The following is a 218,832-nucleotide window of genomic DNA, read 5'->3' as shown; positions in this document are numbered from 1 at the left end:
TAGGAGGATTAGGCTTTAATCATAGCCTATTCAAGCCTAAAATTATCAATGATGCGTTTAACAATTAAAGGAATGAACCAGGATAGTGAATTTAGGAGTACTTGTGGGGTGGTGGTATCTGTACAGAAAGAAACCATTTGAGGAGGAGGATGGAGATATAAGTATGTCCCCATAAGCTACCTCAATAGGCATGTAGCAGGTGATAGGTCACCAGCAGTTTACCATAAAATAAAGAAAATTAGGCACGCTATTTGAGACATTTGACTATTGGTTTAATTTTTTGGCATTTATTTAAGTTTTAGTTGTTTGAGAGAGTAACTGATTCCTATAACTAACTGTTGAGCCAAATTTTATTTCAAATTTCCTGTTAGACCTGGAAACAAATTGAGAATCTAAAATAATGTTCTCCAGTTGCTTTGAAGGATATCCCATCTCAAATTTGCAAGCCAAAGCACCAAATCTGTCTAAAGTGGCTTGCAATCTATTTATGGGGTGGTAGGCTATTATGGTTTGTTAAGATTAAAGTCTTAAACTTATTTTTCGGTAACAATCATTGGAGAGGCAAAATAGTATCTTACTCTGTCCCGGGACGTGATGAAAGTGAGGTATGGTGAGTAAAATGGAAATTCATGGGAGACCCATTGGCCTTGGTAGCACCAGTGTAATGTTCCTATCTGAGGTTATAAGGTTGAGTCTCGTCTAGGGTACTTTTTTTCCGTAATTTCTTTCTACTTTTTCTTTTACAGATAAGTGTGCTTTTCACGATTATTTTCATGGTTTTGACTGAAATTTTCACTTTTTTTCTGGGCGAGCAGTTCGTTTTTGTGCTCATGCAGCATGAGATGTTTCCCCAATTTTCCTCACGGAAGCTTCCTTTGAATTACCTATTTCATTTCCTTGTCACAACAAGACGCGTTTTTAGGATACAGATGTACTTGGATTCCTTTGATATTGAAATGTGGTATTGTGAATTCTTACAATTCAATCCTGGTTTTAAAATCATTGGAATAAACTGTCGAAAACCAGAGAGAGCAACCCAGGGAGGGAATGAGTTCTTCCTCTGGAGTTGGGGATGGTCGACCATCTTTTCAGCAAGCGGTCACTCATCTAACAAGAGGCTCCAGAGAAGTCTCTTAATGGTATATTTTGCTTTCCCCATGAAGACAATTACCAATTTTAATCATCAAAGAATATAGTTTTTCTATTTTTATTGTTTCTTACTTCACAGGGTGTTAAAAGTTCAACTAATAACAAACTCTGATTCAAAAACTAGGTCTGAATGGTAAGAATGAGTCCACAATATCATATTGCAGCATGAAAGGAAATCAAATACATGTAAATCTTAAAAATGCATCATGTTATGACACGAAAATTAAATAATTCAAAGGAGGCTTCCGTGTGAAAAAATGGAAAAACTTCAGATGTCGCAAGTGTACAAAAACATTTCCTTGCGCAGAATTAAAATTTTCAGCAAAAAATCATGAACATGATTGTGAATAGCAGATTTCTCCCAAAAAAAAAGTAGAAGGAAATTTTGAAAATAAATTACCACGGATGGTAATCAACCATAAATCTTCAGAATGGTATTCCAGCACCATAACCACTGGAACACAGTAATAAGTACTTGATTATCGTTTTAAAGTTTTCACTTGTAAATGTTTAACTGCTTTTTTAACCCTTTCACTGCTGTGGACGTACCTAGTACGTACGCACGGCAGACTGCTGTGGACGTACTTTTTCTTCCTCCCTGCCATGCAGTCAGCACTTTCACCGAAGCACTTCGAAGGGTCGCTAATCCAGGACCCTATCCTCGACCAGCTAACCCACGCAGGACCGTCTCCTCGACCCTACGAGCAGGCAGCCTACCTCCCGAAAAGTGACCGCTCTGACTGCAATTTGAAAATCAATCGCTCAATACGATCATCAAAAACTTATTGTTTTCATCGCACTCCTGCCAATCATGCAATCGAGTACGTCATTGAACCGCGTTTCTGCGATGAAAAATAACGGTTTTGTAAAATTTGCTAAAATGGCCATTTTTCCAGATGTCCGCAGCCACGTTTCTAGAAAAGTTAACAGAATCGTTATTTTTCATCGTAGAAACACGGTTAAAAGACATGCTTGATTGCTTGATTGGCAGGATTGCGATGAAAACAATCATTTTTTTATGATTGGATTGAGTGATTGATTTTCAAATTGCAGTCAGAGTGGTCCCTTTTCGGGAGGTAGGCCCCCCCCGCTGGTAGGGTCGAAGAGACGGTCCTGCGTGGGTGAGCTCGTCAAGGATAGGGCCGCGGATTAGCGACCCTTCGGAGGGTGTACCACACCCATCCTGGAGGTACCTGCTCCATGGGCCCAGGAAACGCATTTTAACATTTTCGCCGCATGCGAGGAGTAGGTTTTCGGAGATTGAACAACAGCGAAAGGGTTAACTATTATTTTTCTAATTGAGCTTAAGTTGTAGCAATAAACGATAAAATTCTCCGCGTAGTATATCTCTTACAGGAAAATACGTATGTTGACATGTACCCTCGCAACTGTAGCGCCACTATTTATTACGACTGGTATGAATCAATGGAAACATGGGAGTGGAGAATCCTGGGTAGAGTATTTATAATTTTAATGGAGGAATAACCTGCATTAGGAAACCATGGTAATTACCACCAGTTTTTCTATTTCATCCTTGGTTATTGAGGGAAAACTGCCCCTCCCCCTTCATCCTCGGACTGTTAGTCGGAGTGCTTTCAAAGTTGATGGCTGAAAGAATGTTTGATAGGGATTAAATGATGAACTTGATGACAGCTAATGGGGAATGGCTACAGGGAGCTTATAGAAAAAATGGGCAGGCAAGCAAATCATAGCGTGAGAGGAGGAGGTAAGGGTGATAACATCTTCAATTTGTTGTAGTAATCCTGAAATATGTATGCCTGAAGTACAAATTTTCTGGAATATTCACCAAGGGCAGTGGCGGATCTATGGGAGAGGGGGGCTAAGGTGGCTACAGCCCCACTCTTGGGTCGAAATGCACTCTAGAAAAAATTGAAATTTTTGGGGGTTGCCACTTTATACAAAAGTATTTAGGTATATTGTCCGATATATTAACCTATGTACTGAAACGAATCGATACACAAATTATCTCTAAACTTAGGGCCTATTGGTATGGTATTTGGAGGAGGCGACCTAGAGCTGAGGTCATTTGCGCCATGAGGGTAGGGTATGGAAGGAAGGGTGGAGAGAAACCTGGCGTCGGCATTAGCCTGCTCTTAACGAAAGGCGCCAAGAGGATCACGGCTACACGTCCCATCCGACGGACGGAGTGTTGCGCTTGAAATGTCTTCCACACAACACTGAAGCAGGGATTGGGCAGTCTCTGAAAATTCTCTGCCACTGCCGGGATTTGAACCAGAGCCTGCCGGGTGGGAAGCCAACACACTAGCCAATACACCAACCCAATCCCCTTTTGGGCCTATTTTAGATGCTTTGAGAATGTTACAATCCAGTGGCAAATCCAGAGAGGAGATAGAGGGGGCTAGAGTGTCACTATCAAATACACTTTCGAGATCCACAAAACTAGCATAAATATCCTGGTTAAATTCTAGTTTCCTCCCTACTTGGGTGCTCATGACTGATATTGCATCAAAGGTTGATTTTTCTGAAACCTAAATGAATTTATCAAAAGTGATTGCTTGCCCCCCTCCATTTTGACACCTCCGCTGCACAAATGCTCAACAATAGCCCTCCCAATCGAATCCACTCATCTAGTAGCCCCAGTAGTACTAGATGAGCGGATTTGATTCGGTGGGCGACTGTGGAGCGTTTGTGCAGTGGAGGTATCGATTTGTTTATTTGTAATCTGTAGTACAACTTTCACTGCATGCATTAACAGGCTGAAAGTACTTCGATCTCCATAATCTAAATCCCTTTCAGAATAGTGACATTTGAACTGTCTTCACGAAATCCTCTGGCTAAGACTTGTGCACATAAATCCTACGTAAGATTTAAAAAATTATCTCCTCTCAGCCTTCAAAAATAGCATGAAAATGTCACTCAGGATATTGTTCACATCCACTGCTCCTCTTGATAAATTTGATGGATCATTATCTTCAACATGAAAGCTTCTCCTCTTTCTTAAACCCCTCAGTGGTAAGGCTTGTAAATATGGTTTTATGGCAATAGTGATCAAGAAAATCCTAATAATTTACTTGGATTGCTTTAATTGGTTGCTAGCAGAAAAAAAAATTTGCATACATATATCTAGCTTTACACCTATATCTAGAATAAATGTAAGTGTATATGTATCAAAAGGGTAACTAATTATCCTTATCAACAAGTAATAAAAAATAATCAATTTCATGTATGTATAATTTATTTTAAATAGTTAATTGAGTAAAATTGTTCTATAAAAAACCCCCAATATATTAATAAAGCAAACCACCCATTACCTCTCAATATTTTCTGCAAAAAATAATTAATCACTGACTTTGGCAGAGTTAATTGCAGTAGATGAAAGACAAAATAAATCATCACTGGGCCCAAATAAATAATATCACAAGCACAGACTTATTTGGCAGTTCATTTTGGAGCAAAAAAATCCACTATCTTCCTCACTTTGGCAGTCCTCTCAACTTTGTTGCTTGCACCCCTGCCTCTTCCCCTTTTGTTCCTTATTTTCACTTGGGCTTGCACTTCAGTGGAACGACTTTCCTCAGCCGGTGGGGCACTCTCTCGGGGAGGACCTGGTTCACTGCGATTCGAATTTAACTCTGCATGCAAGTCCATGGCTAGATGATGATCTAGATGCTCAGGTAACAGTGCCACTGGGACGAAGGAAGAACAACGGGGACATTCCTGAGGCGAACCAAGAAGCAGGCTATCATCATCATCATTGCTCTCGCTATTTTTTGACGAGTTAAGTTTTCCATTGATGTAACTGTCGATGGTGTTGATGCCACTTCCTTTTGAGGTACCTTCGATTGCTTTGGAAGAAGTAGATGGGGCCACTGAAACATTTTCATCCACTGTGCCATTCTTCTCAGTTTGGCGTGAGACAGAATTGAACTTCGAGGTGCCCTCACCATTGGCTTTGGCATCGGAAAAAAATTTCTGGATACTGGATGTTTGCCCTAAGTCTTCATCCACAAATTTTCCAGCAGAGAGTCCAAGAAACTTTAGAGGAGGGGTCCTGAAAACACAGAACCTAATGAGATGAAGTACTATACATGCCTAAGTATTATGTAGTTACGTTATTCATAGAGGGAGGGAGAAAAGTTAAGATAATACATTAATTATATCTCACTTGATTGTCGATTTAAATGAAATATAAAATATGGTACCACAAAGAACTATTAAGACTATTCAAATAAATAAAAGATCGTAGCACTTTTATTTATTTAAATATGTCTAACTTCCACCGATTGAAGTCTGAATCTGTTGAACTTGTTTAGAATATTCAAAATGAGCATAAAATACTTGATTTTAGCAAGAGTAATAACTTGAAATAACAGCAAGAATATATTTTCATTCCCAAAATTCTCCATTACATGATTGATAGCAAAAGGCAAAATCAATGGCAAAGTGAATCCGCCAAAGAACTCACGAAAAACACTTTTCACCTTGAGGAGTTTGCAGATGCATCTCAGACCATCAACAGGAAAAAAGCACAAAACATTAACAAAGGCAAGCCAGAGGGACTGACGGTAAAGCACATTCACAGTAAAAGCATATAATGTCAGAGGGATTATTTATAATAATAAAGCATACGGAGAGGCCTGAAAATTCAAATTCTGTAATGATCAGACCACCATAAAACTATTCCAGCCAGAGATCAGATAATACGGATAAAAAAATAAATGAGCGAGTAACTGGTTGCATATAAGATGCATGTACATTACTTTATCAAACCAATGATCAATTGCAGGAAGATCATACATATAAATACAATTATATTTTATTTAGAGTTGTTTAACACAGTTTAATATATCCCTTTACAGTACACACCTTGTAAAATATCCCCAGAGTGTAGAGTAGCCATAGTAGCCATGTAGGTTAGGGAAAAGTGTTCAAACCCAAATATATTAAGCTTTTGTGGTCTTTTCTCTTACATCCGATTTTCCTTTCTATGCATTTCATAGGGCATCAATTTCAAGTCAAGACAAAATCATCCATACCTACAACCGGAATAACTTCATGGCCAAGTAATGAAAGAGTAAAGTATATTGCTAATAGCCTCAGAATTCCAAATTCACATTACTGTAGTTATACTTGCTCACCGCAAGTATAACTAGAGTGCAATTGCGGCAAGTGGGAGACATTTTTTTGCAGTACATAGATAGTGGCACTCCTTATGTTTTCACATTACTGTAGTTATACTGACTGCGAGCAAGTATAACCACAGTAATGTGAAAACGTAAGGAGTGCCACTATCTATGTACAGCAAAAAAATGTCTCCCACTTGCCGCAATTGCATAGGCTGTGGTTAGGTATGACTGAAAATTACAATGCGCAGGAAACTTGCAGCATAGGGAATGAATAAGTTTTAATATCATTAGTAATGTAAAGTCAATGGAACTACAGGAAGTATAGATGAAAATACTTAGGTAATACAAAACGACATTTTACTGTCAGCATGTTTGTCTTAGTAAACCCATAGTCACATATCACAATATGTAAAGGAGAAAAAACAAGGTTCAAGATTAATTGATGAGGGGGAAAATGTAGGACATACCACAAATCACTAGATGGTGAGGAAGTATTGGTTTTGATGATGAGCCTAATGGCATCTGCTGATATCTTTGCTGGCTCATAGGATGACAGCGGGCCTGAGCGTGACAATGATGACGAAACAGAAGAGCTGTCACTAGGAGTATCCAGTTGCACATGGACAGTTAGAAGGCGTGCCCTCCTCTTATTCTGAAAGAAAATAATTGGGAAAGGACATTTAAAAAATTCTGAATCAACAAAAAACTAAACAAATGATTATTTCATGTTGATCCATAAACTTAGTACATTTTTTAGCTGAGTTGATTAAAATACCAAATATTATTTTCATTTTACAATATAATTTTTTTTGTTTTAAAAATCTTCGCAACACAAACTTACATCCACTGAATCAACTCGTACTTTTAATCACCTTGTAAAGTTGAATTCAGCATTTTAAAATCAAATGAATTACTTTATAAAACCGATGATCAATTACAGCAAGATCATACATGCACTAAAGGGAGACATTGAGAATGTAAATACAGCCTAATCAGTAACACAATGAAAGATTGAGTTAGGAGACCGTAGTAAATTTTTCAATCACCTCTGCCATATCTCTACTTAGTCTTTCTCCCATCTCTGAAGCAAGCTCCAGCATCCAACGTTCTACCTGAAAGGCAACAAAAAATCAATGAAAATATTCAAAAACAGCTCTTTCCAATGATTACAAACAAACACCATGCCTTTAAATGTTCATACCATTCATCTGCTAGAAAATCAGTAGTATGAGGCAATATGCTATGTAGCCTAATGATATTAAATAATACCAAATATGTAGTTGCTGTCAATGTACATGTAGCACGAGAAAGAAGAGTCTTTTGGGGCTCAGTACAGCAGTCATGCTAAGACGAAAACTCCGCCGTCTCGAAAAGGTTAATTTTGATATAATTTTATTACTATTATGACTACTATAGTACATAAGCTTACCTATTAGAAACCTAAATAGGAAACAGGAGGTGAGGACAGGTTTGACACCCTTACAGACATAAATATTGTTCCACAACCCAAGGCTTGAATACATGAAATTTAGATTGCATGCAAAGAGATTTTATGAAATTTTTATTTTCACCCTTGAAATGAAAGTGAACTTTATAAGGATGAAATATCCTTTACAAAGCGTGAGCAATAAACAATTAGTATGATTTTGGTATTCATTAGCACAAGCAGACTTTCGCTCATTAAATCCACTGTTATATGAGGTGGTGGTATTCAATACAAAGAATACATTCAAAAATATAAATTTGAAATGATACTATAAGATACTTACATCTTCTTTCTTTGCTAAAGCCTTAGGACCCGGGAACTTCTTGCAGCATCCTATAGATTTGCTAATTAACCGAGGGACAACAGGATCATTATCAATTCCCCTAGCAAGGTTGTACAACCATGATCTGAAATTAAAAAAATTAGGGCAAGTGTTAAATGATGAAAAAGTAAATGTAACAGTAGCCATTGAACAGGGTTTAAAAATATTAAGGGAAATGTCTCATTTTCTTTGAAACAACCAATTCAGGGTAAACAGAGTTATTGAATGAATAAAAAAAAATTAACCTTCCATGATTCATGCGAGTTTCACTTAACTGCAGGTAAAGAAAGGTTAAAAAATCACTTAATGCATTTTTTTTATATGGACATAGATTCAAGCACTAAGTCAAAGTAAATCTTAGCATATACTTTGTACTGCATTCTTACATTTTTTTTAATCTTAAAATTAATCACATTTCAAAGTTAATGCTTAATGTCTCACAATTTGGCTAGCATCATCAGCCAAGGCATACTACACCGAGTAAGGTGAATTTTCTGAAAAATAATGAGGTAGAAGAAGAAAAAAGGAAAGAAATCAATTCATTATGTTTCAAAGCAAAATGACTTAAATTTTTACATGCCAACATAGAAAATAAGGAAGCAGATCTGGTACAGGATAAGAGCTCAGAAATATTAACACTTAGCTCACAGTCACTCAGTGATTTAATCCTAAGGTTGATTAGGATGATTGAGGGTGGAGCTCACCCAAGACTAGGCATTTGGTGCGTGAAATCCAAATATTCAGGGTCTTGTAACCTGTTTTCTAGGTCACTCCCTATCATTGGGATTTTGTTTTAAGGTATCCATGGACTTCAGCCAGGATTTGAACCTGGGACCTTTGAAACAGCAGCCAAATGCACCAACCACAGAGCCACAATCCTTTCCTCTGAGACTGGAGTAGAAGAAATTACCCTGCCAAATTCATATTGGTGACCCTAAGACCAGTGGCATACGTAGATTTTCACTTCTAGTAATGTAGGAAGGGCTCTCTTACATTTGCTCCTAAGTGGACTACCATTGCCAAATATACACAATTGATTTGTCAAAAATCAGAGCATCATCTCAGAAAGGTAATTGCCCAAATCACGGCACTTCAGGATTATAAGTGAAAATCAGTTTGCCTCTCTCGCACATACTTTGCTAAGCAATTACTTGTAACAATTAATTTTGAGTTAATGTGAGTTGAGTGTTGATGTGACAATTGGTGGGAAAGGAACAATGAGGCAAGTGATAGTGGACGGAGATTTTTGTGGATGGCGAAGGGGAGGATGGTTGTAAAAGTTGTAGAGTACGGCTGGTACGACTGTGTCTTCGCTGCCGAGAGTTTTGCCGTGGAAGCATTTAAAAGTGTAACGCTAAGAGAATGTTACAAACTTATGATGATGAATCGACAACAGTAAAGGCTAAGATTATTGTAAGGACAGGTTAATTCATTTAAAATGAAGAACCCATGATATTTTATATTTAAACTGTCATAAATATTAATTACGATGTACAAAAAAATAATATGTAGAATGGAATATCACTGCATGCTACAGCCTTCATGCATCATTTAATTAAAGGGATTAATAAATCCCTTAGTAGTGGGATATTTCCTCGGGCATTAAAAATATGTAAAGTTGTCCCTATTTACAAGAAAAAAGGTGATATCAATGACTTGGACAATTATAGACCAATCTCACTCTTACCTCAATTTTCTAAACTGTTTGAATTGGTTTATTCACATAGGTTAATCACTTATCTAGAGAAGCACAAAATTTTGACTAACTCTCAATGGGGATACAGGAAAGGTAGATCCACCGAAGCTGCACTCCTTGATAGCTTCCATTTCATATCAAATGCATTGGACACGAACCACAAAGTTCTTGCACTATTTTTAGATTTTTCTAAAGCTTTTGAAATGGTTGATCATTCTATCCTTTTTCAAAAATGTTATAAGGTTGGAATCAGAGGAATTGCATTACACTGGTTGACATCCTATTTAACAGGGAGGACACAGAGAGAGGAAATCACCCTGAGGAACAACAATTATATATCTGACCCCTGTAAAATCACAACAGGAGTACCTCAAGGGTCAATTTTAGGTCCTATCCTATTCCTGTTATTTGTCAACGATTTACCATCCATCAGTGAAAATGCCAATGTGAAATGTATTTTATATGCTGACGACACTAATTTCATTCTCTCTAACAAGAATTCGGACTCCCTCTTGAATGATTCACAGCATTTAATTGATAATATATGGAAATGGTGTAATGAAAACAAACTGAATCTAAATTGCAGCAAAACACAGGCTCTCTTCTTCAACCAACTAAACACTCACAACTTACAAAATTTGTCTCTAAATTCCTCTGATATATCCTACACCTCACATACTAAATTTTTAGGACTACACATTCAGCATTCAGGCAGCTGGTCCCTCCATGTCAGCAACTTAATTACCAAACTGAATTCTGCCATTTACCAAGCAAAATTTCTCCAAGATTCTGTCTCCATAGGAGTTCTAAAATCCATTTATTACTCCAATTTTCACTCCAAAGTGTCATATGGTATAATATTTTGGGGATCATCTGTGAGCCTACTAAATAAAGTTTTTTTAGTACAGAAAAAGATGATAAGAAGCATGATGGGAGTCCACTTCACTGCTCCTTGCAGACCTCTATTTCTAAAATTAAACATCTTAACTGTACCATGTTTGTATATTTTCAGCACAGTTGTAGTTGTAAATAATAACCTTCATCTCCTCATGTTCAATAATAGCATCCATTCATATGGTACTAGAAATAAAAACGCTATCCATGTAAAACACCACAACTCAAGGATATCCAGCAATAGTGTATTTGCAATGGGGACAAAAATGTATAACTCGCTCCCTGAGAGCATCAAATCTATCAAATGTAGCAATAGCTTTAAAAATAAGGTGAAAAAATATTTATTAATGAAATCTTTTTATTCACTGAGAGAATTTCTGACAGACAAAGTTGCCTAAGAGAATTTTATTTTACTGTATCTTGACGTACCCTATACAATTACTAATTGTGAGCTATTGTATAACTTACTTTGTATATTGTCTACCAGGGAAAATAAATTATTATTATTATTATTTATGAAACTAATCCAGACTATGGTACCTAATGTTTCTTTTATTTCCCTCATTGCTAGGAGGGGGGAGTGCCATGATCACCTCCAGAAGAGTCCACTTCTCACTACTCCAACCTTATCATATGTCAACTCCTATGGAATGGACAATAGAAAATGACCAACATGCTTGGGACAGATTATGGACCATTACCCAGTTTTTTCATCAAATCGAAGCTTAAGTTCACTTTCTGTGAAGCGAGTGAGATCTCCCATGAATTTGCAGCCCAGTTCTTCCACCAATGAAGTTCCAAATTTGCCCCCAAGGCTTCTGACTTTGTGAACAGGTAATCGGCTAAACAACTCAGGAACAGATGAATGAGGGAGAACTGTTTGCCGATTCGGCTTATGAAGTCCACATGATAATTTACTCAAGACCTGTAAATAATCATGCAAAAGAAGTGAATTGAAAGCACACATTTCTTTAATCTTTATAAGAAGACATATCAGCTAAATCAAGGATCTCCATATTTAAAAAATGCACTACAGTAAAGACAGCTACCACACCTTATCTCCACCCAAGGGAATTGAATATTGCTAAGCAAATGTGCATTATAATCATTGGTCATATTTCAAAATCACCTTATTAGCTGATATTCCAGCTGAGCACTTAAACCCGGTGGTTTCAAAGATAGCAGCTCGCATTTCTTCAACAATTTTTGCTCCAACCGCTAATCTCACGCTCAATGAGTCTGATTCAGGGTCCCACAAACTTTTCAACCACTTCTTTGTTCCTTCAGCACGGGCTTCTGAAAGATCAATCACAGAAAATAATACATACGAGATAATAATTACGGGAATTTAATAGATATAACCTATGGCAATGCCTAACTTCCACCACAGCGGAGAAAACCGAATACACTCCCGAACACATATGAATTGATGACTAGGACAAAGAGGGAAATTCTCGGCAGAATGAAAATTCATCAGCGAAGAAGCGATTCGGAGATTTAAAACATACATTATATCTGCTTTCCGCTAACAATATCGAAGTTAATGCTGAGCGTACAATACTCATTAACAATATCCGGACAAGACACAAAGGCGCAGAGCAGAATATGGGCATGTGGAGGTAAGTATACCTATCGTTCTCGAAGATGTAATTTAACCTTGAGTAAATGATTGAACTGTACAACAGTATTGAAGTGAGGACGTGAAAGTCTTTTATAATTATTCATTTTTTTCAATGCAGAGCATATAATTTTGCCTAATAGATATTCCATAAGAAGGTAGTTAAAAATTGACCCACCTTCGTCATTGCGACCATCCACAGAATATCCTACAACGTAAGTATTAGGCAATGATATTGAGGTCAATAATTCCCCAGGATATTTCTCTTCAGCCAGTCTTTTGTCGACTTCTTCAGAAAGATCTAGGTAAGCTTCGTCGACACTTGCACGTTGAACGCAGTTGCTGAATTTGCACATAACCTCTAACACTTCGTTACCAGCATCCCTATATCTGAAATATAAACATACAGCTAAAAATAACAAGTCAATTTTCGAAATTTAAACGCCAAACTGCAACTTACTTCGTCAATTCTGCCTTTCCCCGAACTTCGTTGACACGAACTAGGATGATGTCAGGGCATTTCTCTTTCGCTTCATCTCCCCTCATAAATCTCGTAACACCCCTGTCGCGAGCTTCATAATTAACTGCAATTATACTTAAAGCATGGGGAAAATTGATAAAACGTAAGGTGAGGCATAGAATCAAACACAAACAAGTTGAATCATGCAGTCTTAAGTTACCCTCCTCCTTTCCATGTATTGTATTGTACCACAGCCGCAGGCTTCCCTTTATATTCTGGGTTTAACCTTTCTTCAACCTGGACATAAAAGCAGTCCATATCCACCAAAGCAACCACCCGCGACCTCATCTCTATGTTGATTTCTGGTTTCTGTCTCTGTTTACAAATTACGCTTGACGCGGGAAAAACAGTTGAGTGACTAAATTTTAGTACCGTTGTATCAGTTGTATGGGCGCCCATATCGAAAATAGTTTTCTTTTTTTGCGAAAACATGCAAAATAAAAATTCTGTTAATAGAAAAATAATCATTTATTAAGCACTCTTTGTTTTATTGTGCACACTTTCAAGCATTTTATAGATTTTCATCGCTGAATAACACATCGCATCGAAACAGTAAAATGCATTTTATTTCGTCGTCTATTAACCTAATCCTGAGGAGTATATAGGATACCGGAGGTTAAGAGTGAATATGGTTTCATAATTTGGAAACTCATAAATGCATTGCGCTGTTGTTTCCGCATTTCAATGCCTTCATGCTTTCTTTTTCATTTTTCGAACTGACCGGGCTCCTAAGTTCATTGTCCCAAAACTTGGCAGCATTGGCTGGAGGCGGGCTTTGCTGGTGCTGCCATCAGAGTGAACCGACAGAACTAATCGACGCAGAGTTTGAGATCCAGTTCAGTTGTCCGAATTCATCTCAGCAGGTTGTCTGTGAGATGTCAAGTTCTTAGGTAAATCGGTTTTCCTACGGTGATGGCTCGTATTAGGACCACCGACTATTTCATCCCGGTCGTCATTGGTAAGAAAAGATATTATTCGCCTATTTTCAGTATTTTTGACTTCACTTTTCATTCATCTTCTGTGTATTTTGCTTTATGACCAGCTGCAGCGGTCTTGCCATTTCGGCTCAATTGTGTTTACAATGGAGATCGTTTCATTTTTCATCAATTCTTGCCACTGGTATTTCTAATGAATTTTTAGCGTATCTATGGTGCATTATAATGTGAAATAACTGTTCGGAAAGTGAAATATCAAGGCATCTTCAGCTTTTATCGATTCTCTGTACGTGGGCTGCAGTAAAGCGGGCATGTGTTAATGGTAGATTTGTGTGACTCAGGCGTTGAGATTGCCTTACGGTATTGTTATATTTCGTGTAAATTATGCTTTGCTGCCATTAATCAAAATTTTATTCCAATTATATAACTATAGGATGTATTTCTCATTTTGTTTACACTTGAAGTTGTTTCTATCACCTGAGTCAGACGTTGTCAATGTGTTTACGTTCAGGCGCTAGGGTAGGGTGAGAGAAGGGTGTCGAATCTTGGTGATGATGCCGGGCGACCTGAATCTAGTATATTGTGTCTTATTCTTTTATCTAATCGGGTGTCATGTTTTCCCTATCGTATTTTTAGTATCTTGATAGCTTCAATATTTGAGCGATTCGACATTTAGCATTCATTTTTTCCACGTATTTTTTGTCTTGCATTCGTGAACCGTTTAGCCGAATTTACATGTGTGTATGCTATGGTCGCATTAAATTTTATTGATTCGTATGTTTGCTCGATGCTGGTTAGATTTACTATTTATTTATTTAATCCAGTCCTTAAACATCACGAGACAGAGGACTACGATTAGTTCGATTCCCAATTAATTATCGACTTTTTTTTTGGCCTGGCTCTAGTATTCCCAACAAACCTCAGAATGTAGCCTTGACGTGAGTAAATTTCTGATTTCAATTTCAGTCTTGATGATTGTCCCTCAGAAAGTAATCGTCGGCCTGGATGTGAAATATATGCATTAATTGGTCTCCATTAATACCAATTACGAAAAGTGGATTACTCATTCGACCTTTAGTGTGATTGATTCCTTTTTCCACTCTTCTTTTTTCAGTGGTGTTTTGTTTAATCAGCATAAGTGTAACTAAAGGCAAATCAGAGGAAACAGGCGATGCATTTTACTTCGCCGAACGGCCAGAGGCGAAGGGTCCTGTGCGAGCCGGGGAGTCCACTGAATTGAGATGCCGGGCTTCCCAAAACGATGGAATCGCTTACACATGGGAGTTGGATGGCGAACTTGTACCCAACACTACTCGTCGTTTTCAACGTGGATCTCATCTCATCATTCGAAGGGTTGATCCGGTTCGGGATGCTGGGGAATTCAAATGCATCGCAACCAATACCAGCTCGGGGTACTCATCAGTTAGTGAACCAGCTTCTCTACGCATACTATGTAAGTGAAATAATTTTTCTTTTTGTAATCCTAGTTTTTATCCTTCGAATGTTATTTCCCTATTCATCATCGTTTCAGTGAGGAACCTACCAGGGTTTCTCATCTTGGGATTTTTAATAGGTCCTGGTCCTCATATTTCACTTTTTTTATTACTAAGCATTCTCTTAAAATAATATTTCGTTTTCTGTGGTTGAACTCGGAAGGGAAACACGAACTAAGCTCTTGGAGACACCAACGCATAAATGTTTTTCTTATCCCCACGAATCTTACTGTCAGAGTACGGAAATACTGTATTTCAAGGCTCTCCCACTAATACATTTTCACCGGTTATGACTACTCCCGCGTTAACTAAAAATCTTTTAATTTGTGCTAAATCCATCTGTTTTCCGGTATTAGGGAGCATCTTTACCCTTGAGGATCAGAGTTATGGCAGCGGTTGACCCATTGTAACTATTTACGGAGTATAATACATTCGCCCTTTTTACTGAAGACGTTTCCTGCAAATAAGTATAAACTTCTCGATTCCCGAGTATCCAGAATGGTATGGAAGAGCTAGGAAATGCGTTTATGGGTTATTGATACATCAAAGGAGATAAATGCGTAGTCGCTGACTTGTCTTGCCCGCGATTTCAGTGATGAGATTCTCATTTTTTTGCGTTGGAGCGCACTTCCATTCGGTCATTATTAGATAATGCTCTATGCGTGTTATTAAAGTTACGTGATGCGCAAACCCGTCTAAGCTCGTAAGTGGTTATGTGCTCGACCATGTAATCAAATTTTGATCGCTTTGGCGTGTCTAATGCGTAGGCGTAAAATAACATTTTCTGAACCCTTGATCACTCGATAATAATTTCCTCATGGGTCACTGGGATTTTACGTTTATTATAAAAATTGTATCGAAAAAATTGCCCAAATTTATGAAATCTATTCAGAAAATATTTCCTTATCTCATTGCGAGCGTTATTCCACGAAAATATTAGCGGATACATGCATTCTTTAACAATGCGTTAACTTTTTCTCCTTGTATAAGCCTACTTACTGGAATTAATTTATCATTAGGAGGGGGGGGTTTCCGTGCCAGTGGCAAAAGACATAAACCACAATTGTATCTCTTGTTATCCCCGTCGTTAAAGTGAATTTACATTTTGCGTCGACAAAATTCAACAGCCGACAAGTGGGTGTAATACCTGTGTAGGAAATGATTATTATTTATTTGACCTACGTTCTTTGACAAGCCGGTCGACCATAATTTCGGTAATTTTATCCATAATCGTGTTTTTTAAAGTGGGTTTATACGATATATTCACCCGTGCGCAAGGTGGTTGGCCTTAAAAATACAAATTAAATGTTCCCGAAACGAATATTTTCAATAAGCGTGATGCTAACATCAAATTTTGTATCACGTAGTGTGCCCTCCTTTCACGAGTATGTTTTAATTTATTACCACGTTCCCTTTTTGAATGATTCATTTATTCTTCGGAGTGACAATTTTTTTCTCCGCTGTCATTATCAACAATTTTATTCGAACTAATTTACATTGTGAGCTCTGTGACATAACAGTTTAGGTTGACTTATCTTTTATTTTATCCATTATTTACTTGCCGGTCGCTGGTATAGCTGAGTACCTGTGATTCTTTGTTCCTATTTTAATATAAAAATATTTTCCTTTTATTGTACCTATTTCAATAAAAAAAACTTCTTCGGGCCTACCAAGTTTGAAATGTACGGCCAATATCCTCGTAAATATAGAATACTTGTAGTATCGTCTATGAGAGCAAGTGAATACCATCAGTGTTACAACGTTCGCAATTTTTATTCCCCATTTAGTCATCTACTTCCGCATACACAATTTGTAGCATACGTTTAGTATAATTGGTGCTCCCAATTTTCAATGCCTAATTTTAGGAATTTTCCTTGGTGCAAAGTTTTTCTTCTTCTATTTTGGTGGCGAACCATCTCTTCTGGAGGATCGTTTGGTTGAATTTTCATTTGGTTTTTTATTTGCTGCCGATTTCGTTTTCTCAGCCTTAATTGGAATATGTGATTTAATAACCATGTGGCGCGATGAATGTAAGTGATTCCGGAAAATAAATTTTCCCATTTTTTAAATTTTTTTACAGGGCTAGTCTCTGCTTACAGTGCTTCGATTTTTGTCTCTGACTCGTAAATGTCAGAATATGATCCACATTTCTTATGAAGTTGCGTTAAGATAAATTTTTCGATCATATTCAGAGAATTCTGGCGTAATTGTGTGGAAACTCATCCCCACCATCGCAAAGACATAAAAATCGCAATGTCACAAAATAATAACAGAAACCTAAATCAAAACATGGATTTCGCTCATTTTTGTGGCAGTACTGTAATTATTTAAGTTTCGTTATAAATATAAATGCTTTAGCAATAAAATGTAACGTACCTTTTCGCCAGGTTTTGAAAAAAAAACATATTTCCAAATTAATCGAAAATTCAACGTGAAGGAAGAAAATAAAGAAGTTGATCGTGTTAAGGGCGTTCGTATCTGTTTCGACCTCGCCTGCCCTATCCACGGTGTGGTCTCTGCCGTAATGGACTGCCGAAGTGGGCGGTGATGGTTTCGCCTCTTCTTTGATGACTGCTCGCCGGTCCGCCGTATAATTCACTTCCAGGCGAGCTGCCGTCATTCACTGCGGCCGAGTCTTCGTGATAGGGTCGCTGCCGCGAAAGAAATTTTTTTTCTGTGTTGATGTGCGTAGAGGACTTAAGGTTTTTATACCGTGACCCCGGAGGTATGCCGAGAGCAGGCCGATTATTTTATGGGAACACGATAATTCTGGTATATTGATACTTAACGATTGCTCGTATCCGGATAATAATTATCGTCTTTTCGAGCCCAATGATGCGATTATCATCACCTGGTACGTTAGGATATCACAATAGACTTACGTGATGTTTTTCTGTATGCGATATGTTGATATGTATTTGCTACCGGGCGATACATCACGATTTTCCCTTGTATTGATTTTGAACCTTGTATTGGCAACGGTCAAAACTCAATATTGAATTCCTAATACATATTTGGTGATATCGCTATATTTTTCGTTGTTATAATGTATTGTCCAGGCCCAGTGGCGTAGCCAGGGGGGGTCCGGACCTCCCCCGAAATATAAATACACAATTATTTTCCTTCATAAAAGAAAACAAAATATTGAAAAATCATGAATTTACAAAATATTTCTTTAACAAATGAAGTTTTTCGATTATGGAAAATGTTAAAATAAGTTTAAAACCCATTATTTAGTACCCCGTTTTTTTTTTAATTTCCCCCCCTGATAATGGACCCTCCCCGAACGAAATTCCTGGCTACGCCACTGTCCAGGCCCAGCAGTAAGCATTGACAGTTACGGCCCGCGGTGACCCTGCCGTCATGACGAGGAAATTCTACCCAGGATGCGATTTGGAAGTTATTTCGCGAGTCGAGGATAATGAACAGTCCGTTCGAAGCGCAACAGGCGTGGACCATTCAGGCTTCCTCGAATATATTCCCTTGGTTGTATTTTTTTATTAACGCTCGGACGGGCCTCCAAGTGCCTGCGCAAGCGGTTAAAAAAAGTTAGGGAGACGTACCTGAATGTTTCCGCGTGGATGAACGGAAAGTAATTGAAATGGTTTCAGATACGCTCGCCAGTTCTCTGCGTCGGGAATGGATTCAGGTGTGTCCTCCGTTTTGAAACATTCGGTTAAAAAATCGAGTGCATTGCGATCCTTACTTTCGGTAGATGGACCACTTCCCTGGCCTGCTGGTACTCGTTAACTTAAGTAAGAGTTTGCTATTTCCTTCTCTCTGCTTCTAAAAGAAGTTGATTATGTTGTATTCAATGATGTACACGTGCTTTGCTAAGCGTAAATTACAGTAGATATGGGGTAGAGTGCGGGTTTTCTCATGGTTATTTCTTTACATAATAATTAGATTTTTGTCGAAAACCTTTTTATTAATGGGTACTCTGATTTCCGATAAAAATATTTTCCTCGTATTTTTTCTTGAGATTCCACAGAAATGCGGCGGTGTATGATTGGCGATTTTATAGTTTTTTCTAGCTTCATTGAGAAAAAATTATGTTTCCTTGCATAATATTTCGATGTGGCTGGCTTGCTACCATTAGAAAGCATGGTGTATGTTGCGGCGATGTACTATAAGAATTTCAGTGGGTGCATGAAGTTATGCGACTATGAATTTGAAATAGTCTTATTAAGAACGGCTCGGAGTATTTTTTTTTAAATTGAAGGTTGCCGAAATTGGTTTAGTTAAGTTTGCGTCGTGAAAACGAATAAAGGAACATGATATTATGTATCTCACCCTTGAAGTTTAAAGTAAACAGTGAATATCTTGCAGAATATGTGGTGGAAGCTATGAATATTATTAAAACAAGTCATTTCAATGTTTCCGCTGAACTTATTTTAAGATGACTCTTTTCGTTGTTACCACAACATTCTCAAGTGCTGTTTTGTATGTTGTTGTAACCAGTTGTTACCTGTTGTAACAGCGATGTGCGTCGTGCTAAAATAAATTCGGTGGAAACATATAGCAATATCTTATTTAACTATTAGTAAACAGTGAAGCTGGAATGGTATACTGGTTAACGTACACTGCTGAAAATTTTAGTAATTTGCGTTACATTGCTTAGAAATTAAGCATTGCTCGTTGCGGGCCGAAATATAGATTATTTTTGGTAAAAATCTATCTTTAGTTTTTACTGTATATTTGTGTCGTATATCCACCAAAGTTTGGAGTTTTAACTAATTTACCATTCTAAACAATCCTAGGGGTGGATGAAAGCGGTGCGATAAAAATTAAAATGTGAGTAATGCGGTACTTTCTTGATTTCGAAAGAGTAACCTACTGGTATGTGTTTATGCCAATTGCGTGTAAATTTAATTAAGCAAATGACTTTCTGCTATTCGAGGTCGTGTGATTTCTGTGCCGACAGTAATAACCCTTATGAGTGTGAAGGTTGCTGACTGCTAATGGCGAGGTTGCGTACAATAAGATCTAATTTTGAACGTGCACAAGTTGGTTGTTGTCTGAAAATTGAGCGCATCCTCTGCGTCATTGTTCTGGTACGGTTTTCGTGAGAATTGGCGGTGATTTTGTCGTTCCCCCATTGTCAGTGATCATTTGAAATCCCGGAGTTTACTCATAACAGTTTTTATGTCCGAGGAGGAGGAAACTGATTAAGTTGTTAAAGGATGAATCTGTGGACGAGGGGATATGCTGTAATCCCCTCTAGAGGGAATCGTATTAGGCAATCCGAATAGGGAAGAAAGATAATCGGATTTTACATGGGACAAAGAGCGTAAGACGGATTATGGGATGGAGAGAGAAGTTCTGTTATAACACCCATCTGCGGCGGTGGGAAATAATTCTCATTACATCCTATATCATTCCTTAATCATTTTTCGTATAATAATCGTAGCTATATCAGTTTACAAAGAAGGTGTACCCCCTACACGATTTTATGCGGTATTACCCCTAAGCGAGAGAAGGCCATCGTGAGGAGAATGATGGGGTGCCTTAATTCCTCTGTACTTAACAATAGTAATCGAATTTGGTACATGTCGTAAGTTTACTGGACAAGAGGAAGCCGTGGTTCCTCAGGTCAGGTTGATGTGAATGTTGTTTCGTCCAATCTCATAAGTGGTGGTTATTTTGACTGTTGACATCCCGATATAAATTTGGTGCCAAATGACAAGCAAAAATCGATAATGTAGTGTTACTTTGATGCAGTAGCGGATACAGAAAAAAACTCAAGGGGGGGGCGCAAAGGATATCTTGAGCTACCTTTAATTTTGCCGTTGACAAATAATTATGTCACATTCAAAGTTTAAGAAAGTTTTATTTTAACTGGTAATAATGAACAAGACATCGCCATCTTATGATATTAAAAAGTTACAATTGTGGTTCTGCAATGTTAGGCAATGCTGGCGGCCCCGCAAGAGGGGGGCGCGCGCCCCTTGCGCCCCCCCATATGTGTCCGCCACTGCTTTGATGAGACGGGAGATTAATTCGTGAATCTAAATAAATGTTATTGATATAATTTGATTTTGATTTCCTCCTCAATTGAATGAACTATACGTGTTTCGGCAGTCGTGTTGGATCTTGTGATGATGATGTCCAATGCAGTTTACTGGCTGTCGGAAATAAGACGCCTAAGCTGTTGTCGTTTCTAGGTTGATTTTGGAAATTTCTTCGTTGATTCTACCAAGAACCATAAAATTCTCAAGAATCAAATCAAATTTTCTTCTGATATCAGATTTTCTCTTTTTGCACGATCTAGGTTTTGCTTGCTAGCGTTATCTTAAGATTCGCGTGGAATACTTGTTCTTGAAGTGGATTTAAATTGATTGGCAAATTTTACTTCAAACTACGCGCGCTCTTCAGTTCACAAATGGGAGTGGAATTAAGCTCATTTGAAGAATTTATGTCTTTCTTTGTTGTTTCCATCCCTCGCAACAATGGCTTGGTGTGCAGAAATATATATCGCTTAGAAACTAACCATTATTTGCTTGTCATACAAAATAGTTGTATTCCCAAATGAAGTGGTCTGAATTTAATTGAATATATTAGTGTATCCAAAATAAAAAAATCCAAAAGTTATCTACGCATAAAGTGGGGTAGAAATTGATAAGAACATTTAGGTATATTGCATTCAGTCATTTTCGTAATTCAGTAAATTTGAAGGTATTGTCAGCATCATGAATTGAGAACAGTGATGCTTTCGGCTTTCTTTCAGTAAGAAATTACTCCAGAAACCACGTTATCCGCACTGACTCCGGTCGCATCCATGTGTAGGCATGTGCCAAAACGGACTCTTCCATTCAGCCGTTTCCTCCATAAGTGCGCACTTATTCCTGGTACGGGAAGTATACCCTGTGTCAGTAGCTTTAGCTCTTTTCAGCGGCCTCTTCTCTCAAAGGTTAACTTTCATATTTTTTTTAAACATAAGCCAATCCTAAAGCGACCAGCCTCCTTCCTCTACTTCCTCGAAATACTTCGTAGTATCGTTTTGGCCGTCGATCTATATATACTATTCTTGAAACTCCGGTTTATATAGGGTATCTAGAAAGCGTCTTAGGGACTCGAATAAAAAGAAAACTCATGCGCCTCTCCACTTCGTGTGTTAAGTATTGCTTCATCCATTTGGCTTGGAAGTGGAATTTATTCATTGCACTTTAAAAATCTTACCTGATAATCATACATGTTTTACCTAAAATGGCATCTATTGATCAGTAGTTCATTTTGATCGTTCCTAACAATCTTATACACTTTACCTTTATTCGGCAATGACTTCCGCAAGCCGCAACGTTTAAACTACTCGATCGGTGGCTACTTACGGCAGGTGTCATTGCATTGTTGATAAGGATTTACCTAAACCATGTTTCATTAAACATTCGGATTTACGCTATCCGTGCCGGAGTATCGACCGCTAATGGCTTCACGTTGTCTGACACTCCCTCACCCAAATAGCCAGCCAATCACTTGGGCAAACACTCCTCAATGGCACTCACAGTGCCCGTGGTGTCGCCGTAAACCCGGCGCGGTTTGCTGACTATTTGGGGACGCTGTGGGTCGCTCCTGCTATCTGCCGGTGGGGCGACGTCCCTGTCGTCGGCCGCTTGCAGGGGTCTCGGCCCGAGGGGCAAGGAGACGTCTGTTCCCTCGCAACCCCCCCCCCCCCTTCCCTTAAACGCCCGCACCTCTGTGGCTGCCTTCACGCCGGGGGAAGGGGAGTCGGCGGCCCTGCGAAGAAAGGGAAAGGCTGGCCTGCGTGCCGACTTGTATATTTTAAGAGGAAGAGGCACAGTGCACATGCATACAATCTCCCGTGTGGAAGGATTCCGCCGCTCAAAGGGACGCCAGATCCCTCATGCATGCCTATCTCCCTTCCACGCCTCCTCCCAATGCTCCACCCAACGGAGAGAGAAAAAATAGGCTCCATCCTCTCATCTCTGCCGGTTTGGTGGGTCCGTGTAGATCAGTGTATTCCTTAGCTGAGGGTGTGCGACTCGCGCCTTCCAAAACCTTTGCCATCGTGAGCATGACGATTACTTAACGATATTAAATCCAATTCAATAAGGTTTATTTCCTTACTGAAGTTTACATGTACATATTTACATAGATAGAATCATAGCTATTTACAGCAGGGGTCTTGAACCTTTTTTTAATGAAAGGGCCGAAAATTGATTTCACATCTTACGGAGGGCCACAATGGTCCACGTCACTTTACCGCCACATCAAAAACATTAACAAAACATACAATCACATGTCGATATTTGGTTCGCGATACATTTTTTCTTTAGCCTCTAGGGACCGCAAGAATTTAGCCAGCTTCAATTCAAGTCAATAAAGGTTTATTTCCATGGTGTAGTTTACATGTACATATTTACATAATTAGATAGTATCATAGGTATTTACAGCAGGGGTCTTCAACCGTTTTTTAATGCAAGGGCCGCAAATCGATTTCACATCGTCCGGGGGGCCACAAATTCCACGTCACTTTACCGCCACATCAAAAAAATTAACAAAACATACAATCACAAAATTCCATAATCTTTATTGGTTAAAAAGTTAAATCAATCAATGCGATTTTTTTAAATTGTGAAATTTTCACTCGTTTGTCGATATTTGGTTCGCGATACATTTTTTTCTTTAGCCTCTAGGGACCGCAAGAAATTAGCCAGCGGTTCGTATGCGGTCCAAGGAACGGGGATTGAAGACCCTTGATTATACGGTAAGGTCCCCGTTATAGGAAAACATTTCCTCTTCCGGTCATGTCACAAATTGTTATTGTTTATATATTGTTTGCGAGCTTGTATCAGACATGGTAAAAGTAAAAAAAAATACCGGCACTCTTTTCCTCCGGAATGGCTATTGGTCCGACATTTGTCTGAGACGTCAGGGAAACCGGCAAAACACTACGCAGACCGATAGCTCTTGAGTCAATTTTCAGGATCCAAATATCTTCATCAAAATGCGGAGAAAATATTACGAGTTTGATATTTTTAACCAAACATGCCGGCACTTCCGTAAAATTGATCGTCACTTCGATGAAAGGTACCAAACTCAGAAGCGTATCGAATTTATGCAGTTATTTTTACCGAACTCTTTCGTGCAATTGGTCAAATTATAAAATGTCGACATGTTCGATAAGATTCAGCAAGAACGCAGTCGATAGTTCTTTCTTATTTTTTCCGTGCTCAAGTTATCGCCTAAGACTTTATACTCAATTAAGAATTAGCGCCAAAAATTGTGGGGAGATATTTTTTTCGACTCCTGCAATCCCCAGAGAGTAGAGAATTTTGCTTATAAGCGGTCCTTAAATGTTTTTTTTTGTGCGGCGAACATCTAAGCACTCAGTCAGAATACCAGCATTCATGAGGTGATCTCATGTGATGGGGTCTGAGGCGAAGACCGTCGGATGTGTGACCGGAATAAACACTCGGCTGGGGGTTACATGTTATGACGGGCGCTTGACGGTGCGGGCGCGCCGCCCTGGAGAAACGACATTATCTTTCCTTCGATTTTCACGCTTGTGCGGTTTGTTTGCTCCTTCCAGACCTGCGATATCTACGTTGGGAGCGTCCCTTTGAATGTTTGCCGATTTCTTTGAAGAGTCTACTTTGCGCCTGATTATGGTAGCTAATGGGTTAAATTTGTTTTTTTTAATCGGTAATTTTTATTTAAAAAGGTTAAATCTTTCGTGTTGAATATTAAGCTTTTTAAATAAACATGTGTTTGTTTAAGCTGTACGCCGGGGCTAAGCTTTCATCGTGCCATCGCTAACTACTGTGTACTATTCCTCTAGATTTTCATCGCTGGGAAAGAGTTTCTCCTTTCTTCTGTTTTTATCCTACAAAATATCTGATTTGGGAAGTAAATACCCATTATTTATAACAAAATGGCACGGCAAAACGTTGATGAAAATACCATGTTATTCCTATTTATTTAACTATCCGTTATTTTTTACATGGAAAATATGATGTATGATATCTACCTATTAGTTTTTTACACTTGAAGTCATATCTACTCATGCAGTGAATTAACAATGAAAACACTTTGTTACTTCCACAAAATACACAGTTTCTATTTATTACCGGTTTCGGCTATTACACCATTTTCAAATATGGTGAAAGGTATTTGAAAATGGTGTAATAGCCGAAACCTGTAATAAATAGAAACTGTGTATTTTGTGGAAGTAACAAAGTGTTTTCATTGTTAATATGGAACCCTTCCACCATTAAATGCTTCAAGTTTTGATTAAATTTCATGCAGTGAATGCTTATCCTGAGCACCCTGCATTGGAAGCAAGTTTAGCGGAAGTATTGAATTCCGTAACTATTTCTTTAGTTATAAGTGTACATTAGGATGTAATTGTAAGCCTGTATTTTTCGGGAGTATAATTCTACCCTGTTTCTCTTAGGTTGTCTCTTTGTCTTTGCTCATGGTTTATGTTAGTGTTGTAGTATTTTTGTTACATAGGATAGAAGCGTGCATGCAGTGATAAAGAAGAAAATGTATCCAAGCTTAAAAAGTGAAGGTAATCTCTTCCCTTTTACGTGATGTTTGTGATGTGCCAATGACTGTCTATTTGTACTCCACCAGCAGTCAATTAAATGCTGTGGGTATATAAAAATTTGATTAACTCAAAACGATGCGTACTTGAGTTTGTGGCGATATTAAAGAAATGCAATAGTATGAGTTTTTCATTCCTATTTTCAAACATTTTTCGAATTAATTCCTAATTGAGAGCTTATGGAGAGTAGAAATCCATGGCATTTAGCTTTTACGTGTCCTTGCTGTGATCATTGTTGGAATGTGAGGCCATAGTGATTAATTTTAATTTATGTTAAAGAAAAGTGTCAAAATTATTTGTGGTTTAGTTACTCACAAAGGTTTTAAGTTTGTATACAGATCGTAGTAAATTAATAGCCTAATTTTATGTACCTTAATTTCCCCAAATAAGCTTTTCTCCCTACTTTAGGTTGGACCGCTAATTCCAGAGGCATGCGTCTCCATCGTGTCAGTTGCGGTCGTTTTATACGAATCATTTTTATTTATTATTTCTTTTCTCAAGTCTCTATTTAATTTCATTAAGTAAGATCATCGTTTTATATTATGTATGTGGTACGTGCAATAACCATAGGGTTTGCCGTCTAGAAATCGATACCTCCATTGCACAAACGCTCAACTATCGCCCACTGAATCAAATCCGCTCATCTAGAGGCTCGACAATACGAATTCGCTCAGCCAGCAGTAGCCGGAGCATAAACGCTCACCTCCGAAGCATGGAGAAGAATTGGAGGTTAGCGTTTTTGCTCCGGGTGTTACCACGGTATTACTAGGTGAGCGCATGCGTATTGTTGGGCTCCTAGATGAGCGGATTTGATACGGTGGGCGAATGTTGTGCGTTTGTGCGGCGGAGGTATCGAAATTGACGAAAGTATTGTCAATTTGTCACTCTCGTTCGGTGGCTTCGTTTTTTTCGATTTCAGTGCTTCTTGCCAGTATGATATCCGATCGTCGTGGAATTATGTAGTATGTAGATTGCTAAGGGTATAAAATTTACCGGGGCCTTCCGACGGACCAGGTTGTTCTTGTAGCCGACGTTTCGACCCATGACGTGAGCGTTTTAATCGGTGTATTTCAACCCAGATGATGATACACCGTGGGAGGATTTCTCTCATGGACGCATGTACAAGTTGGAAGACCTTAGTAGACTATGGCGCTGACTCAGTGTGAAAACACCCTACGTACCATAGTCCACTGTGTACCTCTGAGCACAGTTCCTATGGAACATGTCTGATTTTAGTATGAGACATGAGTTGAATACTTGGAGAGTTGGCTGAAGGTAAAAGGTATCTCGTAGTAGGATTTCGAAAAAAATCAATTTCTAACTTCTTTGTTTGGAAGAGGTTTGGATCTCACTAGCGATTTCACCTGGTAATTTGGCCATCGTATTCATAAATCATTGTTTATTATTCTTGCGTTTCTTTGCTCGGGTGATTTGAAATTCATAGATATTTCTTCTAAACAGTTAAAGTCTCACTAAGTCAGGTACTTCTAAATCATTTGTTAACAGCCCGTTTTTTATCCTTGGACGAATTTGTCTTTAATTCTGCTGAAGTTGATTTCGCGGCTTTTCTCCGAATTTATTCCGTGTATCATTCATTTAGCGACGTAACTTCTTTCGAGTGAATGGCGTGATAAATAATCGTAGTCGCCGGTGCGAGTGAGGAATCCGGTGAAAGAAATAAAAGATGCCGCTGCGATATCATTTAAGGATGGAAGCGACGAAGCCTCCTACCTGAAGTCTCAGCGGGCTCCTTTTCATTCGAGGACTCCGGTTTGGAGGGGAGAAAATTTTTATGAGTGTGGTACACACGTACAAAATCCGGATCCCGGCGTGTCCATTGTCGCACTTTCCATCCGCCAGATTTCGCGCCGATCTGTCCTCCCTCTCCTGCGTCCTTAAAAAACCATTTTTCGCAATTTTTCCCCTTTTCGCGTTTTGTCCCCCTCCGCAAGTCTCCCGTGTTTGCAGTTTTGCTCTCTTGTTTGCTTACGCGGAGCTGGATGACTCTTTCGCCCTCTCGTGATAGCGGCGGAAGGGTTGGGAAGCGGGGGGTATTTTTCAGGGCCTTGGGCAAGTCATCGGGCATCGTGTATGCACTCTCCAGTGTTATGCGTCGGTAGGGCGCTAGTCAGGGGCGTGAATGGTCTCTCCTCCGACCGGGCGAAGGTCTTCGACCGGGAGATGGGGTGAAGGGGTTGTGGCCATCTGCTCCGTGGAGGCGTGGATGCTGCAAATCTAGAAATGGCTCGATATGGTCGTAATTCCTATGCTGCTTACTGCCTCCACGTAACTTCCTCCTTTTAAAGGCCGTTTCGTATGGGGCATGTCGTTGCGCAGTTAGCACTGAAAACATTTTTGAAAATGCGCTTGAAACATTTTGAGAGCTCGGAATTAGAGCAGGGGCTATTTTTCAATCTCGTTCCCATGCATTTTAGCAATTAGCCGCTGCATAAGACTCAATTATGACCTCTCCTTGGTTTATACGTCAGATTGCGCAGTGACGTGCTCTCTGTAAAACGGCCTCTAGAGGAGATGAGACGGTGCTTTATTAGCTCTATAAAAATTTTTTTCTGAGCATGAATAAATACAAAACAGCTCAGAGAGATGTGGTGAGACCAGGAAAAACAGTGCTCACAATATAATCAGATTAGTCCCAAAATACCCTACGGTTTACTACAAACAGACACTCGGGAGCGATTACATCGGGGCATTTAATTACAATCATTAATTTTTCATTCGAAAGTTTTTAAACAATTTAACTCATTGTGAGATAAAAAGACAAAAAATATTATTTTAAATATTTGTATTGTTATAACATTCATTAAGACTTGAGGAATCAGAATTCTATTCGTGATATGATTTTATACAAAAGTAATAAATAAACGATAAATGATGGCCCTGTGACTCGGTACTATTAATTTATTTTTATTTATTGCAGTACACGAGGGAAAGTATTCTTTGTGCTCAGGTCACTTCGTGCCTTATGAAATTACTCATGCCCTCATTCCATTTCAATTATAATTATATTTAGGAGTACATAGGTATATGATGCGATACAATATCCCAATTCTTAGATGTTCCACTTTTTCTGATTCATCCAGGGAAACAATCAAAATTAACTAATTGAGAATACTAAAATGTTTAAACTGATATAATTGAGAAATCGTGAAGTTGGCTGTTTCAATGGCTTCAGGTTTAGATTAATGCCCGCCTCGCTACCACTATGAGCGGTCTGTACTCATGTATTTACTCCGAGCTCGGGATAATCGACCTTGTTGCGGCTGGGTAAAAACTAAATGGAAGCAGCGGAAGGAAAAGCGATATATAGCGGCAGGAAAAGAAAGGAATTCGATCCCTCAAACATGTGGGGGGAGGCACGTAGATGATCTGGGTAGGAAGAAAAAAAGAACATAAACGAATGCAGAGACCAGTGAACACTGAACAGGCGGCGAGGGAGACCTTACGAGTCCGTCCTCCATTAATACCAAGGGCGCTTCCGAGTGGCGATCCAAAGTTGCGAGATTTCCAGTGTCCCGCCCCATTAGCACAGCTGTCTATTTTGACCCGCCGATAAAGGAAACTTTCTCGCTACCCTCTATCCTTTTCCCCATGGTCCCATAATCCCCATTTCAGGATGTTCCCATTCATTGGCTGAGTGTTGGCCCCTTCCTCGGGTGAGGAGGTCGTGGTGTTGGATCGCGTTGATGAAGTTGTTTTTTCTTGTTAAAGCGAAAAGCCTTAGGAAGGAGGAAGCCTTAGGGAGAGGCGGGAGAACTAGCCTTGCCTTCCCCAAAACCCCTCGTTGGTCTTGTAGTAGTGGGAAGCACCGCGGAGCAAGTCTAATCCGGCCGCCGCCGTGACAAGCCATTCATCAAGGCGAGACGCTCAACCCTTTGTACGTGCCCTCTGAACCCGCTTCGTGGCTACGGGATGTAGTCGCCTGCACTGAAGGGTTTAAATGGTTTAATCGCCTCCCCGTCGTGAGTTTATCCACTAAATTCACCGCTCCTGACCCTTGGAAATTATTACAAATAGAGCGCGGGAAAACAGTCCTCAATTTCGAGGAAAAGGTCGTAAATATTTTAGAACTAGTCTCTTTATATTTCGTGGTATTTTCTTGAATGTTCATATAATTCAAGCTGTGCTTGTGAACAAGCCGTCAGAAAATGGAGTTCACACCTTTGCGATTTTACGTGTGGGCTAATGGAAGGAAGAATCCATTAATGTCACAAAAATGTTTTATTTATAGATTGAAAAGTTTTCCTATTGATGACCAGCCCGTAAGTGGAAACTATATGTATACCAGTAAGGACTTTTAACTTAGTACACCTTAATTGCTTTTTTCATTATTAGCGTATTAATTATGTTGAAGTTTGGTGGTAGGAATTTTTAGTGTCAAAGATGACTCGCAAAAGTTCAAATCATATGCGAACAGAACGCGTTGTACTCGAGAATCCGAAAAGCCTGAGGATGTAGTTGCGTAAAATTCCTTTACATTTTCCTCAAGTAACGCGATTTGTAAGCCTGGCTTAATATTTATGAACGGAAGGCTTGTCATCATTACGTCCGGATAATTCGTGTTATCTCATTTGTTGTACGATCAACGTAGTCTTTATTTTTTATCACAATGCATGGGATCAATGAATTGTGGATTAACGGAACATATAATATTTTTTCCTGTAAATACCTGTATATTTTTTCGGTTTACTACCTTCTGGTGTATGCGTGCATAACTTTTCTCGGAAACACCTCTGGTCTTGGGAGACCTGTTGAAAAGGACTCAATTAACATCCGGTTGATCATTTGTAATGTCATCGACGACGTGTTGACTTATGTCGTATGATATTGGAAAAATCACTTCAGTATTCAATGTTTAAGAAAAAGTTTAGGCACCTCAAAAAAGTCCCGACAACTTTTTAATAAAGTCATTAAAATACGATCTATTTTACGAAATTTGTGAAGATTTCCAGTTTAAGCGCCAAAAAAGCCCCTTTTTTTAAAAGATTCAGAAGGATTTTTTCGCTCTCTAATTATACGAGTAAGTTCATAGGAGGAAGTAACTTTTCCTTAGGTCAGAGGGACGGGCTGGTTACGTGTGTTGGGAATTGGAGCGCTGTCAAATTGGTCTCGATTTCATATCCTGGGGAAGCTTATTACTCTCAAGAAATGGTAGTGGTAAAACTTTACTACGAAGAAAGATCTAATGTACCCGTGGTATTAACTATTAGTTAAGTTTTCTGGTTACCAACCGGGTGAAATGTTCTGTAATGGCCATTGTTTAGAAGTCGGACACATTCATCGTTATTACGACCATAATTATAGTTCCATTAAATTATTATTACAGGAATTATGAAACCAGTATCACATCGTTGATGGCTAGTTTTTCTTACCTCTAAGTGCCTGCTATTATTGAACATATTGGGAAACGTTCCATTAACTAAGCCAATATAAAATATTTTCAAACGACAAATCATTTGTATACCTGGTCCAAAAGGATTCTAATTTTTTGCCCGAGAAAATAAAAAAATGTAAAAAATTGTATTTTTAAATTAAGCTAAGTCATGGATACTTGCTAATGATTATATCGTAATATTATTTTGATGTCATCAAATTTTGTTTTTTCCCTTTGTAAAAAAATTGTTCGTTGTTTTTTATCTTGACTAACAACAGTAATGATTCAGATCTAACTGATATTTATTGTTTATTGTAACTCTTTTATGAAACTTTCATTTTCTACTATCAATTTTGTATTAAAAAAATAGAAACTTTAGCGATGAATATAAAATTATGAAGATTGATTCAGCGCAGGTCCTCTTTAGAGGCATCCACAGCGTGCTAATTCTCTTATTATAATAAATTCATTATTTTGTCTGGTTTTTTTGGAAGCAATGAATCAACTTCACATTTATAACGGTTGTAACCGAAAGAATCCTTAATCGAACTTTCTTTTGGTTTTCATTTTTTTATTATGGAAAATAATAAGTGGCCCAGAAATCGCTTTTGTGAAATCATGCGCCCTATTGCATTGTTTTTGGGAGAGCTCCAGACTCAATTATCAAACCAAACTTTAGATTGTTATGTGGTAACTCTGGAGTGAATTTCCGTGCTATTAGCAGGCGAATTGTTTTCTTAACGAATTCATCGACTCCATCAACTCAAACAAAAGGTGAAACTGCGGGGCAAGCATCGGTTTTCATTAGACCGTGGATACTTGAAATCATTCCGCTCTTACGGTTTGGCAAACTTCGGTAGGCTTTCATTGAAAGTTTTATGAGTTGTTGATTTATTCTCGTGATTCTTCTCTTTCTTCTTGATAGAATTGAAATGTAGCTCTTATGATTTCGATGATGTCGTTGGAAAAGTTGTTCTCGAGGTATTCGAATTTAGCAAAAAAAAAGTCGTATGCAGCCTCATTTGCGTAAATTCAGCCTGTTAAATATAATATATACGCGCGTTTTTTTACCGTTTTACCGTTCAAGAACCCTTTTAGTCGTACGAGAGTAAAATTTCAGGGGTTTTGGCTTGAAAAAAATCTCTCCTGGACAATGGGTGTACTTACTTTCTTAGAACTAAACATCCCTTTCATGCGTCTTGTAGTCCAAAACGTAATCTATGATGTTTCCTCTCGTTTTTATTATTATCATTTTTTCTCATTTCGAGGAAAATTCCAGTACCTTTTATTCTGTATGGAGAAACAGTTTCAATTTTCCTTTGCTAATTTAATTCTTCTATCGGTGTCAGCGTATCGCGTTGATTCATGTACCTTATTTCATATGTATCATGGAATTAGGCAAGTCCATTGATGAAACTCCAGCTTTTAATATCCAAATTCATCTGCCAAGCGATCGTCATGCTCCATTTGGGAGTTCAGTGTTGTCGTCTCTATTAATAAAATATCGTGTGCAAGACTGAATTAATCCTTCATTTACCATGGAAGTGGCACGAAGTTGGGAAATATGAATCGGTTTATTTGAAATACAGCGTGGAGTATAACAAGTTTGGTATAATATAAAATATGCTAAAAAGTTCCTGCGAGTTACTCCACAGGCTTCCATCGTGCTGCGTTTTTACCCTAGCCATTCATCCACCTTGAGGAAGTCATTGTCTCAGACGGAAGAATCAAGACTAGCATAAAAATTTGTATCTTGCTAAGACGGTATCAATGGAAAATCAAACGGTCGAAAAAAGAAAAAAATCTCCGTTGGATGGATTAATTTTGAAACAAGGAGATGAGCATTCAGAATGGTAAAATCAATCATCATGTGGACCACCCCATGCCGGTGAAAATGATAAACGCAATGAGGCAATTTTCGATTTACATTGAAAGTGCGGATGAGGGGGAAAAAGTCACGGTAGTTTGTCCACACGTGAGACATGGAAATTACTGGGGAAATAAAGCGGAGGAAAAAATGGAAGGTCTACTCCCCAATGGAGACTTATGAGGGACAGGGAAATTAGGGGAAAATATAGGAAAGAATATAAGGAATTGGATTGGAATGGAAAAATGGATGGTAGCGTTAAACTAATTCTGGGATTGTTACGTTAATGACATTCAGCCACGAGTTATTCATCAAGCGCTCTCTGCCATCCTCTACAGCGCTATATATAGGCTAATGTGGAGGAATGTAACCTTATGGTCAATTTCGCTGACATTATACCCTTTCGATTCTCCATCTGTGTCCGCTGTCACCGTCTCTCAGGTCCAATTCTTATTTGTGGCTCTTCCGCGCCGTCCTTGAAGGAGCAGCAGGTTGAGATTTCCGTCTGCTCCGAGTGGTCATCGCTTTCGTCTCGCGTCCCTCCATTTTCCTCTGGGATTCCACTTTCCCCTTCGCTCTTCGAGATCTCATTTTTTTCCATTCTTGGCGGCCGGATCCTCTGTTCTTCGACCGCGGCGTCCTTTCTTCCCGCTAACCGTGACTAATCAAACACTCTCAAGGTTCCCATGCGCTGTTCTTTCTCGCTTTGATTGCCTGCGGGGCGAGTGCTCATTAGTTCTGACGGTGGGAATGTATTTTGTTGTGTTCAGCGGTCACTGTACCGAAGAAAGGTCGGTACTCGGCCAGAAATGGGTTGACCGTGATCCCAAGCAAGAATGAGTTTGACTCCTGATGATACTGCAGTGCAGTGATACATGTTGACTCCTTATAAAATAAATATTTATCTGGGAAATGGCAAAGTGTCTTTTACTTCATATCCTAAGAATGAGCTCGTTCACCAATAATTTTATTTTATCAGAGCTTCGACACGCGCTACGCGCTTTGAACCCCTAAAGGCTCCGCTGCGCGGTGATCATTGTCCAATATTTCTGCAACATAATTATTGTTGGGAATCGTATATAAATGGGTCTCTTATTCTGTGTCCACAAAATATAGCTCCCGTCGATATTGCTCAACTTTTGATAAATTTGGTCATCATCAGTGGTCAAGAATCCTAAGATTGGTTTGACGCAGCTCTCCACTCCATTCTCCTATCATCCAATCTTTTCACACCTACCTATTTATTCTCTTTGACATCCTTCTTTACCTGTTCCATATATTTTCATTCATCCGAAAATACTATTTTACAGTGATGTGAATCAATTGTTAATTAACGCCTATGGAAGCAAAATACTGCGTGCTGTTTGAAATCCGAATGTTCTTAATTTAATACCTAAATAGAAATCGATGCCGGTTGTTTGAGAGGATAATTATCCTCTTTATTATAATCCAAGCCGGTAGATATTCCCCTAGATCCACGAATATGAATTCACATGCTGAGCAACATTCAAACGTAATTTTTTGGGTAGCGGTAAAATCCATTTCGTATCGAAGCTGCAGTACCAATATTGCCGGTGACCTCCGGAACATGTGAAATGTAAATATATGATTTTACTGCGTACATTGAACTTAACAGGACATCACTTCGGAAACCCACAGAAGGATTTGGGAGAGTAGGGAATAGACAGTCGAACGGTTTGGGCGATACGTGCGATATTTTACTGGAATTATTTTTGTGGTTTAAAATGGATGGTGAATTTCGTACGATATTCGTCAGATTTCGGTGCAGGAACGTAAATTAGAAGTGGAATTCCTCCGCTTGGCTGTTTTTTTATGTTATGTTTTTTTACGTGTCGTATTGCTCGTTTGCTTTACCAAATTTCAGGTCCATCAGTTTTATTAGGAGTGGCCAGCGAGTATAAGTGCCCTGATGGCTAAATTTTAATCATTTCAGAAGGTGTAAAATGAAATTTAAACAAATTTTAATATTTCAAAATTTAAAATATTGACATTTCTCGAAAATGACTTGATTCGGCGCTAGAGCTGGGTTTGAGGATTTAATGATTTTTGAGTATGACATTGAAAAGAATTTTACCATCGCAAACGATGCCATCGAGGTTAAAAAGCAAAATTAATGTACACGGAATGATTATGATTGAGGGCCTGCTATATTAACATTAGTTTTCCGGCTCTGTAATTCAGATCTCTCCGGCGCCTCGTATCGTCGGCTGAGCTTTGTGAGTCGTGCGAAACGTAGGTCGGCCGTACGGAGAACTGTCATACATACACAGGACTGAGGGGTGAAGTATCTGCCGGGAGAATTTTTCATCCACTGCACATGTCTTCTCTTTTATTTTTTTCCGTACGGGCCCGTCTTGTACGCCCAATTTGATTCCCCAACCGGCTACGAGCTGATTGGGATTTTTTTTATTTCATCTTTTTTACCCTTTGCGTGTCTTGAAAAAAATCGAGTTTTCACAGTCCTGCTCTTTGTGCACTTTGGCCTATCGCTGGGTCGTTTTCAGTGGTACAGGCCATTTCCCCTGTCTTCCTCCTCTTTTCAGCAAGGAACACAGCTGAGCTTCTTGTCTTCCCCCCACTTATCTTCTTCTTTTGAGGCTTTGAAGTGTTTTTTGTTTCGTTACCATGCTTCTCCCCCCCTGGAACATCCGCTACAGAACTTTTTAGAACATCAGACATTACTTTCTTCATCAATGCCTTCTTTATTTAAAGTTCATTTAGGATCTTCTGGTCCTTTATAACATTGAACTCGTGTATTGAGGAGCACACGCATCCATATACCTGATGATGGAAGAGTCCGCCCAGGTGGGATTCGAACCTAAGACCTTGGTTTGGCAGGCGAGGACGTTACCCCGCTACCGCCTAGGTTTAATTATTTTTCTCTCGATATAGCAAGCCTTTGGTACATTATATGGTTTTCCTTAGTGAATGACTTTCCGGTTTGAAAAGGCGACAGTAATCATTTGCGTATGGATAAATGGTTCTCAGTATTGGCGGCGTTAATGATTCGCCCCCCCCCCCCCCCACCCCGCGAAAATTTTTGTGGTGCCTCTGTACAAACGCTATGTAATTAGCTATAATATCTAAAACGTACTTAATAATTTTAATTTTGCTACACAATGGTTCTTGATTTTCTTGATCTGTATTTCATTTTTATAATCATTGAGATCCTCTGAAATAATACGTACTTATTGAAATAGTACGTTATCAAATCTGGTTATTATTTTTTTCCTGTTTGTCGCGGGAGACGTCAGGGGCGCGCCGCGAGGTCTGCGGGGCCTCTATCACCGCCAATTGTTCTCAGGTAGTAGTGATATTTCAACGAATGGGCAAATAAATGGAGATATAAACCCTCATGCCTGTATTTTGACGAGAAAGAGTGATGTATTATCGGAAATTCTAACTTGACATTCCCTTTTTTTTCTAACTTCTGGCGCCCAAAAGTGAGACGTTAATACGACATAAACAAGCTACGATTTTAATCTCATTTTGCATCATCTTCCTCTCAGAAATCCTCCTCACGTTTCTCAATTGTGTCACTAATCACCGTAGTCCGTTGAAATACCTATGCTAAGGATTTAATGTCCAATTGATTGGATCACCCTTACTTGTGCAATTTTGCTTCTGTCAAGTTGCTGTTTATTTTCAATGTACCGTTAGCAATTTCAAATAAACGGTGCGTGCAATGAGCTATGTGATAATTTTTGTCATGTAATCTACCGCCTTCAATAATAGGCTGCTTTACATTGTATTTTAGGGTTCAAAATGTCTTTCACATTCATTGAATCTACTCGTTCCCATGACCACCACTCTTATGTTCCAAATTCCTCTATCGCGATAATGAGGCATTATCTCTGTAGCCACGTCTCAATTGCAGTGTTCCTTCTGGTAAGAGTGCGCACCCCCAGTATGTTGCATTTTCTAGGATCATCCTACTAATTTATTTCCAGGATCATCCTACCCTGTCATTAGCATTCGTTATTTTGTCACCCATAGTCTTCTTAGCTATCCAGCTAAGCTCCTCCCTCTGCAACAAACACCCACTCGTTTCAAGCCATCAGTTGTGTTTTCGTGCGTTTTCTTTTTAACGGAGAGACGCTCCTTAACATTCGCTGTATCGACCGGTTATCTTATTCGACATTTCCCGGGATAATGGAAAGATTCCACTCGCTTCATGCTCCTTGTAATACTGTTACCGTCTAGTGATGTAGATCCAAATATCTAGTCAAAGTGATTTTCTGGTTGTTTTGGATTGTTTTTGAAAGTATTAAATTCATATCAGGTAAGAAATCTTATCGTCCCATGCAATTCATTTCGTAACCGTCAGGCATCCTTATTCTCAACTTGCTCACTCCCCTTTTTATAATTTATACCACCATCTATTCATTTTTTACCGTTCCGGTTAATTAAATGTCGATATTTTTTTACGTTAGTTTAATTTATTGAGAGTAAGGATGGGCACGAAGGAATAATTCACCCCAGCCTCGGTGATTTCCAATCTTCCTATCCGTTATTAATTTTCTTCCTATTTATGCTTGAGGCAAATTTAATGTATATGAGTTACTCTGGTTTTTATTTTCCCCCTATTACAAAGCTAATGGAAAATAACTATTAGGAAATACTATATGTATTTCGACAACGAAAAAATATATTTACACCCGAGTTTGGGCAATTTGGTTGCTTTTATTAATATATTTAGGAAAGGTAAATAACATATTTTTGTGTGCTGTTTGAAGAAAATACATTTCCAAAAGGTATCGTCCGGCATTTTAAATATTTTCATTTTTCCCAAGTATTTTCCAAGAATGCTTATAATACTGTTATTGTCATAAAATTATTTTTGTTCTTTTGAATTTTCTGTTCTTGAGCATCATATTATGGCAATTCTTTGGTTTTCCATTCGCCTTCCGAATAGGATCGGTGAAATGGTGACGGACGGTATTTGTCTTTCAAACCAATTCAATCAATACACAATAGTTCGCGAAAGCCCAAATCAAGAGGCCATGCATGTGCCACCCCCTCGGCGCCAATTGGTCCAGTCCATAAAATTTCTAGTCGACGCCGTCTCCAGGCCTCTGGGTGCCAATTAATTCGTAAACGAATTTGTGCGGCCCTGCGTTGCCGTTCCGACAGCTTCCGAGAAATACGCGTCCATTAGCGAGATAGGCGCAAGGGGCTAGCGACGGCTAAAGGCGGAGCGCTAATACTCAGAACTCTTCCCAATGGACCAATGGAAAATGTGGCATGGGCATTTCCACTAGAAATTCCGGTTAGCCAGGCGCGACGTCTCTATAATAATGACCGCACTACGCGATCTTGCGAATGACAATTGCAGGAGTATGGTCATACCTCTAAAATTAGGACACTGCCCGAATAAGTGCAACCGATTCAGACGAGATGTATTGTAAGTTCTAAATATTGAAATGGAAACAAACAATTGTGGAAATGTGCAACTACCTAAATATACTTAAACACAGCGTCCTAATATTGAAATGAAAGGTTTTCCACAAATTTGGAAAATTGCAACCACCTTTCATTTCAATATTGTTTTTATGTGTTGGGTTGTTGTATTTATGGATAGTCTCATCTCGTTCGCGTACCGTTCATATTGATAGTGTTTGGTAATGGTAATTGTAGCCAGTGATAAAATCTATTTGGATTAAAAAGCGCGACCCGCAATTATTCGTTGATCCGGTCTGCTATGTATTTACAACCCCTCCCCCCTAATCAATTGGTGGTGCAGAAAACCGAAAAGGAACAGCCGAGAGGAATGGTTGGACCTCACCTCAAGTCTGATGCTAACACTCGTAAAATAGTTGTTTCTCACATTTTTGAGTAATTCCGAAGACGAAGGTAAATATCCGAATAAATACTCATCCTTAGATATCCCGGTATATATAAGATCTATAAGTTACACTATCGACAGATTATATATGTAAGATATTATTTCGCTCAGTGCCGCTTCCTCCAAATACCATACCATGCCAAGGGTTAAATGCGGAAAAATACCGGATAATAATATTTAAAATATCCTACCTGCTACATACTTGCCCACCCATACCACTATTAAAGTGTAATACTAGGATTTTTAATGGTCAGAGAAGTTATGGTGTTCTCGGAAAAGTCAGAGCATTTCAAAATAGTGAGGGAAATCAGGGAAAATTTAGATAATGTTATCACCGTCCTCGAGAAAAAACATATCGTGACACGTTAATCAAGAGAACCGCCAGAACCGAGAAGTTTTCGGCAGACGTATTTTTTTACGGAAATATGTATGGTGTAAATGCTTTTGTAAATAAGTTAATTTCGTGCACAACCATTTTAATCGTTGTTTTCCGAAGGCTCCAATAATATCGCATTGTATATAATTGTTTAAACTTTATCGCCAATAATTTTTTTTAATTGCCTCCCAAAAATTCGAGAAATTCCTCTGTCTGGTGCTTAGCTTTGCCATGTTTTTCTCGTGATAATTTTGACCGTTCTTGGAGCTACTCCGAATAATAATGAAGTTTAAAAGTTTCTTTTTCTCTTCGTGTTCATTTGTAAGGAATACTTTTTAAGAATTTCAAACGTATTTTTAAAAGAATTTACTGTTTTATGAACTCTTAACTCGTCTAAAATACTAATTGTAAGTACGAGCATGCGCCCGCTCCCAGCGGGCTTCCCCCGCTCTTTTCAATGCAGGTCAACAGAGGGATAGGCGCGTTTCTAATTTTAAAATGTAGAAAAAAAGGCAGGGTCTTATGTACAAATTTAATTGGAATGTTCATGTACAAATGGAGGTCAGAGGACCTCTTTAAACACAATATTGGAAGTAATTACACTATCCTCTGTTAAACGCAATGATGACTCATACTTACGTATCAACAGGAGACTTGAATGTGGAATCAGCCGCATTTTGATAAAAGTTATTTAAAGAATACGAGATATTGTTGCAAATGAACTAATTTATCAGTTTGTGCGCCGTTAACGTCATGAATGTTTACCGGATATTGTTTTTTTTTAATTATTTAAAAACCAATTTTAGGAAACAATAGCAATATTTAAGAAGTAAGATATGCCGTCGCATGTTCTCTGATAAATTCGGTGCATTTTGGTACCTAATTTGTAGAGTTTGGTTGCGAATAAGTTGAGAAAAAGGTATCTATACAGTAGAAATAATATAGAGGCTTGGTGGAAAGGATAGCTTGATGAAAATAGAGAAAATGAAGAAATTCAAGGACTTGGATTCCGGAATTCTAGTAGCAACCCTGAATATAACCTGAAGGGAGGAGCGGCAGGAAAGGATGGCTGCCTCGCATCCATTGTGATGCGTCATCGTGGGATCAGAGGGCGTGGGGACTCCCTGTGAGCGGGACGAGGCGCCGTGGCGGGGAGGCTAGGAAAAGGAGCCGAGGTAGCGCCCTAGTTAATTTGGGAATCGGGAATCACTGACTCACTCGAATCGGGTCGATAGCGATCATTCCGCGCAATTGGAGGGCTGACGGAAAAGCTCTCACCGGGGCAAGTAAATTATAGGATAGTAAGAGGCCAAGATACCTTCCGTGCCATTAGGGAAACTAGGACGTGTAATGGGATTCGGCGGAAGGGAAATGCACGTGGCCCACTAGTTCATTAGTGTTCAAGGAAGTGATGGCGTGAGGCACATGCAGTTTCGAATCCAATAGTTCACGGAGATGGTTAATAAAAGCGAGCTGTTTGAATTCTTTATAAGGGCGTTGGAGAAAAGGGGTTCATGTATATAACACTCTGTTAATGTAAAATGAGTCAATATTATATCCGAGTTTTTCCTAAGCGCAGTACACTCAACCCCTCCATGCTAAAATCCGCCCTGGGTTTCATGATGGAATTATGGAAATCTACTGGGTTCTACGGAACTATTTTGACAAAGGTTGTTCCTTTATTTTATTGCGTAGTATATAGTTTGTTATATTTATTTTTACAAATTTTTTAAAGTTTTTAATTTAAATCCTTAAAATTCAATCTTTTATTCAACATTCAATTCAGTCTTAAAATATTTTGGAATTTTTTTCTGGTATCGGTAAAAAGTTCTGTAGAGATTTTTCAGACTTATTTTTCTGAGTAACTGTGGCTCATTGGAATGGAATTTAGAATCATATCTATCGTATATGAGTTTCTTGAGTAAGGGAAAGATGGGTTTTAGTAAAGTTCTTATGCCAAATGTAAATTTACGAAAACCTCTTTTACTAAGTGTAATAGCGTTATAACATATATTTTTAGTGCAATTTTGAACGGTTTTAAGTTTTATGAAACTAGGATACTTAAAATTTTCTTATTTTTTCTTGGATTGTTGAATGCTTGTTGAATTTTTGACGCGGTAGTCGAGGGGGAAACTATTGAGAGAAAAGGAGAAGGATTGAGGTGGAATTTGCATCATTTGTAAATTTTAAGTTTATTTTACTGTGTAATTGAAATGATTTGAAAGAAAAATAAGAGTATGACGTTACAGCGTGAATGATGTTTAAGATTGGTGAGGGTCGAAAATAACGGATAGTTTAAATTAGTTGGCAACTCAGAATTCGGGCTATCTCCCTAGATCTTGTATGCTATTGCTCAGGGTAGAAAATTCAAGACAGTGGTACGTACTCTTTATTTCTTTTACTCGGTCGATTACGCACATTTCTCTTCCAATACATGATTCAAGGAATTTTTACGAAAAGACTTGATGCTGAAATGCCCTTCCATATTCTTTCAGTGGAGTAGATCACCAAGACTCCACCGCTTAGATATCATCACATTCTCATGGAATTATATAAATCCCCGGAATCATTTGGCCAAGAGCGTCATTTGCCCTCACAATCCCATATACGTGACTGTTATTTTCTTCTACGGTAGTATTTTTTCTAGCTGCATAAGAGGTGACTTCAGCTCTATATGGGCTAAGGTTCTATCTTCTATTCCTACGTCTTTATTCTTCGATTCAGATTATTGAAACCACCCTTTCGAGTTAAAGTTTTTCAAACTGAATTCATGGAAAAAAAATCACGGCTATGAATGGGTCCCATGGTCCTTGCGGGTGTCTCTCGTCTCCTCCGAGGATATTCTTGAAACTCACTCACGTCAGGTCGATTCTTTGGAAGTCGGTTTGTGGGAGTTAGCGCGTTGGAATGTCGCCTCAGTCTCCAAGCCCGAGGGGCGGAAGTAATTTAAAGACTGCCGTCTGCTGTCACCATCGAGATACAGCCACCGGTGCCGGAAGAGGAGTGCTGAGATCTGTGGAGGTCCTTTGGACGTGCCTCCGATCTCGAAGTTTCTGGAGATCCAATGTCGTTCCTTTCGCCGCGGATACTTGATTCCGAGTGTTAGTTAGCCAGTTTAAAATTGGAATACACACAGTCATAGTACAGCCATTTCTCTTGTATTGGGTGGAGGTATGGACCATAACAAAACATGCCCAGAAGATGTTGATAACATTTGAAAATAAAATACTGAGAAGGATACGTGGGCCAAAATTTGAAGAAGGGTTATGGAGAATACTGAAATAGAGAGATATCTCAGGAACCTGTACAGAAGATATTGTAGCCATGCAAAAAAGCAGGATAATTAGATTGCTTGGTCATATAAGGAGAAGAGAAGAGGATGTAATGATAAGAAGTGTGGAGATGCCAAGCAGAAGGAAGGCGCCCACGGGTAAGACCAAGCCTAAGATGGAATGATCAAGTGTTTGAAGACACGAGAAGACTTCGGGGAGAGGTTGGCGTGACGGAGGACAGAGGGGTCAGAGACAACTTGTTGGCGAGGCCAAAAATCGGCTTGGATTTGAGTGGTCACAGGAGTGAGTAGTAAGTTAGCCAATTTGTCATTCTTGACATGCTAAATATATCAGTTATTTGGGGTGCGATTGAGAAAGGCCCGAGCGAGCCTTAATAATTATAATACCCATTATAACCGTAAGCTTTTGTCCAAACCGTATCCACCTTTCTTGGGACACACTCACTATACCGGCTTTTTTCGTAATGGTTTTCTCGATTAAAACGTATTTTGTCATCCCGAATTTTTCGTGATGTTAAAATGTAACCCTTTTCTACATTTTCGTGTGTCTAATTTTTCAAAATGTTACTCTTGAGAAAATACCTTGGAAAAATTTAGAAATTTGAGATGCAGGAAATGTGGAAAATTGTCTACTTTATGTACCGTGAAAATTTCAACACGTTTGCTTATGTTTGAAACGAGTATTAGGAAACTAAAAGGAACATACCAGTCCATCGGAAGAGATACATCCTCTTAAGTGAACATTGTTGATTTGAGTGTGGTAAATATTTTATTTACCAACCGCCCAATTGTATATGCTCATACTGGTGTTGGTGAGTAAATATGTGACTGACTGACTGCAGCGCTATTTCTGGTTTTATTTTTGGGAGATGAGTGTATTTCGGCAGTTATCAAGCCTTTGACCTCTTCACTGAATAGTCTTGGAGGTTACCCAGCCGCCGGCTTCCGTGTCCAATCAATTAGGCGAAATTTGAAGGAAAAGTTTTAGCGCAGATTGGTGGATTTCGGGTTGTGTACACACGAAGAAAATTAGTTGGGCAAAGAGTAAGACAAACGAAGAAAAGGTTTGTGATGCTGCTGGGTAAGAGAGTGGGTTGTTTAAGAGGAAGGGTTGGTGGGCAGTCCATTGAGGGAGTGTCGGTGGCTGAAGGTCGTGAATATAGGAAGAATACCAAGTGAGGATGGAGGAATAATGGAGTTGGCATTTCAAGCAGCGGAGAATGAGATTGAGCTGAGTGCCTGGAAATAAAATATTGTTGTGGTAAGGCGCCTTTAAAGTCCTGTAGCCGGCTCAAACATCGTGAAATAGGACGCTTAAGTAAAAACATAGGAATCATCATTATTAACATTATTTTACCGAAAGATGTGGTTTGATAATTTCTTTTTTTGCTACGAGAATGGAGTATTGGATGTACGAAACGAAAGTTACGTGATGGATGGAAGGAATGATTAGAAACAAATACGCATGGGTAATATTTTTGTATTCGTTAAGTTAATTCAGTCACAATTTCTTCGTCGCCTATTGATGGCGTGGCAAGCGAGATTTATCTCTAACTTAGAAAATTTTGGAATTTAAAAATCTTCCTCCTAGTCAATTATGATCCAAGTTTTATTCTTTTGCGTTATATTTATGACCCCATCAGTGAACGTAGTACATTATTTGGGATTACTTTCATTACTAGCGATATATTTTGCCTCTTAGGATTCCCAAAATTTCATTTCTTCTTCGACTGTTTTTTTTTGGAGACCCATTGGTACAAAATAAATCAAGTCAGCTAAAACAATATGCAAGGATTCCTCAGTATGCTGGATAATTAGTGAAGAGAATCTTGTGGTTGGAGGTATGTACATTTGCATATTTACCGTGCCCAGGCGATGAAAGGGAAACTTCTTTAATTTTCTTCACTTTTACGTGTTTAATATGTGTGGTAGAGGCTGCCGTGAGTTTTAATCGTGTGGCAGGTCACGTCGTGAATCGAGGCGTGTTATATCTATTGTTTCGGATCCCGTATCCATTGTATTACAAAAGCGTACGTGACCTGTGAGTGTTTGTGGGGAAACCCTTCACTCATGCGCTCATACTTACGTTATTCTTACAGCCAGTTGCTCTCTGTTTCTCCTCTTAACCCGCTCCCCTGAGTGATAATCGCGGAGCGGTTGAAAACACTCATGAGCTGAACGTATCTCTTCTTTTTTTTTAATCCCCTCGCTTCGTGGTTGATATTTGTGGAAGGATATAATAATTCCCCTCGTATTTTACTCTCGAAAGATAATAATGTGCAAATTGTCATAAGCATATTTCTTTTCCTCTGCCTCCTGGGTAAGGAAGGATATATCTCGGGGGCGCATTCCGGTGAATGGTCGTATTTCCTCGCATAAAAAAGGGGGTGACGGTGGGGTGGTGAGGTTAAAAGATTCATATGGACCTTGCCAAGAATGGTTTAACTTCCTTTTTAATTCACTCCGCTCGAAGAATTACGCCGGTGAATAAAATGGGAGCGTAGTGTAGCGAGCGCAATGACGTCTGTGTTAATTATGATGGGAAAAGTGCCTTTGTTCGCGCATTATGGAGTGGAGTATGCTCCAAGTAAATAATTGCTCCCTCTTCCGTGAAGAGACTGCAATGTTTCGCCGCTTGAGCTCTGGAGAATTCCATCCCACCCTCGCCGCCTATCCCTCCGCCCCTTTCCAAAACTTTTTCGGGAGGAAGATGACGGTAATAGCAAAATACGCGCCGATTACTTGTGCAACACATTATTTGTTTTGTGAGACAAACAGGTAAGAGGAGGGGGAGGAAGTACTCGGGCGAGTGCGAGTTTGGATTCTCTCAAACCCCCCTAGGCTCCTCTCCACTTCGTTCCCTCATCCCCCTCTCCCCACCCCCTTCTCCCAGAATCCGCTGGCAACGCAACGAAAATGTTGACGAAGTGAATTCGAGCTCATTGTTAGTTTCTCGCAACTCCTCGTCGCGAGAGTTTCCGCTGCAAAAACCAAAAATGAAGAATGTTTTTGCATTTTTTTCATCACCATCTCTCTCTCTCTTTTTCTCTTTTCGTATCTCTCCTCTCTCTCTCTCTCCCTCTCATTCTCTCTCTTCTCGCGAAACAACACACCATGGTTGTGCGCGCCATACAATTTACGCGGCTCAACTCCGTCGCTTTAGTTTCCATGCTTTTTCCCCTCCCTCTTCATTCCTTGTGTGGGTTTGGAAGGGGGGGGGGGTCTTTCATTCCTGTTCGCTCGTCCTCCTTTTAAGTGTCTGTCTCTATCATAGACCTCTGGGTAAATATATGCAAGGTGGCTGCGCAGTAACCAAAATTCGAAGCCAACATCGAAACCCAAGGCTTAATTATTATTAATGAGGGGTCCAGCGGGTTCAGGCGTGATATAGTAGAAGTTTGACGTATTGAAGTGAAAGGTAGTTGCACTTTTCCACTATAATTTAATGTCTTGCACCAGATGATGGGTCTGCGAACCGAAATGTGTCGTGGGAATTAAATTATTTTGGAAAAGCGGAACTACATTTCATTTCAATATTAATAAGGAGAATGGAAAAATCAAATGAATTCCATTAAATAGATAGTACTGAAATCCTGAAGCTTCTCCTTCTGCGTAGGTATCAAATTAACTCACGCTCTCATTCAATAATTTAACTAATAGGATTGTTACAATAGGTGGGGTTAGAAATCACCCCATACTAAGCCAAAGAGGTGTGAATTTCGCACATTCAGGGTAGGGGGCCGGTGCCATTCCCTGGGACACCCAGCATTTACAGGAATTTTGTTTGCATGTGTGTAAAGGCTTCGAACAATGGACATAATTAAGATAGTACCTGTGTTGGAAATACTATATCTAAATTTTGAAGTGCATCATATGTTTCGTTCATTACTTATAACTTTTTAGTGTTCAAGGATAATTTATCTCCTATGTTCAGCTTATTAAAACAACTTGTCTGTTTCCACACTTTTATTTTCACCAACTATTTTTTTTTTACCTTGACATTGGCGCAAGTTGCCGAAACCATGGTCGGTGAAAATAAAATAGTGTGGAAACAGACAAGTTGTTTTAATAAGCTGAATATCAAAGATTTCCACCGCATCACGCCGGGCACTGTATATTTTATCTCCTATGTAATAAAGAGGAAAAAAACTGTATCAGAATAGTATCTTTGATGGACGCAGTCGACTTATGGCCAAAATGAGTTCAGTAAGTTTTCTCAAGAGCAATACTTCTGTGTTCCTTTTCGATTTTCCGTCGACTCGTACTAAAACAGCCATCCGTCACCTTTTCTCGGTTTTGTTTTCCTTTCAAGAATACCTCCACCCTGGAAATTATCAGTACATGATATTGATACGTCTAAATTTGTAGTCCACAGGAAATTATTTTTTTTATTAAAACGAAGTTACTACTTCATTTGTGTTCTGCAAAGCAACTCATCCGCAATGCGGTTTCAGCCCAAAGTCGTTTTTTTTTCATTAGGAATTTTTTCGTTTCCGTATGCTTCTCTGTGAAATTCGAACGCGGAAACGATATCACGACAAATATTTATCCCCCCCCCCCCTCAGCACAGAGGTGAGCGTAGGAGAAAATATTGAGTCGATGTTTCACGCTTTATTTTTCTTTTACAACTGCAGTCTTCCAGGCGAGTGTCTCGCACACGATTATGCAGCTGCACGATGTTGATAACGGAGATTTTTCTCACGAAAAATTTCGGTGAATCTTTTTTTTTTCTTTAAAACGCTGTAGGATTTTTTCTTGTGCTCTCTCGCCGGTTAGATTGTATATTTTTTTTGTTGGCATTAGGGACACATTCGCATGTTGCTTTCCCAAGCAGAATTCTCATGCCCTACCTGCTTGATTAAATTTGTGCCACCGATGCCGTGAGGTATTGCTTTCCCAAACCTTTGTGGTTTTGTACAGCTCACGCGATTTAACGCCGAGAAGTCGGCCGAAGTAATATTGCATCGCGCGACCGAACATTTTTCCGCGACAGTTGGATTCTTGTTTCATTTGTGCACGTTGAAAATTTGTAAGAGATTTTCCGCCAGGGATGGAGCATATATATTGCCCGTGGTAACTGCCGTACCCGCGGATGAACTCGAATAACGCTCATGGAATCGTGATGGTGACTAACGCAGTTTTCAAATTAAGTCTTGGACCCATATGAGTCGGAGATTATTTCTTCAAAAATGCTCTCGCTGCTGTGGGTAACTTAGTTTCCGTATGGTTTTACGTATTTTTTTTACTATTTCGTCATAGGTGGTCTTGTGGCTTTAACTAATTCTGTTTAAATTTATTTACTGTACATACCATTTTTTAATATAAAGTTTAATGTATCAAAAAGGTAAACGAATAAGATTACAGACTACAATTATATCTTTTCGCAACAAGCCTATGAAGAAGTAGCATTTGGTATTTGTCAAAATTAAGAAAAAAATCACAATGAAATATTAATAATATAAAATTAATCTCTCAAATAACATCTAATAGATTTTTCACTGCAGTCTAAATATTCCTAATGAGTGGTTACAATATTACCAGCGTAATGAATACGGGCGATGGCACAGCTCTCAGCATGTCCATTGCCATAGTTCTTTCGTCCAAATAGCTTAGATGTCGTTGGTGATGGTACGAGGATTTAGATTGTATGTAGTGCACAACAGTTGTGCACTACATACATACATTATTTGTTGTGTGTATTTCCCTGATGATGACGCTACATCGAAACCTTGGTCGGCTCAATAAATTTATGTTGAATTATGAAGTCCTGGCTTTTCATTTTTAATATGAATGACAAATTCCAAAAAGTCATGGTTGAGACCATCTCGTTCACAGAGAAAAGATTTCGTACTTCGTTTCGAGTAGCTCTGTATAGCTATACGAGTGTGTGGGAAATGGCAGTAAAAAATTGCGTGACCTTCCTTAAATTTGAATTCAATCCTCTAGTAGCAAGCTGTTATATTTCGTAGGCAGGCGTGCCTTGTCTTGCATATTTGATTTTATGGTGATTTCTTATTGTATTCATGCCGAATTCGTGATGTCGCACACTGCTAGTTGCTTTGTACCCTTCTTAGGCACTAGCGAAATCCTTTCTTCACTGCATCTAATCCTAAACTTGGAGTCAATCGTATTGGGAACAGATGGTGAGAGATAAAATCTTATATTTCTCCTCAATTAGGTGCCTGATTACTGTGTGCAAATAGAAGTAAATACCTTTTAAGATTTTTTTTTCATTCTTTCGGCTTGAAAATCTGCGACATTATTATTGGTCTAACTTGAATACCATATTGTTCCATATCCATGACGTTATTTGCATTATTCCCTAAGAACTTGAAATGTGCCTGATAGGTATGTGCTATTACCTTTTTTATATGTACAGCGCTTGATATTATTTATTTTCAGGCAATTCAATCTTAGTCAAATGTTGAGGTATTTAAAAAATAGTAGCTGAATGAATAATTATCTTGGATTTATATTAGGTGTCTGGGCAATTCACCAGATCTTACGAAATTTATTCTCACATATAATTAGCTCTGCTTATTAATTGTTTAAGTAGGTTTGAATAAATTTACAGAACAGTTAAATAGGTATATGCAAGCAATGAAAACCACGGAAAGACGAGGAATGAATTTTTTTACCCGAAAGTACTACCACACACGCCGCCGCTTTGACATAAATTGAGTTTTGTTTGTTTACAGAGTACACATTTCACTTGTTCATTATTTGCTTATGGCTCCTTTGATGAGAAAGCTGCCGCGAAAGATGCCTTCGCTGAAGCTCTTTTTAGGAAGGAATATAAATATTTATCCATCTTGAGTGTTAACATCCTAATGTCATATGAATTTGCGCTAGACTTTGGTTGGTGTGCATAATTCCTCTATAAATATAGTAGAGATCATTGGAGATGCTGGCTTATTTGTAGAAGACTCGAGTACCTTGATTTGAAATTTACGGTTTGCCTGGCATAAAAGCTCAAAAAAAGCTGTGCCTAAAAAAGGCACAAGAAAAGCAACATACTTCACGTGTGTGGAGGATTCGAAATAAGTGAGGTAAGTTTAAAAATGGAGGAAAATGCTCGAATGGGATATGGTAGATACAGGCGGAACTTGTCGGAGAGATGATGAGAAGACATTTTATGGTTTTTCATGAGATATGGATAAGACCAGGAGGGGTGTTTTGAATGCTTTGAAGGGTAGGGAAGAGAACTGGACGAACCAGATGAAGAAATATGTGACGTACGCCCAACTTGTATTCAGATTGTGTGTAATTATTAGAACTATTAGATGTAAAATACAGAATTTTCCTATCATTGCCTTATACCCACCGCAGTTGTAGGTTTACCTTTATGGTTTCAACCATTTAGTCCTCTTGATGGTAGCAAGTGCTCCAGGGTTATCCATAAAAATCTGTAACCTCCTACATATAATCCTTTCACGGGTGGCTTTTTTGATTTTTTCTTCTTTTGTGACGAATGATTTACGTCACATTGGGTAAATTAATTCGGAATCTCATTATTAATGGCGATAGAAGGCAAGAAATCTAAAGTAATACTGCTGTTAGGAATTTTCACCGGTAAGCCTTGTCGAGCATTGCTTATATATTAGTTTATTTCTCTGGATATCCAAGTAGTTAATATAGGCTCTACGTTGTAAATTGTTATTATTGTGCTCAGCTTCTATATTTGTTCATCATCATTAGTCAACAATCCTAAGATTGGTTTGACGCAGCTCTCCATTCCGCTCTCCTATCCGCTAATCTTATCATAGCGACGTATTTCTTCTCTTTTACATCCTATATAACCTGTCCTATGTAACTCATTCGGGGCCTTCCCTTGCCCTTCTTCCCTTCCACTCGTCCTTCAACGATTGTCTTCATCATGCCATCGGTAGACCCATACCACCTCAGCTTGCCACCACATTTTTTCCAGGACTGCTTATTCGACAAGTAAACTCGCTTATATTGCAGCTAACCTCTCTATCTAGAAGTTGATCCACCATCCGAAACCCGGTGGACGCACTCGGTGGCTTAAACCTCAGCCGCGAGTTATATTTGTTGCATTTTGAAAATCAATGCGGTATATCTTGTGGATAGAAAATCTCAGGAAATATTTTAGGAAGGATTCAGTTTTTACGAGAGATAGCCAATGTTTCCGGCTGACTATTTTGAGGTTATAGTTCGATTCTGTGTGAAATGAAATGAGTTTTTGGTATGATCAGTGTCCTTGTCGTGTATGAAATACACCTGTATGTACCTTATTCCTTGAATTCTACTCTTAGCCCCGATTAAAGTCTCAACACCGTTATTTTAACGTTACATGCAGTATTTAAGCAGTAGAGCAGGTGTTAGGACATCATTCGCCACTCCATCGTTTTTTTTGCTATATAATGTTTGCACTCCAGACTGTTACTACGAGTTGTGGTCTATGCCAGGGGTCGGAAACCTTATGATAAGGAAGAGGCCAAAGATATGCAACCAGATGCGCAGCTAAATTTCCAGAGTGCTTTAATTAGACTACCAGCATTCATGCATTTATTAAACTTAGGGACGCTTTATCCTCTCTCCTTCGTATATTGATGGTTTTTATCCAGTTTGCAATATTTTTTGAGTTTTGAAATTAAAATAATGTTATTATTTTTTCCCCATGGAACTGGAAGGCCGCAATGTGGCATCGAAAGGGCCGCAAATTTCCGACCCCTGGTCTATACAATCGACCAGCGTCGGTGTTGTTTCTTAGTTTTCCGTAGCGTTCTTGATTCCTGGATCTCTTCACCTTCTGGGGTTTCGCCGCATTAAAAAAGCGTATCGGCGAAAATGTCTATATCGGCACTTCGACCTGAAGGCGCGTGGTGGAATCCCGGCGAAACTGTCGTTAACCTCTCACAAACTACGCGGAGAAAACCCGGAAGATGAAGATATAAAAAAAACCGTCGTCAGTGTTCCATCCGAACTCGCACACACCCTTGCCGGTAGTTTCGATGTAAATTTCAAGGAATGAACTCTACGGGGCGTACTTTCCGGCCATAGTCGATGGCGCCGAGTCTAGAGGCGCTCTTCAGGTGGGCTCGCATTTCGATGCACATTTCGGTGTTCAAGAGCGTACCACGCGCTGTCGGCAACCCAGCGAGTACCTGCCACAGCCCCCTGCGCGCTCATGCTTGGGTGCAGTGGGAAGAGGCCATGATGCTATTTGCTCGCCGCGCCAGAAAAGTCGTTCCTTGCTTTTCTCATGCCCGCTCGTTCGCGGCGGAGCGGAAAGAATTTCGCACTCACGGCTTGGCGCGAACGAAAATTAAGAGGAACCCCCCCCCCCCCCCCACCCACCCACCAGCCGTGGCATTCATATAATACTCGGTCTCATGTTGGAAGCTCCAAACCACCTCTCTTTTCCCTTATACTACGCTTTTCCTCCTTCCCCAACTTCTCCCTCCTTCGCATTAACACCTTGGCAGTTCCCTACGGCTTATGCGAACTCATCCCACCGAACCCCTTCACATTCAGCGCACGCTGGGAATTTTTCTCAAGATTCTCCTACACCTTCAGCATGACGGAGAGTCCTCCCGGGTGCGGACGTCATCGCAGCGTGTTGATTCAGACGGAGGCATTATTAGAATTATCACGGCACAATCATTCATTTCCCATTTTTTTTATCATTCCTTAATAAGGGATACCGTCACCTCTCGAGTCGCGGCGCCCCAGTCAATTTTTTTAATATTATCATCTCGTTTTGCCATCGCGTTTTGGGTCTCTCAGGTGTCGCGGGGTTAACTCTAGCGTGAAGCGTCTCCGGAGATGGTGCAGGCATTAACTTATTTGTGCAGCGAGGATCGCGTTGGATGGTTGGCTATAGTCGTTCTGGCGTTAAGCGTGTGGTGATGTCTCTTCCGCTAGAGTTATCCGGGTACAATGGTTGGGCAAGCGTGTGTGAGAGCTTTCGTTAAGGAGACTTGACTCCCGTCCATAATCATGTAAGTGATTATCGTGGAAAGGCGATAAGTTTCGCGTAAAGAAAAAATGGAAGCAAATTTTGAGCCCACGAGCTGTGATGGTTGGCGGGTGGGGGTGGGGTGACGAGGTATGAGTCTTCTTTTCTTTTGTGAGCAAATTATTTTGTTAGTGTGCTGCCACTGGTGTGAAAATGCAGTGAAGCATCCATTTAATTCACCCGCTACGCATAACATCACTTGACCTGACTTATCTGCTTTGCAGACGATAGTGTTACCTGTTGAGTGAAATGTACGAGTTATCTCAGATTGTCTCTGAGTGCTGTTGCTTCTTACTAACTACTCAAAAGGTAAAAAAATGTTCCCGTTGCATTTATTTGATCCAATCTTTACATCTTAATGCTTGCGATTTAATACGAAATTATAGTTATTGCGCATCCGGATGATTGAAGTATAATAGCAGAGTTATGTTCTGCGCTGTAGCATTTAATTGTTGTGTTTTTGATCATACGGAATGGTGTGCTGTGGTTTCTTTTAGTCCCTGATTTTACCAATCAATTGCTACCTTAGATTGGTTGGAGGGTCAGCGGCAAGTCAGAAGAATCTCATCTTAGGGTGATTATTCTTCCTGCCGTATCTCAACATCCACCGAATACGATTCTTGTTTATATTTCCTCTTATCGGACGGGAATGAGAGGTTGTCAAACCTTTGTTTTAGGTACGAAATAGTGTAACCATTAATTCAGCTCTTTTCATGGCCATGTAAATACTCTTGTCTCATTCGCAACTTCCTTTCGCTTGCAAAATGTTAAAGCAGGAAGATACTTTGCTGTTGTGGCCTTTCATGGTGTGCTTCAATTCTCTATTAATATCGCGTGACTTGAAAATAAATTATTCGGAATAAATTACCTGTACCGAATTTCAACTAAAATTGTACGAAAGTTGACGCAGTCAATTGGCAACATAAGTAATCTCAAAATTTTATTAATTTCTCATCTACACGTGTTTCAAAGCTGTCACTTCATAATCCGGTCAATAGCAATATGGGGTTACATCATGACATGTCGTTCATCAGTGTCTCCAAATGTCGTTCATAAAAAGAATTCGAAATGAAAAATACCTAATTAATAATGTCAAGCTTAGAGAAATCATTTCAATGATTTGCATATATTCTTATTCTTTTTACTATCCTTTTTCGAAATAGGATGTCATCATTTCAATTCCTGGAATTCCCTGATCGCCCGGACAGGCACCGAAGTCCCGAAACTATCCCTTCTAGCAAAAAACTTTTTTGTCATTGGGGAAATGCGCCCTCTCCCTAGAGGTATAGTCAAGAGTCCCACTTCAGCGAGTGTCACATATGAGCGGCCCTTGAGCTGTGTTGGGGCGGGAATCGAGGAGGGGGTGGAGCGCTAAGGAAAATAATGAGCCGTTTATATGGTGCTCGGTTCGCGCGGCTGCTGCGGTGTTTATATATTTTTTCCAGGTTTTCGAGCAATCAAAAGAGTTTGTTCGGCGCATAAAATTATGACTCAGCTGGATTGTTCGGTCGAGTTTGTGTAAGGTGGGAGGTTGGGGAGAAAAAAATGTGTACACATCTATTTTTCGAAGGAAAAAAAATGTGCTCCCCACCTTGTTTAGGACAAGAAAAAAAAGTCCGGAGTACGTTTGGTGGTTGTGTCACGCGTGAAACAGTGAAAAGGGGCAAGAGGTTTGCTTTGGAGGGGTCTCGCAAATTTTATATTTATATTTTTTTAAGGGTTTTGCGTGAAGAGGGTCCTGGGGAGTAGGGTTATGCGGAAGGGGAGTGAAGAAGAAAGTGATAAATATTCACCCCTGTCATCCCCCTCCACACACCGGAGCCCTCTTTTATAAAACCTTTATCCCAACTTTTCCCATATTCCGGAGTGTTCCTTGTGCCACCCTTCCTTTACGGCCCGTTAGCACCCTTGCACTAACCCCACCCCTCTTCAGCGTGCCACCCAAGGCTCACCCCTTCCCTTCAGCGAGTTTGCCGCCAAGTCCTGTCACAACCCTCTTCTCTTAATTGGAAATCACGTGAGAAAATCTCTACAAAGCAGCCCGCTGCGGAATAATCCGCGCGGCTTGTCAAGTTTATTTAAATATTTTATTTTTATATTTTTTTATTTTAAAAAACTCCTGCGATTGTCGGTTGTCTCTCCGCGGCCGTGGTTTGTTGTTTTTCGTGTGCTACACGTGTGGTTTTGTGCAAGTGTCTGTGGTTTTGGTGAAAATCCCGATTTAGGGGTAGGTTGGAACTTCATTTCGCTGACGAAGTGGACTATGCCTTTGAGGTCACTGCACGCCTAATGAAAACATGTTGAACGAACTGAGGTTCGTCGGCGGTGGGTTTGGAAATATAACGAAATTATTTTTTTTAGATTTTTCGTTCTCTCTTACTCAAAAGAGAGTTTTCCTCAGGTAACCTTGAAAATGACTGTGACCCGTCAGGAACTGGCTTTGCATGCAGAAAATGTGGGCATAAATTGTAAACATTTTATTTCCTTCGTTTCCGAAAATGAAAGCACAAAACAAATATTATTCTTATCGAAGAAAAGTCGAGTTAAATCGCAATTTGAGATGTTGGTTGTATTTCATAATTAGCTAATTTTCTTAGTTTTTCATTTTTTATATGCCAAAACACTTTCAATCCTGATTTTTACTTTTTGATTGTTCATTTTCATTTATTGGGATACCACAGAACATAGTTAATTCATATATTTGGTATGATTCGTCTTTTTTCTAAGTGACGTCACCTGTATGAAAATATTTTCCTTCAATTTGATCTAAGGATTAATGGGGGCTCCTTTTTGCGTCATTATACAATGTCATCCCGCGTCTTGTGCCATATTTTCGAGAAACGTCATGCAATTGAGTACATTTGTTCAGTAAAATGGTTTTTCTAATATATTTTTCGGTTATTCTTTTATTTATTTTTTATTTTAAAGACCATGGTTTCATTTTGAAAATCTGAAAATTTTATTCTCAAATATAATTATCGTGGCAGCTAAATATTTCTTCGTTATAATTTACACCACAAAATAATACGCAGTTCAAATATTTCCGAAATAGAGCAGAAAATTTATACGTTTTTGATGTCAGAAGCAACATTGGGATGTAATGGATTAAGACACTGCGCTTTAATCAACTTGAATTTTTATAAGTCCTATTTTTTGTCTTAAGCATTCTCATTTTATTCTACATCTTTTATATTCTACAGTTTTTTTTGCGTACAATCTGTTTCTCCGCCCTCCACATTTCGCATTGATGCCGTTACGTGGTGAAGCCAGTCGTGCAAAAATGTTTATGATATGGAAAAGTACAAATATCTATTTGAGTATAAAATAATATCCTCCAGGTGACGCCTAATATGATTGCATACATATTTGTGTTGATCTACCCTTGCCAGAAACTTACAATTTGAGCCCCCGCTACAAGGCTAATGCGATTTCTTTTTTCTTTAATACACGGTGTGAGGGTGTCCAGTCCATTTACCGTTCGTATGGCTCTCACGTCGTGGTGTTTATTTAAGTTGTCTTCTAATACTCTGCCGTTGGGTTTCGCCCTGAATCTTGTGGGGTTTCCGACTTCTTTCTTCCCCTTCACTTTTGTAGTCATGATCGGCTTTGCAGTCGATGCATATGCATTATGTGTTTTTTTCTCCTCCGCGTCGGCAGGTATTTAAACTAAAAAGGGGAGAGTGAAGGGAAGGCGAGTGATTTTGTTTATTAATATTTTTTCACCGGATTATCGCAAAATTTAATTGGATCCGGCTCTCGCGGCTGATCGAATCTTGTCGTGGTTGAGTCGGATAATGAGATATATTTACACCGTGCTCACTCGATCATACCTCGTGCTAAAACCTTTTAATTGATGTTGTTGCGTCATGTCGTGGCAGTGGTTGAAGGGTTTAGGGGAGACATAACGAGATCACACGCACACCGTTCCCGTTGGGGTGCGCGCGAAATATTTTCTCCGCGTTTGCTTGCATCCGCAGTAATTAGAGTTTTACGGTTCTGTTCGCGTGAGCCATTCACTTCGGTTTGACTTTAGCGCGCGTCGGGTTTCTCCCGATGCGGGATTTAAATAAGTTAATTAGGCGCATTGTTGTAGCAGAGGTGTTCGATGGATTGCAAAAAGCCGCGAAAATTTTGTGTGATAGCGTTTTATTCTGTGCCACTTCCCGGCTGGTTTTAACCCTCTGAGGAAATATACTGGAGCGCTCAGGATGACTGCTGAGTAACCAGAAGCCGAGGTCAGAATTGAAACCACACCTTGCGTATTTGTATGGAAAATGAAAAACATTTAGCTCAGTAAATTCTTAATTTGTCCATCTCTCTGACTATTCAATCTAATGTTACAAAATTTCCAATCGAAATAACTAACATGGAAACATACGCTACCGTCGTAGTTAAACATTCAGGCCCATCATATCCATCTCGTGGTTTTTGCCGCTTCAATCTTGGCGTCATGCTTAGAAGCCGATGAGCACCCGTGAATATATTTTTTTAGAGGTTTTAACTCCGTCCATCTTTTCTACCCTTGTTTGTGGGCATTGTTTTGTTATGTCTGAGTTACATAAGTTCTGTTCGATGGAATTTGCCCTGCAGTGCATACTGAGGTTGTTGTTGGAAACTGTGGTAACTTTTCCATCCTTAGCCTTGATTGAATGAGTAGCATTCAATGGCTGTTCCGATTGTCTAGTATGATAATGTCCTGAAATAAATTGGTCGACGTATGATTTGAAGTGACCCTATCTCATTCAGAGCTTTTATATTGTCAGGATCAACGTCTTAATTCTTAATTTGTCCATCTCTCTGACTTACGGACCTAATTAAATCGGCGGTTAATCGCATGGTAGGTTAGCTCGTAAAATTATTAACAACGCGGTTTATGGGGACCCACTCTATAATTTACTCTGATATCCGAAGTAAATGGCATTCATCGAAGGTAGTGAAATTTTCGAGTGAACATAGAATTGCTATAAACTTATTTGTTAAATAAAGTTTTATTATTTAGCATTGTAAAAATTATAGCTTTGAATAGTTTTGATAAGGTTCCGTACGGAGTTGTTGCCATAGATACCTATGGAGATATTTTGAAATCATTATAATTCTCTCCTTTTAACACGCAAGATACCATTTCGTCACGTCTTTCCTGACCCCCATTACCTTTGTCTTCTCTCTCCCCCACTCCAACTGTGAAAATAATATATTTATGGAAATATCGTAACGGAATGATAAAAATGTAAGACATTTGGTGATTTCTATCGATATTTTCCGTGCGTCATGGCTGAATGTGATGCTTTTTGGAAACAAATATCCAACTGTCATTCTTTTTATGATTATTCTGTCATCAACGTCTCGGTGTCTGTAGTGAAAAGCGGAAATTAGACACGCGATCGGATCCCGCAGACGGCAGTACAACTGTCAGTGAAAGCCAGATAGGTACTAGAGAAATAACGTAAGGCTTCTCTGTACTTTTTTATGTGGCAACCAAAAAGAGTATATAAAAACTTAAAATATCGTGTATCTTTTGACGACGATTGATTGCTATGTCTTCCTTATTCTCACCGTGGAATCAAGTAACTTAAGAGCAATATCTTTTGCCGCCAGTGCGACGTATACCATTGACCTTCCATACCTTCTACATCAGTTTAGTACGAATGTTATGTTTTGCCTAATTAATTTCTGCTAAAAGTAAATGTGACGCTTGATTGCGTGTAGACCTAATTAAATCCCTTTTTGTTGGTTGTCTCAGGAGATTACGGAAATTGGATATTCCTCAAGTCATGAAATTCAAAAATACCTATGGATATAAGTATATGTTGTACATTTGGTTGAGGTGCACGTAATATTAAATTTTTCGCATTAAACCCCTTTACCACAGGCAGCTCGTTAAAACCTTTAAGATTACAACATTTGATGGGATGTAAGATTTCACTTTTTCCCGGCGTATGATGGCGGTGAATTCTTCTCGGGTTTCCATCCGGGTGAGCTCCATCTCCATCGCTGCCTGTTGGCAGCGATGGAGATGGAGCTCACCCGGATGGAAACCCGAGAAAAATTCACCACTTGATGGGATGGTACACACATTATAGTGTCGATGCCACTTATATTTTAATGATTCCTGTGATTTTCCATGAATTCATTGCTACTCTTAAATTCCTTGGCATTTTTATGTTCTCATAACGAAATCAATGAAAAAATTTGTATTAGGCAAAAATGAAAACTGTGGAGAATAAGAAAACTAGGTATATTTTAATAATTCCTTGACTATTGATTGATCGCCGGCCGCGTGGGCGGAAGGGTTAAATCGTCGCCCGATAGACCGCAGGAGTTCGAGTCCCGTCTAGGTAGGTCCCTCCTAACCAGGGAGTGGGTGCTTGAATGGCTCTTATATATTGTAAAATCACCGTTGTAAAGGACCTATGAAAATATATGTAGAAATTGTGAAAATATTCCTACTTGGAGTCTCGCCTTTTTATTCTCCACATTGCCCACTATATTTTGCCACGCCCACTAAAAAATCAACATTTCGGTGTACCAAGACTGCTCATTGTCTTCCGGGCAATCTGACGATGAGCAACGTGCTTTTTGAAACATTGGCGAATATGGAATATTTAACCCGGGCGGAGGCCCGAGAGAAATTTCTTGCTCAAATACGCCGGGGAAGTCTCTACATCTAGCCTAAAAATACTTTTTTTCGTGGTAGTTATAATAGATGAATAAATTGTATGGCTGCCTCTGAACTCCCTGACTTGCCTTATCAATTAAACTCGGGGAGTTCAGAGAGTAGGGTAGGCGAGACCCAAGCTGGAGATAAGAGGGATAACACCGGATGGGATAATCCGAGAGATTAGATGTTGAACTCCGCGATGCTAATTTTTTTGTTGTGGAGAATTATAGCGGATAATGTGGAGAATAAAAAAACGGGATTCCACGTGGGTATATTTCCATAATTCCCGTGCTTTTTTTATTATTTCATGCCTACTTCTGGCTTAGTAAACTATTTCTTTGCCGTAACTTACTGTAATTCGATCAGTTACTGATTTAAATCTATTGGTTATAATCCACAAATTTGGGGAATTTTAGCCATTGCTTTTCAATGAGGTGCTTCTGAATTCCCTGAAATTTCCCTGACTCCTGATTCACCAAATCAATGGAAAACGTGGTAATGGATAAATAACCACCTAAAATAATTCAGCGTTTGTCCTAGAGTGGCTGCTCAGGGGGTGTTGAAGAGGTTTTTAGGGGATGTGGTTAGGGCCATGATGAAGACGATGGGAGATTGAAGTCGGAGATGGGAAGGGGATAACACGGAATAAGATAATCCGAGGGATTTGAAGTGTCACACCGCGATGTTGATGTTTTAGTTAGTTTTGTGAAATATAACAGATAATGTGGTAAATTAAAATAAGGATTCCACGGAGGTATATTTTTATAATACCTGTATTTTTTCAATTATTTTATGGCTACTTCTGAATTCGTACGGAATTTCTTGGCCGTAAATTTTGTGTAACCAATTAGTTACTTTTTTTAAACTCTAGGTTATAATCCACGAATTGGTGAAATTTTTAGCCAGTGGTTTTCAATCAGATTCTTCTTAATTTCTTGATATTTCCCTGACTCCTGATTCAACAAATCAATGGAAGGCAAGTAGTCATGGGCAAAATGGAAAAAAATAACCGCGTAAATTATTCAGCGTTTTTCCAGGATTGGGTGCTCGGGGAGTGTTGAAGGTTTTTTTTGGGAATGTGGTCTGGGCCCTGTTGAAGACGATAGGGGATCGAGTAGGGTGGGAGGGATCTAAGCCGGAGATGGTAATGAAGATAACACCATATGGGATAATCCGAGAGATTAGAAGTGTTATACCTAAATGATGATTATTTAGTTGGTGTGGCGAAATATATTGCGGTTACTGTGGAGAATAAAAGGCGAGATTTCACGTAGGTAGTATTATCATTGATTTAATGTCTACGTCTGAATTCGTAAGCAATGTCTTGGCCGTAATTTTGTGTTATCGGTTAGTTACTTATTTAAAACTCTTGGTTATTATCCAAAAATTTAGGGAATTTTCAGCGAGTGCTTTTCAATCAGGCACTTCAGAATTCCCTGACATTTCCCTAATCTCCCGATTCACCAAATCAATGGAAAACGTGGTAATGGGCAAAACTGAAAATAACCGCCTAAATAATTCAGGAGTGGGTGCTCACGGAGTGTTGAAGAGGTTTTTAGGGGATGTGGTTTGGGCCATGATGAAGACGATGGGATCGAAAGGGGGGTGGGAGGGATCTAAGCCGGAGATGGGATGGGGATAACACGGGATGGGATAATCCGAGGGATGAGAGGGACGGATTGAGAGGGTAAGGGGGTAACAGACAGGAAGAGGAATGCCTGCCACCCGCCATTGTCGTGGGGAGACGGTACCCTCCGCGGTGGTGGTGGTGGATCGGGCGGGAGACCCCTCTACAATAAAGGAATGTTGGGAGCGACTGTTTCGGAAGGGATACCGTCTGCAAACATCCCCAACGTGTCATCGGAAGGTGGCGACAAGTATTCGGGAGTCAGGGGCGGGGAGGGGACGGTCCCGGTTTTGGCACAAGGGGCGGTGGGCGAGGCGGAAAGCCAGGGTTTGTTACGCCCAGACCGCCCGGACCCTCCCAAAACCGACCCACCCAACCGTTCGCCGAAAAATCCTCCCGTCTCCAAAGCCCTTCACGCTGTGCCATTCAAACACCCCTCCCCCCCCCCGCCCTTTTTGACTTCATAATTCCATATCGCTCTCCAAAGCGCTCTCCCTCCAACTCTTTCTTTCCATCTCGATCGAGGGGAGGGGAAAGAGGAGTAACCAGCGGGCGAGACGAAATTCGTGGAGATTTTTTAATCATCCGAGGGTGCTAGTCGACTGGGATTCATTTTCGGGGTCGAGAATAGGTGACAAATTATGCAGGACCTGTCAATAGGAGTGTTCGATGGTTTACTTCACCTTTGTATTTAAAGCTGGTTTTACCTATGTGTAAGCACCACTGGGTACTTTCGTAGAAAAAACCGCATTTATTGAATATTTATGCCTTTTCGAAAAGTTATTAGATTTCGTTCTTAGATGAGTTAATTTTATTAAAGCGATTGTTTTGCTTTTTCAATGATGTAGTATAAATTATAATGAGTGTATCTGAGGATGTTCCATAACGCAAAAGTTTTGATAATGACTAATGAGAAGGCAAATTTTTTTATAATTATGTGTTAGTAATTACGTATTAAGTATTGGTCGTTAATTAATATTTATGTGATTTTATGGTAAAACTAATTAATAATACAATTAAGTAGAGATTTGAAGCTCTCAAAATAAAGTAAATGCGACAGATAACCGGTTGGGACTGGGGTGATAACTTTATTTAACCGCTACCATCTAATTGTTATTTTTCGCGTTGACTAATCGCTGGTAGTGTGTTTTATAGAGGTAATATGATGGGGATGCGGTTGCTCAAGGTGAAATATTTCATCGAAAACGAATCATTTTTTGAATTGTCTGCGATTTAGATACCCGGTATTTACCTAAGGGTTAATGGATATCATGTAAACCTATCGATTGAAGGTCGTCAGCACAGTCTCTGTCTTTTGTCTGTCCATGTGGATTGAAAATCTAATATGTACCAGTGAATTGGATTGCTAACCTTGGTTATAAGCAGCTGAAAGCCATTATTGATTATTTAACTAGTAACTGTTCATTTTAAAAGTGGAGCGATTCAAACTTGAAAAATTATATCATATTATGCAAATATTATCTCGATGGCATGAATTTGTTCACCAAGGAAATTTGTTCCTGGAGACATTGCTAGAAGTCTTTTCTCACTTTACCGCCTCCTGTTCCGCTCATACCTGTTAGCGAACCTTCAATAAGCGACGAGGCTCAGAAATTGTGGTGGAAAAAAAACAATGGGTGGTCGCAGGAATAGGATTTCGTAATAGGTTGTAGGGATCAAGCGAGAAAAAGACGATAGTCGTACATATTTAATGGCCGAAAGCTGTTTCCTTTAATCATTACTTAATCTTCTACAATTGCCTATAATACATTTCTTTCCATGATTATTCTCAATTGAGTTGCACGGTGGACTACGAAAGTATCCCACCATCTTAGTGTGCTTTTGTGGTAATAAGGATTTTATTATGTTTTTCTCTACCGAAAACAAAACATCAACCGCCAAAATTGACGTCTTTCTATTTGGGAGGTAATAAGCCTGCCTGTTTTAAGTGGATAACTCAGTACAATTATTTTTAATCGGATATGATAGTATTCATCCAAAGTGAAGGTTGTCTTTTAAATCCAACTGCTTCTTCAATTATTTTCATTTCTAATTCCGTACTAACAACAGAAATAGCCCCTAAGAATGTAGTCAATATTATTCTGTCGGGTCATGTTGTATGTTATCATTATTTTGAATCTAATCACTAGTGTGAATGTATTTTTAGGGTGCCCAATGCTTGGCTAAATCATAATTTTGAATCTAATTGCAAGTGTGATTGTATTTCTTAGGATGCCTAATACTTGGCTAAACCTAAATTGACTCATTACCGCAAATTATGTTCATCGTATGAATAATGAAGTACTTGGAAGCGCGAGTTCTTCCTCGACAAAGAAGCGAGCTTTAGGGAGACGGGAGATGGACGCAGGCGGCGCCAGGGGTGGGAAAGGTTCAGCAAAAAAGCCTTCCCTGGAAGTCCCTCGAGTCTCATTGTCGGACAGTCCCCACCCACCCCCATCCGGTCACCATAGTGACGTGGGGGATTGATCGGCCGAAATCATTCGGATCCATTTGATTCCTCGCCAAACATCACAGAGCGGCGGGGAAGGAACTGTTGAAGGTTTTGGCTGAAGGGGAGGGGGAAATCGGCTCGTGTTTGCGCGTGAATGGTCGCCAGTATGTGTTCGTTGCCGTTGTTTCAGTTGTTGGGGCGCACATCGTATTTTGCGGCGGGATTGTGGCGAAAATTAATCCCACTCCATCGCCGCCTTCCTCCTTCCTCGGCGGTCCTTGTGCTCGTCTTGATGCATCATTCGTGAAGTCGTCTTTCGGGTGCCTGCCGGCCGGCCTTCGGCGGTCATTGTTCCGGTTCGTCTACTTCCACTCCTCCCTTCCACTCGTCTCCTCTGCCGTCTCAGCAAGATGCTATCGGGAGACAAAAGTGTCTCTCTGTGAGACGCATGGGAGTATCAATCTGTCAGCTTAGCTTTCCGCTCCTTTATCTTTCTTTTTTTTCATGCGAGGACTCGGCGGTCAATAAGAGATGACTGACTACGTTCATGTTTTTCCTTATTCTCGCAAATTGATAGTCTGAGCTAATGAGATGTACGTAACCCATACGAATATATGTAATTTTGTTATTCATTGGATATTTTATATTTTAAAATTCTGGTGGTTTTAGTTTTTGTCTTCGCGTCTATTCGGTTCTAAATTTAGATAATGATTACCGATAAATTGAAATAAAAATTGAAAGAAGGAAAGGAACTCATTGCTGAACTCTGTTTTTTACGTAATGAGAATCCATGAGTCTTTGTTTTATCTAAGCCGTCCTAACCTACCCTAAGAGTTAGATTGCCTATATTACTTTTTGATAATAATTTATTTACGCTTATTGTATATATACCGCACTGTTGTGTATGCACTACTTAAGATGTAGGAATTTCTATCTCAGGTTTAGATTCATAGCGCTGGAAAATATTAACACCCAGATATATGGCTTGTGAATTAAAAAAGACCAGTCCGTGTACGTATGCAAGGCATTTATAATCTTTGCACTCAAACGCTAATGACGTTCGACACCATTTCTCATCGAGGAAAATGCCAAAGAGATTGGTTGCGTATGATATATTAAGTATGGAATACATATTGTTATTATTTTCGAATTTATATTATTTTTCTATGCTTATGTTGGGATGATGTGGGGCGTATGATTATTTATATCTGGAATAATAAAGTATTCTGTAATGAGGATTTGTTTCTACGTAGTTACGGCAATTAGAATATTTTTGCCCCTAAGTACTCGAGAAGTTCCAAGAAATGAATTCTCGAGAATTCTAAAGAGAAAGGTGACGGAGAATTCATTAAGTATGGGATCATCTTCTTGTTACTATCGAGCATTGCTTATTTTTCAACGTATTGTGCAGACTTACGTGAACATTTTCTACACACTTCGAAGATAGATGTCTGCTCAAATCTGCAGTTTTCATCTCGCCAAAGTATAGAGCCGAAGTTCGCAGAAAAAATATTCGCATCCTGGGTTCCATGACAATGGACCCCGGTATCTCCGCCGTCTGATTCTGTGCAAATTTGGAGAATGCGGGCCAGGCTTGACAAATAGACGCCGGATTGGTTGTTTGTTCTGGGTGAAGGCGGAACAATTGTCGTCGGATCTGGCGGGGCTAATCGTTTGAGGAAGGCGAGCATGGGGTGCGGCTTGCGGTGGGAAAATCCTCATGTTAAGCTGTGAAGTCAGTTATTCTTGCCTCCGTGAGCCATCCTATTCTCTTTTCATCATGCCGCAGACCAAATACCTGCTCCCTCATCTGTGCGACAGTCGTCTTAGCAATGGTGAAAAATAATGAACGAACGCAGTTCCCTGCTAAATAATGGAGTTTGCGACGGCAGATTGTGTTCATCGTTCGTCAGTTTCTGTCTCTTATCGCTTATGTTTATCGATTATAATGATTTTGTCTTTATCGTTACCAGAAACGACGCTGGGAGATGTCATTAATACGACGCATTACACCTATACGTTCGGTCTATGATTGTGACTTGTCAATCGTTTATAACTTGTTATCATGTTGCAATTTTCGATGTATTTAAAGTATGGCGTTTTCAACATTTGCGTGTATTTGAATTTGAAAATTTTGTATCGTAATAAAGGAAAAGATACTAACGACCAAGAGGTGATATTTATTCTTAAACTTTGATATTTAAAAACATTTTTCATTTAGTATCAAGAATTTAAATGGATCTTATTTATAGAAATTTTTAATTTATTTATGATACTATCATGCGGTACGATTTAGAGCCCTGCAGTTTCTCAAAGGCACTTATAGAAGAGCAGGATTATTATGGAAGGGATGAGTATCCTAACCTCTTCTCCGTTCCAAGAATATGTAATCCTAAGGGGAGAGTGGAAATCGATTATCTGTGTGCAAATCGTGCTTCATTTATGAAAAATCCTAAAAGAATAAGGTAGCCTTCGTACCTGTGCCACAAAGTGACATTTTTTTGTTGGTGAATACATTCTTTTATTTTCACTCCCTCCATTATCACAGGTTTTTTTATAACTGAGGTACTGCGAACGGAAGTGTGTATCCAAACTACTGCTGCGTATACCTCTGATTTAATTGTTTCTGTTTGTTAAAGTTCAAAAATTAAAAAAAAGTAATCCCGTACTTATATCTTCGATAAATCTGTAGCTAAGTCATGTCCCCCACGACGTAAGTATAAATATAGGGTTATTCCTGGGATATCCAACGTATATTGTGGATTGATTTTTGTATTCTGGTATCGAGACGATAATGCAAGCAGTGGTGTTGATACGCGTCGTCGGAAAATTTGGAGTGAATTTCGGCGTCCGATGCGTGAAATCTTTTTATTTAGTTTCCAAAGGTCAAGGGACATGTTTTCTCCATAATCATTTTCGCAGATTATTCGTACCATCAACGTCGATGGATGTATGTTCAAGGGAAGTCCATTTCTTCGAAATCTCATAGAAATTTCTTATCTCAATGTTTTGGAATTACTGGAATTGTAATGAACGAGCGTGCTGCACCCGCTCCCAGCGGGATTCCCCCGCTGTTTGCAATGCAGGTCCACAGAGGGATAGGCGCGTTTCTGATTTTAAAATGTAGAAAAAGGGCAGGGTCTTATGTACCAATTTAATTGGAATGTTCATGTACAAATTGAGGTCAGAGGACCTCTTTAAACACAACTTTGAAAGTAATTACACTATCCTCTGTTTAACGCACATGACGACTCATACTTACGTATCAACGGGAGACTTGAATGTGGAATCAGCCGCATTTTTATGAAAGTTATTTAAAGAATGCGAGATATTGTTGTAAATGAACAAATGTATCAGTTTGTGCGCCGTTAACGACAGGAATATTTACCGGTTTTTGTTTTTTTTTTGTTTTTTTTTATTATTTAAAAACCAATTTTAGGAAACAATAGCAATATTTTGGAAGTAATATATGCCGTCGCACGTTCTCTAATAAATTCAGTTTGGTTGCGTATAAGTTGAGAAAAAGGTATCTATACAGTAGAAATAATATAGAAGATTGGACTACTCCATTGAAGCTGGAAAATCGCACACATTGCCATACACCCAGAACCTTCGATTTTGATCCTACATTCCATCTTTTCTACGTATACTTAAGAGGTATAGGTTCCTTTTTTCAGATTGTTTGGGCCATTAATTTGGATTGATGTGTATCCAGCCGAAGTTCACTTCTAAATGATTTGATTAGCTCGTACCTCTATATATTGGATTGAATGTGCACTAGGCCGGCCCTTATTTTCCATAATTTAGAAAATTAATGTTTTCCCTGTCTCAAAATGACCCAAATGAGGTTTATATTCACTCGTTAAAATATGGTTACTTTAAAATAACGGGAACCCATGCCCCAAGGGCACTAAGTACTGAAGACTCCCTTGAGGAAGACTAATAATAATTAAAAGTATTATAGATATTACACGTATAATAACTAATAAAATAAAAAGTACGCTAAAAACATCCCCTTCTCTATAGCCATTTCTATAAAAAGCTTGTAAGTGAGTTGAATGAAGCTTCCCCTGGCGTATATTTCAGCAGATCTTCTATTAATTGATTTTGCATTTACCTTTCGCTAATTATGTTTCCCTCTCATCAAACTCGTAATGATAAAGTGAAGAGTGTTGCATCCTTAGGCGAGGAAGGGAATTCGTCCCCATAATGCGGGAGAAAGTTTGGTCTTCAGGGTGATTTATTTAGCTATAAGCGATATCTATTATCAATACGTGTCGAAAGTATAACTAAATAATTATTATCATTTCTTTTAATTTATTCCCTCATTTCTTTAAAAACGATATGCAATATTTCCTTTTAATTTACTCAGATTTCCCATAGCATAGTTGTCATTACCTATGAATCAGGGGTCCCTTTTAAATCATCCTTATGGCACGCTTCCTATTTAAACTATACCTTCAGCGTGTGGAATCGGAGTCTGGGGGGCATCATTTGATTCGGAAAGTTAAGGAAAAAACGGAAACCCCTTCCTCGCTTTAGTCTTATTCTCATCGAAATGTGTCAACTGCGAGACTCATTCTTGGGGTCCGGGTGCACAAAGACCTCTTCACTCCGCTCATTGTCTTCAGATTAACTACTTCACTGCGCGAAAGCTGAAGCATGCAGCATTTCTCGGATTGTTTTGTGTCGGTCGACTACCATCAGCAGAGGCTCCTTGCGGGCTAAAATCCTTTGCGAGCGCCGAGACTTAACGTCAGTCCACTTTGTTCGCGTCAAAACGTGGAGCTTCTGTGTCTGCCCTGCTTATTTCTGTTTTGTTCTCATTTTTCTTCCTTTCCCCAAGTGCCAATTAAGGCGATTGTGACGTAAAGGGCACGTCATTATGCGCCGATCTCTGCGCTCAGGAATCTCTTTGCGCGACGTAAACACGAATGTGGTGTCGGTAAAAAGATTTCTCTCACTTACTTACCCATCCTCTCGTCTTTTATCCTCCGGTCTTTGTCTCAAACGCCTTGCATATCTTTTCTTTTATCACCCTTTGATCCAATCCGCCTCGTATAGTTTGTCAAGATTAAAAAAAATATATTTTTCATCTCCCTTACTTTCTTTTTATGGCGTCGAGCTTCTCCGGAGCCGCGTCGTAACCTTTGAAAAAGGGTTTGTTTGTGGCGTCAAGGGACGGCTTCAAGGGAATAAAACGGAGGGAGACGCTGAGGGTGCGGTGCCTGGCGCGTTTGGAATGTTCGCAAAGGGATGAGGGCCGTGGGGGGGGGGGGGGGTTAAGGGGGTTGTCTTTTTTCCGCGTTTGTGCGTGCCAACCCGTTTTGAGTCACTTACTATTCATTCTACGCCCCGAATTAACACGCCTTCAAGCTCCAGTCATAATCTCTCATCACCTCAGAAGTTGTGTCTTGAAATAACGGGAGAGACTCAGCGGTCATCAAACGGAGCATTCCCTGAAGACTTTTTCATGTTACAGGTATATGTCCGAACGAATTAATCCAGAAGTTTGTGTTTGTTTTAATATTTGAACCTGGTCCTGTTTCCCAAACAGTATTTCAAATATTTGTATTGTGTTCGCGTGATTTGCAGTATTACACGGTATACTTTTTTCATGCTGACGTTTTCGCTAGGGATTTCGGTAATACATTTTTTCGCGTTAAGCGTGTCAAGGTAAAGCCTGTATGGTTCAACAGCAGCTCCGTTTTCCATGATACTGAATGAGAAATAAAGCTATAGAATGTGTAAACATTCTTGACTGCTGGTGTACTTAATGATCCAGAGGCAAAGACCATTGATTAGCTAGAGCGTAGAGAAAGTTTCTTATAAATTTTATTTATGAAGGTGAGATGATGTTGAGTATATTTTACGCAGCAGTGATATTTACGAGAAAATGGTCTAGATTTGCAAATAACTCACAATCAAATCGTATCGATTTGACTGAGGCATAATGCGATTCGATGCAGCGAATGGGACTCCTTTTGTACGTTAAGATTCAATTTATTCGAAATTGCATTCTTCTTTTGGATCTCAACACAAGGTAGTTGTTTTTTCAAATACTAGTTGTGGTGCGGATTGATAAAAGTAGATATGACATTTGAGAAACGTTTTCGCCTCGGTTGGTGTTTTTCCTGAAATTTCGTTTAAATATCTTTTGATCTTTCCCTGCCTGAACATTATATTTATTTGAAATCTGAATTTAATTAGATAAATCTTTCTTTCATCAACCTTTTTTTCTGTTCGAATGCTATACGGGACTTCTCTCGTTTCAATCGATTAAAATTTAGGTAGATAAATTAATTAATTCAAGATTTTACAGGCAGTTATATTATATCATAAGAAAACAGCCTTTTTTATTTTCCTTACCTCGGTTAGCCAATATTTTGTTTCTTTTCGGCTGGCAGTTTATGATTAGGTTGGAAGAAATGGACTGATGAAGAGGAGATGATTAAAATTTGCACCTTTCCCTTTGAATTGGAATTTCCATGAAGTTAATGTTTTCCATTTAATTTGATTGTGGATTTATTTCTATTTTGTACACTGATGTATCTCAAAACAAAGTGTTTCATTTATTAAAGCTCCTCTCTGGAGGATATTTGTAATGTGTGATGTTACATTCGAGTGTTATATTTCGTGGGATTCGTGCTTCGGCAAATTTGTACGGTTTTAAGCTAGAGATTTCCTTGCTTGCTTATGATCGTAAATTTAACTCCATCCTCGTTTAAATAGGGAGTCCTTTATTTTGAACTGGTTGTTTATTCGTTGAAGGAGTGAGTTTACAGAGACTCATGAGATTTTTATTTTTCTCTGTCCCCGAGCGTATTTCATTCGCATCCCTCCAAGATTTTTCCCGGTAGTTTTTACTTTGCTACCCGTAGCAGCTGTATTGAATTTATGCAGCTTATTTGTAAGTAAGAGCATTTAATAAAATGCCTAAGCATGTTGAAGGATGTGGTAGCCTTGGATTTTTGCGAAAACGTTCTACATATTTCTAATTTAGTTTTATATTTTTCCATGAAATTGTGTTTTACCTCATCTCTCCAGATAGGAGTATCACGTCAATGCGTGAAAGGCTATTTCGTAACCGGCATGTCTTAAACGGACAGTTCGTAACTACGAAATCTTGTAACCGCGACAATTGGTAACAGGACCTCTCTTAACTGTCTATTTCGTAAACGCGACAGTTGATATAATACTTTCCTTACTCCTTCCCCCGATTTTTTACTTTTCAGACAATTTTCTTAACACTCATGGGTCACTTCTCGTTGACTTCATGAGGGATGTAATTCATGGTCGTATGATTAAATTTTTATTGTATCCAAATAATGGCGAAAGTGGCGATTGAATCGTTTCGACCGGGAAAATCTTTTATCCTTCGCGAAGAAAGAAAATGGAAATTCTGTGATTGAAGTGGTCCTTACGATGATGTTTTAATGACTACTTGTTTTTTTTTTCTGTGAAAGTTTTCATTGTAGCTTTGTTATAATGAGTGCAGATTTTTAACTTTGAGCTGTAATTTTATCGTATTTTTATCTTATTCATTCATTACAATGAATGGAGACAATGAAAATGATCGAAATGCAATTTTTTTATTTCTATTTTGAAGTTCCTACGTGGATTCAATAAAATATTTTTGCTTGAAAAAAAAACGGCTCACTTAATTTGAGATGCTTTTTATAAATTAAAGATGCCTCAACGGAAAACAATTTATTTATTAGGGTAGTTATAGAATTCTTAGTGGCAGTAGTGGGTAGTTTTTTCTTCAGTCAATTTGTTTTTATTTACCGTAAACCTAGACAAACATCAAACTGCTGGTTATATTGTTCGCGCGTTCATAACCCACTTATCGCTACTTACAACTGTTAGACTTACTTACACTTGTTAGATATGTATTCGCTTAGCTCTATTTTATACATGTGGTTGTGCTCATGGTTGGAGTTATCTGAATCAGTCAGTGATGATGTCGGAATCTTAATAATTTTGTATCCGGATAATGTAACCTAATTATTTTTACAGTTAAGAAGTCAGTGAATAAATCTCGTTATCATAATTTCTAGTGCTATTGCTGGAATATTTTAATTAGCTAGCAGATAAGAATAATGTGAATGATTTGGTTACATATTGAGAATTGAATATATAACTGAGGAAGGTTATACAGAATATTATAAAGGTTATTTGTTTGATTCTACAGAAGAATGATTAAGATCAAATGGATCGACCGAGTTAGTAACGAGGAAGTCCAAAGAAGAGTAGGAGAGAAGAGAAGCCTCATGAAAACCTTAATAAGAAGACGGAACAACCTTGTAGGACACTTCCTGAGACATGATAGCCTGATGAAGACAATCGTCGAAGGACAAGTTGAAGGCAAGAATGGAAAAGGAAGACCCCGAACAAAATATATGGAACAAGTAAAGAGAGATGTGAAAGAGAAGAAATACGTTGGTGTGAAGAGATTAGCTGATAGGAGAATAGAGTGGAGAGCTGCGTCAAACCAATCTTGTTTTGTCGAGGATTGTTGACCAGTGATGATGATGAACTGAGGAAGGGATGACAAGTCTTCATTGAATTGATAATATTTCAGCGTTTACTGGGGAATATAAACAAGGCTGGATAAAGTATTTTGCAGAGTTACCGATTGAAAAATATAATTAATAAAAAATAATGAATCCCAGAACTAAGCAAGGACTTTTGCTTAAATATAATGTTAAATAAATAAATATTGATGCTTTTCAATATATTTGTCTCTTTTTCAAATTAGTGAGTATTAAAAAGAGAAACTTATGCTGTTATAATGGCTTTGTGATTTACTATGTAGCGTTAAAACTTGTGTTTAGGGCGGTTGTCAGATAGCTCATTCATATTCTAAATATTATCTTTCTATCTCTTAATGATAATCGATGTTATTCAAGATCATCAAGTAGTACATGTACAATAATAAATAAAATTGAAGGATTTGGACAAAAAAGTTTGTTGAAAAATTCCTGTGTTTAAATTAAGCGAAAAAAGCTCGAGTTGCGAATGATACCGCTATTATTGCATTTTTTGCCTTTGGCTCACGGTAAAATGTCTAGTAAAAGAAAATGCATGAAGCAAATTTATATTATAAAAACGAGCTTGATTACGATGAAAATGTTGGATAAAACACTGATGATACTGAATACTTTTACAACTGTTTTTTTCATAGCCAATATATATCGTAAGGAATATTTGTTTTTTTATGCTTTGGAGAATATCATAAAAATTGGTGCTATTAGCGTGTTTTTGATTCCCCATTTTTCTTTTTTTTTCAGGTAAGTTGAATTCAGCCTTTCTGGGGTTTTTGTTCGGTTTCTCTACATGGTGAGTCACATTTTGTAAACTTTAGTAAGTCATTATGGAAATTAGTTTCGGTTCGGTGCCGGGAGTTATCGTCAATGTTCTCATCGCAAAGAGAGTGTTTAAATATATGCATAGATTCTTTTCTGGGGGTTATTCAATCTCTTTTATTAAACTTATTATTTCCTCTGATTTTTATTTTAACATTATTGCTCTTTAGCCATAATTTGTTGGAAAGTATTGAAAACTCGTCCAAATCTTTTTTCCAAAAACCCATTTATTTATCATAATCAGTAACTCCAAGAATATTTAGCAGTTCGAAGATATTGGTAACCGTTTGATTTCATCAATAGTGATCTCGATCTAAATTCTGTCGCAGAAATTGCATCCTTGAAAACATTTCGAAATTTAGGTTTTAATGGTGTTATTCCTGTTCTCTATTGATATTCGGTAAAGATTCCTTAGTTATGCCTCTCAATTAATGGCGAAACAATTAAATCTTTCATTCGACGTTTCATTGAAAAGCCTTTCCTTCAAATACGAGGGGAGAAAGATAAATTAGGCATGATGTCTGTCTTTTTTTATTTAATTAACGACATATTTATGAGTTTAATTCTAAGATACCAGTGGAATTGTCTTATTTCAAGCTTCTATAGAGTATTTCTATGTGGTGTAACGTTATGGTTGTAGTTTTGATTTATGCCTATTACCGTAGCCATTTACCATTGGAGACGCTTTTATATGAGATCATAGGAAATATACCTCAAAGGCGAATGAGTGTACCCATTGTAATGATTGCGATTGATTTTTTTATAGGTAGGTTTGATTATTCCATTGTTATTTTCAAATAGGTTTTTCAGATTTAATATTTGCGATGGAATTGACACTTTCGCATCATCAGCCCCAGTTGCTCATTTAATGTATGCTTCTGTTTGTACAAATGCATTATTTCGATCGGTTTCTTGGAGCTTACAACATGAAGAGTAGATCGTTAGAGAGACACTATCTTTGACGGAACTGTGGCCTGTGTATGAATATATTTGACGTAAATTGATTCTTAGTCTTATTTGATTACCCCTACAAAAAAAGTACAGGTCTATGCAATATAGCCACTCCTCTGCTTAACCTGCAAGGTCAGGAATTCCACTGTATGGATTTCTTGGAATTGCTTGCCAGAGAAAGCGAAAAAAATTGGGAAAATTATAATTTCGGTAGAAGATAAAAAGTTATTATTGCAAATCGTCGTACAAATAGGAATATTATCTTTATTTGTCTCTTTTCCGGCATGTCTTTCAGGCGGTGTTTCGTAATACTTTCCTTGACTCATTTCTCCCAACGACTACTTTTCTTCTAGTTTCAATTAATAACTTCTTCAATGTCTCAGTCCTTTTTATAATATTTTACTAAATACTCAAAGCATATGTATTACGGAAGAAAAATTTCATTCTAGTAAGAATCAAGTAATTCGCATGCGCAGACCTTTTGTTGATTATAGCACAATGACATTGCGACCTAACCAAGAATAATAGTTCACTCGAATAAACCATGTCCGCGAACCGTCAGTAATATTTCAAAGTACCCTTAGTTATTGATTCTCATTAACCTACGCGTTTCCTTGTTTTCTTCCTGGAACTTACCCCTTTGTATTCTCTCCAGGTATTGCTTAAAAATCCGTTTAAATTGCTTATGCAACAATTTCCTGTCTACATTAATAAAACTCTTTTATTCTTATTTCGATATCTTGTTTCGCATCTCCGACTTTACTGTCTTGAAAATTGTTAAAAGAGGCTGGAGAATTAGGGAAACTTTCAGTTTGATTTGAGTGTCCACCTTGTTATGTAAACTAAGCATAGCTGACTCTTGTTTACAAATCAAAAAGATGCCAATATCTTAATCAATGCATACTCTGTGCTGCTTTATTATGCAATCTAAACAATTCCCAGTAAAAAGAAACATACAGATGAAGACTATGCGAGTGTATTTAAGGGGGGGGGGGGGGTGATTTGTTTTTGAATTCAGTCGTTTACGTCCAGTTTGTAGAGTGAGTGAAAAAAGTAAACCAATGACAGTGGGAGTTGTACTAGAATTGGCATGAGCTAGCGGATATGTCTTCAAGGTGGCACATTTCAGTTCCGGGATTCGGGATGGGTGGTACGACATTCGGGACGTGACTGGTTTGCGCGCGTTCTCCAAAGGGACCAAGTCTGCAAGCAGTGAGGTTATTCCTCGGTGCGCTCTCATCGAGTCAGACCTATCTGGTCCTTTGTCTTCCGCCCCGCGTCCCTTCCTCGCGGGGGTAGCCGCGAACTACCCCCTACCGCATCTTCCCCCTAACCCCTGTTCATATCCTACGAAGCTCCCTTCCGTTTCCTCAAACTCCATTCCACGTCTCACTCCCACTTCTAATTCCCCCCTCCTCCCCCGTGTTTACCACCCCCTCCACCTTTTTTTCGCCTCCCTTCCCCCACCAACTCTTCACTCCAGACGTATAAAATATATTTTTTTCCCTTTTTTTTCATTCACCCTCCCCGCTCTGCACTTCGCGAACTCTCCTCCTTCCCCCCCCCTTCCCCCGAACCCCCTCGTCTTCTTCACCCCCTTCAGCCACCCTGGCGAAAACCCTTGCGAACACCCCTCCCTACCCTCGCGTCACGTCTACACTACTTTCTCTGCCAGCCACCCCAGTTGCAGGGCATAATCAATGGCTTCGCGACACGCTCCTACGACGCCAGACGTGTTCACGAAAAAGCCTCACCCGGCAAGCAATCACTCTCGCCTCTTTCCCTCCCCCTCTCCCCCCTCTTCTTCCTCGCTCCCCCTCCCCTCTTTTATTCCCCCCTCCAACCCCTTAGCTCACCCGCTTGTGTGTGTGTGTCTATATACGCCAACTGTGGAAGGGAGAACGATGTGCTGGGTAGCGCAGCGTGGGGAAGCCTACTTCCCCTACTCCCCCTCCGACTCCTGCCGCTTCACCCTCTGCCGTGGCAACCCCCCGTGCTGCCGGGGATACCCCCCACCCCCTCACTCTCTCGCTCCCACCATACGCTCGGCTCGGTGGCTGAGAAGAGTTTTTGTTTTAATTTTTTCCGTGTTTTCAGGAGTACCTACTCGCAGGGAGCATGAGGCAGAGACATATTTATTCGTTTATAGACATATATATTCTAATTTATCGGATTTATAAAATAAACTTTGTATTTTTATGTTCACTTAGACTCATTGGGGATTGTATATCTTTAAATCCTTAAATAAGTAGCATGTTTTCTCGGCGACTATTTTTCTTCCATTTACATTGAATGAGTTACTCTAGGTCACAGACCTTTTTAAAATATGTGCATGATTCTCATATCATGGGTATGGCATATATAAGATGTTTAGCCGAATATTTATTAATTAATTCATATGAATAATTCTTACTTTGTATATTCTGCCCCATCACCTCACGGCCTACCTTAGAATATAGTTCACTTGTATAGGTCATTGATCGTGGGCCGTCAGCTATATTAAAATCCTCTGTGTTCTTTATCCCTTTTATTTCCCTATGGTTTAAACGAGTGAAAATATTCAATATTTGAATTATCGATCCGCATAATTCTATGATTATACACCTGCAGTCATTGACCCTTTCTTATGCTACTTCATCCGTGTATGTATTTCCTGGTTTTCATCTTTTGACTTTCCATCCGATTCTTCCAAGTTTTTGCTAAAAATTCGTTTATACTGCCAATCCAACATGCTTCGTCTACCGTATTGTATAGTATACACTGTATACTCTTCTTTTAATGTTTTTTAAATCGCCTCTGTTCGCATCACAACTGTCCGTTGCGACTCAAAAATACACCGCTTAGAACTTACTCTTCCAATACTTAATTGCCTTGAAAATTTCAATTACTTTTTGCTGTTAGTTTGTGACTTGTATTAATTCATACCACTTGAAAAGAGGAATTATTCTTTACCCTTTTATGTTTAATCCCCTTGTAAATTTTATGGCAATGATACCTTACAAACGAATTACTAATTCTTTGCGTTCAAATCTTATTAGATGCTGTTTCACAGTTGCTTAACCGTGCGGAGAAAATTTATTAATGTGAATTTAGCAACGAATTTATTTTATCCGCCGCTATATTTTTATCGAATCGGATATTGGACTATCTCGTGCATCTTCAAAAATCGTCGCTTTTTATTACACTAAATGAAGACTCACTTAAATTAATTGGAAGCATAGTTTATATTGAGCTTAACATGTTCGGAAGCTGTCGATGACGCACTTGCATTTCGTCGCGGGGAAGATCTTCATTGAAAAATCATGGTGCAGTGAGAAGAATGCCCTCATGTGGCATTCACGTGGCGTCAGGTGGGTGGAAACATATGTGTACAAACATGCGCAAACGCAGAAATATCCGTGCGTGTGTAAATAGACGAAAGGAAGGGCGCGGAAGTCGTATCAGGGGCGGAAGGGCACGGAAGGGTTTTTATTTTTTTTTCGCAGAGGGGTGCAAGGGGGAGGAGACGGCGCGCTGGCTGAGAGGTTGTGCGATTCCCGCTTTTTTTCGAGTATCGCGAGTGCGTCGATGTATCGATCCGGCGATGTTCTTCGACGGCATCCCCCAGACTGCTCCTCGCGGCGCGCGTCGGCTGCGAGGAGCGAAACGCTAATGTCGGTCGCGGTGAGCGCCATCTGAAGGTGCTTCTTAGATTTTTTTCATTCCGTCGCAAAAATGCACCCTTTGCCGGTCATTTCCTCTTGACGCTATCTATTATGTTGGCGAGTTTAGTAATGCCCTTTAAAGTGTTAGTTTGTGTGACTGTGAAGGATCTATCGAAAATAATAAATAAATTGCATTTCGCTAAGAGGGAGAGAGGGCTGGGGACACTTTTAAATAAACCGTCATTAATTAAATCGCATTATCACAACGATTGTATAATTATTGGTTCTAAGGTGAGATTTGAGCACTTTCTCAGCGATTTGACTGAATAGCTAATGATTACCACGAAAGGCGGTGCTGTATCAGTGAGGAAAGGAAACTCAGGTCGTATGAGGTGGAATAGTATATTATATGCTTCTAATGATTAACTTATTTACTATAGGTTGTAATAGTTTCTTCACCTCATATAACAATAGAGAACCAGTTCGAGTACTTAACCAAACATTTTATAATGATTACTAAGATGTTATGATTCTTCCGGATACATGTGATAATATCCAAAGACTCAATTTTTTTTTACATGGTACAAAATGGCTAAAATGAATTATTTACGTTCAATCTTAGAGGATCTTCTTCAAACTAACTATTTTGGTTGCTGTTATAAATGATCAGTTTTCATTCTGATATGAATCTTTTCCACGTATTCAGGCTTGTAATAATGGGTCAAATAGTCCTTATTTACAAAATTTTCTTAAAAAATCACCATAGTTGCCCATTTTCATCTATTATTTTAGTACCCTAGGTATTTTTAAATCTCAATTCTTTATATATGAAGAGTACATGGGTGGAAATTTAGTGTTAGCATTATTTTCAGCTGTTGGTTTTGAAAATAAACAAATGGTATTTGAGGTAGATTGAAAGAAGAATAAAAGAGCCTACTATCGTAGATAGCAAAACTTTGCACAAATAAGCAACTTAAACGTGTGTGAAATATTTCTAAACCTGCCGCGTGAACGGCGGTGAAATATACAAGAATTGCCATGAGAAAAAATTCCCCTGGACCGGGAATCGAACCACGGACCTTTGGCTTTCCGGGCCACTGCGCAGACCACTACGCTATCCAGGTTCCTTAATTCTCATGGCAATTATACCGAGGCTCATGGTACTAGGTGTTAGGCCCTCGCGGTCCATCAAGGATGGCAACGCGAGGGAGAATACCGCTTTGCGCGGCTTTAGCGCAGGTTTGAGGCTCTCAACCGGTTGTGGCTTCTTGGAAGTCCTTTCTCCCTCGCGTTGCCATCCTTGATGGACCGCGAGGGCCTAACACCTAGTACCATGAGCCTCGGTATAATTGCCATGAGAATTAAGGAACCTGGATAGCGTAGTGGTCTGCGCAGTGGCCCGGAAAGCCAAAGGTCCGTGGTTCGATTCCCGGTCCAGGGGAATTTTTTCTCATGGCAATTCTTGTATACAACTTAAACGTATTTTTAAGCAAAAACTTGAGATAATACGAAGGGGGAAATTTCACGACGAAAACAAGGGAATATGTTGGTTGATGAAGTAGTGTGGTAAAGAATCAATATCTTGCGGTAATTTAAAACATTTCTGACGGCTCACGGGCACGGCTCGGGCACGGGCTAATTAGCTAATCGGGTATGGGGTTATTCTCTGCCATTGGCGAATCACTGAAATCCAGAACTATTTTATTGGGTAGGGCGCAATGTGATTGTGCTTTAATATACCAGAGAATTCTGTGAATATGAATTACTTGATTCTTATTTAACTGAAAATTCTCTTATTTTATGCTCGATGTTTTAACTCTAATTGTTAATGACTCCGTAGTTTTGAATGAAATAATAAAATCGGGTATGAGGTTATTCTCTGTCATTGGCGAATCGCTGAAATCCAGACATTGAAGGAAGATAGCGCGCAGGTATGTAACAAGACTTCTCTACCTCACCCGCCGATCGCTCTCAGTCTGTCTGCTTTCATTTCGCTTTGTAGTAGCGCTTCGGATCCCTTCCGTGGATCGTCCAGACGGAAAAAAAACCTTTACGTTACTTTCAAATTGGAAATGAATATCTTTTGGAGAAATATTTGGAATATTTTCTTTCCCACAATCCTCCCTTTTCCCCTGAACTTTGGCGTGAACGTTGCGCTTTGAGCCAGTGGTAGTTAATGACTCAAGTCCCGACCTTAAGTTTCTCTCTATAAAATGTTTGAAACTCCATTTTCTTATTATTACAGTGTGAAATAAATATTTTAATACGTGTAGTTTATTTCTCTTAGTCATGTTGTAAAATGGTTACCAGTTTTCTATTTATGCATCGCACAATGCGGCTTATGAATTGCTTCTGGTGACGACGAAGGTTACCGAGCTGTTGAAACTCTTACGGCCTGAGTCTCCTTTCCTTACGGAGACAGCATTGCCAAACTAGTTTGCCATTTGCTATTCTGTGTACTCGTTAAAACGTGTTCAAATCTCAATACAGATCCAATAATCGTTGAAATAATGCGATTTTATTGTTTAAAGTTTATTAAAAAGTCCATCTCTCCCTATTGACGACATGTTTCCTGTGTTTGCATCCCAAAGTAATAATGTTTGCGTGTAAGTCCTAAGGTAACGCTATGCACCCAGGTAATGCTTTAAATACGCTGTAGTCTTCAATCCAGGGATAGGTATCCGTGAGCAATGCCTCTTACCAGTTGAAAATTTACTATCTAATTTTCGACCATCACGAGCCATAGGGTCAAATTGAAAATCGTTATTTGGATCCCAGCTAATTAGGAAAACTTCAAAATTCTGCTTTTTAAAGGAAGAACGAGTAGAAACATATGGCTTTGAGCTGTTCTTCACTTATCGCACTTGAGATCAGAAAATGATAATACAATGGACTGAGCGGTGTAACTGATAACGTAAGTAGCAAAGTTTTTGAAGGTATAATTTCAACTTTTCAGTCAAAGATTTGCGAGCAGTTTAACTCCATTCCATGCGAAAAGTCGACCGCAAGGAATTTTTACTGCTTTGGATATGTGTATCCAATTTAGTGGATGCGCATCAAAGTTTTTTTTTGGTAAAACAGATGGAGAACCCGTTTCTACGTAAATATATTAAATGAATTTTCGGATAGGCTGCAGTTATGGAGTTCCTATCGTTTCATTTCAGCGTGTGAGTTTGGTGAAAATAAAGCGATCTTATTTTTTTGAGTAAGGCCGCCTAACTTTCTCTTGAAATATCAAATTGCCAGATTCTTGCGAGCATGGTGATGAAGGAATATTAGCTACTTGAAAACAAAAAATGTTTCATTTTATAATGAATTCTAGCGAAATATATACTAAACAGCAATATTTTTACTCTACTTAAAACATTTTGCATTTTAAAAATACTGCTCGTATTTCGAAAATGGTGAAAAATAGAGATTTCCTATTCAGCGAAATGCATTTTTATCTCAGTGATGCATATTTGCGTCTGAGAGACAAAATATTTTCTGCCTCTCTTCCTTCCAACCAAATTAATATCATTCTCTCTCTTCCTAAAACAAATTTAAACAAATTTTATTTTCACATATCTCTGCGACTTTTGTTATTCCCCCAAGAGTGCTGTGATTTTCTTATTTACCTTATTGTTCACTTTTTTAAACCTACTACGGTCACATATGAATACATACTTCCTTTTTATTGGATACTCAATCTAACACTTTCAGGTTCTAATGAACTTTTAAACGGTTTAAGCCTCAAATTTTTAACCTTGAACTCATCTGCAGATATACGCATTAGTAGAATGTAAACACTCTTGTGTGAGCGAATGAAGCTGACGCTGTGACAAGAAATTAATTAGTAGATAAAAAGTTATATTAAAGGACAAATTGTTTCATGGAATCTTCAATACTCCCTGCATAATATCTGGAATTATCTCTTCTCAATATTACACTTCTCCCATTAAATAATTTCCTCAATAAAATTACGAAGTCTTTCCGAAAAACCTTGTTCCTTTTTTCGCAGAAAATATATATACGTCTTACAATGCTTCGCTTTCCTTTGGAATACACACTCTTCTTTCTAGAAGAAGATGACATAAGAATAAGGTCAGCGTTACCTTTCATCCCTATAGAGAAGGTTTTCTCAACCTTTTTAATTCTCATTATCTCTCAGTCCAAGCCTATACAAATAGTTCATTGTACCTTCACATGCTGAGCTCTTCTCGTTTACTGTCTTTCAATAGCCTTTTAGGAAGTGAGTAAACATCGCGTCAGCATTTAATTCTTCAAGAACTTAAATGTGTACTATTTCAGCATATTTTAAATTGTATTTTTCCATCATATAAGAAACGCCATAAGTTTGTGAATACTCTTTGCCAATTAAACCTGCAAGTATAAAATGCCAACCAGAAATGCATTTTTCCATTCATTGATGCATTGGCTCCCCAATAATTTCGGAATTTCAGCCTTTTCTAGGTAATCATCGCATCACACCGGATTTCAGACTGAGTAAGGTACCATTTAATGAAGTATTATAGCTGTTATGTTCGGCTTACATGGAGCATGTAGAAAATTATCTTTACCGGTCTCCCCTTCCGATTTGTGATTCCCTCCTCAATTTGCAATCCCCTAAGTACTCCCTTTTATTCTGTCTAGAAAGACTACTCTCTTCCTTCCCCTCCTTCGCTTACTTACGATTGTTCCCTTTATCATGGATTTTAACATGCCCTCCTCACTCAGTACTCGAAACATCCAAACTCTCTCCATCTCATCCTTAAGTCTTTTCTCCTCGCCCACCAAGTTTTGCTCGTCGTCATTTCTTTCTCTACCATTTATCTTCCCCTCCATACTCATATCTCAAACGACTCGTCTTTACATGTCCGCATTCCCAAGTATCCACGTTTCCGCATCTTAAGGCGCTATTTTTGAACGCCCTCTTTAATAACGGAACTGTCTTTTTGATATCCTCACTGCTGTACCCGTATTCCTCAAATATGCTGACAAAACAGTTGAACTGTTCCACATGCTGAAGTTTACGACCACCGACTTTTATCTTCAACCTCATCTTCCTTCTTATCTTGAATATTTTCTGCTCTAGTTCTAAAAAAAAAGTGCTTAGTTCCGCGTATGCAAAATGATTTTAAACAAACTGCCTCCTTCGTATAAGGATAAATAATAAGCATGCTCGTAAAGAGGAAGTGTCCGAAATTTGCACGCATTCATTTAGCTTCCCCACAATTTCTCCACTGATATCCTAAACCCTCTTCCGTAGTACGTTTGATAGACCTATCCGTCACCAAACCGCTACAGAGATCTAGAACAAGTAAATCATCCGATTTGCGGGCATAGGCGCCATGTCCCTCGACTCTAATTGCGACAATTCGTCTTAATTGAGTCGAAATTTGAAAGACTTATCCCTTCGCCTACGGCAGAATCCGCCATGTCGACATCCCCCCCCCAGATATCTCATTTCCGCCGACGAAATTAATACGATTCTCGGAGACCGGGAGATGAGCTGGAGGGAAAAACATAGAGAGAGAGCCCTAGGGGATGGGTTGACGGGGAAGGGGTTGGTAGAAATTTGAGCCTCGCCCGCTCTGCGCGGGAGGGAGTTTTCCCGTCCCACGTGTGCCCGGGCATTATAGAAATGGAATCCTATATTCGTGAATAATGAAAGGTCGTGATTTCGGACGGGCCTCCCTAAAACCGCCATGAATATGCATTGTGCATTGAAAATATGCCTGGTTGGTCGCCCGAGAGCGATCTCTCTATGCGAGCGGGACATGACAAAAGGGCCGTGGATGGTTGGCTGTGTTGTCCGGTGAATGGCAGACGGAGGCACGCTTGGTCAAGAGACGTGATTCAGGGTTAACGGTGGATTATGACGAGAGGCATGACGGGTCGGAGAGAGGGGAGGGGCAGGTGAGGTAGATGAGGGGGGGGGGAGTTACATGTACCCCTCCCAGGCTCTCCAGCCGTGCCCCACGGTTTCCCTGAACTCCGAAGCGTCAGATCCACGATCGGATTTTCCCAACCTTTTTTTCCTCCCGTACCCCTCTCTATGTAAATAACTAATATTGTACCCCCAGAAATGCAATGTCCACATTTTATTCCATAATTTCACTTCGGGTAGATGACACTTTTATAAGCAATTGTATAAATAGAAACTTTGTTTTAAACATCCCTGAGTTGCAGGGTTCCTGGCGTCCACCATTACCGATTATTGTCAGCATACCACTTACTGGTTTGTCGCTTACCCCCAATGGATACGCGTACCAACGGTTGGGAATCGCTGATGTGCATCTACAGAATACCCTGATGGCCACCTCTACGGTTTTTGGCTGAGAGTGGCTATTCACCAGCCTACGATAAGTACCCTAAATACGCTCTACATTGTTTTAATGTAATAAAAAAACAAAATTGACTACTGCACATTCATACAGGTGGTGTGAGCTCGTCGCAACTGAGGGAAAGTGTGAGAGAAATCTCTCATTCTTGCAAAGTCTTGTGCTCCATGCAGCACAAGTTGCTTTAGATAGAAAAATAAAATTTTATAACTGTCAGTTATTAAAATAAGTCTAATAAGGATGGAGTTAAACCCACGATTTATCGTGAAGAAATGTATAGAACACCCAGCGAGCCAAATCAGTATTGTTTGGCAGGGAGAGGGTATTCACCAGCGTGCGATAGCGATACCCCCACTGCAAAAACGGTCAAAAATCGCCCACCGAATCAAATCCGCTCATCTAGTGGCCCAACAATACGAATACGCTCTGCTGGCAGTTTCCGAAGCATAAACGCTCATCTCCTATTCTCCAAGCTTGGAGGTGAGCGTTTATGCTCCGGACACTGCCAGCTTAGCGGATTCGTATTGTTGGGCTACTAGATGAGCGGATTTGATTCGGTGGGCGATTTTTGACCGTTTTCGCGGTGGAGGTATGGATAAGGTACCCCTCATGAGCACTACATTGTTGTAATGTGTCATCATCATTAGTCAACAATCCTATGATTGGAAAAAAGGCTATTCGGGCTTCCAGCCGGGTGGTCTCCCTCCATTCTCCATTCCTAAGATTGGTTTGACGTAGCTCTCGATTGCTCTCTCCTATCCGCTAGCCTTTTCATAGCGACGTATTTCTTCTCCTCTACATCCTATATAACCTGTCCTATGTAACTCATTCGGGGCCCTTCCACCTGTCCTTCTACGATTGTTTTCATCAGGCCATCATGTCTCATAATGTGGCCAACTAAGTTGTCCCGTCTTCTGCTTAAGGTTTTTAAAATACCTCTCTTTTCTCCCACTCTTCTTAGCACTTCCTCGTTGCTTACACGGTCAATCCATTTTATCTTCGTCGTTCTTCGGTAGCACCACATTTCGAATGCTTCCACTGTTGACTTCTTTGCTGCTTTTAACGTCCAAGGCTCGCTTCCATAGAGAAACATGCTCCATATGTAGCACCTGATGAATTGTTTCCTTACTTCTATGCTTGTATTATCAGCTGTAATGGAAAAAGTGTGAGAGAAATTACACTAAGTATTTTAAGTCTTGTGCTCCATGTAGCACAAGTCGAATTACATAGAAAACTAACTAAGATAAAAATTAAGTCTAATAAAGCAAGGATAAGATGAAACAGACGATTTAACGTGAATATATTATGTCGAACTATGCTCAATAATTATATGACGAGTAAAAAATGCGGTGTAGTCTGAGGAAGAACAAAAATATAGAAATAGGAAAAGCATAACAAATGAAGTCAGTCGTCCTAGCGAGCGGCGCAATTATTTTCATTAATTGAGGAACTGCTACCATCCCTGAAATTACGAGGAAAGAATGAGATCTTAAATCTCCCTGTTCTGCAGTCTGCCTCAATGGTTTCCAGTCTGCCCAGGTTCTCGATATTCACGCCGTATCTCCTTCGTCGCCGGGGCCTCGAGGGAAATTTCCTGCGAGCGGCAGATCCTGGGAACAAGAAAGTGCTGACTGTGCAGATCTTCCATCGCTTTTGCCCCGAAGGCGACGGGAGAATCCTTAAACTAGCGCGGGAGACGGCGCAAATTGGAGCGGATAAAACAATACAGTTGCTGTGACGGGACAAACGGCGGAAAGAGAAATGTTTTCCGCCTACAGTGCACTTAACAGTCTTGCTCTCACACCTTTTCTAAGTGCTACATCGCTCCCGCGCAACCGATATTTTTTTAAATGACCAATTGCTCCTTTAAAACTTATTCTATAAACTTAAAATATTCATTGTACACATGTAAAGTAGACCTTTTTCAAAAATTGCGTTTATTTCAAATTTGAATAATTTATCTCAGTATCTTCACAGGCGTTGAAATTTTTATATTTATTTATTCCCACACCTCCGAAAATATCACGTATTGGTCTTTCTCGTCGGGGTTTTTAACAAATTTAACAATCACTCGTGAGTGAAAAACTATTCTCTGGAAAGGGGGACCTAACCAGACGAAGCTCGATACTCCTTTTTTGGGAGATGAGGACTTAACCCCGCCGCCACCGAGCCATTCGATAATAAGTGTTGAAAGAGATGTAAGTATTCCATATACCGTGAATATCTCCAAAATATTACGATAATCTTGAGCGAGTATTGTGCCACGAAAATGAGTTTTTTTGGTTGTAGGTACTTAAACAAAAGGGTGATTTTCCACTGCAGAAAATTGCTTGCATCAGATTCACTGCGGCATTATCGTGGGAGCAATTTAGCTTCGGTACAACTTTCCCATTACTACTGGAAATCACACGGAAAGATTTACTGGAGAACTGTGATATGATTTACCGATATCGTTCCTATTGTCCTTCCTATTAAAATTCCTATCGTTCCTATTAAAGGATTCGGATGTTTACTCCAAAATAACCATATAGCAATAGTGTTGGATCCTAGTTCAAAGGTTTAGAAAAGAAAGCAACCGTCCGTAACGGAGAAAATCGGAGCAGGGCAGGAATTTAATGAAGGGCGTTTAAGGCACACTCGTTGAGAGGAAATTAGGAGGGAGAAATCGAAGTGGAAAAGCAAAAGGGAAAATACGCAAAAGGTCTCACAGAATACAAAATAAATACCCAGATAAATAATGCATCAATTCTTAGAGTGTTTGTTGTGTAAATAGTGATGAAATTTGACGCAAAAGACATCAGTTTTTAAAAAATGAATTCGATGATTGTAAAGTAATCGCCCGAATTCGGATGATCCTGTAACGTTATATATTATTTTGCTAACATGATAATAAATATCATTATCATCATAATATTTTCATGATAAGATGGCGTTTCCTCAATGGCTTATTGATCCCAAATTCTCCTCATCTCCATGAGTTACACTTGAAAATTCGCCGCAAATATTAATGATGAGATTAAACGAAAGGATACTTATCTCTCTCTCTCTCTAAAATGTAGGGGAAACCACCGCAACAACTACGTGGGCCGCTACATCTTGATTTTCCTCATCATTTCCCCCAAAGATCTGCTTTACAATATCCCCGCTTACCTGAATACGACCACTTATACAGCAGTCAATGCAATTATCGATCGGCCAAGCCGAGCACAACCAGCACTGATCCCGCGCAGACATTAACGAGTACCATTTTTCGGGGCGGGATACGGAGGGGAGGTCGGGGTGAGGTGGAGGGAGGGGGTGGACGGAGAGAGGAAGGTTTGACTGACGATAATTAAGCTTTCGGGGCCATCAGGGGTGGAGGAAAAAAAATACACGTACAATAAGTCTTACCTACGGGGTGGGAAGTCCCCTCGTCAACAAGAGATGATTCTGGAATTGCGACGCGATACGTAATTTATGGAATAAAACAGCGACGAGTCGAAAATCGGGACGAGACTTTTTTAAGAGCTCGCGGGTAGGTGGAGGATGGAAAAAAATTAACAAGCGTGGATGAAAAAAAGTTTGAGCTACGTGTATCGGCGTGGGGTCGGGGAGGGTATGGGGATAGTAGCGAGGAAAACGTGTTCAACTGCTGATGAAGGGAGGTTTCGCGGGCCAGCGAAAGAGTTGGCGTCAGGGGAAGGGAGAGATTGGTGGGTTGGAGATGGGAGATTGGCGGGCGGGGAAGGGCGGAGGGTATGACGGGACCGGCAGGGTTAAGGCTGGATGAGGTGGGGGTCGGCGTGATGAGGGCAGAGATTCAGCGAACGAAATTGTTAGCCAACGAAATGTTCACCAATTAAATTTTTCAATAATAATAATGATAATCATCATCATAATAGACAGAAAATACAATGGCACTCTACCCTCATAAACGTTACAATCCCATCACACCATTATGTTCAGAAAGCTCACTCCTCCAAAAATGTGGTAATATGCATAACTTGCCGCAAACAGAAGGCCATGTGGAAAATGTAGTCAGAGGACGTATGCCCCAATACTATAACGACAACAGGAATTGTGACGTGAAACATGTGAAGTGCTACATCAATTTAAAGAACTAAACCTGGAAAGCTGACTGTCAAAAATACAAAAATCAGTCGTACTGGACCCCCATCAAGTTGTCCGCAAGTTCCTTTCCGTAGAATAACAGGAATAAACGTAGTAGAACTTGACCTGGCCCGTTCACTGTGAAAACACCTTGCAAGATAGCAATAGGGGAAAAGAAGTAATAATAATTAATTACTTTTTCCCTTTATTTTATTTTAAACTAATTATGAACTCTGTTACGATTTTTCGATCCAAACAAATATTTATTTATTTTTATTTTTTTGTGTTCCATGACGTCCACCGAGGCTAGAAAGAAACATAAGAGCACAAGGAATGTTGATGAATCAAACCTTATATTTCTTAAGTAAACACTATTTTCAGCTAGTTGAGCCGACCCTAGTGATTCACAACGAACGTGATTTGACTTCAGTTGCAGCATTCTGGTCTCACGATTTTTTCATAATTTACTTTTAATTCCAGTCGAATGCTCTCAATCTTCCAACTGATGTTAATCCCTCGATATTTTTCGGGATCTCTATAATTTTTGTCTCCGAGTACCCAAATGGAGGATAATGTGCTTCTCTTACTTTCAGAACCTGTATTAAATGAAATCAAGCGTAGTTTCATTTTTTTATTACTGACATTTAGCGGCACATTCTCTAATTGATCTCTCCAGCGAGCCAAAAGGGTATCAAATCTCAATAAAGGCGACAATAAACGATACCAAGATTGAAAATATTTTAAAATAACTGTCGGAAAACACAAGCCTTCCGAATTTTCCCATACTTTGCGAATTAATTGACTGGTGAGTTTCCCATGCTAACCATTCTCGTAGGCATTTTTGATTCAAATCCCCATTCGAATGACTTTTTATAAATTGAGAATGCTTAGGATACCTCTAGCCATTATTCAGACACCATTGCTCTTCTTTCATTGAGGCATCAGGCGACGCTAGCTAACAAAGAGCCCTATTTTTTGCTATTCTATGACAGTGTTTCGAATTCTCCCAACGGAACACTTCAGATTTTTCTTCAGACCAAGGGATCTCCGACAGACGGCTCGTCTACATTAATCCCACCAAAACACGCGGGAATGGAAATCATTGATGGAAATGGCGGAAGAGAAACGTGAATTCAAATAAAATTAAACGATCGTTGAAATGTCGCCGCCATTCTACCGGGGGTAAGCTACCGCTCTAATCAATCAGTCAATCAAAGCATTTATAAAACCCCGCCGATATTTTTTTTCGTGGAATCCATTTTGCCCACATCCGAGTCAGAGATCCCTGGAGGGCGGGAAGGCAGACAAAATTCTCCATAACCGCATATTCCCAAAGCCAATGAAAGAAACTTCATGTTGCGGATAAAATTCGGGGAAGAATTACCAAAATGTAATATTCGCTTCGGAAGTATTTTGGTGAAAATATCGTTTGCGCGACACAATGATAAAACTTACCGTCCTTCTTTGAAAAGGTACTCGATTGGTTTTTATATATCATTGGTTTCGCTTGAAATAAGGTAAAAAAATATCTCAAAGAAATCCCTATAATTTGAATAGCAAGGGAAATACGACATATTTTCCTCTTTGATGTTCACCTTTCTGATTTTGTTTCCGTTTTGAAATGATCAGCCATCCAATGCCTTAAGCCCATGTATAACAAGTTACGGATGATATTTTTCGTTCCATCAGCTCCCAAATCAATTTTATTCCTGAAAATTGTTATTTTTAATTTCTATAAGCCCCTCAAATACATCCCGAAGGACATGAGAGATACTGTACACAGCTTTCAAAGCGTTCAAAAGTGATTCGTAATTTCAAACTTTCAATAGATTATTTAGTTTCTTTAGTCTTATTTTCGATTTCAAGAGGTTCCTTGTAGTAAAGCCTGGAATAATATCTGTGGAATATTAATATTTTTAGAAATTTTCTCTCGCTTTAAGCCCATGATTAGATAATATCTGGATTCGAATAATCCATGTATTAACGTTGAAGATCCGCTGATATTCAGTTTACGGTTTTTTTTTTCGAGTTTTTATAGGCTAAATTCTGTTCAGAGTTGGGTATCCTATTTCATTCCAAATAAACGATCAAGTCTTACCAGTGGCTACATTTCGGTGAATGCCTGTTTTTAGTAAAAATATGCTAGAATTTTCCTGCCACTATTCAATATGATTGATTCTCAATAAGTGATAGCAAAGTTGATAACTCGCCCGGTAGAGGTATTGTTATTGACGTTTCTCTTGATAAGAATTGAAAATAGTTATTCGAGTGGACATAATCGCGTGTACACGCTCCGCAATTAACGCCGCTTCATTTTCTTCGCGATGGAATGGAATTTTATCTGCCAATTAGTATGTTCAGAAGCGTGTTGTTTTGTTTTGAGCGTTTCCCATACCTATTTTAATCGATTGTTGAAAGTTAGAACCGTTATTTAGTGCTGGCCGATGACCCTTGGGAGAGATTTCCTCATTGATGGAAACTGCTGGAAACGTATTTTTGCCAACCGAGAGATACGGCGCGAAAAATCGTGAGGAAAGAAATGTGTGCGTGAAATACATAACGAAGTGGTTGTGGTGGCTTATGGTCTGACTTGAATCTGTTGCAAACTATTGTTATTCGAGTTGAAATACCTGTACGAAGAAAATATGGATGACATTTTTTTTATTTCCTCTCCATTTCGGTATCGCCAGCGAAGCCCGGTACAATCCTGCCTTCGGATATTTCTCTACCTAAAATGCTGATCGGAAGAATAGTAGTTATACATCAACATTTCGAACGCTTAACACAATTTTTATGGAAACATGTACTTTTTCACGTAAAAATATCTATTTGTGAGTTTTATTTATTAGGTTAAGATAGTTTGTACTACCCTAAGTAGAGAAATTACATATTATATCTACTACCCTTAAAGTACTCGACTTGCCATATTGCTAGTATGACATCCCATTTGAAAACTTCGCGCACTGTCCTTGCTTTTCTTCCTGAGTCGATCCAATCCATTCGTAGCTTTCAATTATTCAATGTCGATTACATTTGTCCTAAAAATGATAAGTTTTATTTGCTTTCATTTTCATCAAATCGAGTATAAGTTGCCATTAGCTTTATGCCTCCCAATTTTTTAATTATCCATTCCGACTACTTCATATCATTATCATCACAGTTTTTATGAAGGTTCTACTCTTCATTCTAGAGAAAACTGTGAGATTTTCAGTTAAAAACTTGACTTTCCGAAAAATCGCGGCAAAATGTAAAATATTATGAGATAATTAGAAACTAAACGTATTCACCCATCCGATAAAATACCTCAAGCATCTTTTTTTTAGCGAAAGTACTTATAAAATGCAAAAAAACACCATGGTTAACGTATGACCTATTGGGGCTTAGTGGGCTCTGAGGCTTTGTTGCAACAAATTGGACAGAATTAAATCCCCTTGGAATAAAAATGTATGAATTTTCCATCTCTCCTGGTAATCAGTGGAAGGGTATCGAAGTCTATTGATCTCTGTTAAAACAAATATCCATTTTTATATTCATAGATGCGCGTTGGTAGATAGCCTACAAGCATAATGCTAGCCGCACCATCCGTTGCCAATTATTTCCAGAAGAGCAAAAATCCGCTTTTTATTCTCTCATAGAAATGGGGCTCCGAATATCTCATAAACATCTAGAAAGATGGTGGAAATGCATGCATTTCAGATGTGAAGGCATTGAGGGAAAGGTCATTTGCCTCAGCACTCGAGCCTTGGGGTCATACCAAGTGCTTTCCTGCCTCCAGCTAACGAGATGCTAGGAGTGAGCAAGCAAGTTTTCCCAGCCAGGGCCATTCCCACCAAAATAAATGATCTTCTCACCGTAATTACCTTCTCGAGTGCTAAAACCTGGACCTTAGCGCAGATGCGATGCTGAAGGCTTTAACTATTTTTACATCCACGACTCCTCGTGCGAGACGAACGAAGCTGAATTTTTTATGGTCCTCTGAAATTTCTGAGATGGCATTTTGAAGCCCTAAAGTGTTTTCATTCTCCTTTTGTGTTCATTCGCATATTCTTCTCTTCAATTTCACCCTTTGTCCTCCATCAACACTCTTATCAGCAGCGATGTGGACTCGTTAAGCTCAAAAGTGATTTTTTGGAGACAAATGTTTGCGCTAATGTTTTGTCTGTCGTGCCATTTCGCGGTTTATGGTTTTGTTGCGGTCGAATATTTCATCGCATTTGCACTAATTCGTATTTGTTTTGCTTAAATCAATCGAGAGCCAATGTTCTTCCCCCCGCGACACCACATTTGTGCGTACAATTGCAAATACCTATTCTTGACCTCATCAAGCGTATTGTGTGTTTAATGTCCATTAGTTTTTGGTTTCCGCAACGCCAAACTACCGTATCCCTTCGCAACATCACAATCTTAAGTATAACTAATTACTTCAGGCTTTACTTTGTGAAACATCTCCATATTGGAAATAAAGAAATAAAGACTAGTGAACCTTACTAAGTTTTTATTTCTTTATTTCCAACAATCTTAAGTGGTCATTTATTCGTAAGAATCGAGATTAGAGGAATCAGAAGCGCTGGAGTGTAACGACGTAATGCGCATTTTTAAACCTCCAGTTTTTGGCATTATTACGGGATTATTGTGATGAGTATAATGAGAATATTGCTGGATAAAACTTGGAAAAAGTTTTGAGTAGGATACGAAATTATTGTATCACATGTCTGATATTGGAAGAACTGTTGTGCTGCTAACTTAAATCTTACTTTATAATGGATAACTGATGGCATTTTCGGTGGCATCGTTTTGATAATTGAGTACCCGGTGCTTGTACTTATCCCCTATTATGTACCTGCGGTCCGCGTGCCCAAGTTCCTCAATTCTAACTTCTGCGATTGCTCACCCGAATTTTTCTCATTGTATCCAATTTGGAGAAAAGTGGTGAAGTTATGCCGATTCTATACCTAGTTCTATCATGGTGTGATCTCATTCCTCCTCCCCATTTTCGTGAAAATGGAATTGAAGGTATACCTCGCTACTATCTCAGCTTTATCCTTTAAGAGTCAATAAACTCCCTCTCTTTGTGGGTTTTACGAAGTCGGTGTTGTGTATTCGCTCAGTGGATTTTCTGGGGATCAAGATTTGTTTTCACATACGCGTGAGTAATATTTCATCCTCCCTGTTATTTTTTTTACCGTTGCTGATTTTATGCCTCATTGGACGTCGCATATGTTTTGGTTATGATAAAATTTTCCTCAGAATGAAATTCTCATCTCATTTTCTTCTATTATTTCTCTTCCAATCTCAGAGAATACGTACTTAGTTAAAGCTTTCTTTCAATGCTAGTGGTTTCTATGTACCGTAAATAAATCCGTTTTCCTTGTTACCAATGATATTCTCTTCAACTTTGTAAACTTCATTTGCGACGAAAATGTCCCGTTCTCAAGTCACGAATAATTTAGCTAACCAGACCTCTGCTGTAATTTCTTAAGCACATGGGAAGCTGCATCGATATTAATTCACTTTCAGCTGGTTATTCTCGGCCAGGTGTCAACTTATGGAATTTTTTATTTTTATTTGCGAGTGAGTGGTTGGCGTAGAATAATTTTTCAGCCAGAAATCTATTTTATCATCCATTTACTAGATTCTTAAATGTCACTGACGTCTCTTACCTAAGTAAACGACTCGATCCTGTGTAATTTGCATCACGAAAGCCACATGCCACGAACGCGCTACTATTCTAAGGATTAAAGGTATTTTACTGGGAAGATGGAACGTGATCAGTCGCTGGAGGTGGAGGTTGAAAAAGTTGGTGAGCGAAGCGCGGGTGGAGAGGCGTCTTAATCGGATTAATTAAGAACAGACATTCTTGAGAAGAGATTCTTGGGCGGGAGGGAGCAAATTGTGCAAGTGGAGGAAGCGGTACTGGATAGGCTGAAGGGAGAGGCAAGGATTTTGGGACCCGGGGGTAATTCGAAGTCTCGGAAGTCGTTCTCCGGATGAGATAGCCTCTCGGAGCGGGGGCGGGGCAAGGATGAATTTTGGGGGAGGGAGTTGCGAGGGGGGTGGTGGAGGAAAAAAAAAGAGAATTGGGGCCGTGCAATCGTTGGACGAGAAAAGAAGGGGGAGGGCGTGTATGGGATCGTGGTGATGTAATCTGGGCTGGTAGCATTGTGTCGCTCTTTGCTGGAGCATCGAATAATACCCTCGCAACAAAAGGAGAATGAAAATAAAATGGCAAGCCGCTCCTTTAGTAATCTCGGAAGGTCGAGAGCGGTGGGGGTGAAAAAAAAGAAGACGAGGACATAATGTTTGCGGAGAAAATGATATTCAGGTGTCTTCTCTCCTCTCTCCCTATCTTTGCTCCGCTCGTTATTTTCGAATCCACGTGAGGCTCTACGATACAAGCCCGCGGTGGGAATATAAGAGGAGCGTGGGGATCGTAGTGAAGTAAAAGGAGAGATTGGAAGGAGTGTAGGTGGTCTCTCGCATGTATGCCTACCGGTGGGGCATTTCGTAAGATTGCGAATGCATTTGATTGCATGCCTCAAGGGCTTAAAACGGTGGCACTGTGTGGCGCTGTTTTGGGTGGAAGAGGTTTGAGGATACGGGTGGGAGTATGCGTGGAAGATTGAATGGGTCGGAGGAAGGAGGAGTCGGATGAATACGGAGTGAAGAGGAGGAGAGAAGAGAAACTGTGAATGCACACACGGGAATGGAAGACAGAGGAGTAAGGGAGGTGCAGCCGGTGGAGTGGGGTTCATTTGGTGCGGAGGGACAGACCCCTGTCTGGGAGTAGCGGAGGAGTGCCTCAGGGCTCCGCACACGGTCCCCTCAATTTCTGCATTCTCCCACCCGTCCTCAACTCTCGTCCTCATCTCCCACCCGACTCCCCTCTGCAGAAGCTCGACGGGAAGGGGTTGTGGGGAGCTCCTTTTTCTTTTAAAGGAAGAACTTCCCCGGGAGAAAATTCTCCAAATTTTGTCCGCTTCTGCTCGCTTTCATTTGTGGCAGCCGGTCCGGGAAAGGTTGTGTTCTCTTTTTCGTCGAGTCCTCCTTCTTACTAATACCGGTCTCTCCCTCTTGGCCCACAACTTTTGGTCCGGCCTCTGTAGTGTGTGGGGAGATGATATTTTTGTTTTACCCTTTTCTATATATATTGAAAATTCTTTTGGGTTCTTGCGGAAAGTTATGGAGGAAAATATCGCGCCGGATATTTAGTTTTTTATTCTCCCCACCGTTTCGGGAGGATTGGGGGTTGGGATGCAAACGGGATCAGTGCTCTGTTTTTGACCAACCGGATGAGGTTAACACCATGGTGTTCGTTTTCACGTCATGTCTCTCCCCAAGTATCTTTTCACTTTCTCTTTTTGTTTCTCTTATCACTTCGTTCGCCCTTCACTCTTGTTTCTTTTATAATCCAAATTTTTAGATATGTATGTTTAGAATCTTGTATGATATGTGACAGAATGTGGTGGGAGGTATGAATATTAATTAAATAAGACATTGAAATATTTCCTCTGATTTTATTTTCGTACGACGCGTTTCGCTTTTACAACTTAGGTTGTCGAGAATGTTGTTATAACAACGAAACGCGGCATTCGAAAACAAATTCATTATTAATATTGCTATGTCTTATTTAATTAATGTACATTTATATTTATTTATCTTCCCCGAGAATGTTTGTTGGAGTTTCGTCCCGTCTTGAACCAAAGTATTCAATAATATTTTCCTTATCCTGTCCGTCATCGACAAATTTCGACTTTCTTTTCAACATATTCACGGAACATGACCGCTAATGGTAATCCATTGTCTTCGTGGGTTGGTCCTCAAGGGTTGCAGTTGAAGCATTTTGTGTCTGTCGGTTGATTTTTTAGTGAAGGTAGACGGGAATGTACTGCTTGAGTTGGTTCTTATTTGCTTTTATCAAACAGTCATCTCAGGTATGTTTATCAATAATTACCGAATGTTATACTTAAAGCTTAAAATTCTTTAGAAAACATTTTGAAGGACAATGAAAAGTAAAAAACTTTGAATTTCTGCATGAATTTAATAAAGTTCGACCTAGGTTTCGACTTCGTCATCTGGTGATCACTACCACGTGGAAGCCTAGGTCGTACTTTAATAGATTCATGTGGAATAACAAAGTTTTCTACTTTTCACTATGTTAAGTTAATTCCATGAAGTCACGCCCGAGACAACTAATTATTTTTTAAGGATATTTTTTCATCGCAGCTCTGTTAAAGGATCGTGATCGCTTTCTCTTCAATTTTCAAGTTATTTTGCTGCTAAAATGCTCCCATTACTATTTAATTTGAAATTAGAGGTTAATTACGAACGTGGTGAGCTTTCTTGGTTATATCAGCTTTGACAATAAAAACTTGGATGTCTTCATCGGGAATTTCCATTACTTACAGGTTCCTTTCAAGGAATTCTTTTGAGCTCGGGGTGTGTTCCATTGTTTAAGTGAGTCTCAGCGTATTGATTGACGTGCTTTTACAATTTACCGTCCAAACAACTGTATAGTTCCCTCGCTGAATTAAAAATGGAAGCCCAATGTGGGTAAGGAGACAGGCGGGGGTGATTCGCATATTGCTTCGTGTAAGCCTTCCTCGACCAATAGATTTATTTAATAATAATAATAATACCGTTTCATGAAAGTGTTAAGTCCTGCCTTCTGTGTGAAAGCTCGGTTAGTTCTCGTAGTCAAAGAAACACCCTTACCCGTTCCTTGTCCATTATATTTCTAAATACTACACTACATGGCCCATGAATAATTATGAAAACTGACTGGAAACTAGTGGAGCTGGCTATTTTGACCATTAGTCGTTTCTTGACTTTGTTGTCTTTATTTTTCTGACAGGGGATCTAGTATAAATTTGTTAGTAATTTTACTCGGTAAAATAGACCCTTAAATGAATTACAGATGATAAATGAATTAATTATAGTTGGTACTCGAAAGGTGATGTTTGGAAACTGCAAAATTTAAATATATTCAAGTGTTCATTTAAGGAAGCATTTCCTCTTTGGAAAGTTACGCTCACTTCCGCTCCGAATACATCTATATTTTCTCTCATTCTCTATCTCGAACTTATTCAAGTATTTTAAAAGATATACGTATGAGTGAAATTGATGGTATTATTTTTTTGTATTAATTCTTATCGCTTCCGAAAATACATCCATGCTTCTTAATTGTTGGCTTCTGATGAAAAATAATCGTCTGCTGATATACCTGACGTTTAAAGTCATCTCTCGTGTTCAAAGATCCTTAACTGTGTAGTCATTTTCCCGATTTTTTTTTAAATGTATTTGTATATGCCGCACATCTGTTATTTATCCCAATCTCGACTTGTTTCATTCATCCTTCTGAATTTCGGAATTTCGTCGTCATCGAAAAGTCTCACAGTCATATTTGTTTTCTTTCACCACCAATGATGAAGTGGGTTACAATCGAAATTTGTTCATCGTAGGAATTCTTTTAAAGAGTTAGGTTTCGTATGAAGCTGAAGAGAAAGAAGTGTTTCTGTGACAAAGACTCCGACATAGTAATTCAGTACTAAATGAGAAATCCTATTCGAGATACACGACGTAGAGTCCTAAGATGTTTAAATTGTATTTTTTTCTAAGTCCTAATTTTCTCTTTGATAGGGGTTTTTCTGCTTACTAATTTTCCTAATATTTCACCGATGTCACTGCGAATTGAATTTCTGTCATTTCTGCCTCCAATATCCAATTTGTATTACTGCTACCGTAATATTGACGTCCTGTCTAAGGCTTCTTTCAATATGTCTCTCTTCTCCCGATTTTTCGAATTCCATTCGTTGGCCAGACTATTACAGCTGTCATTATTTCTGCGCTTAATTCAAAACCAATTAGTAAATCTATAGGGGAGTGGCTCTCAGTCGCAGTGCTCATTTCATTAAATATTTAATTATGTGAAAAATTAAACCAACCGCAAAAACGCGCGTAAAGCGGATCTGAAAATGTTACGCCGAATATTTGGACTCCTAGAATTCTTTCCCATTGCGGGCGTTTTTAGTAATAATCGCTTTAAGCCTCGGAGTTTCTCCTGATTCGTATTGTGAAAGCTTTATTTTGGGCGGACGAGAGCTCATTAAAAACATAAGCTCCATACTTGTTTACTGACTCTGTGTTGAAGTGTTCCACACGAGCGGGGAATCTATTTTTCAATGCTCAATGGACCGTAATCAGCCTTATTGAAGAGCAAGTTGTACGTATAAAGATATATATAATAGAGCTACTATCACAGTACCTTGCTCCCTTGCGTTAAAGAGTTAAAAGAGCTGGAATAACAACTAACCCTGCTATTCGTCGAAAATATTATTAATAGCATGCTGCATACGCGCTGAAAGTATTGGAATTTTTGAAATTTTCATTTCGGACTGGAGATTATTATCATTATTATTATTATTATTTTTAACGAAGCACGGAAGAGTATCCCGTTTATGAAAAAAAATATCACGTCATTTCGTCGATGAATGGAATAAATTGAAATTTTGCCTCTAGGGATCGGGGAACTGTGGTGGTGGTGGGGATGGAATGTATTTTGGATCATAATTTCAACTTTTATTTCAATTTTTTTTCTATTTTTTAAATAAAAAATATAAACCGAAAGGGGTAGGAAGATGAGGAAAGGGGAGGAATCTGGTGGGTGGATAGGGTTTTTGTAAAGGGAGAAAGAGATGGGTGAAGTTGTGACTTCATTATTATTTTTTTTCTGCACGAGCCGGGGTTGAGAGAGAATTTTATTTTGTTTTAATTTTTTTTACTCCCAGGCATATCCTCTTCATCCTCTCTGGGTTCCCTCGGCTTTCCCACCCCTTCTACCACCCCTTCTCCCACCCCTTCTCCCACCCCTCCCCTGTACCCCTATAGCGATACCCCCCACCCATCCTTGTGTGGCCTCTCCCGCCCCCTAACCCTTATCTACCTCACCCCACCTCATCCCCCCACCCTGGTACCTCTCTAAAAAACCCTCTCATCCCCCTCTCCACCGGGCCCATCTTGTGCCCTAGCCTCCCACGCTCCGTCACTTACCCGTTAATAACCCTCTCCCCTTTACTTCCCCTTGTGCCCACTTCTAGCATTGAGCCATGGCAGGATATGCTCTCATGACCAACCTGCGCTCCAACTAGCTTCGTTCAGTCATCCTAACTCGCCCTATTCCTGGGGTGGTTTTATTCATAATCCTTCGCGTTCCTTGTCGGATGATAGTTGATGTTGATCCAAACGTTCTTGTAAGAAGATTATTATGTGTTAGCCCAAAATTTATTGATACTGAATAGTTTTAACTTTTAAGGAGAACTTGTAATTATTTAATTCGTCCTTTTCCTGGGGTTTGTTCTCGTCACAATCCCATGCGTTCTTAATCGGAATATAGCTGATGTTGATGCAAACGTGTTTACCGGAAGATTATTCTGTAATAGCCCAAAATTTATGGATACTAGATACTTCGGAGATTTAGAGTAGAACTTGAATTGATGCTGAGTGCTCATCTATAATTTCATCTCCTATGAAAGTGCGCCACGAGGCTTTCGGTTGCATTTCTTGTTTCAAATTTTCTATCACTGTGCCATATTAGTAGATTATACTTACTCACGTTACCTGCATTCACGCTGCCAAAATAGTTCTATGGCTTGAGACTTACGCGGTTCATGCAACCATGGTAAGATATCCAACCAAAGTTGACTGTACGGAGAGTTTCTACGTCTTGAATTGAGCTGGCGGAGAGTTATACCTTGTTTCCATTGTTCCCTAGTTGGCTCAAACCATACTATACTAGTTGGCACATGGTTACATTTGTCTATGAAAATATTTATCGGTGCCAAATGCGGGTTGAGTTTAATTCATGATTGAATGATCATTATTTGTGAATTTATTATCGTTAGCATTATTTATTAGCGCTGTTTGTTTGCGACCACTCACACGATGCTTACTCCCAAAAACTTTCAATTACCATTTCTAGCATCAAGGATTTGATTGAAAAGTTTGTTTTTTGTTTTTTTTAAATTCTTTGATGCTTTGTTTTGATTGAAAACTGTTAAATTTATAAATGGTTGAATAATAAGTCTTCGCTAACATTTAGACTATTCCCAACGAGTTTTGCCACCTTCTCCTTATCCGCATCATCAAAACCTTGATAGAATTTTTTAATCTTGTTAAAGTTAACTTTGTGTCGGAATAATGTATTTATTCAAACACGGAAATCAATTTTTCTCTTCATTCCATTCGTGTAACTCCAAACTAGATTTCTATCCGCGGGTACTTTTTCTATCACGCGAAACGCTTTTTGGACTGTGCGTGCTCGTAATGAATGAATCGCGAACATTGTATTTCCGCAATTTTTTCGTTACTTGACAACGGAAACTTTTTAACGCACCCTCTTCGTTTTCGAGACGTATAGTATGGGCTATCGCCAAGTGTATTTATAGTCTAGGGACTAGGATGTAGAGGAATATAGTAGGTTATTAAAGTGGGCGAATACGTATTTTAGAAGACGGTGTATTCGATGCATAATAACTCGTACTTGTATCCGTCATCATCTCACTTCCTTTAAGTTCGAAATATTCCGTAAACAACTGTACATACATAAAATAACAATAACACTTCCTATGGAGCCCGGTTTAGCTTGAACCTCTTCGGTTTTTTTTCAAACCTATGTATACCCTAACCCATTCTTTTGAAAGCGCGCTAAGGCTGGTCAGGTTAAAGTATAAAGTGTGTGTACAAAATAAGTAATGGATTACAAGTGTGTGTTTAACTCATTATGATCCGGATAACTCAACCACCGTTGTATGAGATGTACAAAGAGCCCGCTAAATAAATGTTCATTGGTTCAAAATGAATGGAATGGACATAGATATAGGGACTTATCTTTTACAAAGATTTACGTGAACGCGAGCAAAAAAAATATGAATATATGATGAACCCTATCGTGAAAGAATGCATCGGGAGCAATAAAAATAATAGTAGAAAACTACAAAAGTTTTTCAAACATGGATTAATGTACACTTAAACTTAACTCTTGAATATTTTCATTTCATTCTAGGTGCTAAAATTAGGAATTAAAAATCCTGGTAGTGTGTTTAGGCGGACATGTTAGTGGTCGCAAAAATATAATCAATATGGCAAAAAACCCACTTATCATGATCAACCGATGATGATGACAACTGAACCCGAGTTGGACGCTAGCCAGTGTAAATAACAGGAAAGAGTGTAAAATGCAAAGTAGTGTTTCAGTCATAAAACGAAGTCAAGAAACGCACAAATGAAGTTCTATAAAATGGAGTCGTTCATTCAGACCCGAAATTGCGATTCATTCAAATAATTCAGTTAAACCGAGGGAAACACAAACCACCAGAAAACGAATATGTTAACCATTCAGCCAGTCTAAGTTTAAAATGAGAAAACGCGAAAGTTATTTCCCACATTTTCCTGAGTTGCTGACGTCAGTAGCGTTCCGGTTCATTGATTCGTCTTGGGAAAATCTTTCATTTGGGGAAAGCAATCGCTCGCCAGAGTCCAAGCGACAACGGGCCACGCGAACTCGCACAACGCTGAGGAGTAGCTGAGAAGCGGATAAACGCTTGGCATGAGCTCGTGACGTCAGTAACTTATCTGCGAAAGGGTCAAGACATCGAAAGATTTATCGTAGCGAATTTTTCGAGAAGAATGAGATGGTTCGAAAATAGGAAAACTATAGATTTCAGTTTGTTGTTTCCAGAAAACGTACGATAGTGATGATTATTTTTGATAGTTTTTTGGGAAAACTCCATGGCCACGACGCGACGGACTCATCGAAATACACTCACGCGAGGGACTCAAAACAGTTGCGAAGCGCAACTTTTAATACGCCAGAAGAGCGAAATTCCTGACATTGTTACAAACTGTCATTACTGTAACATTATTTAGGAATATATGTCACCACAATACCAACACCCTTTTCAAATTAATTAATAACATCGTATAAGTGGAAGGAATAAAAAGTTTTCAAGGTGAAATGTTTCGCTGTAACGAAACCGCGGTCGGACAAAATAAATCACCGTGTGGAAAAAGCAAAGTTTCCATTCCCTCTACTCCTATGATAAAGGATTTCCATCAAATCACGCTCGCTACTATTACTTATAATTGATAACAATCGGCAATAAAAAAATAGAGAACGAATCCATTAACGATTGCCACTGGTTGAATGTGTTACCCAGTATCCTGTGACCAGCGCAGGACGTCTAAGGAAACAAGACATTTCTCAAATAGGAATGCTAGTATTGGGTGAGAGGCATTTTACTCGTCTCTCACCCACGCACATATATGTATGCACGTACGCACTGCCCTCGCATCCACTAACCCTTCCCCTCCATGACGGCGTCTCCCCTCCTCCTCCCCCCCCCAATCCGCTACCTTCCCCTCTCCCCTCCATCCTCGGCCGTGCCGTGGAAATCCTGGGTTTTGTTTATTGCTTGCCATTGAGATACTCAAATATTTGCCGTGAGTGGGCTCCAGCAGCAGACATGGCGGTTTTAGAGCCTGCACCGTCCCCCCCTCTCCCACCACCAACCTATTCTGCTCCCCACACCCCCTGCCACAGCCCCTAACAGACCCCTTCCCCCGCAACCCAAAAACGCTGCCCTCCGTGCACCCCCTTACATATACCCTTCTGCTCTTTCACTCCTACTTCGCTTCGAAGCCTTCGTTTTCTTTTATTATTTTTTTCTCCCTCCCCTTCGTGCCCTGACTTTTACCCTCTCTCTCTCACCACTCTCTCAAGAAAAAAAGAACCCCCTCATCTGTCCCCCGCCCCCCAGAATTTTTTTCTCTCCGTCTTCCGAAGCGAGCTACCCTATCTCACAGACTACGCATTCTGCTCAATTTTCCCTCTCGTCTCTATATATTTTTCCTCGGCGCCCTTCAATAACCTCCTCCCGTCTTCCTTTCTCTCTTCCCACCATCAGGGTCCGGTTGCGGGTGCCCATAAGCCTGTATAGCCCCGTGGCTGATACTTCCATAGTGGGCACGGCATGGGGGGTCAAACTAGTGAGAAGTAGCGCGTGTGGCGATAATATACCTGTGAAAATTAGCTAAATTTTGAGTTCAGATCGCGTTGAAAGTTAAAATTTGTAACCATCTACGTTTTGGTTTGGCGCCAGAACTACATTTTTTATAGTTTTAGAATCTTAATTTATAGTTTCGCAAGAACCAGATATTATTTAAATTACTGTTATTGTATATAGTAGGATTTGTCCAAATTCCGAAATTTTTGTTCGGTGATATTTACTTCAGTCATACTGCTTAATGGATTACGTTGCTTTTCCATTACCTGAAGGTTATGTTTTCGAAGCTCCGTTCAGAATAAACTTAGCTATTGCATTTGTCTTGAATCTAAGTTTACACGTGTTTTCCAAATTGAAATAAAAATACTAAAGAGTATTGAATTTTTTACTCTGAAGTTACTGGTTGAGGTTCTTAAAAAAGAGAAATAGCTTCGGAAATGAAAAATACAAAACCTAATTATTGTTTGTGGGTTATTTTTTATTCATTAAACCGGCATATTGTTTGATGAGTCTCAACATTCAAGATTTCCATGTTTTTATTTTGTTAGGCTTTGAAATGTAATTCACTCAAAAGTATGAACGTAAATACTACTTTGGAAGAAATAAATTGAAATTTATATTACGATTTCCTATGAAAATAAAATCAAACTTGGTATTTGTATATTTTAATGAATTATTTTTAATGCTTTAATTATATCACCCCCACAATCAGAATCTCCCATCTAATAACCTTTTGTGAACTTATTTTTTATTAGTAGAATTTGTTTTATAGAGTTTTGGCTTGGTGAATGCCAATAACAATGATGCATTCATATAGTTCCCATATCAACTTCTATTAAGGTAATCAAAACGATTAATTCTATTAAAATACTCCGGAACTAACACTGAGTTCGTTCATACATTTCAAATAGGACTCTACGAGCATCCAGAATGCTGATCGAGGCTTTTGAACTATCCTGTAGGCTAGGCTACACATTATCCATCCTCTTTCGTAATGCAACCGTTCTCTACCTGCCCTTAAATATGCTCCAGTCCGGAGTGCATTGGTGTTTGCCTATTTTCAACGAAAATACTTGACTCCTATCACCGGGCAATGCCCGTTTGGTTTTCGTGTTAGTAGCTGGAGCAAATGGTCATGATTGTATTTGAGGAATTCGAGATACGAAGTGCCGAGGTTGTCTGCTGCCTGAGGATCGTTATTTAGCTTTTGTCCGTGCCTCACACAACGCCGGGCCGTTGTTTGCCTGAGGATTTAGAACCCTGTTAACATTTGGACTCTTCTTGGATGAGTCTTCTTCTGCGACTGGCGTACTTTCATAAGTTTGCCTGCATTCGTTCATTAGCCTATCATTTCCATTACTGACAGGGTCTAATTAGGAATGGATAATCCCCTTTAATTCCTAATGACTTGTCTCGCTCTCTCGGCATTTTCCATTACTAGTCAGTAATTTTCGTTAAAAAAACAAGCAAACTTATGCTAGTCTGCCAGGTAGTGTTTTTATTTTTTCGTATTAGTAATTTCTAGTTACCTGCTTTTAAATATAATTAATAATTAGAAGAACACGTTGTTAATTTTGTAAACCTATGCTGAAATGAATTGGAAAATTATCCTGGTCAAAATTCTCAAAGATTCTATCTTTCGTCTACTCATAATTTAATTGTCCTGCGTGTGATAAATTTTCTAATTGTTTAAGTTATTTAATCAGAGCGACGAAAAGGATGTATGGAAGCCGCCAAGTTCATCATTTTCCCTACGTAATAGCTGCCATGAATCCGATTATATTTCCTTATTAAGCATCAATGTCTTGTTACCGATTGGCTTAAATTCGTGTGTTTTCATTTTTTCACTCAAGTTATTTTTAACGTGCATTGTTTTAATTATAAGTCCACCTTGGAAAATGTGTGATAACATCATCCTTAGCTATCTTAATTTGTTGTGAATTCGTAGGGGTGAATTCTTTTCTATGCTCCGAACTCGGCCTTTGAAGTGAGGATCCGGAAGATGTTAAATTTAATCGGATGTTCTTTTCATCCATTGTCTCTTAAAACTAAAGGGACTAACTCCTATTTGACGTTCTCACGTAAAAAACTTCTCACGCACCCATGAACGTGTGAAGAGAATTCTTTTTCTTGTTTTACCTAGCATTTCTTTCTTGAATACCCGTCGAAATATTTACACTTTTTTTCTATAGCTTGACACCTTATCTGAGATTGTATAGGAAGAAATATTCGTATATTCATTGCAATAACATTCTAGTATATGACTTTCTAGTATTTTTGCTGAAGTTATATGTACTTCATCATACTACTCGTTAAATTCATAGCTTCGGTCAAAACTGAATATACTTAAGTTTTCATAGAGACAACGACTACGGCTAGTGGAAGTGAATTTCATTTAAAATGTAAAAAAAATTCAATGTAAAAGACGGTATCACAGGTTTGTTTCAATTTAGTATTTTTCTTTGTTAAACACGACATGGAAATGTATTGCTTCAATAGCAAATAGTTAGTTATTAATAATATTAATTAGTAAAAATCAGGTAAAACTTAATTTTGGGGCTTATCAGGATTTTTATCAGTTGATATTTCTTAGTTGTCGGTATAATGAGCTAATTAATAACCAAAAATAGCCATTTGCTGATACCTTGTTAGTTGGCTGCAATTATTTTTTGCTCATAATTTAAATGTGAAGGGTGAGTTATAGTATGGGTTAAATTTCGCTTGTGATTGATTATTCAATTTTCATTCCAGACAATTACTGTCATAGTGATGGATTATGATATTTTTCAGTTGTTCGGTTGTTTCCTTTGTCGCTATGCGTGAAAATTATTCATTCTATCTCGTAATTACCGCTATAATCAATAAATGAATTTTAATGGGCAACGAATTGACTTCGATGAATGAGTTAATGACTAGTTGGCACAAAATTAGCTGTGAAATCGTAAGAAAACTTATTATGAGTACCTTAGTTTAACCTACTATCACATTTAATTGACAATATAGAAATATAAACTATTAAGTCCCGCTATTTACTCTCATCTCGTTGATCATCCGTGTAATTCTGCGTGAACGCTGCCAATAACTTTAGTTCAATGACGAGTCAAATAATGCCAATACTGTTGATTAATTTTCTCTCCCTTCTCCCTACACAATTCTATTTTATAGCTATTATTTCCGAGTTACTCGACTAACTGTATCTCATCATGGGAGTTTGCAAATTCAACTATTTGACCCGTACATTTTCCATTTATCTTTTTTTTCTGCCTTTCAGACTACTCCTCCGCTTATTTTTCGATATGGTATTGATTTTTGGAGTGCCCCAGACTTTAAAAGTCCTCATTATCAACACAAAATGGACTGCTATGTGCCATCATTTTATACAATAAAGATGTTGGTTTTTATTTTTGGCGGGTAGGGTATTTTATAGTTGGTACTGGAAAACTTTATAGCCCATTGGCTTTTTACATTTACCCTCTTTTTGTTGAATTTTTTTTGAAAGGTGATTGCTTTAATAAAAGAATCTATTAAATCTGATTACTTTAAGGGCGATAAAATAATACTTGCGCCGATTATTTTTATATATGGAACAGAATTCAACGCTGCATATTGGTAGTTGAAAGTTTGAGCCTGGAAAATCCATCTCCATATATAAAAGGCCTTAACGTTAAATGCAAATGCTTCTTCGTCTTGCTTTTTGCAATGGCTATTCCCTATTTATTCCAAAAGCGAATATTTTCCATCATCCTGGTGACCTGTCTTGTGTTCCCTTTCTCTGAAGTATCATTTAATCCTTATACATCCTTTTTATTGATATTTCGATTGTTTTATTGCCATTGCTCATTATTCCATTTTTAGTATTCTATGCTTCCACTCATCATTGAGTGGAAGCATAGAAGATATCTTGAGGTTTTATCCGTTATTTTCGCTACATACTCATTCCGTTATCTTTCAACGGTCTTTCTGTAGGGTTCCTAAGTTAAACAAAGTATCTGTTTTGTGGAACTATTAATTGCTAGTTAGCGGCGGTAAATACCATTATTATAGTTGATGTTCCTACCGATCCCTTACCGAGGAAAAGCTTGCAGTTTGTATTCCAATTACTTATATTTCTTTCGAGTTATTTAAAGATATCCAATATCAATATTATCGTCGTCCGTGGAATGAGAAAATGACGTCGCTCGATTAAAAACATCTGTTGTCGGCATGTTTTCTCGTATTTTTGAATTTTGAAATTTTTAAATTTTAATGTGTTGCCGTAAATTAAGACCCTTGGGCCCCTAAATATGACTTGAGATGTGCGTAAAAATGGATTATACCGCGAGTGAATGATGTTAATAAAGTATTTAACTCCTTGTTTCATATTTTCTTAGTAGGTAAGAGTTATATTTTTAAGCTGTTGCCCCTTGCGTGCGATGCTATGTATTTTTCGTGTTAGGTTTAAGCGACCGTTTTAATCAAAGTAGCCAATACTTACCGGTACTTCCTTTATCGCATTCCTTTCATTGGTTTTTCTGTGCATATATCTCGCTTTCCTTTTATATATGCGGCAAACAGCTGATACCGTATAAAAGCGTTGAATATCAACGATATTTCATTTGGTACGGATTAAAATGTGTGAAATAAATTCCTATCCTCGTACCTGAGCTGGCTGACATTGTTCGTTTTTTCGTACCCTTGAGTAGTTCTACGAGAATAAGTTAGATTAATGTTTATAATCTACCATTTTAACGCTTTGTGTTCAATTTCGCGAAGCTGTTTTGGGAATGAAGAAATCACATAATGAGTAATATAGGCTTGTTTTCCTTGTTATTTCGCGGAATAACTTCGATTTGACCGAAACTTCAGTAAATTAAAGGCTCCACGCAGCAAAAAAGGGTAAATCTGTGTACATATGAGCATCTTTGTTTCGAGAAACTTAAATAAAGTAGTTCCCTGCTCGAAATGAGGAATTTGTTAAGAAACAAGCTGATATGGCTGAGATAGTTCTGTGAATGGAAGGAAAGGAAGAAAGGTTTGTAGTAGAGGCTGGGAGAAGGAAATAGGTGTATTGAGAATGTGCTAAAAGGTTGAAATGGTAAAGGAAGCTGTTAAATGGATAGTGGTAGGCGTGAAAGAGGCTGGATATTCTTGATGGCTGTTGAGTCAGTGTGCGGAACCGAAGAGGGATGTGATAATTAATCTGCACGAAAGAAGCAAAATTACTCATAAATGGTGTTGTCAGGGTAAAGGCTTCCAAAAAATATTGCTATTCAACTAGTGTAATTTTTATTTATGTTGCCATATTTTGAGTATATGAACTATTCTCCTTATAGGGTGTTAATTTTTGTTTTGGATTGTATTTGAGGTAGCGGATTGAAGAAGGAACTAAAGTATTGGTTTCCTGCGCAGTGTCCACTTTCGCAAAATTTCCGGTTCCGTTTCAATTTATTTCAAAAATTGCGATATCAATATTTCAGTACGTTGTCGTTCAACATTGCGAAAAATAAAGGTTCCCACGTTCTTTATATTTAGGTATCTCTCATAATTATAAAATTTAGCTATTATCAAAAGTACTTACAATCATGCCTATTCTTTTGATTTCAAGTGGTCAACTCCACCTTCTAGCTATAGCTTTCTTCATGTGCCTTATCTAAGGAAAAGTATCGCATAATTAATATACCAATTTGTTTTCTTTCTTTGGTTTCCGGACTCATCAAATGCCCTTTTACTTAGGTGTATTTTATCATTTCCTAAGGTCCATTTAAATTCATACTCCGTAATACATACTTACGTTCACTTGTTGGAACTGGGTTTATAACCAGATCCTTTTCTTCATGTAAACTAACATTAACTAGTTGAATGCTTTTATGTCACTAATTATTAATATTTATATACTTTATGTTAATATCAATTATTAATGAAATTATTAATAATTCCTTAACCAAAGTACGTCGTGGCTGTACACGCTGTCGATTCTACTTCACATTTATTATTTTCAAGATTTTAAGTTGAAAAACCTTATTTATTTATATTTATCTGTATTCCTTAAATAGTCCTGCCAAAATATCTTGATATTATACAAGTCCCATTAAAATTTAGTTTGACTTTTTCTTACATTTTATGACTTTGTCCCCTTATTTCTGCGTTACTTATTCCGCACATTCTTCTCTTAATATTTTTCCGAAGTGTATTCACTCTGTCCCTTGCAGTCGAGTTATTTTCTGCCTAAGTATTTGCTTTTTTTTATTCCATCTCAACTGTGCCCCAATTTCCTTTCTGTTTACTTGGGAAACTTAATTCCCTTAATTTAAATTCTCTTTTGGAGTTGTCCCTGCGTTTTCTTCATCGTTCTGTTTCAATTAAAAGTGGTGGCAGTTGTGTTAGCATATTTAATTTGTGAAACTCCTCTAATTATTTAAAACAAGATCGGCTCTTGCCTACTCCTTCAGAAAGTTTAATCCAGGCACCCCGTAATCCTGTTTATTTTGTTATTCTTTTTGTCTCGCGGACTTGGAAGGCATATGGTCATCTGGCATTCTACCTATATTGTAAGATAGTCGCAGTAATCCTCTATCTTTAGCATATAGCCAATCAAGGCACTAAGCTCAAATCCAACATATCTCATGATGCCCGATTAAGTAATTTCGAACGTAATTTCACGGCTGCCATATTCGAAGCACCCAAGTAAACGGTGGACATGATTGGAAGCAGCAGGATTTCTCGTGGTAACATTCTTTACCCACGGCTATTTGAAACGACGATTTCAGTCAGAAATCTAGCCACCTAGTTATCGCCGTGGGGCTGGCAAATGATGGTTTTCCTGGTGGAGCACGTAGAATACTTATGTTTCTAAATGAACGGACACTTTTGGGCTGCGTGTGTGAAAAATGTCTATGCTGTGTGTCTCTTTGCGGTTCGCTCAAGGTCATGGGAAAGAAACCGTCTTAACGAGAGAATGGAAATCTCCCCCAAGTCAAGCACTTGCTGACTTCCACTTCCGTTGATGGTGGCGGCCTTGTAGTCTGAACTCTGGGTTTATCGTACATTCATCGTTTACCCGAGAGAATTCGTAAAACTCGGTTGGAAGGCGATATTCGGTACGTTTCCTCGCAGTAGTGTTTGAAATCCATCGCAGTGAATCAAATGCACCACGCTAACATCGAGTATGAATACGAAATTCCTTCTACTTAATGTGAGTGCATGACTCGGCAAAAATTCATTCCACTTATATTTATTCTAGTGAATTATATTACTTGGAAGGTGCAAAAAATTCTGGCCGTTCTAATTAAAATGTAACGGTCTCTGATCTGTGAATTTCAAATATATTCTGGAAATGTTAGTGATGCGAGGAAGTACGAAAAAAAGGGAATAATTAAAAAATAGAGGTATCAGCCAGATTACCGGGAAACTTTAAGCTGAAAATTTGGCGACAAGGAATTCAGTAAAAGAAGTGTGTCGTGATTTTCCATCAACAAGATGTTCTCTGAACTTTTGTCGAGTCAGTGCATTCGAGTAATTTGCAAAAGGGTGGCATACGATTAGTCGTGGTTAGCGGTGAAGTGCTGTACTTCATACTCATTCATTAGTACCCATGTGTTGCCTCTGTTTGAATTCAGTGGTATTAGCTGAAACACATCAGAATCGCTATGTATAAGTATCCCACATACTTGATATTTCACAGATGGTTCCCGATTGTAAAAATGCCGTTTGCATTTTGCTCAAGAAAATAATGGTATGGCCTTGATCTCAAGAAATGAGTGGAACTATAGCTTTGGATACATTTTTATCCTGTTGAAAATGGATCTATAATTTTTGGATGCAATGCCAATTATTTTTTGTTTTTCTAACTCTTTTGTTTTTGAATTTTAAGTCCGATTTGCTTTGCTTTGATTTGCAATATATGCATATTAGTCCCATTGATTTGGGAATAAATTTATTATGAAGGATATTTTTCAATAGTTTTCAGGCTGAGAGAGAATCCAATATGATTCTCCTCTCAATTAAGTCTAAAATTCTATATTTTGATCTAGCGAAGGGTCATTGGGTCTCTACCCGTAGTTGAAGAGTGCTCCTTTTTTCGTGGTCGTTGACCTGGCGCTACACGCCAATGCTTTTCATCTCCTACGTAGACAGTCGTCATAATTATGTCCCCGAATATTGTTCGTCCTTTTGGACAAGGGTTTTATCTTGGATTTCTCTTCAATTCCCAATACTTCAAGTGGTCCATGCTCTTTTCGTGCTCGCTGCAATGAACCCAGTAGTACGGAAGCCTCTTGTCGATCAAGTGGCCCGAAAATTCTGTTCCCCCGATTTTTCCCGATTCGATGTAGTTATTTCTGATTCATACGCGAGTACGCTATATTTTCTTTCCTATTGAGTAGCTTAGTGAACTGAGGAAGGTGAAACGGTGATTAGGCCGCAGAAAAAGAAATAATGGAGAATTTGGTAGAATGAGGAAGGGGGTAGTGTATTTTATTTCCGTATTCTCTTATTTTATTATTACGCTGGATAACGGAAAAAGGTTTGCTTGTTTTTTGTGTACTGTCGTCCCTAAACTTCTTCGTGGATGTATATCAACCAAATTTCTACAGACGGATTATTCGATCGTGGACAAGAAAAAAAGTTCATTTCATGTAAGGAAATGGATTTAGACGAGGGAGTATTAAAACGAATGCTTAAAAGAAGGGTGTCGGGTAAGCAAGGTGGGGTAGGAAAGAACAGGTTTCACGGGATGTAACTTGAGCATGGGTTTATTGTAGTTTATCATCATCACTGGTTAACTATCTTATTCAATTCAATCGGTTGGGCAGTTCTCCACTCAGATCTCACGTGAGCTATTCATTCTTCTTGTTCACATTCTTCATTACCTGTTTCATATATTTTATCCGAGACGTTCTTTTTCGTTTTTTCCTCCTACTTGGCCTCCCCGATTGTCTTCAGTAGGACATCAAATTGCCTCACGAAATAGCCGATTAGGTTCTCCCGTCTTTCTCCTAAGGTTAGCATAAGACGTTTCTTCTCTCCTACCCGTCCTAGGGCACCTTTTTTTTGTAGACCTATTTAATTTTCATAATTATTAATTAGCACTGCATTTAGAGTGCTTCCACCCTTGATTTCTCTGCTGCTGCTATCGAGATTCACTCTCCACGTTTAAGTGTTGATGAAGATTTTCCTGATATAAATGTTATTTGAAGGAATTACTATGGTTAGATTGCCTGCTTTGTATTGATCCTTCCTTTTATTTTTTAATGATAAATTCGTTTGTGAAGACATATCGTGTGAAATGAAGAGTGTGAAGAAAATGCTGTTGCCCTTAAAGTCTTCTTCTAGGGGTAGAGCGCTGTTTAAATATCCATGAGAGTATCATTTTTATTTGGTGTGCTGCATTAAGATACAAATAAATAAATCTAAAATAGGTTTGTAAATATCACTAATTTTCCATCCTATTTGTAATTCCCTTTTTCACCTTTGACAAGGGAATGTAAATAAAGTAGTTGAGGAAGGGTGTTGGGTGAGCGTTTATGGTAAGGAAAAGAACTTATAGGATTTTGGAACTTGGGCTCATTGCAGTTAAGAATAATTAATTGGCTTACAAAGATGCTTGTTTTTGTATATGGGAGAAAAATTGTGCTACGTTGTTAACTTTTTCAATGGGTATATCGCCGCGTTAAAGTCCTTGGTGGCATCACTTGTGTGTACTTTGTCCCATGATTCTTGTCCCCTGTAGAATCAGTTGAGGAGCATGGTAACCATGTGGGTGGCGCCTTTGGCTGCTGATCGAAATGTCCCGGGTTCGAATCCCAGACGAATGCTTCGTTCACCCCCAAACAAAATCCTCGGAATATTAGGTGGTTCAAGGAAAGGAACTCTTCTCATTTCCTTGAAAAATTACTATTTACATACCTGTGGCTGAATCTGGGGTGAGCTCTACACTCACCTATCCAAGCCGATCTTAGGGTTGAATCACTGAGTGTGTGATTCATGCATCATCTTGAATAACTCGTGGTTAAGAGGACGCAACACACACGCTCGAGGTGTCTTTTCGGGTGACCTTTGTAAGTTTAAAACTGATGGAATTTTGAAATTTTCAGGGTATATTTCGTACCCATGTCAACTGTTACCTCTATATCTGCTCTCTATCCGTACCGCTTATCGTCAATTCTACCCCCTACCATCACCAATTCAAACCAACCTTCTCGGTCTGAAACATTGAGGGAGTAATGAATTCAGCATTGATAGATATTAATAGGGTGGTTTCCTATTATTTTTTATTGCCTAAATCGTAAGATTATCACTCCGGGTGTACATATTTCACGCCTTAAGATTTTTAAATTACGAGTTCTGTATTTCACGATTAAATGAAAAGTGAAAATTTTCAAGCGCGCGAAAACGCGACGGCTAAGTATGAATGCAAGGAAAAGCCCTTGTGTCGTTTGCTTGCTGCCGTATGAGGCCAACTGGGTGCGAGGCTATGAACGCCGCTACGATGCAGGCTGCTTGCTGCCGAGCATGGTAGAGTACCCTTCTTGCAGGTAGCGCATGGCTTAAATAATGATTATTAATACCCTTTCAAACGAAGGAAACTTTCCGACCATTGGCAATTTTAATAGGTGATTATTAAGAAATGTTTCCCTGAGCTCTGTGCCTCATGCATGCATTGGTAATCTCAGACAATGTAAAACTCCTATCTACTCGTATAGAATATAGGTCCCTGTGACGCCAATCTGGCCTTTTTAAATGAGGTTAAAATTGACTATTAACATTCGTTTAAACTGGGATATCTAAAACCAAATAATTTGTTTATTATGAATACACTAATGGTGGGTAACGAATCGCAATCAATGCCTTTCGTTTTCTTTAATGAAGGAATCTACCTTATTGAGAATACACAATGGGATTTATGTATGATTTAGATCCAGAATCAATAGGACTTGACCCACTGATATTTATGGAACGTAGGCCATCCCCTTCGGAGAAGGTACGGTCCCACCTATGAATGTTAATAATTATGTCTAATTTTGCGTTCTTTGTGGAATGCCCCTTTGCTTCGAAAGAGAGGAAATGTGTGAGTACTTGTGCGTGGAAAGGGAACGACAGATTGAAAACGCGCCATGCTGTAAACTCTTACATCCAGTAGCTTTCAATTCATCTCCCTCCTCCATCGCCTTTCCAGCCTGCCCGACATCCCTTCCTTCGAGCCTCGTACCCTGTTCCCCCGTTAAGACCACGGCCCCTTATGTACGTATTTCCGTGTGAGCGTGTTTATACATACATACATATATTTTTTTCCTTTTGATCCCCTTCGTCTCCCGCATTTGTAATAGCACCGCGCAAACGATAAACCACCGAAGCGCCAACTCTTCAAAAACGCTCGCCGATCTCAAAGGTTTCTGGGTAGAGGGAGAGAGAGAGAAAAAAGGAAATTAAGAGGAAGGGGTGAGAAAAAATATAATTTCTCGTGTTTTTGCGTCTGTGTTTGTATGTGAGAAAGGGAGAAGTCCTTTTCCTCCCCATCCCCCGGCTGACTTAGAGGGGCGGGGGGTACGAAGGGAAACCCCTTTCCCTTCTCCTCGGGAAAAAAACCCTTCCGCACCCTCCCACCCCTCTGTAACCCCCATTTATTTCGCCCTTCCTTCGTGTGACGTCGGACCCTGTGCCAGGCCTTCTTCCCTTCGAAGAGGCGCGGCGGATGCCGGCACATGGTCCGCGCGAGGGCGTGGAGTGAGGGAGTTGTGAGGTTGCCGCATCATTGGCACCAACACACGAGCAAGCCGTGGCGTGTTTTTTTTCTCTCTCTCTCTCTCCATCCCTCTCCGACTGTATTCGCCTTTGAGCGAATCACAAGCGCGTCTCCCGTTTCCTCCCTTCTTGTTCGTAATTTCTTTCATCTTAATTATTCTTTTTTTTCGGTTTAGTTTTTTTTATTTTTCCATCCCACTTCCTACTCTGTTTCTGTGTCTCTCTCACTTTTTCCTTCCTCCTCATGCACTACGTATCAAAGTCCATCTCTTAGAAATGAGCTAAGTGACAGAGGCGACAAGGCAACAAGTGTCACACTTTTAATTTTTTTATGATTTACGTCTTTTTTCTCCATAAGGGATACTCCACATGAAATGGAGGCTTAAGGGTCCTGGTCTCGCGGTTTGCCCTTTGTGTCGACGTTCGTAGCGGCGTCTTTTTCTCTCGCTATTGCCGTTTAGGGGGGTTTCCGGTGATGCATGAAACACCTCAAAGTTCTCCTTAATTTTGCGTTAGTTGGCAGTCTGTGTTTCGATGTTTTCTTTAAGGAAATGCTTTACTAGCGCGACCTCCTTAAAAATAATAATCTCTCTCTATAATTTGTTGAATCGATAATTAAAGATGGCACCACGGGAAAGGGAGAAGGGAAGGAAGAGTCTCTGATCATTCTAAATCTTACAACTTTGCTATTTTTTTGACAAAATGCTAAAATAAATAAATATTTGGTCCAATTTTCAGAAAACTTTCCGTCAGCGTTGATTGTTTTACCGTTCGATATTTTTTTTCTAGAGCACAATTTGTGTAATTTCTTTACAAAATCCAAGTTTGTAGTCGCTGTTATTTTTATTTCCCGATTTCGCCCTATTTTATATCGAACATATTGTGTATACATGCATCACTCAAGATTTTTCAAATATATTCTAAGCCAGTTTCATTAGCTTGATAAATTATATGTGAGGAATTTCTCTTCGATGAAGTTTAATTTTAAAGTGATGGGGAGGAATTTTGAAACAAAGTAACTGTATTCTTAAATGAACGATAGGACGACACGGAAAATGATCATCAGTAGGAAAAAATCGTAAGATAGACAAAGAAACGCATTACATAGTTTGAATATGAAACCTCAAATTTTATCAAACTTATTTCTTATGCAATATTTTATTCTAAAGAATTCTACCGGATCGCTGAAACGTGAAAATGTTGTATGATTGTATCCAGGTTTCTTCTCCTTCTCGAAAACAGTTTCGAGTGATCACAGCCCTCCGTCTTTATTTTGATCATTGCCTTTTATCTAGCAATGTGACTGTGTTCAGCGTCACGGCCTCAGGAACGAATTACCACCGCTAGTTGCCACCCCAGCCCCTTTCGTCTCCCCTGCGTAATCGAGGAAAACTTTTATCTGGCCCACTCGGCCTCCGTAACATCGATAAATTGCATTTTATTATTTTTTTAATTTAATGCTCCCATGATATGAATTTTTTTCTACGAGTATGTACATTAATCGGGCATTTTTAGAAAAATATTTATAGATAGATAACATTCATCTAGCGTAAAAATCAAATTATGGTAGAAGAGAATATGTAAGGATCATCCCTTATATTATTAAGACAATGTTTGTTCCAGCTACATGAGCAGACCGTAGCGCCATTTACATGCCAGTCACGTGATATAACTACAATTTCAGCATACATTGCTAATAACTCAAAAAGAGTACGCCGTCGTGCCCATTTATTACTTTAATAAATATCATTATCGTATAGGCTACATTATATCTTTTTGTTTTTTAAGTACTTATACCTGCTAGCAGTCACCAACATTAGTATCAGTGGTACCGCTGGGGATGTATGAAAATGCTATTTCCCAAAAATATGTCAGGGAAAGCCTATTCATTGAGGTCGTTAGTCGCTGGAGCAAAGTTGTAAAATTTTATCTCGAAATTTTAATAAAAATGATTCATTCTGCTTCGTTTTTCGCACCTACCTCCGTAAAACCATATAAGGACTCCATGTATCCTTTCCACGATTTGGCAACAACGCGACCCCTATCGTTTTCTCTCTCGAAGTCGGAACAGTGTTTATTTCTTGCCACATCCTCTCTTTCGCACCCCGAATTGTTTTCTGACATTTTTTTTATTTTTATCACTCTCGTCTTTTTTTATATCTCGTTCCTTTTTATTCCCTCTTCGCGCGCTTTCGTCGTCGTCTCCCGTCTTTTTACACGGTCGCGTGAGATCGCCGGCGAAGCGTATGGAGCTCCGTGGCGTTAAGTAGAGCGGCTTCGTCGTAATTACGCCGGGTTTGTGTATGTGTGTGTCGCGGGTGGGCGATGTGTAGATGCGTATGAAGTCCGCTCTCGCAAAAATGGTGTAGGGGTCGTTGAGTCGGCCGTTGTGGAAGAACAAGGGCCGGTTGGACTCTTTGTGTGTGGGTTGGGGCGAGGAGTGTTGGCGGGTTATGGTTGAGCGATTCGAAGCTTTGAAATGGGGTTTGGGGAAGTTGGCCGAGTCGGTGGCAGAAGTGGTGGACCGTGATGGACTCCCGAGTTGGACTTGACACGCCGATTTCAATATCTCGTGTTCATAATGAATTATAGCGATACGGCAAACGAGTGGTTTTTTAAATGTCTTTTTTAGCATCATTATTGAAGAAATATACAGTTTTATTCTTCTCTACTTCTGGTGTCAGTAACACTTCCTCATTATGATTCAAGTTTCCAGTTTTTAAAATATCTTTTTTTAGCATCATTATTGCAGGAATATACATTTTTATTCTTCTCCACTTCTGATATCAGTAAACTTATCCTCATTCTGATCTAAGTTTCTTGTAGGTAGTGTATGGTAATCACAATTTCTAACTCGGTAACATCAAAAGGTAAAGGTATTTATTCCGCATCATTTTTTCCTCGTATTCAGTGGTTTGCGTGTTTACTTTGTAGAATTTTGATGATTAAAAAGTGAACATTGTTGTATTCCAAACACTATTTAGTAAATTTCTCAACCGGTTTCGACCTTTTCATGTCATTATCAAGATCTGAATGTCTTGAATGGAAAGGTGAACCTCTTGATAATGACCTTTTAATAAATACACTATGAAATACACAAAGTTTACTTCTTAATCTATCACTTTTCTTGTATCGTTTCAATGTATAAAAAATATCCATGCATGCCTCTTCTTTTTTTTCTTCATTATTTTTTTTTTCACTACTTTCATTATTCATTCTGACGGAAGTATAATTCTGGAAATAAATTTTCGTCCATGCTAGAATCGTTTTTCAAGTAGCAGATTTTTTCCTCTGTTCAATTTTACGCCGTCGGCCTGGAATGAGTTTTCTGCAGAATTATTTTTATGCTTTATGATTTGATTTTCCGGCTGTGTTGGCGTTGTTTTTTTTGGAATTGACGTAGGTTTCTTGTTTCCCTCATGAGTAATCTGTGGAATTCGCGGAAATACTGCTCGTGGTCTCTAAAATCCAATCATCATATGTTTTAGACTGGCAAATTTGAAAAGAGAAAGGTTGACAAATGCATTATTAACAGTTAAGTTTCCGTCTACGACGGAATGTATGTTTTTAAGTTTTGAGCAGCTAGTCCACTGAATCATTACTGATTACCTGCCACATTTCTTTAATATTTTCCCTCCTTCATAGTGGTGTAGTCCTATCGCCATCTACCTTTTATCTCTTCAGAGATTGACTAAGTGCACTCAATTACATCCACCAATTATTCTGCTCCTTTATAATCAGTTCTGAAGTGTTCTTTAAATTGTGATTAAATATTAGAATTATTATGTCTTTTCAATTGATGTGTCATAATTGTGCGAGTTATATTTTTGTATCCATCTCAGTATTCATATTTTTCATGGCTTTTGTTGTACTGGTATTCCTATATTATTGGTATCACACTTATCAAACCCATATTTATAGTGCATTTAATGGATGTATATTAAGCTTTTCCATTGTCTTTTGCATTAATAATAGGCTGTTATAGTCTGAAATGTAACCCGCGTTTATTTATTGCTCTCGGAATTTCATTTTCAGCTTTCATTGGTTATTTTTCTGCCGTTTGACTCTGGAGAACAGTGCCCGCAGTGATACGTATGATTAACTTTTCTTAGGCATGGACTTGGAGTTGAAATTCGTTTGCGCTGTGGGAAAAAAATATTTGTCCCAAAATTAATTTTCGCGATGCGAATCTCGCGAAAGCAATTTGCGCGATGAAATATTTTTGATGGGGAAAAAAAGGGTCGTTAGCCATTTTTATACAAAAATTCCCGAGGTTTGCTACTCAAATAAGAGTGTTTGGGAATTTAATGCGAATATGCATGTGGTAATTGCCTTATCGTGTATTTTTTATTCTTCGTCTGTTATGAGCGCGATTCTTGACCACGGTGCGGTGGAGCTCCCTATTATTAACCGGCTGCTGGCTCGCTGGACTGGAAAGCGCCTTGCCCTTCCATGTTCGCGGGATCAAGTGCTGGATCATGCGAGCACGGGTGTTTGTGGGGCCGAAAGGAAAAAATGGAAGGCGCGGCGAAACATCACAAGCGCAGCCGGCTAAAGACGCGACGGTGTCGGAGAGGCTCCTAACCCGGTAGTCGGACTCGGTATGGAGATCTCCGGGAATTTTTTCCTGCTCGCATTTCGGTGTTTAATTTTATTTTCGGCCAAGATACTCTTCTTCATGAATTGTAACCGTCTTTATTTTGCCATACTTGGACGCATCACTCTACATCGACCGATCATTTTATGTCTCTTTTGATGTCGCGTTATTCATGTGAAACTCATGTTATCATCATGAAATTTCCAGGGGATATAAATAAGTTACGTCAGTATTTTCTGAATATGTTTGTAGCTTTAACAGGCATTAAGTATAAATTTCATATCAATCATGCTTAAGGAAAAAAGTCTGATCCTCCATTATTTTTACATGTCCATAGCATTGAGGCCTTTTATATTTATGTTGTGTTTTCTTCTTACTGTATCTGCCTTAAGCTGCAGTTTCTGGTCTCTGCGTATCCCTTTCTGTCATTTATCATGTCTCGTCATGTTCCGTTTCGGAGAATTCTCTGAGAATTGTGTCATTTTGCGATTTTGTTTTCCTATTTATTTGTTCTGGCCATTTTGGTGTTATTATTTCGTGTTAGGTGCTCGTGGTAGCTCAAATACTTTGGCCTCCGCATTATTAATTAGTTTCATGTAGGGTGTTGGCGAATTTCAATGTTATACATATATTTAAGACTTGGAAATTGCATGTTTTTTTATTCCATCTAATAATTTGTGTACTTCGTGGAAGGTTATGCTAGGTACGCACATATAAAGTATTTACATTTCGGACAGCGTGAAAATTTAACCTGATGGGCTAGGCTTGTTTGTGATAGTTGGATTTTCCAAGCATTTACGGTTATTCAATTGCCTTCTAGCTTTCTCCATACTCGATTCACTTCGAATTTATATGAAATCAATTTGTATGAAACTATTTTTCGTTTTTTTTCGGTTGTATATATTTTAATGGAAATGGTTTTGATTCCCAAATCTGTTTGCACGAAGGTTTCCCTTTCACCTCAAGTCACGCGAAACGTAATGTTATATTTCTTTTCTCTGATCGCGTGCTTTGATGGCTCGAAAAAGTGTTAGTTCCCACATTCCGTTCTCAGAAACATTTTAGTTTTTCTGAAAGGCGTTTTTGTTGCCAGCTCGTAATAGAAAAAATGCTATCGTTAGCCTGTTGCTGCCTTTAGTCGTGGTCTGCATGTCGTGAACCGAATTCCCTTGTGTTTTACCAATTTAAATGTGATGGTGATATCATCGAAACCTTGGAAAGACAAATATGTCAGCAAAAAGCCGCTCCTTGGCATCCGACTTAATTTCTCTATTTTTACGTACGGTGCACTTATAATTTACTTCTCAGCATCGGCCAGTTTCTTGCTACTAGCTCTATATATGCCATTTATACTTAAGAGCACCCACAGTTCCTATTTAAATGCTTTGATGTTTTTCTGTGTAACAGGTTGCTTGTACATACTGGTTACTTATAGGCATGTATTGAACTGAACATCAGCTGTCATAATTTTTCCCCCACCATGAGTTAATGATGAGATTAGCTTTTTTAAGAGTTAATGGTAACCTGAGAGAAGCTTGTTTTTTTTATATGTATTTATTTAAATATATGATCCTCCATTTAAGTTTGCTCCTGTAATCAATAAATCCATCGAGCCGCAATTTCGCTGGATTATCAAGTGCAATGAACTTTTAAGAACTGAATTACCCGGGAAATAAGGTTTGTTAAACTGTGTTAAGAGAGAGATACTGACGCTTGTTCTCTGTAGGGTATTATACTGTTAAATGAACGCCTATATTTTTTAGATTAAGTTTTGAGCGGTCACTTTTCCATAAAATGGAAAGTTTAAAACAATATTGCTGCCATTTTGAGGACCGTTAATTGCAGATTAGCTCAGAGAAAAGGTACGGAAAATCTCGTGCAATTCTGTATTCTTTCCCGCAGCGATTTATCGCTCATAAACGAAATCTGACTGTAGAAATGCTACATTTCGTCAAAAACATTAAATATTCTAACCGAGAAGTGAAATATTGCCGATTTTGGGGATTTCATACGAGAAGAACATTTTACAACCCTTAAGGTATTGTTCAAGTACAAATTTGTCCTTTAATTTTTTGTTTTTGCACTATGGAATCCGATTTGTCACTAAGCATCACTGAATATATTTGTATTTTACTCTTCTTTCTATTTTTGATGCTGCATGTATGACGGGGGACTTTCAGTATATACCTTACTAAAGTTTATCTAATGTTGTAAACAGTCGGAGATATTACAAAGAACAAAATGTATTGTGAAACTTAGATGTAGAATTTTTGGAGATTTGGAAGAGAGCTGTTACGGTGAATAGTTGTTAGTGTATAGGTATCTCTGAGGCCCCATTTTAAAGATAACTAGGGTAAGTGACAGTAGCGAGAAAACCTTCATGCAACACTTTTCTTCAGCGTGTTAGTTTGCTCCCACCTACAAAAACTTGTGAAGTACTAAAAATTTTAAGTATTCCCTGTGGTGTATTTCAGTATTCATTTCAGCGTTCATTCAAAGGCGTTTCTCTGCTATGAAATTATCTTGGTAGCATCACTTGATGTCACTAGACAATGATTGTGACGAAAGATTATTTAAAATTATCTTGAATACCTTCATCTTATTTCTCAAAATTCCATGTACACTCCAGTTGTAATAATGAGTTTGTTTTTAGCGTTGCTCGAAAGGATTATCTTCTACGAATCAGCACTCAAGAAGAAAAATAAAAGACGGCTGTATTGCTAGACCAGGGTCTGTTGTTCAGATTCCCGTCTTCGGGGAAAATTGGTTAATTTCGTGACATTTCTGCACCTTATTGGGCATGGTTCCCATTTTTTTTTTCTTTTTGTACAAGCCCCTCCGTTTTCAAGTTTATGATCCCGTCCCGTGCACAGGAAGTGTTTATTCAGATCTTGAAGGGTAGATTAGCGGAAGATATCGAGACCAGCAGCGTCGGTTCCTCGTCGTGGGCGATTTTTCTTCCCGGGTATAAACCGTGGCCAAAAAAAATGTAGTGCCCCAGCGGAAGAAGGGAGGAAGGAACTCGTAAACAGAACCGAACTCACGCAAACCGAGTATAAACAAAAGAAGGTCGTAAAAGGTTTTTTTAAAGCCGTGAGCGTTAATAAAAAAAGAGAGGTTGACTCGGCCGCACCGTCGGAAACGAGAGTAGAGGAGTATCGGAGAGCAAGGATAGGGTTGAGTTGTGAACGACTGTGAGAGGAAATATTCAAGGCCCTCGGGAACATGTATGGACTTCCAAAACATCTGCTAAGTTACACATTCTCGGTGGTTCATGTTATAAAATGGTGTTAATAATTGATAGAATCCCATTTCAAAGAATAAAGAAGGTATTCCAGGAGGCGCAAATATTTTAAAGTGCGAAAATTCTTCAGAGGAATAATCATTTTTCCTGACCGGGTTTCCAAGATGGGTCTCTCGAAATCGTATGACATGTTCAACCGTTAAAAATACTAAGGCTTGGTAATTTAGGAGGTTTCAATTTTGGCGTCAGCTTTTGGTTTGGCTGTGGGAGTTAATGTAAACGAGAACGATGTTCGGCCTCTACCCATGCCAACATCATTCTAATGGCAAAATCTGAAATCATAATGAAACCGACTGATTGACAGCGACGATAGCTTTTGTTTTAATGCTCAATATTTGGATTCCAAATTTGATTTCCTTCTAAATTAAATTCTCATGAATTTTATGCTCACGAAGAAGAAGAAGAGTGTTAATTTTTATGAAATCTATTAATGAGAATATCATGTTATATCTTTTTCAATTTCCTATTATAATACTAGAGTTTTACGTTCACTATTGGACACTGTTTTAAGGTACTGCGGAGCCACCTTGATCTCTCTTTTATGTGTTTATGATAAGAGGAGGACTTACAGAACAGTAATCCGTCCGTCATATGGGACGTTTGACCGTAGTCTCCTCGGCATCCCTATAGATTCGCCGGAGGGGTTTTATCGTCTCATTGTCAATCGCCCGTTCCAATACCAACCTTCTTAGCCGTACTATTTTAGGCCATCATTTTATGTCACCCTAATCAACCAACCTAGCAAATTTAGTCCCGAAATTTAAGTGTGATTCCTTTGTTTTCTGTTGTCAATTAAGTCCTTGCTGAAAACATTTTGAAAACTTACACATATCAGCTATAGGTGAGGGAAATTTCCCGCTTTAGTTTTTTCGAATCTCCCATTCATCTATCTACAACTCTTTCCCCTGAGATCATGCTAAGTATTCCGTAGAATTAATCGGGGATATATAATTGAGACCAGAGCTGAGCAATATTTCAAGTACAAGTATTTTAAAATACGCATTTGAAATACATTTGTAATTTGTATTTGGGATAACAAACGACTTGAATGTATCTTTCATTTTGTTTTTTCAATACAGATTTTTGGTATTTTTCCATTCTAAAATAAAAAATGAATTTAAAAAATACTTTGAAGTAGCTCTGATAACACTTCTGTAACATTATCCTTCGGAGATTACTTCCTTTTCGTTAGAAAGGTTTTCTTTATGTTTGCAACTATCCATTATGTGCTAAGTCAGATTATATTTTTTTAAGATCTCTTAGTTTCCATACGAATGTATTTTGTATTTTAAAATGTATTTTAAATACTATTTCGTTGTTTGTTTTTCAAATACCCAAGTCAAAGATATTTTGTATTTTGCATTTCAAATACGGTATTACGGAACGGTATTTTGTGTTTCAAATATTCCTCGGCTTGCATTTTGCCCAGCGCTGATTAAGACCCTTTCCTCTACAGTTTCATAGTTTTAACTTTCAAATATTTATATTTCTGTGTTTTTTTTCAATTCCCTAAATAAATTCTCGTTAACTCTCTCTCTCTCTCTCTGGGTCCTCCACCCTTCCCGGCATACCTTGCGGAGGAACTTCCCATTCGCCTCGCTCTAACGACTCCAACGACGCGGAGAGTATGACGAATGAGGGTGTGGGGAGAAAGTGGGAAGTGAGAGTTTCGCGTTTCGTTCTTCCATTTTTTTATCAACTCTTTCTCCTCTCCTCTCGATAACGTTTCGCCCTATAGCCCCGCGCGTTGCTTGTATGCTGTCGTCGCATCGGTTTCCTCGCTAAAGCCTCGGAGAAGCCTTTCCCACCAACCTCCGTCCCTCCATCTTTCTCTCCATTCTACCTTTTTACACACACCGGGCGAGTACCACCTCTGCATCATCATATATCCCGCAAAACTCCCGGATGAGGCGAAAGAAGGAATATATGCAGTCGGCACACATCGTCCGTTGCGTGTGGTGGTTTGTTTTTTTCCCTCATTTCTTTTTGTTTTTTTGTAATCCCCAACCGCTGTAGGGGTGTAAAAAATATAATAATCCTCTCTCTCTCTCTCTCTCTCACACTCCCTCTCCGTTAACGGTCAGGGAGCGAGCGATCTAATTAATTTGAGTGCACCAGCGATCGGGATTGTTCGTGCTCGTCGGAAAAATGCGACCATTCCGGCAGTGCAACTCCCGATGCGTAGGCTACGCCGAAAAAAAAATGAGGAGGTATAATAGTGCACTGGATGAAAATTAAAAAAAAGAGAAATATTGCACCATCCCGGCAATCATCATCAATTTCAATTCCAACCTCAAATGTTGATCTTTTTCCCGTCTTTGTGTGGACCCGAACCCTGCAAATAGTTGGGTCTTTTAAAATTTTTAATGTGGTCGGTAAAACTATGGGCCCCTATTGTCCTGTTGGGATGCAGTAGTCCTTAATTTCTTCGGCAAGGGAGGACTTAATTCCTGTTCATTTCAACAATCTATGTTTCTATTTGTGTATGATGTTAATATAGACAACAGAGCAAACTGTATAAATAGAACCTGTTTAGCCTTACACGTTTTCATTATTACTGGGAATCTTCTTTGGCTCCGTACGGAACGACAATCAGCCTAGGTTGGCGACAGACCATTGAAACCGTCTCTGCAGTGACCACCACGGCAATAATATTAGCCACGGCTATGACACTAGCAGTAAAGTATACTATAAATAAAAATAAACTATAAATTATACGAACTCAATATATCAACAATGGAGTAAAAATAATAAATGAATGAAAAATAGTTAATTATATATCTTTCTTTTCAATATAGTTCATTATTTGCATTACTGACTTATTCTTATAGTTTTTATTCTCTATTGATAAATCCTGGGAAATCATATCACATTTATACCTAACGTATGCGTTTTTTAATCTAAAAAACGCTTAGTTTTTGCCACCGCCCTGTGGTATTTATGCAATGCGTGATGGACCGCTGCAAATATGTAACCTCAGGTTCCTCATAAATATGCTCTTCTTTTTTGATTATTTTTCAAAATGGGTGAGAAAAAGAATGAGGATAACCGTGGAAGTTATTATGCATATCCCGGTGTAACGGTCTCGGTAAGAAATAATGAAATATTACCACTCGTTTTGGGAATAATGCTAATTTATGTATTATTATCTGTATGTAGCATAATTTCGAATTGCGTATGGTTCAAATTGTGTTTTAGTTTAGAAAATTTTCAATTGTCCCTCGTAATCATGACCTGAGGAAAATTCGTTTTTATTTGAGTCCAGTCTTCACTTATACTGTATGCATATTAAAACAGTAGATACCTTTTTACATTTATGTGTGTCACTCTGCCAGGGATGTAATTACTGTCCACTAGCCAAATGTCTCTACAAGTAAAAGGTGTCCTAGAGCTGTGCATTTGCTGTATAATAGAGGATAATTTAGCTTTTTATGCTTCTTTGTCCATGTCTTTAAGTTGGAATATCTGTATGGTGACTAGATTCTTGCGTTTTTTGTGTTTCTCACTGTCAGGGTATTTATTGCTGCTCGCTAGTCAGATGTGTCTCATAGTAAGAAATGTATTTGAGCGTTGATTCACCCGAATTCGGGGGGCTTGGTTTTTGAACCCCTAGAAAGGCAAATGATATTCCCCTAGAGGATTTTCGCACTTGAGCGTGCAATTGCTGGCGAAGGCCTGTAATGTTCCGTCGCTGGCTAGTCCGCGGTTATTTCCTTGAGAAAAATTGATTTCGCCCTATATTAAAAAAAAATAGATTTTCATCTTTCGTTTTCCGTACCCTTTAGTGGGAGTATCCTTATGAAGACATTAAATTCTGACATCAATTTGTATGACGCGCTATGAAGGAGTTAATTGCAGTCCGCTTCCCAGATGTCTTTGAGCTGTGATTTCTCTGTGTAGTTTGAGGCAGCTTTGTGTCATAGCTCGGGGTCATCATCTTCCGTTTATCACAGTAGCTCACTTTATGCCGTGATCCTCGAGACTCTCTAGCGCGGCTGTCTTTTTTTTTGCGTCTTCGCGTCGCGGAAAGCGGAGGAGGAGAGCCTTCTGCCGCGGCGCGCGGTTACGGTGCGGAGCTTCCTCACCCTGCGTTTTTTTTTCGTCTCCCGAGGTTGACGATCCGACGCGAACATAGAGCGTCAGGGCCTCCGTTTGGTATCGCTGCACTTGTGCGGAGCGATTTTTTTTCCAGCTCGGCGAGAGAATGGGTGGTTCTTCCCACCATTCGCGGAAGACATTTACGTGGAGCGCGTTCTTTTCAGGAAAAGGGGACTTCATCTCCCGAGGGAATTCCACGGTGACTGTGAGGTTCGTCCTCTGCAAAGGAGTCGACAGGACTCCCCGTTAGATGAGCGGTTGTGCCAACGATTGCAATCCCGCAGGAGTTATTCCACCGCGGTGTTATGGGATGGTGATTTCCTCCATCCCGGGATCCTGGGACTTTAGTGAGGTGAACTGCAATGGGGAGGATCAATTATAACTTAAACACCCGTAGGGGAGGATGGTTACAAGTTTTCTTACTTTCGCTGACTATTGGGAGGGGGTGTCATGGTATTCTTTTTGTAACACAGGAAGCTCAGGTTTATAAGCGAAGGAGTGGCCGAGAGTTGCGTATTATGCAGTGTAGAGAACGGCCAGGTAACATAAATCGTTACGCGTTGTAATAATAATTTATTTGTAAATACTACGAAAGGCTTTTCTTCTTAGAATGCTTTCTGTAGTTTTCATGAGACATTTCCGTATAATCACTCCATAAATAGAATAAGTTTTCAATAGTTATGCCTTTTCCATATTTGTAATAGTATTTCATTTTATGATAATTTATGTCGGAATTAGATAATGGATTCCCGGGAACGATTGAATAGATATCCTTGAATCATCGGACCGATGGAGTTGATATCCCGGAATCCAGAGATAGATGATTTTATAATCCCGGAATCTCGGGACCGATGGAATAATAATCCCGGAATCCCTCTGGGGCTCGAGGATCCCCCGCTCCCCCCGCCGCTGAGGAACCGACCGGACTGCCAGCCCGAACATCGGGAGAAGCACAGCGCCCTTTATCCGCCTTCTTCCACCTCTTTCTTTCACTTCTCCATATCTCTCTCCATTACCTTCCTCCGCTCCCGCCTCTTTTCCTCGTAATTGTCATGCGTTCCTCCTCTTCTCCAACCCCCACCTTCCCCTTCTCCAGAGCGCCCTCCGCCCTGCCTCCTCGACGACGAAAGAGTCCTCTGGTGGGAGTTTTTTTTTTATTTCGAGAGGGAGGGAAATAGAGGGGCAAACAAAAGAATGTTCTCCCGCGCGCCGTCTTGGGAGAGGGCCGGGGAATCGAGCGCAGGGTGGTTTGGGATTTGTGCCGTTGAGGAGAAGCAGCAGAAGAGAGCGAATAAAAAAAAGACTTTTTGAGGCTGCAGAGCGATGTGCGTTTGGAGGAAGGAATGGTTGTAACAAAAGGGGTTGATAAAAGAGCGAAGGAGAGAGGATTAAGGGGTTAGCCAGAGCGAGGTTGTGCTCCGATGCGAACCTGGAAGAGCGCTCTCCAATCCCTTGAAATATTATCTTAATGAGTCAAAACGATGCATGATGATGGAGTCGTTTACCCTGCTATTTTATTGATATTTTTGATTCGGTGATGGGCGGTTGTAATCCTTGTAATTTAGTGCTTTGGGAATAGGGCCGTTCACTTAGACCCGAAATCGCAGTTCATTAGAAGAAATTGTCAAATTGGCAACGCAGTTCATTGGACGAATTTGGCCTCTGCTTTGCAAATTTCCTTGGCAAGTCCTAGGAAAAAACTGTCATGAGATTTTGGAGGAAGGAAATGCATTTCTGGGGGGTTCATCGGGAGGGGTGCACCTAAGACTATCTTCCTCATTTGGGGAGGTCATAACCTCTTACTGCCCTGCTCCCTACGTCCTTAAAGAATTCTTTTGGAAGGTAAAGATTAGTTTCGGAGAAAAAAATCTTCCTCATTCAGCCATTCTTTCACGTATTATAAATAACGTTAAAGTTGCCGCTCAACTCTCATGAGTTGGTGACGTCGTACTCACGACGTGTATTTTCGATGAAAAATATATTTGTTCTCTCCTCCAAGGCTCTACGAGTCACTCGTACTATAATCGCCTGAAATTGCCACCCTCTCATTAGCTCTATTGCGATTTCAAAATACCAGTCAATACTCGATGATAGGTAATCTTGTGTAGTACCTATTGTGATTAGAAATGAGACGCGTGTGACGTCAAAAGTATCGAAGTCGACTTTCGTGAAGAAGTTAAGACCTTCAATATTTCTCATCGGACAGTGTGTGAAGTTAGGTGACGGATCAAAAAACGACGACTTACCGGTCGTTTTATTTTTCAGATCTTAACAGAACCTTCTGAAAATATTTTCACGCTTGGTCACTCTCGTATTTTTAGCGCATCAAAGTATTCAAACACCTGGCTAGCAGCGTCTTAGAGTGACATTGGAGAAAATCAAAGAATAGGTTACGAAGAAAATACCATAGTGAGAAAGTACTCTCGATAAAAGAGAACAACTTATGTGACAATGGAAAATATGGGTTCTATTTTAAAAATTAGGGGCGAAGGTAAGCGGAGTAGGTGGCTGTATCATAGCGCTCTTCCGTTATAATGAAGGAACTTTTCTTCTCGGCCGACGAGGAAAACAATTGAGTTGACTCCATGACCTATGACGCGAGTATCGCTTGGCAAGATGTGTGATTTATCCCTTTCTAGTCTCTCCTATCCCTTTTTTTTTCGAGTTGCTCTCCCTGGTGAATATTATCTAATACTGTGCAAAACGACCAACAGGTAACGGCGTATTCATGAGGGCCTCTATATCCTCAGGCGGCGATGTAGAATATCCGATATATATATTCGACCCCAAATTTAAAAAATTGTAGTTAACTTCACATTCTTGTCTTGGAGCAGTTACGGAAAAAACGATGGAATTAAGCTACGCTAATAGTGTTGCAGGAGGTAAAGGTTAATAAATCGACAATATTCTAATAAAAAGTTTGCAATTTGGTAAGGTCAACTCATTTCTGTTAATTTTTGGGATGGGACCATTAATATTTAAGATAAAATCTCAAGAAGTTTTATTGTGATAGTGAAGGATTTGACCGTCAAAGCACTTTCAAGTAGGCTGATTAAATATATTCATTTTTAAGTTTCGAATATTGCCTGGGTATTTAATAAAATTATTTTTCGATTAGATTCAAAATTTTCATTATTTATTTTACTAATTTTAAATATTAGCGGTATCAATACAAAACTTTTATCTCCCAGTTGCAGCCTCAAGCTTCCGCACCGCAATATCTCGATGCAATGAGTGATGTCAGTGCGTTATGTTTGCTGGGGACTTAGGGAAAGGTTGAGAATTTGAGAGGGGTAGGTGATGGCATTTAATTCCATAAAAAAAATTCCTAACCATTTGATTCTATAATATGTATTTTATTGGGCATTAAAGTGTTACCTAGTTTGATTTCCATTTAATTCTTATAAATTCATATAAATTGAATTGCATGGGAATAAACATAGCTTTCAGTGCTTTCGTATCGCTCATCCGCTACCATATCGTGATGTCTGGTAGGTATCTCCAGATTGCTGCGTCCTGTAGTGGGTTGACAGAGTGGCTGAGAGTCTAAGAGGGTTTGTTGGTGGCATTGGATTCCATTCAATTTCTCTTTAACGACCCAAATTTGTATTCGATACTTCAGTGGACATACATCATCAGCGTTTCTTTATTTTTATCATTTGGTACATGGAAATTAATTTTGTTTCCCAAGCTATAATGAAGAGCTTCCGCGCCGCTCATCGGCCACCACATTGCAATGGCTCCGTGTATTACCAGATTATAGAGCCTTATGCCTGCTGCAGGAAGTATAAATCTAAACCGTGCGGTATTCTCAATACTAATTGTTGGGAAATTAGCCTTGCTGTCCAAACTGTAATCTAAAGCGTCCGCATCGCTTATCTGCCATCACATGCGATGGCTCTATATTTTACGAACTTGCAATGCTTGTTTTTTTATTTTATTCTCAAACCACCGAATACAGCTCATATTGGCCATTTTCAATCGGGGTATTCGAAAAATTTAACAAGTAAACGTACACGAACAACCACACCCTGGACCGGGGAAACCTACCCAGGCGGTACTCGAACCCGCGACCTCTTGTTTGATAGGCGAGGGCGTTACCCCGCCGCCACCGAGGCCAGCAGAGGGCTGTATAAATTTGTAAACTTTCTTAATTTTCAAAATTAATTGTACGAAAATAAGCATTACTTTACAAACTACAACCAATATCTTCCGCATCGTTTATCTGCCGTTACATCGCGATAGCTCTATATTTTACCAAATCGAAGTTCCATATGATTGTAGCGGTCTGCATAAATCTGTAAACTTGCCTAATTTTTAAAATTAACTCCACGGAAATAGGCCTTAGTTTCAAAAAACTACAGCATATAGCTTCCGCATCGCTTATCTGCCATCTCATCGTTATCTATAAACTTGCTAAATATTAAAAATTAATTGTACGGAAATGAGCATTGCTAAAGCCTATAGCTCATCTGCCTCCGCATAGCGGTGCGTGGGTAATTCGCCAGATTGCAGTGTCCTATGTTTGCAGGGGACTGAGGGAAAGGTTGAGGATTTTGAGAGGGTTTTTGGGGGTGGCATGACGTAGGGAGTCAACACTCCTTTCTCTCTCTCTCTCTCCCTGCCAGTGTACTTGAGAGATGAATTGCGAGATGAGATTGGAGTGAAAGAGGGAGTTAGCGACGGGAGCCGTGTTGGGGAGGGTTGGAGTGGAGAGAAAGAGAGGTCTCCGCGAGACGAGGGGTGGATTTCCAGGGGTTAAAAATCTGAAGAGAGAGAGGAGTTCGCGACGGAGAGAAGTGAGCACTCTTGCGAGTTAAGGAAAATAGAGGGAGCCTCAGCGTGCCAGTAGGTGGGGCTGACGTCATACCATAGATCCTTCACATTGGTATGAATTAGTTATGTAGATAATATGTAATTAATATGGTAGATAATTCATATTCTGTATGAAAGATCAATGGGTGTACAGTGTACACTGATAGTTTTTCGTGGATCGTCCGGGATAGGTCTCGGCTGTTTACACCAATGTATAAAATATAAATACTTTACATCCGAGAAATGTAAAGGCTTCTTCATCAAATTTCGTTTCAACTAATTAAAGTTATTTTATAAAACAAAAAAGTAATAAAAAAAGAAATAGATTTTTAAAAATAAAAAAGATAAATGTTCATAATTCTTGTATATCAGCAAATAATAATGTAAATATTAAAAAAGCAAAAAAATGACCAAAGAAAAAAGGAAAAAAATAAGCAAATGAAATAAAAAATTATACCAACCAATGAAAAAAAATATCATATGCTATCTTGAATTTTAATGGTATAAAGTACTATCAAATTGTAGATTTAAGTTTCTCTTTCTCACAAAAAACATTATACACCAACAACAGAACACGTGCGCTATTGAAAATATTATTGTAAATTGGCTTGTTGGGGTGAGCCAAGGCTCACCGATACAGTTTTTATTTGCGCCTTCGGCGCGGTTATGCCGTGGATTAAATGTTTTGGCAAACTTTTCAAATTTGAGACGCAGAAAAATGTTGACAAAAATTGAAAACTAGGAGGCCACCCGGCGTTGCTCGGAAATGATAGTACCCTGAGAGGTGGGAAACTTAGAACTTAGATTTCATGATCTCATAGGATTTTTGTTTTCTATTAGAGAATGTAAAGAGGTGTGCCTACCCGGCAGAATGTCCAACCGCAGATGCAGGGCGGGTAAGTGAAACGAAACTAAAATATTTCGTTTCGACCCGGAGCGAAACGAAAATGCAAGGCCTAGGTTTAGTTTCGTTCCCGCACGAAATTAAAATCACCTAGGAGTTTAGTTTCGTCCCGGGACGAAACTTTACTCCCAGGAACGAAACTAAATTAATCGAAACTCCGCTGCTCATAGTGAAGTTTCGATCCCAGAGGTGAGTGGAGGGGGATAAGAGGGAATAGTTTCGACCCATTACATTTGGAACGTCGAAATTAAAAATCGAATGGTTAGTTTGCGTTCACCATTTTCCTGTTAGTGGTAAAAAAAATGAGTGTCCCATGTATCTAATGGCGGTGGGTCGATACTAAACTATTCGAAGGTGAAGCACGTGGTCCCTCCGGTGCCAAACAGTATCTATATTTCGTTTCGTCCCAGAGTTTTAGTTTACTTTCGACCCGAAGTAGTTTTGACTCTGATTTCGTTTCGACCCTGAGTTTATCTCCGTGGGTTTAAATCTATTTCGTTTCGTTTCTACGTTTCGCTCCAAGGAATGAAACTATTTAAAGTTTACTGATTTTGAATTTCGTTTGATTTCTATTGCCATCCCTGCGCAGAACTTGTTGACGTGACATAACGAACGGTAATGGGAAAACGACGAAAAGTACTCATCGGAGGCGACCGAGAGTTTGGTTCAGGAGCTCAATGCGCACCTATGTAGGGACTTAAGTCGCAATCCTTCCAGCCACACGGAAACGCATTGCGGACAGACAAACAGGCATCCTCTTTTGTATATATATTGATAGAAAAATCCGAATAGAATTTAATTTGGATCTTAAGATATCAGTCCTTACTATTTTTGTTTTATCATAGATTCTATCAAAACTTTTTAAATTTCTTATCTTCCTGCGTAAATAATTTTCATCCCTTTCCCTCGGAAACCACATTTAACAATCACCTTTTTCAATTGTGCAGGGAGTTCTTATTTTCTACGTAAGGCGAATCACACCTCGACCGGTATTAAATTTTCTTTTTAGCTAAGAATCAATCGTTCAATACCTCAAGTGTGTCCTTGAAATTATTTTAGATATTTAGTTATTTTCTTTCCTATTTCGCCCCTTTCTGAAATATAAATGCTAAAAATCCCAGGAATATTTGGCAAATTTTTAAAATTTGAGACGCAGAAACATGTTGACAAAATTTGTAAATACTCTGAAATTTTCGCTATCATAGTACATATATTAAACGAGAATTTGTATACTTGCTTGAATTTTGTAGTTTGAAAGTTCATATTTTCCGCCGACGATGGAGGAGCATATTATTTGTGTTTTACTTTTCTGTATTTTACTTTGCCTTTAGTCTTGAAGTTGAATCTAATAGTTGACCCCGTTTTAATAGTTAACTCGTCTTAGTCGTGCACTTAGGTAAAAATTAACTTACCATCGTATGTTGCCGGCTTCTCAATTCTTTCGTCTTGAATCTGAGTGGCAAATTATACTGTTGATGGAAATACGCAAACCGTATCCCTCTTTAAATCCCCGTTATCCTGGTCGTCAAGTCCCAAGGCATCAAATTCGTTAGAATCCTTTCCGATCGTGTGTAATTTTGATCTTTAATTGCCATGATAACTCTCAATCATTGAGGCATTCTACTTGAAAATTTAGGAGACTTCAATATCCAGATACTAACAGATATAATAACGATAATAATCTTGGTATAACGGTCGTGTTTCCAAGTGTGTCAATTCTCTTCGTAAAAAAAATAATTTATCTGTGTTTTTGTATTACTCGGTGATTAAGTGATCAACCATTCTTTGTAATATCTAAATTTTGGTATCCCTTTTCAGTGACTGATTCACAATTTAATAGGAAACATGGAAAAAGTTGAAAATTCCAACTTATTCAAAAATGTACTAGACTTCCTTAAATAATATGAAATTGTAAATTGTGTCATCTAGATGTAGAGGTACACTGCTATGAATATGACTCCCCTGCTTGTTTTCTTTTCGTCTCTCATGTATGTATTCGCTTGTTCTTATCTGTTACGCCATTATGGTTTATATATGTCTATGGTGTAGGTTTTTTTTTTCATCTCTCAATTTTCGGAAATCCTCCCGTTCTCATTATTCATGACTAATAATTATTCAATGAAGTTTTACACTTTAGAAAATCTTTGAGTATGGATGTCTTAAAAAAAATAGGAATCAGGTATAGTATTATATTTGATTCATTAGAAAAATAATGACATCACCTTGTTTTAGTTAGGTGCGTTGAAAACTTGTAGTGATCGTTAACTTTTACAGAGGTAACATGTGTATGGAACAAACCATTTGTGACAGTCCCATGACTTTCCTTTGCTTATATTGATATCTTTCCTCGTTTTTTTCTGCTTAGTCCCTTCGTAGACTCATCATTCATGCAAATGCACTCGACGATTATTGTAACTGCGGAGCGCTTGTTTTGGGTTTTCTCTTATTTTTGCACGGCGGCCCAGGCGTCTCATTTTTTACCTCGGAGCGACGGTAATGCCGTGTCTGATGCGAGGAGCAGTCGGTGCTTTGGCCGCCTCACCTGCGACGCTTACGTGCGGGCCGCAGGGCGCGAGTCGGGGGAGAGACGGGGAAAGGGACTGGGGGACCGCGGGTGGAATGCCGGGGTCTGCCGGCGATGTGAGGTTACGGCCGTCCGGAACGTTGCCGGGTCGCTCGTATCTGATGGCAAGAAAGGCGATTTATTTTATTTTTTCGCCGTAGCTCCGCGACATTAACCTTACCGCATCCCTTCTCTTCTCGCCTATTCTCACTCCATATCCTTCTCTCCCTACCTGCGGCTGAAAGATCCTATCTAAGCCACGGGAAAAGTGTAGAGTTGCGGTCATTTCTGTAAAAAAAAACGGCTGGTGTTCTTCTGCTGGTCTTAAGATGGAATTACGACTCTTCAGTCATCCACGTATCCATTATTTATCTGAATGTTTTAAGCTTACGAATATTGTGCTTTATTCAAATATACATAGAGATGGAACTTAGTTTTTCCGTGGTTAAGTCGAAATAAAAATTCACTGTTGTTTTCACTGCCATATTGTGAAAGATGTATTGATGGTCATTAACACCAGCGTAGTAACTTTTTAAATCGCACTCTCTCGTATACCTAAATTAGCTGACATTTAATTCGTGAATAAAGTTGTATGTTTTTGGTAATAATACCTTCGACTCTGATTATAATATCTACCAAAGAAAGAATAAGTTTTTTTTTAGTTTAGTGGCGTTGGTCAAAAAATCTGTGCTTTGATCCTGGCTTTACCTCCCATATAAGACTCCAAAATTTTGCCTGGAGGAGTGTCCAGCTAACTTAATGCTTTGATTGTAATGGCAGAGGTGGTTACTTATATTTTTTTCAATTTAGGGCGCCACGTATTTATGTTTAATCATAGCCTAAGCCCGGGAGACACTAAGAATTATGAAATGTACGAGATAAAATTGAACCAATGAAGTATTTTATATACTTACTTCCTTCCAACTCTCAGCAACAAAACTTCTGCGAATATCTCCATCGATATTACTCCAAACTTACTTTTTTCTCAACACGTAACCAGGAGATGCAACATAGCCAAGTCTTTTTTATGTTTTCATAATACAAAATACTAGATAGGAATGTAAAATCAATCATCAAAATCACTAATTCCGTTGGGAATATTCATTCTAGCAGCACTAACGGGCAAGGCGTGATTAGGCTGTCATGGAAAATGAAATATTGAATTTGGTAAAACAGTATGTTGATAAAATGCTGTTGCTGAACTGATTGTGTCTCTTTTAGTTTGTTGACTAACTTCCTTATAGAACTTTTCTCATAACTCTTCAGTTACCTGTAAGCAGTAATCAAACGTACTTGATGGCAGCGTTAAATGCGGCGCATAACTTCGGTCGCTTATCTTGCCGTCACAGACCTGTTTGAAAAGGGTCTCCCGAAATGGTTTTTTTCACTTCTTTTGCCCTCCCAATCTTCTTGCATATATTATTTTTCTCCTGCCATGTCTGATGCTCCAATATTGCCATTCTCTTCGTATATATTCTCCTTCAACTCTTTCAGTGATTTTCTTCTCCGCGTCAGGTATCGCAGAAATGAGTTCACTGTATGAGAATATGAGTCCACATGCAGAAACTCTTGAGTGGATGCGGACAGAAAATGATCCCAGAAGTGGAGTCTCCGTTACAAAAGACCGTCTTCTACCGTGACAGAGGCCAAAAATGCATAGAAGCATGATGCATAGTCGTTGAGAAATATATTGGAGAAAAAGGAAAAAAAATGATGCATAACTTCACGGATGATATCTTTTGCGTTTTCTCTGATGCAATCCTTCCCGAAATGACGCTCAGTGTCAAAATATTGATAGATTTCTTCCCTCTCAGTTACAAATTTGCTACATTTTTTCTATCATTCGCATTGGAGAAATTACAGATATTTTGAAAGTTTTCCCTGCCGCCCTGCATGGAGCATTAATTTTTCTATCATACCATTACCAGCCGAAAATCGCCTCGAACATTCCAAAGAAATAAAGATAACCGTTGAACTGGGTATACCGTGAAAGAGCTTAACTTTTAAGTGAGAAATTTTTCAACAAAAATACCGATCGGGGTGTATGCGTCCTTATGAGGTATTGAGTCGCACCAAGTTAAGTTGATGGGTATATGGCGTATTTGTGTTAAGTGGGAAGTTGAATGGTTATCCAGACGTAAACTACTTAACTTGATAGCTATTGGCCGGGATCTGGCAATCTGTGCACTCTTGTACATGAATTACGGTGGCGTGTATGTATATTTTGCGTTGGCAGGCGTATGTATCCAGTGGCTCCAAAGTTTAGGTATACGTTCCATTAGTGGTCTCGGAAAGCACCGAAACATGTCGGAAGTGAGGCAACCAGTCAAACTGATTGGGCTTCTACCTAGGGAAATGAGTTCTCAAGGGGTACGCCAGTGAGTAAGGTTTGGGAACCATTTGATGAGGGTATTTCATCTCAGTAAGTACTGCATGCGCAGAAGAGCTTTTAGCCCCGGTTACCCGAATGAGCAGCCGATACGCTGCATACCTATGCCAGCAGCACAGCGGTATGTCTTCGATTGAAAATTGCAGCCCTTCAATCCGTATGAAATTTTTAATTCGAATCGATACTCTTATTACTAATACGATGGTTCGATAATTATAATTTTTGAGGTAATTGATCCTCACTGTCGTCAATCCTTGTGTTTATAGTTTATATATCTTTCTTTAATGCAATAAGTTTACTTCATGCGACACGCTACCTAAATATATGGTGTTTTATTTTCAGCACCTATAAGTGCATATTTACGTCGCAGTTTCGCATCATTGGCTGCGACGATTTTTTTCACTAACTGCTTTTGAATTTTTAAATTTCTGCGATTTGATGCTCAAGGCTACCAAAAAAAGACCGATTGGGAGGCATGCGTCCTCTTAAGATATTGAGTTACGCCAAGTTAATTTGTGTCGCGGTACGTTTTCATGCTGATATCGATGAAGCAACTAAACCACTCCAGGGATTTTGACTCGTGACAACGTGTCGTACTCGATACATTTTCACTAATGCCGTTGACTGTTTAACCGTTAACTTGTATTTGCTCCCTCCTATTATAAGTATTCGTTATTTTTATTTCTTGCAACGTAGCTCATTATTGCTCGAGAAGAACAACCTCATCTTTTATGAGGCTGGAGCAGGAGAATGCAACTTCTGTGAATGAGTTCTGGATTTAACTCTGGAATCACGTATTCGATGATTTTTTTACTTCGGTGAATACACTTTTTTTATAAATTCATGAAAATATAAAGTTTTATGCGTGGCTAAATATGAATGTCTTTTCTCCGTCGTACTTGCATTTTAAACAAATTACTCGTGGGGTAATATTTTTTTACTCTGCGCCTATTAAGCGAGCAACCGCAAATTCTCCGCGCTCATTGTCTTTATGATAATCTTTTTCTCTACCTCTCCCTCTTGACTTCGAGTTTTATTTTCTCTCCATGGTACGCCCGTATTGTTCATTTTCTTGTCGTGTTTCGTGGATTGCCGTGACGCTGGGAGGGCCCCTCCTCAACCTAAATACAGGTTCATGAGGACGTAACCCTTGAGTGGAAGCCAACGGAGAACAGGGAACCAAGAAGAGCTGTACATATTTATAAAAAAAAGCCCGCACAGTATTTTACGTACTCTCCGTAATGAACGTCAAGGGGGCGACGCTGCTCAAGTGCAGACTGCTTCAGCGAACGATGAGCTGTTCGCAAGACTTCTTTTTTTAAAAGTTCCCCAGTTCCAGCTAACACCGGGGTTCGATCCTTGACCCCCAGCGTCTCTTCCCGTTGGGATTGTTTACCACCGCACGCTAGAGGAATAGCAGCTCTTTTCTGAAAAATCCCACGTCCTGGTCGAAAACTTGGTCGCTCTCTCTGAGGCTTTTAGTGCGTTGCTCGCTGATTATCGATCGTCTCGCCTTGGAATTCTGAGAGATGAGGCATTGGCCTTCGGTTGAGCTTCTTGTCTGTGATTCGCAGTTTATGTAGGAAAAAATTGCGCGGTAGGAAATGTAATTTACTGCTTCAGGTGCTAAAAGTGTTTCATCACCATCCCACGTTGCTCTGTAATCTGTTTCATCCATACTAAGGATGAGTCGATTCCACTTTTTTCTGATTCTTTCAAATCGATTCTCGATTCCGATTTCATCGATTCTTATTCATAGTTACAAGTGGTATATTGATTTGTCATCAACATTGCTTTCATAAAAAATTAAGGATTGAATGGAATAAAATGACGAAACAATTAAGTGGACCAAGAAGTATATTTAATTAAAATAAGGAATTAGTTCTGTAGTAGTATATCGTCAGCTTTAATAAAATAATAAATACTGTTTCGGACGTAAATTGTTAACTTAATAAAGTACAGTGTATAATGGCTCAGCTGTATGGCGGTTTTTCAGCTTATAGCCTATTTTCAAAATATTTATCTTCCTGGAATCGATGAATTCGGAATCGAATTTAGGCGATCGATTCCGATTCCGTGACCGAGAATCGATGGAATCGAGAATTGTTGGGAGTTGCAATATTTTCGAGGCATTCTATGGCATACTGGTGGTGCCATCTGTCACTACTAGATTATTGTATTGGAAAACAGCTGACAACTGTGTGAATAAAGGAGGGAGTCTACCATTGATTGTTAAAGAGAATGGACGTTTTTCTTTCTTACCCAACCTGCGCCAACGAGAATCGACATCGACTCTTCCCAAATCCATACCTTACGAACACGTAGGTACTACCCCGCTAGCCGCCCCAGTAGGCATGTGGTGGGGGTGTGGCGCCAGCTCTTGATACATAAAAAAGAAATGCGCTTACGAATTTCCGCCTAGCATTTTTTGAAGTCTTTTAATGTTATGGGGGAAATGAATTCCCGTACATATCCATTCGGCAAAATATCTCTGATGATTTATCATTTCTGTCGAACCTGGGAATGTAGTGGGGTTGTGGTATGATGTTCTCAGTGTTGCTCTCCAAGATATCTTTTATTAATTATACAAGCAGTAGCTTCCGAATCTCTAACGGCTCCCTGGATTTTTTAACATGTGTGTGACGCTTTCTGTACGCCCGTGGTTGTATTAGACGAATCGCTCAGCCTTCCTTTGTATTTTATTAAGTTCACAGTATCTTTGCGCCGGATCTCATATTCTCGCTGCATATTCAAGGTGTGTCTGGACGAGTACGAAATAGCACCTCTCTTTTACTTTTCCATCCGAAAAACTTCGCACAAAATTCTGGACGAATCCTAGCTTCTTCAGAGCTCTGCCACCAATTTTTCTCATATGTGTTTCCCTCTTCGAAGTTTCGAACCTGTGGTAAACAGCATTTGGTATAATTTCAGTGACTTATGGTATGTCATGGTTTTAGTTACTATAAGGACCAGTTTCAGTAAAAGAATGCATCTTATAAAAAACTACATTGCCTATGGAAGATGCATGAATGCATCCTTACAAGTCTGCTCGAGTTTCCATTGTTAATGGCCTTCGCTTCTTAGTTTTTACTACTTATCAATTTAATGATCCAGTTTACTGAAATCTTGTGATAGTTCTTTTTCTGTGAATTTATTTTGTTAGTTGTAACGTACACGAGCTTCCTAATAGTTTTTCCTTATTTGGATGGAGCGATCTGTATCCTGAAATTTTATTTTAGAGCTGCTGAAGGTACTTTGCCCCCGTCCCATTGTTAGATTGTATAATTTTATCACTCTGGAACGCTTACATGCATGCATCTTATCTTAGGATTTCCAACTGAAATTCCTTTTCGTGAAGGTCCGTAAGACATGGCTACTTTTTGCTTTGAAACATATTCTTCATTTTATACTCACTATCGGTCGTATTAGATTGCTCTTAAGCTAGTTTGCTGCGTATTTTATTTTGCGATCCAGTAACTCGTCAAAATATGCTCAGCACCACTTATCCTGAACTTAATGAAATGAAATCCTTTCAAGTATAGGACTGTACGATCAATATAGTGGGATTTTCATCCATCTTGATGACTGAAATTTAATGATTCATGTCCAGCTTGCACGTGTAGAAGTACTTTTTCTCTCGCGGACTTCATAAAAAATTTGCTCTATGAGTGACCTTTTTCGTTTAAGGGTAAACATGGCTGTTTTCCCTCCTTACCCTTGGCCACGCCATCAATCTAGCGTTCAATTAAAATCCTGAGCCTTAATTGTAATAGGATCTCCGCGCGTCCCTCATGAGTATTTGTGGATGACGTCGAACAATGGAGCCACACACTCCCGTCTTCATGACCCACTCATGCGTGTGTGGGCACTTGGACAGATGGCAGCATTGGCGCATCTGGGTTATCAAATGAAGTGCGCCTGGAGGAGTGGTCTACATGAGTAATATCTCTGTCATCGTAAACAGAGCTACCACTTGCATGAGACCATCTAATTTTGAAATGATTGATGCCTTCTCCTCTTTTGGTCGTAGCGATAATTTTTTGGCAAAGATATTTTTATCGTTACTCGTTCGTAAATTCTCTCAGCTTGAAATATTGTTTCCATTAGATTTAATTGATCGGCATATTTCTATGAAAACTGTGTCATGCCTGCGTGAGAAACTGATATTACGCCTCAGTCTTGTGACGAGCGTAAGTCCGCTGTTAATAGTCAACTTGGGACTCGACGGCCACAGATATGACCGAATGGACAAATTGTTCGCTCATTACGTTACTCGGAAAAATCTAGTGGGAATGATTTTAAATGTATTCATGTTTAGATTTTTCAACCCTCCTCCCTGCGGTTATGTGGACTATAATAGACGGCCAGTTTGAGCCTATCTAAACCAGTAGATCCTATTGCGTGGTGATGATGTATACGATGTCAATGAAATTATTTCGAACTAAGCGTTTGATTTCAACCGGTGGTCTTGAGTGATGAACTATTTGAACTTTAATTAACGTAGTGGACGGAGTTAACCCAATTCATGTGTGGTTTATGACTTATTCTTTTTCACGTCCGAGGCCTCTCCTTTCTGGGTGTCATCCTCTCCAAAGATATTTATTCTGTGGCACTTTCCGTCCCCTTTCTCACCACAAATACCCCTCTTGATGCAAGATTCCCCTCTGTTGACCATTTTCCCTGAGGATCTAGCCCAGGACTTCGCTCAGGTAGGCTTCGACCTCCAAGGTCCATACCTAACGATTTGCAACCTACGTTGGTAATTTCCTAAGTTGGCATAAAGCCCCTGCCACCCTCTTTTTGGGTTAACACCCGATCAGCACTCTTCGTCGGCGCTTTCAGCATTTTTTAAATTCCTTCGAGACGTTGATCTATCTTTGATTAGCAAAAATTGCCTGTTATTTAGTGGAAGCAGTTGAATTGATTGAAATAGATCGCTAGATGAAACTCATCGCTGTCTTAAGTTTACTATGATGATCAAGGGGTCATGACTTGAGTATGTATAATACCCGATTGCTCTCCTCAATTCACCCAAGTAAGGGCCTAATTTTCTTCATCGATGTTATGTGTTACGAGTTATCATTTACGTACTACTCTACTCCTCACATGACGATTTTCGATAAATATTTTGTTGAGCAATCCACTTTTCGTGTGTAGATTCTGCATCGGGAAACGTAAATGGAAAAGCGATTCCTAATTTTAAAGAATAATTTCATTTCTCTATTTGGATTTACGTTTCATAAGTAAAATAACCCATATCATATACCATAAATGCTTATCTGAATGCTCTATTTTTATTTTCAGTGCATAACTAATGTTTTACTGGGTTTTCGATGAAAAAGCCGAAGGAAATTGATTGTATGCCAAGTTATGTTATGTGTGGGGTTATTATGTAAAATCTGGGATATTAATAATTTTTGTGAAAATCTAATACGTCTTATAATTTTGTGAATATAGTTTTAGAAATCTGTAAAAGTCAGAGGAATTTCATATTGTGTGTGGCCATCCTGCTATGTATCCATCGGAGTGTTCGAAGCCGGTCCTTCTGTGGGCTAAGCGAGTACCCTTGCCATCAAGCTAATCCATACTCTTGAATAAGGAGAAAAAGTAATTTCCGAGTGAATTCGAGATGCAATGCGTTCCGTCTTTTATCGTGGGCGCCTCGTAGGGAAGGACGGACTATAGGAGTGAGTGGGAAGGAGATAGTATTGAGGGAATCGAGGAGGAAGACTTCAGGGGGAGGGAGGCGGGAGGGGGAAGGGAGTCGGAGGATATAAGTAGTGGAGCGAATAGAGACGAGAAAGGGAGATCCCAGGGGTTAAGGGGGGTAGGATGAGGCACGGGGGTCGTAGAGAGGGTTTGCAACCCCCTCCCGATCCTCCCCCACACGTACGTGCATGACCCCCCGCTCCTCCCCCTCTCCCCGATACTCTCACCCCCGCCCATCCCATCTGTTCCGGCAACCCTTTTTCGCCCCCGAGGAAAAAGAGGCAGTCCGTGGGATGGGTTGGCAGCGCTCGTTGGAGGGGTTAGAGCTCTGGAGGATCTGAATGAAAAGTTTGTGGACTAGGGTATAGTTAGGGAGGGGTTAAAGGAGGGCGCTTGTGTTGGTAGGGGGGAGGGGGTTGGTTATCCATGGGGTTATGCCCCGTTTCCGCTACCATGGCACGTACCGGCGTTAACCAACCAGCTCAGGTTCCTCTCGCTACTTCGTGGCTCGCCGTCGTAACTCAGTGCTGCCCTCTCTGTGCGGGTAGTAGTAATGAGGTAGGGACAGGCACGCGTCTGGAGTGAGAGGAACTGTGATGTACTCTTCCTTGAATATCCTCATGAATCCTCGTAGTGTGAATGAGGTTATATACATAAGGTGGTCTGGGGTTTGACAAACGACTCATGTTGCATGTTCGGGCAGGATGAGCAGGTATAATTTCTTGTTGCTAGATAATTTTGTGTGTAATTGTCTCGTCGAACCCTTAGCGAGTAAGCGTGTTCAAATAGTTTTCTTTGTCAATCGAGCATATAGTTTACTCGTATTAGCTAATTCAATTAGTTCTCTGTGTTGATTAATAATGTTTTTTTTACTCTTTCGCGTAAATTTTTAAAAATAATTTTTACAATTATTTGCGCCTGAAGATGATGATAATTCATCGAAACCCGGGTCGCGCTATGTAAAAAATAAATGGTATAAGCATTTGCGTAAAATCCAAGAAAACTTATTATGGAAACTTATACCACAAAGTTAATCATGATTAAGTGAATTTTGATACATATTTAACTTCGTCACCAAATGGAGATGATATTACCTTAGACGATTTTTTTCTTTTTCATTTACTCGCATAATGTTCAGACCAATCACATTGCTATTGCATCATTGTGGTTGTAAAAAATTTGATAGTGCCTTTAAATACGTTAAAATTGATTTCTAAATAAAAATGTGAAGAAAATTTGTAACGAAATTCCTCAAAGTAATGCCAAAACTTCGAAACACCTAATGGAAAGATTTCGGTGCTCCAATTCACCGCGGAATTTCGGTGCGCGGTTCACCAATCGGAAAGATTGTAAGAAATGGTCTTTATTTATTTATTTCAATAAGCGAATTTAGGATTAGATAGTCCTCTCTTACAATTAACTTGTTTGACAATCACATACATCCATTTCTGGATGGTGGTCAAACCACCCGCACCCGGGCGGGATTTGAACCCCCGACCTCCAGGTTAGCAGTCGGGGACGTAAACCCGGCGTCACCGAGGCCGGCCGTAATGGTCGTATGAATGGTAATATTTTCTTTAGTACCTTACCTTAGTATGCTTTAGTCCTATCACATCTGCCCGTCTGAGGAAAATGTGGCCTCGCATGGGCCAGGTAAAATAAAAACCAAGTCAAATCATCCATTACTTCATTAACGCTCTATTGCTAATATTCCTCTATCTCGATATTCATCGATGTTTGGTACACTTGGTATATCTACCCCTTCTTCTTCATGTATCGTTACTCATTTGTCGTAAATGCGCTGACCCTCGACTTAATCCATTTCTCAAATGTGGCCAAAGCGAAGAAACACACATTTCATACATTTTTCGACCCCCAAACGTGCGGAGAGAATGACTATTTGAAGGGAGTAATTCAGAGAGTGGCGTATTTGTTGCCCTTTTGATGAGGAAATGCGGAGGTATAGGACCAGGAGAGGGGAAGGATAAGTATTGTGGATTTATTGACGAGGGATCGTGCGAGAAAGCTGTCTGCTGAGTGATTAGAGATGTGAGACTCCTGACGTGATGGGAGATGGTCAATGATTTTTCAAAGGTTAACCTGGACTTTAGACTGGAATACTGAGCTGTGCAGTAGTTATATTGTGTGCATTCAATAATTCCTTGGACATGAAAATAGGAGTTAATAAATTCTCTCAGTCAAAACCATCGCACCAACAATCCATTGTGAGTATTAATGTTGCTAACCGAACATTTCAATCGCCTTCCTGTTCAGGATAAGGCTAATTCGTCTTATTGCAAGAGATGTTATATGTTGGAATTATCGTGTTTACTCAACGTTAGTTCAATCTAGTTTGGATGGACGACGTTCAATTTCTAGCTAAGGCTGGTTAATGATATTGTTTACGCTTACCATACTTTAAAAAATTGACCCTAAAGAATTGATAATTAAATCATGTTACTGCTGTTACCATGCCTTTCCTGTTCAATGGTTTCCATCGCACAGTTAGGGCCGTATTTTTAAACGATACTCTTTCTCTTACTCTTCGCCGGAGTGGGAAGAGTTACAGTTGTATCTCCACCTACTATTCGCAGTCAAGAACGTTCCTACAACGAAACCAAACTCTTCCTCTTCGAAGTAGTGAGTGTTGAGTTGATCGCTGAAATTCTCATACCTACGTCATGCTTCCATGACGTTTCGTGTGTCGTTTGCTGCCCACAGTTCATTGCGCCAGGAAGCCGGAAGAAGGAAAAAAGGACTGTATTCATTAATCACAATAAAGGACCAATGCATGGTACGCCTCACAAGGGAAGAGACGAAGTTGTTGGTTGACATTATTGTTAAGCGTCAGGAGGTTTCGGAGAGCAAGAAGTTTGTCCTCCGCGTCAGACTGTCATACTTCAGCACCTTAAATAATTTCCAGCAACGATCGTACTCTACCCACATCATTAAGTACTTTGCTTTAAAAAGTTCATGTTTTATATTGGCATAAGAAACCTACAATTTCCGTGGTTCACGTAGTAATTCTTACGTAAACGTATTTGCGTAGAAAAATTAGAATTCTTTTGATAGTGAGTCTCGTTTTGACCACAAATTTAGAAAGAGCGAAATATATGTAATTTAAACGACGCTAAGAAAGTAAAAGTAGGCTTTAGACTTAACTGCTGTTTGGATTTATTGAAAATTTAATGAAATAGGTGTAATTTAAGTCGCTCCAATAAAGTATATGTAGGAACCGGACCTGTCATTTGATTTTATTACAATCGAATTCAAATGCAGTTTTATTTTGGGTAAGCCGCTAGATGCGGTTCGCAAAGTTGCAACGGTTAATTGCTAGCATTTTTTTTACATTGATATACTTAGTATGCTCTGCATCCCTATTTTTTCACGTTGCTTGATATCGTCTTCGAAAGCCTTATTTTTTTAAAAATAATACGAAAAATGTTGGATGAAAGTATTCGTTTTCAGTCTTCCGTCACCAATGACCTAATTGAATTAAAATGATGTTTTTTTCTAGGAAAAGACGTTAGATACTACTCGCACAGCTGCTAAGATCAGTTTTTTATATTTTTGTAAAATGATTAGTATCTTTATGCCAAGCATTCAGATTTTTTGGCGTCGCTTGATATCATCTTCGAAAGCACTATTTTTTTATATAACTTGAAAAAGTTGTTTTAAAGTATCTGTTTTCAGTCTTCCGGCATGAATGATCTTATTAAATTCAAATGACGTTTATCTGGAATAGATTCTAGACGCGGCTTTTTCCGTTGAAAACAATAATTATTGGTATTTTTCTACATTGATTAACATCTTTATGCCCTGTATCCATATTTTTTATGTTTCTTGATATCATCTTCGAAAGCATTATTTTTTAATCTTAATACGAAAAATGTTGTGTTACAGTATTTGTTTTCAGTCGCCCGTCACGGATGACCTTAAAAAAATATATATTTTACATGGCGTTCTACGCCTTGAATGGGGGGGGGGGGTACTCATTGGTCGTTGCTCTGGTGGTGGGAGCGGGGAGTATTATTGGGTTGTAGGGGGTGGGTTGGAGGTTGGGGGAGGTTATTCTGAGGGGAGGTGAATGTCGTAAGAGGGGGGCGTGGAGGGTTGACACGCTGGGCGTCTAAAGCGTTCGAGGAGGGTGCGAGTCGTAATGCTGGTTACCATGGGAACGGGCGTCGAGACGACTTGTGGATGGAGGGGGTGTCGTCTGAGGGATGGGGTCAGGAGGGGAGGGGAAGTGTAACGTGCCACCCTCCCCTCCTCCCCCACCCTTCACTTTCTCCACCTTCCCTCCAATACCCTCCCCTCTTTTTCCTCCTCATCCCCCCCAACTCCCATCATCTTTCCTCGCCCATTTTTTTTCCTTGGGGGATTTATTTGATCCACGTCCCTGTGTCCCGGCGCGATATAATCTTTTACACTCTTTCATCACGGTGTCGATTAGAGGAAATGAGGCACTTTATCCGCCCCCGTGCGCACACCTTGCCTACGTTTCAACACGATCGACATGAGTTTACCGTGGTTTGGTTCGACCGGTTGGTTACCTACCTTTTGTGCTCGCCGTAGAAACCCACAAACGCGTATAGAGCTCAAATCGCGACACAGAGCTCGAGTTCGAGTGTCCAGAGATTTTATTCCCCGAACCTTTTTCGTTTATCTATGAGATATTTTTCTCCACCTTCCTGTGCGGTATCGTTGTGTTATTTGCTTTCTTTATGTAGGGGCCGATAAAAGGACAACCAAAAAAACAGTTTTTTAATGACCTTCATGTCTGTAGCCCTAAAAAACTTAGTCTTTCATGTTTGTTTTTTTGAAGTGTTTTATCGAGCGCCTACGCTATTGCCTTCTCGGTATTTCTTTTCATGATATCTCTGATGAAGTATGGTCCGGTATGCTAGCACCAAAATAGCTTTTGTGTTGAATATTATTATCTCATATCTGGTTATACTGAAGAAGAAGATGATAAGTTGTCTACTCTTTCAGTCATCGATATTATTTTGCTCTGAAAGGAAATCGTTGGGTTCTATTATCGTTTTCTGCTCCATTGTGTTTTTGCCCTTTTACATCTACCTTGCCATTTTTTATTTTTGAGGCTTTCCTTAAATATCGGATTAGCAATCAGTAAGTGCCGTCTTTAAACTTAAGAAATGTCCGTAGACTCTAGAATTTTGCGAAGTATTTTTTAACCGTTAGCTCGCATGAGGGATAATTTTGCGAAATTATATACATGTATGGGTTCTGATAAATGTTTTATGAGTCATTGTGAATTTGGGCCTGAAAATTTTACCTTGCCAACGTTTTTCGTGATCTTATCGCAAGCATGTTGTGAAAAGGGGACAAAATTCACGTCAGAAACTTAAGTGAAAAGAATTAATATTATGAGCAAAGTTTTGCTATCTGTGTTAAAATATTTTTGTTATTCTCTCGTTGCAAGGAGTGTTGAATGGATGGTTGTAGGTCACACAATTTGAACGAATGTGTTTATTTTATTTTTATATTATGTATATCCATTAATGCGATGTATTACTTATAAATGGGACTGGGACTTGAACCCAGAACCTTTCGCTAGCCGGGTGAATGATCTACCCAGTTTATTTATGTGTTTCTATCCCTTTATTTTCAATATCATGTAGTAGTGATATGGGGAACTTATTGCATGCTGGTGTATAGCAGTTAACCCGCTGCTAGACACTCTAAGAGCATCATTCAAATGTAATGATGAAATCCTTATCTTGAATTTTTTGTAATGGTATCGGAAGAATACTATCAACATTTCCTGGTGGTGAAAGAAGTATTTTTGAACGTTAATGAAATAAAAAACTTAGTTGTATTCCAACAATTTATTTTGAGGCACTACTAGTTTCGACGCTGCGGCGTCATCCTCAGGTACCTTTCATTACTTTATTATTAACATTACATAAGTCATTAGCGTTAAAATGAACTTCCACAAAGCTGAGCCTGAGGCGATAGCGACAATCAAGAACGTAAGTATTTATGGATTCTCCACGTGGGGATCTCGATCGCAAACCTCCCTCTTTGACTCCATGATAGACTAGACCAAGTGAGGGAGCTGAGAGTATGCTGCGTGAACAGTATATTGTCTCTCGCCTTCGTCCATCATTAAGAAAATATCAGAAACCCAGGTGCATGTATGTTTCTGCACCGTGGATAAATTCTCGGAATACCTCTTGGCGTGACGCTGTCTGCTGCTGGTGGCATTGTCGGCTGTCTGGGTGAGATGATGTTGTTCCATTTCCAACCCGTGCATTTCTGTCTCCCCTCCGCTGTGGCACGGCTCATCTCAACCCTTAAAAGCCACGCTTTCATCCCGGTCTTTTCATCGTCGCGTAGCCTTCGTCCTTTTCCGACCCTCTCTCCTTTAATGCCTTCGTATTGACGTCTTCCTTTCAGAACGAGGGAATCCAGGACATCTTTTCACTATCTTAACTTATTCTTTTCCTTGAAAATATATTTTCCTCCTGGAATAATGAGTTCCAACGTTGATATCAGACCTATTTTTTCTGCCTCTCAGAACGGGGTAAACCACAATATATTGTCAAATTTTCATCTTATTCTTTCTTTTGAAATTTTCATGCTTACTGGTATGGTTACTACCAATGCCAATATCGGATGGAGTTGGACCGAAACTATCGTATATGTACACTGGAAGTTATGCTGTATCCATGAAAGTGCTGTTTTTTCATATTATATTGATGAACAGTTTAAATTTGACATGTGCAGAATGTTTTGGGTATTATGTCATTTCATCATCCACTACATATCACTTCTTAGAATTCATTTTTGATATCGATCCTATTAAGTAGCAATTTACCAATTGCAGTAAATATTGCTTTGAATGTTAATCGGTGAGTTGGTCATGTTTTGTATAACTCTTTTAGCCGCTTTTTTATTACATTCTCTATTTTTTCTACTCTGATTTAGTCATTACTCCTATAGGAATCTGCCATCTATGCTTAACATACTACAAATTAACGTGTCATCTTTGATGTCAGCGGGGTTTAAATGAGAAACTATGAAAAATAACTTTATTTTAATCTAAAAAAAAAGGCAGTCTTAAATTTTAGAAGAATACAAAATTTTAATTTTTAGACGCTTGTGTACTTTTAATAGAACTGTATGGATCCAGAGTTAAATCTGAAATAAATACGCCCAGAAATCCATGAAGTGAATAAACCAAAACGTGTAAACTATTGTTTTCGCATTCCGTCTGAAGGAAATATTATATTGATGGGCATTTTTTTGTAGTTTTTTTGTGCTCTAACTATGATGCCAACGTTATCGTCGGGTGGATATTGATTGGGAGCAAATAATGCAAATTTGTGTTCAATGATCAACTACGTAACTAGTGATTTCCCTAGTGGTCCTTATCTAAATAATACCGCGTATTTCTTAGCATTCGTTACGGTTTATCTCTTCGCCCTCCATTAGTTTCCCTGTCAATTCTAATTTCGTCCATGCAAGTTATTCTTTCCCATCCGTTGACGTTTCAATTATCAACAGTTCCGTTTAGATTGGCGCCTTTTAAAGGATGCCTCAGGATACAGACGTCCTGAGCACTTTTTTCTGCTTCCAGCTGTGTTGTGTTCTCTTATTTCAAGGCGGCTATCTATTATCTACCCATTAAGACCGATCCATCTTCCAATGTGGGTGTTCTGTTTATCCAGCTCTTCACTTATCTCTCTTCCTCAGTTCTTACAAGCTCCTCCACTCTAAAACTCTCACTCTAAGACTCCAACCCCCTTCGTCGCCATTACATTTTTCAGCACCCCGCGCCGCAGCCCTTCTCGCTGTGTCCCATTTTTTCCATTCCCACCCCACTCCAACCTTTCATCGTCGTTGCTAACACGCACCACCCAACCCTTTCCTCCCCCTCAGTCCCATAAACCACCCCTGTTTTCAACTTTTGGGGTCTTCCCCTTCTGTTTTTTTGTGTTCCGCCTCGCTCGCACTGCCCGACCGCCGACCATTGCACCTGACGTCGTCAACGCTAGAGGTGGAGGTGTGCGCCGATGTAAACCAGTCCACGTCTCGGCGCCGACGCCGAGTCTGCGGCAACTAAGATCGAGAATCCCCTAAAATATTTTCTGTACTGGGACGCATTATCTATATTTAATATTAAAATTTAGATTTAATTACTGAAGAACGAGATGATTATTTATAGAGACATAGAAAATAGAACACTTATATTACAAATATTTCTCAGCGTTTTCCTCAAGATTATAATATCAAAATTTGATAAATGTTAGTTTCGTATATTTTTTTAGATAAGTTAAAAAACCTCAGGAGTATATCTTGCATGCCACCTAGCTTATGTATCCCTTGTGGATGTGGTCATGTATAAATTTGAGAAATAGGCCGCACAATCGAAAAACGATTATCAGGTCACGAAAGATGTATCCGCTTGTTCTCACACTGAAATCAGTGATAGCAGAGCCTACGGTAGCTCTACCTGGACGTCGGAAATTGAATGAATTTCAAAAACACGATGATTCTATGCCGTACTGACGATAACTCTGATCTTATCGTAAAAGTAGTGATACAAATAATCTAAGAAGAAAAGACCTTCAATGTGGACAAACGTTTCCAGCAAAACACACACATACGAAAACAGCAGCAATCAAGAACCAATCAATCAGGGCCCACTTGAACAGCACCCGAGGGTGTAAATACTAACAAGAACTTGGCTCCATATTCTGCCCCTAAGACGATCGCAGTTGTAGCCGTTGAAACGCTGGGACCATGTACCCAAAACGACACCCAGTGGGAAACCCGAGCAATACTCCTGGAGATGTTACTTTGTTCCCTTATACTTCATTTCTGGGAGCGACCTGTGGGGTCGTTCTCTCAGACCCGTAATCGCAGTTCATTCGAATAATCCGGTAAGTGGTTGGAAAATATAAGTTACGACGACAAAAAGTATCTTCCTCATTCAGCCATTCTCTCTTAATTTTAAACTAAAAAAAAACGCTAAATTTGCCGCCTACCTTTCATGAGTTAGTGACGTCATTATATTTTCGGCTCAATAATTCGTTAAGAGAGAACCGGTCATTGATGGAAGTAATCTCTGAAAAAAGTGCAAGCATTAAAGATCTACACGACGTCGATGTGCGAAGCTCCGGGTTGACCTAGACGCGGTGACCTACTCGGTAGGAGTTGGTGGCGTTATCAACTTCTCTGCGAAAGGGCTATTTCCGTCGATATTTCGTCACGAAAGTACGAGACGGATTAAAAAATAATACGAGTCTCTTTTTTGAGACTATCACAATCGATAATGAAATAAAATGGGTGAGCGAGCAAATTGGCGCCGCGGAGACCGTAGGCGTGACGCCGGCGCGCGCTGCACGACGCCGCCATCGAATTTTTTACCGTCGGTTCACACTTGTACTCCGGACGCAGGGTTAAGGCACTGTCGTGCCGTCGTGTATTTTTTTCATTCCTAACGCCATGATATTATAGGTAAGGTAGATTAATGTACGTGATCAGTTGACGTTATCTGATACTCGTAAAGGATCAAAACAAAATAAGGCATGATAATGGCCGCTGGCTCACTCAATTTGGCTGTTTTGTTCTCTGCATAACCAGTAAAATTGAATAGTCAAGAAGTACGCGAAAGGGTTATTAATCATTTTGTCACTTGGTGAAAAAATAATTACGGATACCAATATTTCCGGTGCCCACTATAACCGCTGTGGTGACTTCACATTGAAGGATGCGCAGAGCCATCTTGATATCGGCGTGACGTGCCATATGTATTAGTATCATGCTTACGCTACTCTCCGGCTATACTTATTGACGAAATATATGTACTTAAGCGCTCGAGGTGGCTGCACATTAATCACAACCTGAGGTTAGCTTTCGAATATCGGTTTTATTATAATTAAGAGCAAAATTTAGTCAATTAAATACTTTAAGATGGACTATTTTAATTTCTGGTATAAATAATGAGCTTGTAAATAAACAGTGACCCTGCTTTCTTTTGTGCTGGTATTGATAGCGAGATGTCGTTATTAATCTCCTATCATTATAGTAAACGTGTGTGCCAGATTTCTCCATCGATGATGATTCTAACAATGAGCAAGTCTACCTGCGAGGCTACCTACCTTCAAGTGTACCTACCAAGTCAATTTCGTCATCGAATGATAAACAAAGATATCGTACTGCCCACTAATTTTATTTTAACAGTTTACAACACGGTTTTATATTGTGGAAATGATTTGATGCTTTCCTGGCGAATAATGTGAGTAAACTCTTCCCATTCAGCAGCCCTGAGGATGAGCCCCGAGTCGGAGCTCGAAACTTTGATTAATATGAATGATATTACCCGATGGGAATCCCGAGAAGAGTTTATCCACGGTTTTCGATTGATGCACTACCATCATCAGGTGATCAGGTGATTTTTTAGCCATCGAAACACGTGTTGTAAGCTGTTCAAATAAAATAAGTGTTCAGTACGATATCTTTGTTTATCATTCGATATTTTGTTCCACGATATCTCGCCGCAAAAAGGTTGAAAATGTCTGCCTCCGAATAGTTCAATATTATGTTAAGATGACCCGGGCATTATTATACATTTTGCAATTGCGATGGGTAATCAGGAAGGTGAAGCATTTATGCTATTTCCATATTTCCGTCCAACTATGTAGGTATCGAATTCACGGGAGACTGGATCTCCAACAAAATAAAGTCGGTGACATTATAGAGCAAGAAAGAGAGAGAGGTTTAAATACTGAAATGAACGAACGCACTTATGTTAGTTGTAGGCGCAGGGGTAAATTCCCCCCAAAAGTCCAAACGGGCTTTGTTTCAGACTTCACCATCGATGATGATTCAAACAATGAGCAAGTCTACCTTTCAGATACTGTCCTGCTCCATACAAAGCAGACGCGATCGCTCCACTTGTCGAGTTTTCTGCTTCCAGTCCACTCAATTTTACCCGTTCAACCCTTTCTCCCCGTGCGTCCATCCATTCGTCCTTCTTAGGTTTCCTTCCTCCCCCCAACCCTTCCGCCCTACTCCCTCGCCACGGGCTATCGCTCTTCATTTTCGACCCCACCTAGCTTATGTCGTCTCTTCCTTCCGTGTTTTTGTGTGCATTATTTGTTTGGGCTTTTGGGGGAATTTACTCCTGCGCCTAGAACTAACATAAGTGCGGTCGTTCATTTCCGTATTTGAACCTCTCTCTCTCTTTCGTGCTCTATAATGTCACCGACTTTATTTTGTTAGAAATCCAGTCTCCCGTGAATTCGATATCTACATTGTTGGACGGAAATATGGAAATTCTTCATCTTCCTGTTTACCCATAGCTGTCGCAATATCTAAAACTATGTCCGTGTCAACTTAACGTGTTATTTTACTATTTGAAAGCAGGCGTTTTTGCGGTCAGTGTTGTGCTATAGCGTGTCCTCATCCACTATTCCTTTATTGTACTCGAGGATTATTTGCTGGACGATTCGCATGAAATCATAGTGAAGCGTGAAATATGCGTAGGTAGGTTTCTGCGGTACAACAACTTTCGTATCAGAAGAAATATCTCTTACGCTGTTTCAAATATGGGTGCATTTACGTTTTAATATCACATCAACAACGGTCTGAAATCCATACACTGGTACGACGCAGCTCTTTACTCATTTCTCGTATTAATTAATAGGAGGCCAATATTTCCTGTCTCCCATTTTTCATTTTTCCGCATCTTCACTTTTAAATGTCACATGTTTCGCTCGATATGCCTTTTTCAAGGCCTTCCTTCTCCCTTCTTCCTGTCATCTTTCCTTTACCGACGATTATCTTCGAAGAACCATCATTTCGATTGATGGTTGGCTACATGAGCCATTAAGTTGCCCTGTCTTTTTTATAGGGTTTTCTTGGAATATATCTTTGTTCCACTCTTATGAGGGCATCCTAATTAATGAAAGTATCTAACACAGAAAAACCGTCGTGCGTGCGTTGCACTAAAATTTACCGCACTTTCGCTTTACAGTATTAGTAGGAGCGTCCGAACTAAGATATTATTAATACTTAGTGCGTTTCATCGAAGTGAATTTTCAGGTTTGATAAGGGATAATCATCGCTTATAATAATGCGGCAGTTGAACGTGTAGTTTATTGAAAGAAAGAAACGAACCTTGGGAAACACCGTCCATGCTTGAGTGGGATCAAGTCTGAACCTCTTTACTTGTTCTTGCTTGATTGATGAGTGCTTACATTGAAATTTAATGGAGAAATTGCCTTACCAGCATTACGTCAGGGTACTCCGCTAAACTATTTGCCTTCATATTTTAGCCTAGCCAGAGGGGAAGGGAGTTGAGTTTGATTAACCTTTACCTGCCTTTCTCGAATCAACCCGAGAACATTTAAATTTCGCCTCTGCTATGTTAGCTCCATCAAGTTTTTGGTTTCGTTAATATTTCCTGGATTAAAATTCGCTAGTGTGTCCAAGTCGGATTTCTATATGTATAGAACGAGCCATTCAATTGCAGTAATGAGTGCATGAAACAAGTGACTTTATACGCAGTCATGCGCTCGGGTTAAAGTTAAATACACCAAAGGACGAAGTTCTCCATGAAAAAATATTTGACTTAGCCGGGATACGAACCCGAATCTCCCTATTGCTTTACCGGAAAAGCCTTACCGTTAGTCTCATGTTGGTAACCTCGTACTAAATTTATTCCAGGGCCGTTTGAATACCCTCGTTCAAAGAACTAATGATTGTAAAAGTTCAAGCGTTATTTGTTTGTGAATTACGTTCACCGATCACTGAATTTTTCCTATTTTATATACCCGTTAATCGTTATTCCTGAGCTCAACTTTGCAGGAAGCGCCATCAATTGCGCAATATGACTATGTAAATAGTTGTGAATGATCGTTTATCATGTTCTTCCGAGTAATACTCGTTGTGATGTCTCTCTCTAAACTCCTTGATCGCTTTGTAAAAGTGAGTGAGCTAACTTATCGTTTTTCTGTTAGTAATTAACCTATTTTATTTGCATGGTAGCATATCCTTGTCCTTAGCACTCTCTTAGTTTCTCGTGTGACTGCGTATTGTTGTTGAGTGCTTGGTTGTAGTCCGGCGAACGGGCGCGTTTCTGATAAAGGGTAGGGTAAGTGCCGCATGCCTGATGTAGAATCATTCCATGCTACACACCATGTTGGTAGCTTGCATGGTACCTCGTAGATGCACATATTCAGATAATTGCGCGGAAATTCCTATCTCGAATTATTAAAACTGAAGAGTTCGCTTCACGTCTAATCAGCACCAGGCGCGAGGGTGGGTTACATTTATCGAGATCGTAAAAGATTTCATTGCTGAAAATTATCGGTTAAACTCTTTCTAGACATAAATTTTTTTTGCTCGCCACATGGTGAGGGACGGTTTTTTTTAAAGGGGGTTTTCGAAATTTGAATTTCAATTTTCTTTATTACCACGATAGGTTGGGAATATGACCATGCGACATAGTGAGCCTCCCCTGGCCTTCCGAGGAGAACAGCTTCGCTCAAGCCCGGCGAAACTTTTTGTGCTTTATCCCCAGCCGTACCCGCTCGCATCGCCTCGTAATTTCCTCCTTTACGACTCTTTTGCCGGAGAAGGGACGCACGCAGCGGTCTCACTTCCTACCAATCAAAACTCTTCTCCCCCCGAAATGTCTCCACCCTTCTTCCTCTAACACTCCCTCTCCCTCTTTCATCAGGGGTCACGTCGTTGAAGAGGACTCCATAAAAGCTGGGATGGGCGGCCGATTTCATTCTTGAGGATGGCGTCGGGCTACGTCAATCCTGTCGCTGCGACGATGGATCGAATAGTCCAAAGCATCCATGATGCACTGAACCTTCGGACATATCCGTAAAGAGATATGCCCCTTTACGTACTTAGGTATTGAGGCTGTTCTCCCGCGCCGCTGACGTAACACTGTTTATTTCTAAATTCTTCTCCTCTTTTCAACTAGGCGAGTTGCTTCATCTTCAATGTTAAAATAAAAAAAGCAATTTACACAATTGTTTTAATTGGAGTGGGGGCCCAATCCAGTCAACAAGTTATGTAAATTGAATGAGCTACACACCATTTGTACCTTGAAGATGATGTAGTTACATCGAAACGTAGGTCGTATGAAAAAAAATTTAATCGTGGAAAATTGCAAGTGTTTATTTTTATGTGGGAAAAATTCCACTCCATGACGCTTGGATTTTCGGATTTTAGTCATCTTCAACGTTTCGGCAGCTCACTCTGATACCGCCTTCAGGGTTAAACGTTCTAGATGGAGCCATTCACCCGGGTCACATCTCGAGAAGAATTTCCGTTTATTATCCACCGGAAAACCTCACATATTTTGTTTACATCTTCTCTTGAGGTGTCCATTTATGGCATAATTTTTATGCTAGTTATTTAAGGTTGCGCGTGTTAGAGGGTAGAATGTTAGGTAAACGAGGGAGAGGAAGGAAAAGAATAGGGTTTTTAGATAGGATGAAAGGGAGTAGGTCTTGTTGTGAATTTATTTTTATTTTATTCCCAAACCTCCGAATACAACTCTCATAGGCCATTTTAAATCGGGGTATTCAACATATTCAACAATGAAACGTACTCAAACAACCATACCTTGGATAAGTGAATTTTACCCAGGTGGGACTCGAACCTGCGACCTCATATTTGGCAGGTGAGGACTTTACCCCGCCGCCACCGAGGCCGGAATTGAAGAGAGAAGTGGTTGATGGGGAGGGAGGATCCCAGAATTCTTCTCAAGTACTCCATGGAAACCTACCATAATCGGTAGAATACTTTAATAATAATAATAATTCGATGCACATCTATATGACGTTGGTGGCCCCTAGCAAGCTGCTCACAGCTCCCGGTGAAATCAAACCCGAATCTCTCAACTTAGCTGACGACACCATAACTTTTCGTCTCAATTTCTTGCCGAGAGAACTTATGCTGTTTTAGAAACCATTGTTTCAATTGCCGGTTGACCTCTCACGTCCATCGAGAGTCGCAGGTCATCGCGAATCGGCAGCTATCGTCAAAAACCCGAAACGCGAGCGGAGATCTCCAGCTTCTTCTGACTTGCTTACTTCTATTTTACCTTTTTATTTAAAAAATCGAATCACAGCTGAAGTTTTTGTATAGAGTTTTAAGTTACATTGCATAATGACAGACGTCATTTATGTCCGCTTACTCGCATGAACCCTGAATTCTAACCATCATGATGGATCACTTTCTTTAAAGATATCGCCTCTCTAGATGTATTTCGTGGGCTGATTCTGATACTTTATGCCGTTTGTATAAACTTGTCACAACCAAGGCATAGTGCAATAATGATACTTTTAAATAGATTTTCTGAATTTCTGTATAGATTTTGTGTACTTGCACAGTCGAGTAGAGACTATTTTTTCACGCAAATGGATCTCTAATGAGGAATACCGACAGTGTTCGAGTAGTTCCCATGCAATTTAGGTCGAGCTTGCTGTTTTGGTACGGAGGGCTCCAGCTCCGTCGGAAACCATCCGGGGTTATTTCCTCCTTCGACATCTGGTCACCCTCCACCCTCTGCTAGCCCCAAATGTTGCCCCCCCCCCCCCTGAAAACCCTTGAGGCGCAGCATGGAGGAGCAGCGGTGTATAGCAGTCTGCGGCGCGTGGGTTAAGAGTATGCGGAGCTCTTCGCTCGGGGGGTCGGCGTTAGGTGCTCGAATCCGGGCATAGCAGCGGACATGGATGAATTCAATGCCATGCAATTCGGAAGCGGTTTCATAGCCTGGTTAGGCCTGTTCGAACCAACTCAAGTGTTTTTGATGTTTTTATCCGCCGGGTACTTTTTGCGGGATGGTTAAGGGGTTTCATGAACATTTACACATATTTTATATTTCAATTGCTAATTGGGCGTGGTTTTTAACTATTAAAATGTATTGCAAGCATGGTCGGATTTAAATGAAAAGAGGACGTAGGCTATTCCACTTTTGAGGCCCTTCATCTCCCATTTATGTAAATTTCATCTCCCAAGTTTGTAAATTACAACAGAGATGATAAAATATATAATTTTTATGTTTGTTTATTAGTCGTATGGGTAGAATATCTCCTTTTTTCGGGTCAGTGTTTTAGTATTCACTGTGTTTAGAATAATGTAATTTTAATTTTGCTAACGATTTGTATCATGACCCCTCTTGATCTTGAGGCCCTAAGGTGAAGCCTAGTTAGGCTACAGGAAACTCCGGCCCTTACTGCAAGCTTGCCTAGCAAATTAAGCCATTCCGATTACCATTCACTAACGATTGATTTAGTAATGCATGCATGCCGTAACAAATAGAACTTTTGGTTCTTTGAACTGTAATATGGGTTTATTTATTCATTTTTGGCTAAGAAATTCTGGTTCCTAATTATTATGTTTCGTTGCCAAATATCATAACTCGAATGGTTGATTCGCTTTGAGGAGTCGTCAATTTGATTGAGTTATTTCGCATGAGGTATAGGTTAATGGATATGATAAAAAATTTAGAGCCTGGATATTCCATATTTATTATGACCTCATCATCATGTTCGATTAAAAAACAAGTTCATGCTTGCAAAAATGTCTTGTTCAAGAATGTATACCTTTTCAAATACGAATTCGTGAAGAGGAATTATATAGGCAGTTTTGGAGGGAAAAGCTAGTGATTCCCATGCAAAAATATCCTCGCGAAATCGCTTGTTACTTCTCGAACACCACTACTCGTCGGGAATTTCTCCCAAAATTTCTCGGTTTAGATTCCATCGCAGTGGAGTGTTCGCCGTGGATGTTATTCGTGCGCGATCACCTAGCACACTCACGTACCGCGTGTATCTGGGCACCGCTTCTCCTTTCTTTTTTTTCAATATTTTTCTTTTCGCTTGGACAGGTAGGTATTGAAGTTGGTTGAAATGGCGTGCCCAGATTTACATCCCCAGCGAGAAGGAGTCGGAACTCGGGAACGAAATGCTTTCGAGTGTGTGTGTATATATCTGTGCGCGCATATGGGCTCAGATTTTTTTCCACTCCGTGCTCTACGGACTCTTCACATCGCAGTCGATGTATCGAAATACACCTCTCGGCGTGGAGTATGGCGGGGAATGTTATTATACCGGCGGCGTTGCCCGTCTCCCCCCCCCCCCCCAGCCATTCAGCATGCTCTTCAAGGGCTCCCGACGAAGTCTTCTGTTTTCCCACCGAGTGAGATCGTTGAAGGCTGGCGGTTCTACTGCGCCGCCGACGTGACCGTCGTCATAGTTACCCTGGAGGTGATAGCGGAGACTGCTGCCGAAACGACGACTTTTACTTGATCACCCGGTGGGAAATCTGAATAGAATTTGTGAGTTGCGATCTCTAACAGGATCCTGTCTTCATGGTATCGTTACTAAGGATGAAGTCGCACTACAAATAATGAATGGTAACTAAACCAGTTTTCTGATAACGTTTTAGCTGAAAGGCAGATTGCACTTGTCGTAAACTTGGATTTTTTACCAGCATAACTGTTTTCTTGTTTGCTTTCTTCAAGATATCCTCTATCTTGGTATATTTCGTGGTCGTTGGTGCCTTTTGCTTTTGGTATAAAATGCGTTTCTCACCGAGTGAGCTCTTTAAAGGTTGACGGTTCGACTGCTGCGCCGGTGTCAGCCTCGCCATTCTTATCCTGGAGACGATGCCGAAGGTAGCAAGCGTAACGTCGATCGTCTTTTGAAGGAAACCCTGAGAAGGACTCATCAGCTGGAATCTCGAAAAGGCTAATGGATTCGTTACTTCTAATTGTGACCGCATGAACGTGGCAAAATATGAATGGCAAATTAAGTAGTTTTCGGATGAAATTTTAGCTGAAACAGAGTAAAGGATCTCGGAACGCAGGAAAGTAATCTAGGAACGTTAAGAGGGGAAAGAGAATAGGATATATAGATACAATGAAAGGGAATAGGCCTTTTTTCCTAATTGATGAGGGAAGCCCAAGTAAGAGACGATACAGAGCGGTATGGGCAGTGCTGTAGTTGGGAAAAAAATTTAGGCGGTACTCACCAAATTTTTCCAACAGGTGAACACGTATTATTATGAATTGAAATGCCAAACTGCAACTCCAAGTTGTGCCACGATAACTCTGAACAAGTGAATAATCATTCACGATTTTTCTTTCTGAAATCCATTGGAAAATTTACGGCAGGGCTATTTTTTACTGATTTAAAAAGGTAGTTTAACCGGTACGCTTATAACGATTTTGGATTTTAGGGGGTACGCCGTACCGGCCCAACTACAGCACTGGGTATGGTTCGTAAAATTTAAACCTAGAGTAACCGGTATAGTACTTACACAATTATTACAACCATATCCATGAACTTAGACTCGGAGACCATACTAAATGAGCGAAGCCTAGCTAAGAGGGAATCCAGGCCGGGATGGTTCCTAAAATGTTTACCCACCTTAACCGGTAGAGTACTTTAACAAAAATTACTATCATATCCGTGCACTGGGACGCATGAATCATGGTTAGCGCCTCCGATAGTGTTCGGTGTAGGCCGTCAGGAGGGTGGTCTCCCTTCCTGCCAGCCAACGCGCTCTTCGAGCGCTATGCAGGGCGTCGCGGCGCGTAGACCGGAGATACGGGAGTGCATGGGGGGAAGGGAGGGCGGAAGGGGGCATTCTTCTCCCCCTCTTGGTCGATTCTGCGCCGGCCGTAAAGTTTTATGTGTTGAGGAGCAAGCACTGCCGTTCTAGGGAGGGAGCTTTTCAGGAGAGTGGGATATGAGATGGCGCGCGAGGGGTTAGGCGGAGTGTTTTTCGGATCGGCGAAGAGGGGTGCGGGGTAGGGGGTGGGTTCTTTTGGAGTGTACGAAAGGGGAGTTGAACTCCCCCCTACTCTATCCCCCTACACCCTGTGTTCACCCTTCCCCTCCCCTCTGCCGTCAGGGTTCTTGTACGTGTGGCGAGTGGGAGGTCTGGAGACCAACAATACTATTGTTTGGAATGTATTTTTAAATAATCTATATCCTCTCTCTCTCTCTCTTACTTACTGCTCGTATCTGTTTTTCGAGAGAGGGAGAATGGTGGAGAAAGGAGGGAGTGAATTAGATATTATTTTTTTCTTCATTTTATCGCCTTTGCGTGTTTTGGCCCTCTTTCTGAAGTCTACAGACCGTTTTCTCTCGCTAAAAGTTTTAGAATATCCCGCTCAATACTTGGGGCGGTTAGTTCATTCGACAAAGTTTTTTTACGTTAGACAGAATGATGATAATAGTAAACATATCAGAAAGAGAATAAGTTCTGATGAAAGAGTATCTTTAACAGGGAATATACATTAACACGTATAATTAATTTCAGGGTAAAAATGAAAGAATTCGTGAAAAGCTTGTTGTAAAGAAATGCATTTTATGATACAGAAACGTGGAGTATCGTTCGAAGGCTGTGAACAGATTGCTGGTGTGGAAGAGTAAAGAGGTTATCTGCATTTAGAGGAGGGGCGAACGGAGAATTTCTCCATAATAGGCCGTAGCCAGCGGGGGAGGGCTACGGCTTGCAACCCTATGAAAATTTTGGCTAGTTCAGTATTCAGTGAATCCCTTTATGGAAGTGAATGTCCCGTGGACAATTTTTCTGGCTACAGCCTTGCCTCTGTATAGTTTGCGGTGATAATGAGGATAAATGAGTATGCATTTATTGGAGGTATTGAGGGACAATGGGATTCCGTAATCAGAAAAGGAATGCTGGATGTTAATATAGCGAGGAATAAGGAAGAGGAGAACAAGCTTTTTCAGTGACACGAGTGATAGGACATTTGTCGATACGAAACCATTGGTTGATGCTATAATTTGTGGCCGTGAAAGAGCAGTATATGTAGTAATCTTCCCATGAAACACTATCTTAATTGGTCCATGATTCATCCATGCTACTGATATCCTTCGATTGAAGAAAGCTCTTGTGCTTCCTTGTGGATCCTAAGATTAGTATACTTTAACCCTCCATTTCCTCATACCAAAATACTCAAAAATTTTGAATATTTTTTGGCACTTTTTAATAAAATATTGTTACAATTACCTTTTATAGCATTCCTGTGAAAATGATTTCTCAGTAAGAGCTTCAAACTCACATATAGCAAAAAAAAAGCTTTAGATTTGCGCATAGGTAATGGCTTTTAAAATCACGAACGGATTAATGGTGGATGAGCGAGGCCATCCTTTAAATCTAGGAGGAAAGTTGTTACAACCAAGTGATTGAGGACGCGTCACTCACGTTTGACCGGTCTTTTTTCGTGACCTATCACTCTTTTTAAAATCATACTGTCAATTCAATTTTTTGGAAATACCAAGGAAACTTTTGTCAACACTTACCACAAACTAAAATTAGAAAATCTATCCTAAGAATTTTCTCATTGGTAAGTTTTTTTAAAATAACTGGATACAGAAAGCGTTGAAAAAGATCTACTCTTAAATTCCCGAAATTTTCAAGATGATAACGTTAGTTTTATTTCTATTGGAAAAAAACAAGATACCACCAGTCGAGAGGAAGTGAGGCGCCCTCTTCGTTTGGCTTTCGACTCGATGTGTGTAACTCGTTTTATCTCCTTTTTTTCAGCATAATTTAGTCGTTGTTTATCTATCATCATCTCTAAATGCAAGAGACCTCTCACTGCCAGTTTCTTTTATCTCTCCGTGGGAAGCAAATTTATATTTCAGTTACAAGTCTGTAATTGCCAATCCGCGGCTCTGTTGCTTATCAACGCAGACAGAGGTATGCAATCTCATGCGAACACCGTTTTCTTCACTTATTCATCATTCCGATAGCGTGAAAGGCAAATACCACGGTGGCTCCCCTCCTTAGCTTAACTTCGTGTAATTTCCGATCACGCGCGTGTACTGCGCGAGGTGCGAATACTATCATTCATTTGCCGTGTTTTATCAAAGGGTATGGCGTTGGTACCGCGAGTCTGCGGAGGAATAATTTATGAGGGCACTGCAGTGCTCTCCACTTGCGTGGCCGTCGGAAATAATATCCTGAATTCCATCGATTGTTGCATGCTATCTCGAGTATTTCACGCGATTAGTAAGCGACCTGTGGATGATGTCATTTTTCTACCTATTTTTAGCCGTTAAAGTGAGTTTACATGGAGAATTTTGCGAGTCGCCCCGGCATAGAGTGCTGCGCCAGTCCTGACTCCCCAAATTGAACTTTACTCTTCAGTTCTATGTAGGGCCTACTCCCTTTCATCATATCAACACAGTACCCTGCGAGCCACCTCAAGGGTGTTTGGCAGGAGGTGAGTGTACACCATCATTCAGCATGCGATATGCTATGTCTTCGTTGTCATCGGGAAAGACCATTACACATGCACATGATCATGCATTGTTCCATGCGAGTTGACATCAACCATGCAAAAAATACAATTTTGTAAGTGGATTTATAAAATATTTAGGTATATACTGCATAAAACTAGTTAGATGTCGAAAATTAGAACAAGGACCAACAAACCCATACCAGAAAAGGTGAATAACGGATAAAATATATGTACATTTGTTCGATCTATCTAGTGCAGCTAATAATTACATTGATGGCACATCTGTAACTATCCCTGATAGTCCTAGAAATTGACGACATATTTTATCTTTCTGCTATGCAGTCTTTTTCTGTTATCTTCCACTTGTGATCTTCTTTACATTAATATGACGTGTAGTGAAGAGCACCTTTCTTGTCATCTGCGAACACCTGCTCTCTGAATCTGTTTTTCAGGTTCAACCATATCAGTAAATTCTTCTCCTCCCTTCCTCACCTAATATTCTTCTCTCCAGCATTTTACGTGGATTTAAACTCTTATATTTTTTTTCAAAGTAAAAGGTACACTTGCAGCAGTGTTGCCAATTTGAAGTGCACTTGTAGCGGTGTCATATGAAACAAAGGAGACACAAATAAATCAAACTGTGACAAATGCGAAATTGATGGGGCGACCACATTTTGTCTATCGACTATTTCCTTTTATCATGTCTGAAAATGTGGGTCAATGACCAGTCAGAAATTTTAAGTGGGCAAAGGAGAGGATTCAAAATCAGATGAATTGGTTAGAGCGGGAAGACTGAATATGAAACATTTATTCAGGTTATCAGTGATAGGTGAGGTTTAGTTGAACATAATTATTCAGGCACGTTTTGTATATTTATCATTGTGCATATTTTGCTATTTTTTCTTAATTGATCATCTTAACTTTTCTTACAAGTTGTTGAAGAAGGGCCTAAATCTTTCTCTGTGGGAGGGTACAAAGAGGGAAGTCCCAAAAAGACGAGGCAATTGTATGTGTTCTGTATTCATGGGCTCCTTTTAATCTTTTACCAGCAGTTGAGTATTTCTGAACCTCTCGACTTCCGGTGGTAATTCTCATAACTACTGGAGAGAGATTTTTCGTTGTGATAATGTTTTCCTCTCCCCTCCCCAATCTCATTCGTTAAGCGCCGAAAGAGAATGAAATACACCGACCGTAACGTTAAATTTTTTATATTCTCGGATTTTTTGTGGCTATCGTAATTAGAATGGCGACCGCTCAGGTGCTGAGGTAATTTGTACTCCTTTGAAAGTGACTGGCGTCATTAGTCTAATGTGGGATTCAGGAAGTTACTTAGGAGGGATAGCCAACCCAACATGAAGATTCACCTAAGAGGAGCATTCAAAGTGTTCCCATGACTCAACTTCTTCGTGTGGAGGGCTACACTTGAAGTGGTATCCATACATTACCCAAATAGCAAACAGCAAACCAATTCCTTGATGACTAATCTAAAGTCAACCTGTTTCTACGGACGTTATTAGCTATTCCACTGACTCCAATGCTTATCCGCAGATTGAATATTTTTTATTGATATGATACTATTTTAGTAAATCCTTCGCTCTCTCAATGGTTCAGTCCGAAGTATCGGTATGGTATTTGGAGGAGGCGACCGACAGCTGAGGTCATTTGCGCCATGAGTTAAGTGTATGGAATGAACGAAGGAGAGAAACCCGGCGTCGGCATTAGCCTGCTCTCAACGAAAGGCGCCAAAAGGACCTCGTCTTAGCGACCCATCCGACGGGCGGAGTGTTGCGCTTGCAACATCCTCCGCAAAGCATTAAAGGAGGTATCGGGCAGCCTGAAAATTCTCTGTCGCTGCCGAGATTTGAACCGGATATCACGGGGTGGGAAGCCAAGACTTTAGCCACCACACCAACCCGATCCTTTTCAATCCGAATGTTATTTGGTACAGGTGAGGGTAAAGCTGACCCATTAAAAAACTGCGCGCACGTAGATTTCCACACATTCAGGATAGTAGTGCCAGTTCCTTTCCCTGGATCACCTCGCACTTTGAGGATTCTTGTTGCGGTGTACGAGGCATTTCGCGGGGATTTTAAACCGAAACCCCGCGGTCTACAGCTTTCCCTAGGTTGCGTTATATGAACGGGATATCGTATTTCATGCGATCATCCTTTGATGTTTTTTCTCATAGAAGACATAGTGATTTGCCGCATTCCCATGTTAATGAAAAGTGTCCGATGTTGGAAAGCAAAATAGCGATTAAGAAAATCGATTGCAGCTACGTATAAAGGTGTTTAATCGATCTCATTAAGAGGCAAATTGGTGGATTATTAGCTAAATATTCTCCAAGGATCTTTGTATCAATAATATATTCTTAACCGTCTTTATCCTTCGTTTTTGGTTTTAGGGTGCCTCGACAATCAAGGTCATTTGCATTTATCCTTCGTATTCCTTGCCGTCTTATCTTAATTATTTGGCATCGATGTATGTTGCGGCCTCAATAACTCCTCCATTTCAAAATTCTATCAATCTTCTCTTTCTTGTCTCCATATTTTGCGCAGTCACGTCTCAATTGTTCTAGTATTGTCCTAGGCATTCCTTTCCGCCTTACCTTTTTTATGAAACTTGTAGATCTTCTTTGGTGTGTAGGTGAGGCTGAAAGTTTCGCATCGTAAAATGTTGTTATGTTTATTTAACGACTTTTAAGTCAGTCGGTCATACCCTTAATGTAGCCATACCCTCGCAATGTACGTTCTAGAATTTCATCTATAGCTTTCTAGTTAAATCCCGCTACTAACTGTCTGGTTCTGTCTTATTGATTGTTCATTTTAGGGCATTCTTTGTAGTCTAATTTTAAAAAGACTGAATACCATGTAAGAATATAAAGTGTATTCTAAATTGAATGTGTGAGACTTTTCGGAAATTAAGCCGGAAGAGCCTAGGTTCCAGTGAGGGATAGCGAAATCTTCTTCTCAGCTACTTGCATTTATCATGGTACGTATCAATGTCGTGTGGTATCTTATGAAAATTAATAACGTCCAAGGAGGGTGGGCTAGAAATGAGCCTTAGAAAGTATTAAGGGGCTTGGTGTTTTCCTTTTTTTCGTAGTTCAGGGTGAAAGGCGAAGTCAATGGGCGTGGAGTTATGGACACGGAAGGATGTGGGAAGGAGGAGTTGAGGGGGAAAAATCCTCGAATCTCGTTATCATCAGGTCGTTCCCTAATTACTTCCTTTCTTAGTGGGTCTGTGTGGGTGTGTTATTTTTCCATCGCGGGGAGAGAGAGTTGGCGTTGATTTTTATTTTTCGCTCGTGCGCATGCGCCGTTTTGGATGGCACTCTTGAGCTCACGAGGGTTGAAAAACTGCAGCGTGGGAAAGGTAGAAAAAATATATAAGATTTATATGTGCATGTGCTTCGTACATATCACGCTGAAAAGTCCGCGCTGCCTACCTGAATTGAAGGGCTGCATGTAGTGTTGTCGTTACGAGGCCTCGAGCGTACGCCTGCCGGGGTATTCGCAGTCACGTTCTTTTCTCTCGCGTGATTGCGAAGGGATCTAGCCTGAAACGCGTTTCCCTCGCCTCGAAATTCAATACATCCAATCTGAAAGAGTTGAAAATCCCACGTGCAAGCGATCCGGCATCGTAGACTTAAAGTACCATTATGCTCCTAACAGTATATAATGTCCCTGCCGTTAGTCTGGATAATGAGGAGTTTAAAAACAATGAAACTGGTCTCTTCATGCGCTCTCATTATTTTTTGGATTCGAATGGCTCACGCGGAATAATATTGTAGTCTAATATGCTGATGGATAGATGTTGAGAGTATTTCTATGAAAAAAATTAATAGAGTACTGAAATATGTCTAATTAATACTGCGCGAAGCAGGTAGCTTTGTACGCATTCTCATGCACGGATGCAAAGTAATTTATATCAGGGTGGAAGTCGCCGTGTAAAAATCATTTTTAGCTTTCATTAAAGTACATAGTAATTGGTAACAAATCCGACCAGCCATTGGGAGATCCGCTTTCGAATCCCAGCTAAACAATGATTTTTCATAGCGAATTTAGCCATTAGTGAAGAGATTTGCCGTACTCTTTTAAAATATTTCGTTTTTTTTTCATTCCATTACACTCTACGTATGATGCTTATCTCTATCTACTTTTAGCGCGCTCTAAATTTAGTATAAAATTCCTTTGTTATTTTCCCCACATTGATTGTTCCGGGTCCTTAAGTTATAATATATTGAAATTATTATTTGTTCCCATATTTTTTTCCGTTACACCGCTTACATACGAATCGGTGGATATTATTACCATCCCATCGATGGATAATTTCACTTCCTATTGCCTTGATGATGAGGAGCTCTAAAACCATGAAACTGACTTTTTTCCTCTGATTCGAATAGATCTTACAGCAATGTTCTGGGCGTATAAGCTGATGCATAGATAGACATGTAGTGAGTTGAAATAGAAAATGTTAATCTCTTATTAAATAACTCTTTAATAATCGTTACGAATTTAAGACAACATAGTGCTTTGTGACGATGCCTATCTCCGTGTTCTGTTTAACAGGGCGCAGAAAAGAATTTTTCAACGACGATTCTTTAATCATTTTATTTTCTTTGGGTTTGTTCTTTTCCCATGTGTATCTATGTATTGTAGATATTATTTTTTACGATATTTTTTCCATGACAAGACAACTTGCATTCGTTTCTTCACCCCTAGTTCTTAAGTCAGTGTTTTAATGAGACACGTGAGTGGTGGTCTCTTCGGTCTTGGATAAAAACTTCCACGGAAGAACCTTTATAGAATAATTGAAACGTATTCACCGATTTCAAGCTTCAAGGAGATGTTGTGGAAAAGGATTCAGGTAGAGAAAATCGAGAAAAATATCTCATTCTGGTACGTCGGTAGAGTGGAGTGTTGCAATTCCTCGAAGTGCCTCTAAGGGTCTCAACGCCTTCCGGAAACCAGATGCGCCCGCACTCCAGACACCATTTCCATTGAATATTCTGCATACAGGTCGATTGCCATCTGGTTCCTCGAGGTGGAGAGAAAAATATTTCCTGAAAAATAGGGAGATACCTGTAATGCTTCCACTCTAAAAATTCCTGTAATAGGGTGGTTTTATATTTTTTTAATTGCCTAAATCAAAAGATTATTACTCCTGAAGTACGTATTTCACGCTTTTGGATTTTTAAATGACGATATCTATTTTTCGCGATTAAATGAAAAGTGATAATTTTCAAGCGCGCGGAAACACGACGGCTAAGTACGAATGCTGGGAAAAGCCCATGTGACGTCATTCTGGTTCCGGCTGCCGCTGTGTGAGGCCACCTTGGTGCAAGGCTATGTGCACCGCTACGATGCAGGCCCGTAGCAGGTAGCAGAGTATCCTGCTAGCAGGTAGCGCTTGGCTTAAATAAGGATTATTAATACCTTATCAAATGAAGGAAACTTTCCGACCATAGGCAATCTTAATAGGTGATTATTAAGATATGTTTCCCTGAGCTCTCTGCCTCATGCATGCGTGGGTAATCTCAGGCGATGTAAAACTCCGAACTACTCGTATAGGCCCCTGTGTCGCCACGTGGAGTGGCATCTCATGGGCGCTAATCTGCCCTTTTTCAAATGAGTTGAAGACTGACCATTAACATTCGTCAAAACTGGGATTCTAAAACCAAATGATTTGTGTATTATGAATACACTAATGGTGGGTAACGAATCGCAATCAATGCCTTAAACTACCCTATTCCGTGTAATAATATACACTTATTTCAGGGCAACCATAGTATTGTCCGTAATTTTTATGCTCTATCTTGGAAAAAATATGGATAATTATGACTGATATTCTGCTATAATGAGCATTAACACATTTTTTACTATTGTATTTATTTTTTGTTGCCCATCATATTTTTACATTTATTTTTGATGGAACAGTTGTATCTCTAATGAATTTAAGGATAAAAGGCGTAGCTGACAATTTCTGTATTCGTCCTTGTTTACATATGTATAGATTATATAGGTGAACTTTCAAATTACTTCAGTTCTGTAATACCTGCACGTAATTTGCGAAAAAGCTAAGTGAGGTAAATTATAGCGCACCTTTTCGAATTTTCTTTTATGGTATACTAATGTATTTTTATGGCAAGAAAACCGGAAAAAATTTACATCAGTCTTTTTACTGAGCTAAAATTATCATGCTTGAGATACGTGTGATTTCTGATAGGATATACTCTAAATGTTATAAAAAAATTAAGGAAGATAAAAAAGTTCTAAGGTAGTTATAAATTGAGAAATTGAGGCAAAATTCCACATGTGAGTGGGTGCGGCAAAATTCCACCATTGTGTGGGAATGTTGCATCCTCTTCATATGCTTGGGCTGATACCAGTGTTAGCGTTGAAGGCCTAAGAAGTCCGATTCGTCTTACTATTTCTTTATTCTTAAAGAGCCTTTTTTCCGAAAATTGATGGTATAAATCTTTCTCGACTTACTAGAAGGATTGTAGGAATTATAGAAGGTTGTAATCGGTGTAGAATTGAAAGGATTAGGAGGTAGGTAACACTAATGACATGAGAAACGGACGCGAACAAATCAGTTTAGGATCGTTCAACGGCGTTATTCATTTATTCGGTCGAATCGTTTCCCAATTGGCTTCGCGGTGGTTAGGGGGCGGGGAATGCGGCAAGATTTTCCCGTTCCCGTGAAATGTGGGTCGACGTGTGGTGATTGAAAATTGAGGCCTATTTCCCTCGGGGGGGAGGGGCGCCGGAGAAATTGAATTGGAGCGCCGTCCGCCTAATTTCCTTCCGCTCCTGACCCATATAAGGGAAAAGGGGGCACGCTTGCCCCTTGTGTGGGGCCCTTGCACTGGTTCGGGGGGGTGGGGGGATATTTCCACTCGCCTGTCAAGCCCCTTCCCTTTCTGTGGCTGTCACCCTTCCGTCCTATTATCGCGAAACAGGGGCTCATCCCCCCCCCTCCTATACCTCTCCAAAACACCGTTTCCCTCCCCAGAGCCCTAACGTAGCTAGCAGGAGTGCGTGCCCCTATCTTACCCACTTACCAGGGTCCCGGTCGGAGTCATCCCCCACGAAGCCGATTTGTCAAGCTGATCAATCAACTCCTGTCAAGCTCTATAACCTTACAGAAACATGCCCCCTACCCTGTCTATCATCACCCCTGGCCCTTCTCGCACTGCCCTATCTCTCCACCATTATAACTCCCCTGGATTTTCTCACTTTATTAGTCATTAATTGCATTCGCGTCTTGAATGCGTAATCGTTTGTGTCTCATCGACGGTTTTGTATCGCAATCTAAGGTTGAGTGTACCTCTAATGAGAAAATAAGTGAGTCCTCTTTGTTATCATCAACTGGTATTGCAGTTTTTTCGTGTTTATTACCTTCCGTTGCATTAGACTCAACTTTTCGGAATCATTATAGTTGTTCACCACATGGACGTGACCATCGAGGGGCAGCATGGGGCAGCTGCCCCCCTAGAAGCAAAAGTAAATTTTGTTCAAAACGAAAGTGTTTTTTATACCCAAGAAAAGTGATATTAGTACATATAAATTATGAAATTAAAATAAATATATTTTTCGAGCAAACAATTTAAAAAACTATTAAAGGTGTTATAATTTTAATGAAATTTTGTTTTTCTTAAGATTATCTGTGTTACATCTTGATCGACCAACGCTTGCCCCCCTCTAGTTTTGATCCCAGGTACGCCCTTGGTTCACCATTTCAAGCAGTGAGAGAATTTTATCAATCCATGCCTATTTAACTATTTTTTTACTGCCGATTTTAAAATTTTGAAGTCACATCTCTGCCATCGAGTCACCAGACAGCGATGCTTCGATGTTCAGCGATAAAATCGAAGGTTGATAATTTACTAAAAATGCGTAGATGAATAGGATGGTGTATAATCTTAGAAAGTATTTACAAAGAGTTAATATATGTATAAAATGCAAGTGCGATATGTTTTCTAAGGGTAAGTAATTATTGGTAGATTTATTCGGGGCTTTGTTATATTTTTTCCATGCTGAAAAGTGCAGTTAAGCTTTACTAGTATTTCAAGAATTAGGGCTTTTATACATTTTAGTGAATGTTACAGTTGCCTTTCTTGCCATCTATACTCCTTTTTAAAATTGTAAAAGATATCATTCTTCCTTGATTTTTTTAAACCTTTCTGAAGGTCTTCGTTTTTCCTTTTTTACTCAGCCTGGTGAGCTCAGCAACTATTTCTTCCAAATCACTTTCACTCTCGGCTCATCAAAGACCTACTTTTCTCCTCCTCTATGGCCCGGCTGCGTTGGTTATTGTGTTGCGCGAATATGCCTGGAGAAAATCTTTCCAGGCCTCCATAAATGCATGCGCTGTAATTTTTTGGGTTATTAATTTTGTAGAAGTTCATATAACTCTCTAAGTATTACTCCTTAGAATAAATTTTACTGCGTGCTTGTGGATGCCTTTAGAAGGAAACGAATTTTATGTTTTCTCCTTGGTGGAATGTTAACTTTCATTTAAAAATCAACCTGTCTTTTGTGAACGCTTCTTGGGTGTTCCAATTGAGATTTGCTATTTACTGCAGCCAACTTTTTTGTCTGACTCGGTCTTCAACCCGAAGGTGAATGGGAGTGAACTCAACTAAACGCATTAATTAAAGTAATATCAATCCATATCGGGTTAAACCCTAGTAGACCGTATTACGCTTTTGATTTATTGGTTTTATGCCCTTGTAACTTTGTCAAAGTTGAATAAAATGATACAGACCTCCTGAATATAATTCGACGTAAAAAAAAAAACAAAATCGTACTTTATAATTTTTCTTTATCATCGTAATATGTTATCTTACGGTTAAGATTTTTTTACATTTAGGTTTAAGGAAATTGGATTCACTGACCTGGCTGCGATTGATCGACTCTGAGGAAGAAGAATCGAAGAATTTGAGCGTTAGCTTTTTTAACATTATTATCTTGTCACTGAAATCTCTGTGACTCTAGTAAATCGCGTGATTAGAACTCGGCGTAAATATTTATAAGACCGCTCAAGGTGGCTGCGCATTAACTAAAATCTGAGTCCAACATCAAAACTCCAACTTTATAATTGTAGCTTATACATATACTATTAATTAAAAAGTATCGATAGATTTCATTAACGTCCTTATACTTCTTCTTCCTTAGTATTAAATTTAATGGAAATCATCTTTCAATTAATGTGACATGGAAACAATTACTATCGTCAGACCTATTGCATGATTTTTGTATTAAATTCACCTCTTAATTTCATATTTCGATCTTGGTCGCTTTCCCGGAAGCCGAAAACCTCCTTTGTTTATATATTTAAAATATAGATTTTATAACTTCACCCTTAGGAATAGCGGTTATCGCCTGTATTTTGTTCGACTATGCTGGTTTTTGTGGTGACTTAGTTGACTGAATTTCACATGTTTACGGGTCGTGCGCATTTGTTTCTTCGTGGAAAAAATTATGATGTGCGACTCCGGGACCGTGTCTGTGCATCCCGCACTTCTCCTTGAACCCCGTGGGAAGTGGCCAAAAGCGTTGTAAACAACTCATGCTCGAAAGCTTACTCTAGTGAGCGCTGTGCATTACTTCGGCTCGACGCCCGTGTTTTTTGCGCTGGAACGCGTATTCGCCGATAGTGGGTATCGTAAATTCCAGAGGTTATGGTGCCGCCTCTCCTTGCGCAGCTCGCTACGGATTGAAACTGTGTGGGAATTCGATTTCCAATGGAAGTGATAGCTTTTCTCCTACGATGCACTTCTGTTATTCACTTATTGTTAGAGTATCGTCCGTATTCAGGAAATGGTCTTCGCTAAATGTACGATGAATACGAATATTAGATTATTTTGATTCTCGCAGGCGTCGTGTGATGAGAATTTGTAGGAATTGGATGGTTCCAAAAAAAAAGTGTCAATACTTAAGCATATTATGCACGATTATGTCCAGGACAATTTCTAAAACTATATTGAAGGAGAAACTTGGCAAACTTCACTGCTAAAACTGGAATGGCCAACGCTTTTGTTGGTCCTAGTCATATGATAAAAGCTCTCATTGAAAATTATTCTCGTATCATGACGGCGGAGCAATGTGAATTTATCGAGGAAATAAGCTATAATTATGGCTGCAAACCGAATTTTATTTTATAAATTTTTTACTCGATATCGTATAATCTAACCAATTCATAAATTTTCTATGCCATTCTTCGCGATTATATGCACTCTGTTGCAAATTCTTATTATACGTGGATAGCTCTTCGCTCATCGTCACAATGTGGATATTTTTGGAAACCCATCAAAAAGCGGGCTAATTGGCAAATATTAATCAAGCTTGTATGGAACGTACTGGGCCCTCTTGATGTAGTCCCCTTGATTTTTACCTCAAATTAAAACCGTGTCTAAGCCCCACTCTGGCAGAAAATCTTGCTAACTTATTGATAATACACTGCTTTGGAAATATTGAAGCCTTGGAAATATTGAAGAAGATTGCTTGGTTTTGTGGCTTCTTAAATTCGGTCTTGCCTTTGTGGAAACACATTACATATTTAGTCGTTTTTTTTATATGCCTGTAAATATAATATACTAATACTTAAATGGTAATATTAGATGGAAATGATATCTTGATTTATCGTTTAAAGACCATTAATTATTCCCCTATTAACGAAGCAGAGAATGTTTTTCATACGATTACGATATTTGCTTTTTATTTATGGTAACAGAGGTGTAAAAGTTGTGCTCGACCCAAGAAGTGTGAAGTTTACGTACTGCATACCTAATAACTATACTTTTTAATGACATCCCTTCTTCATAAGATCCTACCTCGTATTCAATTTAATGAAATATTTGATAAAACATGCTTTGTTCTGCCATGATGAGTGAATGAACCAACTCGAAAGCCCTCAGCCTCAGCTATTGACGTTAAGTATTCGTAATTCCTCCCCGTTCAATCATCATCTGTGGATTTTTCTTCTTTACCCTCTCGAGGTTTCATTTCGTTTGGGTTACAGATTTTTTTGTTTGCCATTCACCGGGTTTGCATCGTTTAAGTGGATTTGGCCGAAGGAGAATACTCGGGTGAGTTGAAAAAGTTCTGGATTTTGTTTTAATGGAAAATGAAGTAGAAGGCAATGGGGCAATTTGAATAGAGCTGTGAAATGAATTGAAAATTAAGGGTTTAATAATGTTCTGGGAAAATAAATGATTTTTAAGCATTTAGTAAAAGGAAGAGAATAAAAATTGATTTGTGAGGTTTAAGAAAGTCAATTCGGAGGACTTTTTTTAGCCATCACGGTCTTGTTCATCGTGATAATTTTTTTTCTTTTATCGAATATTTCCGATATCGATTATATCGATTTTCTTTGTCGCCCATTAGCATCTCCATGACTTACCTGTTTTGCAGTGGAAGTGATCTTATTGTTAGCTTCATTAGGTCCGGCTTATACTATAACCGGAAGTGATTGATGTATCTCCTCGATGAAGTATTATTGGTTGTTACCAATGCGTGAATTTTTTATATTTATTTATTTATCTGCTCCATCCATCTAAATGTAATTGGTCAACAATAGGTGCGATATAGTAGGTTTACGGTTTGAATGATATTTAGCTCGAAGTGGCTTCAGTTTTTCAATCGACTATTGGGTTGACTTCCTTTTTTTTGAGCTCTCCTATTCTCTTCTTTCGTCTTTCCATGCGAACTTCGTTTCGATTCGTCATTGCTGTTGCTACAAATCTCGAGATCCAATCTCGAGTGCACTCGAACTCCTGCTTGTGATGGCAATGGACTTGTGTTGTAAAATGTCACTTTACTGTCGTGATAAATGATACGTATTTTAAACAATTAATCGCCAGCCTCGGACGCTTCAATGAATCTATCATTTCCAGGACTATGACATTAATCGATGACAGCCCTATTTTTTCCCATATGCCAGTATAGTGTTCTCGAAAGATTTAACCCCCAAGGGACACGCAGTGCCTACATTCAAATCTCGGCGGATGTCATATTGGAACGCCACTTTCATATTTCTTTAGGTCCATTTCTCCTATCACTAAGGTTAAATACCTTAGTTTTGTCTCGTTCTGAAATGTTCCTTCGAGAGAGCTTTGTGATTGTCAGGTTAAAACCTTAGATTTAGTGAAAGAAAATGAAACTATTTGTTAATACCTCTATCGTCTCAGGCTCAACTTTGTGGAAGTTCATTTTGTCGGTAATGGAATGAAAAACTTGGTGGTATTCCTCCAATTTATTTTTAGGTACGTCTAGTTTCGACTATTGTACCTGATGGTGAGGCTGCTGCGTGGAAACTATCGTACCTAAAAACAAATTGGCGGAACAACAATGTTTTTCATTTCGTTAGCGTCTATTTGTTATTTTCATTCCCATATTTCTCGCTCTTTCTTTCTCGGTATTTTGCTCGTCATATTGTTTTCCTAAGATGCCATTTCCTACCATGTTGTCTACATATGAGTTAAGTGTTTAAGAAAATGAGTCTGCTCCGAAAACGCTTAGCGGTGATGAATTTGTGTGAGGAAGCTGCTATGAATTGTTTTCTGTCCGGACTTGGAATTTACCCACAGGGTCTGGTGACTCTATGCTTATAAATTGAACGACTTGGTTCGTTTTGGGAAACTCATTTCCCTCGTCTTTTGGTCTCATAGAAGCAGATATTTATTTTCTGCTAAAGTGAACCAGCTGAGGATCGAGTTCATTCATCTGTCTTAGAGTGGGACAGTATTCATTCATGACAACGTATTTTCTGAGTCACTCAATATGTTTCAGGTTTAACATTCAAAGATAATGTCATCAGCAGGGTACGGATCAAAGTCTTGAGGTTGGAGGAAATCGAGTGAGGAGAGCCAATAGCTTTCCCGTTTTAAATGTACAAATATCGAATATCGACTGAAAGTTTTGGCTTCATTACTATTGGTATTTATTGTTATCAGTGATACGGCAGCCGACGTAGGTTGTCAGAAAAAGTGCTTCTCTCGAAGCGCCTGTCGCCTATTCGTTTGATTTTTCATCTCCTTCTCGTTTAAAATTTTTTTGGTTCAACATTACATTTTCGATTGATCATTGATTAATGGGTAGTCGTTCGCGAATGACGAAGTTTGGTCGAGATAAAGCTCGTTCAACGGGTATGGAATTCGTGCATGAATCTTTTTTTTTCTTCGATTAATTTTTATGTAGTATCCCATGGCTACTTGGCATTACACGTATGTTTTAACGTTTTTTTAGAGCTTTCAATAAAACTGCGTATTGCTTCCTCGCCAATATTTTGACAAATTTATTGTTCTCAATTGAATTAGCATTTTCCTGTCAAATTAAGAGCTATCATAATTGTATTAACATTTGTAGTTGAGTTTGAACATGTGAACAGATATCACAAATTTAATTTCGTCTTTTTTTGCTAGAGGTAAACTCCGGTCGTGTGGATGATATAAAGATATCGAATGCGCCTTCCTTTGTTCCTTTAGCATGCACCCTTCGCGGGTGTATATCACCCGGACACCCTGAGCGCTCTGCCGCCGTTATGATTCCCTGTCGCCACGTCTGATGTCGCCGCGAGGCGCCGCTTCGTCTCCGGGTGTCGCCGGAGTGGGTGCGAGCCGCTTTATTCTTTTGTTTTTTGCTTCACTCTCCCGTTCCCTCCCTCCATCTCTCGATCGTTTCTTTTCCGAGGCGTTGTTCGGGGGTGTAAAAACGTGGCTGGGGTGGCCGTGGCGAGTCGCTTTTTTTATTTCAGCAAGTCGGGGGAGAGGAAGAAGGTGGGAATAAACTAAAGAACTCGGCAACGGATCCGCGTGTGTTCATATATACTTCGTACGGCGTTTGGTGCCTGTGACTGAGGAGTTGTGTGTGTTTTTTTTTTCGTTCGTGCGGGGTTTTTTTCCCGAAGGGTTGAGATTATGACGAGTGGAGAGAGCCGTAAGGGGTAGTTTTTTTTATGTAGTCGGACGGAAGGGGTGCGAGAACTTGATGCGGATGTTAGGGGGAGTTTTCTTTCTCCCCGGGAATTTTTTTTTATCAAATGTTTTCGGCTCGCAAATTATTATTTTTTTCGGGCGAGTTCGGCGCGCGAGCTGTATCAAAGGGGCCGGGCACACACGTTTTGTTTGTACGTTCGCCGCCAGAGACCGCTAGTGTGTGCATCGAGGCGTACGCGTGGAGAGCATTTCGCGGCTGGTTCCGTGCTTTTCGAGGAGGGAATGAAATGAGAAAAATAAAAGGAGGAATTAAAAAAAGGGGGGGAGGAAATTTTTTTGGCGCGGATTTAATTCGCGAAATCGTGGACGCCTCTTTTGTTTCGAGGCGGCGATGGCGGTGTAACCAGAATTTCATTTCCTTTTTTTTCCGTATTCCATCAAGCCCTTCGGATCGTGGTGTGAGGTTTTTCTTTCCTTGGGACTCGACCACCATGTTCCCAACACCCTGTCCTCTCAATACCCCTTTTTCGGTGTATGCCGATATGACTATAGCCGTCTCGTCGAGGTGTGGGAGAAGGAATTACGGAAAACTGCAATCTCAGTGCAAGAGTGGTGTTGTACTCCTCTTGTGAATAATGACGGAGGGAATAACGAATCTAAGGCCGTTTCAGAAAGCTCCAAAAATAGTCTTTGATGGCGCAAACTTACATTACCTTTGATTATGTGATTTTGACGTGATGAAGAGTCTTCGAATGTGATCGAGTAAGTAATGAGGAACTGCTAAGAAGAGTGGGAGGAAAGAGAAGCCTTTTAAAAAACTTAAGGAGAAGACGCAAAAACTTACAATAGTTGGCCACATTATGAGGTATGATGACCTGATGAAAACAATCGCAGAAGGACAGGTGGAAGGGAAGATGGTCAAGGGACGACCTCGACTGAGTTACATAGGAGAAGTTATAAAGGATATAAAAGATAAGAAATGTGCTAGTCGCTATGGAAAGGTTAGCGGATCGGAGAAAGGAATGGATAGCTGCGTCAAGTTGATCTTAAGATTGTTGACTAATGATGATGATGAAGAGTCTCCGAAATTTGTAAGACATCATTTTCAGCACATTCGGGAACTGACTATGATTCGCTGCACAAAGTAAATTTATATTCCCCTTCATTTATATGAGATAGATATCTAGGTGCAGCCACTCGTGTTCCACACCGAGTTAGGTTCTCTCTGCTGTATTCCAGCTTTTCTACGAGCGACTCGCCCACAGTCTTCTAGGATCTAGGAATCTAATTGTAAGTTCTATTCTGTGCATCGTTGCCAGTTTTTATTATTTCTTTCTCTGGTCCGTGTGGTTATTTATCTCGGTGTTTCCTAATTAGTCGATCCTCTCCTCCGACTTTCTGAAGATAGACCATTATTCTACTTATGTTATTGCCGGTATCTATTAATTATATTAACTTGAGTGGCTTCTTTTTGTATTCGGTTGTGGTACACATGAGGAAAGCTAATAAGTTTCCCGGCAAGTGAAAATATTGGGATAAAAACAGTCGCAGAAGTTGTTTTACACAAAAATTCTTCCTGTTTTTCATGCTGGAAATATATCGCAAAAATGTCAAGGTTGCGCTACCATCAGTTTGCATTTTACGTAAGTTGAGTTCTAACTTCAAATGGTAAAAAAAACTCCTTCCTTAATGATCTGGTTGATAACAATTAGAATGTAATGTGAAAACTTCATGGTTTCAACACCATTAAGATACATTCTTTTTCTTAAATTTCGATTTTCTATTAATGTCTTTAAAAAAAAAATCTTGTCGCAAAAATTCTTTCTTGTTGCGCTTACAGGTATGTGACCCTAGAAATATAATTTGAAATTTTCAAGACTGTACCTTTTGTAATTTGTGCTGAAAGTGTATGAGTGATTAAATCCGTCAGTCAGTATGGGCATGTTGCCTTATTTAATAGATTAATGCATTTTATTGCCACCTTAGGTAATGAGAATGTGCAGTGAATATATCTTCTGTCTGGAAGTTGGATGGTTTACAGAAATATCTTCGCGATACTCATACCACTCAAAGGTGCGTCAATCGTTCGCGATCATCGCTAGAATTATTCATGACTAAACTGTTCGTGATTTACGGGCCATAAAACTCTATTGAGGTCGTTATTTTCGTGAAAGGTCGTATATATTCCACCCTCGTTAGTTTTATCGCGGCATAGTCTAATCCTCTAGGAACTTAGTACCCGAGTGTAACCTCCGCGGGTGTAAGAACGAGAAGTAGTTGGCTTTCTAGTGGTATTTATTAAAGCCAAGGAAATCCTTACCTATCTGGCTGAGCGTCGTAAATAGCTCCACGGAGTTTTATTCCAAATCGATGCTACCTTAAAATGCATTCTACTTGCACGCGCGCCGTAGCGGGTGTAAAAACACCCTTTCCCTCTAAGAAAGGATCTCGATGCGTTGCGGGAGTACCGTTAGTCCTCTTGATACGTGTCGCGAAGCTAAATTTTTCGAATTCGACTCGTCGACGGAGGAGTTGGTTCTATCAGTTTGTTCGCCAGTGTGAAGCGCCACCGATTATTATCGATCTTCTCGTTGTTATAATGTTTAGCCATATTTTGTTTCTCCGTGAAGGAGGTAGCGACATTTTTATGCTGCTAATATGATTTCACTTCAATTACAGCATTCAATTGCTAATAACTGAAAAATTAGTATTTGTAATTACTGAAAAATTAGTACGGTGAGGTGCCTATTTTAAATAAAGATTATAATAATGCAGCGAAAATTGTAACAGTTTTTTTTTGTGAAAAGGCGTGTACATTATTGCTGTTAATAACATTTTTTCGTGCCAAGTTAAGTTGATTGAGTACCATGAGAACTTTTATAAAATGACGGATTATCAAATGAAATTTCCAGAAAGTGGAATCTCGTAAGGCCTAGTTTTCTGGCCATCATTCGATGGGGCACATTTTGAAGATTGTATTTTGAATAAAAAAGAAATAAAATTACATATCATTTTTTTCTCGCTCCATTCCTCTTAACCAACCCACCTAAACCGGTAGATTACTTCTAGGTCGCAATATTTTTGTGGACAGATTGCCTCAAATAATCCATTGTCTGAACCTCCAATGTTTCCAGAATTTTGTCCAAACGTCACCTTCTACTAGTCTTCAGTTCATGATATTGATGATGTTTATATCCGTCGCCCACTCTTCGAATTTATCAGTCATTTGCTTCAGCTCCGAAGTCATTCCAATTTCATTAACGGTGCACGTTCTTTTTCTATCCACATCACTTCTTTGCTGCTAGCAGAAAATCCAAACCTAAAAGTAAAAATGAGGGTAAGATAGTAATTCTCGCTCAGCCTTACCGTTCCCTCTTTTATGGCGCCTAGAGACTACCCATCCAATTACTATCGTGGATCACCTCTCGAGGGTCGAAGTGGTTAAGAGTTAATAAGACACCTGGAGCTATACCCGCAAATCCTTAGGGAGAAGTGCTTACGCCCCGGAAAGCGATTAAGGAGGATATTTCCCCAAATCTCTCTCCTCTTTTGCTCGAGCGATTTTCTCCCTTAAACCTGTCATTTTGATTCCAATATATTAACTTCATCAACCTTCCAGAGGAGTAGTTTCGCCTACGCTCTCGTTATGACTCCTTCGCAACCTTTTTCTCCCTCCACTCAAGTTCGGAGCCTCGTTTAGGTCTAATCGACAAATTGAGGTCAACCTAGTTGAAGGTTGAAATAAAATTTAGTATTATGAGTTTTGTTTAAAAAAATCTCTAGGCAGGAGGGAGGATACGATACAGCATGAGATGTAACATATGATAATTATATATTTAGTCAAAGATATTATTTTTGTTAAATTAGGTTTATGTCATTTTACACTATTTATAAACCGAATACACGCGGAAGATTGTTAAATATAATATACAGGTCCGCTTTCTAGGTTACCTAAAGCTCCTTTCATTTTGTACATGTCTTTGTTTGTTATTAATATGGGGTAATAAACATTACTATTATGTCGAACCTCATACTTACGCTTGCATTAATGTGGAAGAACTCGGTATAACACTGCGCATTTCAGAAATGTCGGAAATAGAGGCTAGAGTACAATATTTAATGTTGGATCTAAGAAACATGAGATTAAACCGAAATAAAAAGGAACAATTTTTTATTTGCTATTATGGGCAACATTCTTGTAAAGTTCGAACCCTTCTTTATCTTTGTAGTTTTAAGCTATATTTTGGTACGAAATTGGCCTCCCGATATCTAGGTAAATTATCTAATCTTATTCTATTTTCTTTTATTTTATCTATTTTCAACTTCCTCGTAAACAGCACTTTAAGATCTTTACAACGGAGGACATACAATATACATGCCCTGGACTGGGACCACAGACCCAGGCGGGATTCGAAGTTGCGACCTTCTGTTTGGCAGGCGAGGACTTTACCCCACCGCCACTGAGGCTGGCAATTATTATATATCTATTAGGAATAAACGAAGGAAGAAGTAATTCAAGAAATTAAAAAAAGTTATTTCCATGTATATTTTTTATTTCACTAAATTGTCTACATAAGTTAAGATTTACTGTAGAGGATGGGACGGTAGGTATTGCAAGATTAATTCAAAGAGTTAAGTACGTTTTCGTTTTGAATTTCCTACTTACTGATGAATTGAATTAAAATCGAAGTATTAATGACGAGTGGAGAGCGTATATTCAGAATTTTGCTCTGGTTCCACTATAAAAACTTTTTCTGACAACGCTTACCAAGCTTGAAGAGCTGGAAAAATGTTGATTGCCCTAAGCAAATAAAAACTTCGGACTCCAGCCAATGAAGACTCGAAAAACTAATAAAACTCCCATTTCCTCCTGCTGAGCGGAGTTTAACACGTGCGCGAAAATAGTTTGCGAGTCACCGAACGGCAGAGGAGATACGCCCTTAAAACTGTAATCCTCCCTGACGGACGTAAATAGTTTAATCCTGGGAGGGACTGGTATTGGCGCTCTGGCGAAGCGATATTGATGGTTAGTCTTAATGGATGTTCTTTTTCGGATCGGCAAGTCTGCACAGACAAGGATCACGTCCTGAGCGTTAAAGCCGAGAGCAGAAGCGGACCCGTTAAATCTTACAATTAGTTACGATCCTCCTCTCCCCTTCCAAGATCGTCGTCCTCAACGCTGAGAGCTGCACTGGTATTCTGGGACGGATTGGCAATCTCTCTTTCCTTAAAGGGGGCGCATCACCTCGGCACAAAGCCTCACTTTCAAAAAGTAGTTGCAACGATTGTTTATTTTTCTAAATTCGTATGAAAACACTGTGAAACTCTGCACCTACAGAGTACATTGAGTGTTCCATATAGAGTAGGTATTCTAACGCATAATTTCAGTAAGTTGAAATGATCTTTTATTCGGTTAAAAATCTTTTTTCTCGCGAAAATCCTTCCTCAATGGTCTTGTTGATAATACTTGGAATACCATGTGAAAATGTCATGGTTTTAACACCGTTACAGTTTTCACATAAGTTTCAAGTTGCCATTAATGTAGTAAAACCCACAAAAAATGTGGGTAAACTTTTTCGGGATTCCCACGGGGTAAAAACTCCATTTCTGCCAAATTTCCTTCCGAAATTTTACCCACATAATTCGATGGGAAAACATCAAATCTTATTTCACCCACAAAAATTGTTTCGCGCTAAAATACTTTCTTGGTGCGCCTACAGGTACCTAAGAAATATGATTTTAAATTTTTATTACTGCATCTTTATTAAATTGAAAGTATTTTCGATAACGCGTTGCAAGTATCAGCGATATGTATCGAAGTATCCAAAAGAGTTATTAATTATGTAGCTTTTAATTCATGAAGTAATGCATGCTGTTTACGCTAGACGATTAAGGACTCATATTTGCTGCCATTATGTGATATCTTAATTTTTGTGATCGAAGCTGCATGAATATATGTTTTAAAACTGGGGAAAAGGTTAACTTTACTCCTTTTTTTCCTCGACTTCAACACTAAAATGAATAATCGCTCGAAATAATTGCAAAAATTCATCCTTGCCTTAGAACGTTACATAAAAATGTAAGTGCGCCATGGCCAAGGTTAAGTAACAAAATGGAAAATCGTCCGCGCTTTTTGGCGCATTCCGCCAAGAATTTTTAGTATCCTCAACGTGGGTTTGCAAAAGCTTAAGGCAGGCATGCGTATGGATGAGTAGACATAGGCCCCCAGGCGGGAGAAAATAATCCCATTTAGCTCTCGAGGTAAAGGTTGCCAATGCAGGCAAGCATGTCCGATTTCGACGTTTCGGTCATAGTTGTGGCATTTGAAGGGAAGGTTTATGAAGTCTCATCGTGAAGACCATTGTGCCTCCAGTAGCAATAGCATTTTGAAAGGATATAATATCGTGCTTTTCTCTGCGTACCGTAGCGTAGGAATCTTTCCGCGTTCCTCATTTGGAATTTTTCCCCTTGTTTTCAAATTGGAGATGATTCAAATACGCAGCGTTTTTTTCTTTTTTTTTAGAATTTGAATTAAAACACGCAAAAAACGCTTTAAATGGAAATTCAAAGGATCCCAGGTCGTTACCTATAAGGGTGGTATACATAATTTAGATTGGATGACGCCAAATTTCGAAGTATCCGAATTTTCAACTACGAAAGAATAAAAATTATTTTTTCGGGCCTGATTTTAGTAACATAGTCTTAAAAGCATTTGTTAGTAATAAGTTGGTTATTGGGTCTAAGTAAAAAAAAACGCATTTGCTGAAAGGAAAATGGGATGAGGTGCTCTACGAGCCAATGAAAGAGCTAAATCTTCATTCGAATTGTATCATCGGCCGACCAACCTCGTTGATGTGTGATTTTGGTCATTTACTGCTCCTAGTAATTAGGGAAAACGTCTAAATAACTGACACCATCAATTTAGAATTGAATGCAAGTATTTAAACGAGTGAACATATGCTTGCTCACGTGTCTTATGCTTGCACATTGAAACAATGACTACGCACTCTTCCGGTGATTTTGTGGTGAATATTGTGCTAAAACGGCTGTTTGAATTAATACCGGTAGAATTAGTAGAAACCCTACATGTTTTTAATCTGCATGCTTTTATATAATTCATAGAGTGAAACTGGCCAGGTGGAGTGTTGATATAGATTTCCGTGGATTGGTGCAGTAGGACCAGCAAGCTTTTAGGGTTGTTCTCCGCGTCGATTCATCTTCGTGACGACCGTTTCGCCGGCGTCTTCAGGTTTAAAGGCGAAGCTGTCGTAGCGAAGATGAATCGACGTGGATGACAACCCAGAAACCTTACTGCGTCTGCTGACCAGGTTGACTGTTTTTGAGCAACTGTATGGATATGAACCAATTACTTCAATTAATGTATTGGAGACACGATGGAGTATTTTGTGAGACAGTTTTGGGGTGATTAGGGAATCTTAGAAACTCTTTGCAACCTCTAGATCTCAAATTGAAATTTCAATTCGTTTTTTTCGAGTTAGAAGATGGCGAAAGCAAAGTTGGAAAGAGAGTAAAATAATCGATTCAATTGGATGGTAAGCAATGTGGTTTTCTCCCTACCTTATACCGTCTAGTATATGCATTTACTACTTTCTAACACCTTTGTCCACACTTGGCAATCAAAAAAGAATTAAAGCTGCTTGTGTACATGAACGGAACGTTTGAGAAATTCATGCATGCGGCGTCTACATTTCTCGCTGATCTCGAGGAATACCTATCTGCTATTTTTCGAAGCATTTTTGCCGTATTTTTGGAGGAGATACCTTTCCACGATCGGGAACCAGGTATTTTCCGAAGGCGTGTAATCGAAGACAAGACCCCGGTATTCCGCTGAAGCTCGGTGAAGTGTATCAACTCGGCATGCGTCCAAGAGATTTTCTTTTCTTCTAACATTTCTCCCGCCCCCTCTCTGTAGTCTACGCTCGCCTTCGTGGTTTGGTATAAGGATTCCCCGGACGCAAAAACTCGCCCGCAACGCGGCTCTTGAAATGCGATGTCCATCCGGTTTTCTCTCCACGGTCCTTTTGAAGGCCTCTCCTGGCGGAAAAAAGGAAAGATCCGCCCCCGTCAATTTGGACGTTTTAAATCGCGACGGTTCGGCGGCACGCCGAGGTATTGCGGGCCGCATCGAAACAAAAGCATACCCTTCCCCCTTCTCTCTCTCTTTCTCCTTATGTCGACCCAACCTTTCCTCCGACTCCGTCGTCAAGACCGAAGGAATGTTCACCGAAGGAGGCAGACGCTTGGAAGAAAGGAGACGGGCTCATGCCCGGGCTGGCAGAAATATTCAAGGGGCTGACTGACCTCGTGACGGCGACCGGAAAAATATTCGTCTCCCGATCTGGTTTCCCTCCTTCGCCTCCTCCTCCCATTCCTGTCCCTTTTTGAGAGCATCTCCTTTTTCGTTCAAAGGAAAGAATCCCCGCGTCCCCCGAATTATTGAATATCCGATTTTTTTCCCTATCCATCTATCCGTCCATTTCTCAAGACCTTTCGCGGAGCCCAGTCTCGGAAATTGGGATCGTGGTCGAATCTGCATGAAATATTTCTCGAATCATTTTTCTCTCCCGCCATATTCCATCTGTTTCCTCGACGTTTTGAATTATTATCGTGAGGATGCTTTATGTTTTCCACTTCCTCCGAGTTTCGCATCATTCTTGTGTTATTTCTTGTCCCCTCATGCTCTTGTAGCGGTCCATTAATATCTGGATACCTTTGTGGAATCGAGGTAAGAGCGGTTGAATATAACATCTTGTTTTCTTGATTTATCTCCTAAGAATGGGGAGATGGTAGAAATTCAGGAAGGAAGGAAGAAATGGGGAGAAAAAGAAGAAATAACGGGAAATAGTAGAGATAATGGAAGCAATTCTAACTCTTTGTCATTTTATTTATAAATTTATTATTTGAATATGCATTAAAATTGTATTATTACGGAAGCAAAACATTTTCTGTCATCCTTCATTTTATGTTAATGTCCTCCGTAGTTGATTTCTGTAAATTCCCTGTCGTAAAGGCCTTAAATGTGCTGCTTACGGGGAGATGAAAATAAATGAATTATTCAGGGAGGCCATTGAAGGCGGACATATGCAGCTAGAGAAAATTACCATTACCATACCATTATAACCATTTTTTCGTATGTGAGATTTATGTGAAACTTCTCATGGTTTTTGTGGTATCTCAGGATAGAATTGATGAAAATTAAAAGTCATTGTTTATTTTTATGGGTATTTATAGCCAATTTTACCCTCGGTCTAATTGAAAATGATATAGTGTAGTGTATTATTAATTTTTGTACGCAATTAATTATCTCTTCTTAATAAGATAAAATACAAAAAAATACTTATTTTAAGGTTACCTAAAAATCAATGAAATTACCCAATAAAAGTATCGAAAAACATGTTCAAATACGAAATGTGAAAACGAAATTTCATGGATCTTTAATGGAACCGACCATGGTTCCGGCTGTGTCATAGTCATTATATCAGTCATAATTATTATCCTGATAAAGAGTGTGTCATAAAATTAAAATTAATGGTTTGATGCGTGACTTGGGGAAATTGCTTCGTGTTAAATAAAAAACTTTGTAAAGTTCACATGTGATTTTTGTAACAACCAGTTTCACCTCTGTGCGACATACTACTACACGACTGCGACTACATAGTATGCTATTCTCCCTCTCCATACTCTCCCTTTATCCTGTATTTGAACCTTACGATGTCGCACAGCTACGAAACTGGTTGTTACTAAAATCACAACTGAAATCTACATTTTCTTAAATTCACGTGGAGTTTGTCACAGTCAAAACTAGATTTCTTGCCATTAAAAGTCGGTGAAAACAGACTTAGTAAATCTATTTTCATTTGCGACTCTACCAAAATATAACTGCGACCATCAGGTCCATGGTTGAATAAATTTTTTTGTAGTCGTCGGCAACCAGTAGGGAGTCAAATCCTGCTTTAAGAAAAATATAGCTTTTTTATGGCTTTCCTGGTTGCAAAACTAGTTATTCTTTGCATGTGTTATAGTCTACCGTTTTATGTAACAAACTTGAAGTCATTATAACGTGTATTTCACAAAATGCTCCTGCCTCCGTCAAACATAATTTAATTTTTGAAGCCATCAAGAACCGGTAGCGATCAAACCATTTACATCGAAACACAATTTAAAGTATAATTCTTCTGTGTCTTTCTTTGTTGTGACATCGGTGTTTCATGACCAAAATATCGGGCTCCATCCGTGTATGTTTACGAAGATTCACAACAGTTTCTGAAGCAGAAAGAAAAATTTACTGCAGAGAGTGTGATTGGATTACTCACAAAGATTCAAAATAGAAACTGTTGTGAATCTTTGTCAACACACGAGGACGGATCCCGAAAATGTTTTCTTCATCCATTCAACGCCGCGAAAACCTGCGAACGAGCATTCCGTACTTGTAATTATCAGCCCTTACATGTTACACTCCTCTAGTAATTTATGCACGTACGCGGTTATTAAATGGGTTCTCACAACCGCTACGGCAACCGTAAATGGGAAAATTACAACTATCGGTCTATTAATACGTTCACGTCGCCCCCCCACCCTAGACATTTACCTCCACATCCCATCGTCTCAGGAATTGTTCGGGCGCAAGAAATCGGCGGACTTCAATCGATTCCTCCTCGTGGCCAATGGCCCTTGCACGCGCAAACACGCGCATAGTTTGGACTAATTCATGCTAATTGGATGCGGTGCAAACTGGGCACGTAGCCAGGATTCAATTTCTGAGGGACGGTAATGGAAGGAGGCGTGGCTGGTGCCCATTTCGGCGGGGGTGATAATTTACTCCTCCGAGTGTTATTCCGGAATGTTTTCCGAGGGCGTCTCCGCAGATATCGGACTTAGTTCTCCCTCTCATTTGTACCAATATACTCCCAGGACGTAGCGGCATCTTATTTCTAAAAATATTTACAGTAATAGCCGTAATTAAGTACTGGGCTGGTACACAAATGTTGTTTTATTATCGACTGTGAAAGAGTTTTAAAAGTAAAGGGATCTGTATTTCTTTTTTTGATCCGTCGTCTACTTATCGAGGTATTCGCGGCAAAAAATCTACGTTTCCGAGCGGGTCACTGAGGTCAAGCACGATTCTCAGCTTCTCTTAGGTTCGTAATTGTAATCGCTGTTCGATTCTTTCCCTCAATGATCAATTCTCTCAGAACGAGTGCATTTCCCGGCTCTTGCAGCATCACCAGCTCGAGGGATCACTGTCTTTCGTTTTTATTTAGTTTAATCTTATGAGAGAATGACTGAATGAGGAAGTTTTTTCGTTGTAACTTACCTTCTTCTATCCGCCGAATTAATTGTGATTTCTGATCTGAGTGACGGCACCATTTCTAATGTATTTTTTCAAACCGAGAACCCTTTTGTGGACCTTCAACTCTTGGGGGAATCCCATTAACACTTCCGATATAGCTACCTATTGACCTTAGTTTTGATTCCTTATTTGTTCGAACTATTCCCCTAGCTGGCATTATACCAATTTACCTTTTCGTCCGGAAATCACCGTAATATTCTTTATTAGGCACTTTTCCCACACTCTTTTCATGCAACTTTCAGCTTATAATTCTGCGAAAGAGCAGCACTTGAAAAATATCTCCAAAAAATATTGATGCATCCATTCCCACAACTCCGTTAGGCATAGATTATGACCGGCCGAAGCTATAGCTAATATATTCTTTGGGCGTAACGTATTTCCATTCTAATGGAATTTGCTAAATCTCATTAGAGCATCTCTGCAAAGATTCATCGGGGAATGGGAGATCCAAGTACGATTTCTGCGTAAAGGAATGTAATTATAACGACATGTTTTACGGTATTGCATTTTAAATCTATCTGCTTGGTGATAACTTTCTGGTATCGTTATAAGTAATTATTTATGAGCGGTAATTTTCTTTGTTATATCTGGATGAACCATTTGAAGTATTTATATGCATTATGGCTCATATATGTATTTAGGGAAATTGCTGCATGTGACTATGCCTTCGCGATGTTTTAGACTCTTTGTATGTTTTTAGGCCTTCGAAGTTGCATTTATTTATGTTATGTTCGATATTTGAATACATTTGTATTTGAAAAGCTCTTTTTCTTGTGTCCTTGATCTGAATTCTTTATTTCATTATTAATCTAAATCATTATTATCTTTTCATTTCTAAAACTTTTGCTGAATAAGTTTCTCGAATCATTTGTTATTATGCGTTTGTTATGGGTAAATTAATTCTTTTAAGCGTATTAACGTATGAAAACATAATGATTTATTATTTTATTTCCGTAATTATTTTAGTTATCTGTGACCAATTTTGCTCCTTATAATGTAAGCATCTCATTTTTCACGATACATCTCCGAATTGCGGTAGCAGCTTTGTGCTGTAAGCATTTGTATAAACATGTAGTAGTACTTGACTCATCCCCAGGAAAAAGACCGCGTAAAAAGCTCTCAGGACTGCCACCGGGTCTGGAACTGGAACGCTGCCGAAGTTTTAATGACCAAGTCGGTCATCGTATTTAGAGCTGAATGTTAATATAGGGATGATCTGTGAAAGTACCAGCCCGTGAATCGCAGCACGCTTGAGATCACTCAAATCTCAAGGATGAGATGTTTTCATTGTACGTTTGATTCATGCGTACTCCCTCTTTAAAATCCTTTTGGAGAATCCGTCCCCTTCTCAAAACTGTTCATGCTCGGATTATGTCACTCACTCATTGTTTCCAATCTCCTTTGAAGTTTATGCTAACAGTTATTTTTTCCACATGTCATGGGAAGACCGAAGGGAAAGATCGGCGAATTTTGCATGTGATGGCTCGGAGAAAAGAGGAAGGAAAACAAGGCAATGCTTAATGCTATGCGGTCGTAGAGTGATGAAGATTAAGTGAGCCGATAGTTTGCGTAACACAGCTTGTTCCGGCCTCTGTTTCGCGTTATAGGGAAGAAAGATGAATGCAGCAGCTATTGGAAATACACTCGAGATGAAAGTGGCGATGGACACGTGGCATGCGTTTGAACAACTAGTTGAAACACTAATAGGAAGGTCATGCAGTCCAACTGAATGTAATGCAAAGGAAAAGCACTGAGCACTGAGAAAATAAATCCCCTGCGACAAAGTAAAGCGAGACTGAAGTGGCGATGAACACGAGGCATGTGTTTAAACAACTTGTTGAAACATAAATAAGAAGGAAACTCAGTCCAACTGAATATAATGCAAAGGATCTGAGCATAGAGAAAATAAATCTCCTGCGACAAAGCAAAACTTCGTATGTATCGAAGGTGTATAATATTATTTTTTTCTCTTTCCGGAATGAAAATTACAGGAGCAATAGCCATGAGTCAAATTAAACAAATTATGTCATCCCTGTCTCGTACAATACTTGTTACAAATATCTTCTAAATATTTCAATTCTAACTAGCGTTTTCATTACGTCGGAATGTTTGCTGGCATAATTACACACGTTAACTTATACCTTCGTCTCTAGAGAAATTTCATTTACCCAAGGGCTTTGCGCTGCATGATAAAATTGGTGAGGAAAGTCTGAATTCGGAGTTTTTTTTAAAAGCCCTGCTATTAAAAAAAATTTCCTGTTCTCGATTCAAAGCAGCTAGTGGAAAACGTAAGCATAATTTTTAAGACATTGCGTTAAAAGTTACTAGTTCATACCTAAACTGGAGCAGTAAAATACCTCAACAACTTTAAAGTGTTTTCCCCGAACCCCTGAAATTCCTCGGAACCGGAAATCGAACCACGGCCGCGACCCCTCAAATATACCGCATATTAGAATGGGAATAAGTTACGCCTAGAAAACGAAAGTATAGCTTCAGCCAGCCATAATCTACGCCTGAAGGAGTTGTGTGAATGGATGCATTAGTATTTTTTGAGGGATTTTTCAATTTTAGGCGCTGCTCTTACGTGGAATAATAAGCTGAAAATTGTATGAAATCTACCGCCCACCGATAAGAGCTGTACTTCTCGCCCCATACGTTGTACTCTAGTGCTTCTCTTTTTCTTATTTCACATTTATTTCAAGTGTTAAACATGCTGTGGTGTATCATTTAACATTACTTCAACTAACCTTCGATTGATCCTTTACCACCCCTACCAAAAAAATATGTATATTTATCTATTTGCCTACGCTACTGTTTCGCACTTTATCTGAATAGGCGAAATACTGTGGTCTAGCCGATCCAAAAGCTACATTAGCCACTTAATCGATTAATTTACTCAATAAAAGGCATTATCAATGTACCCTATTAATGCTATTGTGTGTGCTTACGTTATGGTCGTTATTGCATCAAATAGTGAAGAAAAAGTACTGAAATTCATTAGTGCGTTTATTCCATCGTCAAGGTTAACTGACTATCTACTAAGGTAACTAACATCTTGGAATTAGTTCAGTTTCATTTTTGTTTGATGACATCTTTCGCATTCCAACTGTGTGGCTTGCTGGGCACGTTTAAGAATTCTAAACTAATTTTGAAGTTGGAGACCTACTCTGAATAGCCGCGATGCCTTGAATTCGGAAGGCGTTATCGACCAGTTCGAGTGTAATTTTGTGCGATACTCGGAAGCTCCATGAATAAATATTCGTGGGGGTCGAGTAGGCTGTTTATAGTACGGAAGGACACTCATGCACATAACTTATGCATACAATTTCTGTCATCTTTGGCGAAACTAATTCATTGAAAGTTTGAGGAATTTATGAATACCGGATAAGGTGTGTAAGTTGGGAAACATTCGTCGCGCAACGTTCTCGTCTTATCAAATAACATCGCTGCGGTAATACGTTGTCTGCCGTAGTTTTAAATAATTTTCATTAAATTGGTTTAATTTCCTCTCATCAGCGAATTTATTTAACTTTCACTTTTTTATGGCAACGTCAATAAGTTTGATCCAGAGCGTGTGTATTAGCAAGGAAATTTCACACTCAAATAAAGGTAAATATATCACCTAATTATGCCTTAAGTATTTTGGAAAGTGAATCTGCTTAATAGTAAGTCATTTTTCTTAGTGATATCAAGAAAAAAATTGAGTCCCATTTAGACTTGTATTTTTTTCGAGACGAAGTACTCGCTTAAAATTTTCGCTTATTCTTGAAATTTCAGGTTATATAGAGTAGACTATGCCAATATTTATCTGTATCTCAAATTTCAAAATTTTAACTTCGCAATTCAGCAGTAAATGTTTACTTTTGAGATAGAGGCAGATGTTGGAAAAGCACTACCCTCTGTCCCATGAAAATTTCAGGATATTCGACGAAATTCGTAAAATAGTCTTAAAAAGGTGACTCGTCGTAAAAAAAAGACTATCGGTCTCTGGGGATTGATGCGGCCTCTTGACGATACTTCGGAAGATTGTGGGCATAGTTGGTGAATAAAATCAGAGGAACTTAGCATGATGAAGTGGAATTTTACCATATTGAAAGAATCACTTGCAATTTTCGCCGGTTATTAACTTTTATTCCGACCTATGTTACGATTTTTCCACATTATCTTCAAGATAAAAAATGCTTTCAGTGGAATGGAGCAATCGCACTTCTTCTTCTTCCACATCTTCAAGGTACAAAATTGTTCCTTGTTACCTTGAAGATGATGTAGTAACATCGAAATCTTTGGTCGGAATAAAATTTTTAAATGATGGGAAATTGCAAGTGTTTCCTTCAATAAAGTTGGTGAAGTTTGTGGCATGAAAATGGGAAGCTCTTCTTTCTCGTGCATCGGTGAAGTCACTCGGTAATCGAACTCGATCATTTTCCTGTCTCTTTGCGGTATCTTGTGGTTGCCTTACTTCCTATGCCAACGTCCTCGCCACGTAGACGAGAAGGCCCTTGTGGTACCCGCACGAAACACGAAGAAGGGGCAAAGCAGACTCGTCTTCAAAACCTCCCGGTCTCTGGCAAGGGTTCTCTCTCATCTCCCTGTGTGTTCTGACCGCCTTCTCCAAATATTTTCGTTCCGTGATATTTACAGATCCGAGGCGTTCTTTAAAGGCGTTCTTGTAACACGGCACAATTCATGTGCCATCTCGTCGTATGGAATACCGCTTGCGACCAAATGGAAAATTAAAACCTGAAAAATCATCATGCCAGCGGGGTTTACGTAAAAACTTGGATATCAACGAAAAGTTGTAGGAATGGCGTCCTTTTTGTGATTTTTGGAGCAACTAGTTTTGGTAATTGCTGGAATTGGCAATCGACAAGGCGAAACTATGACCTGAAATCGTAGTTTACGCCCGAGGTAAACTGTAAAAATATACGAGTATATTAGTACTCCTTAGGTATTAAGTCGTATTAATAAATATTCCTTCCTTATTCCTACAGTATTCCATCCTTTTCCTCATCCAAGACGCAGTTTTAATTTGTGCGAAAAATCCACAGAGAAAAAATCATTCGCCTTGACCAGGATCCCGGTCTAGGCGAATGATTTTTTCTCTGTGGATTTTTCGACTATTTTTGGATTGCGGGTAGCTCCCGTAAAGTTATTACCATGGCTAGTCCCGGTATTCTTAAAAAAAGCCGTTTTAATTAGTATTTCTCCGGTATTCCATAGGTTCTAGGAACACGGAAAACAAAGCTTAGTAGTATACGGATGAAATTGATTCACCATTCTATTCGTCGTTTGCCTAGAAAATTTTAATTTTCTTGGTATATTATTTCGAAATTAATTCAGTAGGTATACAGAGACATACTGTCACTGGAATACCAATGAATGCGGAAAGTATACTACTGGGTATTATTTCTGAGTCTCAGTTGGAATACTTTCGAAATACAATGAATTTGGAATGCTGATCAAACCCGAGGGAAGACTGTTGCCTTCAACTTCGGGGAATTGAAGTAAATAAATCAAATGAAATGGCAATTTATGCATACTATTTCACAAGGAATTCTTGTAAAACATCTAAGATCCCACGAGACTCTTCAGATGAAGTTTTCATTTTTTTGCATGTTTTCATTTTCTGAAGTGAAATTAAGAACAATTTTTTCCTATCGGTTGACGGACGTGATGACGTGACGTGGCCGCACACGTTAAGGACGACGCGTCGTGTCGACCTTATCGAAGCGCAATCTTTCATGCTGCTGCATGCAATTTTCGAGTGAAGGTTGTCCATCGCATGCGACGAGATCGCACGTAAATCGTACCATGTTGCATAGTATTGTAGGTAGCTCCGCGAAGCCTAGGCCTGGTTACACGGTACTTTAACACGTACAAGTAACATGTACGTTTGCGTGAATGATTTTGGTGGAACGGAACACGTACGAATGCATGAAACAAACTAGAACAGGTTCTATTTTCTGTGCATGCATTCGCACAAGTTGGGTAGTTAAACGATGCATTTCGGCGTTCATTCCCGCGTTCACCCATTTAGACATTAACCCGTACGAGTTAATGTATCGTGTAACGTACCGTGCCGGCCTCGGTGGCGCCGGGGTAAAGTCCCCGACTGCCAACCTAGAGGTCGCGGGTTCGAATCCCGCCTGGGTGGCTTGACTACCATCCAGGGCATGGATGTTTGTAAATGTCTAACAAGTTAATTGTAAGAGAGGACAACTCTGTCCTAAATTCGCTTGTATAATAAGGACAAATTATTATTGTTAACCAGGCCTTTATGGAAAGCAAGAATCTGAGGGAGGAAGGCAGAGAATGAGATGCGGCATCATTTTTCCCTTACCATGGCCCACACATAGCCAGCCAATTTGATTCATCACACTCATCCTTTCATCTCGGATTTTGTCAAATCAATCTTGGTCTCTTGCGTTGAAGTCGATGAGTGTTGTTTCGTATATTTCTTCCGAGATTGGAACTGAGGCCACGTGATGGATTTTATGTGCGTAATTTTCTGAATTCGGCGAAAGCCTTTGTTTTCATGATGTTTTTTTGTTTAAATGTAATGCTTGCGAAGAAGATGTATCAGGATTTTTATATTTTTTGCTTATCTCCATAGTCCCGAGAACAGCGAAATGAGGTATTTTATATCAGAAGGTGGAGGAGTTTCAACAAATAACAATGGACCATCACATATGCCCATGCCCCGAATGGAGGTGACCTACCCAGGCATGACTTGAACCCACGTACTTCGGTTGGGCTAATGAGAACTTCACACCGCCTTCACTTTGCCTGAATTGATAACTTTTGAGCATTTCATTCGCTTTTTCCATTTCACGATATAATATTGAAGTTAAGGCTCGGTTTTTTACTATAACGCAAGTCTCCTTCAGCGCTTTCGTCTTTATATTTACCCTGAGGATAGAAGTATGTTCCCGAAATGCTCCTCTGCTTTGGTCTGAGCTCCTCTCCAGCCGATGAGGGTGAGGGGACGTCCCCTTCCGGTGGCCGTAGGAGGCGCCACGTTCGCCGCCACCCGTTCGCTCGGATGCGTGACGCGAATTCTTGAGAGGCGGGGAATAAAATTTCAAATCCCTTTGCCCGCTTACCTTCCCGCTTTCCTTGCTCCCCTCTATCTCCCTCCGTGCCTTTGAGTGGATCTCATCGCCCGTGCGTCTCCGACCAACCCTCTCCCTATAGCCGGATGACTCGATCGATTCTGGTAAATCTCCTGTGTCCGTGCTCCTTCCGAGCCATCTCCAGCCGCGATCGGAGACACTGGCGCCACTCCACATTGATACGAATGAGATCACGGCCCGCACGGAACAGTGAGTCGTCGGACACGAGTGTGATCGCGGTAGCACCTACATGAACCTGCATTCATTCATAGTATTCCAATCCGAAAGGCCTGTTTACACATTACATTAACCCGTACGAGTTAATGTTTTAATGTATGAACGCGTGGATGAACGCGAAAATGCACCGTGTAACCACCCAGATTGTGCGAATGCATGTACTGAGAATAGAACCCTTTTCTAATTTGGTTCGTCCATTTGTTCATGTTCCGCTCCGGTCCCCAAAAAGCATTCGTGCAAACAGACATTAACTCGCACGTGTTAATGTATCGTGTAAAGGGGCGTTAAGATTGGTAAAATACAGTACTCCATCTCTCCCCATCCCGTGCCAGTTCTTTTACTTCGATCTTCTTCCCCGTCTCCTTCTTGATCTGTTCTTCGATAGAATAGATTATTTCTCGTAGATACTTGTTCCTTGGTATTCGTGTAGGTACTTTTCCATAAATTTTTCCTTCTACTATATTTCCCACTTCACTGCTGTTTCTCATCAAGTGACCAATCAACCGTGTTCTTCTTCGGCGTATACTATCCACAGTGTCATTTCTTGTACTATTCTTTTATATACCTCCTCGTTTGTCACCTTATTCATCCTTTTTATCTTCAGCATCCACCTCCAACACCAGGTCTCGAAGTCCTCTGCTCTTTTCTGAGCACTTTATCCAACGGATTCATTGCCTCTTTTTATTTGCCAGAGTGGGTTATTGACAGTGAATCACAGGGTCCCCAACGGGTCTTTCACTTGCTTTGCAATTCACTGCCCGCTGTTAGTCGGTTGTGGACTGTCCTTACCTTGTCAGAGGAGGTATGACGGGGAAGAGATGTCCATGTTTCTGCTCATCGGAGAGTTGTATTGCCCGTTATGGGTCAGAATTCCATTTCTTCGGTATGACACTATGTCGGTCATTCCATCTTCCATTTTCTCACTCTCCCCTCCATTCCTTTCTCTTACCCCTCCTACATATCTCACCTCCCCTATTCTGCGCATCTAGGGGACGTAAGATTTTGCGAGTGCACGAGGTAGAAGATTGCGAATCAGTCCGTCACATACAGCGCCATATTCCGACGAAAATATAATATTCTTATCGCGGGTCATACCTGTTTGATACGCGAGCTACCAATTTATTTCGTTCGGTGACCTTTTTTTTTCGAGCTAGAGTGCCAATCGTCATCTGGTGTTCTGTCCGTTGGGAGATCTCATACCATTAAGAAGACAGATTCGTTAACCAGTGCGGTGGAGCCCTGACCACGCTGAAGCCCTGGTCTTTTCTCAACCCAAACCCTAAATCATCCTCTCATAGTAAATTGCCACCTTAAAACCACTCTCTCCTCCCCCTCCCAATTCTATTGGTATCTATGGACAGAAAAGAAAATCAAGGGACATTCTTGAGAATGTTGGAAAAGTTTCTAAACGCCTCGTCTGTTTAATCTGATTTCTAAGAGGAATTCGCGAAGGATATTCTATTCTTAATTCAAAGGATCATTCAGAGTACCTGATGATGACGCCGCTCCGTCGAAACTAGTTGTACCGCGAGAATAAATTGGTGGATAAGTACATAGTTTTCTTTTCATTTGTATTCATTCATTCATTAACTCTCTTAGTGTTATCCTTCTTCCTGGGGTACCGGCGAGAAATGCGGAGTGTATTTTCATAAAATGTTGCAACCAGGAAAAAAACAGTTCAAAGCTATTTTATTGCATATCCATAAGCGGATTTTTTATTATTGAGGTTAAACTTGTTAATATTGACAAAATATTTTTACTTTTACTAAAAAATAATATATCAATGTAAGAAGTTACAGCAAATTAAATAATGTACTAAATACGCAAGAGCCGATATATCAGCCCGCCGCACTAATAGGGTTCAATATTACATTCATGAAGGAACAGTTCCACCACATCTCACCAAAAACATCTAGTTTTCATTCACTCAGAGATTCAACTGGAAGATTGATTTCGGTAGGTGATGGTAGAGTTCGACCATGACTAAAGCATTGGTGTGTAAATGTCACTAATTCAGTGTAGGGGGACTAGTTTCCTTTCCTCGGTCTCCTCGCACTTCGATGAATTTTATTTAGGGGGTATTTCAAGGTATCAAACGAGATTTGAACCCTTGAAACTTCGGTAAGTAGCCTTACTCATTCGGCCATCAAGCTCCCCCTAGTTTTATTGATAATTAATCAGTGAGAATGGCATGATTTGTCGAAACAAATGTCGTAAACGTAAGTGTGGGATGCACAAAACAAAATATATTTTTTCAGAATTTTCTGTATAAAGCGAAAGTAGAGAGGAAACCTTTTTTTCCACCTACAGGCACCACTATTATTGCCATTCGTCCTCCGTTCTCGCGGAACATATCGGAAATTCCTCAGACAGGTCGGCGTTAACTACGAATAGGAGAGCGCAAACGATTAATTTCGCGCGGTGTGTGTTTCAAGGGCCTTTTTAATTTCCTTTGTACTTCGTGGAGCACTCGTGGTACGCGTGATTAGTCTCATTAGCGTCTCCCACCCTCTCGCCTATTGATGGAAGGCGTTTTGAGTGGCCGCTCGCTCTCTCTCTCTTTTTTTCTCCGCTCTCGACCTCAAAGCAAGTGACGCCGTTCTACTGACAGCACGCCGAGCTCGAGAGATCAAAGGACTGCGGCCGCCTGTTGCTGCTCTGATAAGAGAGAAAGGATTACGCGATTAATCCCACCGAGCTCCTTGTGATCTCGCGCTTATCCCCAACTCCATGAAAGATGGCTCATTTATGATGGTCTTTGTCGTCTTTGTTGACCCAAGCGACGCGTCGGCATATCGTGAAAATTGGACGTGTCGCGGAGAGCGAGATATGAATGGAATAAAATACTGTCGGGTGGATGGCCGACACAGGGAGCGGTGACGTACCGATATTTTGGACTAGCGAGAAATGGGTGACCTTGGAATGCTCGAATCGGACATTCCTTTCTGATCAAACATCATATCAGTGGCGTAGCCGGGAACTTCGGGGGGAAGGGGGGAATTTTTTAAAAACAGGGTACTAACGAAGTAGAGGGTTTTAAACTTATTTTAACAATTTTCATAATCGAAAAAAAAACTTCATTTGTGGAAGAATTATTTCGCAAATTCATGATTTTTTAATATTTTTTCTTTTCGAATAATTGTTTTTTATATTTCGGGGGGGGGGGGGGGGGGGGCCCGGACCCCCCTCCCCTGGCTACGCCACTGCATCAAATCTGGATCATTTTCATGCTTAGTGAGCACAATTAGGCTATCAAATGCTCTTCAAAAAGTTTTGAACTTAATACTATCGCATATTAGGTGGCATTCATTAATTAATTAGATCTCTCCTAAAAATATCTTGTAAAAACATTTACGTAATTACGTGAGAATTTTAGGAGGAGAGGATCAAGCCATCCTCACCCAATTTCACGTGGGGGTAGTGAGGGACCCTGGCATGTATCACGTAATTTTGTTCCGCAAGAAACAGTGTAAAATCGTGATCTTATAACTCTTAAATACCAATCTTAACTTATCTTAAATGAAAATAACCAAACAAATCATTTTTTAATAAATCCAACGCAGTGAAGAATAGATTAGCGTATTTAAACTGAAAATATGCATTTTGAACAATCTCGCGTGAGATTAGAGGGAGGGGGTTGAGCCAAATCTCATGATATCTCAATAAGGGGGGTCCAAAAATCACCTTATGCAATTAATGGACGCCCTCTTATTCAGTGGCGGATTAAGACTACCGCCCCTCGTAATTCCTGTGGAAATAGGAAAGACGCTAATCATTAAGGCGGCTCTCCAATACAACTTTTTATTTTACCAATTCACTGATGTTGGATGATGATTGGATAATATCTGAAAGTCTATCAGTAGTCACACTAACGCTTAGTTAGAGGAATTGCATATCATCAAGGGTCAGTGGAAAGTAGAGTATCTCTTCCGCCAAAGCAACGTCCTCAATGCACCTGTAAACATATGAGACATATGAAAAAATTAGAGCATCTACAAATAAAATATCAGCAGCGAAATGGACGGAAAAGTTTGTGGAAGTGTGTCTTCTCTCTGTTAATAATCATGATCACAAACTAAGGAATTTTAAATACACACGTTTTCAATCTCATTCATATTAATGCATATATCTCATATTAAGCCTATCAATTCTTTTTTTTAATGTTAACCGTGGAAATCTAGGTATTTTAAAGTCTGAAGATGTATGAGATTGAAATTGGTATGCTTTGGTTACATAATCAGGAGCGTATAAAATCGTATCCGGTTTGATTTTGTGGAAGTTCTATATATCCATGATAAAAAGAAGAACACAATGGTAATTTCCTTGAAAATGACACTAACGTGTTGAAACCATGGTCGGTTGCTGAGTTGTGACATTAAAAGTGTGTAAATTACCATTGTGTTCTTCTTTTTATCATGGATAATCAGGAGCGTCTAAATAATATATTTCTCTGAAATTTCCTAGTTCCACTCAGTGCGTATATAGGAGAAAGGGATAGAGGGGAAACCCTACACTACCCTAAAAAATCTGAGGAATGTGTTTGCCAAGGATTATAATTTCAATACTTTATCTCATAGAAGTATCGCTGGCTCTACAACACAAAATGCATCTTGAACCAGCTTCTAATTGCATATTTCGTGTTGCCTATGCTCCCTGATGGTGTTGTTCATTAGGGAATAGTGCATTCAAATTTATGAAGGATTATTTATATGTATTATTATGAATGTAAACTGATTGTGTTAAAATCGAAGTGTTAAATTTTTTTTTTTTTTTCAATTCTAGGGTTGTCGGAAAATGTGACCGTCACCATGCAGTCGCCAGAATCTCCTAAAGAGGTGTATGCTGGAAAAGAAGTTGTCCTACGTTGTGTCGCTCATGGAAGTGGGGAAATCCATTACTCATGGTTCAAGTAAGCATTTTGTATAGACATGGTATCCAGAATATAAATTGAGGCCACAATTTACAAAACAATGTGATTCTACTTAGCAGGAATTCGGGTTGAACTTCTTTATCTTTGGAGCTACAGTTCTTGTTTCGATTTTCTTTGTTAATGAATATTGCCTGAAGCCCCTGAAGCCTTTGTACTATTAACGTGGAAAAGTTGAGGTGAAGGTTTTAGCAGTTTTAAAGATGTACTGAGAAAGTGATTTGTCAGAAAACTTTGCTGAATGAGTGCTATTCAGTTAATGCTTTTGAATTTGTGTGTATGAGCAATGACTTCCAGTGTTTTCAATGCTCTAATCAGAAATTTTTGGGGGAATCATTTAAAAGAGGTTCTTTAAAGATGGCATTCATTGAAAACTTTGTGGGGGGAGTCAGAACCCCATAACACTCTCCCCTTGCCACTTTGGCCTTATTTAATGTATTGAAGATTATTTTTTATCCATTGCCAAACATTGAGATTATAGAATTTGCAGGTTATTGCCTAGAAAGTCTTGCCAATAAGTTCTTAACAGATGCTTTTCTCTAGATTTTCATTGATGAAGAGCACTAAAAGAATTCACGAAAAGCATTTCCTTTCATGTATTCCATGATTCAATTGAAATTGTATAAATATACGTCCTATTTATGTATGAAATATGCTATATTTTTGGGTTCAATGTGCTAATAGAACATTGATCAATCTCTGTGGAAAATTTGGCTCATGTCCTAATTAAATGGTGAACGCTAATTTTATAGGAACATGGAGAGACTGACGAAAGGTGATCACATATCTCCACATGGCAAGTCTTTGCATATAAAAAATGTCTCAGCCATGGATAATGGGGTTTATTCCTGTGAAGCCAAGAATGAAGCTAAATCTATTCCCAGTCAAGAAGGATATCCCATCATAGTCCTAGGTGAGTTATGACATATGTTATTGAGTATGTTCACAAAGTAAGTTCTGTTTAGGTATTAAAAATATCGGTGTCCTGTAGTTCTCCTATTCCATCTATTATTACCTAGTGACTAAAACTGCAGCTGCTCATCCCAAAATAGTTTCATTTAATTTTCAAACCCATGAGATTCCTTTTTTTATTCCCTCGTGGTGGTACAATCCCTATCTATTCTTATGTATTTATGGCCAAACTCATTCTTATCTTCTTCCTCAGATCCATAATTATTTTAGCTTTTTAAATTTGTACTTTTAATTACTGATTTCATTTTAATTTTACTTCTGCCTTTTTTGTTTTGATTCTATCCCTTGTCCTTTTTATTAGTGATTTTAGGAAAAGCATTTAAACGTGATATTCATTAATCTATTGCTTAATATAGTCGTAATGGCAGTTTTGTGAATACTGTTTAGTTGCCTGCTAACCTAACAAACTTAACCCCTATATTATTCTTTATCTTCTGTCAGAGTATAAACATAATATGAAGTAAAGATGGAATTGGTCTCTTACTCCTTATCTTCTTTCTTATTGATAATCACCTGTGACCATTGGTATCCACTTTTCTTTGCTCTAGTCATTTGTGAATTACTATTACTATTAACCATTCATTCAGCTCGTTGGCTTAATTTTCAGGATGATTTTAGTTGCATTATTTTCTTTATTTTTTCTTGACCAATAAGTCATTCAAATTAAGCAGTAGATATACCTATAATATAACTAAGCAGTATATGAATACCTTGTAGTCATAATAGCATTAGGGATATAGTTCAATGAATAATCTTTATTGCACTTGTATAACTGTTATTGTTGTCTTTCCTTCATCTCATTAATCAAATCGGTTATCACTTATAAATGAAATCTATCATTATTGCCATTTCCTTTTTATTAAATTTTTGATACATGGTTCTGGATCATTACTCCCAAATTAAAAACAAGTGTATGTAGACTGATAATATCCGAACATACCTAATGATCAATATGTTCATTTTACAGGTGGGGAGTGGGCTACAATTGAAGATTGGCCAAAGGATGCTCTTGTGTCGAGGGGTGCCACTACAAGGATGGAATGCTCTTACCGCCATGCACTCTCGACCCATTGGTATTTCTTGGGGAAAGTTGAAAAGGAGGGTAGCAATGGGGAGAAAGGTGGACTGACCAATGTCCTGCCTTCACCTCTCACAAATACCACAAAGTAAGAGACTTTGCATCTTACACAGTTCCCCATTTCAGTGATAGCTGGTTTCTGTTATTTTTGCGAGGATTCTAAATTTAAATCACCAAGTCTCATTCATTCTTCCTCATATCTTGGCAAAAGTATTTGTTATAAACTCTTTTCAAAAATATGTGCATGCTTCTGAGAAATTTTGTGGAGTTTCCTGCTGTTAGAGTAACTTACATGAGTTGCATATTTTGTCAGTTTTTTTTTCATTTTTTGTGAAACACCTAGTGTGCTCTAATGGGGACAAAATGTTTAGCTTTGGAAATGAAAAATGGGAACTGTTCTTTCGCAAGATTGAAGTAAATTTCTTTGAAAAAATATATTTTGACCCAATTAAAATATGTCTCCTTTTATGATTTTTGTTTCTGTTGAATTGGAATGATTTTATTTTTGCCTTTAAAATCATTTAAGTGAAACAATGAAGTGTTATGTGTCTGGTATATTTATCTCATTTAGCCTGTGTTCACCTTTATTTGTGATATTTGGTGAAATATCACCTATAAACAATATGCAGGCTGTTGTGGATAGGTAAGCATGTAGTACATACATATTTGTGGTTGACTCATTCTTGTTTTAATTGCTGAGGAATGTTTACCTTGCTTGCTGAGTTGATGTGGTGGCATTGTCCGAATGGGTTCGGAAGGAATTTGATTATTGATCCTTATGAATGAAAAGATGTAATGGATAATCAAAAGGGGAAAATTACCTAACATGATTATATTCATCGCAAGATTTGCTTTGGTTTCTTTGTCATGATTTCTCTGCATCTTTTGCACCCATTCCATAGAAAAACGAAGTTGCGCTGAGGTGGAATGGGGTAGGTTTGGGAGAATTAAGCTAGGGAGGTCAGATTCGTGTGGTGGGGAATGTGCTGGCTTTACACCCTGTTGGCCTGGGTTCAAATCCTAATGGTGGAAGAGGTGTTTCAGAGGGGCCCAATCCTTGCTTAAGTGCTTTGTGAAGGGTACATCTAGTTTATCACCTTATCCATCCTATGAGATGTTGAGCAATGGTTCCCTTTGTGCCTTTCGTTAAGAGTAAGATAATTGATTGCCTTTGCCAGGTCTCTCGCCATTCATCCCTCTTCAATTCCTTCATGGTGCAAATTTCCCAATCTGTCTTCCTCCTACAAATACCATAGCTACTTAGGTGGGCAGCGAAGAGGTAGTGTTTTAGGAGTTTGGCATTGATGATAGTGATATTAGCCTATTGATTCAATGAATGAGAAATGAATTGATGAATAATTGGGACTCTGCTGTATTTTTTTATTTCTTATTACATGTATGAGACTTTTGAATGAAGGAAATATTCAATCCTGCATATTTTTTTCAGTGTATCAATTCTGTCAAATGGAACTCTCATAATATGGGGTGCGGAACCAGAGGATGAGGGAGTGTATGCATGTGGTGCATTGTGGAATGATGCAGTCCGTCATCAGCAGCAACGCACCATGTACTCTGCGCACCTTCGTTTGGCATGTGAGTTTGAAATTTCTTTCTTCAGGCTGTGATTTCATGAATTGATTAAAGTTAAAGCTAAAAAATCTGTATGTCTTTTGAGTGCATAAGTACAGTGATTTCTTGGAAAGTAAACGGTACACAGATAAACATAATTATTGATGTTCTTTTTTGTTCATGTGCTCTGCTTCCCAATATTCAAGTATGGGCAGGGAGGTGAAAATCTTCAGTGTCTTTTACATTATTTTTTTATCCCTTTCATAGAGAATTTTGATAGAAAGCCTTATTTTTTTTGTGATCCCTCTTCAAAATAACCTACTTAAAGAAGACAAATGAAGAAAAATCTGGCAAATATTTAGTTTAAGTGTTAAATTTTCTATTTCCCTGTCTATTTGATCTTCAATACAAAAGTGTTTTATCCATTGTTGGTAAGCAATCAAGTATAAGCAATTGGATTTCTTTTAAAGATTACTTTTGTTGTAATTTGTATTTGTAATGATTACTTTTAATGAAATGTAATTTTTACTTGTAAATTTATTCCTCACGGTGAAGAAGGAATTGTTTTGAAGAGAACTATTGTTGCAATTGTTACTTGCTCATAATCGACTATTACTTAACTGACTTCACCTATTTACCTAGATCTACAGGTAACTATGAATCTCTGAGTACTTAATTTGCTTGTTTATGTTCAGCCAACCTTTATGTTGTAGCCTACTTATGTTGTTGTTACTTTATGTTGTTTTACTTAATGTTTTAGCCTACTTACATGACTGTTGCCTAATGGTCACTGGAGTTGATAATATACGAGGTTTAATAGTAATTGCAACTGTAATTTTACTGATTATTTTTTAAAATCAGTTATTTGTGCTCTTAAATGATTAATTTTTTATGAAATAACCGTAATTGAACCTAGTTAACTTTTCAGTACTATTACCAACTCTGACTTTATCTATGTATGTGGTTTTAGAATTGGTAATACCATTGTGAGCATTTATTGTGACTATGATATGGCTCTTTGTTTTCAGTTATCGATGAGCTGGGTCCTCAGTCATTGAAAATCTACCCAGAGGTGAATGAGGGGGAGTTTGAGGAGGGTGTGGTGGTGGTGGCCGAAGGGAAAGAGCTTGAAATTGAGTGTGTGCCTCCTGCTGGGAAGCCAACACCTTCCGTCCACTGGCTGCCTCACCATGGTAGGAATTCCCAGGACTCGCGGCTGGTCATATCATATGCATCTCACTCAAGACATCCAGGAGAGTACACCTGTGTTGCTAAAAACACTGCCGGATCAACTCGCACCTCAATAAAAGTCATTGTTTCTGGTAAGTCTTTTGTCAGTTTAATCTTCTTAACCACAGATTGAATTGTACAGTTTTTGTAATTAGTCGGATTGCTTGTAATGATTACTCTTTATGAAACATTATTTTTATTTGTTATTCACTCCTCACATTGAAAGAGGAATCCTTATTTCCATTGTAATCTTTACTTGTTCATAATCCAAGATTATTTTGCTGATTTACCTGGGCCTACTTATAAGTTGAATTCCCGAGTATCATAATTTGCTTGTTTAGATTTAGCTACTCTGATGTTGTAGCCTACTTATGATGGTACAGAATATGATGCCCCTTGTGTTGTTACAGCAGTTATAATATATTGTAAGTGAAATTGCTACTTGAGCTAATTCTATGACTCAATTATTCCACATTTTTACTGCGATATTCAACACAGTTGCCAGTTGGTCTCTAGAGTGGGCAATCTTACAAGAAGTAATGGTAACTGTAATTTTACTGATTTCATTTTAAAATCAGTAATTTTTACTCATAATTCACTACTTTTTATGAAGTAACTGTAATAAAGCCCAGTTACTTTTACTCAGTAATTTTACCAACAGTTGAAGTGCTCAATGATCTGCCTTCCTTGCTGGATTATTTTAGTATGGTTTGGTCTCACAATGTTTTGTCAGATGTTCTTATTTATTTTGGAACGTCCTGCACTATTTTCCACTGTGAGCTTTTATGGGGGAAGGCCTTAAATTTAGAAACCTCAGCAACTTTTTTTAGTCTATTTTTGTGAAATTCAAAGAACAATATGTACTTTCAATGACTTGGCTACCTTTTCACTAAAATTTTATGCCTTCCCTTTCTTCGTAGTACACAATCACGTTTTATGAGTTTTAAAATAGTTTGTCTTTTTTTTCTCAAGTGTTATACGTAGATTCAAAACCAATTATTTTTCTAATTTTCAGTTGCTCCAAAGATAGACATTGGGCCCCTAGATTTGGCTGTGGAGGAAGGGCAATGGGCTATGCTTCCTTGCAGTTTTAAAGGGTCTCCTTACCCTGCCACTAAAGTTAAGTGGCTGAAGGAAGGAGCTATTGTCGCAATAACAGGAAGTCATCCAACTTCAGCTGCCTCTGGGGCAATGGGGGTTTTATCGTCACCCACCCCTCGAGTAAGAGCTCATATCAACAATGGGTCAATAACCTTCTCACCCTCTCATCCAGATGATACTGGTCAATACCAATGTTCTGTTGAAGCCCATGGATACCCACCCATTTTGTCGAACAATGCCACATTTGTGGTAAAAGGTCAGTCTTTAACCAGAGCTTACTGTGATATATTTCACCCATACTTTATAGACAGTATGGATTTTGTTAGAAGATAAAAACTAAAATATCTATTTATAATTCATACAGAGCGCCTGAAATTTCTGCCTCGGCCCGTGAACAAGCGTTTGGAATTGGACTCTGTGGGGAAATTATATTGCAAGGTCCAAGGTGCCAAACCTCTCAGAGTTCGATGGATGAAAGCTGGTGCCCCAATGATGGATTTCCCATCTCATGTTCGTGATAACGATGGTACTCTTGTGCTGGATAAGGTGCAGAGAAGTGATGCTGGACAATACACCTGCGTTGCCACAAATGCACAGGGTATTATCAATGCCACCATCGAGGTGGAGGTTATTGGTGAGTTTTTCTGATTTTTTTGTATTTATTTTTTTATTTTACTAGCCATTATTTTGTTACCAAGTTGAGAAAACATAGCAGGTCATAGCACTTGGCTAATACAAATGGATTGATGGTCAGAAATACTTCTTTGACTCTGATATTTCTCGAAGATGATACTTTTTAATTACCATTCATATTAACACGTTGCGTACGGATGGCGAGAATTCTCGTCATTTTTTTCCCGAACGTTCCAGACGGATGACGAAGATTCTCGTCATTTAGGCGCATCAACCTAAACAATTTGAAAGCGTACAATACGTATTAGCTTGCAATACGCTTTAAAATTGTTTAGGTTGATGTGCCTAAATGACGAGAATCTTCATCATCTGTCCGGAATGTTTGGTAAAAAAATGACGAGAATTCTCGCCATCTGTACGCAACGTGTTAAGTTAAGGCCTTTTTCTAAAATCTTATATCTATTATAGTATTGTGTAAAACTGTTTGAATCAAAATCCAATTGTTTATTATCCATTTTAAATCATTCAATGGGGAGGTTATGTTGGTACAATATTTGATTTTTGATTACTTAATGCTGGGCATTTTAGAGATATCTACAATTCAGTGACGGCTCTGGGCTGATTTTACATTTTCTTAACTATTAATTGCTCAAAGAACTTAAATAATTGGTGATTAACTATTAAATGCGATGCACCGTAGCACATAATATGAATGTTCAAAAACACAGTCACTAAACATAGACACACAAAAAAAGAAAAACACTCACACGAAAAATAAAACCGAAAGACTTTCGCGGTTGTAGCCGCTTCATCAGTCAAGGAGAGAATGAGAGGGGAGGAGTGTGTTGGAAAAAGGAGTGTGTTGGAAAAAGGGGAAAAGGTGGGGGGAAGAGTATATATATATATATATGTATATATTATTATATTAATTATAATATCTACAATTCAGTGATGGCCGACTCTGGGGTAATTTTACATTTTCTTAACTATTAATTGCTCAAAGAACTTAAATAATTGGTGATTAATTATTGATGGTGACATTTTCATTTTTTCCATATTACATGAAGGTTTCATATGCATTTCAGATATAAATATAATCTTTGTTATTCAGGGTTATTTCTTAATACATTAACTGTACTTTACTATTACAGTTACTCCGAAGTTTACCATAGTGCCGCTAAATCCTACGGAGGCATATGAGGGCTATCCAGTGATGATGAATTGCAAAGCAGAAGGTGATCCTCCCCCAACCATCCAATGGGACAAGAATAGTGTCCTCAATGGATTTGACCAAAAGAGGTATATTAACATTTAAAATCCACAATGGCCAAAAATATCAAGTAGCTGATACATCAGCTATTAGCAGTCAGACCCTTGGTATTTTTGGGTAGCAATTTGAAAAAAAGCTTTAAAAATTGAAATTACTTTTGAAGAAGATGGTTGTGGAAGCGTATAAGGGTTAATTTATGATTTTGCCTCTTAGGGGTATTAATTTTATTCACATGCTATTAGTGCATTGCTCACATTTAGTAATGAAATTATTAGTTTGTGAAAAGATGTATTTTGAATGGCGTAGCTGTAATCTCTCTCTCATATCACATGCTAGAATATTTACACCTTTTGTGTGTACTGGTTTTTACATAGCTAGTGGCAAAGAATAAAATCTTTTCCATCTTGTCACAATGAGATCAAAACATGGAATGACATCTTTTTTATGAAAGCTGGACTATGATAATGTGCATTGCAGTAATTTTTTTCTCTTTCAAAATACCATTTAATTACTTTCTCTGAGTATGTATATCTTACCCACAAAAGTTGATTATGTGGATTAAATATTGAAGGTGATAACAGAGTAACATATTTGTGAGGTGCTTTTTTGAGATATAGTCATGTCCTCTCGTGGACAGCTGGACAAGGGGCGACTCAGACTTGGGATCTTGACTGATGCTGAGGGATTCCGGGCTGCAAAGGTGGTCCTCTCGGAGGGACTGTATCAGTGAAAAATCAAAGATACGGAGTTTGCCGTAAGGAGAGTAGTTGGAGACTGTTGGTTGTTGTACAAGAGTGATCTCCTCCCTCGAATACTCCTGCTCAATCGATGAGCTTCCCCTCCACGGCCCTGGGGGTGCCCGCTATGCGGGTCCCGACTCTTGATGAAGTGACCTCGAGTGAATGATGCGTGCCCATTTTAAAGTATTGCAGCATCCGACCACCCTCCCTCCATGTGTTCTTGAACTTTCCACCGGTGCACCATTCTTTTCAGAAAAGCGCACACGCACCGACTATCAAAAATGCATTCTCTACTGTTATCACAATCAGTACAGTACAGGCATAATGTAAAGTTCCATAGACTCATGCATTAACCAAAAAAGGTGAATAAGATGGGCTGGGTCAGAATGGAGAATAGTCAGGCATCAAACAAAGAGGGTACATAGATCAGGAATGGAATCGGCCAAAACAATAGACATGCTTCAAAAAATTTAATGGGCTGAATAAGTCGGGATATAACAATATGATTATGGGCTTTCATCAATTTTAATTCATCTTGAAATTTTTCAGGTTTGTGGTTTTAGAGAATGGCAGTCTTTATGTGAAAGAAGTTCAGCCTGGAGATGATGGGAAGTATGGCTGCACGGCTGGGAACAGTGGAGGATTCAAAAGAGAGGAAGTTACCCTTCTTGTTAGATGTGAGTTTGAAGTCGTTCAAGTGACAATTAAGTCTCCTCAAAATGGTCTACGTACGACAAGTTGTATGAATTAAATATTTGCATGTTTTATTTACGTGTGGTACAGTATTTTTTTCTTTAATTTAATAATAAGCTATATAAATGCATTAATGGCACTATTCATCTGCTCTGCATGTCCGTTTTGTAACTCCCAGTGTGATAGGATTATTTTAGTTTTGTGTAAAGAGTTTACTAGATTTTTGTCACATTGAGGATGTTTGCTGGCTCTTTCGCTGGTTCTTGTAAAGAATTTTGTCAATTTGATATCTTGGAAGGGGTCCTCTCCTATTCAATATAAATCATCAATCAATGAATTTTGAAAGAATGATTTTTCTGCAAGCAGTTTTCCTTATTCTGTGTACCTCTCATGAAAATGTTTTGATCAGGACATATTCTATGCACCCTAATGGCTGTTCTACCTTAGCCATTTCCTGTATTTGTTATTGTTTGATGTGAACATTAATCTTTTCCTCTAAAGTTAATGTTAAAATTAAACTCTATTGTTGCCTAGCATTTTATGAGGGTTCTTAAATTGGCATTAAGTCAAGTTAAAAGTTGTAAAAAAAAATAAGAACATCCTGTGTATCTAAAAGAAACTCACTTTTACAAATTTATGTAGTCATTTAAAATAGGGATGTTAATAAGGAGACACGGAAAATTTTTACCAATTTAGTTGTCTACGAGCCACCAATTTAGGGATATTAAATAAAATTAGGTGAAGCTGCTAAGTATATCTCTGAAATTGGTTTTTCAGTTGGCTTTGATTTTTGATTGTTCTTTCATGATGTTCTTAATTTCATATTTATTTTAATTTAAAATACCATGGCGTTTCCAAATTTAAAATTAACCAACCTAAGCTCAATTTGATGTCGCCCCACCCAAAAATTGATCTACCCATGCATATACAGGTTTAGAATATATCTGTAGGATTACTGATGAAGTAGGTAAAGCTTAAAAGCTAAGATTTTTACATTGTATTATGGAATTCTCTTTCGCAGCTGGTGAGGGAGAACGAGGGGAGATTGGTGATGAAGGTCTTGGGGATGGGTCCATGATGACAAAAACTGTCACAATAACGCTGAGTGCTGCTGCTGCATACATGCTTCTTGTTGTTGGACTTATGTTTTGGTGCCGATATAGAAGGCTGCGTCGAAAGCAAGCTTATGCGCAAGCGAATGGCGCTGCCGATGGAGATGGTACTGGTGGAGGAGTAGATGGAGCTAGTGCCTTGTGTAAGTCATTTTCTTGACCTTTTCCTTGGCACGAGTAAGTCTGCAATTAAGTGCATCTGCAATTGTGAAATCAACTCTCATGACAGTTTAATTGTCATAATATATCAGAGGAGTCATACCTTTTAAACTTATTATCGTCATGTATTTATGCTTCTTGAAAGTATTCAGTTTGTTAGTCATCTTGATTTTAAATTTTATGAAGTATCAGTGTATTTGATGGATTGAAGTATTAGTGGATTCATTTTATTGTTAAAATATTTTTCTCCCTTTGGAGAACAAGTTGAAAAGTCTTCAGTTGTATTACTTGTATGTTGTATGCATACCTAAATCTTGATATTTGTAATATTTCTTTACCATAAATATCTTGGTAATTTATTTTTAACTCCCCAAGTCATTAAACTATCGATATCCTCTTGTAGAAGTGTAGTCTTGTATTTTATTTATTCGTCTGAATATTTTGACATCATCTTCATGCATCAGAAAACTAAAATGTATATATTCCATGATAGAAATAGAAATTTTATTCACCTGCTTGGTCTTACATGATGTAGACATAGGCTTTGTCATATTATATCTACTCCTTAAAATACAGAGATTCAATGTTTGCATTCCGTAGGATTTGAAATTTTCACGTTGGCAAATACAAACATGCAAAATTGAAACATAAGATACAATAGTATACAATTTATAAGTAGGTTTTATGAATGACAATATTTGCAAGTTTTTACTAATTTACAATTTTCCATCATTTTACAAATTACCATTCCTTTTGGGTTCTTAGAAAAAAAGAGAATTCATTAACAGAATAAAAAACTTCACTGAGTAATGAGGATAGATCATGTTTGAATAACAGAATCAAAAGAGTTCCAGATTTGACACTTGTGGAATACCAGATGTGACCTCAAAATAATAATTATCATAATTTAACATGTTCACTGCTGCTTCAGTCATAATAATTGAAATGTATACTTTATCTTCATGTGGCTTCGGGGAGATGTTTGAATGCGAATGATTGGAAATTACCATAGAATAAGTCACTTTTTTGGCCTCTCATAGCACGCTATTGGTCACAGCTACTTCGGTGCCTCGTATATGACATGACCAGCACAGCAGACATTGCCGAATGTGCATGAAAACTCAAATGGAAAGTATTCAAGTATGAAAGTGAAAGGAAAAAAGAAACACTTTGGCACAATAGGTGAATTCGTTTTAAAATCTGCGGCAGGGAACGTGTTAATAAGAATTGTTTTTTTCTAAATTTTAAATCTACTATTTCTCTCTCCTCCTGACTGCAGTGACCAAGGCAGAAAATGGGGATGCTGGTGGCGTGGGAGATGGTAAGGAGGGTGGTGCCCCTGGTGATTCAGGGGGACACTCATCATCATCATCACTGAGGAAGGCACAGGGGCGGGCTCCTGCTGCTCTGGATCGCATTACATTCCCCAGGAAGGACCTTCATTCTTTTGTACCCCTAGGTGAGTGGCAATAGATCCTACCCAAGTTCACTCTTACTTGTTACTGAGCTTCGAGTAAATTTGAAATCATCAATGCAATCTTAGAAAAACTTTGATTTACATAATATCATTCAATGTATGAGATGACAGTTTTTCAGGCAACTCAAGAGCATGTTTAGATCCTAAGGGGCTCTGTACCTAAAGATGAGCCCAGTATCCTCTCTGTTCATTTGTCAAAGCTATTTTCTTATGGCCTCCAACTAATCCAAAAATCATGAGCACCTATTTTTTTCATCTCTTGAAAGTATTTACTTGTTCCTTATTTTCCTAAGTATGCTTAAGTATCTTCTATGCCAGGTATCACTTAAGTATCTTCATCAGACCTTTATTGGTTTGCCATTTCAAGCACAATTATTCTCATTTTCAATCCTTCAATAGGCAGCAATCTATCAAAATTTTGCTCTCTGAATTTCCTTTCATTATGTATGAAGAATTTTATATCATTGCTGACTTCTCTCGATTCATCTGTTTACTAAGTGTTTATTAGGCTTATTTCTATCATTAGATTTTATGTGTTGGTGAAAATCCTATTTATATCTCTCTTTTCCTAAAATGATTCATTTGTGAAAGTCAGTGGACTAAATTTGTGCCATACAAACTCAAGTGCCTTCTTCCCAAAAGAAAGTATCACGACTGATCATGCTATATGTATAGGCAAGATATGTTGAGATGATCTATACATGTGTTTTATCTTCTTTTCCCTGTGTACAGGTAAGGGAGAATTTGGAGAAGTTTTCCTGGCCCGTGCCAAGGGGCTGAAATCATCGCGCCATGCTGGGTCAGGTGGAGAGGGATCTGAGAGTGAAAGTGGGTCCGAGGCAGAGAAAGGATCTGTAGTGGTGATGGTCAAGGCTTTGGAGGTGAAAGAGGAAACAGCATTAACAGAGTTCAAGCGGCAGTTGGATTTGTTTGGCAAAGCCAGGCATCCTAATGTGGCCAAGCTTGTGGGGCTCTGCAGGGATGCCAACCCTCATTATATGCTGCTTGAATACTCCGCCTGGGTAAGACAGCATCTTAAATCAAGCATGCCTATTTTCTAATGAGTTTAAGTGGTAGACATGAAATCCATTTTGTATTCAAGAGCAAAAAAAAAGGTTTACCTGACTCTGCATTACAAATGATATATTCTCCTTTTTATTTGTTAAGAAAGCGTTTTTTATAATATTATCATTTACATGCCCAGGTGATATTTAAACTGACTCCTTGTCAGGAAGTAATGCCAATTTAATATACAATGGAATTTTCTTTACGGTCAGAATCGATTAAATTGTAACGTGAAGTTTTACTTTATATTTTCTCCAATCGACGTTTGAGAGCTATATTATTTATATAACTGATCCACTGTTAAGTTTGGGCTCACAACTAAATTTTCTGACTCCATGTATATCTAAATAATGCTTATTATTTTAGTTTTCTCTACTAATCTATTCCATATTCCTATTTAAGGGAGATCTGAAGCAATATCTGGTGACAACTTGCAAGGGCAGCAAACCAAGTGATGGGAAAGAAGGTGGATCCACAGCATGCAGTCCCACTAAAGCTCCATTGACTGAGAGCCAGTGCATTGATGTGGTGAAGCAGGTTGCTCTTGGAATGGAGCACATTGCTTCCCTGCGATTTGTCCACAGAGATCTGGCAGCGAGAAATTGTCTCATATATTCATCTGGTGTCAACATAAAGATTTCAGCTCCATCACTGTCCAAGGATACTTACGCTGCTGAATACCATACCTTCCAGAATCAGGTAATGAGAAAGTCAATGAAAAAAATTTCAGTTCACTATTTTTAACTAAAGCTGAATCTTTAAATGTAATACTAGTGGGATATAAGGGGACTTAAGCAAAAACATTTTAAATGAAGATCTGTGTCTTCATTAGCATCAACCCAAGGATGCCTTCGTAAGGAAAAATTTTGAAGTTACTTAAAAAAATATAATATTTTTGACACTAAGCTTAGACCTTCAAAGGCATGTATGAAATAATGTTTTTATCATGGGAAATTTCATGGTTGAGAAATACTTTTTATGCTGGAATGTCTGTGTTGATATTTGGAAATATGTATGTACATTTTGGCTTTGAAATATGGCTTTGAAAGTTTTGAGTTTAAGCTGCCACCTTTAAATTTCTTCATTCCATTTGTATAAATGTATTATATTTTAAAAGACCATGGACTAACATTCTTACTTTTGGCTCTGAAAAATAGTATTTCCTACTGTTCAAGGTATATTTTATCGTGAACTTATAAATGTTGACTTGCTCTTTTCAAGATAATGAATTAACATTTTATTGCTGATATTATTTTTGTGTTCATGAATAATTCCATAAAAGTATTAAATGAATCATTTTTTAGCATTGGCCTATCCACAGTTTGGATGACCTCATGCAAGATTTATGTGAGCTTTGTCTTAGAAATCTGAGGATGGAGTAAGCATTTAAAGTCTTTGAGTCCTTTCCTTGTTATTTTTCTATAGCTGAGTTCTTATATCTTATTTAATTGAATTCTTTTCCATGTGTAGCTGATTCCCCTTCGATGGATGTCTCCAGAAGCAGTTTTAGAGGATGATTCATCCACAAAATCGGATGTTTGGGCCTGGGGCGTGCTCGCTAATGAGGTGTTCTCTGGTGGCGAAATGCCCCTGAGCCAGCTCACCAATGATGCTATCGTCAGTGGGATGCGTGATGGGGGTAAAACAACAATGCATCAGGTCCATGCCTCTGTCCCCACTCGTTTGCAATCGCTGTTGGAATCTTGTTGGGCCACGTGCCCTCGTGATCGACCTTCGTTTCCAGACATTGTTGCTGCAATTGGGGCTGATACTCAACTCTGAACTGCCCCTTTGTTTGCCGAGGCCGTAAGAGTTTGGAAAGAAAATGTATTTATGGCACTTATTTGGTCATTCACTTAACCTGTGGTGCACGTTTGAGTAGTCACTGAAATCAGTGACCGAATTAGGTGATTGAACGGCATTTACCCAGATTTCAAAATGAAGTATGAATTCAGTTTTATACTTCTCTCCCCAAGACTAGTCATTGAAGACTGTACTGATAGGGTTTTGCTGAATGTATCTTTGTGTGCTGAATTTTACTAGTGAATGTGAATAATCACAGCAGTGGAACAATGGAGCTAGGTGATCTGCTTAGATGCGGACCAATAAAAAGTAAGGCTGCCTCACTCTCTGAAGATAACTCTTGCACAAGTGTCCATTGCAATAACCCTTGTAGGCTCCAGTTCCAAACTTATATGGCTGAATACCTTGTATGGATGGGGATTCCTATTCTCTGATTTTGTTGACCAAGCTACATTTATATGTCAGTACGGAAGTAATTTGATGGTCTGCCTTTTTGGCTTTTCATGTTTTTCAGGCACTTAAACTGTGTTATACATGATGTACCATAATTTATCTGTCTAATTGGTATTGTGTACCTCCTTCCTCGATTCTGAAATTCCCACTGTTTTTGCTCATGGGCTGTTGGCTGTATTTCTGATTTTTATATTCAAGCTCTTCGTATTACATATAATATTGGCTTGGTTGCCTCCACATTGCTAACTTGTCGTGTGCGTGAATTGAATGTGGGGATTATGAATGAGGATGCTTTGCCCATTGAAGCAGTATGATTATGCTTTCACATTTAGGATGGGCTGTGCTGTTGGACATGAAAGGTTCGATTGAAAGTGTATGGTGATCGGTGCAGGAGTGTTACATTTAAGGCATGGGATACTTGTAACAATGACTCATTGCTGTGGGTCATTTTGCCCCAGCAAATGCATATCCACATGGTAAAATATCAGCTCATGCTTTTTTACCTTCACTTGAGGCAACAGTTTTTATCCAGGTATGTTTTTACCTTTCTCAAAGCATTAAGAAAAATTTTAGCATAGATTATTTTATCCTTGATACCCCTGTAATTTTGTATTTTAATACCTTTTCTACGATTTTAATGAATGGGAAAATAAGTGTACTTTGTATTTATGACCAAAACTTTTGTATTTTGGAGGCATTTGTTTATTTCCCATTTTATTGCTATCTCTGCGTTGTTTTTAAATAATGGAATGTAATTTGTGTTACATTTTAAATATTTGTGAGATACCTGTGCATATATTTTTTCATGAAGTGTTTACCATATTTGTATGTGAAGTGAATTATTTATTGTCTAGTCAAATAATAGATCGTAAGGTTTTAACCCTTTTATAATGTATGATTATGACATTTTTGTATTCTTTTCAACAATAGGCAGAAATTTCATAGCCAATGCCAGCATTTAAGAGATTTTGGTTTGGTGAAGAAATTACGTATAGGGTTTACTTATCATTCCAGAACAAATGTGCATTTTTGATCAAATTTAACAGTTTCTTCCTGCTCCAAAAAGGTAGCTTTTGGTAATTTTGTGTTATTTTTATACATATAGAATAAGTCCACTTGTACAAAAATTATAATTATGCTAGTTGGAGCAGGAAGATGTTCTCAAAAATTTTTGACTCAGGTTTTTCACCAAAATTGACTTTAAAAATACATGTATGCTTTTCATATTTAGCCTAATGAATCTTCTTTTTAATTTTATAAACACTTACTGCCATTTTGTGGTTGTATAAAATCACTAGGTACTCTGTGATGTTATTATTTTTTGTCTTTTAATAAATTAATCATGAATAAAACCACTCATTAAACATAAATGTTTCATGTGATATGTGGAATTCCATCATAGATGTGTCACAAATGAAAGGCACATTCTTATTTTTGCCAAAAGTTTTATTAGTCACATCTATAATTCTCAAAGTGTGGAAGATAAAACAAAACTTGAAGCCTGATTATAGAGTACATTAATCTATAAGTCGGTGCTCTTATCATATTTGGATCCACAGACATACTTTGACATGGATCACCCTATGAATGTGTTTGCACAAGTTTCTACATGTTTTTAGGTATGATTTGGCATCAGATTTTTTTTAGATGATGGTAGGCTGTGCTCCACAGAAATGGCTTTGAAATCCCAGGATAACGTCAAATGTAAAATTTTGTCGTTAGGGCTTAAAAGTGTTTAGTCAAGAATAAGCCATTTTTCCAAAGTTTCATCTACTTGTCATTT

The 218,832-nt window shown here is 39.1% G+C and overlaps 2 protein-coding genes across 2 annotated transcripts; one reads left to right on the top strand and one right to left on the bottom strand.

The window, feature by feature from the left end:
• Positions 1-4,348: 4,348 nt before the first annotated feature.
• Positions 4,349-13,143, bottom strand: LOC124166953 (DNA polymerase eta-like). The gene is made up of 9 exons (XM_046544675.1): positions 12,954-13,143; positions 12,734-12,868; positions 12,452-12,663; positions 11,785-11,951; positions 11,357-11,580; positions 8,027-8,150; positions 7,304-7,369; positions 6,725-6,909; positions 4,349-5,182 (listed from the first exon to the last, which is right to left on the bottom strand). Exons 1-9 carry the CDS (start codon positions 13,079-13,081, stop codon positions 4,573-4,575), a joined length of 1,851 nt encoding a protein of 616 aa, XP_046400631.1. The 5' UTR covers positions 13,082-13,143; the 3' UTR covers positions 4,349-4,572.
• Positions 13,144-13,613: 470 nt separating this feature from the next.
• Positions 13,614-218,419, top strand: LOC124166792 (inactive tyrosine-protein kinase 7-like). The gene is made up of 16 exons (XM_046544471.1): positions 13,614-13,751; positions 14,843-15,181; positions 201,550-201,676; positions 202,447-202,607; positions 203,634-203,832; positions 205,192-205,337; positions 206,342-206,635; positions 207,559-207,900; positions 208,009-208,278; positions 209,429-209,576; positions 210,837-210,964; positions 212,002-212,235; positions 213,531-213,710; positions 214,461-214,750; positions 215,196-215,492; positions 216,264-218,419. The coding sequence occupies exons 1-16, from the start codon at positions 13,706-13,708 to the stop codon at positions 216,573-216,575; spliced, it is 3,513 nt and encodes a 1,170-aa protein (XP_046400427.1). The 5' UTR covers positions 13,614-13,705; the 3' UTR covers positions 216,576-218,419.
• The last annotated feature ends 413 nt before the right edge of the window (positions 218,420-218,832 follow it).

Source organism: Ischnura elegans, chromosome 10, assembly GCF_921293095.1.
Source record: "Ischnura elegans chromosome 10, ioIscEleg1.1, whole genome shotgun sequence".
Lineage (NCBI taxonomy): Eukaryota > Metazoa > Arthropoda > Insecta > Odonata > Coenagrionidae > Ischnura > Ischnura elegans.
The sequence above is the reverse complement of the archived record's forward strand: the minus strand, read 5'-3'. Positions and strand labels throughout refer to the sequence as shown.

Coding starts and splice junctions, on each gene's coding strand:
- LOC124166953 (XM_046544675.1), bottom strand. CDS start 13,081: ATGAGGTCGCGGGTGGTTGCTTTGGTGGATATGGACTGCTTTTATGTC. Junction 12,664..12,733: donor GGAAAGGCAGAATTGACGAA/GTAAGTTGCAGT, acceptor TTTATATTTCAG/ATATAGGGATGCTGGTAACG. Junction 6,910..7,303: donor TAAGTAGAGATATGGCAGAG/GTGATTGAAAAA, acceptor ATTTTCTTTCAG/AATAAGAGGAGGGCACGCCT.
- LOC124166792 (XM_046544471.1), top strand. CDS start 13,706: ATGGCTCGTATTAGGACCACCGACTATTTCATCCCGGTCGTCATTG. Junction 13,752..14,842: donor TTTCATCCCGGTCGTCATTG/GTAAGAAAAGAT, acceptor TTCTTTTTTCAG/TGGTGTTTTGTTTAATCAGC. Junction 209,577..210,836: donor AATGGATTTGACCAAAAGAG/GTATATTAACAT, acceptor GAAATTTTTCAG/GTTTGTGGTTTTAGAGAATG.